At 42.9% G+C, this 243,793-nt stretch overlaps 3 protein-coding genes and 1 long non-coding RNA gene across 11 annotated transcripts; 3 read left to right on the top strand and 1 right to left on the bottom strand.

Moving 5' to 3' along the window:
- The first annotated feature begins 21,614 nt into the window (after window positions 1-21,614).
- On the top strand, window positions 21,615-26,733 carry LOC120915229. 5 transcript variants are annotated; one of them, XR_005743855.1, is made up of 3 exons: window positions 25,541-25,854; window positions 25,951-26,106; window positions 26,646-26,733. XR_005743855.1 is itself a non-coding variant. In XM_040325562.1 (2 exons), exons 1-2 carry the CDS (start codon window positions 21,640-21,642, stop codon window positions 26,651-26,653), a joined length of 684 nt encoding a protein of 227 aa, XP_040181496.1. In that variant the 5' UTR covers window positions 21,615-21,639; the 3' UTR covers window positions 26,654-26,733. The 5 variants fall into 5 exon arrangements, 2 of the variants coding, with proteins under 2 accessions (XP_040181496.1, XP_040181497.1); XM_040325562.1 differs by lacking the exons at window positions 25,541-25,854; window positions 25,951-26,106 and adding an exon at window positions 21,615-22,315; XM_040325563.1 differs by lacking the exons at window positions 25,541-25,854; window positions 25,951-26,106 and adding an exon at window positions 21,615-22,297.
- A 16,538-nt stretch (window positions 26,734-43,271) lies between these two features.
- LOC120915230 lies at window positions 43,272-60,635 on the top strand. The gene is made up of 3 exons (XR_005743856.1): window positions 43,272-43,441; window positions 50,699-50,778; window positions 60,239-60,635. It is a non-coding gene; the product is annotated as an uncharacterized LOC120915230 (long non-coding RNA).
- A 4,547-nt stretch (window positions 60,636-65,182) lies between these two features.
- On the top strand, window positions 65,183-81,512 carry LOC120915231 (serine/threonine-protein kinase SBK1-like). Its single transcript, XM_040325565.1, has 4 exons — window positions 65,183-65,519; window positions 75,399-75,592; window positions 79,215-79,414; window positions 80,357-81,512. The coding sequence occupies exons 2-4, from the start codon at window positions 75,427-75,429 to the stop codon at window positions 80,951-80,953; spliced, it is 963 nt and encodes a 320-aa protein (XP_040181499.1). The 5' UTR covers window positions 65,183-65,519; window positions 75,399-75,426; the 3' UTR covers window positions 80,954-81,512.
- A 12,713-nt stretch (window positions 81,513-94,225) lies between these two features.
- Window positions 94,226-232,574, bottom strand: LIG1 (DNA ligase 1). 4 transcript variants are annotated; one of them, XM_040325569.1, is made up of 28 exons: window positions 232,411-232,574; window positions 223,707-223,766; window positions 210,677-210,775; window positions 208,501-208,684; window positions 188,392-188,521; window positions 188,169-188,288; window positions 186,375-186,462; window positions 173,828-173,919; window positions 167,114-167,354; window positions 165,140-165,247; window positions 162,880-162,936; window positions 159,958-160,130; window positions 156,366-156,532; window positions 145,269-145,345; window positions 144,275-144,366; window positions 142,520-142,619; window positions 141,805-141,890; window positions 141,607-141,722; window positions 138,627-138,722; window positions 137,463-137,573; window positions 132,308-132,379; window positions 131,680-131,824; window positions 131,512-131,594; window positions 112,457-112,609; window positions 103,592-103,645; window positions 103,308-103,451; window positions 97,455-97,547; window positions 94,226-95,295 (listed from the first exon to the last, which is right to left on the bottom strand). In XM_040325569.1, exons 2-28 carry the CDS (start codon window positions 223,721-223,723, stop codon window positions 95,221-95,223), a joined length of 2,973 nt encoding a protein of 990 aa, XP_040181503.1. In that variant the 5' UTR covers window positions 223,724-223,766; window positions 232,411-232,574; the 3' UTR covers window positions 94,226-95,220. The 4 variants fall into 4 exon arrangements, with proteins under 4 accessions (XP_040181503.1, XP_040181502.1, XP_040181501.1 ...); XM_040325568.1 differs by having other exon boundaries at window positions 208,537-208,684; window positions 232,411-232,537; XM_040325567.1 differs by having other exon boundaries at window positions 173,828-173,917; window positions 186,385-186,462; window positions 232,411-232,537.
- Window positions 232,575-243,793: the final 11,219 nt, after the last annotated feature.

Genomic DNA, 243,793 nt, shown 5'->3' on the forward strand with positions numbered 1-243,793 from the left:
ATCCTCCTCTCCTCACAACACTTCACCTAAGCAAGACCACGTTAACGGCATCCATCAAATGCACAAGCGTGGCAGATTTGTGGCTCAAGAGCAAGCACAAGACCAGGAAGATACTATGGACTGATTCCACTGAGCAAGATACTTCTTTTTTCCCTCTGCCTAAAGGCAGGAACTTGTTCATTTGTTGTTTGCAAAGCGCATGGCAGTTACAGTGACCATCTTTTTCTTTTTTTTTCTCTTTTTTTTCCTCTTTCTTATATATTTCTTTAATTTTCTCTTCTACTTTTCAACCATAGTTATAGCCAATGCCCTCATAGGAGGGACCACTAATGTGCATGGGTTTTTATTCAGAAGCACAGCTTCCTCACACCACAAGATTAGGCACTCCCCTCCCCAATACAGGGGACCAGTAAACCCAATTGCCAGATTGACTATTACTTATACTACTTTTTGTCATTTACCAATCTCTCACTAGGATACTTCAATCTAACCCATCCTCTCTTAATGCCCTACATATACTCTGCTGCCTTTATGCTAATTCTCCCCTGCTTATAGGGCAAGAGATACCACCATCCCGGTTCTCACTGAGTGGAGTTTCACTCTACTCTCTCTTCCCTCTTTCCTTCAAAACCAATAGTTTTTTCTTATTTACACAAACCAGTTACCCCGTATATTATAGAAGTTATTAGAGATGTTGTACATTCAGTATCTGTTATGGGTACTTACAGAATTTCTTTTTGGACGCGGGTCTCCATGGCACGGACAATACACGTGCCACACTTGGCTCCCCTCTGATCCTCGCAATAATATGCGAGGGCTAGACGTGGGCCCTTTTTCCCCTGACCGGGTACTTTTCTCCCGGTCACGGGCCAGTTCGGAACATTTTTTATTCATTCTAATGCTTGTTTGTTATTTTACCAGTAACATTTTGTTTTCTTTTTTGAAGGTAATCACTTTCCTGAACCCCTTCTTTCCTCTTCTTCCCCCCTCTGCACGGACTAGACCGGGTAATCGTTGTACAGGCTCACATGGTAAGATGTGCGGAATGGTTTGGCTGCCATGGCTCCTTTGAATGTACTATCTTTAAATGTGCAGGGTCTAAATGTTCCACAAAAACGAGTAAAGGCATTCAGATATTTTCAAGCCAAGAAAGCACATGTAGTATGCTTACAAGAAACCCACTTCACCCCTACCGCCACTCCTAAATTTTTTCATGCTTCCTATCCACAAGTTTATACAGCATCCGCTTCATCTAAAAAACGGGGCACCCTAATTGCCTTCCATAGGTCTACACAATTTACGGTAAAGTCTGAAATAAAGGACCCAGAGGGTCGCTACATTATACTAACAGGTCATATAATGGACGCTGCAGTAACTATTGTATCATATTATGCTCCCAATCAAAACCCACTCCCATTCATGTCGCACTTATTTCAAGTGGTAAACACACACAAATTTGGCTCCCTCTTTATTTGCGGGGATTCTAATCAGGTTCTCCTCCCTTTTTTGGACAAAACTCCCTACTCCCCTCCGAAAAAACAGGTCAAATGGTCCCTCTCCAACTTACTATCTAAGCACAATCTAGTGGACTCCTGGAGGGAAGTGAACCCCACCAGGCGCTCCTACACATACTTCTCAAATCCTCATCAATCGTCCAGTCGTATTGATCACATCTTTTTGACAATAGGTATGCTGCCGGAGGTATTAGACTCCGGCATCATTCCTATTCCTTGGTCGGATCACAACGCAGTCCTTACCACTCTAGCTTCGACTATACCCAAAAAGCATGATTTCACATGGTACCTGCCAGATATAATTCTCAAACACCCATCTTATAAAATGGTAATAGAGCAAAGCCTAAAGGAATACCTGACACTTAATGCAACCTCGGAAATCTCACCGCTAACACTGTGGGAAGCGCACAAACCAGTGCTGAGGGGAATAATACAAAAACAATACGGTATCCTTAAAAGGGAACGCAAGCAACTAGCAAATAAACTTGAACTAGAGCACAATCTGGCATTCATGGCCTTCCAACATAGTCATTCACCCAAAACAAAAGCCCGTCTCGACAAGGCGCGAATGGAATATGACTTATTCCTCACGGAATCTGCCAATAAATCCCTGTACAGGACAAAACACTTTTTCTACAAATATGCTAATAAATCAGGCTCACTCCTCGCAAGATCACTTAATTCAATTAATAAAACATACAAACCCATTCATTTAAAAATTGCAAATAATAACATTTCTAGTAATCCGATCAAAATAGTGCAAAAATTCAGTACGCACCTTAAAAAATTGTACTCCGAAAATAAGGTATTCAACTCACAGGAAGCTGATACCTTCTTTTCCGATTTACAGTTACCGCGATTGAGTGATTCCCAAAACGCACTATTAGACGGACCTATAACACCATCAGACGTTTTGGCGGCCATCAAAGACCTTAAAATAAATAAAAGACCAGGTCCAGACGGGTTTACTGCGCGTTACTATACAACGCTCAAGGAACAGATCTCATCCACAATGGCTGACGCATTCAATGATCTATTGAACCATAAATTCTTTAGACAAGAATCCCTCATGGCCACGATTTGTATGATACCCAAACTACATTCAGATGCTACCCTTAGTGAGAACTACCGCCCGATATCCATGCTCAACACGGACATTAAAATACTTGGCAAAATCCTAGCTAGCAGAATGAACAAGATTATTGGATCGCTGATTCATAGGGATCAAGTGGGATTCATGCCCAATAGACAAGCAGGGGATAACATTCGGAGGGCTAGTCTATTAGCACACATTGCAAGAAAGAGGAAAATTCCAGCATGCTTCTTATCATTAGATATTAGACAAGCCTTCGACTCTGTCTCTTGGTCATACCTAGAGTACTCATTGCTGAAATGGGGCTTTGGTCCCAACTTCATACGATGGGTTCTACAGTTATACAAAAATCCGAGAGCGTATGTCAAATACGCAGGATATAAATCAGATGCATTCTCCGTACAGAGAGGCACCAGGCAAGGCTGTCCATTATCCCCTTTATTGTTTGCCCTCCTTATAGAACCTCTGGCCCAAAAAATAAGAGCGGACCCCAAGGTGATGGGTATAGAATTGGGCGGTGTAAAACACAAATTATGTCTATATGCGGACGACATCTTATTGTTCCTCTCGTCTCCCCAAGTTTCTGGTCCCAACCTAACCCCAATTTTGCACCAATTTGCGTCTTTTTCGGGATTAGTGATAAATCCTAAGAAATGTCTGGCCCTCAACGTTTCACTTTCCAGCACAGAATTGAATGCGGCGAAAGTGGGTCTTCCCTTCGAATGGCCAGCCAAAAGCATCCCTTATTTAGGAATACACCTCACTGCTGATATACTAGATCTATACTCTTACAATTATCCTGCACTTTTGAAACACATAACAAGTCTTTTACACTCGTGGACCCAACTCCCCTTATCCTGGTTCGGTAGAATTAATGCAACAAAAATGACCATACTGCCCAAGCTCCTATATCTCTTTAGGGTACTCCCCATACCCATTCCATCGCATTTTCTTAGAATAGTACAAAAACGGGTCTCCACCTTCGTCTGGGGTTCCTCCAGGCCAAGAATCAAATCACAAGTCCTACATCTCCCCAAGACGGCAGGTGGGCTCGGTTAACCCAACTTTGCCCGTTATTACCAAGCAGCGCAACTGGCAATGTTAACAAAATATCATGCCAAAACTGAGGTGCCACTTTGGGTATCAATAGAAGCAGTGGAAAGCGACCCTATTTCTATATCTAATTTGTTGTGGATCTCTCCAAAGTTACGTAAGCATATTACTAACCCAGTCACGAAGCACTCGCTTTCCTTATGGGATGCACTTAAATCCAAACATCACCTATTGTCTCCATTAACCCCGTTACTGTCTAACAAAAACCCGGCATTCTACCCGGCTTGGGTCTTTCCCAGTTCCTTTAAAGAATGGGTGGATAGGGACTGCACACTCAAATACAAATTTTTTGATTCAATATCAATGACCCCCTTCCCAACTATGTGCACAAAATATGGGATACCATCGAAGGAAATCTTTAGATATTTACAGATTAAAAATTTTTTCCAACCCCCTACTAACTCAGCATACTTGCCGAACAAATTCACAATTTTTGAAAATGTGTGTGATAAGAATCCTCATGCTAGAAAAGTGGTTTCAGCCCTATACTCGCAGCTACTTTTACAATCAGACAAGGGGAAGCTATCATATGTCCGTAAATGGGAGGAAGACTTGGGCACAGAACTGAATGAGAGGGAGTGGGAGCAAATATGGACCAATACTAAAACAGCTTCTTCTAATGTGCTAGCAGCGGAAACGAACTATAAAGTAATATCTAGGTGGTACTTGGTGCCGACTAGAGTGGCCAAATTCTCTAGTAATTATTCTGATCAATGCTTTAGGGATTGTTCTGGTACGGGAACATATATTCATATATGGTGGTCGTGCCCAAAGGCACAGGTATTTTGGTCAGAAGTTTTCCAAACAATAGAAATCCTCACTAAAACTTCCCTCCCTATGGATCCTAAATTGGCATTACTTAATTTAAAACCACACAATTTGTCGCATATTCAATTCAACCTGATTAAACAGCTCCTTACGGCAGCAAAACAAACAATAGCGAAAGCATGGAGATCTCCTAATTTATTGATGAGCGAAGTAGTCAATAGAATGAACACAGCAATGAAGTATGCCAAAATGTCGGCCATTGAATTGGATACGATCACCAGATTTGAATGTATATGGGAACCCTGGATTAATCTCACAATGCAGAACACATTTGTTAATGCGGTCATGATGCCATGGTAGTCCAGCCATTGTATAGACAGCCTGACTTTTCTAACCAAAATACAGATGGATCCCCGGTCTAGTCCTGCAGAGCCCTCTATCCCTTCCTCCTTCCCTTACCTTCCCTCTTTTAATTTAATGCTTTATAATTTTCCTTTTAATTTTTTTTTTTTTCCTTATTACCTCGCATCTGCGACTTCTATTTACCTAAGATACTAGGAAAATACAACATCAACTAGATGCCTCTAACATCTTGGAAGCAGTACAACACCTGGAACGAAGTTCAAATATTACACAGCAAGACCTCTGATATCCAAAACATGTCCTGATGGACTTCTCTGTTAATATTTTGAATTTATTTTGATCGGATTTTCATGAATGATTTTCATATGTGATGTAGATGTTATGCTTCATTATATAATACTTCAGTATTTTCCTCTGTATACGCTAATACTATTTGAAGATTCTGTATACTTGTTGTTACTATTACACAATAAAGATATATTGACACGGAAAGAGTGTTCAACATAGGAATGAGTAGGTGGAGACAGACATGGAGGAGGAAAATCACATGGGGACTTGGGGTCATGGTAGGAGGGAGAAGATGACTTTCCAAAGAAACAAGTAGCTGGGGGCAGGCTTATAGACGTTTGCACGCATTTAAGCATGTTGAATCTTTTTTAGTGCTGAAGCACTCCTTTTCTACCTCTAAACGTCCCTGCCTCTAAACTCCTCTAAACACCTATGTGTGCATAGATACATAAACTAACATGCAGGGGTGTTTACAGGCAGAAAAAATAAAACGCCAAATCCCCTCAAGGTCAGCGTTAAAAATGTCTAGTGTGCATGAGGCCTCACAGTAAAAAGGTCAGGTCTGAGGAATGTAGGCCCTTTACAAGATTCAGATTTTTAAATATATAGTCTTATTTATCTGCATATAACATTCTTTTTCCCCCTGAAAATAGAAGGGAAAATTGTGGGTGAGTGTTATACGCCAATACAGGCTGCCTCGGAGGGGAAGAAGGGATGAGAAGCACCAGATTGGACCAGGCCAAATCTCTTGTATACTTGGCTCAGCTCAGCTCAATTTGCAGTCACGCCCAGTCCCACCTCTTGGATGGCTCCTAGCTCCTACCGGGACATTGGCATCACATGTCTCGGAATTGGAACAGTGTTTTGTCAATCATAGGAGGCAGGCCAGGAAGCGGGACTGGGCGTGAGCAGAGTACACAGGGGATCTGGCTCTGTCTAATCCGGCTGCTGATGAGCAATGGTGAGGCTGTAGATAGGCACTGATCAGGCTTTATTAATGGGCAATGGTGAGGCTGCAGATGGGCACTGATCAGGCTTCATTAATAGGCACAGTTCTTTATTTAAAATTTACGTTTTTTTTTCCTGAAACTTCCTTCTTAAAATTAGGGTGTCTGTTATATGCCTATACGTGTTATACGTCGATAAATATGGTACAGTAAAACCTTGGTTTGCAAGCATAATTTGTCCCAGAAACATGCTTGTAATCCAAAGCACTTGTATATCAAAGCATTTTTTTACAGGGTATAAAAGAGAAGAGAGGCACCTCTAAGTGTAGCAATAAGTTGCTAAATGTTGTACCTTCATTAAATGTAACCATATTGCTACACTTAGAGGCTCCTCTCTTCTTTTTTATAGTTGTGACATGCTACTCTTATATCAAGACATTGCTTGTATACCAAGGCACAATTAATTAAAACATTTTGCTTGTCTTGCAAAACAGTCTCAAACCGAGTTACTCTCAAACCAAGGTTTTACTGTACTTCTCTGCGCAACCTGCAATTAGTGTAACCCAGCGTATTACCTTAATTATTAATTATTAATTACAGCGTTATTAATAAACATTTTGCGTAAAACCAATTTCAATTTAAAGGTATTTAGTGCTTCTACCCAATCAGTCCAGCATCAATAGAGTTCATGGGTGCCTGATCTGCAGTCTCACATCTGTAGTGTATATCTAAAAAAAGTGATATGCACCACCATTTCTGCTCTTAATCTTGTTTATTGTAAAAACATACATACATACATACAATAGTGGTTATGACTAAAGCCGCGTAGGCTGAAACACGTCAACTCGCTGTATTTCAGACCTGTACACTGTGGTTTCTACAATAAACAAGATTTTAAGAGCAGCAACGGTGGTGTGGATCACTTTTATGGACAATACTAATAAAGTCTTCCAAATCAAGTCCTTTGTGATATAAAAACATTTGATAAAATAGGTCACTGTGCACATTCCCCATTGAAGGATCTTAATTAGCTCTTTATGGTGCCTCTGGACTTTTCCTCTGGAAATCCTCCTCCTGTTAGTTCTTATATTTGATACAAGCCATACACCACAACCATGATCAGGAAGCTCCTTAGCTAAACACAAGTTAAAACTGTTTCATAGTGTTTTACCTTTTTATATAAATGATGGCATTTAATTAAAAGAAATCACATTTACAAGTATAGTGCACTACATTGTCAGTGCACCACCATAGACCACTTTAAAAATGATAAGTGCATTGCCCCCTTAAAGGGTCACTAAAGGATTTTTTTTTTTTAGCTAAATAGCTTCCTTTACCTTACTGCAGTACTGGTTTCATGTCCTCATTGTTCGTTTTTGCTTTTAAGTAGCTGTAATTCTGCTGTGATCTTCACACTTCCTGGTTGCCTGTTTCCTTATAACCATCGTACTGGGAGCTTTCTCACGGTGGTCTAAGCTGTCATTACTGTGTGTCTAAAACTCCTCAGAACCAATCAGATTCATTTTAAAAACAAAACACTGCCCTGGATTTGTTGTTTTTGTTCTGCGAGTCTTCCCGACTCACCTCTCACCCGGAACTTCATGTATGTACCTTTTAAAACCGAAAGTGAACTAGAGGCACATTATATGATAGATTAAATTCAATTTTTAATCATTTTTAAAAGGAATCAGTTAACTTTTATGTCTCTATACCCAATAAACAGTCATTTTTTAGCATATTTATAAATAATACAGAGTTTGGGAATAAAAGTACTATTTTGATGTTTGCAGATAACACAAAGCTATGTAATAGAACAGGATGTCTCCAACTTACAATCCAAACTCAATGCACTGTTTCATTGGGCAACCATGTGGAAAATTAGGTTTAATTTTTATAAATGCAAAGTTATGCACCTGGGGGATAAAAAAATGCATGCATCATACATGCTAGGGGGAGAACAGATAAGGGAGTCAGTGGTAAAGAAAAAAATATATAAAAAAAAAGGGGGGGTTGCCATCCGGGACCCTGGCGACCTCTGGGCCCCTTACAAAAAAAAATATAAAAAAAAGGGGGTTGCAATCCGGGCCCCTGGGGACCCTCCGGGCCCCTTACAGGTGTACTGCCTGTACCCCCCCGATGGAGGCCCTGTTGAGAATAAAACTGTCTGAAGGCCTTAGCACCACTTTAGTGATGGTTTCCTGCAAGAGTTGGTTGTTGGACCTCCAGAAGTCCAGATGATCCTGTACTGCTGGAACTGAAGATTCCTGGGGAACATCAGACAAGAAGGATGGGTGAAATCCATAATTAGCAAAAAAAGGGGGTTTGTTTGATTGCAGAATGTATAGAGATGGAGGGCCAGATCCACGTAGCACGACACTTCTTTATGTCCGGCGTAGTGTATCTCAGATACACAACGCCGCTGTAACTTACAGCGTATTTCCCGTATCCACAAAGAATTTGCGCCGTAAGTTACGGCGGCGTAGTGTAACTGTGTCTGCGTAAGGGCGCGCAATTTAAATGGATGAGATGGGGGCGTGTTTTATGTTAATACGTCTTGACCCGACATAAATTATGTTTTTTCTGAACGGCACATGTGCCGTCCGTAGGGGTATCCCAGTGCGCATGCTCCAAATTAACCCATAACAAGCCAATGCTTTCGACGTGAACGTCATTCTACGCAAAGCCCTATTCGCGAATGTTTTACGCAAACGACGTACACAACGGAAAATTCGACGCTGGCCCGACGTCCATACTTAACATTGGCTATGCCTCATATAGCAGGGGTAATGTTACGCCGAAAAAAGCCTTACGGAAACGACGTAAAAAAGTGCAACGGCCAGACGTACGTTTGTGGATTCGCGTATCTAGCTAATTTGCATACTCGACGCGGAAATCGACGGAAGCAATCCGACGGCGTACTAAGACGTACGCCAGTCGGATCTAGCCCAGCTTCAGGCGTATCTTGTTTTGTGGATACAAAACAAAGATACGCCGGAGTAACCTAGCAGTTACGTGGCATATCAATAGATACGCCAGCATAACTGCTTTGTGGATCTGGTCCATTGTATGTAAATTCCGCTAACGGCAAAAGAGAGGCCCAGTCATCTTGTACAAATGAAGAAAAACATTGCAGATACTGCTTCAGGGTCTGGTTTGTCCTCTCTCTTTGACCGTTAGTCTGTGGATGGTAGGCAAATGACAAACAGTGCTTAATGCCCAGGGCTTCACATAAGGATTTCCAAAATCGGTATGTGAATTGCAGCCCACGGTCAGAGGTGATGTTAGCAGGAATATCATGTAGGCGTACAACTTCCTTGATAAACGAAGAGGCAGTCTCTGCAGGGAAAGGGGTACCTTTCAGGGGCACAAAGTGGGCCATCTTAGATAGTCGATCCATTATTACAAAAATGGTGGTGAACCCTTCGGATGGGGGTAATTCAACAATAAAGTCCATAGTGATCATAGTCCATAATTTTTCAGGAACAGGAAGGGGTTCCAATAGACCCCAAATCTTTGCTCTATCAGATTTATTCCGAAGACATTTTGTGCAAGATTTAACATAGTCTTTGCAGTTTTGTACCAAGTTGGGCCACCAGAAGGAGCGATGAACCAGATTTGAAGTCTTATAGGCTCCAAAATGCCCTGCCAAGGGGTGGTCATGTAAAGAACTGCCGTTCGTAGGTGCTCAGGAACAAATATCTGCTCACCATGTAAATAGAGCCTCTCTTTTAATTGAAGGTGGAGTTCCTGAGGTGGAGGATAGTTCTGGACCACTGACTTGATTTGAGAGATGAGATCACTCTGTAACAAAAGGAAATGTTTAGCAGGTAAAATGGTATCAGGTTCAAGGGGAGCCCTTAGTGTCTTGGAACATACGAGAAAGGGCGTCTGGCTTCCCGTTCTTAGACCCTGGCCAGTATGTAATATGGAAGCAGAATCTTGCAAAAAAGAGGGCCCATCTAGCCTGGCGGGGTCTTAGTCTCTGGGCTGCTCTTAAATATTCAAGGTTCTTGTGATCGTTGAACACAAGAATAGGATGGGCAGCTCCTTCGAGAAGATAGCACCATTCTTCCAAGGCAGGTTTAATAGCGAGTAACTCCCGATCACCAACGTCATGGTTCCTTTCTGAGGTGCTTAATTTTCTGGGAAATGGTAGGAAAGGGGAAATAGGGACGGATGGAAATGGGGAAAAGCAATCCCTGATTGTTTTCCCTTTCCCTCCTCTCTGCTTCCGCCCCCTCCCCCCCTACAAATTATATTGCCATCGCTATATTAGTTTGATGTTTGTTGTGATTGTTTTGATGTTAAAATAGAGGACTACTATTATAATAGATAGGATATTAGATCTAATAATTCTAGTAAAAAGGAAAATAAATGAAGAAAGAAGAGAGCACATGGAGGGAGAAAAGAAAGAAAGAGTAAAAAGGTTTTAATTGCTTGCCGACCAGCCGCCGTCATTCTACGGCGGCAGGTCGGCTCTCCTGGGCGAGAGCCCGTACATTGACGTCGGCTCTTTTTGCGGGCACTAGGGGCGCGTGCGTCCGTGAACCCCGTGCGGGTGCCCGGCGGGGGCGATCCCACACTAGGGGCGCGCTCGTCCGTGAACCGCCGCCGGGCACCCGCGATTGCTCATTACAGAGCGGGGACCGGGGGCTGTGTGTGTAAACACACAGCTCTCGGTCCTGTCAGCGGGGGAAAAGCTGATCTTCTCTTCATACAATGTATGAACAGAGGATCAGTGTTTCCCCTAGTGAGGCCACCCCCCCCCACAGTAAGAACACACCCAGGGACATACTTAACCCCTTCCCCGCCCCCTAGTGTTAACCCCTTCACTGCCAGTGGCATTTTTATAGTAATCCAATGCATTTTTATAGCACTGATCGCTATAAAAATGCCAATGGTCCCAAAAATGTGTCAGAAGTGTCCGCCATAATGTCGCAGTACCGAAAAAAAATCGCTGATCGCCGCCATTACTAGTAAAAAAAAATATTAATAAAAATGCCATAAAAATACCCCCTATTTTGTAAACGCTATAACTTTTGCGCAAACCAATCAATTAACGCTTATTGCGATTTTTTTTTACGAAAAATATATAGAAGAATACGTATCGTCCTAAACTGAGGAAAAAAAATGTTTTTTATATATATTTGTGGGGGATATTTATTATGGCAAAAAGTAAAAAATATTCATTTTTTTCAAAATTGTCGCTATATTTTTGTTTATAGCGCAAAAAATAAAAACCGCAGAGGTGATCAAATACCACCAAAAGAAAGCTCTAATTGTGGGGAAAAAAGGACGCCAATTTTGTTTGGGAGCCACGTCGCACGACCGCGCAATTGTCTGTTAAAGCGACGCAGTCCCGAATCGCAAAAAGTGCTCTGGTCTTTGGGCAGCAATATGGTCCGGGGGTTAAGTGGTTAATTAAAAACTGTTCAATAACATTAAAGGATAATGAGAATGTGGCAGGTTAAATCTTGATGGGCCGCAGATCTGGCAGCAGTAGTCCAGGATCCCCCCTAATGGGGACCTTACAAATAGTAAGTTAGACTTGAATTAAGTCAACAATAGTTTTTGTAGTGAGAAAGTAGAGTCCATATCGGGAGGAATAAGTGGTTTGTGTAGTGGGTGAGTGGCTTTAGTTTTCCTTTTTTTTTCTCCTAATACCGCGTACACACGATCATTTTTCAGGTTGTAAAAAACAAAATGTTTTAAAAATGTAATTTAAAACAATTGTGTGTGGGCTTCAGAGCATTTTTCGGATTCTGAAAACGGACAATTTTTTTCAAACATGCTCTATTTTTTCACAACGTTTTAAACGTTGTCGTTTTTCGGGTGTGTGGGCTTTAACGACGTGAAAAACCCACGCATGCTCAGAAGCAAGTTATGAGACGGGAGCGATCGTTCTGGTAAAACTACCGTTCGTAATGGAGTAAGCACATTCATCACGCTGTAACAGACAGAAAAGCGCGAATCGTCTTTTACTAACACAAAATCAGCTAAAGCAGCCCAAAGGGTGGCGTCATCCGAATAAAACTTCCCCTTTATAGTGCCGTCGTACGTGTTGTACGTCACCACGCTTTGCTAGAGCATTTTTTTTTTTAACGATCGTGTGTAGGCAAGGCCGTTTTCATGATGAAGTTGAAAAAAACGTTGTTACTCCTCGAGCATGAAAAATATCATTTTTTACAACCCGAATAATGATCGTGTGTACGCGGCATTACTCCCAGCTATGGGTGTGGTAAAATGTTGTTCCTTTAAGGCAGGGGTGGCCAACAAGTGGCCCGGGGGCCACATGTGGCCCGCTGAGACCTCTGATGTGGCCCACAACCTCCTGATCTGGAATGGCAGGTTGGCAAGCCCAGATCGCAGGTTGCGGAGCAGAGCCCTATAAGGCGATGCTTCCTCCACAGCGCTAGCTTTTGCCACAGGCGGAGTCTATGGCAAAGTTCAGCTAAACCGCAGGATAGACACAGTGAGTGTGGGTAAACCGTAGCACATCAGTGTGAAAGCAGTCTTGGGCCCTTTTCACACGATCAGCCCAACCAAATGGGACCCTCAATTCACCTCTATAGAGCGACAGATGTCCATTTACCCCGCCTACCTCCAATCTGAAAAACAGAAGGGAATTTGTCCCCTTCCATCTGGGTGGATCGGAGGGCCTATAGAGTAGTCGTAACCCTTCATCCACCCGCTCTGCTCATTGTGGCCCGCGACTGGTTACCAAGTTGCTTAAGTGGCCCTCATGCTTCAAAAGGTTGGGCACCCCTGCTTTAAGGCAAGAGACCTTGATTCTCCCTCTAAAAGATCACACATTTTAAATTTATTTCATAAACAGAAGATAGGTATTGTCTTGTTTTAAGAAACACATTTTCGTTCAGATCACATTCCCAAAATAAATAATAGAAATCACACTACGTAATCCATAACTCATTTCCATATTCTAAATCACGAGGAGTTTCTATTGCAATCCACAAAGATATACCCCATCAAATATTACAAAATTGGAAGGGTAAGGATGGCAGGTCTTTAATCATGAGGATCCTGCTATATGGAAAGATTTTTACAATTATCAATCTTTACTTGCCAAATTATGAACAAATTAAGATTGGGATAAAAACCTTTTTGGATGCAATGGATAAAGTGGAGGGAACGATAATAATGGGTGGAGACATCAATTTTATAATGGATACAAAAATAGATATTACAACTACTCATTTCATATAGGAAAAATAGTCGGTTAAAAGAGTTTAAAGATGTATTGGAAAAATATCAAATGATAGATATATGGAGGGCCCAACACCAGACAGAAAAAAAATTACTCTTATTACTCAAATATTTATAACTCATATCATAGAATAGATTATTTTTTTATTAATCAATCAGGTCTGATGATGACTCCCTCTACTGGTATGGGATTTTTTTTCTGGTCAGATCATGCCCCGCTATATCTGGAATTAGGGATAACCAAATTTAAAAAACCTTTAGGAATATGGAGGCTAAATGATAATTCAATCAAAGATAAAATATGCAAAAAGGATATTTGACAAGCAGTAAGTAAATTTCTTCAGATTCATGAAACAGACAATACCTAAATTTCCATGCAATTAAAATGTGTTCTGCAGGAACTGTTCATCAAACATGGAGCAAGATTGAAAAAAGAACAGAAAATATCTCAACTAATGGGGGAAATTTCAAGACTAGAAAATACCCATAAGCAAAGTCAATTTGTTGAATATAATAACTTTAAAGGATAAACGTATAGAATTACAAACCCTGTTTGATGATCAGTCCCTGCCGATAAGCGATAAAAATAGAGAATATTTGCCAGAACATTAAAACGGACCTCTATAGAGAGAAATCTTGAAACCCACCGGGGACTGACTTATGGTCCTATAGAAATATCCAAAACATTTCATACGTAATATTCTAAGTTATATAACATAAATACACAACAAGAAAATAAAGAAAGGGATAAGAAGGTGGAAGAAATTCGACAATATATTAAGGAAACATTACCCACATTCTCTAGAGGAAAAATAGTAGACCTGGAAAAATTAATTTCAACGGAATAAATACAACAAGCTATATCTGTACTGGTCCTGGGCAAAAGCCTAGGTCCAGATGGATATACACCGAGATTTTACACCGAGTATTTCAGGACATAATTACACCGATTCTGAAAGGACATTAAATTCTATATCAGCTGTGCAATTTTTTACACCACAAAGTATGGAAGCTCACATTACACTAATCCCTAAACTGGAAAAGGATCATACACTATGCAGTAACTATCGACCAATTTCCCTTACAAATATAGATATACGATTATATTCTAAAATGACTTCTAACAGATTGACACCTATTTTACCTAGACACATACATTTAGATCAAACTGGATTTACTAAGGGAAGAGAAACTAGGGAAAATATAATAAAAACTTGCACACTGGTAGAATATGCACAGAAAACCGCCATACCTGCATGTCTCCTATCAATAGATGTAGAGAAAGCAATTGATAGGGTAAGGTGGTGGTTTAGTTCAATTTAGGGTGGGCTTGGCAGGATTATGGCTTTATATAAGAACAAAAATAATAACAAATGGAATGCTCTCTAAAAACATAGAGATATCAAACGGAACCTGACAGGGATATCCCCTGTCCCCGTTGTTATATATAATGGCGATGGAACAGCTTAGTACAGCAATACGGGAAAACAAAGATATCCGAAGGATAAATATCAAAGGGAAAGAATATAAAATGGCAGTATATGCAGACGGTCTATTAATTTATATCACTAATCCTATTATAAAAATACAAAATTTAATACAAGAATTCAAACGATTTGGAGAACTAAGTAACTTTAAAGTTAATTATGACAAATTAGAAATGTTAAATGTTTCACTAATAGAAAAGGTACAGAAACTTCTCCAAAAAGGCTTTCCCTTCAAGTGGCAAAAAGAGGCAATCAAATATTTGGGAATAATGGGCCAGATTCACAGAACAAATACGCCGGAGTATCTACTGATACTCCAGCGTATTTTCAAATTTGCCGCGTCGTATCTTAATTTGTGATTCACAAACAAGATACGACGGCTTTTGGCAAAGATCCGACAGGCTTACAGCTTCGTACGCCTTCGGATCTTAGGCTGCAATACTTTGGCCGCCGCTGGGTGGAGTTTGCGTCGTTTTCCAGCGTCGGGTATGCAAATTAGCATTTACGGCGATCCACGAACCGACTCGCGTGCGTAACGTCGTTTTTTCCCGTCGCAAAATTAAGCAATCTTTTTCATTGCTTAACTTTACACCAGCCATGTTAAAGTATGGCCGTCGTTCCCGCTTCAAATTTTAAATTTATTTTTTTATTTTTTTCGGCGTAAGTACGTTACGCACATCGTCACGTCGGGGCGCCGTAAAACACGTCGGGGCGCCGTAATTTCGTGCAAAGCACGTCGGGAAAATTGCGAACGGAGCATGCGCAGAACATTCGGCGCAGGAGCACGCCTAATTTAAATGGTACACGCCCCATTTGAATTAGGCGGGCTTGCGCCGGATGTCTTTACGATACACCGCCGCAAGTTTACAGGTAAGTGCTTTGTGAATCAGGCACTTACGCTGAAAACTTGCGGCGGTGTAACGTAAACGGGATACGTTACGCCGCGGCGCAGGTACCTGAATCTGGCCCATATATCCCACATAACTTAAATAATTTGCAGGAGTTGAATTATTCTTCAATAATTCAAGAAATTATAAAATCACTTAAAAAAATTGGATGAAATAATTTATTCTTGGTTGGGAAGAATTAATACAGTGAAAATGGATATACTACCAAAATTATTATACATATTTCAAACAATACCTTTGATTCCCCCAAAAAAATCATGATGCAATTACGAAAATCTATAGGAGGTTTTATCTGGGCTCAAAAAAAACTTGAATAAAAATTGAAATCCTAATTAGAACAAAAAGAAATGCATCTTGCATTATCAGATTTTTCTACAGGTGGCATCACTAATTGGAATAATAGACTGGCACCAAAATATGGAAAATAAACACTGGGTTAAACTAGAAGAAGTTATTATAGGAATGCAACTTAAATCCCTTGCTTGGGTAAAATCCCATTTTCGACCCGAGAAAAAAGAAACTTAACGATTTTTGTATCAGCCACATTAAAAATATGGGATGCAGTATTAAAAAAAGGGAAACTTTCTATAATGATTGGACATATGACCCCATTGTTCTCCAATCCAGAATTTCCACTAGCTTTAGGAGCTACTAAGTTTTTAAAATTGGAATAAATTGGAGAACTCAAGGTTGGCTCAAATCCTAGAGAATGCTAAACTCACAAAACTACAGGATATAGGACCTGAACATAGAAATAAATGGATACAATACCATCAATTAAATACTGATAAAAAAAAAAAACTTTTAATAAATAGACCTATAACTAAATTTGAAAAAATACTATTAGAGCAGGGGTGCCCAACCTTTTGAAGAGCAAGGGCCACTTAAGTGACTCGGTAACCGGTTGTGGGCCACAATGAGTGGAGTGGGTGGATGGCAGCCCACTCGGCTCTATAGAGCCCACTCTACTCTCAGCACACCAAACTTGCAGGAAATAAAAGTCTATGGCTCAGTACAGGTAACCCACAGGTGCTCTTCTCTGCACCTGTAAACCAGTTTGAAAGCAGCCCAGTAACCACTGCAGAACAGATATGCCCATATATACACTGTGATTTTAGTAATACACGTTCCTTTAATAACAACAGTATTCTATTCCATCACAGAGCAGGAGGTCACGGGCCACTGGTTGGGCACCCCTGTATTAGAGGAATAAAAATCCACTAATAAATTGTCTAAGATATATAACCTGCTACTTCCCTCTGGACCTCTTAATGAGTTAGTAGGTATGAAAAAATGAGAAGAGTAAATAGAAAGCCCGATTTCAGAGATGGAATGGGAGAAGGCATTCTTAACAATACATAAAGCATCGGTAGCCGTTAAACACCAGGAAAGAAATTATTAAATAGTGATGAGATGATATTGGAGTCCAGTAGCCCTAAATGAATTAAATAAAGAGAACTCAGAGACTTGTTGGAGATGTCTTGGGAAAAGGAGGACTATGGCCCATATCTAGTATGAGTGTCATGTGATGAGGGACTTCTGGAATAAGATATTTAACCACTTAAGACCCGGACCATTACGCAGGTAAAGGACCTGGCCAGTTTTTGCGATTCGGCACTGCGTCGCTTTAACTGACAATTGCGCGGTCGTGCAACGTGGCTCCCAAACAAAATTGGCGTCCTTTTTTTCCCACAAATAGAGCTTTCTTTTGGTGGTATTTGATCACCTCTGCGTTTTTTATTTTTTGTAAACAAAAATAGAGCGACAATTTTGAAAAAAAAACAATATTTTTTTCTTTTTGCTATAATAAATACCCCCAAAAAAGATATAAAAAAACAATTTTTTTTTCTCAGTTTAGGCCGATACATTATTGGCCTTGCTCATCAAAGAGGTCTCATAGACCAAGACTTGTACAACTACCTTAATATTCGTAACCCAAGAACTGCAACTTTCTATGCATTACCCAAAATCCACAAACACCCTCTTACTCCCCCAGGTAGACCGATAGTGTCCGGCATAGGTTCCTTGACTGAAAATGCCAGTCGGTTTGTAGACTCCATCCTCATGCCCCATGTACTTACTTTGCCCTCGTATACCCGAGATACCCTGGACCTTCTTAAACAAATTGAGGATATGGTCGTGCCTCGGGATGCCCTCCTCGTGACCCTGGACGTGGAGGCATTGTACTCCAGTATCCCTCACGAGTTGGGCATCTCGACAGCACGTACCTTCCTCCGTGAACAGGACCATCACCATTGGAACTATATTGATTTTGTAATAGACCTTTTACGATTTATTCTTACACGTAATCATTTCGTTTTCAAAGAGTCCCACTTCCTCCAGGTGCAGGGCGTAGCCATGGGCACTTGCTGTGCCCCTGGCTACGCCAATCTGTACCTGGGGGGGTGGGAACGTGATATTTTTTCGGATGAGGACTTGTCGATGTACACTGGCCATGTGATCAACTGGCTTAGGTACATCGACGACATCTTCATCATCTGGTCAGGTACCAGTCCCCAACTATATCAATTTATCGATATTCTTAATGTTAATGAACGCAACTTAAAATTCACGTTCACTGCATCTTCAGACCAGGTCACCTTTCTTGACCTCACCATCTTAAAGGATGGCGATGGCAGAATTACCTCCTCTCTCTTTAGAAAGGAGACTGCAGGTAACACCCTACTACACGCCACTAGTGCACATCCAACTAACCTCCTTAAAAGCATACCTTATGCACAATACCTTCGTTTACGAAGGAATTGCACTATGACAAAAGATTTCCTGTTACAGGCTAACCTACTCAGGCAACGGTTGTTGTTGAGAGGTTACAGTAAATCCTTACTACGGAAAGCATTCAATAAGGCTGCACGACAATCTCGTATCAACTTATTATTTAAACAAAAAGTCAATACAGAGTCGCAACCAGTAAGATTCATTACGCGGTACTCAAGCCATCACATCGAAGTGCGTAATATTCTAAATAAACATTGGTCACTTTTGACTAACGATCCCATCCTCAGTAATTACATTGGCCAAAGACCAGATATTACTTTCAAAAGATCTCGCTCACTCAGAGATAAATTGACTTCTAGTCACTACAAAACAAATTCAAATCAACAACGACCTCCAAATGGTATGATGAGATGTGGCAGGTGCAATTTTTGTCCTTGGGTTAGAGAGGGTACTACTTTTTCTTTACCCAATGGTGAAATTTTTACCCCCAATTTTTATGCGGACTGTAATACTCAGGGAATCATTTACCTTATGACGTGTAGCTGCCATGCATTTTATGTGGGCAAAACCATCAGAAACTTCAAGCATAGAATTAGGGATCATGTTTATTACTCCTCCCAAGGAAAAATGGTAACATCAGTCAGCCGTCACCTTGACCTATATCATAAATTTAATACCTCAGTTGCCTCGTTTATAGTACTTGCTATTGTCCCCAAAGATTGCCGTGGAGGCAACTGGGACAAGCAGGTACTCCAAAAAGAAGCTTACTGGATCGAGCGTTTGGATGCCTTACGGCCCCCAGGCATTAATGAGGCACAGTCCTATAAATCCTTCTTGTAGTAACATTAAGCTAATTGATTATACTTTTATTTTTGAAATTTTCTATTCATTTTTTTCTATTAGCACCTAAGTACTACTCTGGACCTTTCGGATTGCCTTGTCACCATGGCCCTGTCATTTGCAGAACTAGATGTCAGAGTAGCCAATCATATCGCTCATTTAATTTAATTATGTCCTTAGATCACCGGTTTACTGGGATTTTTTCCAGTTGTCCTTCTCTTTGTGTTCATTTACTGTACCCCTGTTTTCTATACGAGGTCCTCTATGCTGTATAATTAAATAACATGTGTACATTTGGAAGATCTATCCACTTCCATACCTTATAAATAAATACTAATGTTTTTTGCATTTAATATGGTTGTGCTCCTTTTCTGCAATTGTGGTGAAATTTGGATGGTAATATCCTCCCCCCTATGATCTCTTCCAGACGTGATGCCCCTTTCTATGTCCCTCCTATTTATTCCATGCGATGTGGCCGCTTGAGATACAGCTTTTCCATCCTTGTTGTATCTCAATATGTCCACTAGATGGCGTCCAATCGCCATCGAATGGTGCATAAACTTCAGTACTGCGCGCGCACCGCATCTGGTGCGCGCGCACCTGCAGTTACTTTGCGGCCAGCACAGATGACATCACCCGGCAGCGCCGCGGTAGTTGTCGATCTGGGGCGGGACTCGAGGCTATTTAAAGCCCTTAAGCCCTACACACTATCCGCAGCCTCTTGTGAGGCATACGAACCAACGGCACGTGTGGCGAGTGTTACATACTGGTAAGCCTAATTCTCTATCTCTAAACATGCCCTCCATACTTTTGTGTGGCCGATTCATTAGGCTCACAGTCTCCTTTCCTCTATATTTTGTTTCAGTGACTGGTCTATCGTGGCAATCCCTGCCCCTGTCTCCTTGAATTGCTCTAAAGATTGACACTGGGTTTTTTTCAAACACCCTAAACTTATACTCGCTGAATGCAGTCTTGTTATGAGCCATTGCAAACTCTATATATAAATGGTTCCAAATATTGGGTAAGCATTTTGCTTGCTGTTATTACTATTTGCCCTTTATTAATAATTATTACTATTACCTATTTACTATCAATTAATGCTGTGATTCTATATATTGATTTTTTGCTACAGCCCTTGCCGCCCATGTTACGTCGTTTTATTCTCTTTGGGGTTACAAATTCAATTCCTTGCTAACCCGTGCTACATATCTCTCTATGCAGAGAGTATCAAGCCAAGCTAGTTCACAGTTATTTTGTCTGTACTTCTTTTTATAGGTAAGCAAACTTACTCTAAACCCTATTATTTATCATATTCCAATTTCATTATGCCTCCTGTCTCCTTCGTACTGGAATTTTTGGGACTGGAATTCCAGGCATCTTGTCTGCTCTCTGTGGTTATTTCCACAATGTTCATGGGGGTGACTCTTGTTTGTCCTTTCTCACCATATTGCATGCTATAGGAGCACTCCGGTTTCTTAAATATCTATATAGGCTGTTATATATTTTTCTGTTCTATATCAATATGTTATATATGTATATTTGTCTCCTTCAACAATTTAGCACATTGACTCCACTAAGTCCTTCGAGGAAGCGCTCAGATACAGCGCGAAACATGTCAGGACTCCGATCAACCCAGCGCAAGTGCTAAAAATCTCCAGTTGCTGATGATTTTCTTTAGAAGCTTTTGTATTTATTTATGGTTCCAACTATTAGTCCACTTTTGGACATCTAGTCTAGTATTATATCAATTGGTGCTAGTACTGTACAACCAGATTTAATCTTCTAAGCTACATCAATTACTGTGAACGCTGTACTGATCAAATGCTATGTGTAATTTATGTGTACTCTTTGGAGGAAAACTTTTAAAATATATATTTTTTTGTAATAAATATTTTTATATATAAAGTCAGTTTTCGAAAGACTCATATCTTTACTAACTTATCATGCCGACAAAGTCCATGACTAGCCCCTAAGTCATTCCCTTTTTCAAAATTTGTTCAGAACGTGGCATATGCGAAAACATCATGCATCCACATGTGCACTACATGTGAGGATGTATTAATTCTTTAAATCTAATCTAGGGTGGAAGCACCCGGGCTATTAGTAACCTTCACATTACAGGTTACTTAGTGTTCTTATTTATTGTTACAGTATTTCTATAAGTTTAATTAGGTTATCCCTTTTTATCAGTTAGTTTCCCTCGTTTCCCTCTCTATACAGTAAAAAAAATTTTCTGTCTCTTCCTCTCCTCCCTTCTTAGCCAATTCCCCCCCTTTCCCCCCCTCCTTCCCTCTTTCCCCCCCCCCCCTCCCCCCCCCCTACATCATGGACTTTGCCGGCATAGGTTGGTCAGGATACATGTCCGAAATTCAGACGAATTGCAACCTAGATAATGAACAGGAAATCAATATCAATCAATACATGGCTAAAATGAAACGCCTTTTAAAGAAAAAATCAAATTTACATTGGCATATTGAATTCCTTAATAAATACGCTAGAGAGAACATTAGCCCACTAGGTCTACGCATTCAAGTGTTTCCTTCTTTCCAGACCACTATACCTGAATTCAAAGTGGCGTGGGAACAAGCACTTTCAACATGTAGCACACAATTAATGAAATTATTGGTAGGCCATCATCAGTCAGAGCTACTATCCTTAGAACAGGATATCTTGCTACTACAATCCAATAATGAAGGTATAAAAGGCCATACCCATTATGATAAACGATGTCAAGACATCAAAGACTTTATAACCAAAACAACCAAAGATATTATTTACAAAAAACAAGTGAAACTGTCGAAGGACAGATTTGCATTCAGTGAAGGCTTTGCCTATCGTTGGCAGGCCCCCACTCAATACAAAGGCTCACGTTCTAACTTCAGGGTACCTCGCAACGTAGACAGTAACCAATATACAACTGAAGATGATACTGAATCTGACTCCTCTTCTTTATTGCCTTCACAGCCTCCTTCGAGACGGAACTACCCAGCATCCACTTCTTCCACTTCGGGGACACGTAAGAGGGGTTTTGGTGGTGGGTCTAACGTACCTTTGTCTAAACGCCCCCCACTGAAAGATAATACCATGCCACAACGCACTCGGGGTGACACTCCTTCCAGTGGTGATGGCAGCTATTCACAGGGCAACTATATGGGAGGTATAGCAGCCCAAGCAATACAAACGCTATTAACACAGTCGCTACCACAAGGTACCTCCCCGGGTCCAGCACCTACCTTGGGTACTTCCGAGCCCAGTGTGGGTGGTGTTCCTAGGCGAAACATCTCTCTTGACAATTCTCAAGTAACATTACAATCACAACAACACATGAGACAAGGTACCCTTGATTCCCATATCACCACCCAGGTTCCTAATTTTCACCTAACCATGATGACCCCGCCCTTAACCTAACCCCTAATTCCAACCTAAATGTCCTGAATCTTACCCCTTATTTGTTCTCCTCAGAGGAGCTTGAGGTCCTTCAGCTTGGCCTAAGTTTTTGCCCATCCATGAAAAGCGATAAATACGAAATAATTAAAGATATTTATCTTTTTTGTCGCAACTTAACATACAAATTTTTATTTGATGAAAATCGCTTACGTAATATCCAAGAAAAACATATGACTGAACAAGTGAAAAATTTCACTATAGACGATTTTAGAGCCCTTAGGGACCTCATGCTCCTCCTTGACGAAAACACATCCCCTTCCCCCGATCCTCTCCCTTGTTCGGAATCACTGTCATCTACTATATCTTCTAATCCTTCTACCAAAAAATTCAAATTAAAATCCCAACGCTTTCCAGACTTAACAAGCAATTCAAATATATGGGCTTTCCTTCTAAGTACTATAAATGATTGTAAACAAATGGACACCAATGTATTGACTAATAATCTCTCTAAAAAACAACGACAAGCTATCATGAACCTTCAAAACCATCCGGATCTTGAGATAAAAGCGTCCGACAAGGGAGGTAATGTGGTCCTTATGACCAAGGCCAATTATGAGAAAATGGTATTCCACATCTTAAACAACAAAGAGTGGTATAGACGTATCAACGATACACAAATAGCTCTATTTAAAAATGAATTCCTATCCATTATTGGCCTTGCTCATCAAAGAGGTCTCATAGACCAAGACTTGTACAACTACCTTAATATTCGTAACCCAAGAACTGCAACTTTCTATGCATTACCCAAAATCCACAAACACCCTCTTACTCCCCCAGGTAGACCGATAGTGTCCGGCATAGGTTCCTTGACTGAAAATGCCAGTCGGTTTGTAGACTCCATCCTCATGCCCCATGTACTTACTTTGCCCTCGTATACCCGAGATACCCTGGACCTTCTTAAACAAATTGAGGATATGGTCGTGCCTCGGGATGCCCTCCTCGTGACCCTGGACGTGGAGGCATTGTACTCCAGTATCCCTCACGAGTTGGGCATCTCGACAGCACGTACCTTCCTCCGTGAACAGGACCATCACCATTGGAACTATATTGATTTTGTAATAGACCTTTTACGATTTATTCTTACACGTAATCATTTCGTTTTCAAAGAGTCCCACTTCCTCCAGGTGCAGGGCGTAGCCATGGGCACTTGCTGTGCCCCTGGCTACGCCAATCTGTACCTGGGGGGGTGGGAACGTGATATTTTTTCGGATGAGGACTTGTCGATGTACACTGGCCATGTGATCAACTGGCTTAGGTACATCGACGACATCTTCATCATCTGGTCAGGTACCAGTCCCCAACTATATCAATTTATCGATATTCTTAATGTTAATGAACGCAACTTAAAATTCACGTTCACTGCATCTTCAGACCAGGTCACCTTTCTTGACCTCACCATCTTAAAGGATGGCGATGGCAGAATTACCTCCTCTCTCTTTAGAAAGGAGACTGCAGGTAACACCCTACTACACGCCACTAGTGCACATCCAACTAACCTCCTTAAAAGCATACCTTATGCACAATACCTTCGTTTACGAAGGAATTGCACTATGACAAAAGATTTCCTGTTACAGGCTAACCTACTCAGGCAACGGTTGTTGTTGAGAGGTTACAGTAAATCCTTACTACGGAAAGCATTCAATAAGGCTGCACGACAATCTCGTATCAACTTATTATTTAAACAAAAAGTCAATACAGAGTCGCAACCAGTAAGATTCATTACGCGGTACTCAAGCCATCACATCGAAGTGCGTAATATTCTAAATAAACATTGGTCACTTTTGACTAACGATCCCATCCTCAGTAATTACATTGGCCAAAGACCAGATATTACTTTCAAAAGATCTCGCTCACTCAGAGATAAATTGACTTCTAGTCACTACAAAACAAATTCAAATCAACAACGACCTCCAAATGGTATGATGAGATGTGGCAGGTGCAATTTTTGTCCTTGGGTTAGAGAGGGTACTACTTTTTCTTTACCCAATGGTGAAATTTTTACCCCCAATTTTTATGCGGACTGTAATACTCAGGGAATCATTTACCTTATGACGTGTAGCTGCCATGCATTTTATGTGGGCAAAACCATCAGAAACTTCAAGCATAGAATTAGGGATCATGTTTATTACTCCTCCCAAGGAAAAATGGTAACATCAGTCAGCCGTCACCTTGACCTATATCATAAATTTAATACCTCAGTTGCCTCGTTTATAGTACTTGCTATTGTCCCCAAAGATTGCCGTGGAGGCAACTGGGACAAGCAGGTACTCCAAAAAGAAGCTTACTGGATCGAGCGTTTGGATGCCTTACGGCCCCCAGGCATTAATGAGGCACAGTCCTATAAATCCTTCTTGTAGTAACATTAAGCTAATTGATTATACTTTTATTTTTGAAATTTTCTATTCATTTTTTTCTATTAGCACCTAAGTACTACTCTGGACCTTTCGGATTGCCTTGTCACCATGGCCCTGTCATTTGCAGAACTAGATGTCAGAGTAGCCAATCATATCGCTCATTTAATTTAATTATGTCCTTAGATCACCGGTTTACTGGGATTTTTTCCAGTTGTCCTTCTCTTTGTGTTCATTTACTGTACCCCTGTTTTCTATACGAGGTCCTCTATGCTGTATAATTAAATAACATGTGTACATTTGGAAGATCTATCCACTTCCATACCTTATAAATAAATACTAATGTTTTTTGCATTTAATATGGTTGTGCTCCTTTTCTGCAATTGTGGTGAAATTTGGATGGTAATATCCTCCCCCCTATGATCTCTTCCAGACGTGATGCCCCTTTCTATGTCCCTCCTATTTATTCCATGCGATGTGGCCGCTTGAGATACAGCTTTTCCATCCTTGTTGTATCTCAATATGTCCACTAGATGGCGTCCAATCGCCATCGAATGGTGCATAAACTTCAGTACTGCGCGCGCACCGCATCTGGTGCGCGCGCACCTGCAGTTACTTTGCGGCCAGCACAGATGACATCACCCGGCAGCGCCGCGGTAGTTGTCGATCTGGGGCGGGACTCGAGGCTATTTAAAGCCCTTAAGCCCTACACACTATCCGCAGCCTCTTGTGAGGCATACGAACCAACGGCACGTGTGGCGAGTGTTACATACTGGTAAGCCTAATTCTCTATCTCTAAACATGCCCTCCATACTTTTGTGTGGCCGATTCATTAGGCTCACAGTCTCCTTTCCTCTATATTTTGTTTCAGTGACTGGTCTATCGTGGCAATCCCTGCCCCTGTCTCCTTGAATTGCTCTAAAGATTGACACTGGGTTTTTTTCAAACACCCTAAACTTATACTCGCTGAATGCAGTCTTGTTATGAGCCATTGCAAACTCTATATATAAATGGTTCCAAATATTGGGTAAGCATTTTGCTTGCTGTTATTACTATTTGCCCTTTATTAATAATTATTACTATTACCTATTTACTATCAATTAATGCTGTGATTCTATATATTGATTTTTTGCTACAGCCCTTGCCGCCCATGTTACGTCGTTTTATTCTCTTTGGGGTTACAAATTCAATTCCTTGCTAACCCGTGCTACATATCTCTCTATGCAGAGAGTATCAAGCCAAGCTAGTTCACAGTTATTTTGTCTGTACTTCTTTTTATAGGTAAGCAAACTTACTCTAAACCCTATTATTTATCATATTCCAATTTCATTATGCCTCCTGTCTCCTTCGTACTGGAATTTTTGGGACTGGAATTCCAGGCATCTTGTCTGCTCTCTGTGGTTATTTCCACAATGTTCATGGGGGTGACTCTTGTTTGTCCTTTCTCACCATATTGCATGCTATAGGAGCACTCCGGTTTCTTAAATATCTATATAGGCTGTTATATATTTTTCTGTTCTATATCAATATGTTATATATGTATATTTGTCTCCTTCAACAATTTAGCACATTGACTCCACTAAGTCCTTCGAGGAAGCGCTCAGATACAGCGCGAAACATGTCAGGACTCCGATCAACCCAGCGCAAGTGCTAAAAATCTTCAGTTGCTGATGATTTTCTTTAGAAGCTTTTGTATTTATTTATGGTTCCAACTATTAGTCCACTTTTGGACATCTAGTCTAGTATTATATCAATTGGTGCTAGTACTGTACAACCAGATTTAATCTTCTAAGCTACATCAATTACTGTGAACGCTGTACTGATCAAATGCTATGTGTAATTTATGTGTACTCTTTGGAGGAAAACTTTTAAAATATATATTTTTTTGTAATAAATATTTTTATATATAAAGTCAGTTTTTGAAAGACTCATATCTTTACTAACTTATCATGCCGACAAAGTCCATGACTAGCCCCTAAGTCATTCCCTTTTTCAAAATTTGTTCAGGACGTGGCATATGCGAAAACATCATGCATCCACATGTGCACTACATGTGAGGATGTATTAATTCTTTAAAAATTAGGCCGATACATATTCTTGTACATATTTTTGGTAAAAAAAATCTCAATAAGTGTTTAACGATTGGTTTGCGCAAAATTTATAGCGTTTACAAAATAGGGCATAGTTTTATGGCAATTTTATTAATATATTTTTTTTAACTACTAATGGCGGCGATCAGTGATTTTTTTCATGACTGCGGCATTATGGCGGACACATCGGACAACTTTGACACATTTTTGGGACCATTGTCACTTTCACAGCAAAAATGCATTGTTTACTGTGAAAATTACAATTGCAGTTTATGAGTTAACCACTAGGGGGCGCTGTAGGGGTTATGTGTGACGTCACTGATCGCCTTTCCCTATATCAGGGAACAGACGATCAGTGACATTGCCACTGTGAAGAATGGGGAAGGTGTGTTTACACACACCTCTCCCCGTTCTTCAGCTCCTGTGACCGATCGTGGGACACCGGCAGCGATCGGGTCCGCGGGTCCCACGTGGGTCACGGAGCTTCGGACCGGGTTGTGGGCGCACGCGCGACCCACGGCTGGGCACTTAAAGGGGACGTACAGGTACGTGCCTGTGCCCAGTCGTGCCATTCTGCCGACGTAAATGTGCAAGAGGCGGTCCTTAAGTGGTTAACGTATATCAGAAGGCATCTGGAATTGAGATAAATCCAAATATAAATGTCTCAATATTATCTATAATACCAGGGTCAACAAATGCTATAAAGGCAGACATTCTTCACCACATGACAACAGCAGCCAGAATAATAACAGCCCGCAGATGACGAAACACAAAGTCCTACAATAACGGAATGGATATGTGAAATGAACGAAATTCAATATATGGAAAAACAAATAAGGGAGGAAGGATATATAAAGAATCAAATGCCAGAAATATGGCAACGATGGGATGAATTGCAGTCCTCAATGAATATAATAAAATATTTATAAATAAGAACAAGACCCCAAGGGACTGGGAGGGAGGGAGAGAGGGGGAAGGCTAATGGGGGTGTATTTTTTTATTTTTATTAATGAGTGATTAGGAGAATAAATGGGAACTAATGAAGAAAGCTTGGAAAAGATTGGAGAAAGAATAAAGGGAATAATAAAGGTAAACAGACCCTTAGACCCAATACTATAAACTATGGACCTTAGCCAGGCATATAGGAAAATAGGTACAGTAGGTGTTTGTGATATTGTGCTTTCAGCACGACAGCGTCGCGCTGATACTCGGCGACAGGGTGCCGAGATCTCGCCGACATCTCACACTCACTGGAATAGTGACAGCACATCCCAGCAAGCGCGTCATAGAAGCGACGGGAGATCCGACTTGGATTCCCGCCAATTCTACACGTGTGCGGCGTTTGTTATGAATCCTGAGGGGGAAGTCCCCGCCGGATTTTAAATAAAAATCCGGCATGGGTCCCCCCCTCAGGAGCATACCGGGCCCTTAGGTCTGTTATGGGTTGTAAGGAGAGCCCCCTCTACGCCGAAAAAAACGGCGTAGGGGGTCCCCCTACAATCCATACCAGACCCGTATCCAAAGCACGCTACCCGGCCAGCCAGGAAGGGAGTGGGGACGAGCGAGCGCCCCCCCCTCCTGAGCCGTACCAGGCTGCATGCCCTCAACATGGGGGGGTTGGGTGCTCTGGGGCAGGGGGGCGCACTGCGGCCCCCCCCACCTCAGAGCACCCTGTCCCCATGTTGATGAGGACAGGGCCCCTTCCCGACAACCCTGGCCGTTGGTTGTCGGGGTATGCGGGCGGGAGGCTTATCGGAATCTGGGAGCCCCCTTTAATAAGGGGGCCCCCAGATACCGGCCCCCCACCCTAAGTGAATGAGTATGGGGTACATCGTACCCCTACCCATTCACCTGCAAGAAAAGTGGTAAAAACACAAATAAACCACACAGTGTATTAAAATATTTTATTTTTCTGCTCCGGAGGCCGCCCCCTGTCTTCTTTATTAGCTCTTTTACCAGGGGGGGCTTCTTCTTTGACGTCTTCGGGTGGGTGGGGGCCGCCGTCTGGTTCTCTTCCACCGCCAGGGGGGGGGTGGCTTTTAAAAAAGCCCCCACCCCCCCGGCGGGTTTCCTCCGGCGTCTTCGGCGGGGCTCTTCTTCTTCCGCTATCCCGACGGGTCTTCTCAACTCTCCGGGGTTCTCCTTCTGTCTTCGCCGCTCTCCGTTGTTGACTCGGCGCACCCCGGTTCTTCGTCTCGCTGTCCGGTGTCTTCTTCCGTGCTGTACGTCTTCTCCTTCCGTGCTGTGATGAGTTCTTCTTCCGTGCTGTGACGTCATGTTCTTCACTTCTCTCCTTCTCCCGATGTTGACTCGCCGGTCCTCCTCGCTGAAATGACGGATGCGCGCCTTGCATCGGACCTATATAGGCCTCACAGTCCCATCATGCTCTGTACCTACCCATGTGATACCTACCACGTGGTAGGTATCACATGGGTAGGTACAGAGCATGATGGGACTGTGAGGCCTATATAGGTCCGATGCAAGGCGCGCATCCGTCATTTCAGCGAGGAGGACCGGCGAGTCAACATCGGGAGAAGGAGAGAAGTGAAGAACATGACGTCACAGCACGGAAGAAGAACTCATCACAGCACGGAAGGAGAAGACGTACAGCACGGAAGAAGACACCGGACAGCGAGACGAAGAACCGGGGTGCGCCGAGTCAACAACGGAGAGCGGCGAAGACAGAAGGAGAACCCCGGAGAGTTGAGAAGACCCGTCGGGATAGCGGAAGAAGAAGAGCCCCGCCGAAGACGCCGGAGGAAACCCGCCGGGGGGGGTGGAGGCTTTTTTAAAAGCCACCCCCCCCGGCGGTGGAAGAGAACCAGACGGCGGCCCCCACCCACCCGAAGACGTCAAAGAAGAAGCCCCCCCTGGTAAAAGAGCTAATAAAGAAGACAGGGGGCGGCCTCCGGAGCAGAAAAATAAAATATTTTAATACACTGTGTGGTTTATTTGTGTTTTTACCACTTTTCTTGCAGGTGAATGGGTAGGGGTACGATGTACCCCATACTCATTCACTTAGGGTGGGGGGCCGGTATCTGGGGGCCCCCTTATTAAAGGGGGCTCCCAGATTCCGATAAGCCTCCCGCCCGCATACCCCGACAACCAACGGCCAGGGTTGTCGGGAAGGGGCCCTGTCCTCATCAACATGGGGACAGGGTGCTCTGAGGTGGGGGGGGCCGCAGTGCGCCCCCCTGCCCCAGAGCACCCAACCCCCCCATGTTGAGGGCATGCAGCCTGGTACGGCACAGGAGGGGGGGGGGCGCTCGCTCGTCCCCACTCCCTTCCTGGCTGGCCGGGTAGCGTGCTTTGGATACGGGTCTGGTATGGATTGTAGGGGGACCCCCTACGCCGTTTTTTCCGGCGTAGTGGGGCTCTCCTTACAACCCATAACAGACCTAAGGGCCCGGTATGCTCCTGAGGGGGGGACCCATGCCGGATTTTTATTTAAAATCCGGCGGGGACTTCCCCTTCAGGATTCATAACAAACGCCGCACACGTGTAGAATTGGCGGGAATCCAAGTCGGATCTCCCGTCGCTTCTATGACGGCTCTGTCTCCATCGCGGCAAGCCAGCTCGGCGCTGGCTCCCGCGATGGGGCTCGTAGGTGCTCAATCTCGCTGAGAAAGAGAGCGAGATTGACACAAAATCGGGTTCACCTACTGTATTGGCCTATTGCATATGAATGTATTTGTAATGTATAATTTGTGTAAATTGTTTATAAAAATAATAAAAAGAAGATTGAACCATAAATATAGTGCCTGGGTTGGCACAGTGCTCTTCATACCACACCATTCTATGCAGCCCGAGGCTATCACCCTCAGACTTTTCCCCTACTTCAGCCTTCTTTTGGTGTACCAGCAGCAGATCAGCGGGTGAAAAATATACTGCTACATTGGAAAAAGATTTGCTCATTACTACGGAAGTCAGCAGGCAAGTATGCGCTTTTTTCTAACAAAGATGCCATATACCTCCATATGTGGTGGGGGACAGAGTTTGGCTATCAAACCTGAAACAACCTTCTACCAAATTGGGCCCTCGAATCATTGGTCCTTACAGAATTATTGCTCGAGTCGGGCCAGTCTCCTATCAGTTGAAATTACCCTCCTCTCTCCGGATACATCCCGTGTTCCACGTTTTCCTCCTCAAAAAAGCAATTTTCAATCACTACTCCAGAATGCAACAGTTACCTCCTCCTGTTGTTGTTGATGATAGATAAAATGAGTTTGAAGTCTCCAAGATTCTTGATTCTAGAAGACAGGGTCATGGCCTTCGGTATCTGGTTCATTGGAAGGGATATCCCGTCACAGACCGTTCCTGGGTTCCAGCCAAAGATCTGCATGCCCCTTCTCTTATTCAAGACTTCCATGCCTCCTTTCCCACTATGCCCCACTAGGCCCACTGGGGAGGGGGCCCTGTCATGTACTGGGGTGTATATGAACCAGGATCTTCCAGGTCCCACAGCTGCAGCCTTACCTGTTGTGCTACGGAGGAGATCTGGAGTTTTGGAAATGTCCTCGCAGTATTAAGCATTACCTTGGACTCACTAGCCCCACCTGCTGCCAGCTGTGGGCAATTTTCAATCAATGCAGCCCATAAATAGGAAGTGATGCTATCACTCAGCACCCGTTTGTGTGGATTAGCTCCCTGGGTGTTCTGATTGCTTGTGATCTTGATTGTCATCTTGAACTTCTGCCTGAATCCCTGACTACTCTCTAGCCTGCTGATTTTGTACTTCACCGCCAGCTCCTGTATGACCTCTGCCTGCCTGACCACTCTCTGGATTTCAATCGTGTACCGCTTTGCCTGATTTGTTGCCAACCTAATCTGACTGACTACGTTTTGCCTGAATCCTCAGCACACAAGTTCCACTTCGGACACTACCAATCACAGGTACCTTACAATTACGTAGTGAGGAAATTACTCAAGAAACGTTGGAGTATTTAGAAAAATGACAGAGTTTTGGGGGTTAATTTACCCAAAAAGCCTGTTATGATTTTTAAGAAAGCTCCCAATCTTAAGAAATTAGATAGCCCCAAACGTGGTTGAACAACCCAGACATCTAAGCATGTTTGGGGGTTTAAAGGTTTTTTCCCGTCATAGATGCCAAGTTTGCAAATGCATTAAACATAATGTGGTAAGAACTAAGACATTTGCTTCTGAAACTACTAAAAGGACATATTCCATTAAACATTTTATACCTTGCATGACCAAGTGTGTGGTTTACCTCCAGCAGTGTTCTTGTGGTTTACATTATGTGGGGAGGACCACATGGGCACTGCAGGTGAAAAATAATGAACATCTCAATAAAAACAGGAAGGGATCTCCTGGGCATAGTTTATCTAGGCACTATGCCACTTGTCACACAAAACAATCTCTAGTTTGAAAATCATAGGAATAGATAGGTTCATAGTGCATTGGTAGGGGTGCAATATGGCGTGAAATGTCTCTAAACTAGAGATGAAATGCATTTGTAACTATCGTCATATAGCCCATGTGGTTTGAATATAGCGTGGGAATTAAACTATTTTGTGAATAATAGCTGAATACATTTGAACTATTTTAAGGATATTATGTTTTTATTAAAGCCATTATTTGTGTTACTGTTGGAATGTTTCTTTTTTGTGTTAATGGTAGCCATTTCTCGTCATGAATTGTATTTTAATTGGCCATAAGATGTCGATAAGATTAATTGTACCATCTATACATTGGTTTTTATTTAATTTTATTTTTAAACATTTATTTTAAAACCTGTTTGTTCATGAATTGAAATGTGAGTAAGATCAATTAGATTTCGGGCTTCATGTGGAAAAGCAGCTCCCATGGTTAGCGATGTGTATAAATGTAATAAACCGTCAAAATAATTCTCGGATCCCCCTTGAGAATGTTTTACTACAGTGAAATGCACCAGCATGGGACTAAAGCTGACCTAATCATGCTGCCGATCCTTTTGCTATAACGATCTGTATATATGGTATAATTTGAGTACCTATCTATATACTGGTAATTACAGTTTTCTGCTATGTGGCTTCTGTGATTTACATCTTTTACCAGTTAAAATTCCTGCCGACGAGGACTGTGGTTCCCAATTCTGGGTCTGGATAGGAGATTGCAGTATATAAGCTTCTTGTTTAAGTGAACACCATACAGACCTCCCATAACTTGTGGTCTAGTAATCAGGTAAGAAGCTGGTGTTTAAATAGTGAAAGGAGTCACATGAAATTTCATATGGACTTTGTTTCACTTATATCGTTTGCACTGATTTCACATTTTGCGGTGTTTGCACAATCCCTATGAATTGTTGGACAATAAGCACATTTGATGAATTTATATGATTAATGATGATACATTTTCTTTGATAGATTTTTTTATTTTATGTATTTATTTGCATGCTTTGCACATTGTCAGGTCTGTGCATTTTATGACACCTGATAAAATGCAGAGCCCAACTTTATTTTGTTATAATTATAGGATCTCATTAGTATATGGATGTGTTAGTGAGCGCTGCTATTCCATCAAATTTATGATTTCTATTATTTTTTAGGTTTATGTTCATTTATCACTGAGCGTAGTTTTTTAATTTTATTTTTAACGTCCTGAAATTATAGATTTAGGGGAAAGTGTAAATCATTGGAAGCTTATTATCTAAGGACCTGGTCAATTGGCTTGCTAGTAAGGAATATAGGGAAGAGATTTTGTAAGAGGTAAGGTAACGAATTTATAGAACGAATACAAGAATATTGAGTGCAATGAAAAAGCCCCAGATGTATTTAATGATAGGGAACTTGCATTTCTAACAAATTTAAATATTTAATGTCAGCATCTAGAAACGTTTGTTTCCAAACTTTTTTTTTTTTTTTTTATCTTCTTTAGCATAATCCATATTAAGGAAGATAAAACCCACTGGGGTTGATTTTCTAAAAGCGGAGAGTGCGAAATCTGGTGCAGCTGTGCATGGTAGCCAATCAGCTTCTAACTTCAGCTTGTTTTATTAAGCTTTGACAAAAAAAACTGGAAGGTGATTGTTTCCATGCAGAGCTGCACCAGATTTTGAACTCTCCCCTTTTAATAAATCACCCCCATAGTCTTTTTTTTACTCCAGATCCAAAATGTATATATAGATTCACTAAGATCCAAAATGTATATATAGAAGGGCACTTCTTTTTAGAAATTTACTGGCACCTAGTGTCCATAATCTTCCTGAGAAAGAGGAACACTGTTTGAAATTAAAGTATTGTTTTATGGTTGTGGGAATTGCTAAGCATGTAACATGAGTAAGAGTAATAAAAGAAGACAGAATACCTTACACTGTAACTTCCTTGAAGGTAGAGACTGATGTAAAAGAGCTACATTAACTGTCAGTGCTATATAAATACCTGTAATAAATAAATACATTTGTGGGAATCTTGAGAGTAGAAAAGAAAATTAAAACTTCTATATCTTGTTGTACATCCCATGTGACCTATGTGTTTGTGAATATCAGGATGTGGGCCTGACAAAAAGGACATTAGGGGAAAATTATAAAACATTTCTATAACATTGTAAGACAATACATTTTATTATTAATTATTTTTTCTTTTACATGTGAAGCACTAACCCCCGAAGGAGCTGCTAAGTATTTCGGGCAGCATGTTACCTCTATATCTTCGCCGTCCAGGGTAGTAGAAGAGAGTTGAAAAGTTCAATGTCCACACTTCACACTTTTTCTTAAATTTATTTGCAGAACTTGGTAAGGAAAGAAAACGTGGCTGATGGGGTGGAAGGGAAAACAAGTAGATAGGTTCAGGTGCATAATCTCAATTCGGAAGCACTCCTGTTTCCAGCAAACAGTTCTCGTAGCCACACTAGCCAGAGTGGGTATTGCTCACCCGGATAGGTCCCTCTCACTGGCCTAGCAGCCGGAATGGCGCACGGAGTAAAGTACAGTCTCTGCCACAGACCTTCCTTTGTGATAAAACACTTTCGGTCCTGAATCTCCTTAACACAGGATTCAGCACCCGGATCTCTCCAGATTCACTTCTGTAGAACTCAGATCTGACAGGGGATCACTATCAAGCCCCTCAGTGTATGGTGCATCCTTCGATGAAGTTTCCAGGCCTCCTCCCGAGATACCAGCCTCTTGCATGGTCCTCTACAGGATAGGTCCTCCCCTGGCTTCCTTCATCAAGCGGCTTCTTCCCTCCAGGACAGATAGCACAGGATCACCTTGAAAGCACAGGTCCCAGTCTGACTACTGGGCCTACTTAGACAGATCACAACCCCGGACCAACGTGGTCCCGGAGCCAGGATTTCAGGAACACGCACCCCCGGCCAGGTGGGCCACAAGGTGGTGGGACGACAGACAGATGACCTCAGTCCAGTGGCGTCTGTTCCTTAAGTACCCTTCCCCAGCATGCACAGCAGGACGATCACCCCCCACTGATTGGCTGCCAAGGGGGACGCCCAATACACCCTGACTCTGCTGCTGCCACCCTTGGCCTAGAGTGGTAATAACACCCCCAGGCGAACATTGGTGGTTACTCCCAGCACAGCCATGGCTGAAACAGAGGCTAAATTTAGTCAAAATTACACATGCCCGAGTTAACTAACACTCAGACCCCCTATAAATTTAAAGCAGTGTCTGCCCAACAGGAGCAGTCCGCTACACATGTATCACAATAGAAATTTTTTCACAGGATATGGAGTACAGTACTAAGCATTGCAATAATATTTTATAGGTCAACTCTATCTGGTGCATTATCTGACCACAAGTGGGTTTAAAGTTGTGGCAGTCGTATGTATTCTGAAGTACATGGACAAGAATCCATAAGGAAGAATTTTAGAAGTGTAATGTTTGATGGATAAACAGATGAATTATACAGTATTTTCGGTGGTGTTTTTAATTTAAAGCAGAAACAAACCTAAAAAAATACAGGATTTTTATGACAGGAGAGACCCTATTAAGTGCTTCTTCCTGCCTGTCAGTGTAAATATACATTGAGTAAGCTCAGTGTACATTTACAGAACTGCCCTGTTTCGTGATGATATGACTCCAGTGCGCATACACAGAAATTACATTATTGTGGCCCTTACAATCAAGTGGCCAAACATTTTAAACCCAGAAGAAAGGTCAGGAGAAGATGGAAGCGCCCGTGACCAGTGGGAAGCGCTGACAGCTCAGCACCGAAGGAGATGGTTTGATAGGTAGGTCTGCTGTGCATGCTAGCACGTTATGGCTAACAGCTCTTGGGCTCCTGGGGGCCCATTTAACAAAAAAAGTTGCAGAGTTTAATACCGCTTTAGTAAAAAAAAAAAAATTATTATTATTGCTGGTAAGTATTGGCACTTTATCATTTTAACCTTTTAAGATTCTTTGCATAGGCATGCTCATGGGATGTGCCTGGGCACACCTTATTTACCCTGTGTGCCAGCATGCCTCCCAACTCAAACTCCCTGGCACTTGGAGGTTCACCCAAAAAATAAATTTTTAACATTACATTCAGCCGAGTTGTCCTAATGACAATCGGCTGTTTTGTTTTTTTTTGTACATACCGTATTTCACCGCCGCTTCCGGGTATGTCTTCTGCGGGACTGGGCGTTCCTATCTGATTCACAGGCTTCTGACCGTCGCAAACTACGCGTCACAAGTTGCCGAAAGAAGCCGAACTGATGTTCGGCTTCTTTCTGCAACTCGTGATGCGCTGTATGCGACGTCGGAAGCCTGTCAATCAGATAGGAACGCCCAGTCCCGCAGAAGACATACCCGGAAGCGGCGGTGAAATACGTTGTGTACTCGAAAACAAAAAAAAATGCCGATTGTCATTAGGACAACTCGGCTGAATGTAATGTTAAAAATTTATTTTTGGGTGAACCCCCGCTTTAATGTGGAGGGACAAGGACATATTAGCATGGGCACATTCCAGCATCTTTTAGTTGGCCGGCACTTTCCCACATCTGTTGACATTCCTGGGGAGAGGGGGTGGAGTCTGGCAGTAACAGACATGGTTGGACAGGACTGCAGATGTGTATAACGTTCTTGGGCTGGGCTGAGTCCTGGTGATGCAAGTGGTTGATTGGATAGAAGAAGATCTTGGACTGCCGCACTCCTTAAAACGATGTCTTTATTGTACAAATGAAATCCAAAAAACAACCAAAGTGATGCAGTCAAAATGAAGTGAACAACAGGAAAAAGGTGGCTGACATATTTCACATCATGTGATGCTTACTCGTTTACTCGTAGCTAGTGAACTTTGGTTGTTTTTTGGATTTCATTTGTACAATAAAGACATTGTTTTAGGAGAGCGGCAGTCCAGGATCTTCTTCTATCCAATGCACCTGTGCATAGCCAGCACCTTTTTGGTTTAGTGGGACGGAAGCAAAGCCAAGGGATCAGCAGTTTTTACAGTGGTATCATCTCTTGATCCAAGTGGTTGGAACTGCAGGTGTCGGGAGTGGGTGGAGTCTGGTGCTGGTCTGGTTGTAACAGAAACAGTGCAGGACCAGCTGGAGGAGCAGAGACCCCAGAGAACTGGCGCATGTCACTTTGAAATTACAACCTCTTCAGCGGCAACAACCTCCCACCTCCATTGAGATCATCCCTCTCTATAACACACTAGTGATATCTGAACCTCACCCCTCAGTTGGCCAGTTTCACTCCATCCCCTATAGCTTAACCTCTCCCCAGCAGTCAGCAAGGTCTCTTGGCTCTTCCCTTCTACCCCTCAGAGGGCAAAACTGGACTGCCACTTGCTGGGGTGATTGGGGGAAGGGGGATAAAAAGATGTTGGGTGCTTATCAAGGGGAGTTGAATTTAGTGGTAGGTGGTTCAGGTAATTTGAAGGCTAGGTTAGAGAAACAGGATTATTTTGGAGGGAGGGTAGGGATACAAGGTTCAGGTAGGTGGGCAAGGTGTATATATTTAGGGCTGGGGTGTATAAATATTTACAGGGTAGGATTAGATGGGACGAGAGTGGATAGGTTAAAAAGTTAGAATGGGGGATAGGTTTAGCTAGTTAGGGGATAGGAAAGGTAGGGTTAGCATACCTCCCAACCATCCTAGATTTGGCAAGACCATCCTGAGATTTTAACTAAATTCTGGAGTCCCACAAATCCAAGCTAAATCCCTGAGGTGGGGGAGGATTTGTGCTGGGGAAGGGGAAGAAGATTTGTGCTGGGTGGGAAGATTGGGGGGAAAGAATTTCCTCTGTGGGGGGGGGGCAAATATTCATTCTGGGAGGGTTGAGCATACAGATTAGTGCTGGACTTTATTCAGGGAGGAGGGCGTGGGGATTTTTGCTGAAAGGGCAAAGTGAGGGTGAGTATTGCAAGTGGACTTCCACACTCTCCTGACCCATACACTGTGTTTTACATGCCCCTGACTACTGCTCTCTTTTTGTTTTGTACATCCTTCACCTACTACTAGGGATGAGCTGGTCATTCGACTCGAACGTATGTTCGACTCGAACATCGTCTGTTCGTACGTTCGACGAATTTTGAACAAAACAGGTCGTTCGCGCCAAATTCGAGTGCCGCGCATCGGCCCATAATTCACTGCGGCGTTGCGTGCTGATGATTGGTCAAGCATGCACCATGACCCTGCATGCTTGGCCAATCACAGCACCCAAAAAACGAAGAACCATAATTGGCCAAAGCCAGGGTGGCTTTGGCCAATTATGGCTCAGGGGGTTTAGTACACGCCCCACACTATATAAGGCGGCCACGTGTAGTGTGTTCCGGCTTTGTTAAAGAGAAGTCAGTCAGACAGTTAGAGAGAGAGAGAGAGATAGATAGAGACACAGGGGCAGATTCAGATAGAGATACGACGGCGTATCTCCTGATACGCCGTCGTATCTCTGAGATCCGACGGTCGGATCTATGCGTCTGATTCATAGAATCAGGTTCCGCATAGATCTCCCTAAGATCCGACAGGTGTAAGTGACTTACACAGTCAGATCTTAGGCTGCATTCTCCCGCTGGCCGCTAGGTGGCGCTTCCGTTTGTATACGCGACAAATATGCAAATGAGGAGATCCGCCGATTCAGAAACGAACGCCCGCCCGTCGCTCTTTTTTTTTTACGTCGTTTGCGCTCGGCTTTTTCCGGCGGATAGTTACCCCTGCTATTTGTGGCGTATCCTATGTTAAGTATGGCCGTCGTTCCCGCGCCGAGTTTTGAATTTTTACGTCGTTTGCGTAAGGCGTTCGTGAATACGGATTCACGTTCACGCCGAAACCAATGACGTCCTAGCGACGTTATTTAGAGCATGCGCACTGGGAAAAATCGCAGCTGGCGCATGCGCAGTACGATCGGCGCGGGGACGTGCCTGATTTAAATAATACACTCCCCCTAGCCGCGGAATTTGAATTCCGCTGGGGGATTTACGATCCGCCGGCGCAACTTTAGAGGCAAGTGCTTTCTGAATACAGCACTTGCCTCAAAAACTTGCGCTGGCGGATTGTAAATAAGATAGATTACGCGGCTCTAAAGATCAAAATAACCAGTGATAGTAGTAGATCATATTAAATTAAACAAATAATTATATAGCTATATAAATAAATAACAAAGCCAACAATATAAAAATGTGTACAATCTCCAGAAGTACCATCCAAACTGGTGGATTTATGCAAAGTGAAGATGCAAATGTCTGTATATAAATAAATAAATAAAATAAAGTGCTTGTGCTCAGAGGTCTTCAAACTTCACTGTGAGAGAAAGTTTCCACCTTTACCAGCTTTAAAGTCACCCAAAGTATGCTCAAAGGATGGCACCTTACCAGATGGTGTTGACCTGTTTAACCTCCCTAGCGGTATGATTATTTCAGATTTTAGGTCCTGAAAGCAGTACCATTATTTGCAAGGAAATTTGGCATTTTATACTGTAGGCCTGTAATTTTTAGGAATAACTCACTTAAATCTGACCAAACAGGAGTCTAGTAGGCATCCCTGGTATGACATTTAAAAAAATATATATATAATATAATAAATAATTATAAATAATTATAACAAATAATAATATAATTATAATAAAAATTATTCAATAATGTAATCAACTCAAAATCACTGAAATTTAGCAGAATTGCAGAATTGTCGCTGTCATTACTTTTATTTTTTTATGACGAATTTCCCCACAAATCGCTATTGCACAATTCTGCAAGTGATTATAATTTATTATCGCTGTTTTCTAGCTGCTCTAAAATCATTTTTGACATAAAGGGACACTTTTGGTTGCTATGGACAATCTCCAGTTTCCAGGCAGAAAGAACAGTTTTTATTATATAAAAGAACATGTAGGGCACTGGGCAGACCACTAGGGACAAGGGGGGGGGGTGTATTTTTTACATACAGTACTGTAATCTTAAGAAGTAATGTGTTTGTTTACCTTTTTGAATTTGGCGCCATTCTCCGCCCCCGTGCGTCGTAATGTCGCAGGAAACGGAGATCGGTCGGCACACAGAGGCACTGTGTGAATCGAGCGAGCACCCGCTCGTTCACACAGCGCGGTGGCATCGCTGGATCCAGGGACAAGGTAAGTAAACACTGCCTGTGGATTCAGCGAGGCGAGCCCGAGTCTGACTCGGGGTTACCGATCGCAGCACAGAAATGTAACCCCGAGTCAGACTCGGGAATAATGCCAGGGGGGTTAATTAAAAAGAGGTCAATAGTAGCTTTGTGTCACAATGGACTATACTTGCAGCTTGGTTTGTTTAGTTCAGCCTGACTTCAACATCATGTAGCGGGACAAAGGAAAGAAAAGACCGCCATAGTATAATTCCGTTTATTTTAAAAGGTTTAAAAGAACACAGTGCCAAGTGGCTCCTTACTTTTGTTGGTGCCCGTAACCCGGCACTGAGGCTGTATATCCATTGTCAATTACATCATCAAGCGATCATCTGCCGACCTGCTGAAAGAAAAAGACATGTCCGATTCCAACTTAGTGGAAGTGTCCAAATTAAACGGCTTCCAGTCCTGGAGACTGGCCGGTATCTGCAGTATTGCCCAATTGTATAATCAAAATGTACTTAAATAATTTCAGGACTTGCAGACTGAATTTAACCTTCCCAGACACTAATTCTATAGATACCTTCAGCTCCGGCATGCCCTGCAGGCTCAGAGTCAGATTTCTGTTCTCCTACTCTCTAGTCATCCCTTGATAAAAGAGGTTTTTTTTGGTCGGGAGAAAAGGGGCCTAATATCCCATATCTATTCCAGCCTTTTATCAACCGTACAGGACTCAGCGACTTTACCAAGTAGAAGAGGTTGGACGGAAGACTTAGGGGTCATCACTGGCGAAACGTGGGACACATGCTTACAAGCAGGTCCTCTCACTTCGGTTTCACAATCACACAGATTATCTCACATGTTTATGTTACATAGGGCCTACCGCACGCCTATACAATTGTTTTGTTGGGGAAGAAGATATTCTTCTCTGTGCCCTAAACATTGCGGGGAGGTAGGGTCGATCATCCACCTGATGTGGCGCTGTCCTAAGTTGCACCGATTCTGGGGTAGTGTTACTGAGGTTATTTCCTCGGTTTACCAAGTTAGGGTCCCTTTGGACCCCCTAATATGCATATTGGGTGCAGTTGATAAAGAACTATACCCTCACGCAATTAATATTGCAGTGATCAGACTCTTGTATTTAGCACAAAAGTTAGTGGCTAGATTTTGGTTATCCCCGCATGTCCCAACCAAGAAACAATGGATTGAACAGGTCAACCTTATCCTTATACGGGAGCACCTTACATATCAGCATAGAAATGCAGCCCGGAAATTTTATTCCATATGGCAGCCGTGGTTGGAGACCCCTGGGTTGGCACCCCCGCGACTGATTTTGACTTGGTTGCTGCAGGTAAAAAAGGCATTTTTATTCAGGGAGGAGATCTGTCTCTGTTTGGAGTACATATCACATAGGTGTTGCAATCTAGGCACACGTTTTCGATTTCTGGTGGAAAGTGGTTCAGATTACGTGGGCAGACTGTGGGGCATAGTGTCTAAGTTGTGGCCCATTGGCCTCATGTTTGGTCGTGTTGGGGGGTGAAGTCGCTTTTGCCTGCCCAGCGCTGCCTACCTTATCTTTTTAGCAAAATGTGTCATGATGATACTCTTGGTGCCACTGTTGTATCCCACATGATGTACATGTTTTATTGATGTGTTAAATGTGGTTTTCTTAACTGTGGTTTGTAACCTTTATTTTATTTTGTTGGCACAATAGAAAAAAAAAATTCTGATGTAAAAAATATATTGGAGATTAGCTTTGCTGCCAGGAAAGACCAATGGCACTGTACCCAATTCCCTTGGTAGGCAGCTTCTAAACCAGTTCCACTGGCATCTATTGTAATTGTTATCCAAGATTTTGCAGGAGAGAGTGGCAACAAAGCATGTTCCCCTTCTCGATCCACAAACAGGGACCCTGTTTTATGAAAGGATCAAAATACTTTTGATCTGGGTCTTTCACCTGCCACTGACTGAGAATTTTTTATAGTTGTAAGAGAAACTGTACTTTTGGAGCATCAATCCTCACCCCCAGGTAAACGAGATTTTGAGTGGGCAGGAGATTACTTTTTTAGATATTGCTTACCCAGCAAATGTTTTTTTTACCATTCTACTAGCCAACTGGGCAAGCTATTGCAAGCTATTGCAAGCTATTGCTGTCTTGAGCCAAAAGATATCATCAAGATGATGGTATATATGTATAAATTAAATATTCTGCGCTTACCCAAAATAGTGACGTGATAAATAATTAAGTGAAAATGTTTAAAAAAAAATACAAAATTTAAAGTCCAAAGAAATCAGTTAACATAAATTTAAATATGGTGAGTGTCCACGTATAATTTCAGTACAACGCATGGACATCCAATATATTCAGCGGTAAGCTCCTTTACATCCCAATGGAGAAATCTTAAAACAGTTGGCCTCTAGATGGACCCCAGATTATAGGGATCAGATACGTTTGATTTCAGCTCCAATGTTAAACTCTCCTCCCGCTGATACAATTGATCCACCAGAGAACAAGGAATGATTTTCAAGCAATTCCAAAGCTTCCAATCAATCTGTTATATTGCTCTCCAGCCTTCCTCTGCTGCTGCATGTTCCCCCAACAAGGTCCTTCCTGAGCCTGATTGCTGAATGATTATCACCTGAACAAAGTCAGGGTTGGCTTTATAAAAGCTACAGTGCCTGCACTCCTTTACTGGTATGGTATATACATAAAAAAGTATTTTTCTCAAAGGTAGGCCACCAGGGCCAGTAGAAATTTTCTGAACACTATGGGTGATATGGTGAGGCCAAAGAGGCAGGTAAGTTGGAAATTGAGCTGGGCAACTGAGAAGCATGTAAATATTTGAAAGTCTAGGGTGTATCGAAATGTGAGCCCCAGAAGATATGGCTGCTAAATGATTAGGCCATTTTTTGCGATTCAGCACTGGGTCGCTTTAACCACTTGCCGACCGATGCGCGCCGATATACGTTGGCACAATGGTAGCGTTGGGCAAATGGACGTACCTGTACGGCCCCTTTAAGAAGCCTTGGGGGAGGCGCATACGCGTGCGCACCCACGACGATCTCCGTGACTTCTCCGGGACTGGGCGTTCCTAGGGACGCCCAGTCCCGCAGAAGACATACCCGGAAGCGGCGGTGAAAATAAGGTATGTACGGGAAAAAAAGGACATTAGGACAACTCGGCTGAATGTAATGTTAAAAATAAATTTTTTGGGTGAACCTCCACTTTAACAACCACTTCAAGTCGAGTTGTAATAGAGCTGCAGTTTTTAATTTTGTTATTTTGTAAGATAGGCAAGTGAAACTCTTTTTAGTGTTGGAAGGCTATACACAATTTTATTCTTTTTCTTCCTTTGTTTATTTTTACTATTGGTATTTCCGGTGTTCTATCGAATAGAACACCCTTTGGATAATGCCTCCAACGATCTGCACATGCGCAGGACGCAACAACACTCCAGCTGATATGTTGATCAGCTTGCGTGATGTCAACACTGCACATGCGCAGATCATCGGAGGCATTATCCGACGATCTGCAAAGGAAGAATGTAATCGTCAGATTCTGCCTGCCTCTCTGCTCATGTAGGAGAATTGGCCGATCACATGACAGGCGGATTTCAGTGTGTTGCACAATTACATTCTCCCTTTGCAGATCGTCAAGTAATGCCTCCAACGATGTTCGCATGCGCTGTGTTGAAGTCACGCCAGCTGATCAATATATCAGCTGGAGTGATGTTGTGTACTGCGCATACGCACATTGTCAGAGGCATTATCTGATGGGATGCACTTTTTTATGAACACTGGCCCTCAAACACTTGGCTTTCTGATCTCAGCTTCTGTAGCTGCAAAGTTGCATGCAGCTGTTTTGGCCTCCTCCTGTCCAATAACAGACCACTTTTTATTATGTGAACTGATTTACAAAATGGAAAGTCTTCTGTGAATGAACAGCAGAGGGGAGGAGTGAACTGTGCTGTTGTGTGTGAGAAGAGATGTCAGTCATGCAACTCTGTACCCCAATTAAATCTTTATAAAAAAAAATTACAGATAGAACTTTCTTTAGAGCTTTCTTTGAGTGGTATTTAATCACCACTGGGTTTTTCTGTTTACTGTTTAAATTTTGTTTGGGTACAACCTTGTGCAATTGTCAGCTAAAGCGACGCAGTGCTGTATCGCAAAAAATGGCCTGGTCAGGAAGGGGATAAATTCTTCCGGGACTGAAGAGGTTAAGGAGTACTTTGTTACTTTGTGGGTACAAGGAGTGCTACATATGTGCGCAATACTGTCAGTTGGAGTAGACTATATTTTTTTATTTTTCTCTGAGCCAAGCCACAGCTCCCTGTGTCCATTTAGACACAGAACCGTGGCCCTGCCCCACCCCCTTTGTCTCCTCATTGGCTGACTGACTTTAATTGATCTTGATTCTTCATTGCAAAAACACTTCAAATCTGTCTGTCAGATTGCGAGGAGCCCTCTTCAGATCACCCCACAGATTTTTAATCGGATTGAGGTCTGGGCTCTGGCTTGGCGATTCCAAAAATCTTCTTCTGGTGAAGCCATTCCTTTGTTGTATTGGATGTATGCTTTAGGTTGTTGTCATGCTGAAAGATGAAGTTCATCTTCATGTTTAGCTTTCTAGCAGAAGCCTGAAGGTTTTGTGCCAATATTGACTGGTATTTGGAACTGTTCATAATTCCCTCTACCTTGACCAAGGCCCCTGTTCCACCTGAAGAAAAACAGCCCCAAAGCATGAAACTGCCACCACCATGCTTCACTGTAGGTATGGTGTTCTTTTGGTGATGTGCAGTTTTGTTTTTGCGCCAAACATATCTTTTGGAATTATGGCCAAGAAGTTCAACCTTGGTTTCATATGACCATAACACATTTTTCCACATGCTTTTGGAAGACTTTAAATGTGTTTTTGCAAAATTTAGCCAGGCTTGGATGTTTTTCTTGGTAAGAAAGGGCTTCTGTCTTGCCACAACCCCATAGCCCAGACATATGAAGAATACGGTAGAATGTTGTCACATATACCACACAGCCAGTACTTGCCAGATATTCTTGCAGCTCCTTTAATGTTGCTGGAGGCCTCTTGGCAGTCTGCCTGGCCAGTTTTCTTCTTGTGTTTTCATAAATTTTGGAGGGGCGTCCAGTTCTTGGTAATGCCACTGTTGTGCCATATTTTCTCCACTTGATGATAACTGTCTTCACTGTGTTCCATGGTATATCTAATGCCTTGGAAATTCTTTCTTACCCTTCTCCTTACTGACACCTTTTAACAATGAGATCCCTTTGATAATTTAGAAGCTCTTGGCTTTTGCTGTAGAATGTGACTAAGAAAATGTCAGGAAAGACCTACTAGAACAGGTGATCTTTATTTGGGGTTAATCAGAGGCATTTTAAATGATGGAACGTGCGTACTGACTCCTATTTAACACGAGTTTGAATGTGATTGCTTTATTCGGAACACAGCTAGACCCCCAGTTATAAGAGGGTGTGCACACTTATGCAATCACATTATTATTTTTATTTTTTTACCTCCCCCTAAAAGATTTCAGTTTGTTTTTCAATTGAGTTGTACAGTTTATAGTTCACATTAACGGTGGGATAAAATACTGAAATGATTTATCTTTGTCTCATTGTTTTACATCACAGAAACCTGACATTTTAACAGGGGTGTGTAGACTTCACTGTTTATGGTGGGTGTGTATCTACTGTATTCCTCCAACATATAAAAAGATGACTGCCCTTTAGACAGGCTGGACAACCTAGTAACTCGCAGTTCCCCTGGATTCAGGACACACCATTTTAATACATGCTGCATGAAAGTCTCAGCTGTTTATATATTACTTTTCAGAGCGCCCTCTGTCTTTATATATGTTTGAGTGCTCTTTTTTACTTGCTGTGTCTACTTCTATGTAATTAGCTCTACTTCTCAAACTTCTGACAATCCTGCATTCACTATGTCTGTCCATATTATGGGGACACATATCACAGATTACACACTGTTTTAGGGCCGTCCCTGCATTTGCAATCCTTGCGAGTGCCTTTTTGGCCGCAGCGTCACTACTCCTCATTCCCTCATCCTACGTGAAATTTGTCTTGGGCCAAAGACACTATTCTAGCTACCACTTCGATGTAACATCCTTTGGGGTACAGGGAATGTGATGAGGCACTGTGGAAGAAGAACTAAAAGACCATGGGGTAGATTCACGTAGAATGGCGTATGTTTGTGCGGGCGTAACGTATCCTATTTACGTTACGCCTCCGCAACTTTTACAGGCAAGTGCCGTATTCTCAAAAGAAAGTTGCGGCGGCGTAGCGTAAATAGGCCAGCGTAAGCCTGCCTAATTAAAATTGTGAAGAGGTGGGCGTGTGTTATGTAAATTAACCCTGACCCGACGCGATTGACGTTTTTCACGAACGGCGCATGCGCCGTCCGTGGAATTTCCCAGTGTGCATTGCTCCAAAGTACGCCGCAAGGACGTCATTGGTTTTGACGTGAACGTAAATGACGTCCAGCCCCATTCACGGACGACTTACGCAAACAACGTAAATTTTTCACATTTCGTCGCGGGAACGACAGCCATACTTAACATTGGTATGCCGCATATACGCCTCATATAGCAGGGGTAACTTTACGCCGGGAAAAGCCTAACGTAAACGGCGTAACTGTACTGCGTCGGCCAGGCGTACGTTCATTCGCGTATCTAGCTGATTTACATATTCTAGGCGTAAATCAGCATACACGCCCCTAGCGGCCAGCGTAAATATGCAGTTAAGATCCGACGGCGTAAGAGACTTACGCCGGTCGGATCTAATAGAAATCTATGCGTAACTGATTCTATGAATCAGGCGCATAGATACTACCGGCCAGACTCAGAGATACGACGGGGTATCTGGAGATACAGCGTCGTATCTCCTTTGTGAATCTACCGCCATGTTGTGAATATTGTAAACTGTAGCCACACTCTGTGAGTATGTCTAACCTTGCCTTTTAATTACATCATGCTATGCTACACCTATCACCTGTTACTCTGTATATTAATATTTGTTCATATTAATGTATAGTGACATGTTACTATTACTTTATACCCTTAGAAAATACAGTCTGCTTTGATCATCCCTTGAAGAAGTAATATATTATATTCTGAAACATGTTAGGATCGTCAATGTAATTGTCTGTGGTTTGGCCTACTACCACAAGACGAACTGTGTGTATAAGACACCAGTTCTGTATAGACATGTGCACTGCCGAAATTTTTTTTGTCTTTTTTTTTCGTTATGATCGCAATTCATAAATTCAAAGATTCGGAAATTTGAAAATTCAAAAATAAGAAAGAAAATCCAAAAATAACTAACTAATAATAACTATTAAATTATAAGTATTGCCATTTCCTTTCAAATTTGGCTGTTAGTGAGCGTAACGAATATGAATTTGTCCAAAGTTATGAATTATCCGAAATAACTAATGGCGCATCTAAACTAATGGAACTGAACTAAATAATAATAATAATACGTTTTTATTATTATTATTATTATTATTAATTTGTTACATTCCATTTGTTTAGATATGGCATTCATTATTTTGGATAATTCGTAACTTTGGATAATTTCATATTCGTTGGAACAAAACGAATTGCACATGTCTACTATATTGTATTATTTATGGCTATCAAATTTGTTTTTAATGCTGTTTTTGTGATGTTTATACTATCATTTTTTAGATTACATTACAACTTGTTGTACTTTTATTATACTTTTCTACTCTCTTGTCTGGTTTGAACACTGCACCCCTCCGTTTTTATCTCTCTCTATTTAGGATGTAGCAATGAGTTTCCAGCCCCCTTTTCCCCCCCAGCTAGCTCTTCTCATTACATTCTGCATTAAGATAAAAAAAAAACTTCTGCCCTTACAACCACTTTAAGGACGAAGTAAACCCTTAGTAAAAAAAATTAAAAAAACCCTGCAAGACAAAGGCATAATGAGCTAGTATGCATAGCATACTAGCTCATTATGTATTACTTACCTCAGATCGAAGCCCCCGCAGCAGTCCACGTCTCCCCCTCCGGCCGCCGACATGTCGTCCCAGAGTGACTTCCGGGTATCGCGGCTCCGACGATGTGATTTGCCAGAGCCGCAATCACGTCACTCCCGCACGTGTGCGCGGGAGCCGCCGGTAACGGCACGAGGACTGAAGCAACAGCACATAGGTGCCATTGCTTCAGTTTGCCCCAGTGTGCATGTGCCGATGTCATCGGCACATGCAGGCAGTGGCGTCTCCAGCTTTCATGGCGTCTCCAGCTCCAGCTTTACAAAAGTAGGGGGGCCAACTATAAAATGCAATTATATATATATATATATATATATATATCCTGGGGCCCTTTACTACGATCCCACTATGGGCCCTTTCATATGTTCTGCAGTGAGCTCCCTTCCTACTATACTGGGGCCCCCAGGGTGGCAGAAAACAAGAGATATATGTCACCAGCACACCAAGAAAATATAAGGGTCCAAAGCAGTGGGAGAACTATCATTGTTGCAAAGGTTGTCTTGCCACCGGGCCCTGGTGTTCTGCCACAGTGGGTATCCCCAGCTGTCCTGTCCCTGCTATTTACAGCGCTGGTCTGGCATCTGTCTCCTTGACAGCGGCGGCAGTCTATTAGGACCTAGTGCTGGTGACATGCAGGGGAAGGCTGGCACTATTGGTTATAGAGAGCTGAGCCCCCAGCTGGTCACCTAGCAGCAGTAATGCTGTATAACCTTCTCTGTTGACATGCTGATCGGGATGTGATCCAGGTGATGCTCCCAGTCAGATCTAATAAACACAGTATTTATTAGCATCAAGAGTACAACCACATAAATATAATCAACCGTATGATCAGCAGCCATGTGGGCTCTATGCCTGTAAAGTGTGGGCTTTGATCAATAAAATCTCTGATATTTATGACTAGGATTTGACTAAGAGCATCACCTGGATTGCATCCCGATCAGCATACCAGAGAAGGGTCCACTGCTGCTAAGCAACCTGCAGGGAGCTCAACTGTCTACAACCAATAGAGATGGGCTCGGGTGTGTTTGAAATCCCACATGCTCGATCCCGCCAGGAAGCCGACACTCCACAGTGTTAATCAATGTATGGGCTGCCTAAGAGCTAAGACCAGCCATAGACAGTTTAAATCTCAGCTGGTTCAGCAGAAACTGGCTGAGATTTGAACCATTAATGAGCAGATTCTCTTATAATTATCACTAGTGGTTGCTATAGCCACTGGTGATAATCACTGTTTGTCGGGAGAATATAATTGCTGGGCAGGAGGGATATTCCCCTGTCACCACTGTCTGTTGATGGGGGAATCATGCAAGTTTCTTCCCTGCAATCTGTGGATGCAGGAAAGAAATTTGCACAGTATATTATCTGCCTGACTGAAAGTGAAAGTAAATTGTGAATGTTTTGAAAGAACAGGAGAGGGGGAGGGAGACAGATGGGGGGGAGAGAGAAGGGATGGAGATAATGTAGTTCAGTGATTACAGTGTACTGCAGTCTGCAGTGCACACACTTAAACACGGTCCAGGCTAGAATATCTGGTTGTGTGAGCGCTCGCATTATGCAGTGATGGCGAGCAGAGGGAGGGGGAGGAATCCCCCGCAGAGCTGACTGGGGACGCTCTCCCTCTCGGGGAGCAAAATACAAAAATTGCAAAAAAAAAAAAAAAATTTTTTTTTTTGGGGGGGCACATGGTGGGGCACATGGTGGGGCACAGCATGATGTTGGGGGTCAGGGCCCCCTCTGCCCCCCCCCTAGGGACCCCTTAGGAGATATCCTGGGTAGCTACAGGTAAGCCTTATTATAGGCTTACCTGTAGCATAAAGTTGTAAAAAAGGGTTTACAACCACTTTATTTGTTTCCCTGATGTTGCCAGGAAAAAGAAACATAGGAGATAGATTATGGATGGTATCACATGAAATGTTTCTTTAGATCATCTTTATATCATCTGTCATCCACCAAAGCTGTCATTCGTGTGTAAGCAGTCGTTGGAATCGGACGTGTCTTTTTCTTTCAGCAGGTCGGCAGATGATCGCTTGATGATGTAATTGACAATGGATGTACAGCCTCAGTGCCGGGTTACGGGCACCAACAAAAGTAAGAAGCCACTTGGCACTGTGTTCTTTTAAACCTTTTAAAATAAATGGAATTATACTATGGCGGTCTTTTCTTTCCTTTGTCCCGCTACATGATGTTGAAGTCAGGCTGAACTAAACAAACCAAGCTGCATTGTGACACAAAGCTACTATTGACCTCTTTTTAATTAAACAGGTCAATACCATCTGGTAAGGTGCCATCCTTTGAGCATACTTTGGGTGACTTTAAAGCTGGTGAAGGTGGAAACTTTCTCTCACAGTGAAGTTTGAAGACATCTGAGCACAAGCACTTTATTTTATTTATTTATTTATATACGGACTTTTGCATCTTCACTTTGCATAAATCCACCAGTTTGGGTGGTACTTCTGGAGATTGTACACATTTTTATATTGTTGGCTTTATTTATTTATTTATATAGCGATATAATTATTTGTTTAGTTTAATATGATCTACTACTATCACTAGTTATTTTGAGCGCCCCCTTCACTCACTATTCACCAATGGATGTACATCAATGAACGTTTTTTTTTTCTTTTTTTTTCTTTTAATAAACAACTTGTCAAAAACCATGTAAGATTTTACACAGCCCTCTGCAACCACAACATGAGGACAAGGTGTTTTGGCAAGCGGGGTTCCCCCTGGCAAGTTATCCCTACCATGTTGAGGGCATATGGCATGGTGCATTTCAGGAGGGGGGCCTGCCCTTCAAAGGGTCTGGTATGGACTCTTCGACCCTTGCAATCCAAATTACATTTTGAGGGACTCCACATGATTTCGACATGTATACCAGACCTTGATTAAGGATTAGGGTCTAGTTTGCATTTTAGGGAGAACCCCATGCCATTTTTTTTTTTGCATGAGGTCCCCCATTAATATCTATACCAGACCCTTTATAAGTGGGCATACAGGTAATTTTATTATCCTTTTATAGTTTCATGTTGCTGTCCTCATCAGTACAGTCCTTAAAGCATTCCTGGTAAACTCATTGCCAAGTTCCTGATACCTGGTTTCATCTCCTAGTTCCTCTTGCTCTCAGTTCAAGACTAGGCCTTTCTACCTTCATTTGCCTGATCTCTCAGAACCTATTTAGTCTTAAAGTGATTGTAAAGTCTCATTTTGTTTTTTTCTATAAAGATAACAAACATGTTATACTTAACTCCTCTGTGCAGTGGATTTGCACAGAGCAGCCCATATTCTCTTCTTGGCAAATCCCTCTTCTGTGCTCCTGGCCCCTCCCCCTCATGTCGAGTGCCCCCACAGCAAGCAGCTTGCTATGGGGGCACCTGAGCCACAGCTGCCTGTGTCAATTCAGAGATGGAGCCATGGCCCGGCCTGGCCCTCCCTCTCCTGATTGGCTAGCTGACTTTGATTGACAGCATCGAGTGTTAATGGCGCCGCTGCTGTGTCTCAGCCAGTCAGGAGGGAGAGTCTTGGACAATCGAGCCACTCTCGCACATCACTGGACAGAGATGGGGCTCAGGTAAGTATTGGGGGGCTGCTGCACACAGAAGTTGTTTTTTCTTAATGCATAGAATGCATTAAGATAAAAAAAATTTGCCTTTACAACCCCTTTTACTTCTAAACTGTGGGACTCTTTGGATTCAACCACATGCTTATGCTGATCTGGATAGTACTTTGCCTGTTCTGAACTTTACTTTGTTCCTGACTATGCTGCTACTCCACACACCTCAACTTGACTATGCCACATTCCCTATATCACCTTTGCTGGGAAACATATTCTTTATTAGACTCAAAAAGGTGGCACTTATTAACAGGCTTATACTTACCAGCACTGTGCAATGGATTTGCACAGAGCGACCCTGAACCTCCTCTTCTCGGTTCCTCTCAGACGCTCCTGGCTTCTCCTTTCTTGGTGTGTACCTGTAGCAGCCTCCTGAGCAGCTTCCTGAGCTGCGTTGCCTGCGTCCATTAACATGATAAGACAGTGTGGCTTGGCTCCAAACCCGCTCCCTCGTCACAGAAATTGACTAACAGCAGTGAGAGTCAGTGGCTCCCCCTGACTCAGCAAAGCCTGTGGACCCAGGAAGTGGGAGGAGAGAGCTACTAAAGACAGGCACAGCACTGGATAGAGTGAGGACTCCGGTAAGTATGAGGAAGGAGTGAGGGGGCATACTTCTACCTAAATGCATTAAGCTAAACAATGCTTAGGCTTTGGAACCACTTTAAATGTGTGGGGACACAAAATCTGCCAAAGGTGAATCATAGCAGTAGTCAACTGATCATAACAGAGACCCAACCCTTATTTATTGAAGGGTATAAGAAGGGCATACAAACATTCTTGAACTTTCTTTTTCTCAAGTATGAGTATGAAACTATTTTGCTTAGTATTTACAAGATAATTCACTACCCACTACATATTCCTACGTACTCCCGGAAAAATTTCAGTTTCTTAAATCGCATCTCTTATGTTGCATTTATGATATATTTGGATATTGGCAGTTCAACACACTCTATCCCAGAACATAGCTATAATTTTATTTTATGTTGCGACACTTCTCTAAAATCCATTTGCAGGAGCAAAGACTTTGTAGGATCCATGCAAAGCTCAAACTAATTTTCAGGAGCTTACAATCAACTGATTAAAAAGTATGATGTAACATGAAAAGCAAGAATTTACATTATATACTGTATATTTATGATAATAATTGCAAAACAACTTAATAATGTTAATCAGTGAAGCAAAGTCCCCCTTTTGGAAAAGGGAAAAGTACTCAAGCTTATTATGGTAACACTCATATGGAAGTTAATTCAGAATAACAGCAGTCAAAGCTTGGTACTTAGTGCACTTGACTTCAACAGCTCTCTGGGCCTTGAGCCACCCACCTTGATCTATCAACTCCAGACAAAGCCTTTTTTGAGTTTGCTCCCACACATCATCCCTTGGAAATACCTTAAAGTGTTACCTAAACCCAGTAAAATGAAAGTAGTGCCCACAGCTTAAAAATCATATTTTTTACATTAAAATACTGCCACTATATACCTTTTTGGATGATCTGTATATCACGGGTACATTGCTAAAGGTTCAGGAAGGAGGAGATTTCCACTTCAGCCTGTATACACGCCCACATGTGTGATGTCAATATCATGTGACCTGGCTAGCTCTGATCAAGTAAATGTGCTCTCCAGCATAAAAGACACAGCTGAGCATGTGCAAGTCAGCTACTCTGCCTGTGTTAAACTGGCCTTTCCCATATAGACAGTGCAGGGAGGGAAGAATCTGTGCATACAGGATAAAACATCCTTTTTATACAATGCAGAGGATTAACCTCTTAAGTTCCACAGTGCGTATAACAAGCATGCTATGCTACATATACAGGCTTATTTTACGGTTGTGGGTTTAGCATCACTTTAACCCCCTTACCAACCAGTCGCCGCAGTTGTACTGTGGCAGGTAGACTCCCCTGGGCGAACCGACGTAGCTGTATGTCGGTTTGCCTTTTGATCACTAGGGGTCGCATGTCCGCCGGGGACCCGTGATTGCTCCACACAGAGATAGAACGGAGATGTGTCAATGTAAACAGACAGATCTCTGTGCTGTCAGGGGTGAGGAGAGCAATCTGTTGTTCATACTAAATACTAAATACTAAAACAACGATCCGTCTCCTCACCCACGCAGTCCCATCCCCCCACAGTTAGAATCATTACCTAGAGAACACGGTTAACCCCTAGTGTTAACCCCTTCCCTGCCAGTGACAGTTATACAGTAATCAGTGCATTTTATAGCACTGATTGCTGTATAAATGACAATGGTCCCAAAAATGTGTCAAAAGTGTCTGATCTGTCCACCATAATGTTCCAGTCTGGATAAAAATCGCTGATCACTGCCATTACTAGTAAAAAAAAATATAATAATAAAAATGCCATAAATCTTTCCCCTATTTTGCAGATGCTATATATATTGCGCAAACCAATTAATATACGCTTATTGCGATTTTTGTTACCAAAAATATGTAGAATACATATCGGCCTAAACTAAGGAAAAAATTTGCTTTTTAAAAAAAAAAAAAATGGAGATATGTTATGTAGCAAAAAGTACAAAATATTGTGGGGTTTTTTTTTCAAAATTGACACTCTATTTTTGATTATATATCAGACAGGAGGCTCATATCTTGTGCATTAATCTTCCTTTATTAATGCTCACAGCAGAATACATTTCTAATAACTTTAATGTAAAAAACTTTTTTAAAACAGAGTACCCCCTCAGTAGTCCATACAATCCTCTAACCACGCCCCTATAGTGACCCCATAAAAGGGGCTGTCTGTGAGTGTTCCTCCTCTTTCTTTCTGCTCACAGATCAGATAAGTACTAATTTATAGTGTGTTTCTTGTTTTATAGGATTACTAGAGAGTTTCTCTCCTGTTTTTTCCTATGTTTATGACTTGCATATATATATATATATGTGTTTTCCCTTATTATTATTATATAATCTCTTTTGATATTGATATAGATTATACACATTTCTCAGTCTTTCCTGTGTTCCAGGATTTTTTGCTGTGCCTGTATCTTTAACTGTTCTGCTTAACATTCGCTGCTAAGGGAATCTATCTGTACAGCGCGGCACCCAGTCAGCAGGGTGTCGGGAGCGCTTCTCCTCCCGACATCCTGCACAGCTGACTACCTGGCACAGCGCCATTAGTGTCCTCTTCTCCCTCACGACACTCGCGCGCTCTTAGGGGGCGGCCCCGCCCTCGTGCGCCGTTCAACCAATCAGCGCGCACCGGACGAAATCTCGCGAGACTTCGTTCCCGGGCCGCTGCGGTTCTGAGGCTCCCCTCTTCTCTGTAGCCACTCGGAGCCTACGGAGGAGAGGATAGGACAGGAGCCTGCTTGCATTTAGCTAAGTATCTTCCCTGAAAAATAGATATTCCCAGCGCTGACTAGCCTCAGTCATCTTAATACCCTAGCGCTGACTAGCATCAGTGACCTTCATTGAAATACCCATAATTAACAGAGAATCAAAAATATACATACTTACCAGTCTGAGCAAATCTAATATAACATTCATTACTGGTGTACTGCCTTAAGGGTCACTCGTCAAGATGTCTGATACCAATCCACTGAACCCCAGTGGGGAAATACAATCCACAGGCACCTCACACACCCTGAGTGCCTCCCAACTCCAGGACATCATACAAATGTCTATTCAGGCTGCCCTAGCCGCCACTACCCCATCCCCCTGGGCATTACAACCCACGGATGTGACACCGATCCCGCTTCAGTGCGGTGAACCGCCCACTAAGAAGGGAAAATCCTTACAAAAAAAGGAAGCACACCCTTGCGGTCCATGACTCCCCGGCAGGGGAAGTAACTAATATGCTACAGGTAGCACCCACCACGGTCTACCAACCCCAGCATCACTTAGACACATCTCGACCCCTGAACCTCAGGGAGACCCAGAAAAAGGGACCTAATGCCACCAGAAGAGCAAAACCTGACTCTTACGTGGATTCCTCTGAGGAGGACTCTGCCGACTCCTTAGAGGGATCGGACGGATCTGACTCCGATTCGGATATTCAAGATGCTGGGGCTACGGCTCTTAATACAGCAGCCACTCCTGCCACGCAGGACGAAGTCCTTCTGGACGCCCTCGGCGAACCCTTCTTCCACCCAGACGCCATAACACACCCGCGTTCTGGAGAGTGGACTCCTTTACCGCACGTTTCACAATACGTGGAACTATGGGCAAGGAAGTCCTTAGACAAGGGTAGCCGCAATAAATTGAGAGCCGAATGTCCCAGACCCTCCATTCCCAAAAAAGTGGTAGCCACCCCGGAAGTTGATCCGGTTTTAACAAAATACCTGTTAAAAACAGGAACATTTCAAAAGAAGGGCATTGAACGGTCCTTCCGAGCCATACAGGACCGCGTCCTGGACCTGATGGGCCCGTTAACCAAAATACTCAACCTCTCAGAGCAGGCTGCGGCTTCTGAACAACCAGTTGACCTTCCACAGCTTAGAGGTTGGGCACAGAGAGCCCTGTGCCTGGCTGGCACCGCAAACACAGCATGCTCAGTAGAAAGACGCAGGTCGATCCTGATGCGCTTAGACCCCCAGTTATCCCACCTGGCGGAGTCTGAGCCTGGCCCGGCAGCCGAAGGCATGCTCTTTGGTGACATGGTCATCAAAGATATTAATAAATTTGTTGGACTGTTCTCCAGTCTGGATAAGGCTCAGAATTCCCTAAGAAAAACGGGAACCAACAAGGTTTTTAACAGGGCCGGCAGAAATAGAGGCCGTTCTGCCGGCCGCTCTACCTTCTTCAGGCCACAGGGCAGATCCCCTGCCCAATATCAGTACCAGGCTCCGTCCTATGCCACCCCTATGGCACAACCCGCACCGTTCTTTCCTCCTCGAGGCAGACCCTGGCGCGGACGTGGTGGACGCGGCTATCCACGATCCCGACCTCCTACCGGTGAGCATACCTTACACCACACTCGATTACACTCCCGTGGGGGGACGTTTGAAGTATTTTTCCCAACATTGGTCTGCGATTACGGCAGACGCATGGATCCTACACTCCGTCACGGGGTTTGTCATAGAACTGCAATTCCCACCGATCCTCAATATGATTCCCCCACCCATTCGGTTTGCAAAGCAAAAAGAATGCCTCATAGACAAAGAGATTCAGGATCTGGTCACGAAACAGGCAATTATAGAAGTAGATCCCTCTTCCCCAGGTTTCATAAGCAACCTGTTTCTAGTAAGCAAGAAAGGGGGAGGCTTCCGCCCTGTGATGAACCTGGGGGGCTTGAACCAATATGTCGAATACCGGCATTTCAAGATGGAAGGCATCCACTTCCTCCGAGACCTTCTCCACCCCAGCGATTGGCTGGTGAAAGTGGACCTAAAAGATGCATATCTTACGGTTCCCATACATCCCGACTCACAACATTTACTTCGCTTCCCGTGGAAAGGCAGAATGTGGCAGTTCACTTGCCTCCCGTTCGGCCTGTCGTCTGCCCCATGGTGTTTTACCAAACTTATGAAACCAGTGGTGGCAGCTCTGAGGAGCAGGGGAGTTCGTCTGATTATCTATCTCGACGACATCCTCATCATGGCCTATTCCAGAAATCAGGCCCTCCTACACATGTCTTGGACAATTTCCCTACTCCAAGAACTGGGCTTCGTAATCAACTACGAAAAATCCAGTCTAACCCCAGCCCAACAAGTAGAGTTCCTGGGCTTTACGGTAGACACCGTCCAGTCAACCCTCAGTCTACCCAAAACAAAACTTGCGCTCATCCGCAAAGAGATTCGGGCAGCACTGAACAGAGGTTTTCTATCCCTCCGCACCCTAGCACGGTTGGTGGGCCTGCTCGCGGCCTCCATCCAGGCCATCTTCCCGGCCCCATTACATTACAGAGCCCTTCAACGGCTCAAAATTATGCACCTGAGACAAGGCCTCAGGTATTCAGACGAGATTCCCTTATGTCAAGAGACTACCGAGGAACTGAGATGGTGGCTTCATCATGCCGTGGAATGGAACGGCAAGACCATCTTCAACCCCTCCCCGGACGTCGTGATAGAATCAGACGCCAGTCGCAGGGGCTGGGGTGCCCGGTGCGGGACGTCCTCCACAGGAGGGACGTGGTCCGCTATGGAAACCTCCCTGCATATCAATGCACTGGAACTTTTGGCAGCTCTGTTCGCCGTCAAGAGTTTTATGCCTCACACGTCCACATGCTGTATTCTATTTCGCATGGACAATGTGGCAGCGGTGCAATATGTCAATCGACTGGGAGGCACCAAATCCAAGACGCTGGCATACATCGCGAGAGACTTCTGGCACTTTTGCCTATCTCACGACATCACCCCTATAGCGGAATACATCCCGGGGGTATCCAATTCGGTAGCCGACTGGAATTCTCGATATCTCCGGGATTCCAGCGATTGGAAATTGGATCGATCAATTTTTCTTCACTTGCAACAACTTTGGGGTCCGCTATCTTTCGATCTCTTTGCCTCACGCCTCAATCATCAGCTACCTCGTTTCTTCAGCTGGAGGCCAGATCCGGAGGCACATGCGGTGGACGCTCTCCACCAACCTTGGCCAGAGGGGACGCACTACGCGTTCCCCCCCTTTCAAATAATCCCCAGACTTCTCCTACGGATAACCAACCTGGGAGCGACAGTGGTCTTAGTTACTCCATGGTGGCCGACCCAACCATGGTTTCCTCTGCTTCTGGGAATGACTATAGACTGTCCCAGACTGATTCCCTTCTCCCCTCACCTCCTCACCAATCCGACCGGGGATCCTCATCCCATGGTTCTGGAGAACAACCTGCCACTTCTAGCGTGGCTAGTCTCGGGATCCCGACCACAGATAGAGGCCTTTCAGTCTCAGCTCGGAATCTCCTCTCCCTGGCCTGGGCCCCCGGGACTAGATCGGCATATCGATCAGCCTGGGGACTCTGGGTTCGTTGGTGTGATCAACGACAGGTTGATCCCATACAGGCCCCTGTTTCGCTAGTAGCTAATTACCTGGCAGAGTCTTTCGAATCCGGCAAGGCATACAGTTCTATTAATATCTATCGCTCAGCTATTTCAGCCTATCATTGCCCCGTGGATTCTTTACCGGTTGGCAGACATCCTTTGGTATGCCGGCTGTTACGAGGCATAAAATTTCAACGTCCCCCTAGGCCTAGATACCAAGTGACCTGGGATGTTTCCAAGGTACTTGATATGTTCGCCAGTTGGGGGGACAATTCGGACCTATCCTTGAGACTTTTATCTATGAAATTGACGGTCCTTCTTTGTCTAATTTCCGTTAAGAGGGTGTCAGATGTTAGAGCTCTTGACATCTCCAGAAGGCAATTTTCGCCACACGGTGTTGAATTTTCCATTGTGCGCAGGACCAAGACTGGTATTCACTCAGTCTTCTATCCTTCTTTTCCTACTCATCCCCTCCTCTGTGTCGTTCGGTGTCTTCAGACATACGAATCCCTCACGGCTAATTTACGCCCTGCAGGTTCTTCTCAACTCCTTATATCCTATGTCAACCCCCACCTTCCTGTCTCGTCTGCCTCCTTGGCACGATGGGTGAGAACCGCCATGGAAATGGCGGGGATCGACGTCACCCTGTTCGGAGCTCACTCCACCAGGGGCGCCATGGCTACTAAAGTAGTCACTTCAGGAGGCTCTCTCTCTGATCTCTTGAGAGCGGCGGATTGGTCTTCCGAGACCACGTTCCGTCAATTCTATTTCAGACCTCAGGACCATATCTCCCTATCGGTCCTCCCTTAGATTTATGACTTGTGTTTTAATCATATCTGTATATGTATATTTGAGCTTTGAACTTGCACAAGATATGAGCCTCCTGTCTGATATATAATTTGAGATTTTCCTAGCTTGTGACGGAAAATATTGATTATATGATGACAGGAGGCGAGTATCTTCCCTCCCGACCCTCCCTGTTACGATTGTTTTCACTTTTCGCAGGTTACTGAAGGCCGATCTGGAACTTACAGACGGGTAATCCGGTTGGGAGAATGATTGAACTCTGCCTTCTCGTTGGAATGCAGCTCGCTTGAAAATCCTCGTTTTGGATTCATTGTTCCTGAAACCCCTGTTGGGTCATGGTTGGTGGTGCACTTCCCGTTGGAAGCCATTCAGAGGTCGACCGGCCGGTCTTCGCTCCAAGGACACGCTCCGATCCTTCTTTCTGGTACCATTTTTATATGAAGATTATCGCATCAAGAAAGAGGAGGAACACTCACAGACAGCCCCTTTTATAGGGCGTGGTTAGAGGATTGTATGGACTACTGAGGGGGTACTCTGTTTTAAAAAAGTTTTTTTACATTAAAGTTATTAGAAATGTATTCTGCTGTGAGCATTAATAAAGGAAGATTAATGCACAAGATGATCGCCTCCTGTCATCATATAATCAATATTTTCCGTCACAAGCTAGGAAAATCTCAAATTATAGCGCAAAAAATATAAACCCAAGAGATGATCAAATATCACAAAAAGATCAATTTTGTTTGGGTACAATGTTGCACGACCGCGCAATTGTCAGTTAAAGGAACACAGTGGCGTATTGTAAAAAATGTCCTGGTATTTGAGCAACCAAATCTTTCAGGGCTGAAGTGGTTAAGGATAAGTAATATTAGAGTTTCTAGTTCAATATGCATGCCGCCTTTTCTAAAGCACTGACTCCAAAGCCATTTTTTCACCTTATTAGAAGCAATCAGAAAAGAAAATTAATCAACACACTCCAGGCTGCAACATGTTTGTTTTTTTTTAATTTAAACGGCAGTTTGTGTAACCTCTGACATGTTTTGTGCTGAAAACAACATTTTTGAAACCTCACTGAACATCACTTTTCATCAGGAACATAATCAAAGTTGACCCCTCTGCTATTTAAATCCCGAATGACTCACTAGAGTGCAAAGAGTTAGACCAGTACCTGGAGATTTTGCAGTGGGGCCTGTGTCAAACCATCTACCTTGAGTGGTATACATACCTTCATATGGAACATTACCGTTGTGGTTGGCAGGTAACTGTGAATATCATTTGTTGTGTTCGTGGAAACCTAAGACTGGGGCAAGTATTTTGGGACCTAATAATGATAGTGCAATTCACAATGTGTCACCCCAGTTTGGTCCATGCTTGCCTGCTATAGCCAGGTGCTCGTCCAGCTTGTTTGGTGACAGCCAATCAACATTAAATTCAGATGACTGCACACCAGCTATATCCAAACTACTTATTAATTCATACATAAAAGCAATACACATGGGATGAATGAAGAACTGTGTGTGAAACGTGTCAGTATTCTCTATTTATCTCTTGTGTATGTCTTTTATGATTGAATAAAGAAGAGTTTTAAGTACAGCTGGTGTGCAGTATCTAATATTCTTGTATAGTCACAGGCACTGCTTGAAGATATTTATCAAGCATATGTATCTAGTCAGCCAGGGCAAGAAGAAATATTGGGACAGGGGTTTGACCATAAGTAGCTACTTTAGTTTTTACAGTAACTAATACCAACACTGAGAGGAAACCAGTAGTTAGGAAATATGTAAGTTGCAATGTTTCCCTTTCGTCTGCCATGCAGATTTAATGACTTCGATACTTATGAGCTATTGGCATAGAACAATTATGGATTCAAACCGGGCTTCCTTACTTTGCTATGATTTTAGTTAGTCCATGTATGTTCATAGGCATGCGCACAGGGTGTCCCGGGTGTGCCTGGGCACACCCTAATCCGGGGCTCAACAATCCATCGATCATGATCTACCCATCAATCACGGTCAGGTGAAGGGTAGACTGTGAAGTTTCCTTGCAGAAAAAAAAGAATATTGTAAAAATAATAATAATAAAAACTACTGACAGTATCCACTGCCCTACTGACATTGTCCATTGTGCTACTGACACGTGCACTGCTCTACTGACTGACACCAACCTCTGCCCTACTGACACATCCACTGCTCTACTGGCACCATCCACTACCCTACTGACATCGCCCACTGTGCTACTGACATGTCCACTGCTCTTCTGACACCATCCAATGTTCTACTGACACCAACCTCTGCCCTACTGACACATCCACTGCTCTACTGGCATCGCCCCCAATATGCTACTGACATGTCCACTGATCTTCTAATACCATCCAATGTTCTACTGACACCAACCTCTGCTCTATTGACACATCCACTACTCTACTGGCACCATTCAATGCCCTACTGACACTATATACAGTATATATATTTTTTTATATATATATATATATATATATATATATATATATATATATATATATATACACATACAGTCCCTGACAAAAGTCTTGTCGCTTGTGTACAAATTGACCTGAAGTGCCGCTAAAAAATATTTCTAATCAAGATTTTGTTACAAGAAATGGGTAATTTTAATCCCAACAGCTTTTGTAATAATGTTTCAGTGCAAAACGAAACTGACAAAAAGTATTCTAATATTCACAGCTTGGTAAAGTCAATTTTTGCCAAGACATAAGTGTTGTTGCCTTGTTATATGAGCTTCACCTGTGACTAATAATGGATCAATTAGGTCTCAGGTGTGTATACAAAGAACACCAGTACACTAGACCTTCTCAACTGCAACTAGACCTCTGCAAACATGCCTAAGATTCACCCGGAGACTAAAGTGTTGATTATCAAGAGTCTGAAGACCAGATCCACTGCTGATGTGGAAGACGCCTTCAATGTGTCTCAGCGTCAAGTTCAGAGGATAAAAAGATTTGAAGTGACTGGAGACGTTTTGGACCAGGTCAGGCTGACCCCGCAAGACAACTGCTCGAGAGGACGGTTTGTTAGCTCGAAAATCCAAGGCCAGCTCATTTTCCACTGCAGCAGAGCTCCACGAGACCTGGTCACCTGAAGTCCCTCTGTCAACCAGAACAGTTTGTCGGATTCTGTCTCGAAATGGCCTCCATGGTCTAATCAGTACCCATAAGCCAGCACTAAACAAAAGACGATTGAAAAAACGTGTGGCATTTGCCAAGGGCCACAGCCTGCTAAAAGGATGGACTATGGAAAAGTGACAGAAGGTGGATTTTTCAGATGAATCTTCTGTTGAATTACACCACAGTGGCCGCAAATATTGCAGGAGACCTACTGGAACCCACATGCCGAGATTTACCCAGAAAACAGTGAAGTTTGGTGGAGGCAAAATCATGGTCTGGGGGTGTGCAAGGTATCTGCAGGGTGGAAGGCAACATCAATAGTCTAAAATACCAAGAAATCTTAGCTACCTCTTATATTCCCAACCATAAATAAGGCCAAATTTTGAAGCAGAACGGTGCTCCATCGCATACTTCTATCTCCACATCAAAGTTCCTTAAGGCGAAGACGATCAAGATGCTCCAGGATTGGCCAGCCCAGTCACCAGACATAAACATCATTGAGCATATGTGGTGTAAGATGAAAGAGGAAGCATGGAAGACGAAACCAAAGAATATTGATGAACTCTAGGAGGCATGCAAGACTGTTTTCTTTGCTATTCCTGATGACTTCATCAATAAATTGTATGAATCCTTGCCAAACCACATGGATGCTGTCCTTCAAGCTCATGGAAGTCATACAAGATATTAAATTGGGATCTCACAGCACCACTACTTAATTTGCTGACATATTTTTGGATTTTCAGTAAAGTTGTTCAATTTCTGTATAGGCGACAACTTTTGTCTTGCCAAAATTTGACCTGTCTTGATTAAATGATAAATCTTTTTTCAGTGAAACTAATTTATTTCAGTGCATTAAACATCATTTGGGAGGGCTTTAGCTTTTCATATGAGCTATTTCTAACACCAATTAATTAATTAAAAGTCAGGTTAATAGCAAGAGTTTCTACAAAATAGAGAAGCGACAAGACTTTTGTCAGGGTCTGTGTGTGTGTATATATATATATATATATATATATATATATATATATATATATATATATATATACACATATACACATACATATACACACACACACACACACACACACACACACACACAGTGTGTTTGAGCTTTTGGGGTGCTGCACACACCTATGTGTATGTTCTACATCAGTTAAAAATTAGTACAATCGGTGCAACAATTCATATTTAGGAGAGGAGATTTGCATGTCAATTTTAAATATGAATGTTATAGTTAAAGTGGAGTTCCACCCAAAATTGGAACTTCCACTTATCCCACTCCTCACCCCCTTACATGCCACATTTGGCATGTAATTTTTTTTGGGGGGAGTGGGGGCTTCAGGAGGAGTGGGACTTCCTGTCCCACCTCCTCCTTCCGCCGAGAGGCTGGTTAGGCGATTAAGCTTAATCGCCTACAGCAACCCCTCCCTCTAGGCGATCGCCTAGGACACGTCACAGGTCCTAGGCGATCTCCTGTCCAATCAGACGGCACAGCGCCGGGCCGCGTGCGCATGCGCAGTGCCACTCGCACATGCGCAGTGGGTGCCCGGCCGTGAAGCCGAAAGCTGTCACGGCCGGGTGCACACAGTTGAAATGAAGACTGGAAGGGGGGAGAGGAGCGGAGCCCCGGCCGGCGCGTCGCTGGAACGCTGGAGCAGTTAAGTGTATGTTTATTAAAAGCCAGCAGCTACGCTTTTTGTAGCTGCTGACTTTTAATAAACATAAAAATTGGCTGGAACACCCCTTTAAAGTAATATGTTGTAAAATAATCAGCAACATTATGCAAGCTAATAAGTATAGTATTTATATTTAAAATGCGTACATTCAAATGGATTATTAATCAAATTGGTTGTTAGTACTTTGAACTTGTGAAAAGTTTCCTGTACATGTTCTGTGCAGAGAGTTCTGAACATGAAATGCGGGAATTATAAATAGAGCTTCTAATGAAGAAGAAAAAAAAAATGTGACGAGGAGATGGATAACCTGCATGCTAAGAAGGGACACTAGTTCAGACTGGTTGAATAATGTTAACAACAAGTTGAGGTGTTAGGCGTTGGTAGCACTCAGAGAGTCTAACTTTAGAAACACTTTTTGGAAAGGGCACTAAATGTGTATGGCAGGCCTACAAATGCACCTCTAGCTCTGTTTTTATTGAACCTGCCAGGAAAAAGAACAGCAGCAGTTTCTCCAGCTATACAAGACTAAAAGTGTCATTCCAGCTGCTGCCGCAGTAAGCAGAAACACAAACTGACAAATGGCTATGTGGACAAACATCTTTCAGTAGCTGGCAGTCAAGCAGGAGCATTCAACGTGGAAGGACATCATCACCATTCATTTCAGGTATGGGATTATTATACTGCATTTTTACGTCACGCATTTATTTTGCATTGCATCTAACATGTAAGTGTGAATATAATGGAATTCAGTAAATAGATAATTTATTAGGCTGCTTGTTACATAGAATAACTTGAAAATGTGTTTCTTTGTCAAGCTTCTGCAACATACTTAAGAAATGGAAATGAAATTTAGAAAAACTTAGAAAAGGTGAATTCAAATAATAGAGAACTCTGGCCTCCAATACAACCACATGCAATACCAATCTGCAGTAGTTGAACGCTATATATTTAATATAGTAATTTTAAAATAATGTGTGCTGTTTTGCTATGGGGCAATATATTTTGATATGGGCCAGTAAGGACATTCTAACCAGAAGTGGGATCACTAGTACCTATCTATAATTTTTTTTTTTTTTTGTGGATTGCTTGTTTGATAAGCTAACAAGTATTGTTCAATACATAGTCATGCATTAGTTAGTAATCTTTTTTAATTGTTTTGAGACAATTTACAGCATAAGTTTGAAATCTAATTGTTTGCTATTGGTTTGTGACCTATACTTGCACATTGCACAGTAATGTTATATTAGCCTGTAATGTAAGAGCACATCTGGAAGTGTGAATTTTCATGTGACTGTGCAGTTCTGCTTTGACACTAGATGAATCCAGATACTGGCAGGTGCTACTGGTGTATAATCATGAATGGAGCTAACATACTCCATGGTTTCATTTTACCAACGAGTTCACAAATTAGTCATATGTTTCCTCATGTGGCATATCATTAGGATAATGTAATAAGGCAAAGAGCAATGTACAAATTATGTACAGTAAAACCTTGGTTTGAGAGTAACTTGGTTTGAGAGCGTTTTGCAAGACAAGCAAAATGTTTTAATACATTTTGCCTTGATATACAAGCAATTTCTTGATATACAAGTAGTATCATGTCACAACTGAGTATAAAAAAAAGAAGTGTAGAAATATGGTTACATTTAATGAAGGTACAACATTTAGTAACTTATTGCTACACTTAAATGTAATTTAATGCAATTTTTTTAATTGGTCATTAAAAAAGATTGTGTGTGGGCTCCAGAGCATTTTTCTCGACGTGAAAAATGGGCATTAAAAATTTAGAACATGCTCTATTTTTTCTCGTTGTTTTTCACGTTGTTAAAAACGATCGTGTGTAGGCTTTAATGACGGAAAAAAAAGTGCATGCTCAGAAGCAAGTTATGAGACGGGAGCACTCGTTCTGGTAAAACTAGCGTTTGTAATGGAGATAGCACATTCATCACGCTGTAACAGACTGAAAAGCGCGACTCGTCTCTCACCAAACTTTTACTAACACAAAATCAGTAAAAGCAGGCCAAAGGGTGGCGCAATCCGAATGGAACTTCACCTTTATAGTGCCGTCGTACGTGTTGTATGTCACCGCGCTTTGCTAGAGCATTTTTTTTTTCACGATAGTGTGTATGCAAGGCAGGTTTGAGAATCACGTCGAGAAAAACGTCGTTTTTTTCCATGGCATTAAAAACGGTTGTGTGTATTAGAGGTGCCTCTCTTCTCTTTTATACCCTGTAAAAAAAATGCTTTGATATACAAGTTCTTTGGATTACAAGCATGTTTCTGGAACAAATTATGCTTGCAAACCAAGGTTTTACTGTACTTGCAATAATTCATTTTAACAGCAATTCTAAAAAAAAAAAAAAGAATGTGGTAAAAATTCTAAATAAATAAAACAGTGCAACAAATTATATAAGCTTTATTTGTTAGTATTAAATGAATTTTGTTTAGTTTTAACATAAAAATAGTTCTACTTGATTTTAATTTAATCTCTAATCTAAGCAAAAGGGAGTAGTTGAGAGCATTAGATAAATTACTGGATAAAAATGAAAGTGGACCAGATATATTTTTTTATGGTTATAGTTAGGGCATTCATGCTAAGTGTTACACTAATAGAAATGTATTGGCTCTGACAAAGATCACTTGCTATATAATAAAGACTGTTACAAAATTACAATGTTGCAGTCTGAGTGATCAGGGTTTCTTTTACGTCAGTACCGGCACCTGGCCTTGTGATCACAGCTCACTGTTGTCACTTGTTGTCAACACAGAAACCTCCCTGCACTTCACCATCCCTATAACAGCAGAAGAGGAGGTCTACCACGCCAGCCTACCTGCAGCAGATGAATTACAGCATTGCCAGCCTAGCCACTTAAAAACCCCTTCACGCCGATATACGTCAGCAGAATGGCACAGCTGGGCACAATCACATACCTGTACGTGTCTCTTTAAGCCCAGCCGTGGGGTCATGAGCACGCCGCCGACGGTGCGCTCGTGTCCCGGTCCTAAGCTCCATGACCGCACCCACGGGACCCGCGTACCCGATCGCCGCCGGTGTCCTGCGATCGGTCACAGGAGCTGAAGAACGGGGAGAGGTGTGTGAACACACCTTCCCTGTTCTTCACTGTGTCAGTGTCATTGATCGTCTGTTCCCTGATATAGGGAAAGACGATCAATGATGTCACACGTCCAGCCCCGCCCACCTACAGTTAGAAACACACATGAGGTCACACTTAACCCCTACAGCGTCCCCTAGTGGTTAACTCCTAAAATGAAATTGTCATTTTCACAGTGAATAGTGCATTTTTGTAGAACTTTTTGCTGTGAAAATGACAGTGGTCCCAAAAATGTGTCAAAATTGTCCGAGCCACGTTGCACGACCGTGCAATTGTCAGTTAAAGCGACGCAGTGCCGAATCGCAAAAAGGGGCAAGGTCCTTAACCTGCATAATGGTCCGGGTCTTAAGTGGCTAGGCAAAGCTGTAAAGTTACTGCAATGTCCATTTTCAATGCAACTGTGCACAGGCTGTGGGAGTATTCATATATCACTGACCTTCAGCCGCTATGGAATAATTCATCCTCAAAGTTTACAGTAAAAGCATTATCTGTTTCAGCAGCTTAGTTCACCCTGTTTTCTCTACCAGTAGTGAATTGGCAGCCTTTCAGCCCTTATCAGATACAAACAAAGCAGGTGCACAGAAAAAGAGGAAGAGCAAAGGCTGGACTAAGACTAAAAGAGTTCAGTCCTTCTCTTGGAAAATTTGAGGATTAATTTCTTCACAATAGCTGTAGCTAAAGGGATCACCTTGTTGTAGTTCTTAATATAATGTTTGTTAAGAATACATAGTCATGGCCGAAATTGTTGGCACCCCAGAAATCTTTCCAGAAAATCATGTATTTCTCACAGAAAAGTATTGCAGTAACACATGTTTTGCTATACACACACGTTTATTCCCTTTTTGTGTATAGGAACAAAACAAAAAAAGGGAGAAAAAAAGCAAATCGGACATAATGTCACACAACTCCAAAAATGGGCTGGTCAAAATTCTTGCCACCCTTAACTTAATATTTGGTTGCGCACCCTTTGGAAAAAATAACTGTACTATTGTGATCTCTGTGATAGGTCACAGTGATCGCATAGTACAGGGCCAATTACACTGGATCCCATACCATGTGATAGCTGTGGCCAGTCATAGCAATTCAAATTGTACACAATTGTACACATGAATATATGTTAATCATAAACATTATTGCTTAGAACTGTGATAATATCCTGATCACCTCCCAAGAGCAGTACAGTACTGCTGGTCACAGTATGAAAAAAAATTGTAAAAAATAAAAAAAATGGTAATATACATATATATATTATATATATATATATATATATATATATATATATATATATATATATATTATTTTTTTTACATACAATCACCATACTGTTACCATTCAGTGTCTCTGATCACTGCCAGATCAGTCATATGGTGACGCTGCATCGCTCTGGTGACAGCAAGTTAAAAAGATTGTGAAAAAATCATTTATTTAATTTCTTAATTTTCCAAAAAATTGTAACATAAAAATTATAATATTATGAAACTTACGATGCCTCTTACTAAATACACTTTCCAGAAGGGATCATTTGGGAGGTGTTTGCATTGTCCTGGAATTTTAGGGCCTCAAGAAACGGGATGAGGTCGTCAGTACATCAGGACTGATCAATTTTCAAATATACAACCATAGTTTGTAGACTCTATAAATTTCACACAGACTAAACAATATACACTGATTTTAAATAAGGTTGTTAGGGTCAACTGATGTTTTTATTTTCTGCCTCTAAATGTCCCTGCATGTTAGCCTATCTATGTCTATGCACACATACAGTAGGCGTTTAGAGGAGTTTAGAAGCAGGGGCATTTAGAGGCAGAAAACGTTTATTAATTTCAATGTCCAGAATAAATTAATATTCTGCCCAATTAAATCAATTAACGCTCACATGCGTCTAAACCTATTTGCAAGCGTCAAGCATTTTTTTGCGCCAAAGCGCTGCTGTCAGGGGGACAGGTGTCTACGAGAGATGGCAAAATATTCAGTGTGCATCTTGCCTTAATTAGGAAGTGATAGAGAATCTTTTCATTGGGGGAAGAGCAGCAACAAAGTTGGGAAGCATTGGAACTTTTGTCTGATTTTAAAGCTGTCTCTGCTTTAGGCTGGGTTCACACCATCGCCGCATGTGGCTCCCAGCAGGGGTCCGATGCATTCTGGTTCACCGTTTCAGGTCCGATTTCAGCCCGAATTTTTGGCTGAATTTGGACCTGAAACGGACTAAAAGACGCACAGGTCTCCTGGGCCAATTCGCACCGCATCTGCCCCAGAGATATGGGAACCGGCTCCATAGAAAGCCAGTCAAAATCTTCTGCTATTGCAAATTGAATGCGAGGAACCCAGTCTCAAAGATTCCCTTTCGACCTTTTTAGTACCCTGATGTCAAAGGTACAGCAAAAGAGCAGAATTCTCCCGAAAAGGGCCACAAACAATAAAAAGCTGACAGTTTCTAATTTTTCCACACTCTATTAAAAAATAAAACAAGGGTTTAACTGGGTTTGGGTTTTTTATTATTGCAAAAACTGTGTTTTATTTTTGATCGAGTGGTAAAAGGTTTGAACCTTTTTCTGTGCTTAATACTACCATAGACTAGGTTCATACCTGTGCGGGTGGTGCCAATGCGGCACCCGCACAAATTCCCGCAGCTGAACCACCCGCACAGTGAAACGTGGGACCCCATTAATCCTAATGACACGCTGCCCGCACTGGAAACCACGCTGTACTTTCAGTTCCCACGCAGGCTGTGATTTTCAGAGTAGTGAAGGGACTTCTTTTCTGCGTTTAATGGGGCACGGACATTTTTAACAGTGATGGGACGATCACGGAGGTGGTGAAATCACGTCGCATTTGAACACTCCACAGGAGGAATATTTATTGTTTAGGAGCACTTGGTTATCACATTGGGACTTTCTAAATAAAGGGAGGAGGATTCACACAGGAATTCTCCCTTTTATATATATATATTTTTATTATTATTTTTTATTTCTACTATATTAATTGTGGTTTTGTGACACCATATTTTTGGTGAACCCGTAATAGGGTAGCGCACACTTTCGATGATTTAAGGAGCACTATTAGATATATCAACATGTGCATGGTATATTTATGTTTTTTTATATATTTACAGTCTTTTTAGAAAAATATCTGTATATAGGCACTTGGTATATGAAGGGCTGATATCTATTTACACACATACTGTTGGTGGATTGTCATTTATTAGCAAATTTGTGGTGGAATAGCACAAGGTGATATTCACAGTTGCTAATTAATTTTGTTTATTGCACAAGGTTAGATGGATCGAGGTCACCTACCAGGGTAGCGCAATCCCCATACTATATCAATGGGGCACGGCAGCCTATTCAAATGAATGAGCTATTGTGCCCAAGCATACGCAGGCCGCAGAGCTCACACAAGTGTGTTCCTAGCCTTTGTCACCAGTAGAGAAGGTTTTCCTTCAGTTTCTTTCCTAATGATGGGGTCACGACGACAATAAAAACCAGACAGCTGAACTCCAGCCTTATTTTCAGTCTTGCACATTTGAAAGCTGCAGCAAGTCAGACACAGGGGCGGATCCAGAGTCTAGAAAGGGACAAACAACTTATGATGCGAAACCATAGAAGAGACGTTATGGGCAAATGAACCGTGAGCAAGTCTCGTTTTCCTTTTTGGTTGAGTCTGAAGTAAAAAAAAAAAAAAAAAAAAAAAAAAGAGTCTAGTCTCGGGAGGGGCACTTCCAGAAAAATTTTTGCAGGCAATTTTTTGGGGAAATGGCTTTCGATTATGGAGGCTCGGCACATTTTGGTGGCCTGCATGCAAAGGCAGCCTTTCTAGGAATGCCCACTCGTTCATCCTGACATTTTCATATTTACACAACTCTTCCCAAGACTCAGACCATTGCTTGCATCAGGGCTGAGGACTCTTCCGTGGAGTACTTGTGTTCTGAGGAAGCTATATACAGGACACTGGTGGCCCCTCCCACCTGCGTTGCATAGAGAAACACAGAGACTAGAGTGTAATCACATCACTGGGTTGAAAATAAGGTATGTAATTAAACTTTAAAGGTTTTATTTAAAAATGCATATTAATGATGGAGGAAAGGAGGAATCATGGAAGGCAAAATATAATTAAAAACAAATATGAGCTTTAAGGCCTCGTACACACGATAGGTTAACCAGAGGACAACGGTCTGATAGACCGTTTTCATCGGTCAAAACCGATCGTGTGTGGGCCCCATAGGTTATTTAACCATCGGTTAAAAAAAGCCAACTTGCTTTAAATTTAACCGATGGATTCCTAACCGATAGGTCAAAACCGATCGTTAGTAAGCATGACCATCGGTTAAAAATCCACGCATGCTCAGAATCAAGTCGACGCATGCTTGGAAGCATTGAACTTCATTTTTTTCAGCACGTCGTTGTGTTTTACGTCACCGCATTCTGACACGATCGGTTATTTAACCGATGGTGTGTGGGCGCGACAGACCATCAGTTAGCTTCATCGGTTAACCTATGGACAAGGGTCTTTCAGACCATTCTCATCGGACGGACTGGTCGTGTGTACGAGGCTTAACTCTACTCCACTCAAAAACAAAAGTTTTCTACTTTAATGTGATCCTCAAAAAGTTTTAATTTGAAAAGGTTGTTTGTGTCATTTACCTAAAGTCATATGAATACAGTATAGCACATTTACTAGTACCAGCTGACCCAATACAGTCAGGACATGTGTATGTCATCTCTCACAATGATCACAATAACTGGACTCCTGGGTATCCAGTTTATGTAGTAAAGACAATTGGGGTACCTACTGCATACATTCCTAATATCAAAACAGAAGGGCTACATCCTTCAGTAGTTATCTTGCGATATCTTAAAAAGGCGGGGATACACTAAAGTGTAAACATGATATAATATAATAGATCAAATAAATCTTCAATTAAAATGCACATTTTCTCTATGTAGGCATTGCCTTGGCTCTGAAATTTGATATGGATGAACATTACCTCTTTCTATAGATCACTACACTTGGCACTACAAGATGATAGTGAATTTGTGATGATTACATATGTCATTTATTGGGAAAGGTCTAAGGTTATCTATTTCAAGGGTGATCCATGAGAGATTCTCGCATGATGCAATTTTGGAGTGCCACTGAAGTTGTACACACAAGCACTTTTATAACTCTGCTGTTTCTCCAGTAGAACTTATTGTATGATGGACTGTTTTATTCGCAACTGGGTATACTGCGTGGTTATATCTGCAAGAAAGAAAATTACAAACATTTATGAACCATTACAGTATATAATGGGCTTAACTTATTCCCATTGCCTATACCCAATATTTGTCGGTGCAAGCTAGGCTGCTAAAATCTTGCAGGGAAAGAGAATAGACAGGCCCACTCCCCTGCGCATAAAATGTGTGTTAAAATAAATGTTTATATTTTTTGTCCGTAATTATTATGGTCTGGATTTAAGAATACATTTTGCTAATTTTTGGTCGGGTATGTATGAAATATTAAATACTTTATATTTACTCATACAACTAAATTCCAGGAAACGTCTCACCATAGACCCATTTTTTACCCCCCTCCCTAGCTTTTTTTTTTGCAGTGGAATCCATACAGAATTTTGGAGCGAGACAGACTCTCTTTAAAACATTCATAGTGCTTTGTGTAGCCAGTGTTCGGCTTCCTGCACATGAGCATATTAAAGGGGAGGGGGTGGGAGCGGCTGGCGGATCGCTGAGAGGCTGAGCCAGCTGTCGGTTCAAGCTTCTGGGTGGACCCCGACCATATGGTTGGGATCTTTCCAGAGCCTAGACCGGCTCTGTGACTTCAGCTGACTGCAGGCTTCAACCCCCTATTGACTGAAATTGGATCACAGGAGTGCAGAACGAACTGCACAACTGTGATCCATAGGAGAAGTACTGCCAAAATAGCTTCGGCTATACTTCTTCTTCAAGTGTATGCATGCATTTATGCAAGTATGCTTGTCAATTATGCCAGTAAGCTCATCTCCTGTCCAGGTGTGGGACTTTTTTATGCCTCTGAACACTGCTTTAAAATAGCAACCTAAATGCCACAATGTGCATGGACGTATTGGCTTAAATGGAGCTGCGTTCAGAAGCATAAAAAAAAAGCTGCATTTTTATGCATGTGTCCACGAGGTCTTATGCTTGGACTTAGTATTGTTTATAAAATGAGTTTTTAATTTTGTTTTTTATAAATTTTAATCACAAGTATCATTTAAAAAAAAAAAAATAAAGATGAACCAAATCAGTGTTCTAACAACCAACTCTGACAATTAGTTTTTCTCTGCCTGCATTTCCCTAAAAGGCTATGAAAATGTAATGTATGGAGGGACAGTATTTTAGTTTGTTGCTTATCCTGAATTTTCACGGCCCAATGGGAAGTTTTTGTGCAATACAGTGCAGGTGCAATAATTACCACTGACCTACAATGTAACCTTCCATATCCTCCGCTATAGTCATAAATGCTCACCAAGTTGTGCATGAAATTGAGAATCACTCAAAACCCTGAGATTGTCCCTGTAAAAACCAAGCCTTTCTTTATAAATGATCTTTTAGAAAACTGATTTGTAGTGAATAATTTCATGGACCCAACTGATTTCGAATGACTTTTTCATATACATTTCTCGATTTTCATAGAACAATAGTTTTACTTCTATAATAACTTTGACAAGTGCATGGGCATTAGACTAGCTACGATTTTTCTGAATTAAATTAAGTTTTCCATCCCTGTCCTTTTTTATTTCACTTGCTATGGTCGACACAGATTGTTAGATTTTTTTCAACTTTCCATCTATTAAATCTTCTGCCCTTGTTGTTTTAACTTTGGATAGTAAAACCTTTTTTTCTGCCAGTAAATACCATATACAGCCCACTTCCTGTTTCTTGTCTGGGCATTAGACTAGGCTTATGACATCATGCACAGCTCTCTCTCTCACTCTCGGGAGAGTTTGCCAGGAAGGGAGTGGGGATGAGTCACAAGAGGGCCAATGAGCGCTGCAGAGCTGGAGGTGTGCCTGTGTAAATCCAGGAAGTGAACAGGCAGCAGCATCAGCTGCCCACATTAAAAATGGCTGCAGCCAGACTTAGTGGATGGAGATTTCTGCAGCATATTTGGCAAGTACAGAATCACATTGGATATAAAATAATATGCAAAGTGGTTGGAGGGAAGCTTCAGAGTGAACAAGTAAATTTTCTAAATGTTGCAGGTGTAAGGCCAGCTTCATTTTGTCCCACTGTAAGCAAAACCTGAAAAGGTGACTTCTAGTAATGCATACATCTTTTAATGGGGATAAAAATAATTAAACATTGATACAATAGAACAGTTTTGCAATCATACTTTAAGAGATTGTTGATCAAAAACAACATTACATTTTTATTTGTTAAATAGTTATACCAATTTTTTTTTTATTCCCTGAACAGGAAAGGAAATCTGAGAACCTTATAAAATATGAACCTAAATGAAAAAAGGTGGAATGAGAACTACCTGGAAGAAATGCTATGTTTTACTTCTCAAAACCTACCATTGATTAAAGTTGAAGATAATTACACTATTGTCAAAGAGCTGGGCAGTGGTTCTTATGGACACGTACTACTTGCAATGAACCAGTCCAGAGGTAGGAGTGAAACTTTTGACGCTCACCTTTCATTTCCCTTAACCCATACATGCCACAGAATAATGTACCACGCTGCATCAATTTTTTGCTTCACTGCTCCCAGGGCAACTTTTCCCAGCCCTGTGTATAGGTAATAGAATAGGTCATTCTCTGTGCAAATGGGGCCAGATACTGAGCAATAATTGTGCAATGTCTTGCTCAATGGACCTGTGTAAATTATTTGTGATACTATACATGGGATAGCAGGATTGTTTGTTGGTTTAGAGTCGGGTAGTGTGACCCATGACAGCAATTTTATGCAAAAATAAGAACAAAAGATCATAATGAAAGAGTTGGCTGTAGCTTTAAAGGAAAATTAGGGCCAAAGCTTTTTTAGTCTTACAGTACTTCTCCAGGTTTCAGGAGTGAACTTCGTTCTACATGTCTGTCACCAGTGTTCAGCCGACAGTGAGCTGACGTCACTAAGCCCGTCCAGCCTCTGGAGAGATCCCTGCTTTAAAGTGTTACTAAACCCAGGACCCTGCATTCACTATATCTGGTCTCCCACAGTACACAGAACATCGAAATGCAACAGTTTTAATAAATATAAAATGTTAAATACCTTTTTTCATCAGCAGCTTGAGCAGTCTTGTGACTTCTATCAGTACCTGGTTAAACCTTGTAGGAGGAGTTTACGTTCTGCTCTGACTGTCCCATCAGGCTGTAGTACTCATGACCCTCTGTCTGGACAGTGCTGATGGGCCCTGTGCTGATCACATAGCCAAACTGTCTAGCGATACACACAAAACTGAGCATGTGCAGCTTGTCCCCTAGCCTCTGTTCGATTGGGGACAGTGGAAAAGGGGGAGGAACAGAGAAGATAGGATAAAACAGCATTTTTACACAATTCAGAGGATTAACTCCTTAGGTGCCTTTGTGAGTATAACAAGCATGCTTTACTGCATATACAGAATCCTCACAAATGCCTGGACCGGCAACTGGCTTAGCCTCTCAGTACACCACTGAGAGCCTGAGCCAGTTGCTCCCATCCCCTCCACAGCACGGCACACCAGTAAGTGCTGCGGGGGTAGAGCAGAGAGCCGGTGACTGACAGCCATCAGCTCTGCCATTGAAGCCCGAGAACTGAGCGATCAGTGGTCTTTGATCACTCCGTTTTCCGTGTAGAGGCGACAAGGAACAAATGCAGCATTGGATTGATGCTGCATCCACCTAGGTGAGTATGTGTCTTAATACCCCACACTTCTCTTTTAAACAAGCATGTATCAGGCCCCAGCACTCAAAAATGCTCTAGTGTTATGGGCCTTATATCTACAAAAAAAAGCGATATTCTTGCTTTAAAACTTACTAGGCTTGTATAACTAAGAATAATAGTATTCTTATCTACAGGAACACAGCAGGCAGATGCACTTTGGGAGCAGAAATTTAAAAGTCATATGTTAATGTTGAATATTTTTTTAAAACAAAACAAGTAATTGCTCCACATTTATTGATCCTGTTAGTACATATCCCTTCTTAAAGAGAAATCCCACCAAGATGGGCACCTTCATGTTAAGATGCTGTGGTAACAAGTCGTTAATTTTCTGCAGACACAAAATTAGCTCTGTACAAGTGGCACATCCTTTACATACCATTCCCAGTAGGCACTACAAATCTTGGCACTGCATCACAATAGCTTCACAAATTTAGATCATGCACAAGGCACAGAAAGTATGCCATGCTCTGTTACCATAACACTGCATCAATATTGAGCGTTTATCTGGTTTAGTATGACCCACTTAGAAGATCTGAGAGTAAACCACTGGGCTTTTTTTTTTTAACTAGACTGTTACAGTACATGAAGCATGGGGCTGGCTTTTCACTTTGATACCATTATGACCCGACAGTGATGGTTAGTACAATAGGTCCAGGGGAGGTCAGAAGTGGTGATAGTGATTGACAAGGAGGAAAGTGCGTAAGCAGCTGACGTGTGGCATAAGAAAAGGGCAGCAAAGAACAAATACTAATGTACTGCACTAGTGATGCATTCTGCTATAAGACAGACAGCATGAACGCAAGCGACCAAAGTGGAAAAGTAGTGATAAGTGAAGTGGTACATTTCAGTTAAAGGATCAAATGCTGGAAATCTCCAGACTTTGTGAGGGACACCATTTTGATATTTTATTTAAACATGAAGTTATGAAAGTATGTGCTTCAACAAACTTGATGAACTTTGAGTACCAATCTAGATATGAAACTTCTGTGCAAAACATCTACCAAATACACTAGAAATGCCAAAAGAAGTGAAAATTCAGTTGCGAGTAGTGAAATATTTAACTCCAACAAAGACATTTCCATGGAGTGTTCTGGCCGTCTGTGGATCCAATATATTGATACCATTGACCCTCAAAAAGAATGCAGCAAGTCAGACAAAAGTCAGAACTCTTTTTAATTGTGTGCCACAAAACTCCTCCGGTGTACCTCCAGTGCACTTAACTTTCACCCAAAGGTGTACTCACCCCTTATTGCCAGAACCAATAGAAACCAAGTACAAACTCACATTATCCCCCTTTAAGGATTAGGCAAGTATTCCAGCTCCCTCGGCAGTAAACTCATTCACATTCAGGATTTTTTCTCAAAACAAAAGCAGACTCATAGTGCTCTTCGTTTATTTACAGCAAGATTAAAAACACTTGCATTCACTAATGCACTCTGCCTTGTGCATACAGGTCTATGTGACAAATTGCAGCCGGTGTCTTGTCACATTCGGCTCCCCATCCCAGATTGCTCCGGAAGTGACGTTCCGTCGCCGCCATCTTGCTACACCCCACACCATTGCACAGTACTGATAGAGTGAGAAGGGGGCAAGCGGACATCTTGTTACACCCACCAGAGTTTTAGATTTCACAATTATTTTCAACACAAAACTGAGCTTATATGCTTAAATACAGTGTATGGAAATCCGGACGGACTGTTTACATGTTAAATTTGCTGACCTTACATGGTTGCTATTGAGACAGAACACCTCTGATTTTCACATTTAACATGTAAACAGTCCGTCGGATTTACAAACACTGTATTTAAGAATATAAGCTCCATTTTGTGTTAAAAATAACTGTGAAATCTAAAACTCCGATGGGTGCAACAAGATATCCGCTTGCCCCCTTCACACTCTATCATTACTGTGCAATGGTGTGGGGTGTAGCAAGATGGCGGCGAGGAAACGTCACTTCCAGAGCAATCTATGATGGGGAGCGGAATCTCACACTACACCGGCTCTCGATCTCTGCCACACTCCTCATACACCTAGGATTCCTGGTTAGATTTCCCATACCTCTTCCTGTTGTATCATGATGTCACCTCGTAACTGAACCCTACAGGTTACATCATCAGACTTCATCAGGGGCTTGGAGGAGGGGGGTGATTTCCATGGTCTCATTGCTAAACTGGCTCTCTTTCTCCTCGTTGTTTAATGCCATCATTTCTTCTTTAGTCATGCATACATTAAAGGGCTCTTACAGACATGTGTCTACACCATCTAGCTGTATCTTTTGCCAAAACATTTCAGAGATTAATCTCATGCTCTCAGAAAACCTTAACATGTGCAAAAAAAATGATACATATCTTTGTTTATTTTGTATTACAGGGAATCTAATGGCACTCAAGTTCATGCAGAAAAACATAACTGAGCTTCGTGTTTTCCTTATTGAATACTGTCTATCCCTCAGTTTGTCAACTCACCCATGCATTATCAATACTTTTGGAATCGCTTTCCAGACAGAAAGACATTATGTCTTTGCCCAGGAACTTGCAAATGATAACCTCTTCTCCCTTATGAAGCCTCAGGTAAATAGAGATCTGACAAGAGATAAATCATGTTTCAGCTTTATGCTTTGCAAATCTTTAGAATACTCCAGGTTGGCTTAGCTGTCTGACTTATATTTTTCATATATTCCAAACCACTTATTTCTACGTGTCTCTGCAGCCCATCCAGAGAGGTAGTAGACAGGTATATGTGGCATGTCCAAAGAAGTAGTATTCCAAAGAGGTAAGAGGGGATAGAGTATTACTGCACTACCAAAGAAATGGGAATGAGGGGGGGGTAGGGTGGTAGAAAAGGAGGGAGGGGGACGTGGAAGAGGAGTACTGCTGCAGCACTAAAGGTGTATCAAACCCAAAGTAAATGTGAATAATAGATAGCACTGTGTCGTGTAAATAAAAAAGTGGAAAAAAAATAATTCCAAAGAGGTACTTGTACTTGTCCAGATGAGTGCAGCTTTCACACTTTGGCCTGAACTAATGGGCCGTCTGCTTTGTTGCCAGTAATTAATATGGACCACTGTATTCTGCAGTGTGTGAAACATGTAGTTATCAACTGGATAGGTACAATGTGCAAAAAAAGCCATTTGCCCAGGCTGGGGGGGGACCTAGAGGACCTTTGGTTCGAAATTTTCCATGTCTGTTTTTTTCAGTTTCACCCATCTCCTGCAGCTTTTATGAAGGGATCTGAACTCTTCCGTATTGGATTGCTAATTTTTTTTTTTCATAAGGCTGCCTTCACACCCAAGCACTTTTCTTGTGGTGCAGTTGGAGTGCATTGCTGTTTACATGTGTTGCCATTTATCCATATGACAGATGTGTTTTACTGAAAATAACACCAGAGGCCCAAGATAAGACTGGTAGCCACTCGAAAATCTAGAATCACATTAAAGTACTGTTGAAAAGTAAATCACTAGTAGTCAGTTGTATACATTTATACTAATTTCTTTTCTTTTTTTTTTTTATTAGGCTGGTGTACCAGAAAGTTCAGTCAAGCGTTGTGCTATCCAACTTTCCAGTGCATTGGATTACATGCACAAAAAAGGTCTGGTTCATCGTGATATCAAGCCTGAAAATATTCTTATCTTTGATAAAGAGTGCCGCCAAATTAAATTGACAGATTTTGGACTATCTTGCCGAAATGGAGCACCTGTGGAATCGATGGCTGAAAATTTGCCTTACACAGCCCCAGAAATGTGCTGTCTTGGAGCAGCAGACAAGCTAATTGCACATACAAGTTTAGACACATGGTCATTTGGGGTTCTCCTCTTTTGCACATTAACTGGATATTTTCCATGGCCTTCTGCAGTTACCACTGATACCCATTATGTAGAATACACCAAATGGCAAAGAAGCAAAAGGATTTTCCAGGTTCCAACCCACTGGAAGACCTTTAGTCAACAAGCTATAGAAATGTTGACAAAATTGATTGTCCCCGATCCAGAAAAGAGATGTTCTTCCACAGAAGTCCTAAAATATCTCAAAGTACCCTGGAAGGTCATCCTTGATAATCACAAGGCTACCAATTCTAACGCTTTTAAAAACAAAAACTTTGTTTGGAGATAGTACAAGCCAGTAACGAATACATACGTTTTCTGACTGAACCAGCTAAAATGAGTAAACGATTTGAAATATGCTGCTTCGGGTTTCACCAGACTTTCACTTTTTTGGATGGCCAAAGACTTTGGTGCTCCATACATACATGAAATGTTATCTTTAATATATCATGACTCTGATAAGATGTCAAAAGGACACTCCCTTCAGTAACATTTTTTTAAACTCATTTTTTAGGCAAGCTCTCATTCCTTTTGTTTTATATAAAGCATTTGTATGTCATAACTCTAATACAGCCCCTTTATGTTGTCAATTTGAGTGCTACAAAAGATGCTGCTGGTTTGTGTTTCAAAGCTTGTATGAGGCACTGGGAGAAGCAATTTGAATGGCAAACCCCAGTGAAATGGAAGTGTGTTCCATATATCCTTTGAATGAGGATTGGATGGGGTCCTTATGGAGTTTGAGCGAATGCATATGTTTTAGGCTGCTATATGTGGAATTTTTTTTAACGTTTTTGGAACCAATTATTTTATACATGTATACGATAATAAATTTTATGGTTTAACATCCAGTTTTGCTGCAAATTTCATACCATTCAGACAAACTAAAGTCGTAAAACACTCGTTCTCAATTTTCATATTAAGGGTCAACCATTTGCTCAGAAACAATCACTATAGTGTTAAAGTACTTTTTATGCAACTCTTGATTCTAAACACACAAATGTACTGAATTACTTCCAAAGTAAAGGTCCATAGATGATCTTGTATCCAAAAGATAATGCTATGTGACAGTATGGATGCTGGCTAAAGAAGATGGTTTCTGTATTTGTTAATCAATTTTTCTTCAGATTTTGGTTACTTAATATCTCTTTTGGCATGTAAAGGGTTTTCACAATAATGAAGGTAATTCCTGGGTTTAAAAAAAATAAAGAAATAATAGTTTGCATAGTAACAATTTTTGCACGCATTATTAATAAAGTTAGAAAGATTCATAAAGCCCTGTACACACGATCGGTTTGTCTGATGAAAACAGACCGATGGGCCGTTTTCATCGGACAAACCAATCGTTTGTTTTCCATCTGTGAAAAAAAAATAGAACATGTTTTAAAATTTTCCTATGGATAAAACGCCGAAAAAAACGATCGTCTGTGTGGAAGTCCATCGGTCAAAAATCCACGCATGCTCAGAATCAAGTCGATGCATGCTTGGAAAGCATTAAACTTCATTTTTCTCAGCACGTCGTAGTGTTTTACGTCACTGCGTTTGGACACGGTCAGATTTTTGACCGATGATGTGTAGGCAAGACTGATGAAAGTCAGCTTCATCAGATATCCGATGAAAAAATCCATTGGATTAGATTCCATCAGATATCCGATCGTGTATACAGGGCTTTAGATGTGGCAGCATAAACCAACAGGTCAAATGAATCTGACTATCTTTTAATGAACAATATAGAAAACTAAATTTTTAAAATATTGATCCAAATATTGAAGCCAATTTACTATACATAATTTTTTTTAAAGAGAGCTCAGTTCTTTGTCCCGATTGATCTTCTGCATACCTGCATCCTCAAAAGGCAAGGATGATTTTTTAGGTGTCTACTTAACCTAAAAAAAACACATATGTGCACTCAAATATCAGAAAAGTTTATTATCAAAAACATGGATGCTCGTTACCAATATAACAATTCAGCCCTGACAATGCCTCATGCACGCTGGATGTTTTTGGACATTTATACAGCAGCTGTTTTTGGCTTCAGACTTTTTATCTACAGTCATTAAACTCCCCATCATGTTATCCTATGTATCTATGCACACATAGGCTGTTATCAGCAGTTTTTGGCAGGGGCGTTTTATAGCTTAAAAAAAACCCCCAAAACTAGTGGGTTCTGAGAGGACTTTTTCAGCTATCGGCCATTAAAACCCTCTAATGTCAAAAACGCTGATAAGCGTTCAACAGTGTTTTTTAAAATGTTTGATCCATTGAAGAAAAATAAATAAATAAATAATACTAAAAATTATTTTATTTTTCTTCGGAAAAGAACGCAAAAGAAAACGGTACACGGAAAAACACTAAAACACAGATAAACGCTCAAAAACTTCGCTCACCAGCATTTTTAAGCCATTTAAAAAATATATATTTCTTCAACAAAAGAAAAATACACTAAAAAACTCTAAGGCTCCATGCACACTAGGAGCAGAAAAAACGTCAGTTTTTAGCTTGAAAAACGTGGCATAAAAAACACAAAATGAAAGCATGTTGTACAAAGTTCAGGCGAGTCTATGAGAGTTTAGGCGAGTTTATGAGAGTTTAGTTTATAGGCGTTTTTTGCACTACACTCCCCTCTGCAAAAGTTTTTACTCCCACAACACACCTAAAAAAACGTTGGCACTTAATGTTCAGAAGAGATTAGAGGAGTTTAGGAGAGACTGACGTTTTTACAGCTCCTAAACTCCTCCAGGAAACGCGATAGAGAAGGTTTTTTTTTCCTGCCTCTGAACGTCCATGACAGAAAACGCCTGTAGCAGTCAATAATGTGCAAAGACACATAGAGCACAATAGAAGTGCTTCTAGAGGCAGGAGAAAAAACGTCAAACGCCTGTAGAATCGACGTTTTTTTAAGTCCAGTGTGCATGGAGCCTAAGCCTCCATGCACACTGCACTGCTGTTTCTACAGGAGTTTTGTGTTCTGCCTGTATAAGCAACTCAATGTTATCCTATGTGTTCATGCACATTAGGACATTTACAGGCATATTTTAAGATCAACTTTAAAAAACCCTTCTCATTCGCATTTTTTATTGGAGCTCACTGGCATAAAAAATGTAAAACTCATCTAAACTTTGTACAAAAAATGCTCTATATGAAAAAAAAATTACTCCAAAGAGAACAGACGTTGTTTTAAACCCAGTGTACATGGAAAAAAACACTAATAAACGCTATTGCAAAAACTTTGAAAAAAAGTTGAAACTCACTACAAAGCTACTGGTGTTTTTATTAAGTTATTTTAGGCACACTGGGCTAAAAAAAAAAACATCTGTTCTTTTTGGAGTAAAAAACATCCAAATAGAGCTTTTTTTGTACAAAGTTTAGATGAGTTTAGGAAAATGTTTAAGTTTTTTCTGCCAGTGAGCTCCAATCAGAAACGTGAATGAGAAGGTTTTTTTTCCTCCCTCTAAACGTTGTTCTCAAAAATATGCCTGTAAACATCCTAATGTGTATGGACACAAAGGGTAACATTGAGTTGCTTCTACAGGCAGAACACAAAACTCCTGTAGAAGCAACGTTTTTTATTTCAGGGCCAGATTCAGAAAGACTGGCATATTTTTAGGTGGGCGTAGCGCATCTCATATACGCTACGCCGCCGTAACTTAGAGAGGCGAGTACAGTATTCAGAAAGAACTTGCGCCCTAAGTTACGGTGGCGTAGCGTAAATGGGCCGGCGTAAGCCCGCCTAATTCAAATTATCAAGGCAGTGGGAGTGTTGTATTACAATGAGCCGTGACCCCATGCAAATTAGGGGCCGAACTTCGCATGCGCGCGCATGCTCAAAATCACGTTGCAAATACTCCCTAATATACGTCGGCTCAATGCTTTGTCGACGTGAACGTAACCTACGCCCCTCCCCATTCACGTACGACTTATGCAAACGACGTAAAATACGACGCTGTTCCGACGTCCATACGTTAACATGACTTACGCCTGCTTTATGGGGGGTAAAGTTACGCCGGTCGTACGCCTTACGTAAACAGCGTATAGTAATGCGCCGGGCGCAAGTACGTTTGTGAAACGGCGTATCTTGCTCATTTGCATATTCAACGCGTAAATCAACGGAAGCGCCCCTAGCGGGCAGCCTAAATATGCACCTAAGATACGACGGCGTAAGAAACTTACATCAGTCGCATCTTGGACAAATTCTGGCGTATCTGATTCTTTGAATCAGGCGCATATAGGACACCTCACATTCGGACTTACGGCGGCGTATCTGGAGACACGCCGTCTTAAGTCCTTTGTGAATCCGGGCCCCAGTGTGCATGGAGCCTTAATGTCCAGTGTGCATGAGGCCTAATATAATTAAAGCAGTTAGTGATACCACCGAGTATGTATCCAGGAGGCAAAACATATATTTCAAGCCTCCATCCCCTGAATTCATGCTAAACTGGACACCAATATTGTACAAGAAATGTTGACAGATATACTGTATGGACTTAGCCGCACACCAAGGCAGTTAAGGATTTCCCTGCTTTGAGGGATAAAAAAAAAATCAATAAATGCATGAATCCATGTAACATCCCACAGCAGAAAGTCTGGCACACTATGACTTTATCATGGCAAAGACAATTATGTTATTAGATGCATCTTGTATGTTATCCACTGAGAATAATTGCAACATTGTATTTATATATTTCATCTCAATATGCATTTACTGTAGGCTTGTACAGTACTGCAATCATTCATCAAAGTCATTGAAGAGGACAAGCACCTGTTCCCACTTAAATGAGGATTTACCGGCAGCAACATACCACCCAGAGGCTATGCACTCAGGATCTTTCCACGTATGTGCACAAACTGGGATTGTACAATCAATCTTTCTCTATCCAGTTTCTAGCAGATGGTCGCCAGTCCTCCAGCCTTTAGTGCAGCTTGGGGTTAAGTCTACTGCTGGATATATGCAGATACACTATATTACCAAAAGTATTGGGATGCCTGCCTTACAGGCACATGAACTTTAATGGCATCTCAGTCTTAGTAGGGTTCAATTTTAAGCTGTCTCACCCTTTGCAGCTATAACAGCTTCTGGGAAGGCTGTCCACAAGGTTTAGGAGTGTGCCTATGGGAATGTTTGACCATTCTTCCAGAAGCACATTTGTGAGGTCAGGCACTGATGTGGACGAGAGGGCATGGCTCGCAGACTCTGCTCTAATTCATCCCAAAGGTGTTCCATCGGGTTGAGGTCAGGACTCCGTGCAGGCTAGCCAAGTTTCTACACCCCAAACTCGCTCATCCATGTCTTTATGAACCTTGATTTGTACACTGGTGGGCAGTCATGTTGGAACAGGAAGGGACTATCGCCAAACTATTCGCAAAAAGTTGGGAGCAGGAAATTGTCCAAAATGTCTTGGTGTACTGACACCTTAAGTGTTCCCTTCACTGGAACTAATGAGCCAAGCCCAAGCCGTGAAAAACAACCCAACAGCATAATTCCCCCCTCCACCAAATGATTTGGACCAGTGCACAAAGCAAGGTTCTTAAAGACATGGATGAGCGAGTTTGGGGTGGGGGAACTTGACTGGTCTGCACAGAGTCCGGACCTCAACCTGATAGAACCCCTTTGGCGTGAATAAGAGGGGAGACTGCGAGCCAGACCTTCACAAATGCGCTTCTGGAAGGATGGTCAAACATTCCTAAACCTTGTGGACCGCCTTCACAGAAGAGATAATGCTGTTATAGCTGCAAAGGGTGGGCCAACTCAATATTGATAAGAAATGATATAGTTGCACTAAAATCAACCCACTAGATATAATGATAAAAGCAAAACCTGTGTAAATATAAATGGTAAATGCTGCTGAATAGATGCACAGTGTGTAAATCAAAGAAATAAAACAACCGTCCATAAACAAGTGCAATGTGTTTGTCTGATCAAGGCCACTGCAGAATACTTCCTAACATGCAGCAATCCCTGCTGATCACCAGCTGGCTAACAAACAATCCAGGTATTCGGTGTAATTATCCTAGTCCAAGATTGCTTCAAACAATAAGGCTCTCAAATAAATAAGAAAGAGGTGAACATAGCGTAATATGCTGATACTGAATTGTGGATCTGAAGTGTACAGGCAACTCACATGTAGTCAGATATATTGTAGCGCATAATACGATCAGATACAATGTTTCACTCCTAAGTCTCCTTGGGTCTCGCCTCTAGGCTCCTCCCCTACGCGTTACGTTAGTTTTTCAATGTTGAAACTCTTTGTACTCTCACCTGGTTGCCACCACACACGCGCTTTACACCATCTAAACCAAATAAGTTTATCTTGGTCTCATCAGACCACAGGACATGGTTCCAGTAATCCATGTCCTTGGTATGCTTGTCTTCAGCAAACTGGGGGCTTTCTTGTGCATCATCTTTAGAAGAGACTTCCCTCTGGGACGACAGCTATGCAGGCCAATTTGATGCAGCGTATTGTTTGAGCACTGACAGGCTGACCCCCCAATCTCTGCAACAATGCTGGCAAAACTCATACGTCCAATTCCCAAAGACAACCTCTGGATATGACGCTGAGCATGTGCACTCACCTTCTTTGGTCGACGATTGCGAGGCCTGTTCTGAGTGGAACCTGTCCTGTTAAACCACTGTATGGTCTTGGTCACCGTGCTGCAGCTCAGTTTCAGGGTCTTGGCAATCTTCTTAGAGCCTAGGTCATCTTCATGTAGAGCAACAATTCTTTTTTTCAGATCCTCAGAGATTTCTTTGACATGAGGTGCCATGTTGAACTTCCAGTGACCAGTATGAGAGTGAGAGCCAGAACACCAAATTTAACACACCTGCTCCCCCCATTCACACCTGAGACCTTGTAACACTGATGAGTCGCATGACACTGGGGAGGGAAAATGGCTAATTTGGACAAATTTTTAAATTTTCACTAAGGGGTGTACTCACTTTTGTTGCCAGCAGTTTAGACATTAAAGGCTGTGTGTTGAGTTATTTTGAGGGGACAGAAAATGTACACTGTTATACAAGCTGTACACTCACTACTTTACATTGTAGCAAAGTGTGATTTATTTAGTGTTGTCACATGAAAAGATATAATAAAATATTTACAAAAACACAAGGGGCGTACTCACTTTTGTGAGATACTGTACACATAAAAGTGAGCATTATTGTGATAACATATCTTTTTGGCTGTAAAATATGCAATTTCTTTATAACTGTGGATTGAGTTGTTACACATTTGAGGACTTGTAAGGCACATCTTAGTCCTAAGAAATAGAATATCTACAAAACAAAACACATTATATTGTTGTGACATTTAGTCTTGTCCGTTTCAAGCATCCAATGTTTTATCCCTTTTACAAATACTGGATTTTTCAAGCAATTTTAAATGTGTATTCCTGGACCTCAAACTGATGGTGGATGATGACCATCGGATTATATCTCATTCCGATTTTAAGCCATCAGCAGGGAACTCCTATGTCCATGCTCGGAGTCACCACCAACCTAGATCGATCAAAAATGTACCCCTCGGACAGGTTGATGACAAGCAGAGCGGCTTATTGATGATCGGGCCATCATCGATGACACATATATGGTATATCTGCAGATATACTCTGGAACCGCTAGTCTTGCGCTGTTAGGTTAAGTCATACTGCAAAAAATTTAATTTTTTTAATTCCATTTTTAAATTTGCCATTTTTTTTTTTTGCGACTCCTCTATTCGGGGAATCAGCCTCGGAATTTCACAGAGGGTCGGAGGTGACATCACTGGCCACTTCCGGCGAGACCCGATAGGGTGGAGACTCTCTGGAGTAGGGTACCCACACCCCTTTGTGGATAGGCAGATTGCCACATCAGCTCCTGTTGCTCCACCGGGTTCCGATTACACCGCAATGGCCCTGTCTGGGCCGGGTGGTCGACGTCCTGGCCCTGCATTTACAGTCCATAGGCGCCCCTGGCGTTCAAGCAGCAATTTTGCCTGGAGCTGTATGGGATGAGTCATCGTTCATATTACCATGCAAGATCATTTTAACGGCACCGTCTAGGAGTATGTAAGTACGCATCCATTGATTCTTTGTGGACCCTTTGTATAAAATTTATGCCAAACCACCCGCGGGTGGTCTGGCAGCACTTACCCACTGTGTGACAGGGCTCTCCTCCAGTGGAAGGGCTGTCGTCATCCTCTCCTGCAGTGGCAAGCACCGAGCGTCGGCTACGGTGTCCGCTCCTCAGGCTTCCTCCCCTGTGTGTCTCCTCTTCAGCTAAAGCGCTAGGCATCCAAAAGGATCGCCTGGCGCTTTGGCCAATCGGGAAACAGGTCTCACAGATCTGCCTCCTGATTGGCAGGGAGGAACTGTAGTGTGACCATTTGTCATCGCCGTACAACAGGGTAGAATCGTGAGTGCTCTGCACCCCAAGCCCACTCTGGCTCTAATCACGTACTTCAAAATACACACCCTCACCATTGTAATTAATTTGTCCAGCATCCAGTGTTAGAGGGCGGTGCCCGAGCACCCGCAATGCACGGGCCGCCACTGCCCATTTCCTATCCCTCAGGAATTCTGGTTCAACATCAAAGCCAGTGACCATGAAGCAGGATGGAACACGGGAATGTAAGAAAAGGTTTGGTTGATCATGTTGATTATTAGGAGGATTATTAGGAGTATATCCGAGTATCACGCCTTCCTGGGCCAACTCAATACAATGATAATCACTTGTTTTCCTTCACACTCTATATTCTCTGATGCAAGAAAGGAGCTTGTGGGGTTTTCAATTACTAATTGTAAAGGCACAGGAATAAAAACACTCCATTACATAAATACTTTTAGCTGGGAGTGTATGCATATATTTACACATACTTTTCTTTGTGCGCCTTTATGGTCATTGGGGGGAAAAAAAACACTTATAAAGTGAAGTGTCCCAAAACTTTTGGTAATATAGTGTATTTCTAGTTGGGGGTGTATACGTGTGCGCGTGCATGCGCACATCTCTATGTACCTGTGTGGGCAAGCCTTAATGCATAGTAATGCTAATAGCAGATTTTCTAAAGCTTATTTATATACATTTCTACTGGTATATTTATTCTACTTAAAAAGATTTATTTTATTTAGGAGAGATATTATATACTTATATGCCAAAAGTCTTTAGTAACTAGAGTGCAACATTTACTTTTTTAGCAGTTTTTATTTTATGAATTAATCCCATGCATATTTAAATTTTAATTCATATTTTTACCTAGTTCAACAAAAAAATTTAAATAAAATACAATCCCCAAGAGGCAATCAGATTTTCCCTGGATCAACTTTACCTATAAATGTTAGAACCCAGTTGACTGAACTTGCCAGAACCACCTCTGGAAGGATTCTATTCCCCATTTTCGCAGTCCTTACTGTGAAGAAACCTTTACTAAATCTTTTTTCCTCTAGACGTTAAGAGTGCCCCCTAGTCCTCTGTGGTGACCTTAAAAGTGAATAACTCAACACCAAGTTCATGATATGGACAACTTAAAGGGTTTTGTAAAGGAATTTTTTTTTGTATCTTAATAGCTTCCTTTACCTTAATGCAGTGCCGTTTTCATGTCCTCATTGTTCGTTTTTGCTCCCAAGTTGCTGTAATTCTTCTCTGATCTCCACACTTCCTGATTGTCTGTTTCCTGATAACCACAGTACTGGGAGCTTTCTCTCTGTGGTCACTAATCAAGGAGGTGTGATTACTGTGTGTCTAAAACCCCACAGCACCAGTTTAGTTTTCCAAACCATCACTGCCCTGTATTGGCTCTGTACATCACAGAAGCAGGAAACAACATGCAAAAACGAAACTAGAAACTGCAGGTACATTATATCAAGGTAAAACATAAAAACATTTAAAACTAAGTCTCAAAGTCCAATGTAAAACTGTAGCAGCGCTACTCCCAAACTGGCGTTTGAAATGCTTCTATAGGTCAAGTGAATATAGGAAATCAATGATAGTTCAGATGGATAAAGTACACAGAAAAAAGTCCTTAATTAGTGCTCCTTTCACCAAGAGCCTGGAATATAAATCCGTGTTTGATCCTTGAAGTTGCACTCTCCACCAGCAAGTATGTTCAATAAAACCGCAATCACATATAATGAAAAAAAACTCTGTGATATTGTTTCAACAAGTTTATTGAGCCATAAACCTCCCCTTATAAAATGTGCGTACCACAATATAAAAGAATCAAGCATATAAGATGATATCAGTACTGTGCCTGTATCTGTATGCCTCTCCTGGCTGAATAGTGAAGCTGCTGATGTTTCACTTCTCTCCTGTTCCTGGTCCCGGGGCCTGTCATTGGTTGACTTCTACCGAGGTACATTATATGATTGATTTTTATCTATTTTTAATCATTTTTAAAAGGAATCAGTTTACTATTATGTCTCTATACCCTGTAAAGTCATTTCAGCAAAAAAAAAAAAAAATTCCTTTACAACTCCTTTAAGTATTAGTACATATTTATGCGAGTTGGCACGATAGTTTTAATACTGGTCACTTAATTTTCTAATTGAGCTGATTTGACCACTTGTGTTTATATACATCTTAAATAGGCTTATATAAAAGACAAGATAAGTCAGAGTTCCCCATTACACTTAATTGCCGACTTTTTCCAGGCCAGCCCTGTGGAACCGTCCTTTCCCTATTTTAGATGGACTTCCCTTATAGCCAATCAGGTCTGACGAAAAAGCAGAAGCTTCTAAACACATTACTACCGCCCTTTCACGCCAGAACGACCCTCCGAGTGATGTCACGTTCGGACCAGCGCCATCTTGCCCTCCTGTGTTCCACGCTGGTTTATGTGCCGATCGGCCGCTTACTACTGACAACAGCTTTAAAGCTCCAGCACTTCAGTGCCACTTACCATCCAGAACTGCCAGTGAGAGCCCCAGGACTTAAAGTGTAAGTAAACCCCCCCTATAGCTTTCAGCCAAGGAAGCTGCCATCTTTGCCTCCGTTTAAAGGGATTGTAAAGAATTTCCCCCCCCCCTAAATAGCTTCCTTTACCTAAGTGCAGTCCTCTTTCACTTACCTCATCCTTCCATTTTGCTTTTAAATGTCCTTATTTCTTCTGAGAAATGCTCACTTCCTGTTCTTCTGTCTGTAACTCACCACCGTAATGCGAGGCTTTCTTCCTGGTGTGGAGAAAGCCTCTTGAGGGGGGATCTTAATCTTCAACTGCAACGATGCTGCACATGTGATCAGTGATGACACCAGCCATTGGATGGTTTCAATTTGGTTAAGAGCACAACCAATGGGAGCATTACATTTCCGTCACATGCCAGAAATAAAAGTTTTTTTGAAACTGGTAAATGGATGGGTTTACGTCCGCTTTAATACATGACTGCTTGACTTGCCAACATGAGAGTTGCCCTTTGTCTGCAGCTTTATTAATAATCAAATTTGTTAAAAAGCATAACTTAGTCTGGCACCCCTTTGTGCTTCCTTTTATATCCATAGAGCTACCTACTTCACTCTCAAGGGTGTTGCTGCTGATGCCGCTTTAGGCTATCCCTATAAACACCTTTACACTATTACTAGAACAATTATTTGCATTATTTGACTGGGCTGGAACATGCAGCTCTGCTTCTCATAGAGCAGTCTGACTCTTGGTTCTGTCTTAATTTATGTACGCTACTGCCATGGCATTGGCAGATTGGACCCAAACTGTCAGTACCCAGAGTAGAGGGGTCTAGTACTGAAAGGCAAGCTGAATCACCCTGAGCTCCAGAACGATGATCAGCAGCCAGGCTTCCACTGATGACCAAGTTTCAGGATTCAACAGACAATCCAGGACACTTCCCAAACACAACAACCTGCCATTCATCACCTGCACTTTCTACATCATGGGGGATAAAATATTTCCCAGATGACAGCTCATGGCTGGACATCTGCTAATTCAGGGATAACTTGGTGTTGGAGCTTAGTCACATGGGGCAATCCAAAGAGAAAGCCTTCTTGTTCCATGTCGTCATGATGTCGAGTTGCAACAACCTTGATTGAAACTGAGCATACAGGACTACCTTGGAGACTACCATGAACCCAAACCACCTCATGTAAAAGGGCAATAGAGGGGCGCTGAAGGGAATGCAAATCCCACACCTTGGACGAAAAGGTCCAAAGCCTGAGGAAAGAGCACAGATGCCAGTGTCGTCTTTAGGACGCTTCCACACACTTCAGGCAGCGCAATGGTTCAAAGTCGACTTTTGGAGATTGAGCACTTAGCCAAAGTTCTGTAAGACGTGAACCATTGTAGCACACAGGGCCATTCTGACTTTGCAAAGGAGCAGATTCTCCAAGTATTCCCTAATGGGAATACTCCTAGCTCGTAGGAGAGCAAACATGGAGATAGAAACTGTGCATACTTCATGGTGCCGTGGCTAGGCCAAAGAGCAGAGCCACAAAATGGAAAATGCTGTTTTTCCACTGAAAATGGTAGGTAGCACTGATGAGGCAGTCTTACTTGCTGGAATAGGTGTGGGGACACATTGGACACCTTCAGCTGCCATTGTGGTCTTGCTGGGCTTCTCATGTGTTCCTGAACCTATATGAAGGAATAGGCTCCCCCTCGAGGCAAGCCTGACCTTAAATTTTCCACTGCTATATCCAGTATGCTCCAATATGGAGGCTCTTAAATATAGGAAATGAAACTGCACTTTACAGAGCAGCTTTGGCGAGGCAGTCCAGATATGTCGAGTTGCAACAACCTTGACTAAAAACTGAGCATGAAGGAGAGTACCACCAACCCCAGCAACCTCATGCAAAGGTGAATAAAAGGGATGCTCAGGGAAACCGTTCCAGTGACATCACAATCTCCAATAGCTCTGTTTAAATGTAGCTTTCGGCTAGGGAATCTCATGGCTACAGCTGAATGGGGAGGAACCAATGCCGAAAGAGTGTTCCAAGAGATTTATTTAATTCCCCTGTTTGTATCAAGAGCAATGCCCCCTACTGTTACAAACCTCTGCTCGATACATGACAACATCCTGTGACCCAGCAGAGTTGCTAGAGAAATGGTAGTAGACATTGTTAATCTTCTTAAATAGACCAATTATAATCAGGACCAGCATGATTGCACCACCTGCCTGCCCCTGCATTTCTGTGGTTAGATCAACATTATCCTCACTGCAGATGAACTACAAAAATAACACAGGAAGGGGAGCAAATAATTCAGAAACAAAATATGTGCTACAGAGTCCAACGAGAAGACACACAGGACACAATCTCTGCAGTTTACATGAAAAATTTGGATAAAAAGATTTCCAGGAGGGGTAGCCCAAACCAAGTCAATCCTGGTATACATTTCATCCATGTTGAATGACGCCACAGCAAAGTAAAAAGTGCTGGAATGATACCCAACACCATACTGTCAATCCCATATCCATGGTGCTTTTAAAAAAAAATTGATCCAAACTTTAAAAAGCTTTTATTGTGTATTTCTGCCATCAAGATGAGAAAGGCACTCATGTAGTCTCACAAAGGGAATGCACATGTATTATATATACATGGAGTTGTAGATAGAAAGATGCTGAAGAAGTGGTATATTAGAGACAGACACTATAGTTCTGACAATTTTGTTTATTTTCAAAAAATATTTCAGTAGTAGGTTATAAAAAAAAAATACAATGCTTAAGGCGACCATACACTATACACTCTGATTGTACAATCTTCTTTAGATCCAACATCAACTATGTGGCATGTAAAGGCCTGTCTGATTTGATGGCAAGTAAACGGGTTGTTTTGGTGTGTCCTACTACATCGCTTTGGTAAATCTAAAAGGAGATTGTACAATCAGATTGTATAGTGTATGGACAGCTTTACACAAAAAGTATGCACAGGAATGATGTCAAAGCAAATGACTTGAAAAAAGCATAAATATACAGTCATAACATTGTATGCTGATGTGAAGATGAAAATTATTCATTCTCTTAAAAAGATTTCGAATGTTTCTCATGCTATGTAGAAATGCAAAACATCTAATAAAAATTAAAGTACCAACATTTAGCATTCATAGGCCAGTATAAAGAGTATGTTTGCTAAAGTTAAATTTCTTTGCAAGAAATCCAGCAATACCGATTGGAATGGTGGTTGATACATTAGAGAATGGTGGTACAGAATGTTTCAGTCAAATTCATTAATTTACCCCATAAACATATGGTTTAGGGATAACTCCAGTAATGTATAAATGTGCAGGCTTATAAGGGGTCACGTCCAACAAGGTGTAGGCTACCTAGTGGACTTCTCTTTCATTTACACGTTTACAGAGTGCTGGGAGTATAGTTATCGCCAAACTTCTGGTCTCTTACCTTCTCGCCCTGTCCAATCAGAGAGCACTTTATTCTATGTGAACCCATTCACAAATACATTCTGCGATTATGCAGCAGAATGGAGGGGAGCTAAGTAGAGACGTGTTTACTGTCATGGCGCTGCGAGTATAGTGATCGCTATACTCCTGGAAGAGTCCATGAGGTGGCTTATACCTCCTTGGACTTGACCCCTTACAAACCAGCACATTTTATGAGTGTATACATTTCTGGAGTTCTTCTATTTCCACAAATCTAATAGAAATCCTCATCTCCTTTCTCTGCAGATGTGTTCTGTATTTGTTGTTGTTTCTTATAAAGGTCAGCAACCTGAAATGAAAACAAAATATTCAAATGTTACTTTTCAAAGACAAGCCAGTTCACATTAAAGTAGTTAAAAAATGCACAGGAAGCAGTCTACTGAAAAGAGTACAGGGCTGATCTCTGGATGAAAGCAGTGGTTCAACACTCTCCTGCCAAATGAGAGCTAAAGCAATGCAAATCGGGGACATGTCAGACTGCAGCAGAGACCGCTACTCTTACAGACCATTAACTAATTTTTGTCAGCACAGCAAATATAGTCCTCTACTTTAAAACCAAACCCCAAATAGAAAACTGTACAGTCACAGTCCTGCAAGTGTTACTTCATTTTAAAGAGAGAGAAAACAGGTCCCGTACCCTTGCAGACAGGGCTGTGCCATGTAGCAGAGCAAGTAAAAATCGCATAACTGTCTGACATGTAGCTTTTCTAATCTCCCATTAAACTCAACACCAGAGTGGAGGTGAGAAGTTTTAAATAGAGACAACCCTTCAATTGCACAGAACTATAACAACGGGGAGCTGTGGAAGGACATTGGGGAGGGAGGGAGAGGGGGGAAGAGAGAGAGAGAGAGAGGGAGAGAGGGGGAGAGAGGGAGAGAGAGAGGGAGAGAGAGAGAGAGAGAGAGAGAGAGAGAGAGAGAGAGAGAGAGAGAGAGGGAGAGAGAGAGGGAGAGAGGGGGAGAGAGGGAGAGAGAGAGAGAGGGGGAGGGAGAGAGGGGGAGAGAGAGAGAGAGAGAGAGAGAGAGAGAGAGAGAGAGAGAGAGAGCGAGAGAGAGCGAGAGAGAGCGAGAGAGAGCGCGCGAGGGGGGGGGGGGGGAGAGCGAGGGGGGGGGAGGGAGAGAGCGAGGGGGGGGAGGGAGAGAGCGAGGGGAGAGAGAGAGAGAGAGAGAGAGAGAGAGAGAGAGAGAGAGAGAGAGAGCGCGAGGGGGGGGAGGGAGAGAGCGAGGGGGGGGAGGGAGAGAGCGAGGGGGGGGAGGGAGAGAGCGAGGGGGGGGGGAGGGAGAGAGCGAGGGGGGGGAGGGAGAGAGCGAGGGGGGGGAGGGAGAGAGCGAGGGGGGGGGAGGGAGAGAGCGAGGGGGAGGGAGAGAGCGAGGGGGAGGGAGGGAGAGAGCGAGGGGGAGGGAGGGAGAGAGCGGGGGGGGAGGGAGGGAGAGAGAGAGCGGGGGGGGAGGGAGGGAGAGAGCGGGGGGGAGGGAGGGAGAGAGCGAGAAAGAGAAAGAGAAAGAGAGAGAGAGAAAGAGAGAGATTAGAACGCCACAAAGAGGCATATAATCGTGAAGTGGAAGGAAAAGGATAAAAGGTTTTCCAAATTTTTTACAAATAAATATCTGAAAAGTGTGGTGTGCATTTGTATTCAGCCCCCCGGAGTCAATACTTTGTAGAACCATATTTCGCTGCAATTACAGCTGCAAGAATTTTGGGGGATGTCTTTACGAGCTTCTAAAAAGTGACATGATTCTTTGCAAAATAGATCAAGTTCTGTCAGATTGGATGGAGAGTGTCTGAAGAGCAATTTTCATGTCTTGCCACAGATTCTCAATTGGATTTAGGTCTGGACTTTGACTGGGCGATTCCAAAACATTAATATGCTTTGATCTAAGCCATTTCATTGTAGCTCGGGCTGTATGTTTGGGGTCATTGTCCTGCTGGAAAGTGAATCAAGTCTTTTGCAGACTAACAGGTTTTCTTCTAAGATTGCCCTGTTGGCTCCATCCATCTTCCCATCAACTCTGACCAGCTTCCTTGTCCCTGTTGAAGAAAATAATCCCAACATCATGCTTCCACCACCATGTTTCACAGTGGGGATGGTATGTTCAGGGCAATGTGTAGCGTTAGCTTTCCACCACATAGCATTTTGCTTTTAGGCCAAAAAGTTACATTTTGGTCTCATTTGACCAGAGCACCTTCCTCCGCATGTTTGTCGTGTCCCTTACATTGCTTCTCGCAAACTGCAAACAGGACTTATTATGGCTTTCTTTGGTTTTCCTTGTCAAACATATTAATTAGGACAATGCATTCAACTGAATGACTAGAAATCTGTTTTTAAACAGATATGATCTGTGATGCTGAAATAAAGATACCAGTCAGACACAGGAGCGAGGGAAAATACGGAATATAGAGACAAAGAAACACCAGAGGAAGTCGCATACATGGGTAGTTTACAGTACCTGAGTACTATTTGTTGCCTCTTCTGGTTTTTTATCTTCTCGAATTCGGAGGAAACGTGGGAAACGTAGTGAAATTCCCTTTTCATCTTCCACCTAAAAACAAAAAAAATGTAATCTCTTCCCACTAAAAATTCCTCAAAAATGACAACCGAATTTAGAATCTGCTTTACAAATTAACACAGTGCAAATACACATGGAGGCAATCAATTCCAGGGAAATATGCTGAATACATTAATTCTACAACAGTGAGCAGGAAAGTGTTAAATCTCTCTACTAATGTCATCTGACTGGAAGGGCCCTGCAGCTGCACTATAAGCTGCTGTCAACACATCAACAGCAATGTCATTCCAGGCCTTCATGTCCATGGAAGCAGAAGACATGAAATCAATTCTGACCAGGCCAAACTTTTATTTGTTTTTTTTTAACTTACAAAAGTTTTTTTTATGTTTTACAAATCTAAAAATGTAGTACAGCTAGTTAAGCAACGGGTACTGTACAGTAATAATGTTCTAGTCAAAGAACACAGATAAACCAAGCTGCCGGTAAGCCACCCTCTACATATCCTATTTCCATCACATGCAAACTTTATATAACAAAACAGGTTTGCTGTTCCACATGTCATACTCGGATGTAACCCTGTGTCACATGTCATACTCAGATGTAACCCTGTGTTGCATATACTCAGATGTAACACTGTTAACAATGACTCTAAAGATACAGCTAGGTTTTTAATACCCCAGTATGAAATCAGAAAAATCAGTACAAAATAGAGTGAATAACATCAAGTGAATACATTTCAAGAGGCACTTTGCATCATCCAGCCAATATATTTTAGTAAATCTTTGGGGCAAGCCCCTGCGAGTAGATACATTTCTTTGAGGGGGAGGAATAGTAGCATTGATGTTAGTAATCCTGTATTCTTTCATTGGTGGTAATACATGTAGCATCCTCCCTGCTAGGTTGAGTTAGGTTAGGCAAATTTAGCTCTAGGAATTATGCTGTGGTCAACAAAGCAGCATGTGATTGCTTTAGTCTGCTCTGCAAGCTTCTAGAATATAATGGGTGGGAGAGTCAATTGAGCAGCCTGAATATTTATGCAGCGTCAACCAATCCTGGGGGAAGCTGCCCAGATGGTAGCTGGGAAGGGGCATAAATAGTCTGGAGACTGGGAGAGATGGGTTCTTCACCAGGAGGAGAGATTCCCTACCAGAAGGGCCGCTTCCTTTCCTGGCAGTTCAACTGAAGATTCTGCTTGTATCATTGAGGTCCCAGCTGTGCAAAGCTGTGGGGCCTATCTTGCAGCAAATTGCTTTGAAGACAAGAGAATGGTTTAACTAGGGATTCCAGTCTGGAAGATTCACCGAGGAGACTGTCTACCTGAGCCTGGATGGAGACATCCAAGTCCCAGGGACACCGAGTACAAACCTGAGAGAAGGATTCTAGTGACTGTTGTAAGCACCACCATGTGTCAGCAAAACTTCAGTGTGAACACACCACCACCAAACTGAAAGCCGCTTACCAGAACCACCCAAACATTAGGCATGTAGACAGATTCTATTCAATGGGCTCCACATCAGATTAGCATCAGATTGGGGAGGGATCCAGGGAGCAGATCTCAAATTGCACCACATCGATGATTGAACATATCCTCTGTATATAAATAAAAACGGACCATAGCGCGACACCTTACGAAATATTTAATTAAAATGCATAAGACATGTACTTACAAACATCTCATGATTAAAAGCGTGTATGTATGCCGGCCGGCAATAGGAGCCCCTCCTCCCCCAGACGGAACGCGGCGACGTCAGCGCGCGCCCTCCCAGACGACGCCCCGTCACCAACAGACGCTCTCAATCCCCATTGAGAGTGTCTGTTGGTGACGGGGCGTCGTCTGGGAGGGCGCGCACTGACGTCGCCGCGTTCCGTCTGGGGGAGGAGGGGCTCCTATTGCCGGCCGGCATACATACAAACATCTCATGATTAAAAGAGTGTAAGTACATGTCTTATGCATTTTTATTAAATATTTTGTAAGGTATCGCGCTATGGTCCGTTTTTATTTATATACCGAGGATATGTTCAATTATCGATGTGGTGCAATTTGAGATCTGATCCCTCCCCAGTCTGATGCTAATCTGATGTGGAGCCCATTGAATAGAATCTGTCTACATGCCTAATGTTTGGGTGGTTCTGGTAAGCGGCTTTCAGTTTGGTGGTGGTGTGTTCACACTGAAGTTTTGCTGACACATGGTGGTGCTGCTACAAACTTTATTGGACTGAATGTGCTTTTATTCATATTATCTATTATCATTGCTTTTTACCAGCCCGATATCTGGTTTTCTACTTGGCGCAGTTTACTTTTATATTGGACTTTATATGCTTATCACATTTCTTCTGCTGCCTTGACGCATATATATTTAGAAAGTTTTTGACAAGCGCAGTTTTTTTCTCCCTCTAGTGACTGTTGTGGCTGGTAGCCCCTGGTACACAAACATTAAGGCTTGCCTGGCCAGGAATATAGCTGGTGATGCCCCAGTGCTGTCCACTTTATGTTCTACTGCTGAAGTGGACTGTTCTAAGAAGTGTTCTGGAGTTTGCCACAGCTTCCCTAAGAACCCATTTAAGTTACTCTGCAATAAACTTTAAAAGGCAACCCCTAGGCTGTTTACTGAGCCAGAGGAGTGAATATTGCCATTTGCCTGGCTGCCACTGCACTAGTGGGAAAAGAACCCAACAAATTACATGTGGGGGCTCAGTCCTGGATTTCCCTCTCCTTGTGTAAGCAGCATTGTTACTGGCACCCAGTGAGAAACTAAGTGCATTTTTTGCAGATGCCCAAGCATCCTTCTGATAGAACATGAAGACGGTGTGGGCAGAAGATAAAAGGCACAAAGAGAATTTTCTGCCCTATTGGAATGAGGCTAGAACATTTCACCAACATGTGGAAAATTCACAGAGTGATGGAGGAACTGGAGACGAGGGTACCATTATAAGGGCCCCTTCAGAAAAACAAACCAAGAACCTGATTAACTAAAAGAACCTGTGGTATTCAAATACACGGTCTCAAAGCTCTCACCATATCCAAATAGAGATCAACGTGCAAAGAAAAATGCTGTTTTTTTTTTGGGGGGGGGGGGGGGCACATGGTTGGGTATTCTTTTTAAAGTGAAGGTACACCACATTCATTAACCTCTGGGGAAAATTTCCTTGTAGAGTGTAACTTCTCAAAGTGAACAGTCTATATGCAAATCAACCCCATTGTGTGCAGGCAGCATATACAACCCTCAGTAAGAATCTACAGATTATTGCCGGTGCATTGCCATGAAATGTGATTTGCCATGAAATGTGATGGTCCGCCTCCATCACATCCCATTGGCTCACTCATGTCATGTGACATAGACACGTCATCAGTCTCAGCTAGGCTATCATAGGGAGAGGATCTCCTCTCTGTGATAGGTGAAGCTGCACGGAGCTCGTATATACTGTTAGGAAGGAGAAGCCAGTGTGATATGCACAGCTCTGTGAGGAGCAGCCTGTGTGCAGTGAGTGCTGAAGCTGCATGGAGCTGTAGTAGTAAATTTAGCTTACTCGCGCACCCAGGGAGGTCAGTCCCCGTGCAGCTCTTCAAAGGGCTAAGAGAGAGGAGAGAGGGGCAGGCAGATGGGAGGCTGCTCCATTATACAGGCTGCCCATGGTGTGTGTGTGTGTGTGTGTGCTGCTGGCCACACAGCCTGAGAGCAGCCTATAGCTGTGTGTGAGATCATTGTTTCTATACATTGTTACACCAGCAATGCACTCACTGCACACAGGCTGCTCCTCACAGAGCTGTGCATATCACACTGCCTTCTCCTTCCTAACAGTATATACAAGCTCCATGCAGATAGCCTAGCTGAGACTGATGACGTTTCTATATGTCACGTGACATGAGTGAGCCAATGGGATGTGATGGAGGCGGACCATCACATTTCATGGCAAATCACATTTAATGGCAATGCACCGGCAGCAGCACCTGGCCGTGTGAATATGGTCCTAATCCTCAACATAGGTGGCTGCTAGTCAGCTCATGCAGGAAATTCAGAGCTGCAAAGCAATAAGGCTTATCAAAATGATATGAAAGTGCATTTTTTGACACTACCAAAAAAAAGGTTACAGTTGACCTGCACTGCATGTGCCTGTTGACTTACAAAAGGGCTGAACAGCTTCAACTCAAAAAATGTAGACCTACCTTTCACATATATCAAGGGTATGGAATTAAAACGTTCAGAGGTCTGGTCAGAAAAACTTTCTTCCAGCGGAGGTCCAAATGTCAGGATCATGACTCAGAATCTTCACATCACCCCTTCACATTAGTGCAGTGTTGCCAACCATCAGCATTTTTACTGTCAGCCAGTAAGAAATGGGCACTTTACTCTTGCCAGTAAGGAGGAAAAAGCCGCTAGTAAAAAATATGGCTGTGACACTCGGATCGGAAATTCGCATGAGCAGTTCGGGACCTGAGGCTGCGGAGACCATTCGAGTGCCTTCTACAGTGTGTTCAGCCAGTATCGGCAGGGGCTTGGACTGGTGGAGGTGATGCATTAGAGTGTCATGCAATGTCATGGTACAAGAAATCCAAGTGAAGCGGTACAAGCAAGCCAGAAGCAGGACTGTTAGTGCTGTTTGTGGAGTGGAGGGACCACCTTTTGTGGAGAGAGACTGTCACTCAGGAGGGTGATCTCTGCTGCTGTACACTGCTATACAGTGTCACTGTGAGAGTCAATTTCATGTGTGTGTGCCAGCCCATTTCTAATTTTTTGCCCTCCTGAGTCTTGTCCCCGAGCTACTTACTTACTATATCAAAAATAAAAGAATTATGTTTTTTGCCTTAATATCTAACTTAAATCACATTTCTAATTGCACTTGTACTTATTTGTAGCCTAAATACTAAAATTCGTACTTTAAAATTAAAATGTTGTAACTTTTGGAAATGCCAGTAAAAACTTGGCTGTGTCAGTAAATTTCAGGTGTTGTGTCCGTAAATTTCAATCTGGTAGGTTGGCAACACTGCATTAGTGTCCTCAGTCCTTCCTTCACATTCTAACCCTTTTTTACACACACGCGCGGAAAAACGAGCTGCAACGCCAGGAAAGGGCGGCTGTAAAAACGTGCTTTTAGTAGTTTTTCTTATTATTAGCGTTAATGCGGGTTTAGCCATACTAGCTTTTAGCAGCGTTTATCTGCCTCTATTCAAAATCAATGGTTCCCTATGGGAGATCATTGATTTGAATAGAAGTCGCACCAGAAGTCAGATCACGATGCTCTGACTTGCGGAGTGGCTTGTGTGCTGAGGATTTTAAGGGGAACCCCCACGCCCAAATAAAATGGTGTGGGGTCCCTTTCAAGATCCATACCAGACCTTTATCCGAGCATGCAGCCAGGCAGGTCAGGAGGGGAGGGGGGGGGGGGGGGGGACGAGCGAGCCCCCCAACCCCCCACTACTGGACCATATCAGGCCACATGCCCTCAACATGGGGGGGCGTTTTGGAGCAGGCTGCCCTCACCCCAAGGCACCTTATTCATATGTGGATTGTGACGAGGGCCTCCTCCCGACAACCCTGGCCGGTGGTTGTCGGGGGTCTGCAGGTGGTGTGTGCATGAGGCCATAGAAAGGTGGAAAGGTGTTTTTAAGCTGCCAAAAAATAAACGCTTGACACTCTTAAAAGTGACTGTAAATGCCCCGTGTGCATGAGGCCTAAGTGGTGAAGCTGCAACGGTTGGGATAAAACAGTTACTGAGTCCAGGCCTGAATCGCTATTTAGTGATGACTGACATATACATTTATCTTTCCTTATGCAAACTAAACAAAATACATACCAGTCCCACTGCAGCTTTATGAACTGGAGAGATTGAAAGATCTGCACATTTCACTTCCCAAACTTGCACAGGCTCAAACCAATGGTCTGGCTGTGTTGCACTGTCCCATCGGTAGTAACTGCGTGGTCCATCAATGACCCTGTCCTACAACGAAGATTTATGGAGGAATGGTGTTATAATATGTGCAGTAAATGATCTCTAAAAACATTTACAAAAACTGTACTTGGTTGCTTCCCCTTAGTGACGTCTAGAAAAGCATCCCATTATTTTATATGTTGGATTACCTTTAGGAAATTGTAGTGGTTTTCCAGATCCTCATCTGTAAACCCTGTTCCAATCTAAAACAAAACAAAAAAAAAAAAAAAAGCATGATAATTAGTACAGTCATAATAAACACAACAAAGCTCAAATACAAATGCATAAGTAGAATTTAAATCTCATAAAGTAAACCTATGCCAAATAAAATAAGACAACACTATTTTTAACTTGGATTTTGAAATTGAAGTCCAGGCAAATGGTTAAATATGGAAGACAATTAAAACATGGGAAGAGGCCATTTTATTTACCAAAGGATTTGTATTTTTGTCTATTCAGTTCTAAAACTTACAAATATAAAAAGTTAGGACCATCAACTCACTATTGTTTTACCACTACACTTGGTAATTAAACATACCAATGTAGTAGCCCTTAGTCCGCAGACTCGCCTAATTAAATGGTGCGGTCTCCGTGCCTATAATTGTTAACTTATGAAAAAATAGTACAAGGGGAAAGAACCCTCTGAAAAAAGGAGTCATTTCCAAGCCACCATCCAGATATCTCAGCCAAGATGGTTGCTGCCATGTTCAAGTAGTCAATTGCGCATCCAACTGAATTGAAAACCAATGAGAATTGGTGAAACATGTCAGATTTGAAACCACTACAGTGATGTTCTATGCGTCACGGATGACGCACCACTTCACGCTTGCGCGATTGACTATTTGAAGTCAGCAGCAACCATCTTGGCTGAGGCATCTGGACAGTGGCCTGGAAGGTCCTACAACACTACAGTGTGAAACAGTGGCTACTTAGTGAGGCTCCCTGGATCTTGCATGGCAATGGGGCACACTGTATGACACTATATGGTTCCACTACATTGAAGTGAACCTCCTGGAAATACACAGCACATATGCCTGAAGCTCTGATACTACTGCCCATCACGGTCGGGTAAGCGGACCACTGGTCCTCCTCGACTCTGTTTACCTCATCCTGTATATGCCTACTTTGACCTGCAGTTATCTACTTACAGCTGTACATCAGTGGAATCCCCTCTGAGCTTATCCTGCACCGTTTGGTTCACTTTGTACTTGGCTCTTTGAACTATTAACTGTAGCTATATGCCAGCCTCTAATATCCGATATAACACGAGTATATAGTTCAGCCAACCTACTTAGCAATCTCCTGGGACCACTTCCAAGTGCCATTCAACCACATAATACCCACCTATCCCCCAGCTGGGGGTTCAACTATCCTAATGCCGCGTACAGACGGTCGTTTTTTGTGATGAAACAAAACGACGTTTTATGTGATGAAAAAAAACGACGTTTTTGAAACTTTATTTTCAAAAACGACGTTGCCTACACACCACCGTTTTTCAAAATGCTCTAGCAAAGCGCGGTTACGTTCAGCACGTACGACGGCACTCTGTTCCATTGAAGCTCGCTTAATAACTTGCTTCTGAGCATGCGCGGGTTTAAAAACTGTTTTGCCCACACACGATCATTTTAATTGACACAAAAAACGACGTTTTGAAAAACGACACAAAAAAATTCGAGCATGTTTGAATTTTTTTTTGTCGTTTTTCAGAAGACATAAAACGACGTTTTCCCCACACACGGTCATTTAAAATGACGTTTTCAAAAACGTCGTTTTTTTTCATCACAAAAAACGACCGTCTGTACGCGGCATAAGTGGTAGAATGGACACATATCTTTAGGGTGAAACTTTACCGGGATCTGTAGTCCAGCCTAGTGCCACCATTTGCACTCTATCTTGCAATATGTCTGGGTAATTGGTGTGTGTATGTTTGTTCCAAGTGTGATGCAGCTGCTCTTAATCAGACAACGTTGCATACATCTCAAGGCTTCCGGGAGCCGCGGGCTCCCTGACTCCCACGAGTGCAGGGCGACCTCCCGGCAGAGGACGGGAACAGCCCATACTGCTGTCCCCATTCTACTTTGGCTGCTGCATGGGCAAGGGTACTTTTTTCTTGGTCCGGTCAATTTAGCAGTGGGCGGAGGCAGTGGCGTTGTTATGAAGGGGCGGGGGGGTGAGAGGGGTGAGACCTGTAAGCAGCGGCATCGCACAATCCGCACACCTTACTGAGCTGTGTCTCTCCCTCTCCGAAAGATTTCCCCTGGCTCTCTGCTCAGATGTGGGCTACTTGTGCTGCTTTTTCCGCTCTCAATTTGAACTCAGTTGTACAAGGACTACAAGGGGCAGCAAGCAAGTCCAATTCAGGAACTTACACTGGCTGCATTGAAAATATTTTATTGGACACACAAGATTTAAATATCCGTCTTTCATATCTTTAAGCATTCGGGCTTTCAAGCTGCGTTTTTGGCCCTAGCTGAACTACCCAATGAGTCACTGATCTACAATGAGCATGCAGCAAATAAAGCTGGAATGTACATCCTGCACATTAATTCTTGATCAAAGAACCATTAGGTAGTGAAACTATAATGAGCATGGTAGCCCTGCTATAGTACTTAATTTTTTAAAATAAAAAGGAAAAGTGCAGCACAATATTAACCAAATAAATAAATACTAATAAATGTGCAAATCGGTATCCAATAAAGATGAATATAAATGAATATATTAAGCATGTGTCAAGTGAAAAAAGTCCATAGTAATACACCAGTGTTGAAGAAATTACAAATTGTGACAATCCCTCCACCATAGGTCTCTCTAGGTACTCGCACCTTCCGGCATGGACCCCTAAATCACCAGGAAGTCATGCAAGCACATAAACCAAAGATCAGATGCCTCAGAGTGAATCCTCCAAATATTGCTTAGAACTCCAAAGAAAACAATCTCCCTAAAGCTCAGCAGGCAATGCAGGAATGCAAAAAATAAATAAAAAGGTAGAATCTAAGTGCTCTCCGTTTTGAATAAAAATGAGCATTTATTTAACCACTTCCATACCGGGCCTATTTTGGCACTTCTCTCCTACATGCAAAAATATTTTTTTTGCTCGAAAATTACACAGAATCCCACAAACACTATATATGTTTTTTTAGCAGACACCCTATGGAATAGAATGGCAGTCATTGCAACTTTTTATCTCGCACGGTATTTGCGCAATCATTTTTCAAACAACTTTTTTTGAGGGAAAAAAACGGTTTCATGAATTAAAAAAACAGTAAAGTTAGTCCAATTTTTTTGTACAATGTGAAAGATGAAGTTACGCTGAGTAAATAGATACCCAACATGTCACACTTTAAAATTGCGCACACACATGGAATGGCGCCAAACTTCAGTACTTAAAAATCTCCATAGGCGTTGCTCAATTTTTTTTTACAGGTTACCAGTTTAGAGTTACAGGGGAGGTCTAGTGCTAGAATTATTGCTGGCGCTCTAACGCACGCGGCGATACCTCACATGTGTGGTTTGAACGGTGTTTACATATGTGGGCGGGACTTGCGTGTGTGTTCGCTTCTATGCCCGAGCTACCGTGAATAGGGCATTTAAAAAATTATTTTCAAAATTTTTTTACATCTCTCCTCCAGGCTGGAAAGCATGAGATCCTGACAAAAAAATCACGGATCTCATGCTTTCATCCGCAATTGCGGCTTGCTTTACATTCCGGGAACCTGGGTGTGATGTCATAACGACGATCATAGAGATGACTGGTGACCATCTGGTCACCAGTCATAACGACGATCATAGAGATGACTGGTGACCATCTGGTCACCAGTCATCTCTATGCCTCCCATCCGGCGGCAGATCGTTTCTACGCGTCTCTGATGGCACGGGAGAGCCCGGAGAAGCACCGGATGGCGGCGGGACGTCCCCTCACGTCGCCTATAAGAACGATCAAGCGACAGAACTGCCGCTATGATTGTTCTTATAGTGCACAGGATCGCCAGCTGAAGAGATGGATATCTGAATGATGCCTGTAGCTGCAGGCATCTTTCAGATATCCCCACTGAAAATACAAGACGTCATATGACGTCCAGCTGTAGGGAAGTGGTTAAAATAGCACAGGCTACTCACATAGCGGCCGAAACCAAACAGCATGTAGTATTCACATAAGGACTGTAGATAGCAGCGGGTGACGTCATATGTAGCTACCTTACCCGTACACGTTACGTTCTGGACGGAACTTCCTCAGCGGGGCGGCAGCTACGTATGAGCACGCCCTGCTGAGGAAGTTCAGTCCAGAACGTAACGCGTACGGGTGAGGCAGCTATGTATGACGTCACCCGCTGCTATCTACAGTCCTTATGTGAATACTACATGCTGTTTGGCTTCGGCCGCCATGCGAGTAGCCTGTGCTATTTTAAATAAATGCTCGTTTTTATTTAAAACGGAGAGCAGTTAGATTCTTCCTTTATTTATTTTGCATACCTGCATTGCCTGCTGAGCTTTAGGGAGATTGTTTTCTTTGGAGTTCTAAGCAATATTTGGAGGATTCACTCTGAGGCATCTGATCTTTGGTTTACCTGCTTGCATGACTTCCTGGTGATTCAGGGGTCCATGCCGGAAGGTGAGAGTACCTAGAGAGACCTATGGTGGAGGGATTGTCACAATTTGTGATTTCTTCAACACTGGTGGATTACTATGGACTTTTTTCACTTGACACATGCTTAATATATTCATCTTTATTGGATACCGATTTGTAAATTTGTTAGTATTTATTTGGTTAATATCGCGCTGCACTTTTCATTTTTATATGCTTTGTCACTAGAATTTTGTGTTAATTCTATAGTGTTCAGCTTGCATACGGGGGTTTTGGTGAATAATATTTTTTTGCGCTGATTGCACTTTTTTGCTTGTTATCACTTAATTTTTTAGGCCTCACAAATTTATTTTAAAAGAATACTTTATGTAAATACATCTTTTAAACCATTTAAGGACCCCCCTACCGACGATATACGTCGGCAGAATGGCACGGCTGGGCACAGGTACGTTGCCTTTAGGAGCCCAGCCATGGGTGGCGCACGTGACCGGGTCCGAAGCTCTTTGACCGAGGAACCCGTGGACCCGATCGCCACTGGTGTCCCGCGATCGGTCACAGGAGCTGAAGAACGGGGAGAGGTGTGTGTAAACACACCTTCCCCGTTCTGTGTGGCAGTGACACGGATCGTCTGTTCCCTGATATAGGGAACGACGATCAGTGATATTACACATACACCTACGCCCCCCTACAGTAAGAATCACTCCCTTAGGGCACACTAAACCCCTTAGCGCCCCCTAGTGGTTAACTCCTTCACTGCCATTTTCAGTAATCAGTGCATTTTTATAGCACTTTTCGCTGTGAAGTTGACAATGGTTCCAAAAATGTGTCAAAAGTGTCCGATGTGTCCGCCATGTTACAGTCACGAAAAAAAACAAAAACGCTGATCGCCGCCATTACTAGTAAAAAAAAAATAATAATAAAAATGCCATAAAACGATCCCCTATTTTGTAAACGCTATAACTTTTGCGCAAACCAAACGCTTATTGCGATTTTTTAATCAAAAATATGTAGAAGAATACGTATCGGCCTAAATTGAGGAAAAAATATGTTTTATATATATATTTTTGGGGATATTTATTATAGAAAAAAGTAAAAAATTGTTTTTTTTTTCCAAATTGTCGCTCTATTTTTGTTTATAGCGCAAAAAATAAAAACCACATGGGTGATAAAATACCACCAAAAGAAAGCTCTATTTGTGGGGGGAAAAAAAGGACGCCAATTTTGTTTAAGAGCCACATTGCACAATTGTCAGTTAAAGCGACGCAGTGCCGAATCGCAAAAAATGGCTAGGTCCTTTACCTGCATAATGGTCCGGGTATTAAGTGGTTAAAGTTACCTCCCCAATCTACCATCACCACTTTAAAGGTTTTAATTTTTTTTTTATGTCCATGTTTCTGCCAAACCTAGGCTGCACAGCCCATAAGTTGCCAACACATTAAATGTAAACTTTCCCTGCCAGTCAATTACTTCTTTTGCACATGCATAAAAAAATCCAGTTAATTCCTATTGAAAGGTCATCTATCCTTGGGATACATAAGAGTTGGCTTATCTTTAGTAACGAGTGGGATTTTTCCACAATACAGAGTAAGATACCTTTGAATACAGTAAGCTGCCCTTAGCTGACTTCTAGAAACAGTAATATTTCCAGGGTAGAAAGGTCACCATAAATAATGCAACTCAGGAAATATCACTGCTTCTTGGAGTTGGGTAATAGCAGCTTCTAGTACTGGATCGTAGCCATGGATCCCTTCAAGACATTTGATAAAATAAGCACAACTTTGAACATTTGAAACGCTTATGTTATTAGATATATACAGTTTTACTGGTCGGCAGATTTATTTTTAAAATGTGGCATAGATCATGTTTGGTGATTAGTCTCAAGTTCCTCACACAGAAGTCATTTAACATTAGAAATTACCAGTCCCAATTTTAAGGGTATCTAAACAACAGAAGCTTAGCTTTTATTAACATTCACTACACTAGGGCTCTATAAATCAATTCCTGTGCCCTGTACTGTATTATAAAGATACATTTTCCTGGAAGGTTTCCCAATAGGGATAAAAGCAGAATTTTTTTATAGTACATCTTCTTGCAATCCCTTTAACCACTTAAGGACCGGACCTTTAGGCAGCTAAATGACCCAAGGGGTTTTTACAATTCGGCACCGCGTCGCTTTAACAGACAATTGCGCAGTCGTGCGACGTGGCTCCCAAACAAAATTGGCGTCCTTTTTCCCCACAATTAGAGCTTTCTTTTGGTGGTATTTGATCACCTCTGCGGTTTTTATTTTTTGCGCTATAAACAAAAATAGAGCGACAATTTTTAAAAAAATGCAATATTTTTTACTTTTTGCTATAATAAATATCCACCAAAAACATATCTAAAAAAATGTTTTCCCTCAGTTTAGGCCGATACGTATTCGTTTACCTATTTTTGGCGTTTATCGATTGGTTTGCGCCAAATTTATAGCGTTTACAAAATAGGGGATAGTTTTATTGCATTTTTATGATTTTTTTTTTTTTTACTACTAATGGCGGCAATCAGCGATTTTTTTCGTGACTGCGACATTATGGCGGACACTTCGGACAATTTTGACACATTTTTGGGACAATTGTCATTTTCACAGCAAAAAATGCATTTAAATTGCATTCTTTATTGTGAAAATGACAGTTGCAGTTTGGGAGTTAACCACATGGGGCGCTGTAGGAGTTAGTGTTCACTTTGTGTGTGTTTACAACTGTAGGGGGGTGTGACTGTAGGACTGACGTCATCGATCGAGTCTCCCTTATATAAGGGATCACTCGATCGATACGCCGCCACAGTGAAGCACGGGGAAGCCGTGTTTACATACGGCTCTCCCCGTTCTTCAGCTCCGGGGAGCGATCCCGACGGAGCGGCTATAAACGAATAGCCGCGCCGTCATCCCGGATCGCTCCCCAAGGGGATCCCACCGCCGCATGTAGCGGGGGGGGGGGGGGTCCCGATCGGACCCACGTCTAGGCAGGCACGTACAGGTACGTTGATGTGCCTGTCCGTGCCATTCTGCCGACGTATATCTACATGAGGCGGTCGGGAAGTGGTTAACCACTTCCATACCGGGCACTTACGCCCCTTCCTGCCCAAGCCAATTTTCAGCTTTCAGCACTGTCACACTTTGAATGACAATTGCGCGGTCGTGCTACACTGTACCCAAACAATTTTTTTATCATTTTGTTCCCACAAATAGAGCTTTCTTTTGGTGGTATTTGATCACCTCTGCGGTTTTAATTTTTTGCGCTGTAAACAAAAGAAGAGTGACAATTTAAAAAAAAAAAACACTATTTTTTACTTTTTTATTTAATAAATATCACAATTTTTAAAAAAAAAAAACGTTTTTTTTCCTCAGTTTAGGCCGATATGTATTCTACATATTTTTGATTAAAAAAATCGCAATGATCATATATTGATTGGTTTGCGCAAAAGTTATAGCGTGTACAAAATAGCTGATAGATTTATGGCATTTTTATTTTATTAATTTTTTTACTAGTATTGGCGGCGATTTGCGATTTTTTTACTGTCACCGTGACATTGCGGCGAACACATCGGACACCTTTGACACGTTTTTGGCGCCATTCACATTTATACAGCGATTAATGCGATAAATATGCACTAATTACTGTATAAATGTGACTGGCATTCAAGGGGTTAACACTAGGGGGTGAGGGAGGGGTTAATATGTATACCTAAATTGTGTTCTAACTGTGGGGGAAGGGGGGTGACTGGGGGAGGTGACCGATCCATGTCCCTATGTACAAGGGACACAGATCGGTCTCCTCTCTCCCCTGACAGGACATGGAGCTCTGTGTTTACACACAGAGCTCCACGTCTTGTCCCTGTAGCCGCCGATTCCGAGTGCCTGGCGGACATCGCGACCGCCAGGCACGCGCATCGGCATCTCGGGGACGCAAGAATACAGGACGTCAATTGACGTCCTGTTGAATTTTCAGAAACACCTTGGAGCCGTCATTTGACGATGGCCCGGTACTCTAGTGGTTAAGGAAAACATGGGACAGGGTGCCAACCTGGGGAGAATAGCTGAGGAAAGAGTGTTGCCCCTCTATAACCGGGACGTGCCAGAGCAATCCTGTTATTTTAGAGAAAGCTGCAGAATATTGAGTTTGACTTTTCAAAATGAAATGAACATGATAAAGCTTATATGAGATTTTAATCATTTGGTTAATATACATTATAAAATTACATAGGAGTAACATTTGATTAAAGAAACAGAATCAGAAGAGTGAGTTGCTTTTCAGTGCAAGTTTAGAACAGGGCTGCACAAACAGCTGAGATTGCAACTTTAGTTATATGATTAAACTTGCATTATCTAAAGTTTCCCAGGTTAAAATTTGTTTTTAAAACAGAAAAGGTACATATTCAACAATATTAGACAAACCTTGCATATGGTTTGATATTCTTCACTCTCTTCATCATATGATGCCAGCAAAAAGCCTCCATATTTTCCAGTTCGCTTTCCTTTCCCGAAATAAGCACCAATAACAACCAGATCCAAAGTGTCTCCTACACCATCCAAGTAATCTTTCTTTAGCTAGAAAGGAAATAAGTTGACAGATAAAAGAAAACTTGAAATACAGTAGCATGAAGGTAGAAAATAGAATAATTATCTGCCGTTTCATAAGGCCCTATGCCCACTGGGAATTTAGCCACAGTGCATAAGGCTCCAGCGTTTAGATGTGGGCAAGAGAGATGAGTGCGTCGACCAGCCCCTCTGTCGGAAGCCTGAGAGAGAGAGACTGACTGCTGCTGAATGGCGGGCCCAATGGTACCCAGAGATGAATGCATGAAATGCAAGCTGTCTGCGTACTGAGCATTTGTCCCTGGGCGCATACTACCCTAAACACATGTACCCCTAGCAGCACCTTTTAGCACCGTCCAGCCACAGCAGCGGTCACCTTATCATAGCGCTGGACAGCACAAGTATGCCCTCTGCCCACCCCTAAATGCCAGAGCGCCTCATTCTCCATGTGCAGTGTACACAGGGCCTAATACTTACATTGTTACTGTTAATCTGTTCTACATCTTAAGGAAAGAGACAGACACTCCTGACATTTTTAATTGATGGTTTACCTGCAAAATTCCTTCTTGAAATACATCCCAGGACACAGAGTAGCTTCATATCCATTACAATAGGGTTATGCTGCCACCCTCAGGTGATTAGACACTGCCAAAAAAAGGACTGGAAATCCCCTCTTAGGCATAACCCCTCCCAGCTAGGCAAAGCTTTAGTAGTAAGATGAACCACAAAGAGGGTTCATGTGAAAAGTAAACCACAAATCACATTTTTTTTATTGTACATCCCAGGACAGAGTAACTTCATTCCCACTATAAGGATGCCCCAAAGCACTACATTTGAGGGGAGGGCAACACAGCAACATAGCCAACAGGCCCCATATAATAAGCCAGAGCAAGTTACACTCTCACATAGCAGCCTGAAATAACAAAAAGGTAGTACCTTCAGAGGTTTGTGCAAACTGGTAAAGTTTCATATGAACCGAACATCAGGTAAAAGCTTTACAATCCAAAGCTACCAAAGTATAACAAAAAGCTCAGGAAGCATCAATACACCTGGAAAAATGAGCCATCACTGAAAAACAGTGGCGCTTTGCCTTTCAGGCACAAGAAATAAGCTACGACATCCTTCAAGAAATGTTTGAAAAATATAGTAGAAAAGATGGACTTTATAGGCACTACTTAGAAATGTAAAAAAAAAAGTTTTTAATAATCTGCAAATATGTACAGTTCATTGATGCCAATTGCATCTAATGAAACATATAAAATACAAATTAAAACAGAATGTCAAAGTATAAGACCGGGTGAAAGGACCGCAGATACAGGCTAATGTTGTTGTTAACACTGTCGCTTTTGGCGACAGTGTTAATAACAACATTAGCCTGTACATTTGGCACGTTATCCTTGACGTCCATCAGAATAACAGAACCACTTCCCGGACGTCAATTTGCTATTGACCGGGCGGGAAGTGGTTAAAGGTGTTGTAAAGGTACGATTTTATTTCCTAAATAGCTTCCTTTACCTAAGAGCAGTCCTCCTTCACTACCTCATCCTTCCATTTTGCTTTTAAATGTCCTAATTTCTTCTGAGAAATGCTCACTTCCTGTTCTGTCTAACTCCACACAGTAATGCAAGGCTTTCTCCCTGGTTTGGAGTGTCGTGCTCGCCCCCTCCCTTGGACTACCGGAGAGTCAGGACGCTCTCTACGTTGCAGATAAAGGAGCTGTGTGTGAGTGAAAAATGTATATAGCGCAACACATGCGAACTGAATCGCCTCAGGGCGCTTGGCTTCCTGAGGACGCAATATACCTTGCGAAACACAGAGGCTGCCGACATCTACGGAACCACGCGCTGATCGTGAGATAGGCGTAGGAGGAACATGAGAGGAACGGCTTTTATCCTTCACATGTTTTGCATACACGGCTGGAGAAGCTTGGTGCCAGTATATGGGCACAACTAAATTTTTTACATACTACACCCCATGAGGGGCACTCTTTCTCTGTGAGCCTTTGTAAGAAAAAAAGAGATCACACTAGTATATCCAAGGCATCTGGCAGTTGGTGGAAAACGTATAAGAGGAGTGGTTATCCTGGGAATGAACCAAAGGCATTTATTAAATGAGATCTGGTGAGTGACCATTCTTAACGGTGACAGGAATATCACTGAAGTGGTGAAATCACGTTGTGTTTTAACATCTTACGGGAGAAGAATTGATCGTTTTATAAGCACTTGGCTAGCATATTGGGACATTAATGGGATGAGGACCAATTCAGAAATCCTCCATTTAATTGTCACATGTATATTCTTTTCATATATACATTTCAAATTTCTTTGTGGTTATTATAATATTTGTCTTTGTGGTAATGATTCTTTGAATCCGATATAGGGGAATGCACGTTTTATAAGAGCACTATTTAATACATGTTTTTTTGCATTTTTTTCTGAGAAGAATATTTGTATATAAGCACTTGGTACACATTTATACACACACACACACACGTATGTGTGTATATATATGTATGTATATGTATGTGTGTGTATATATATATATATACACACCAATTTTCATTTATCATTTTTGGTTGGCACGAATTTCTATATATATATATATATATATATATATATATATATATATATATATATATATATATATATATATATATATATATATATATATATATATATATATATATATATATTAAAAATATAGAAATTCGTGCCAACCAAAAATGATAAATGAAAATTGGTATATTTATATATATATATATATATATATATATATATATATATATATATATATTCGGTGTATTGTCAACAGAGGTGATATGTATTGGGGCCAACAATTACAAATATTGCCCAGAAGTAGGTGGATATAGATTAACCACCAGGGTAGCGCAATCCATATACCACACTCATTTTCATTTTTGGACGAGACACCATTGAGTGTCTTGCACCTTTTTTTCTGATTGCAGCACACCCACTATTATAGAATAATTTTGGTTTTACATTTGCGCCAGCAACACTCGTATCCATTCCCTACTCTATTTAGCCTTCAGAATAGATGGGTTTTGAGTTTTTTCCTGAAGGCCAGTGATTCACTTCCGTTCGGATGCTGGTTGGTAGAGCGTTCCACAGTCTAGGTCCTTGGATTGCAAATCTTCGTTCTCCTTTGGACTTGTACCTGGCCTTGGGTATCTGGAATAGTTTTTGGTAAATTGAGCGGAGAACGTGATTGGGATTGTGACATTTTACATTTTTCACATAGATATTGGGGGGCACTGCGTCAGACAAAGTGTCTTAAAACGTAATTCTGTCTTTTACTGGCAACCAGTGAAGGGATCTCAGGGAAGGTGAGATTGATTCCCAGGGTTTTTTTCCAGTCACAAGTCGTGCCGCCGTATTTTGAACGACTTGTAGACGAGCGATTTGGTACTTTGGGAGTCCGATGTAAAGGGCGTTTGCATAGTCGAGTCTGGAGTTGATCAACGTTCCCACCACGACTGCAGTGTCCTCTTTTGGGATAAAGGGAATGAGTCTATGTAGCATGCGCAGCAGATGGTGGGATCCGCTGACTACTGAACTTATTTGTGCATCCATTGTCATGTTGGAGTCAAAAGTGACGCCAAGACTTTTGACTTTGGTGCTTGGGACGATGGTTTGTCCCAGAATGGGTGGGGGTGTCCATGTTGTGGGAAGTCTCTTACGGTTGGCGTGGAACAGAAGTTCCGTTTTTGAGCCATTGAGTTTAAGGTAACTCTCCGTCATCCAATTTTCTATCAAAGTAAGGCATTTCTCTAGTCCAAGATAATGATCCTTTTTGTTGCTGATGCGAAAGAAGGAGTTGGGTATCATCCGCGTAGGAATGGTAGAGTAACTTCTGGTTACTGAGGATTTCGAGGAGAGGGCGGAGATAGATATTGAATAGTACGGGCGACAAGGGGGATCCCTGAGGGACTCCGCATGACACTGTGCGTTTTTCAGAAGTGAAAAGGACCTAGTTTCACCATTTGAGATTTGTCTACTGTATCAAAAGCTGCGCTTAGGTCCAACAGTACTAGAAGACAAGATTCTCTGTCTGTGGGTTCAAGAGCGTCATCCCATATTTTGAGAAGCGCTGTTTCTGTCCCGTGACCAGGGCGGAAACCCAATTGAAGTGGATCCAGTAGTTTGTAGGTGTCTCAATGATGTTGTAGCTGTTGTACAACTACTTTCTCCATTACCTTGGAGAAAATGTTTAGGCCTGTTATGGGTCGACGATGGTTTGGGTCTTTGGGGTGAAGGGTAGTTTTTTTTAGAATTGGTTTGATTATACCTCGTTTCAGCAGGGTCGGCACCATGCCTTCCTTGAATGATTGGTTTAGGAGGTGCGTGATAGCCGGTGCCACAATATCGGCACATTCTTTCAATAGTTTAGTGGGGATGATATCAGTAGGCGCTGTGCTGTCTCGCAGAGTACCGATGATATTTTTGGTGGTGTCGATGGAGATAGGGTTTAATGTGAATTTGGTTGATTGTGGCATATGTGTGAATATTACCTTTTTGATTTACAGGGGAGTCGGTGGAGGTTCTCTTTTGCTGAATAATTTCACAGATTTTTTCAATTTTGTTAATGAAATAAATCGATAATTCATTGCAAAACTCTTGTGATTCAAAATTCTGAGCCTCTAGGCAGGCTGGGTTCATGGACTGAGCGACTAAATTAAAGAGTTTGCGGGGGCGGTTCAGGGCTTTTGAGAGGATATTAGAAAAATATATATTTTTTTGCTTTAAAAAATTATTTATATTTCTTGGCGATTAGTTTGTAGGTTGTGTGGTTTTCCTCTGTTGAGCTTCTTCTCCAGGCTGCTTCCGCTCTTCTGCGTTCTTGCTTCAACAACGTGAGCTCGTCGTTAAACCAATTGGAGTTTTTCTGAATGAGCGTTCTGCCTTCGGAGCTACTATGTCTGCTGTCTGTAGTAGAGCTGATGGAGTTTATTTTTTCTGTTGCCGTTGTTCAATTGTTTTTATTTTGTTCCATAATGTAGTTTTGAAGAGTTCTGAGTGGAGCTTCTTCTGTGATCTTGCCCAGGGTGTCAACAGGTTTTTTGGTTTCTTTAAAAGCGCGTTTGTTGTGATTTTTCTTTAGTTAGTGGGCGTCCTGACTCTCCTGTAGTCCAAGGGAGGGGGCGAGCACGACACTCCACACCAGGGAGAAAGCCTTGCATTACTGTGTGGAGTTACAGGCAGAAGAAAAGGAAGTGAGGATTTTTCAGAAGAAATAAAGGACATTTAAAAGCAAAATCGAAGGATGAGGTAAGTAAAGGAGGACTGCGCTAAAAGGTAAAGGAAGCCATTTAGGAAAAAAAAAATCATAAAAATTGTACCTTTACAACCCCTTTAAAAAAGGAAAAAGCAGCCAATTCTGAGGCGCAACAAACTGAAGTAACAGCCACCAGACAGATAACCTTCTGTTTCAGAAGGAATAAGCAAATATCCCAAATAGATTCAAAAGAAGATTTCTGTAATATAAAAAGCACCCAAAACACGACAAACAGGTAAGAAAGCTGCCGCTCCAGGTGAGCTCACTAGGGTAATTGATGTCCACTCAGAAGCAGATGGGTGCTGGCAATGCACAAGATGTGCAAAAAACAACAAGGATATGGACACTCAATGCGAAACGCGTCACCTGTTTATCCCACTGTGTGCTGATACCTGTAGTGTATTTTTTCCTGTACCCAATAAAGGGCACGTCTTTTTCAAGTTACTGGAGTGCGGCTGTCCATATCCTTGTTGTTTTTTGCATAAAAAGCACCCAGTTGAGGTTTAAAGGAGACAAATGAGTCTTGAGCAGAGGAATACATTAGACCCCTTGCACAAAGGAAAACACCAAAGAATGTAAAGCAACTGTTCTTTAAAAACAGGACCACTAAGGCCAAAATCTGACCTTAGATCATGCTTAAGGCCAAACCCTGATCAACTCCAGATTGGAGAAAAGCCAAGATGTGACCCACAACATACAGTCGAGGAGAAAGTCCCTGAGCTTCATACAAGGCAAAATAAAAGTCCTGTGGTAAATCATCTAAGAAGTTGCCTTCCTAGCCTTTAAAAAAGTGTAGGAAAGACTGAATCAGAGACTCCCTTGTCTTCAACAGCCATGACGTTAAAACCAGCGACATGGAAGGTCTGGTCGTTCTGGAAGGTTCCATGGTTCAACCGGCGACATGTTCACGATTCCATATCTGGATGGTGAACATGCAACTCTGCCGAAGACAAGGTACAATCCACTTCCGAGCACCCCGACTCTGGTGCCTTCCTGATGATTTATGTACACTGCCACTGTGGCATTGTCTGACTGAACTCTTACAGAGAGGCTATTCAGGATGCATCAAACAATGCAGCATGCCAAAGCAAATTACCCTGAAATTAATGGGCAATTGCCTCTCCTGCGGTGACCAAGTCTCTGAACCGAGAGGTTGTCCAGAACTCCACCTCTGCCCACCAGGCTGGTGTCTGTCATCAGGACCTTCCAGGACAGAGAGAGAAATGATTATGCAATCTCCAGCATCCCTGAAGAGATCCACCAGTCCAGGGACAGCCTTGTTCTGGGATGTAACTGCATCGGAAAGTCCAACAACGGCACCCTCCTGTCCTATGTCGACAAGACATTCCAATGTAGGAGTCTTCAATGAAACTGGTGGAAAGGAACCGCATCCAGAGAGGCTACCATCTTTTGCAGAACCATCATGCAAAGTCCAATTGAGGGATATGTCATGGTTTAGAGTAACTCCTTCCGAGTTCTCAGAGCAAGGCATTTGTCTTTAGCGAACACCACTCACAGGGACTTTAGGAGTCCGGGTCTACTTACCAAGTGAAAATGGAACTTTAGCTTTAAGCCAGAGGCTTGAGGTTGGTATAACCAGTGTCACCTTATGGATGCAATCATCCAGCACAAGCCCAAACTATTCCCTTGAAAAGTCAAGCATTCAACATGCTTCTTACAGAGTAACTGCGCTAACCAACACTTCAGCCATAAGATCCCATGCATGCCACAAGAGCCTCAGATGAGAACGTTTTTAAATTAAGTCCTTTAAGGCATCCATAAAAAGTGAAGGGCAGGTGGGAAATCTTCCAAATATCTACAGGCATACCCCACTTTTGAGTACACAATGGGATTTATTTACTAAAGCTGGAAAGCACAAAATCAGGCTCACTTCTGCATAGAAGCCAATGAGCTTCCAGGTTTTATTGCCAAAGCTTAATTGAACAAGCTGGGGTTAGAAGCTCATTGGTTTCTATGCAGAAGTGAGCCCGATTTTGCGCATTTCAGCTTTAGTAAATAAACCCCATGGTGTACTTAAAAGTGGGGTTTGCCTGTACTTGGATCAGTATCCCCCACACAAGCAGGGTCTTGCTCCTAATGCAGCAGGCCAAAACTTTAAGGTTTTGGCACACTCCTAAAGCTGAGGACTGCCAGTTGCAAGGCTGCCCCCACCATGGAGAAAAACGGCTTTTTATTAGGCCTCCAGAGGCCATTCGGTGCACCATCATATAGAACATTTTGGTGAACAACCAAGACTTTAGAGCCAATTGGGATAAAACCCCAGATACTCCCGATAGACCATTATGTTCCCTCTGCCGAACAAGCATCTCTTCCTTTAGCCAGGGTCAGCTCAATTCAATACTAAGGAATGCATATTACCCGTATGCAGGTGGATTTATGTGTCCCTCAACACAGAACCACTATATGCAACACTGAAAAGAAACCGCAAAAATGGGCCCCTCCTCCCCTTAGGGTTATGGGCAGAATAAATATCAATAAGATGATCTTACTGCCCATAATGCTATAAATCCTCAGGCACATACATACAATATATATACACACACACACACGTGTCCAAATTTTTCAAGACAATGGATTCCATCCTTAATAGTGTTTGAGGCAATAGTCGACATAAGATAAAAAAAACATTGGAATAAAAACTGGGGATAATCTCCAGTATCCTATAATAATAGAATATAGAGGCAACAAGAGATAGTCTCATATATTGGGATTTTAGTCCACACAAGTTACCTTAACATGCCCTCAAGAACCCTACAACCTTGGGTAGAACTGCCCTACTCAACTCATTATCTGGCAGAACAGCTTTGTGATTTTTACCATTTAGACAAGGATACCTCATCTTGGTGTGTCCACACGTAACCCACTATGCCTCTCATCCTCTACAGATCTCTGTAGGCTCACAAAAAAATGTATGACTGAGAAAGTGTGGTTTATCACCATCAAAAAATGTGGGAACTGAAGGCTTGTACAATGAATACCCCTGCCTTTTACACTCCTAGACCCCTTTGGTATAACAATCTGCTATCCGAATCACTGTCGCTACACGACATTGGCGTGTGGTCATCTAGGGGTGTAATTAAAAAATACATCATGTGCCGACTAGTACTCCTGTTAAAACATTTCAGGAGCTTAGAAGGTAGTATTTACTCCTCCTAACTTTATTTTATTTCGCTACTTTCACCCCTGCCATGCTCTTTGAGCCCAGTTGCCTAAAACATATCCAGGGTTAGACTATTTACATACATGAGGTACAAAGCCTTGAAAAAAATATCCATACCCTTTGAAATTTTCCACCCTTTTCAGATATTTGTAAAAAAAAAAAGAAAAATATGAAAACCATTTAGCATTTTCTTTCCACTTCACAATTATGTGCCACTTTGTTTTTGGTTGTAACATGGCAAAAATTAAAAAATGTCAAGGGGTATGAATACTTTTTGAAGACACTGTACTTTGTAGCACTAATTCCAAAAAAACACCAAGGTAGCATAGCAATTAACACATTGGGGGTGGATGTGGGGGGGGCCTGGAGGACAGAGTGTGGGATGTGGCCTTTAACACCTGTAAATTGGTGTCTTAAACTATCTGGTAGACTTACACACCTGTATATCTTGCACAGTCCCTATCTGTAGGTGTAGATGCTGCCTCCCTCATAATTCCCAGTGCCCTAGATACTCTACTGCTTTTTATTGTGGGCCTGTCCTGTGATTCTCGGCTACTGGACCAAAGTGGTTAACTTTTTACACGATCAAATGGACGCTGAACTTCAAACATTGTATTTTTGGACTCTACTCAGACCCTGACAAGAACCTGACAATATTTTTACAGGAAACCCTTTTCAGCACTAGGAAATTAACTGCTAGAAGTGGGACACAGGCCTTTTCTCCCACATTCTAGTCATGGGTTACAGAAATCAGTGTCGCACTCCTATACAAGAAGCTTAAATACTCACAGGGGGTGCCCTGTCAATTATAATAATGTCTGGGATAGAGGTTAGGGCAAGCAGCCACCTGTGAATGAGCCCGTGATCTGGCCATGGTGTAGTAGGAATTATAAGTCACTTCTTGGTAGGTAGATATTATTGCTCCCCATGCCCTACCTTTTGTTTTTTCTCTCCAAGCACCTGGTAGCGCTACTACGGCCAAAGCAATATCTTTATATGCGTTCACAACCACTGACTATTCATTAGTCATATTCATTAGCTATATGCCTTAATGCCAAAAAAGCTGAACTTATTGTATGTACTCAAGATTGTAACTGTCTGCATTCTCCTTTGTGTGCACAGCCCTGTATTTGTTTCAGGTTAATCTGTATTTGTACACCTCTTCGTTACTGTTCAGTGCAGCGTGATGTTCTATTACTTTCTCTCATGTTCCTATAATCCTCAAAAACCTTGCTCATTTCAATAAAAAAAAAAAAAAGAAGTCCCCCAGGTGTTTGTCCAAAGCATCCTTAAACACTGGGACTGTGAACATCTTATTTAGAGATAGGAAACCACCAGGTCCACCAAAGGCATTCTCCATTTCATGAACGCACTTTCAAATGGATATTTCTGAGCAAACATTTTTACCAGAATGAAAAGGCTCGTCAGGGTGAGCCCAATCCACATAAAAAACATCCTTTAAAATGAGGTTAAACCGGATAGGATTAAGGATGTTGTGAGGGACGCCATGTCCCAAATCCTTTAACCTTTGGAGCAAAGGACTCAAAAAGCAAAATTGTTAAATTGATCCACACCATTCGTGCGAGGAAACCACAAAGGCTTTCTGGGTCCGAGATATAACCTCACATTTTTGCACATGAGGAATATTCTGCATACCAGTTAAAAAAAATAAATAAATAATAATTCGTCCTCTACGGGTTTCCTTCTCAGTTAAGGAGGATGGTAGAAGTGAGAAAGATAATTTTCGCTTGCGGGCAGGACAGTCCAAGCCAGAAAGTATTCCACAAAGTTGGTGTTGTACACCATTGATTGCAGTTGAAAATTTCTCCCCTAAAACCCCACCTCTCTGCCACTGGTGAGACATGGCCTTCTGGCATTTACAATAGGGTCTGCTCTAGCAAAAACCACAGTTGAGAGGGCACTGCACAAAAATGCACCAGTGTGTTACCCCAATAATGTCACCCACCTGTGTTTGCCACCGACTCACTCAGCACCACACACACTGTAACCTCTGTAAGCCCCTGTAAAAGACTTGCTGTGACCTGTAGTCCCACAGCATTTGTAAAAAGCCGATCTGCTCTTGCTAGATGTAAAAGCGGGACCGTTCCTAAGAGGACTGGCACCTGGGTGCTCCACCCTATTTGTGGTGTCATCAGCTGCATTGTGCATTTTTTGTGCAGCCTAACCCAGCAGAAACTAATGCAAGGGCAGAGAAAATCCATTTGCTTTATCTGAAGGTCCCCAAAAGGATCAGGCTGCATTTCAATGCATTACTTCTAGATGAATTCATCAGCTTATTTCTCAGGCCTGTGGTATTGGTATATGGTTCATCCTTTCCCAGTCAAGGACTATTCTACCAAGAGTGTCAGTGCTTTCTGGGCGATAAAGCATCAAGTTTCTGTTAAAGTTTGTAAAGCTGCTACCTAGTCTTCTCTTGACATGCTTACCAAGTTCTACAAGGTTGACGTATATGCCGCCACGGAAACCAGTTTTAGGCAAAAAAAAAAAAAAAAAAAAAAAAAAAAAAATGGAGTTACACTTACCGGTAACGTCCTTTCCAGTAGTCTTTCAGGACAGCCACAACTTGAGAGATAGGCTCCTCCTCTTCCTTAGGAAACACTGCCCAGCCTTTAAAATCTCTCCTCCCCCTGCTAGACCTCAGTTTTTATACGAGCACTCCGGTCCGCTGGGGAGACACAAGAACATGTTAGTAATCCATAGTTAACACATCAATATCATACTATGTTCCTGGATTAGAAACCCCTTCTTCCTACTTTTCGGGAGGGTAACTAGGGCTGTCCTGAAAGACTACTGGAAAGGACGTTACCGGTAAGTGTAACTCCATTTTTCCCTATCCGTCTTTCAGGACAGCCACAACTTGAGAGGATAATCGAGTACTTACAATTTAGGGTGGGACCACGGCTTGCAAGACTTTTCTCCCAAAGGCTTGTTCACCTGCTGACACCAAGTCTACTCTGTAATGCTTGATGAAAGTGGCGTAGCTGGACCAAGTTGCGGCTTTGCATATTTGATCTGGCGTCGCTCCAGCCCTTTCAGCCTGAGAAGTAGCCACCGCTCGGGTAGAGTGTGCCTTTATTCCTGTAGGGACTTCCCTACCAGTCAAGGAGTAAGCCTGCCCAATAACTAGTCTAAGCCACCTAGCAATTGTGCGCCGAGACGCTTTCTGTCCCTTTCTGGTCCCAGAAAACAAAACGAACAAAGAGTCTGACTTCCTAAAAGCTCGAGTCAGCTCCAAGTACTGTAGGATACATCTCCTAACATCTAGTGTACTAAACTTAAATTCCCTTTCACCAGAGGGATTGGAACAAAATGAAGGTAACACAACCTCCTGGCTTCTATGGAACTTGGAAGCCACTTTCGGAAGGAAGGCCGGATCGGTTTTAAAAACAACTCGATCCGGAAAAATTACACAAAAAGGAGGACGAATGGACAGGGCTTCCAATTCACTGACCCTCCTGGCAGTAGTCACTGCAACTAAAAAGACTGTTTTAAATGTTAGATCCTTTAACGAACACTTGTCTAAGGGTTCAAAGGGCAACCCTGTTAGCACCTGTAAAACTAGTGATAGATCCCACTTGGGGAAGGGAGGTCCCTGGGTAGGTTTCTGTCTGGACAAAGCCCTAAAGAACCTGATGACCCAAGGATTGGATGCTAGAGGGCTCTCTAGAAACACACTGAGGGCTGAGACCTGGCCTTTAAGGGTACTCACTGACAAGCCTTTATCCGCTCCGCACTGGAGAAACTCCAGAACGGACTTGTGGCTTTGTGTTGGAAAGGAAAATTCCTGGCACCAAGTATTAAAATGAAGCCAAACTTTTCTATAAATAGAACGTGTCTCCTTCTTCCTACTGTTAAGAAGGGTGGCAGTCAGTTTGTCCGAAAAACCTCTGGACCTCAGCAAGGACTCCTCAGTAACCACGCCGCAAGGTTCCACCTGTGTACCTGAGGGCACAGAACTGGACCCTGCGAGAGGAGATCCTCTCGAAGAGGAAGAAAAAGAGGGGGTTCTGTGGTCAGTTGCTTGAGAACCGAAAACCAAGCCCTCTTGGGCCAGTGGGGTGCCACAAGGATAAGTGAGGTGTTCTCCAGCTGAAATTTTCTCAGGACCAGTGGTAGAAGAGCTGGGGGTGGGAAGGCGTAACAAATCCCGAATCGCCAGCTCTGGGATAGGGCATCTATCCCTCTTGCTCCCTCTCCCCTGCCCCGAGAGAAAAACCAATGTGTTTTTGCGTTCTCCCTGGATGCGAAGAGATCTATCTCCGGAGACCCCCATCTCTTGACCAAAAGATGGAAGACCTCCTGATTGAGGGACCACTCGTCTTCCCTCAGTTGACTTCGACTGAGGAAATCCGCTGTACTGTTTTCTATCCCCCTTAGAAAAACTGCTGATAAGGACAGGGTGTTTGTTTCGGCCCAGCGAAAGATTCTTGTTGTTATGGCCGACAGGGCTACACACCTGGTGCCACCCTGCTTGTTTACATAGGCCACGGCCGACGCATTGTCTGACCTCACCTGGACGTGGTGTCCTCCAAGTCTCTCCTGAAAGAAGATGAGAGCTAAACCGATCGCCCTCAGCTCCTTCCAGTTGGAGGAATGTTTCAGCTCTGCCACTTCCCAAACACCCTGTGCTGGAAGTACCCCCAGGTGAGCCCCCCAACCTCTGCCGCTGGCGTCTGTGGTGACAATCAGTGGAGACCGGATATGCCATAGACGACCCTGCGACAGATTGGTGATCTTTCTCCACCACCAGAGGGATCTCTTTACCTGACTTGGGACCTGTACCAGGACGTCTAGGTGTTCTGAGCTGTGGTCCCAGATTCTGAGTACAAAGGCCTGCAGGGCTCGAAAGTGAATCCCTGCCCACTGGACTGCCGGTAGAGTGGAAGTTAACAGTCCTAGTGTTGACATCAGGAATCTGATTGAAACCTGATGGCTGCCCTGGAGGGCAGATACTGACTTTTCTAACTTTAGAGCCTTCTCTAATGGAAGGAAGACCCTTAGCAGGGTGGAGTCCAGGGTGTACCCTAAATAAGGAATGCGCTGCGATGGTATTAGACTGGATTTTTCCAGGTTTAACAGCCAACCTAGGTCCATAAGGGTCTTTTTGGTTAGTTCCAGGTCCCTGGAAACTTGTTCCGGAGAGGCTGCAAAAAGAAGCAGGTCGTCCAGGTACGCTATTATACCCACTCCCTGAAGACGCAGAAAAGCTATTGGTTCCGCCAGGACCTTTGTGAACACGCGGGGTGAGGAGGATAGACCGAATGGCAAGGCCTGGAACTGTAGGTGCACCACCGAAGTTCCCAAGTCTATCGCTAGCCGTAGAAACTCCTGAGACCCCTCTGCAATGGGTACGTGCAGGTACGCGTCCCTGAGGTCCAGGGAGACCATAAAGCAATTCTGTGGTAGGAGGGCCCTTACCGTGAAAATTGACTCCATACGGAATCTTTTGTATGTTACTGACTTGTTCAGCGGTTTCAGGTTTAAGATTAACCTGTACTTGCCAGAGGGTTTCTTTACCACGAAAACGTGGGAGTAAAACCCTCTTTTCTCCTCTCCTTTTGGGACTCTGCAAACAACATTTTGGACTTCCAGATCCCTCAAGGCCCCCACTAGAGCTTCTGCTTTTTCCTTGGCTCTGGGAAGCTGAGTGACCAGGTACCTCTGTGGCGGAAGGCATGAGAACTCTAGGGAATACCCCCTTCTCACTATCGCCAATACGTACCTGTTTGGGGAAAAAGACTCCCATTGTGGGAGGAAGGCCCCCAACCTTCCCCCCACTCTGATCTGGGAGTCATTGTTTTTTGGGGGGCTGGTCAGGTGGGCGAAAAATCGCTCCTCTTCCCCTACCCCTAGGTGTCCAGATCCTTTTTTGAGTCTCTGGTTTCGGGACCCCTGTTTGTCTCTGGGGACGAAACCCTCTCCCTTTTTGTGGAGTTTTACGTTTAAACGGAAAAGATTTTTTCTTATCCGCCGTGCGGTCTAAGACTGACTCCAGGTCAGGACCAAATAGGAGATCTCCTGTAAAGGGAATCCCACATAACTTAGACTTGGACGCAATGTCTCCTGACCAAGTCTTGAGCCAGAGAGCTCTTCTGGCAGAATTAGCCAGGGCTGCTGACCTGGCTGACATGCGGACGGATTCTGCTGAGGCATCCGCAATGTAGGCTACCCCTTTTAAAATTGTGGGGAAGGAAGCCAAAATAGTGTCCTTGTCCGTATCTGCCTCAATATGTTCTTGGATCTTTGAGAGCCAGTGTTCTAAATTACGGGCCACTACTGTAACTGCTAATTCTGGTTTTAAATTGCCAATTATGGACTCCCATGCTTTTTTCAACAACGAGTCCATTCTCTTATCCATAGCATCCGTCAGGTTGCCCATATCCTCAAATGCTAAATCAGTCTTTTTAGAGACTTGTGAAAAGGCCGCATCTAACTTAGGGTTCTTATTCCAAACGGACGTGGAATCTTCCGCAAAGGGAAATCTTCTCTTAAGGGATTGAGAAAAGAAAGGCTTTCTTTCAGGGTCCTGCCACTCCTTCTTAACAGTATCAACCAGAAGTTCGTGCACTGGGAAGACCCTGCCCTTGTGTTCCCCTAGACCTTTGTACATCTGGTCATGGAGACTAAGAGGTTTAATATCCGTGTGAATGCCTAGGGTCGTGTAAATGGCACCTAGCAGTTCCTCAACCTCATCAAGAGATAGCTTGTATCTGGAAGACTTCTTGGACTCACTGTCCTGGTCTTCTTCACCTGACTCTGCCTGCGAGTCGGAAGCAACATTCTCCATTAAGGAGTGCTGCCCCTGAGAAGGGCCTGCAAAATCAACTGCTTCCGCTGAAGGATCAGGAGAGGCAGGTGCAGGACCCTGAACATCAGGGTGGGCTGTAACCTGTGTGGGTACCAGGGGGGGTTGCACCCTTTCAAACAAGGTTTTGAAAGAGGAAAAGGTAGAGGCTAGTTCCTTAACTGAAGCAGCTAGACTATCCTCCTGTTCTGCATCCCTTTCCCTAACTAGAGAGTTTATGCAGTCTCTGCACAAAACTTTTGCCCAAGAATCAGGAAGGGAGTCCCTACAGGAAGCACATTTCTTCTTAGAACTATGTGTCCTTCCTGTTTTTTCTTGGCTCTTTTCTAGGCTCTTCTGAAAAATAGAAGACATAAAGGACCCACATTTAAAAAAGCAAAGATACAAAAAGTTTTTTTTTTTTTTTTTTTTTAAAAACAACAACATGGTTACAACCCTCTGGGAAGCACTAGACAGACACTACTGCTAGGTGCCCTTGCTGCCTATCCCTCCTCTCCCCCAACCACCAAGGGAAAGTAGAGGAAGGAAAAAAGACACAGTCTAAAGTTTTGGGAAACCCTCCCCAGGAACCCTTACCTTGGACTGGCTGGAGGTAGCGTCCCTAATCGGGTCCCGTTCCGGAGAGGTCACCGACATAGTGGGGTGGTTGCGCTGTGTCTAACTCGTCCCAACGAATATCCGACACCTCCAGCAGGACGCGTGGGTCTCTTATCAGCGCCGCGACCCGGAACCGGAAGTCGCGGGTCACAGGGAATCCTTTCCGAGGCGCACCGGAAGTGACGTCGCCCGCCACTCGGCCCGCACTGTTTGAAAGAAAAAAACAATGTGCGGCCTGTAATCAGGGTGCCCGGAGCTGAGTTCCCCCGCCGCGGTCCTGTGGACACGATAGGGACCCCCCCACAAACCGTCTGTCGCGCTCGACCTGGTTGGGGTGCGTTTTTTGGCGGTAAGTTTTTCGCCCAATCTCCTTTAGGAAGCCCTTGCCTCCCACATAGGAAAAATAATGGCCACAGTCCCCTGACTGCCCTGCCTGGTTCCTTAGCAGTGTCTCCCCACCGGAGGAAACACTAAGAACTGAGGTCTAGCAGGGGGAGGAGAGATTTTAAAGGCTGGGCAGTGTTTCCTAAGGAAGAGGAGGAGCCTATCTCTCAAGTTGTGGCTGTCCTGAAAGACGGATAGGGAAAAAGCTTGCAGGCAGCTTTGTGGTGGGGTTTCCCCAGTTTATGTTCCCCTTACGTTCAGTGCTTTAGGACATCTCAAGTAGTCTCTTACGCGTCCTGTGATGAGAAGTTAGGATTTTTTTGTGTACCTGTTGAATCCTTTTCCTGGGAGTGTACATCACAGGACAAAGAGGTTCCCCCCCTCTTGTCTGCTACTTATTGCATGCTACAAAACTGAGGCTTAGCTGAACTGGAAGGTTTTATGCCTAAGCAGAGTCTTGACTTTTTTTGGCCAGTGTCCATTCATTTGAAGGTGGTAGCATAACCCAAGTAATCATGAATATGAAGTTCTATGTGTCGAGTGAAAATTTACAGGTAAATCAAAATTTCTGCAATTCACAGAATTGACAGCCTCGCTGTAACCATTGACTGCTCTCTTCAACTCTGGACTACAGTGTATAACTGAACTCCACTCCTGCCTTGCTTAACCAGCTCCTCATTTTCCCAGGTTAAGACTTTAAACTGCCATCTGCAGCCATGGCCAAACATTTTTAGAATGACACCAATATTAATTTTCAAAGTTTGCTGCCCCAGTTTTTACGATGGCAATTTTCATACAGTGGATATACAAAGTTCTACACACCCCTGTTAAAATGTTGGATTTCTCGGATGTAAAAGAATGAGACAAAGATAAATAATTTTTGAACGTTTACCCTGATTTCACACTAGTGCGATGCAGGGGACCAGCATCGCTCCTCTCTCAGGCAGTTCACACTGCCTTATGCAAACTCAGTTTAGTTCACAGATCGTAGTGCAAACTGTGAACTCGCACAGGAATCAGATAGCATAGGTGAGAACAACCAATGCGATACGATTCTAGTGCGGGGGAAAAAACAAGTCCCTGCACCTCAAAAGCAGTTTCATGACCAGGTATGTGCTACTTCATTATTTCTTCATCAATTAAGCAGGTAAAAGGTCTGGAGTTGATTCTAAGTGTGATATTTGCATTTGGAGTGAAAGACACTCTCCAGGAGGTGGGCGTATCATTGCAAAGTCTACAATCAAGAGAAGACTTCACAGGAGCAAATACAGAGGGTTTACCACAAGGTGCAAACCATTCATAAGCATGAAGAATAGAAAAGCCAGATTAGACTTTGAAAAAAAAAAAAAATCTAAAATACCCAGCCCAGTTCTGGAAAAGCATTCTTTGTACGGATGAAACCAAGATTAATCTGTACCAGAATTACGGGAAGAAAAACATGTGGCAAAGGCTTGGTGTTCATGATCCAAAGCACGCATCATCTGTAAAACATGGTGGAGGCAGTGTGATGGCATGGGCATGCATGGCTTCCAGTGGCACTGGGTCATTGATAATGTGAAAGAAGATAGAAGCAGCCAGATGAATTATGCAGTGTTTTTACGATATATACCGTCAGCCCAGCTTCAGACAAATTCAGCAAATCTGATTGAATGGCGCCTCACAGTACAGATTGACAGGGATCCAAAACATAATGTAAGAGAAACCCAGGAGCATTTGAAGGAAAATAAGTGAAATATTATGTAATGGCCAAGTCAATCACTTGATCTCATCCCAATTGAGCATGCATTTCACTTGCTTAAGGCAAAACTAAAAGGCAGAAAGACCCACAAAAAACAACTAAAGACAGCTGCAGTTAGAGTCTGGCAAAGCATCAGAAACAAGAAAACACAGTCTTTGGTAAAGACCATGGGTTCCAGATTTCAGACATTTAGTCATTGCCAGCAAAGGATTCTCAACAAAAAACATAAAAAAATAGGATTTTTGTACTCACCGTAAAATCAATTTCTCTGAGTTCATAGACGGACACAGCCTTCATTGACATTAGGGTTATATCCGCTTCCACTAGGAGAAAATCTCCTGGTAGGAAGAAGCATAACCCCCTAAGGTCAATGAAGGCTGTGTCCGTCTATGAACGAAAGAGAAAAAAGGATTTTGTACTCACCGTAAAATCCATTTCTCTGAGTTCATAGACGGACACAGCCTTCATTGACCTTAGGGGGTTATGCTTCTTCCTACCAGGAGATTTTCTCCTAGTGGAAGCGGATATAACCCTAATGTCAATGAAGGCTGTGTCCATCTATGAACGAAAGAGAAATAAACATTTTATTTATGAACATATTCATCTGTCCAATTACATTTGAGCCCCTGAAAAACGGGAGGACTGTGTATAAAAATGGTTTAAAAAATTTGTACTTGATATTTATGTTCAACCCCTTGAATTAAAGCTGAAAGTCTGCACTTCAAATTAATCTTGATTGCTTTGTTTAGATTTAATTCTGATGGCATACAGAGCCAAAATGTATGCTGGTGTCCAAAAATATATGGACCCAACTATCTCATTTTTGATTTAACACACAGTTCCAGTTTAAGTATTGATAAACAGACCCCAAGGTGATTTAAAATGAAATAATTTACCTTTAACCAGTTGTGAGAACGCTTTGCAATTTCATATGTGGCATTCTGTTCTAGAGTTTTTACCATCAGACCTTCACAAGAATCTAATAAAATAAAATATTCAAAGCAATCAATATTTGCAGGTGTTTTTGGAAGCAAAGTAATACAATGTTTGCCTTGCTGCAATACCTTTAATTGACTGATCAAGAAACTCTGAAATTTCATCTGTGTTTGATGTGTCCATATATGTAGCAAACGTGAATTCTCCTTCCACCTCCTGAAAAGACTCTCTTAGTAGCTGGCGTCTTCTTGAAAATGGTTCTCTAACCAGAGACTGGAAGCAGATGGCAAACATTAAAATGGTATTCAGCCTTAAGCCCTCGTTCACATTGAAACGATTTGTCACGACATGGCATGACAATTTGCAGCCTATTGCCGACATTACAATCGGTGCAGAGCCGCAAAAGTAGTTCCTGCACTACTTTTGCCGATTTGTGTCAAGTCGGACCTGAAGTCACACTGAAATGCGTCTTTGAAATCATGTGATTTCAGATGAAGTCGCACAATTTACAAGCTGCGTTCAATGTGAATGAGGGCCAAGCCTATTTTCACAAAGGCACCACAAGTAAATTTCCCAGAAAAATAAGTAGGCATGAGGCAAGGCATGGCTAGAGGGAGTAATTCAGAGAAAACCACTGATGACGCTAAAACAAAGAGAAGGGGAAATAAAAATTGTAGAGAAAGGGACAAAAGGGAATAATCACAGTCTTTTGCCTCCCATATGTCACCACAATTCATTTTAATAGAAAGTACTTACCTCTCCATTTAAATACAACATGTCAAAAGCATACACGCACACTTGGACTTTTATTTCTGAAGCTTCCACATCCTAAAAGAAAATATATCATTACATTTATGAAAGTAATCTTTGTAGTGTGGTTTTAAGATTGTTTATAACAGCAGCCCGGATATTTTAGATATTATTGCATATATCAAAGCAGTGGGAGAGAAAACTCATCTAAACTACAACATATGTAGACACAGAGAGGCTGATTTACTAAAACTGGAGAGTGCAAAATCTAGTGAAGCTCTGCATAGAAACCAATCAGCTTCCACTTTTTGTTTTGTCAAAGCTTAATTGAACAAGCCGACGTTGGAAGCAGATTGGCTATCTGCACCAGATTTTGCACTCTCCAGTTTTCATAAATCACCTCAAAATGTGAAGACACATGCAACCCCGAGTAAAAGGGGGGGGGGGGGGGCACATTCTGTATTGTATTTAAAGATAAGACATTTATAGACCAGTAAAAATAAAAGGTTTCACTGCTGGTTTTTCCCAACACAAAAGGTACACCAATCTGAATAAAGAACGTTGAGTACTGGGATAAATCACAGCACACCTAGTCCAGGTGCTCTGGCTCAGGATGTCCCCTCCCACATCCGAAATCTAAACACATGAAAACTGAAGATTCAGCACTTCATATGTGCTTTAAACAAGGCTTGTGCTGAAACGCGTCTGTGTGTTCTTTTAAAAGTAGTAATATGAAATAGACACAAGACTGAACTTCCAGAATTTCAGACTAAAGTTTTCACTGCCGGTTTATTGCTACCACGAATGGCGGCGGCAGCACCCAAGAACTGATCAGAAAATCATCTGGGGTGCGGACGACTCTAACCATTTTCCGCCCGGCCTAGAGCAGAATGATGGCCAGAAGGGGGGTTTCATTGCTCTGAGTGGACGTCCTTCAAAACAATCCGCTCGTGTGCGCCCCAGGGGCGTGGTATGACCCTCGGACACACCGCATCTTTGATCATTATAAAGAACCTATGACTTGGGCTCCTTACCATGTTATCAGCTGTGTCAAACCACAGCTGATCACAGAGTAAATGGGAAATGCCGGTTATCGGCATTCATCTACTCACGCTGACAGTGTGAGGAGAAGAGAGCCGATAAACGGCTTTACTCAAGGGGAGATCTACACTTCTTATCAGTGCTGCATAACCGCGCCGCCATAACAGTGCCTCCTCATGAAATTTTTTTTTAGAAGGATTTGTCAAATGAAATTCTCTAGGAGGAACAGCCATAGATGGATTGAAATTCAGCCTGTCCCTGCTGAACTGGACATATTTCGATCCATCTATGTCCACCTTAAACCATACAATACAGGACCTGTATTCGTGGACCTTTGAATGTATCCAATATACTGAGGGGTGGGCAAGAACATGGCAAAACGCAAGGGTTAAAGAACTAGAAAAAACTCAGATAAACGCTTGAAGCAGCTTGCAGACAAAGCCTGAACATTTCCCTTTTTTACTTTTCAATAATGTTTATTAAATTTTCAGCATAACTTACAAAGGTAACGTCTTTCAACATGAAATAAGTTTTCAATCAGGGTCACATGACAAACCGTTACATTTGAGAAAGCCTCCTCCCATAGCGTAAGAAACCCAATAGCAAGGAATAGACAAAACTGACGTTTTGTAATAAAACTTCAAGTATGTAGAGGAAAGGAAAGTAGAACAAAGAATCAAACCCATAGGGGAATGACAAAAAAGGAGTCAGTGGAAGGGGGGAGAGGGGGGGGGGGGGGGGGGAGATAGTTGAGGCGCAGTGCCCCTTAAAGCAGTCCATAAGACCACATCTAAGTTGCGATCGACCTGGGATCGTTGGTCAACTAACAGATCCATGGGTCCCAGACTTTATGGAACAGCTTCATCTTGTCCTGTGTGATTGCCGTTAACCGTTCATTCAGCATAAGCCACGTCAGTTTATGTTTAAGTTGATCAAATGGTAAAGCTGCAGACTTCCAGTTTCTCGCTATAGTTATTTTGGCCGAGATAAATATAAATGTTACAAGCCGTCTTTGGGATCCGGATGCTTCAGATACCCTAACCCTACCCCCCAGAAGCGGATGTTTTGCAGATTTAACTAAATTAATCTGGGTAAGGGAGTAGATGAAATTATACACCCTGATCCAGAATTTCCGGACCTTAGGGCATATCCACCACACATTGTAGGTGGAGCCCGTCTGGCCACATCCCCGAAAGCACTCCCGAGTGGCACCAGGCACAAAGGCGGCCAGTCTACCCGGGACCATATACCATCTCAACAAGACCTTGTAGTTGGCCTCTATAATGGAAGTATTCATGATCGAACGAGAAGCTGATTCCGACAGCCTAAGGCCACTCATCAATTTCTAATGTTTCCTGAAGATCCTGCTCCCATTGAAGCATATAGCTCAGCTTTTGAGAGACATATGACAGGATAGAGTATATAGTGGAAATGTGGCCTCTGACTTTATCATATTGCCTACACATAAGCTCCATGGAAGTCATAGGTGCTAGATCACCTTTACGAGCTACAGCTTGCAGAAAATGGTACAATTGTGTATATCTGAAACGTTCTGCTACTGGCATTTGATATTTCTCTATTAAAGCTCTTTCCGATAATATCCCTTTATGGTCACAAAGATCAGCTATTCGTATTAGGCCCTTGTTAGTCCACCATTCAAACACTAAGGGAGAGAGGCCTGGGGTGAAATCTCTATTATTCAATAAGGGGGCTAGCGGATTGTGGGGGGACATAAATTTCCTGGACCTTGAGAGTCTGTCCCAAATTTCCAGCAAAAAGGAAAGAGTAGGACAAAGTATGATCGGTCTCTCCTTCATAGTAAGCCTCATAATGTTAGAGATTAATTCAGGGTGACAGGAGTAAGATTCCATAGTCATCCATATAGCGTTGGGTTTTTGGGAATGGAACCTCGTGAGTTGGGCCAGCTGGGCCGCATGAAAGTATATTAGATCAGGCAGTCCCAGACCCCTTTTTGTTTTGGAGTATACAGGGTTCCCCTATTCACTCTAGGCCTCTTATCCCCCCCAAATAAACTGAAGAATCTTATTTTGGAATGTTTGGAGGTCAGATCGACTAGACAGGCAAGGTGCGAAATAAGTATAAAACCTTTGGTAATACATTAATTTTTATTGAGTGCAGTCTGCCGAACCATGACGGGGGGTGAATCTGCCACCTAGCTAGATCATCGGTCAGGTTTTTGGACAAGGCAGGGTAGTTCCTTCTATACAACGCTTGAATAGATGAAGTCAAATTTATACCAAGATAAGGAAGAGCTTCTGGCTCCCACCGAAATTGGTACATTTGCTCAAGAGACTCCTGGGTGGATTTCAGTAACGAGATATCAAGTGCTCTGGACTTGTTATGATTAATTCGTAGACCTGATATCTCTGAAAATGGATGTAAAATTGCGTATAGGTTGGGGAGGGAAGTAATAGGCGACAATAGTGCCAAAAGAAGGTCATCTGCGAAGAGCAAGCACTTATATGCTCGTCGTCTCCACAGACGATGCCCCCCGATATCTGGACTCAAAACAGATCCTGATTGCCAATGTCTCTATAGCAAGAGCGAATAGCAGCGGGGATAATGGGCATCCCTGCCTTGTCCCCCTTCTAATAGCAAAAGGTGGGGGGGGAGACCTCTCTTGCCAATCATTCTGCCTGCCACCATTTATTAACATACATCTATTGACTTTATCACTTACATTGCAGATACAACATTCATGCATCCGCCCCTGAAGAAGCGAGCAGGGTCTCACAAAACTAATAGGGCTTTATTGATGCTTGTTTTATGCCTGTACATGCTGGATATTATTGATGTCTGCATTATGTCTACATATTTCTCTGTTTATATGTATGTAGGAAGGGGAGAAGGGGAATAAGGCCCTTTACTCACCTCTCCAGGGATGCCCAGCTCTGTCTTCTTGCTAAAGCAAGGTAGTAACTACTTACCCTTCCCTGTGGGTTTATGCTGGAAGCATCCTGGACAGCGCATCTACCGCATGGTAACGGAGGTGGCTGTCGGCCAGGCTACTGCGACTCGGCCCTGTAGACCGGTCCTATGCAAGCCCTGGAGTATAAGCTCATCGGCCACCCGTAGAGCGACGGGTATGTCGTGGATGACCCAGTGCGTAGCTATGGTCGGCACACGCTCGATGGTCGAAACTGAGGGGACTACAAGGATCTGGGATCCAGCCTGTCACCCAGTCGGCAGTTGATCGAAGATCGCAGGAAAAAACTTAAATAAATAAAACAAATTATTTGAACTAAAAGCCTCCAAGCCTATGGGCCCGAAGGGAGCCATGTCTTCTCCTTAACTAGGCAGAAAAAAACTTGGTGCAGGCTGGGGGGATGCTTGGTGCAGGTTGGGGGGATATAGTCAGTAGGACCACACCCTGGGCGGGGCGGTTCAGCTTTGAAGTTGTTAAAACTTTCTGCCTAGTCACTCCTAAAGGAAGGCTATTTCCCACGTGGCCAAGATTAAGGCTGTGTCCATCCATGAGCGAAAGAGAAATATAGCCATCTATATACACACACACACACAGGAATGAATATTTAGTGGTATTTTTGGTGGTCCTTTAGTCATAAAAAATAGTATCAGAAACGAAAAAAAAAAAAAAAAAATTAACAAAGTTTATTTAAACATAGAAGGCCTCAAGCACACTGGACGTTTTTACAGCAGCTGTTTTTGGCAGTACACTTGTTTTTCTACAGTCATTAAACTCTCCATCATGTTATCCTATGTGTCCATGCAGGCAGTTTTGGGCAGTGGCATTTTTGAGCAGTAAAAAAAACAAAAAACAAAAAACTAGTGGGTTCTGAGAGACGTTTTTCAGCTGTAAAAAACGCTCCAACGCTGAAAAGCGTTGATAAAACGCTCAAAAACGTCACTCACCAGCACGCTTTTTAGTGTTTTTGATCCATTGAAAAAGGAAAAACAAAATTCTTTAAAAAAAAAAAAACACCAATAATGTTATTTTAACTCCCAGTGTGCATGAGGCCTAAGAGAGAGAATGAGGTTAGGCAGATTGTCATTATATCACATCATACATGGCGTTATTTGAGGATAAGATGTATATTATCCTTAAGTGACTGATACAATTTATGGAAAAAGACAAACAAACCTTTCGTTTTCTAGTAGTGAGTACTTGGAAAGGTTGAATCTGCTTTTTCTGTGGATCCCATGCAACAGCTTCTGAATCAATGATGCAAGACTTCACATTTTCTTTTTTAACCTACATCAAAAAGACAAATGTAACATTTACACAAAAACATGTTTTTTTGCATTCTATAGATTTACATGACTATCTAAAAAAATAAATAAAAAAAGTCCATTATTCAGAACTCCAGCATAGGGGTAATGATACATGTATGCTTAAGAGCCGTTTCACACAGGGGCAACTCATCAGGCGACTCAGACAAGTCGCGCTCCCCTCTATTCAATAGAACCGTTCTAATAGGAGCGACGCAAGTCGCTCCGACTTAGAAAAAGGTTCTTGTACGACTTTGGGGGAGACTCGCATTGACTTCAATAGAGAAGTCATTTTGCAAGTCGCCTCTCAAGTCGTCTTGAGATTGCCTTGCCGAGTCACCCCCAAAGTCGTGCCGCCCCTGTGCGCTCTTATTTGCAAAAGTAACAATTTTTTTCAGTCAATCTTGTAACTGACAAAACTCTACCACAAACGTATAGCCAGAAAAGTGACACGACTTTATTTTTACAGTTTGCCTCATCACAAGTTACACCAACATTCACCATACTGCTCACTGACTGCCAATGCTCAGCAAAGACCAAGAACTGAGCAATTAACAGTCATATGGTTGCCTAGTTCCTCGGGCTTAGAGCCAGTAGGGGACAGCATCACAGCAATGCAGCAGTCAGAGGCGAGTATGTAGGTTTGTTTTTTTGCTTCCTACATTTTTTTGTTCTACCCTGTAGGCCATGTAGGTCCCCTCAGAACCCTGGCTAAAAACTTCAAAATAAGCAACCCCCACATCCTGCCTTGTTACTAGGACTTAAAAACAATTGTTTTTTTACTCCTGCAATGCTTGGAGCAACAAGGCAGGACGTGGTTGCCATCAAGGAGTTTTCAGTCAGGCTTCTGAGGTGATCCAAATGTCCTACTAGTATGACAAATGAACGTTTACAAATGCTGCTGAATCTCTGGACAAATCACTAGTGACAGGACTGCAGAATCATCCTAACACCAGCCCAGTCAGAGTGTTTCTTGTCCTTGTACCGCTCAAATATGTTATTTGCATTATGGAAAAAGCAACCAACCGATTATTACCTTAGGGATTCTGCTGATTATGTCAGGATATTTTGATGTATTGTTTTCCTGATTTCTGCTATATACGTGTACTTCTCCATTCTCCAGGATATGTATCTATGGCAAATAAAAAAATTACTAAACAAAAGTGGTCACTACTGTTTTTTTTGGTGATATATTTCACACTCTTTCGCTTGGTAAAACAGCAAATGATATAATGAATGTTGTAGAAACAAAACAAATACATTGTTACCTCATCCACGCACAGATGTGCACGTTTTGATATTTGAAAACCTCTTGAACAGGGAAAAATTACCACTCCGCAACAAGTGACAGCAACTGTCAAATTGTGGAAGACAGGGGGTGTATCACAGATGTCGCATGCACCCTAAAAGGTATTTCTTTAGCCACAGAGGAGGTCACATTCATGACCACTAGGGATTCCCCAAAAAACTGACCCATAAGGAGGTGGGCAACACAGCAACAATGCCAACACACCTAAAACACAGAATAGGGGGGGGGGGCCATATTACAAAGCTGTCTGCAAGACCTTTTACTTAAAGCTGGCATCCCTAGAGGCATACATGTCTACCTGCTAGAACTTGTTTAGAGAATAGATAGCAGCCTAACAAATGTAAATAACAGAAGCTGGAAGTTGAATAGCCCAGGAAGCACTGACCCACCTGGTAGATTGAGACAATGAGACACATCCAAGAGGCTCTAGGAAGAAAATATTTTAGTCCATAGAAGGTAGTGAAAAGAGCTCACTCACTCAGGTTAGGCTGCTTGCAATAAACAAGGCTACCCTTCAGCGAGTACCCAGAAGGATACCAGTAAAACTATCAATAAAAGGAGCACCAGACCAAAGGAAAAGTCTAAAATTGATTGGTTTGCACTAAAAGGACATCCAAGTCTTCAGCGCCACCTTACCCGATGAAGAACTAGAAAGAGTTCTTGGTAGAAAAGCAAAGCCACCTCAAATACCCTGCAAGCCTAGGTAATCGTCAAATGGGGTAGACTGCAAAACACAGCATATCTCATTAAGTTCCCATGGAGACAAAGGGAGCTAGGCAGGTGGAATCATTCATGTGACACGTTGTAAAAGTTTTAACCAAGTATTGAGATGAGATAGGTCTCTAAAAAGGCACGATGTGCCCCTTGATAATACTCAAGGTCAGAGACATTGCCACACCAGACTGGAGAAAACTCAAAATATGAATCAAAAACATACTGTCTGGGATGAAACTTGAGCCTCCCCCAATCAGACCAGGGGAAAAAAGCCTTCCATGCATGATGAAACATTTTATTAAAGCTCAACTTTCTAACCTTAGAAAGGGAAAGAGTAGAGATTACAGCGTCAGACTCCCCTATTCTTCAGGACTTGGGCTTCAACAGCCACGTCATCAAAGCTAGTGACTGTAAAGCAGAGTAGTGGATCGAACGCTATGCTACAACAAATCTGGTTAATATGCAAGAACCCAAATATCTGCAAATACCTCTGGGAGATTGGCCCATTCCCCTGCATTTAGCTGCTGATGGCTGAGAAAGTCCACCTGCCAAATTTTTGACTCTTTCCACAGCAGAGAGGTAAAGGATGCAAAGTTTTGCCCACAACAAGATTGGGTCTGATTATTCCTGGACCCTGAACTTCTTGTTCCTTCTTCATGGTTGATGTAGGCCACAGCCATGGTATAGTCCTCCGTACCCTTAGGGGGAGACTGAAATGTAGACAGGTCAATGTAGGAGAGTCAGCAAATGCCGAGCTACCTTGGTCTTGGGAGTCTGATGCACTGGCAGATCCAAGAACTCCTCATATTTAACCTATACCAACAAAATATGAAACTTTATCACTCTAGAGTGAAACTGAGCATAGGGGACTGCAATGAAGGCAGCTACTGTTTCCCAGCACTTTGATGCAGGCCCAAATGAGAGGAACTTCCAAATGGGGACTTCATCCAAGATTCAAAAGGCATTTTTCTTGCTAGAGCAGTACCATCACCCGAGTTGTATGGAGGATTAGGCCTAACCAATCCAGGTTAGGCTGACTTTTGCCGAGGCCGTGGCTGACTTTTGAGGATTAGTACCCATCCGAAGGCCTCCAAAATTTTACAATCTGCTGGAAATTGGATGTCAGTTTCTGAGCGGATTGATTGCAGAGAAAAAAGATACTCCACAAATGTTCTCAGCAATCCTGAAACCAGAGCCAAAACCTTAGTAAAACACTCTGGAGGCCGTGGACAGGCCAAGGGTAACGCCAGAAATTAATGGTGGCAACAAACCACAGCAAAAAGATGACAGTTGATGTGACTAGGAAATCAGGATTTGTATCCATTAAGAATTATAGCGTTTTCAGGACCATGAGTGGGCTGTGCACCTGTTTGGCTTAGGAATCATGAACAGGCTGGGATAGAAGCCACGAGATCTCTCCCCAGTTGGCACAGGTGCAATGATTCCTTAGGACAGCAGTCTTTACAGGTCGCAAAGAAACCCCTTTTTTTTTTATAGATCCAGAGATACCCTTGACTGCACAAAGCATAAATCAAAAAGCAGCAAAAGTCCAGTTGTCTGAGAATTCAGTCCAGGAGGCTGCAAAGGCCAATAGATTACCCCACCCACCTGCGTGATTGGGAGGACCTTTTCACTGTGAGGAGAATTTGTCTCCAAAAAAGGGGAGGACTTGTTGATCCAGTTCTTCTTACAGAACTGGGACTTGGCCTTCTATCTAGAACCTAAGACTGATTTCTAATTTAAAGGAAGTCTTCTTGGATTCCAAGAGTCATTGTTCCCCACAGTCATCTTCTGGGTGAAGTCATCCAAGAATGGTCCAAAAAAGCATTGGCCCTCAGAAGGAATTCACCTGAAGGTGGCAGTATAACTAAAGTAGTCATGAATATGAACTCTTGTGTCCTGTGATATATAATTAATTGGAAAAAAAAAAAACGTGTGCTGAAACTTCATGCGTCTTTCAGAAATATGTTGTTTTTTTCTGTATTTAAAATACCTGTGCACGCTCTCCATCATACTTATATTCACAGGTAAAAGCAGCTTCTTCAAACCTCTTCAGCACTTCTGTAACTCCCTTGGTTGGGTGTGCCAACATCGGCTTTAATGGGACTCCTAAAAAAAAAAATTGGATTCTTGTTAAACTGAGAATCTATTATAAACAGACTACTTAAATTGTTATGTGAAGTACTGAGACCTGGAGTAAGGTGGCAATGTTTGGGAAGCTCTTTAATTCCATGCTTCAGAAGAGCTGGGATGACCACATCATAGTTTGGTAACTCACTGAAACAAAGTAAAAAAAACACAAAATTTAATAATGCGTTTAACATAACCATTAAATCACAAAAAAAGGAAATATCAAGCAGTTTGTCTGCATATATAACTGAAAAATAAATATGCATTACATTTGATAAACGTCAATTCTAAAACACCTTGTGAAACCTTGCTCTTTAGCACACAGGTAGTTTTAAATGTGTTCCATAGCTGACAAAGTTCACTTTAGGAAGCAAGTTCACAATATGATCACAATTGCACATTTATGGTTATTCATATATGTAATACAAATAGAGTAGGATTCAGAAAAATCTCAACATGTTCTTTAAATGCGGTGGAAAGATACAGGTGGAGGAAACAGATGTTGGAGTTTTTTTAACCTATATTGTGCTTGGAGGCGACTGCAGTGCAAAATAGGTAAAAGAAAGAATCAGACCGTATTCAGTTTTTTATTAGCTTACACCGAAAATTACACATGCCAGAATTTCAAATCGAATTTGAAAGATTCAGCATTAGCAACCATAAAGAAAAGTAATTCATGTATACCTACTGAGCAAACATTCTCAATGTTGCAAACAAACATCAGTATGGAATATTTTTGACCACTGGCCTAAATGTGTTCTACATAAGACACTAACCAGAACGTCTGTTTCAGGATCAAAGAATGCTCCTCAACCCATGCTTTTTTAGCCTCTGTGCTCATTCCCTTCGAAGCATCTATCACAGCTGGAGGAAACTCTGTGGAAACATATCACAATCGTTATGTAAAATGAAAAGTATTTTTTCTTAGGTGGCCTAAGGACTTAAAACAGACACAAATAACATTTGAAAATAGACTAAGTGTTACTAAACCCAGGACCCTGCATTCACTATGACTGCTTTGCCACAGTACACAAAACATGGAAATGCAATCAAGTATAAACTGTTTAATACCTTTTCCCATCAGCAGTATATAGCAGTCTTGTGACTTCCATCAGTGCACAGCCCAAGCCTGGTTAAAACTTGGAGGAGTTTTCATTCTCCTCTGACTGTCCTATGAGACTCTGCATGACTCCTGACCCTCTGTCTGGACAGTGATGATCACATATACACCAAACTGGTCATGTGCATAGTGCCCCCAAGACTGTACTATTAGCAGATAATTTGGGACTGTGGAAAAAGGGAAGGATTAGAGAAGACAGGATCAAACTGCCTTTTTACACATGGCGCAGAATTAACCCAATTGGCTCCACAGTGAGCATAAAGCATGCTTTACTGCATATACAGACTGATTTTACGGTTGTGCGTTTGATAACACTTTAAAATAATTTGGATTTAGTCTAGGATGCAAATACAGACACCAATGATCTGAACAAATACGAGGAGGTCAGCTTAACATTTTCCAGACCTCCAAGCATACAGGCATTCAATAACCACATAGACAAAAAAAAATAAAAAAAATATTATTATTATAATAATAATAATAATAATAATAATAATAATAATAATAGGTATCACATGACAAATGCAATCATCTATGGCAGTCTTTCTCAACCATTTCACTCCAGTGGAATCCTTAAAATCTTTTTTAGGACTCCCAAATTTGTATCTACAGCTCACAGTATAAGACCAGGAAACTGCAGATGTTATCATAAGAGCCCTGCTTTATATAATCAGAAAAGTAAAATGAAACCAACAATATTGACCAGTTGTAATATCCCCTTAGACTTGTGGTCAAAGAAGAAATTCTTCCTTACATTGGTGGTCAGTGAAGAAGAGCCTCCAACATTGACGGTCAGTGGGACAAGGTCCCCTTCTCATTGGTAGCCCATTGAAAGAAAAATGGTGGTCTGGAAAACTGAACCTTTACATCAATGGTCAGTGGTAAAGTGAGCAAAGAGCCCCTTACATTTAGGGTCAGTGGGACAAGGTCCCTCATTCTGGTGAAGAGCTCAAGAAGGAGGTCTTTTACATTGGTAGTTACATTAGTGGTTAATCAAGGAACCCCTAACAACCTCTGGAAGAACTGTAGAATTCCATGGAACCCTTGCTGAGAAAGACTGATCCAAGGCATTCATTAGAATGCATTTTTTCAAACAAGATAATTGGTGGAAAAGATGTGTCAACCCTTATTGTTTACCAACCAATAAAACCTGCTCTCCTGGAATTAACATCTACCTACCATATGCTTTCTGTAGCTGCAGCTCGCAGCTAGGTGGTCCTTTCCGTTGTACCCAACTATTTCAGTTGATAATTAAATTTAAATTGCCTACTTCAAATCACAACATAAATATGATCTGAATAAAATCAGAACACCAGAATGTCCATAGATAAATCTAAACACTGAAATCAAGCAATGGAAACGCTGACTCTAAAATCGAGCATGTTACTTGCACCCATTATATAGATCCTACCTTGGCCTGGTGGCGTAAGGCACACGGCTTGTGCGATGGCTGCCAAAACAGATAGCTCTGCTAATCCTATTCGAAGTTTTCCTCCTAAAGATCTGAATGTAAAAAAAAAAAAAAAAAAAAGAAGTAGAAAAATCAGAAAAGCCTAATAAGATCACAAAAACATGATGGTCAATGTTAAATATACAATAATTGTCTAACAATGTAAAAAAATTAAAACTCAGTTCACGCTGGATGCCGATGCGGCTCACAGCAGGGGTCCTGTGCATCCTGGTTCACCGTTTTTAGGTCCAATTCCAGCCAGAATTTTGGTCTGAATTCGGACCTGAAAACGGACAAAAAAAACCACAGGGCTTTTGTGCTAATTCGCACCAGAGCCGCATCGGAGATATGTGAACCGGCTCCATAGAGTCGGTCACAACCTCCAGCTATTGCAACTTGGATGCTGTGACCTTGCATCCAATTCACAATAGTGTGAAAACTTGTATACAGCAAACATCCCCCCCCCCCCCCCCCCCCAATGAGATAATGCCTGATTGATTTTGTGTGTCACTAACCAAGAGCAAGTATTCACAACAGAGTCGAATTCACCAGGGGTATGCTAGTTCTGCCTCAATACCAACAGAATCTACAGACAGCCAGGTAACTAGCACTTTCTGAAATTTAGCAAAACCAGCTGGGTACTTCTCTCACTAGCAGATATTCTTTATGCTCCAATGTTTCCCTAAATCCTTTCCCATGAAACACCAAAACAAATCTCCAACAATTTCCTGCTTTCCAACTCCTCTGGATGAGAGGTAATTAACTCCAAGCACAGCTACCATTAACAAGCTTGAAGACGGTCATGCAAACTTCACACACTATCTTATTTGGAGACTTGGGTCAATTCCTACAAGTCACTGCATCCTCAAATAAAAAATGGCAAAAAAAGTATTTGTGCCCCACTTCACGCCCACAGAAATGCACACATGCTTACCTTCTTGGGAAAATGACTTACCTAGCAATGTAACGTGCTTCAGAATATCTGCACGCAACAAACAAGCCTTTAATGACATCAATCTTCTTATTCATCGACTGAAAACAAGGAGGTATGCATCAATCAGTCTAGGTTTACAAGTTATATATGTCATGAGTTGGCATACTGTATTATACCAGTGTTATTTTAATTCTGCAAGAAAACTTTATAACACACACACACACACACACACACATATATATCCCCCCCTAAATAAAAATTGGTGATAGTCATGCAAAAATAACAGGAATTTCTATTTTTTGCCTTTATACATGAAAAAAAAATATGGAAGTAAAAACAGACAAGTGGTTATGCCCATATTAACCATGATGGCAAAATAGTATTTCTATGAACATTTTAAGTGTGCAGTAAAATTTCCATATTCCACAGCATCCAAGCAAACTGTAAGGCTACTTTCACACTGGGGCAGAGAGGAGTTAACAGTAAAGTGCCACTAGTTTTAGCTGCACTTTACTGCTGTTATAGCCAGGGCCAAATTCCTGACAAGGTCGCCGAGGCCTCGGGGCGGCAGTGGGTGCAGGGGCGGTGAAAAAATCCAGTCGCCCCGGCCAGTGTCCTGCTGAAAAAGGTCCCCCGGCGGATAAGGACCCCCCCCTTGTACTGCACAGGCGCCGCGCAGAGCCGCCGAAAATGTAGAGCCGAGTCAGCTTTACATGGCGCCTGCGCAATGTCTATGACACATGTAGCACGCTCTCGATGCTAGTGCTACTCTGCAAGGGGCGGGGGTGATTTTAGCAATAAAGTACACGTCTTAGCGGGGCATGTTAAAACAAATGGAGGGCTGGTTTTACAATGTTGATGGGCGGGTTTTGTAATGTTGATGGGCGGATTTGCATGAACTATTTAACTCACAAAAGAGGAGGTATTTTAAAATGGACAGAGATGAGGGCGGGCAGTTCAATGTTGATGGCCAATAGCAAAGCGCGGTGACGTAGAACATGTACAATGGCACTATAAAGGGGAAGTTCCATGCGGATGAGGCCAACCTTGGGGCTGCTTTCGTTGTTTCCGTGTTAGTAAAAGGCTGTCTGTTACAGCGTGATGAATGTGCTTACTCCATTACGAATGGTAGTTTCACCAGAACGAGCGCTCCTGCCTCATAACTTGCTTCTGAGCATGCGCAGGTTTTTAACGTCGTTTAGCGTCGTGTGTGTTAGCCCACACACATTTGTTACAACCCGAAAAACGTCATTGTTTAAAACGTTGTTAAAAAAATGCAGCATGTTCGAAAAAAAAAATTTGTTTTTCAGAACCCGAAAAATGATGTGAAGCCCACACGATCATTTTAAATGACTTTTTTTAAAACAACGTTTTTTTCATGCCGAAAAATGATCGTGTGTACGCGGCATAAGTCTCTCTTTCTTCCAAGGTTTTATTAAACAAACTCAGACAGAGGAATGGAGGGTTAGGGGAGATTCAGGTAACTTGCTTTTGCGGATCACGGGTACATTCTTGGATCCAAGAAGACAAACCGTTTACACACTGGATTCAGCAACCACCGGATAGGCCTCTCTCACTGACCTAGCAGCCGGTGCGAAGCTCGTTCAAAAGTCTCTGCCACAGACTTAATAAGTGCCGTTGAGTCGTTGCACAGTCCTCTGCCACAGGACCGTGTAACCACAAACACACTTTGCGAAAGTTCCAAAGACACAGCTACACAATACCAGGATCTTTCAGTCAGCCGGCAGCACTGTGGTAGATTGGCCAGGATGCGTCCTCCAATTGAATCCCCAATTGTTCGGCTTCTTCCCGCAGGTAAGACAGCACAGGACCACCCCTGGACCAGTAGGCCCCAGAAACTCCTGGGCCTACTCTCAGTAGCGGAGCCTCAGGCCAGCAGGCCTGGAGGCTGAAGAACTAACTGCCAATACATCCCTGAGGCCAGGAGGGCCATCAGGTCTGGATCGGAAGACCCCACCAGAACAGGGTCTGTCCCTCAAGTACTCTCTTCCAGAATGCACAGCGGCGGGGATCACGCCCACTGGGCTGCTTCTGGGCAAAGAATACTCAATACACCCAGCCCGCTGCGTTTCCAACCTTTACCCGTGGTGACAGCGACACCCACAGTCAAGTGGAAAATGTGCAATGCAGTTGAACTGAAACAGAAACCAATAATTTGACATAATCATTCCGAGCTTAACTACAGCTCAGATAACTTAAATTTACAAATAGCGCCTACCCAACAGGAGCAGGGCGCTACATTTAATTTTTATGCATAAAAGGAAATTAATCCAAAAAATAAGAATTGGCGCATTTAAGCAATTATATTTATTAAATAAGGGAAGCAGCCAAGCTTGAGTAAACAGAATCCTCCTTCGAGGCCTGCATATAACACTGTGTATACAGACAGCACTGGACTGCTACATCTCCAATTCTCTACATGAAGACCGTTAACCTGAAAATTGCCACATAGAAAACATTTCTGCAAGTCATGATCGGGGACTTGCAGAAATGTTTTCTGTGCCAATTTTGCTTGAACTTGAGAACCATTTTGGTTCTCTTCTTTCTAGATCTAAATTTTCACCAAAAGATCTTCAATGGGTAGAGCGCAACCATGGTCTAGGAATGCAGGGCACACACTGCTGTACTTTAAACAGTCAGAGCACTACACATAGCACCCAACTATTAGAGTAGTGAGCATCTAGCAAGTTAAAAAAAAAAAAAAGTGGAGTGGATAGTGTGTTTGGATTTACAAAACTTCTACACAACGTATTTCATGTCTTAAATGTCACAGGATATTTCTCCTGGAAAGCCTGACTGCCAAGTACAGATACCATGCAAATGACATGTTGTAGATCTGCTCATTACACGGACATGAAATTCTAGTAACTGCGGTTAACCCTACATTGACGTTTGTGCCACTTGAAACCTGCAGACGAGCTTTAACCTACAGCATAGCAATTTATATTTGGTACGTGCCAATATATTCAAGCGCAGAATATTTATGGTAGCTATACGATACTTCATACACTGCCAGTAAAAGTGCAACTGGACCTTACTGGAGTTTGTACAACAAAACTTTACTGCAGTTACGATAAATACATGTGCACCCAGGCTGATGTTTACATAGCTGCATTACAAGGTAGACATCCTGTACAGTTCACTGCATGGCCGTGGTGTTTACCAAGTTTGTCTGGGCACCTTTCTAACAAGACAGAGCCCACAAAAATAAATGTTATGACCCATAAGATTTTAAAATTTTACTAAACGAATGTCATAAAAAAAACGCAATAAAATTGTGTATTACATGCTGTTTTTTTTTTTGCAGAGCGGTGCCGGCAGCTCTGCACACGCTCAGTTTTCAGTTTGCTGAGCATTTCCTGCCCATCACATCTGACTATAGTGTCACACATGTGAACGTATATGCAGTGGTAAATGGCAGCCCACTCTCCTCCATTGCCACTAACCAGCTAAACACAATGGGGGTGGGATTTTACACAGATTGATAGAGGCTTCACCTCCCTCTTATACTAAACAGGCTGGAGGGGCACGACACAGCCTATGAATGGTAAAAATCTGCCAACGTCATGTTATTGCAAGAAAACATTTGATTTCAAATACCGTATTTATCAGCATATAACGCACGCTTTTTCTCCACTGGAAATACAGGGTAAACCGTGGCTGCATGTTATACGTCTATGTTTTTTTTTACCAATGGGGGCAGTGATCAGGTGGTCCGCCCTGGGTGTCACTCATTGGGGGGGTGGTGATGGGGGGTGTCAGGCTGGCTGCCCCGCCTCTCCTGGCCCTGGGACAGCGCTGCCATACTTTAAAGTTTAGAAAACATTACTGACAGCCCATCGTCATATAATGCTCCTTCTGTGTCACTCTCAATGTACAGAAAATCGAAGCCTCCAACACCTAAACGCTCGTTCTGGCCGCTCTCCTCCTACCGCTTGGCCTCCTCGAGTGTATCTTTTGATTGGAGAGTGGTCATGTGGCCGTCAATAAAGCAGCTGAGTAGAACAGTCACATGACCAAATCAACGATTGAGGTATTTAGAAGATTCGATTTACAATGAGAGTGACACAGGAAGAGAAGTGAATGAGAAAGGGGCCGACAGTGACGCTTTCTCAACTTTAGAGTATGCTGGGGGTCTGCTGGGAGTGCAGGGGGGTGGGGAGCTTTATAATGAAAGGGGGCTATGTACTGTGAAGGGAAAAGGGGTCCGTGTGCTGTGGAAAGTTTTTTTCCCTGAAATTTCCCTCTTAAAATTATGCCACGTACAGACGATTGGAAATTCAAACAACAAAACCGTGATTTTTTTGGCTCAAACTTGTCTTGCATACACACGGTTGCACAAAGGTTGTCGGAAATTCCGATCGCCAAGAACGCAGTGACGTACAACACGTATGATGGCGTATGAGCGAAGTTCAATACCAGTCGTGTTAGTAGAAGTTTGGTGAGAGATTGGCGCTTTTCAGTCCGTTACAGCATGACGAATGTGCCATCTCCATTACTAACTCTAGTTTTACCAGACCGAGCGCTTCCGTCTCATACTTAATTTAGAGCATGCGTGGAATTTTGTTCGTCAGAGTTCAGACACTATCAGAATTTCCGACAACTTTTGGGAGGAGTAACTGACCAGAGTTATATAGACATGAATACCACCTATCTGATGGTGGGCATACATGTGGATCCAGTGCCTGAAGCAACATTATAGTCGGTCCCCACAGCGTGGGGTCAGGGTACAGCTCGAAAAGTTTTACTGAGGTTGCGCAGATTTGGATGCACTGCTACTACGTGTTATTAGAAGGCAGTGAAGGAGATGAAAAGTTAACTGAAGAATTCGAAGATAAAATAAAACTATTTAAGCCAACAGTAATTTCTCTGCAGAGGAGAAATGGTCCATCATTTTAGGACACTGGCAAAAAACTGAAGAATCTCATAGGGGTGTAGGATTATAGGGGAAGCTCCCATGGGGTGTGTCCCTTTAACCACTTAAGGACCGCCGCATGTACATTTACATCGGCAGAATGGCACGGACAGGCACATCCACGTACCTGTACGTCCCTGCCTAGACGTGGGTCCGATCGGGACCCCCCGGTACATGCGGCGGTTCACGTGGCTGTCCGAGCAATCCGGGATGAGGGGGCGGCTGTTTGTTTTTGTCCGTCCCCTCCGGATCGCTTTCAGCCAATCCGCGCGCTCCCCCGTGTGTCGCTTCCTTTGCCTGTGTAAACACAGGAAGAGGGAAGTGATGTGATCTCTCCTCTCGGCGGTATTTTCAACCGCTGTTGAGGAGAGATCACATCACACAGTGAGTCTGCACAAATCTACACTGACACCAGGACACCCAGGCACATTAACCCCTTGCGATCACCACCCCCACCCCTCTGTCACAGTGTCACTGAATGCAGTGATCATATATGTACTGATCACTGCATTTAGTGTCAGTGTGACAGGCAGTTAGTGTTGGGTTCAGGGTAGCCCCCGTACCCCCCCCCCTTAATAAAGTTTTAACCCCTTGATCACCGCCCTAGTTAACCCTTTCACTCCCTATTGCCAGTGTCACTAAGCGATCATTTTTCTGATCGCTGTATTTGTCTCGCTGTTCCCGCTAGGTAGCCATTTTTTTTTTTATTGCGATTTTTTTTTACTAAAGACATGTGGCTGAATACATTTTGGCCTCAATGCTTGACTAAAATTTCGTTTATTTGATTTTTCTTATAACAAAAAAAAAAGTTGATTTTTAAAAAAAAATTTCGCTCTATTTTTGTATATAGCGCAAAAAAATAAATAAAAAAAAACACGCAGAGGCGATCAAATACCACCAAAAGAAAGCTCTATTTGTGGGAAGAAAAAGACGCAAATTTTGTTTGGGAGCCACGTCGCACGACCGCGCAATTGTCCGTGAAAGCGACGCAGTTGCGAATTGTAAAACCCCTTGGGTCATTTAGCAGCATATTGGTCCGGTCCTTAAGTGGTTAAAGTTTTGCTGGTGTCCAAACACCTGAAGGTAAAAGCCTATAGCTCAAGGTTTATGAATACTTTGTCTATGCCCTGTATTAATAAATACCCAATCGTGTGTCAAGAAAAAGTGTATTAAAAAAAAAAAAAAAAACACAAGATTTTTACTTTCACATTACATAAATCAATATAGCAACGTACACACATGAATCTTGCTACAGAAATGTTAGTTCTGTATTCTCTCGCTATTCCTAGTGATCAGTGAAAAGTATGATGCGCTCGTCCAGTCACCTGCTCACCGTCTCAGACAGCTCCCATCATCAGCCCGAGCTTCATGGTGCTGACAGGCTGGCTCAGTCCTATGTTAAATGGCAACAATCAGGACATATCTGCAGGGTTCATCATTACTCCTCCTACTATCTCACATCCTTCAAGGTCTGTCTCCAAATTTACAGCAAAGTGTCTGTCAAAATACCTCAGCTAGAGAATCTTTGGTATGGCCACCTATACTTTCTACTCTAGACATACAACCACAGTTTAATGTATGCCTAATACGGGCCTGATGGTTTCTAAGCCATCATTACACAGGTCTGAGCAAGCAATTGGGCCCCTTTCACACATGCTGTCCGATCAGGTGCATTTTTCAGGTGGACCTGATCGGACACTCCATTCACCTCTATTGAGCGACAGATGTCAGCTATGACATGTCAGATCGGATGGAATCAGATGAAACAGTCAGGCGGATCAGTCTTCATCTGATCTCCCATAGAGGACAGAGGGGCTCGGTCAGGTCCATCTCTGCACAGTGATCGGAGACGGACCTGTCATCTGCCTGCTCAGCAGAGATCAACAGATGGATCCCCGCTGAGCAAGCAAAGTCTGTCAAAAAAACGTGCCCTGTGAGAAAGCGGCCTAAGGCTACTTTCACACATATTTAATGTTCGTCCGTTTTTCATTCATCCGTTGACAGATGAGTATGTGTGAAAGGGGCCTTAGAGGGTGACTACTTTGATTGTCTCTATGGTCACACTGTATGCATCATTGAGCCACTCTGGGGAGATCTCAAAACGTGCAGTTCATGCAAGACAGCCCAAGAATTTACAGGAACTGGAGGCTTTTTGCCAAGAGGAATGGGCAGCTTTACCATCTGAGAAGATAGAGCATCATCAACAAATACCACAAAAGACTTCAAGCTGTCATTAAAGTTAAAGAGGACAATACAGGATATTAAGAACTGGGGTGTGTAAACTTTTGATAAGGGTCATTTGGGTAGTTGTCATTATGATTTAAAAAGAGTAAACACAGTTGATTAATAATAAATGGCTTCAGCCAAAACACTAACCATGAGTGAAAGAAAAGTTTTTGTTTTAGCATTCAAATTCTCTGAAAAACAGCCAAGAAATCATCAATTCTGCCAGGGTATGTAAACTTATGAGCACAACTGTATATAGAGCCGTCAATTTACACAGCCCTTTACACACACACACACACACACATACATTGTACCTTTCACCTCAGTCGCTGCCCTCAACAAGCTTACAATCTAAGGTTCCCAGCTCACATTCATACATACACATACTAGGGCCAATTTACACAGGTGCCAATTAACCTACCAGCATGTCTTTGGAGTGTGGGAGGAAACCCACGCATGCACAGGCAGAACATGCAAAGTCCAGGCAGGTAGTGCCATGGCTTGTTGAGAATTTTGGAAACCATCAAGTCTTAAAATGTATATACACATGCAGCAATTTTTTTTTTTAGACTGCAGAAAGGTTAAAACATCTGTTTGGTTAATCTTCATGTTCCCATTCACCCATGCCCCCTACCCTTTATTTTCTGTCCATTGTAAAAAGAAGTTAGGGGAATTCTGTCTAAAATGGACACCATTTAACATTGTGGTTCTAACCCCTTAGATATTCTTTCCAAAACACAGAAAGGAAATGTTTCCACCAACTGTATTTTAATGAGCTACTGCTGACAGATGGTCTCAGGGTGCTCATTATGTGTATAAAGAACTGTTGTAAGCACACCAAGTTTTGGATGATATATAGAGTTCTATGTTCTCCCTACAAGTCTTAAGCAACCAGGCAAAACATTATCTTCACACTAAGCTGTCATCAATCTTGTGTGTTATTTTGGCTCTTGACCTTGCCCACCAGGTGCAGCTTTCTGCCAGCATCTCATAAAACAAGAATACAGTAAAACTATCAACTGCAGCTCAAAAAAACACAGTACAGAAAGTTATTGGATATAGTAAACTAATTTACAATGTAAATTATATTTACAGTTGCAATATAATGAAAAGAATCAACTGCAGATCCCTAAAAACAAGTAAAAGCTAATTTACCTCATATTTAAAAAAACAAACAAAATATGAAAGTTACCAAATGATTTTTGAAAACACTATGCACCTTATAAATAAAGTGCAACTATGTAAAAATGACGTTATGGAGTTTGTCAGTGGCACTGAAAACAGCAGTTTTCTGAGCCTCCTTATTACATAGGTTCATTACCTTTTATTGCTGCCAGTATCTCCCTTATGTTCCCATTTGCTGCAATAGGGTGACAATACTGTGTTCTGCAGTGAAATTACACAGTAACATGGTCATCCTGTTGTCAGGGTAGCCTTTGATGGATACGTACTTAAATGAGCTTTAACCCTTTTAATAATATGCCATATCAAGGGGAGGGGTGGGGAACAAAGAGAACCTGTTACCCCCAAAAAATAATCATATGGAGCAGCATAGTGGCTAGATGGTTAGCACATCTGGTCTTGGTATGTGTATTAGGGACCTTAGATTGTAAGCTCCTTGAGGGCAGGGACTAATGTGAATGTACAATATATAGCAAATATTTTTTTTCTTTTGAAGAAAAAGTTTAAGCTGTATAAATACTCTTAAGCACCTACTGTCAGTGTAATGTGTTTTTTCCCAACCCTTTAACAGTTTTACTGGACAGCCTATCCTCTTACAATAAGTGGAAAAATAACAGATCTACAGGCAAGTTGAACAGGTACTCAAAAAAAAAAAAAAAAAAAAAAAAAAAAAAAAAATTAAAGAGCACAGGAAGTCTATAATCCTCACGTTATACTGCCATCTACAGAAGGGTTGTACACCGACTTACCAAAAAGTGTAGGCCATTTCAAATACAGTACACCTCCCACTAATAGCAAATCTCAGTAGCAAAGTAGTATAGAGATCATGTTTATAAACAGAGATGGGATTATTGGACTGTGTGTAATTGTATATTATACATACATACATACATACATACATACATACATACATACACACACACACACACACACACACACACACACTCTAACAATAGGGATCTGTATCTCTCAATGGATCCAAGAAAAAGATATCATGGTGAGTACAAAAGTCCTATTTTATTTTTCATCCAATGAAAGGGACACAGGAAGTCCAACCTTCATGGAGGTCCAACAGAGTTGTAGGCAGGGCTGGAGTCCTGCGGGAACGGCGTCCCTGCACTTTCACAGCAGGAACGCCGTTCCCTTTGCAGGACTAGAGCAGCCTCAAGCCGAGCCTTCACTATGCGGCGATGCCCAGCATCGCCGCATAGTGAAGGACTCCACTCAAGTCACTGTCAGGCGAACTGAGCCGAGCAGACTCGGAGCTCCGCCTTCAGGCTCTGACCTCGCCTGCCACCTGTGACCTGTCCTTCAAGGGAAAGATCATCACCCATGGTGGCGATTATTCTGTAAGTTTGACAACTTATTTTGTTCTTGTAAACTGGCACTTTACAATAAATGTTGTATTTTCTGTGAAATATATATGCATATGAGCGTATCTTTTTTTTTTTGGTGGGGGGAGTGGATCTTGGGTGGGAGTTTCCACACTTTTTTCCCCCAGGGCTCGACCCCTGGTTGTAGGCAACACAGCAAGCGCATGCTAGTACATGAAACCCTAAGCTTAGATGCTGGTTTGCCCTAGCCACCTAGAAATGGTGGAACAAGATATCAGTCCCCAGAGGGACTGAAGAACAAGGTCCCTGTTGAAGCGTCAGGCAGAAACTTCAGAAAGAAAAAGCTCTGGGCCCCAACTTAAGCTGGTCATTATGCAGAAACCAAAATGATTCCTTACCAAGTAAAGCCACCAACTCAGAAAATCACCTCACAGGGATAATGGCTACAAGAAACACTGCCTTGTGGGTGAGAGCAGAGAGAATGTGGGAACCCCCTGAACAAAGGTCTTAAATCAAGGAGTGAGAAGACAATAGTCTCTGAAACAAAATAGGGAGGGCAGAAACACTACTCTTGATAGCGCCGAGAGCCAGTCACAGATCCAGACCTGCTCAGGGACTTTGTCCCATCAAGAAACTCTTGGGGTGGAAGACCACTAATTGTCCAATAACAGACCTTGTAAGAAGCAGACTTCCTAGCTTTTAGCAATGTAGGCAACACACAGACTAAAATATTCCCCTTGCCCTCAAAACCTGGGGGCCCAAGAGAACCAGAAGAATCATGGCGTGGATGCAGCTGAGGAAATTGTATGAAGGCTGAGAAAATCCGCAGGCTCTGGGAAAATGCAAGCACACAAAGGATTAATTCAATCTGAAGGGAGGCCATGCAGACTCAGTGGGATCACTCAGGTAGTAATAGATACTGGGCACTAGTTCAAAAAGTTAATACCCCAGGTCATGGGTGCTCAACCTAAGGCCCTCCAGCTGTTGCGGAACTACTGGTTAAGTGCCCGTGCCTTATGGGCTCCCTAAAGCATGCACCAAGCTCCTGTAAATAAAAAAGGCAAAGCCCAGAGTTACCTCAGTTCGTAACACTTTATATTATTGCTTTTTTTTTTTTGCATACAGTTCTATAAATTGACATAAATATTTGCAAGGTAAATATTCACTGGCTATTCCAATTTCATTAGCGCAATGTAGTATGTCATTATCTTGTTTGAACAATTCACCAGGGTTGTCCTCTACAAACAGTGACATATATGGGTGTATGGAATATTTCTATGCGATTTTCATACATCATCTGAATACAAGACTTTATGGAGGAAAAGTGAGCACTATTTGCTCCAACTTTAATGCTTGACCCTTCAAAAACTCCATAACCAAAATGTAAAAAGAATATAAAAATAGTAATACAGTTGATTCCACTTTGTACTCAATACCTACAGCATTACCAGTCATCTTGGCAATCTCTTTGAGCTTATTAAAGACACTCAAAACGGTAAGTTTTGGGGGTGTGAACATGGTGCGCTGGTTACTGCGGCTGCTTTCTGCAACAAGTCCGAGATCACCCTTCTCTTGTGCCTCCGCTTTAATTTTGTCTAACTGACGTCCTGCCAATAAAACAGATAAGACATGTATAGAAGTCACCATAATAATAAAAAAAAAAGGAAGTAATCACAGATAACTTGACAGGATATAAATATGGGAGCTGCTATTAGACTTGTTTTTAAGAGTGAAAACGCTGGAGGATGGTCATTGTTATGTATTCCAACAAAAGTTTATCGGTGACTGTCTCTAAAAAAAAAAAAAAAAAAAAAAAAAGTGCCACATCCGAATGATCAATCAAGAAAAGAAGGGAGATCCCCTGATGGACTTTAAAGGCACCAAAATAAACAAAACATTTTAATTTAGATGTATAAATGTAATTTATTATGCGTGTACAGAAAAGCTTGTTTATACATTAAAATTGAATCATATATGGAAGTTGCGGTTAGTTTCCCTCCTAACGCAATATTCCCACTTGACAAATTATACATTACATTTATTTCATTAAATTTCAGGGTCTAGCTGCGTCGACCCCGGAATTGGTGTATGGGAACGTTAGCAGGCATCTAGCGCTAATTCAGCTACATTGACCTATTTCTGAATGTACCAGCAACTCCAGGGCGCTACATTGCTTTTTTTCTTTGCTTTTTAACACGCTATATGGAATGTTATCTATGGATAATAATTATCCAGCTGTGAGTATTGCGATGATCAATATTGTTTTTGTTGCAATTACCAATTCTATTATATCTTATATGCTAATGCATTTCTGTACACTCTATAGATAACGGGCTGATCCGTCCATTTACCCCAGAGGAAAGGGAGACAATTCTCCGAAACGTCGGGTTTCTGTTTGGACAATCATTTCCCCAATACTTTGTTGCTTCATTGGGTTATTCTCAGGTTGTCTTATAACTATTCCATATACGATTCAATTTCAATGTATAAACAAGCTTTTTTGTACACGCATAATAAATTTATACATATTCATTTGAATTTATTGTTTATATTTTGGTGCCTTTAAAGTCCATCAGGGGATCTCCCTTCTTTTCTTGATTGTTATGTATTCAGCCATGAAGCAAAAACAGGTAAGTTCAAATAAGGTTTCCCAACTAGCTCACATGCTAGTCTCCATATCGAAAACGAATAGGTTACCAAGTGCAAAAATTCTCATACAACATAATAAAAATTCGGAAGTGGTGTAATTGTATGTATTGTATTTTTTTGGAGAAAACTGTACTGATTAAATGAAAATGTTATGATCCGGTATCGTACGAGAAACATTTTTGTGCTTGTCCTTTTCGGGTTTGATGAAAGCTGTGTACTTACAATCCGATTATCGCACAATTGCTTCAAAAGCGGTATTTTTTGTACAATATTTTGATCTTGTGTACGGGGCTTAAAGGATTACTAACCCCCCCCCCCCTTTTTTTTTTAAACAAACATGTCATACTTGCTGCCACTGTGCAATTCATTTTGCACAGAGTGGCCCCGGCCCTCTTCTGGGGTCCCACATAGACGCTGGTGGCTCCTCCCTGCATTGGGAAACCACGTAGGAGAAGCTCTCTCCTTGGGGGTACCTGCTCGGGCACACGCCCGAGTCCAGCATTTGCATCCATAGACAGACACAAAATGCCAGACTCAGCCCTGCATTATTGGATTTGATTGACAGCAGCGGAAGCCAATGGCTGTGCGGCCATCAATCTATCCAATCAGGACACGAGACACCAGATGGAGCTCGCTCGTGGCGTGTGAATTACGGGTTTCAGGCAAGTATAAAAAGGGGCTCGGGGGGAGCTGCAGCACTACAGAAGGTTTTTCAACTTATTGCATAAGGAGAAAAACCATGAGGGTTTACAACCCCTTTAAGACTCCTTTAAAAGCCTCAAATTAAGTTTCAGAAAAAGCAGCCCTTAAAAAGTGAAAAGATAGACACAGCCTCAGCAGCACTGTAGCACAGCACTTTTAATTGTGCAACATTCGTAGAGAAAATCTACTGGCTCTGTTTTGAGTTTAGAAAACCCATACCAGTAAACTTGAAAGAGCCCCACTTGCTCTATGCCAGGTAATTGTCATAGGTTTAGTAAGCCGCTTGTAGGTAATGCTGGGCTTGGCAAAATACGTAAAGATATTAAATCACTTCAGCTGCATTCGCAGTACGGCGTTTTGAATCACGGGTAGATTTGCCTGAGGTTTGACAGTGCCAAGGTGTGAATGACAAAACGCAGGATTCGCATTCAAGATGCCATTCACATTTGAATGACCCCTCAAATAATGGTGCGGGTCTGCTGCAAATGTCATGCGATAAAACTTCCTCCAATTGCGGAAACCCACATGGCAGGAAGCATGTCGCCCCAAAGTAGCTTCTGAACTATGTTTGGGCGACATGCGTCCTGCGATGTGAGTCTTGCATCTGCATTTTGTCATTCACACCTCAGCGCCGTCAAGTCACAGGCAGATCTGCGGCAAATCTGCCCAAGATTTAAAACGCTGTAGTGAGAATGCTGCCTTAAAGTTAAATTCAATCTTTCCTTTCACTTTAAATAATAGTTTGTTTGGGCCAAGCTGGCTCAAACAAACTATTTCCTATACTAATTGAGGTGGCCGCTGTCAGGACTGTATAAACTGTATGTAGCATTAGCTAGATACAGTGCTGTGTACCTGCAGTGGTACAGGAACTTCCTGTCTGCTGCTGGAACAGATTGTACTATATTTTAGTACTGTATAGTAGAATGCAGCACTGAGACATTCAAGAGTTCAATACGCATACAGAGAGAGAGAGAATGCACAGGGACTTGCCATTTTGTACAACCCTGGCATTCTGGATCTTTAAATGTGTCTCTTACCAGAACACGTGGCCTCTCACGGTTGTGCACTTGTCTGATACTTTCTTTGGGAAGTGGGTTTATTGGATTTTAGAAGGTAGAAACTGGCGCATTACCCCAGAATAACTTTATACTGTATTGTTTCATATGCAGGATTAATGATGTTTTGTACTATTATTGGGTTTGTTTTACAAGATTTTTAAAATAATTGAAAGTACTGCAAAACAATCTAGTGCAGTCTGCCAATGTACTTATCAATTAGAATGGTTTCCAGCTCTCTACAGAACAACCTAAAACCTTCCAAGTTATGTAGATGAGGAGAGGGATTCTGTAGTCCTAGCACTTTTAGTCCAGGTGTGACAATGTTATTCCTCCATAGATACAATACAGTGAGTGAGCATGGTCACCCAAGAACAGAAAGTATGTTACTGGCAGGATCACCATGTGAAAAAAAAAAAGCCTAAACATTGAAAATGAATACAGCCACCCCATCTAAATAGCAGTAAGTCCTCCGCTATCTCTTATCTCCATTTATCACTAAAATTATACTCTTTTGTGTAGCTGGCATGGTGTGTTCTTATATTACAGTACGTAATGTACGCTCTTCAAAAATATTTAAAAATTATTTATTAAAAGAAAAAAAGTTTATTGAAATATATTCATACCAGTCGCTTGTGCAACAGCTTTCATCAATATAGTTTCACCAATACCAAGTTCAAGCCCTTCATAAGCAGGACCCAGGCGGTTCAAACACAGGTAGATGCAAGGTAGAAGGTCCCCCGGAGACAGACAGATAACAGAACGCAGCAAATTGCTAAGTGTCTCAATGTTCTTTAAGCTAAAATAGAATAGAAGTAGTATATTAAAACGAACACCTGAGAAAAAAGTTAAAAAACATGCATAATATTAGCATTACCAGCTGTGAAAAAGGGAAACTAATGCAATTTACATCAAGCTTGGATTTTTTTGAGCCCTTGTCTAATATTTTTAGCTGAAAAAGGTTTTTAAAGACATTGCGGTGTGAGCTAGTCTACCCCAAAACAAACTAAACATTACTACTTGGGTAAAGGGCTATTTGTGAGTTTTAGAAAACCAAAAAACATGTTCTAAGAAAAAGGATTTTACAGTATCTATCAAATTCAAAGTAGCCTAAAGGTTTGTACACACTATATGAAAAATCGGACGAACATTTTCATCTGAGGAGCGATCATACGATTTTCTAGTAGTGTGTACACAACTTTCGACAGCCGATGCCGATCTTCCGAACTAAAATTTCCAAAGGGACAAACTCCAAAAAAAATCTTGTACGGAAACAGAACGAACGATTTTTGTTTAACCGCTTCCAGATTGCCCACTTAAAGTGGCAGGGCGGACCGGCTGCGTGAAACAAAGTACCTGTTTGTCATTTTGTCTTTTGGGTCTGATTGGACACAGCGGTAGCTAATCAGCAGGTCGGTTGTGATGGCCGCCGGCCACCTGCAATCGTTTGCTGGGGAGGCAAGAGAATCAGGAAGTGAAGCCTTGTGGCTCCACTTGCTGGATCCCTACTGCGTATGCGCGAGTCACGCTGCACAATCCCACTGGTCCCTGCTGCCTTCTGGGACCTGTGCGTCTCCCAGGAGACAGCGGGGGGGACCAGACATGGCATAGATCGCGGCGGATATTGCGGCGATCTATGCCAGAAAGTGGGAGCAAATACCAGGATTACACAGGTATCTGCTCCCCCTTCCCCCTGAAAGGTGTCAAATGTGACACCGGAGGAATCCGAAAAGTGGTAGTTCCATTTCTGGGTGGAGCCCTGCTTTAAGGACCAGGCCTATTTTTGACATCTGTTGTTTACAAGTTAAAAATGACTTTTTTGCTAGAAAATTACTTGGAACTTCCAAACATTATATCTTTTTTTTTTTTAGACACCCTAGAGAACAAAAAGCCGGTCGTTGCAATATTTTATGTCACACCGTATTTGTGCAGCGGTCTTACAAACGCAATTTTTGGGGGAAAAACACACTTTTAAATTACATTTAAAAATAAGAACACAGTAAAGTTGGCCCAGTTTTAGTCTATATTGTGAAAGATTATTTTACGCCGAGTAAATAGATACCCAACATGTCATGCTTCAAAACCGCGCCCGCTCGTAGAATGGCAACAAACTGACTCTTAAAAAATCGCCATAGGCGATGTTTAAAAATGTATACAGGTTACCAGATTTGAGTTACAGAGGTCTAGTGCTATAATTATTGCTCTCACTAACGATCACAGCAATACCTCACATGTGTAAACATCCCTTGTAATAGAAAAAAAAGCATGCCAGGACCCCCTTAATGCGAGATCTGGGTCAAAAAGACCTCAGATCTCACATTTACACTTAAAAGCAATACAAAAAAAAAAAATTGTTATGTTAGGAGGGAAAAAAAAATTTCCCTTTAAAGCGGGAGTTCACCCAAAAAATAATTTTTAACATTAGATTGAGGCTCATTTTGTGAAGGGGAATCGGGTTTTTTTTTTTTTAAATCGAAGCAGTACTTACCGTTTTAGAGAGCGATCTTCTCCGCCGCTTCCGGGTATGGTCTTCGGGACTGGGCGTTCCTATTTTATTGACAGTCTTCCGACGGTCGCATACATCGCGTCACGAGTAGCCGAAAGAAGCCGAACGTCGGTGCGGCTCTATATGGCGCCTGCGCACCGACGTTCGGCTACTTTCGGAAAATTGTGACGCGATGTATGCGACCGTCGGAAGCCTGTCAATCAAATAGGAACTCCCAGTCCCGCAGCCCATACCCGGAAGCGGCGGAGAAGATCTCTCTCTAAAACGGTAAGTACTGCTTCGATTTAAAGAAAAACAGCCGATTCCCCTAGACAAAATGAGCCTCAATCTAATGTTAAAAATTAAGATTTTGGGTGAACTCCCGCTTTAAACCGCAGAGGTGATCAAATACCACCAAAAGAAAGCTCTACTTGTGGGGAAAAAAGGACGTCAATTTTCGCACGACCGCGCAATTGTCAGTTAAGGCGACGCAGTGCCGGAAGTTGAAATTACACCTGGGCAGGAGGGGGGTGGTTAAGGCCATTGGGAGGAAGAAGCTTTAAAGTCGCTGCCATCATCTAATAACATTGAGTCCTGGCCCGCTGCCATCATCTAATAACATTGAGTTTACACACACAGCTCCCGGTTCTCGCTCAGTAATGAGCGATCGCGGGTGCTCGGCGGTGATCGCACCTGCCGGGCACGTGGGTCGGCACCAGGGGCGATCGGGGGGCTGGTCGGCTAGTGGTTAACAGGAGGGCTAGTGATTAACAGGAGAGCCAAATCTTGTAACATGACAGTCAGTTTCCATTCAACTTTAGCTACCTCTACCTCTCATACTACCTCTATAGACTGTTTAGAGATGCTGCTTTCAATGAAGGTAACCTATGCGTATGTATGTTTTGACTGTATGCATACTATACACTTCCCAGGTTTATTGTAAACTGAAAAGTTGTTGTGCATGCAGACCTGGAAAGCTTGCGGCCCTTGAGCTGTTAAAATGCATGTAAACAGTACATGTTTAAGATTTTAAAACATTAGACGTCTTCCATAAATCCATTACCGTGCAGATTCATCTTCTATCATTTCAAATGTGCGTGCAACTGCCAAGTAAGGAACCCTAAATAAGATAAATGCAAAAAGTTACAGAAAGTCCAGAATATTTGAAAATAACGGCAAGTGTTTAGTAAAACTCCCCCCCCCCCCTTTAAAATAAGAGGTTATACTTACCTACTGTGTGTAATGGTATTGCACAGGGCAGCCCTGAGCCTCTTTCTGATTTCCCCCACCAGTGCGCCCAGCGCTTCCTCTTCTCAGGGTGCCACCATAGCAAGTCGCTTCCTATAGTGGCACACCTGAGGGCAAAGCGCTGGATTGAGATTGTGCTCAGGTAAGAATAAGGGGGGTGAGGGGGCAATACACATACCAATTTTTTTTTACCTCAATGCAAGAAATGTATTAAAAAGGTAAAAAAATTAACCACTTTAACATACCTAAACCTATTATGTACACTTACCGGTCACTTTATTAGGTACCCCTTGCTAGTACCGGGTTGGACCCCCTTTTGCCTTCAGAACTGCCTTAATACTTTGTGGCATAGACTCAACAAGGCGTTGGAAACATTGCTCAGAGATTGTGGTCCATTAGGACATAACATCACATGGTTGCTGCAGCTTTGTTGGTTGCACATTCATGATGCAAATTTCCCGTTCTACTACAGTCCAAAGGTGCTCTATTGCATTGAGATCTGGTGACTGTGGAGGCCATTGGAGTACAGAGATCTCATTATCATGTCCAAGAAACCAGTGGTGAGATTTGAGCTTTGTGACATGGTGCATTATCCTGCTGGAAGTAGCCATAAAGGGATGGACATGGTCAGCAACAATACTCAGGTAATATCCCCCACACCACCAGCCTGAACCATTGATACAAGGCAGAATGGATTCATGTTTATGCCAAACTCTGACCCTACCATCTGAATGTCGCAATCTTCTATTGTCCGATTTTGGTGAGCCTGTGCGAATTGATGCCTCAGTTTCCTGTTCTTAGCTGACAGGAGTGGCACCCAGTGTGGTGTTCTGCTGCTGTAGCCCATCTGCTTCAAGGTTCATTCTGTTGTGTATTGAGAGATGGTATGCCACATACCTTGATTGTAACAAGTGGTTGAGTTACGGTTACCTTTCTATCATCTCAAACCAGTCTGCCCATTTAACTCTGACATCAACAAGGCATTTTCGTCCACACAACTGCCGCTCACTGGATATTTTCTCTTTTTCGAACCATTCTCTGTAAACCCTAGAGATGGTTGTGCGTGAAAGTTTCAGAAGATTGGCAGTTTTTTTTAATACTTAGACCAGCCACGTTCAAAGTCACTTAAACACTCTCTTGCTTACTCTGATGCTCGATTTGAACTTCAGGAAGTGGTCTTCATGTCTAGATGCCTAAATGCTTTGAGTTGCTGCCATGTGATTGGCCGATTAGAAATTTGTGTTACCAAGCAATTGAACAGGTGTACCTAATAAATATGCCAGTGAGTGTACGTCACCACATACAAGCCAAGATTACATGTAGAGCAGTACCTGCACTTTTCTCTACGGCTCCTTTCTTTAACCACTTAGACCACCGCATAATCGTTTTACTGCTACAGGGCGTCTCTCCTGTGCAGAATCATGTATATATACACGCAATCCTGTACTTCAGCCTGCAGGGTGCGCGCCACACCAGTGGGATGCTTTTGCTGTGGTTATTCACAGCACAAGCCAATCTGTGTGTGCCAGGCACTGGATGTCAGCCGGCACCTGCCGATCCATCTGTAAAATACACAGAATGGGGATCGGCCTATGTAAACAAGACAGATCTCTATTCTGACAGGGGAGAAGGGATGGATTTTGTGTTCCTGCAAAGCAGGGAACAAAATCCATTTCTTTCCCTAGTGAAAGCACCTAACAGTACACAAAAACACTGGCTAGGCACACAGTTAACTCTTTGATCGCCCTAGATGTTTAACCCCTTTCCAACCAGTGTCATCATTATTAGCATATTTTTTTTTTTTTTAGCACCGATCACTGTATTAGTGTTACTGGTTCCCACTAAGTGTCAGTGTCCGATGCAATACTGCAGTCCCACTATAAGTCGATGACTGCCGCCATTACCAGTATTAAAAACAATATATTCCATAAATATATCCCATGGAACATTTGTGTTTATTGGGAGTTTTTTTTTTTCCTTTAACCAAAAACATGTAAAGTTGAGAGGTCCAAGAGTGGGATAACAAAAGTTGTCATGAACAGTAATTGCTTGGCCATTATACTGGCAATACTTACATCTGGCCATTAGTCCAGCAGGCATCATTTACTGGATGATAACGACTTTTTGATGGATTGTAATCTGCCTGTTTGTCCGAATCATCTTGCTTGCTGCCTCCAAAGAAACTAAAATTTGATAAAATGCATGAAAAACAATACAATAATCTTTAAATAATATACACATTACAGTCAAATGTCTAAATGTTAAGTGAAACGGTCTCGGGTCTATTACAAAGGCTAGTTTAAGTGAATACCACCTATGGACATCTACCAAAGGATTCCGTTACCTCAGGTTACAATTGAATTAAAGAATCTCTCTACTGAGCATGATCAGACATTCAGTGTCCACTAAATACTTATCTACTTTCCCTTCCTTACCTAAAAAGGGACTTTCCTTTACCGTGCCAATAAAGTGCAGACTCCGTACTACCAGCACAATTCTGTGGCTGCGCAGTTTACAGTATTCTGGGGCACATGGCATATTTACAGCTGAATTACTACCTGTAGCCATGGCTGAATAGAACCAGGGGGCAATAAATAAACCTTAATATTGCATAACGTAGAAGTTCAGTGGTTAAAAAAATTCTGGCACAACACTGTAGAAATTACAAAATCAAAAAGGAGTCTATATATGAACATTTCTTGATACTGCTCACATACCCCCTATTTCCTAGCTGGCAAATACAAAAGATACTTTAGAAAGTGATCACATTTTAACCACTTGCTGACCTTCCTATAGCACTTCTACAGCTACAGGGCAGCAGCTGTGCACAGGATCACATACACACACACACACACACACGATTGTGCACTTCTGTCAGCAGGGGGTGCTGGTGCGCTGCTTCTGCTGTGAATATTCACAGCAGACGCAGATTTGCCGATGCAACCATCCGGCAGAGACTCAGAATGAAGCTCTGCCTATGTAAACAAGGCAGAGTTCCATTCTGACAGGGGGGAAGGGATGGATTCTGTGTTCCTGTAAAGCAGGACTAAAATCCATCCCTTCCCCTAGTAAAAGCAGCACACATGATAAACACAAACACTGGCTAGGCACACAGTTTGTGAAGATGCATTTTTTTTTTATTCTCTAGTTCCCTCTGATATATCAAAACTGTAAGCTCCCCAGTGTCATTTATACAAATATATGGTATAAAAAGCTTACTTCAGAACGCTGTTCAGTGTTCAGCTGACTGTCTGCTAGTCTTCTCTCCAGATCTAATAGCTGCAGGGGGAGGTGCCGTTAAACCCCTGCTGACGTTAACCGAGAGGAGAGGAGGAGACCAACGGTTAGTCACGTGGGGGATGAACGGCGCTCTGAAGTAAGCAATTATACCGCATATATTTTTATAAATGACATCTACTGGGGTGCTTAGTGTTATACATCAAGGATACTATAGAAGAGGAAAAAAAAAGTATTTTTAGAGCAGGAGGGAAGGATTAGGGAGCCGACAGGCAGTGATGGGAAGGGACGACACACAGAGAAGAGCTGCGGCTTATGGAGGCTTTTACTCTGACCACGGTGTCAGCAGCCCTAATAAATAGTACAGGGGGAGGGCAGAAACTGGCAGGGTCAGCCAGATATTTCAGGTGATACAGGGGGTCAAATTACACAGGACAAGCACTGTGCTGTATAACATGCTTAAGGGAACAGAATCAATTTTTTTTTGGTGGTGGGGGGGGGTTTAACACTTTGACTCTCTGATCACACTAGATGTTTAACATCTTCCCAGTCATTAGTACAAGTTCACTGGTTCCCACAAAGCGTCAGTGTATACATTTTTTTTTCTTTTTTTTTTTTTTTTTAGAGAGTATGTATATGCATGTGTAATATATATATATATATATATATATATATATATATATATATATATATATATATATATATATATATATATATTTCACATCGGTTTCCAATCTGCAACAGTAAATTCATGTTTTAAAACCGCGTATGCAGATTTCTCAAAAATTTACGAATAATCTAAAGTCCTTTACCTTGAAATATTTTTTGTGGGCTTTGCAGGAGTATTAGCAGAGGACTGCTCCGAAGACTTTTCAGACTCTTCTTTTACAGGAAGTTTTTCAGAGACTTTACTTTCTTCCTCTACGTTTTTTTCAGAACTTTCTTTTTTAGATTCTTTTTTATCCTTTTTTCCTGAAGCTTTACCCTTCTTTTCGAAGAATTTTTCTGACACTTTGTTTCCCTTTTTTGATTTGCTAGAAGGTGGGCTTGCATCTGAAGAAAAACATGTACGATTAAAACAAGATTACCTTCAAAGTACAGACTGAGATTCCAATGAACTTTACAACACAGTATTCTTAAACTGGCCATACATAGATGGGTAAAAAAAAAAAAACTAACATATTCCTCCATCTACACAAACAAGTTGGAGTTGGTTTGGGGACTGTAAAAAAGGGAAGGATCGGATTAGATAGGATTCAACCAGTCTTTACACTATCCAGAGGGTTAGCCTCTTAAGTTCCACAGTGAGTATAACAAGCATGCATTACTGCATATACAGACTGATTTTACTAATTGTGGGGTTAGTAACACTTTAATGCACTGCATCTTGAAAGAAAATATGTTCCTGATTTTATTAGGTAATTTACTGCCACCAACACTGCACATAATGTATGGCTTAAGAGAGTAGTAGCAGGTACATGCAGGTCGAATTGCTAAGGCTGTGGTCACCACAGATAATTCTATTCATTATAATGGTTAAAGACCCAACATTCTGCCACAAAGAGACTAACCTAATTACCACTTGAGTGTATCCTGAGCCCTGGTTCACACTGAATGAGTTTGAAATTGTGCGACTTTACTTGAAGTACCACGATTTCAAAGCCTCAGGTCTGATTTCAGGTGAGACTTCATGCACACAGATGTCTAGGCAAGTAGCACATGAAAAATTGCTTAACCACTTCAGATCCGCGCTATAGTAAAAATACGTCTGCAGCGCGGACCTGAAGTGCCAAGTGGCCGTGTTTAAACGGCCTGCTGTTTCTCTGCTGGAAGCGCGTCCTCGCGAGCGCGCTTCTGCAGAAAACTGTGTTGGCCGTGTCCCTCGGACACAGCCAATCACAGATCGTGCTGAATGGCCAATCACAGCGGCCATTCAGCATTCGATCTAGCCGCCCAATGAGAGATGATCTCGAATGTAAACAAATGAGATCATCTCTCATCGCCGGCTTTCTCTCCTTACACACAGACCGCGTGTGAGGAGAGAAAGACAGTTTCACATCGATCGTTTACTACAGTAAAAAAAAAAAAAAAAAAGTGAGTGACACAAACACTACCCAGTCCCTGCCAGTGCCACCTTCCAGTGCCACCTTCCAGTGCCACCTTCCAGTGCCATCAGCCAGTGCCACCAGCCAGTGCATTTTCATCAGAGCCACCTGCCCCTGCCATCAGTGCCACCTGCCCCTGCCATCAGTGCCACCTGCCCCTGCCATCAGTGCCACCTGCCCCTGCCATCAGTGCCACCTGCCCCTGCCATCAGTGCCACCTGCCAGTGCCGCCTGCTCGTGCCATCTGCCCGTGCCACCTGCCCGTGCAATCTGCCAAAAGTGCAATCTGCCAAAAGTGCAATCTGCCATCAGTGCCACCTGCCAGTGCCACCTGCCCGTGCCACCTGCCCGTGCCACCTGCCCGTGCCATCAGTGCCATCAGCGCCACCTGCCATCAGTGCCACCTGCCGCCACCTGCCGCCAGTGCCACCTGCCCGTGCCACCTGCCCGTGCCATCTGCCCGTGCCATCAGTGCCATCAGTGCCATCAGTGCCACCTGCCATCAGTGCCACCTGCCATCAGTGCTACCTGCCATCAGTGCCATCTGCCCGTGCCATCTGCCAGTCCCATTTGCCGTCAGTGCCACCTGTCAGTGTCATCAGTGCCACGTGCCATCTTTTGTCATTGCCAACGATGGCTAAAAGATCTTTTTCACTTACGGAGGCATACGAAATTATTGCGGCCGACGAGAGCAACGGGGAGCTCTGCGATTCGGATTCCTCCGCAAGGTCAGACGCCGGATCTGATGTTGAATATGAGCCGATAGTTAGCAGTGAAGAGGAAGAGGAGAAAGAGGAGGAAGAGGAGGAAGAGGAGGAAGAGGAGGAAGAGGAGGAAGAAGAGGAGGAAGAGGAAGAAGAGGAAGAAGAGGAGGAAGAGGAAGAAGAAGAGGAAGAAGAGGAGGAAGAGGGTCCGCCCGCCAGACGAAGGCGTATTGCTAAGGAGGCAGTGCCATCCACCAGCCCTGCTGTGCCATCCACCAGCACTGCTGTGCCATCCACCAGCACTGCTGTGCCATCCACCAGCACTGCTGTGCCATCCACCAGCACCGCTGTGCCATCCACCAGCACCGCTGTGCCATCCACCAGAACCGCAACACCTCGTCAAGCAAGGTCACGTACCAGTAGGTCCCATGCCAGCCTTCCCTATTCCCTTCAGTACCCCTTGTGGCTTCCTCCTAATTCAGGAGAAGCCAACATTCCCCCTTTCACTGCCCAGCCAGGAGTCCAAGTGGACACAGAAAATTTTGCCCCAATAGATTTTTTCAATTTAATTTTTACTGAGGACTTGCTTTCCTCAATTGTTTCCCAGTCCAATCTCTATGCCCAACAATTTATTTCCAGTCACCCCACATCCTATTATGCTCGTCCCTTCCAATGGAGACCCCTTACAGTGGAAGAGTTTAAAATTTTTTTGGGCCTCGTATTCTGTATGGGACTAAACCACAAAAACGAAGTACGTTCATATTGGTCAAAACGCCCCATATACCACATGCCCGTCTTTTCCTCAAAAATGCCCAGGTCCAGATATCAAATGATCATGCGATTCCTACACTATAGTGACAATACCCAGTGCCCTCCCCGAGATGACCCAAATTTTGACAAACTTTATAAGATTCGGCCACTACTAGATTATTTTTCCCAAATTTTCCCCCAGTTGTTTACCCCGGACCAAAACATCTGTGTTGACGAGTCCCTTGTAAAATTTTCTGGCAGGCTCGGCATAAAGCAATTTATGCCCTCCAAAAGGGCCCGCTATGGAGTGAAGCTCTACAAATTATGTGACCGTGCCACCGGATATACCTATGCCTTCAACATATATGAAGGAAAGGACAGCCAGCTACACCCCCCTAATTGCCCAGACTACATAGGAACCAGCGGGAAAATTGTTTGGCAACTCCTAAACCCGCTCATGGAGAAAGGCTACCACTTGTATGTGGACAATTTCTACACAAGTTTGCCCCTTTTCCGAAACCTGTATAGAAAGAAGACACCCGCATGCGGCACCGTACGGTCGAACCGGAAGGGCTTTCCTCAAAGCCTCGTCACCAAGAAGCTAAGAAAAGGGGAGACGGCGAGTGCACGCAATGAGGAAGTTCTGGCCGTGAAATGGAGGGACAAAAGGGATGTGTACGTGCTTTCTACCATCCACAACAATACATGCGTTACCATCAGAAGGAGGAATGGGCAAATCCAGAAACCAAAATGCATTCAAGATTACAATAAGTTCATGGGGGGTGTCGATTTCAATGATCAAATGATCGAGCCCTACCTTTCCACAAGACGATCATACCAGTGGTATAAAAAAGTTTCAATTTACTTATTCAATTTGGCCATATACAACACCTACGTATTATATCGAAAATCCACTCCAAGACCCAAATCCTACCTTTACTTCCAGGAGGAAATCACCACTGCCCTTTTATACACCAGCAACCCACCAGCAACCATTCGATCCGATGTGGTAAGCCGACTCTACGAGCGCCACTTCCCAGATAAAATCCCTCCCGGACCAACAGGCCGAAATTCCCCAAAAAAATGCCGGGTGTGCTCCAAAGATGGAGTGAGAAGAGACACCCGTTTTCATTGTGCCCAATGCCCTTCCCAACCAGGCCTCTGCATAGGCGGCTGTTTCCGCCGTTATCATTCCTTACTAAATTATTAGTCACTTCCTGCCATTTACCTTTACACCCCTTATGCCTCTGCTTGCTCTGTATTTGACCCTGGCTTGTTATTTGACCACGATTCTGCCTACCGATTTTGTTTATACCTCTGCCTGATATGGAACTGACCCTGGACTGTTATTTGACCACGCTTATGCCTACCGATTCTGTTTATACCTCTGCCTGATATGGAACCGACCCTGGACTGTTATTTGACCACGCTTATGCCTACCGATTCTGTTTATACCTCTGCCTGATCTGGAACTGACCCTGGACCGTTTGACCATTCTTTTTGCCTGCCTCTTGGACTGATCTTTTACCCTGCCAGTGGACTAGTGGGATTCAAAGCACAGGGGTCTCACATGTGAGGGGCTCCAGAATTGTTTTTCTGGATGAAGAAAACTATTGTTTTTGTTTTCTCATTCTAGATTAGGGTCTGGTTGCCCGGAGGCTTCAAAGAGATTTGGGTGGGAGAAGCCTCTACCCCTGTCCCCATTCTGTCCTGAACGAGGCCCTACTTCTGCCTGCTGCCTGTAGGACCTATGCCATCATGCCTGTTGCCTGGACAATTGCATTTTCTTTTGCTGACCAAGTCCCTGCCTGCTGCCTGGACCAGTGCTATCGTCCCGTGGACAACTGCGCTACTAAAACCACAGGTACATTTTTTGTTTACCCTTTGCTTAGCATAATGTATTTTGGGGTGTAATTCTTGTCATGTGTATGCTATGTGTCCCTAGAACACCGGTTGGTCTTCCTTGCATGTTGGGCCTCTGTATGTGGTCAGGCTGTGAAAAAGTCCCACACATGTGGTATCGCCATACTCAGGAGGAGCAGCAGAATGTATTTTGGGGTGTAATTTTTGCTATGTACAGGCTATGTGTTGGCAATATCTTATAAATGGACAACTTTGCATAAAAAAATTGCGTTTTCATTTTTTTTCCACATTTTCCAAAAACGTTTGGAAAAAAATGAATCGTTCAAAAGACTCATTATGCCTCATAGATTATACGTTGGGGTGTTAGCTTTCCAAAATGGGGTCACTTTGTGGGCATTTCCATTGTCCAGGTGCTCCAGGGCCTTCAAAAGTGTAATAGGTAGTCAACATGTTAGATGTGTAATTTATGCTCCTAGAACACCTGATGGTGCTCCCTGCATATTGGGGCTCTGTATGTGGTCAGGCTGTGAAAAAGTCCCACACATGTGGTATCGCCATACTCAGGAGGAGTAGCAGAATGTATTTTGGGGTGTAATTTTTGCTATGTATAGGCTATGTGTTGGCAATATCTTATAAATGGACAACTTTGCATAAAAAAATGCGTTTTCATTTTTTTCCCACATTTTCCAAAAACGTTTGGAAAAAAATGAATCGTTCAAAAGACTCATTATGCCTCATAGATTATACGTTGGGGTGTTAGCTTTCCAAAATGGGGTCACTTTGTGGGCATTTCCATTGTCCAGGTGCTCCAGGGCCTTCAAAAGTGTAATAGGTAGTCAACATGTTAGATGTGTAATTTATGCTCCTAGAACACCTGATGGTGCTCCCTGCATATTGGGGCTCTGTATGTGGTCAGGCTGTGAAAAAGTCCCACACATGTGGTATCGCCATACTCAGGAGGAGTAGCAGAATGTATTTTTGGGTGTCATTTGTGGTATACACATGCCATGTGAGAGAAATAACCTATTACAATGACAATTTTGTGAGGGGGAAAAAAAAAATAAAAAAAATATTAATTTTGCAAAGAATTGTGGGAAAAAATTACAACATCAAAAACCTCATCATGCATCTTACTAAATACCTTGGAATGTCTACTTTCTAAAAAGGGGTCATTTGGGGGGTATTTGTACTTTCCTGGCGTGTTCAGGGCCCCAAGAAATGAGATAGGCACCGGTACAACAGGTGTGATATTTGTTTTATGATTTGCACCATAGCTTGTAGACTCTCTAACTTTCACAAAGAGCAAATAATATCCACTAATTTGGGTTATTTTTACCAAAGACATGTAGCAGTATAAATTGTGGCCAAAATTTATGAAGAAAAATTAATATTTTGCTAAATTTTATCGCATAAACTAAGAAAAATTCATTTTTTTTCAAAATTTTCCGCCTTTTTTCATTTATAGCGCAAAAAATAAAAAGTCCAGAGGTGATCAAATACCACCAAAAGAAAGCTCTGTTTGTATGAAAAAAAGGACAAAAAATTCATTTGGATACAATGTTGTATGACTGAGTAATTAACATTCAAAGTGTGAGAGTGCTGAAAGCTGAAAATTGCTCCGGGAACGAAGGTGGTTTAAGTGCCCAGTAAGCAAGTGGTTAAAAAAAGTGCAGGAACCTTTTCTTTAAAATCAGTGCAGCATCGCAAAGTTACAGTCGCATCGATTTAAACAGTTCCAATGCAGACAATAGGGTGCAATTTGTCATGCGATTTGGAACTGTCAAATCGCATGACAAGACTCACTGGTGTGAACGGAGGCTTACCCACTTGCCATCCACAGTTTATAAACCGCCTGAAACTCAAGTGGTTAAAACAAGCTCATGGTACAAGGCTCACAATTGCTGCCATTTTCCTTTCAGCCAGCATCCAGCTATTTTATAAAAGTGATATGGGTGACTGTAGAGCCGCCTGGTCACTTTTACACTACCAAGAAGGTTCTGCCCTGCATAATCCATGCTTAAGTTATTTTCATTATAATTATAAAATGAAGCATAAATATCTTGACAGAGGAATAAGTGCTTGGATAAAAGATGCTGATCCCTACTTTTTTCTTCAGTCTTTTCAGGTGAGGTGTCCATGGTACATTGCTCAGTCTCTTCTTCAGGTTCAGACTTAACTTCAGATTTTTTAACAGCTGTTAAAATAAAAAAACATTTTTAGAATTACCTTAACTGTTTAAGACTTGGTAATCTAAGACGCATTCTGCTACAAAACCATATAAAGCCCAATTGTTTTAGACAGAACAGAGAAAGGTTAACATTTTGTCAAGCTTTGAATCCAACCATTCCCTCTTCTGTTGACAAGGTGTCAGTGGGAAAAGAAGTTAGAGAATTCTCTTCGATAGCAAAATAAAAAGAAATAAAACTATTTTTCCCATTACCATAATTAAAATCTCCCAAGTGGATTCACAAAGAGCAATAAAAACTGGACATAGTTTAAACCCTTTACATGCCAAGCAAAATAGCTGACATTGGTGAAAAAAAAAAAAAAAAAAAAAAAAAAGTGTATGTAAACCCTGACAGTGAAATACTGTTACCTGCACCCTTCGAGCCCTTTCACACTGGCAGCACGGGGGCGTCGGCAGTAAAGCACTGCTAGTTTTAGTGGCACTTTACCATAGTTTTTGTGGCAGTTCAAAGGGCAGGGGCGCTTTAGGAGTGGTGTAGAAGCTGCTTGCAGGACTGACGTCCTGCCAGCGCAGTTCCCCAGTGTGAAAGCACTCTGGCCTTCACACTTGCAGATGAGGCTTTTTTTAGGCGCTATTTTAGTGCTCTGGATGATCCAGTGATTATAGAAACAACCATCTTTACTGAAATTCCAGGATGTAGACTGGGAGGTGAGAATTCTCTAAGGATCAGGGCCCCAGCACAGACCGTATGCCAGGGCTCGACAAATCCCGGTCGCCAGGGCGACTAGAAATAGCAATGGCAAGAGGTGGGCAAAAAAAAAAAAAAGCCGCGGCCTCGCCTAAAACATCCTGCCCGCAGCTCGCCGCGATCCTGGGATCGCTGCGGGCAGGATGTTTTAGGCGAGGCCGCGGCTTTGGCCTAGTCCGCAGAGCGCCTTTTCCCCAGGATCGCGGGGGACCCCACCTCCCCCGCCGCTCGATCGCGGGGGACCCGTGATGTCCGGTAATTGAGGCCGCGGCCTTGTGAAGTCCCCAGCTCTTCCTTGTGTGAGCTGGCGCCATCTGTTGGTGGCCGTTGGTATTACAAGTTAAGCATTACAATTTAAACAGCAATTGTAATGTCATTTTTCACTATTTTCACTGCCATCTTCTTCCCTCTAATTAGAACCCCCAAACATTATATATATTTTTTATCCTAACACCCTAGAGAATAAAATAGCGATTGTTGCAATACTTTGTCCCGCCGTATTTGCACAGCGGTCTTACAAGCGCACTTTTTTGGGAAAAAAATTACACTTTTTTTTAATTAAAAAAATAAGACAACAGTAAAGTTATCCCCATTTTTTTTAATATTATGAAAGATAATGTTACGCCGAGTAAATTCAAACCCAATATGTCACGCTTCAAAATAGCGTCCGCTCGTGGAATGCCGACAAACGTTTACCCTTTAAAATCTTCATAGGCGACGTTTAAAAAAAAATCTACAGGTTGCATGTTTTGAGTTACAGAGGAGGTCTAGAGCTAGAATTATTGCTCTCGCTCTACCAATCGCAGCGATACCTCACGTGTGGTTTGAACACCGTTTACATATGGAGGGCGCTGCTCACGTATGTGTTCGCTTCTGCGCGCAAGCTCGTCGGGACGGGTGCGTTTTCTGGCTCCTAACTTTTTTAGCTGGCTCCTAGATTCCAAGCAAATTTGTCAAACCCTACCGTATGCCCATGTCTCTTCTCTAGCCCAACATGTGATAACAGGATCTTTTGGTAGGTGAGAAGGAAGGATGTCAATAACGACAGAGCTGCAAGACTGATCACCAGACCAGGGAATACTTGGTCTTCAGAAGCAGACAAACTGGTTTACTCATAAAATTGGCAATCTTTTCCGTTAACAGTTTAGTGCTGAGACTGGACAAAAGGGGCTGCCTTGAAAAGTGTTACCCACTGTTCCTCAACACCCAAGCAAACGCTGGCTGGTGGGCAACCTCTTGACTAAAGGACAAAGAATATGAGATCAAATAAACCAGAGATTTTTCTGTGAAAAAATCTCACTGGCCTAAACTGCCTAAAGGTGACAAGATGATTACAGCGCCCATTTCTGAGCATTCGGGATTCAATCAAATCATTGAAACATCTAGGTAAATAGGAGATGCATTGTCCATTAGAGCTTTTGCTATCTACTTCCTCCATAGGAGATAATCTAATTATTCCATAATAGGAATGCCAAGAGCATGCACTAGGGCTAGCATGGGGCTGGCACCCTGGTTTGCACCTTAACACCCTGGTGTGGGTTTAAACTGACCAAAGAAGTCAGAAAAGTCTGTCTCTTGTGGTATTTAATGAATTTGTATAAATAGGCAATCTGTTTGGCTAGGAGTGCTCCTCCCCCATTTTTTGGGGAGACATGTGGAAGGATAAGAATGTATTAAGTATGAAATACAATGTACAGATTGGTCATGCTCTGCTAAAGAGGGTCCATCCCTTAAAACACTTTAGCTTGCGAGTCAGTCGTGGCGATTCTCGTCCCTATGAGGGCTAAGTAAGTCTGGTCTTACTGCTTGTTAAGCAATTGGCTGTTGTGTATGACCTGCAAAATGAAGATACACATACTTTAATTTTTATTAAAAATGTCACCTGGTAATGCACTAGGTCTCTGCATCTTTGTTTTTTGGTCCGCCGTCAACTTAACCTTTAATACATGGAAAGCTCATCTTAATTTTCAGAGTGCTCTCTCCATGCGTTTTTGATCAGACCAATTGTTTTTATTGTGTAACCCCGTCTTTGCAATTGTGCGAAGTAGGGGCTAAGAATATAAATATCATGTATTTAATTTTTTTAATTACATGCTATGGAAGGAAGGCTGCAAGGGCCAAAACACGTTGGCATTTAGTACTGCAGCCATACTCTGTAGATGAAGATTAATAAGAGCACAGTTAATCTGAATGTGCAGAGGAAAGGTCTTTTTAGATATTGGCAGCTGTTTAGTGCCCATAGGAGCTTGCTTTGACAAAAGAAATTCCTGTTCTGTTAAGGCTAGTATGCAATGCATCAATAAGTGACCCAATAGTCAAAACCATTTGTCATGAGGCCTTATTTTGTGTTTCATACAATGCAGGTGGGGAAAATTGCTCTGCAGGACTCTATTCTGCATCCACCTCACTCTCTTAATCTTCATTAAAGAAGCCTTAAAAGGTGGTCTCAGAAAGGCAGGAAGTTTTGCAAAGAAATCAGATATAGTTGCCGTAAAACCTGTCTTTGTCAGATAGGCTGTATGGGAGCTGTGCCAATATTGGACCTTGCTCTGGTACAGGTGAACAGCCATTAACCTGAGTGTTTTGCTGGTTTTCCTTGGTGTTGTCTATTGGACCCTCATTTCTCAGCCATGCCTCCTCTCTGGCATTACTAAATTAAGGGAATATGCTATAAAAGCAGAATAAGAGGGTATTTGTGGGTCTTGGGGGGGGGGGAACAACCTTAGTTAAACTTACCGGGAACGGTATTTCTACAAGTATTTCAGGACAGCACCTAAAGAGAGCACAGCTGCGCCCACTTCCCAGGAAACACTGCAGTCATTTCTTTAAAGCCTGGACACTTCCACCATGATCTCAGTCATTAGCAAGCACCTCCAGCCATGCAGAAATTATATAAGCAGTACATAGCAATAACACCATATTAACATTCATTAACAAGGGAGGGTCATCGGCGCTGTCCTGAAAGACTTGTAGAAACACTGTTCCCAGTAAGTCTAAGATTTTCTCTTCTCGTCTTTCAGGACAGATCCTGGAGATAAGTGAGGTACTTACTCTTAGGGTGGGACCACTGCCTGCAGGACCTTCCTGCCAAACGATTGCTTTGCCGCCGTCAGCAGGTCCATCCTATTGTGATGAGTGAAGGTGAAGTAACTGGTCCATGTGGCCGCCTTGCAGATTAGCCCTGGTGAAGCCCCAGCTCGCTCTGCCCAGGACGTTGCTACAGCCCGCGTTGAATGGGCCACTACCCCTGCGGGGAGGTTCTACTTCCGCAGCCCTATAAGCTTTGTGGTGCTTTTAGAAGCTCTGTAACCCTTACAAGACCCAGAAAATAAAACAAATAGAAATTTGACTTTCTAAACTCTGTTACCTCCAGATGGAGTAAACTGCATCTTTTAAGGCCCAGACTAGAAAACTCTTTAGGGCATGATGGAAATGGACAGAATGTTGGTAGAATTATCTCGAGATCTGTGAAAGACTGAAGCAACCTTCGGCAAAACCCTTAGGTCTGTTTTCAGTACTACCCGGTCTGGGGGAAAAAAAAAAAAACTGTCAAAAAAAGGCTCAATGATCAATAATAATGCCTGTAGTTCGCTGACCCTTCTAGCTGAGGTGACTGCCATCAGCAATGTTGTGGCTTCTTCTGGTGGTCTGAAAGGTCTTTCAGTCATACCCTGCAAAAATACTCAAATCCTATTTGGGGGGAAAACTTAAATGGAACTGGCCTAGCCTTAGCTAGTACCTTTAAAAAAAAAAAAAAAAAAAACACACACACACACCACGATGATCAAAAGGGTCTAGAGATAACCTTCTCTCTAGAAAAACGGATAGTGCAGCTACCAGAACTTTTTAGGTACTGGTTGCCAAACCCTTCTCCATCCCGTCATGGAGAAATTCAAGAACAAAAATATCCTTCTGTGGAGAGCAACTCCGACACACCAGGTGTTAAAGCACTTCCACGTTTTAAAATAAATTGCCCTTGTGACCTTTTTCCTGCTATTTAGTAGGGTACAAACTAAACACTTCTCCTCAGGATTTGCTCCTCAGAATCCAGGCTGCCAGCCCGAGATGACCTACATCGAGATGCAGAAGGGGACCCAGAGTCAGTAGGTCCCTCTGTACAGGAAGCAACCAGTGGGGCTCTACCGTTAGTTTTAATAGGATTAAAAACCAAGCTCTCAAATCAATACGGAGCTACTAGAATCAGCATCGTATTCTCTCCCTGTAGTTTTCTGAGCACTAAAGGAATCATCTGCACAGGGGGAAAGGCGTAACACAAGCGGAAGGTCAGGTATTGAGCTAGTGCGTCCAGGACGGCTGCTTGGTCCTGCCTGTTCAGGGAAAAGTAGACTGGTACTTTTGCACATGCTTGGGATGCAAACAGGTCTACCTGGGGAAAACCCTATCTGCCTACTATCCTCTGAAAACTCTCCGTACTTAGACTCCATTCTGATTCTAGCACCCTTCTTCTGCTTAAAAAATCTGCCATCTTGTTTAGGCTACCCTTCAGGTGTATTGCTGTATACCAAGTTGTCTTCCGTCCAATTCGGAATCTGTAAGGCCAAGGTTAGAAGACACCTGCTTCTTGTGCCTCCTTGCTTTGAGATGTATGCCACCGCTGTGGCGTTGTCGTACAACACATCTATGTGTCAGTCCCCGATTATCTCTTTGAAGGCCCACAGCCCCAGTACAATGGCTCTTAGGGGTGATCCTGATCCGTTTCTTCAAAAGACTCTCCTTAGGCCCAGTTCTGTAGAATCGCCTGCTGTAGGTCTCTCAAATGGAGGCGGGCCCACTGAACAGCTGGGATTAAGCCTGCATGGACATAGCTGCCCGAACTGCAACAGATACATTTGTTTGTACTTTCTTTACTGCAGCCTGCACCTTTATCATTTTTTCCTCTGGGAGGAAAATCCTTTTCTATACCGAGTTGATGGTATACCCCAGTAAAATGATCATCCGAGAGAGAATGAGGTTTTTATGTATCCTTGCTCAGAATCCAACCCAAATTTTCTAAATGGCTCTGTGCCCTTCTCAAATCCTTGTTAAGCAGGTCCTTTGAGCTGACAAATAAAAAGGAGGTCGTCCAGATAAAAAGGTACCACTGAGACCTCCTACAGCCTGAGCGGTGCCAACGCTACTGTCATAATCTTCATGAAGACAACTGGGGAAGAGGAGAGACCGAATAGGAGGGCCCTGAATTGAAAATGTGACACTACCCCCAACCCCCCCCCCCTCCTCCGATCTCCAAACGCAGATACCTCTGCGACGTTGGAGCTATTGGTATGTGTAAATACACGTCTGAGATCTATAGAGACTAGACAACACCCCGGGGGAAGAAGTTTCCTCACTGAATATATTACAAAAAATTCTGCAACGGATGGACTTGTTCAAGATCTTTAAATTCAGTATTAACCTGAACTTTCAACAGCTTTTTTTTTTTTTTATAGTAAAAAAGATGTGAATAGCACCCTATTCCTTCCTCTTCCCTGGGCACTGGGATGATTACTCTCTGTTGGAGTTACTCCTGCAAAAGTGCCGTCATCGCCACAGATTTTGTTTGATCTTTGGGGGCCTGTGTCACATAGGACCGAGATGGTGGGTTTTCCTGAGAACTCCAGCACGTAGCCCTCCAAGATAATTTTGAGCACAAAAATGGGCTGGATGTCGCCCCCTCTCACTGTTGGAAAAAGGACTACAGCCTTCCTCCCACTGTCGTTTTTGTGGATTGGCTGGGGGACGAAATACCCCAGTCCTCCAACGTCCAGCAGTCTTATTTAAAAAATGTTGCCGCTGTGAGGACCAGCCGGAATCGAAAGCCGCCGCCACCACGCTGCCGGAAGTCCCGCCCCATCAGGCAGTGAAGTCACACGCCACTCGGGACCCGGAAGAGGATGCAGGCTGGAAGCCAGAGACACCGCTGCACTGCCTAGTGCAGCCCCACGCTACTGTATGTAGTAGAGATATTTACACAGTGGGATAACACACCAAGTGAAATAACACCCGATATGTAAATCAAGACAGGGTCATATTTACAGGAAAACCCTGCCTTATCTTACCCATGCATAAAAAGAAGGGAGGACGCACTGACCTTATGCCTTACCAAAAATAATTTTAGTAAAAAGCAATGTTCATACTCAAATAGTTATGTGGTATACAAGTGTAGCACTCACCCCCGAAGGAGCTGCGGGTTTAATTTGGGCCTGCACTCTACCAATAAACCACACTAACTTGGCTCAATTACCTTGGCACAGCTGTGATGCAATGCAATGCAATACAATACAATACAATACAATGTAAGGCAAATACAACGTAAGACGACAGCACAATTGATTTAAACATAAGCTATTTGAAAACAGTATACATAAACATAGGTTTATACCTGGGAGCTCCCCCTACTTTATTAGCTATGCGTGAGATCTCACTTAAAGTACTTAGTCTTGGATCAAGTAACTCCTTGTGATTTGTAATCCACAGTTTTGATGAGTCAAATTGAAGTGAAAATGCTCCTGGTGTAACTGCAACAACTATTTTAAAATTGCTTGAAACGTCAAATTAGATAGGCCTCAAGCCTTCTCAGTGTCAGTTTCTCTGCTCCTCTGTGGAACTATAAATCCCAGTGAGGCCTGTATATGAGTCTAACTGCATGTAAACTTAGCAAACTGTGGGTCGTGACCCGCTCACCCACTGGATCAGGAGCTCCGGGTAATAACTTTTATTCAGGGTCCTGTGACTGCAACTTGCTTCTCCGTCAGCTCCGCTGGATGGATCCGGTTCTCTGATGCTCGGATGAGTGTCTCTCAGTCTCTGCAATCCGGCCACTGTCCCTCGGGCACCCTCAGATCACTTGCCCTAACAACCGGGATTGTTTTCCCCTGTGTCTCCTCGTCTCCAAGGCAACCAAAATACTAAAACAAAACATCTCTCTGCATTACCAGTATTTGGTCACTAGATGGCTCCAAATACTTTAATAGAATGTCTATGGACATTGTTATGTTTAAGTATGCAAACACACATCAATATACAAGAATGTCAGCGCTACACAAGTATAATAATGCAACAGTAATATCGAGCAGTAAATCATAGGTCTACAGCTGGAACCGAATATGTTGCAGGAACCAGTTTTGAGGGAGGACCCTCTTCCTCAGAGCCAAAGTGATGAATGACTAGATTCTTTCAACTATATATATTTATTTTTATTTATTTATTTATTTATTTATTTATTTATTTGGTATGCACCAAAATTTCGGCCAATAAGTAAAAAATGTAAGACTGTCTTCGCCACTTTGCCGAAAGAGAAATCTTGCCGATAAGGGCACGGAAAATCGCGCATGCGCAGTAGTGGTCGGAGAATCAGTGGGTGACGTTACTCGTTGTGTTGGCATGCACATTCCTCGTGGTTAAGACGCCGGACTCGCGTAAGCACGTTCCCTGCGGTTGAGATGCTGGGGTTAGAAGCACCTTCACCGCGGATGCTCCTCGTGGTTGCGAGACACTGCTGGGACCCGACTTCATCCACCTGGATGGCTACCATAACTACTATTCGCGGGTGAGCATTGCCGCTTTTCCCTTACTTAAACTGACAAAATCCAACTAGTATTATAGTACTGAAATGATGATCTTTCTATAGCAAACAACATGTATTACTTGGCCTTTAACAAGCCAGCACTCTTGCCATGCAATACTTATTTAAAATGTCTGCACTGCAGTACATCCGACTTGTACCAAAAAGATTTTTATATATTGACCTGATTAAATTAGATTTCAAATGGAATGGATTGCATGCCATGTGTTTGAGTTTGAGCTATTCTGTAGTATACTAGTACTGTATTATATTTATTGCGTACTGTCATGTTTAAAAAACGAAAGCACTTGCTGTCATGTCACTGTAGTATAACTTCTACTACACTGACAAAGTGACAAATTCAGTGAAAACAAGCTCATGAATTTTTTTAAACAGAATTGATCAAACAAATAGCATGCAATACAAAACATTCCATTTAAATTTTTCAAATCAAATTTAATCAGTTCAATATAAAATCTTTTTGGTACAAGTCAGATGTACTAGTATAAAAATGGGGGAAACTAATGCGCAAAACCAACCTAACAAGGGCACATAAACTAAACAATAAACTAAACAAATAACAATTAATGAGCAGCAGCCACGACTAATAGTGCTCACACACTGATCGCAGATTAAAAATGGGGGGGGGGGTGTAATGGCGCTTGCAAATATTAAAACTAAATAATACTAATAACAATTAACGATGATGAAAAAACGTGCGATCCAATACTGATTTCTTTAAATAGTAAATCCACCACTTCCTATTTGTCTAAATGTGTTCCACTCCAGATGTACTCAAAGAACCGCCCAACATCAATATTATTAATGTGGAGGGTGATAAGAGTGAATTAATAATAAAAAATTACCTATTCAGGTAAACAAATATGCCAATAAAAGCACAGTGTTGATGAAGTGAAACCAAATATAATAAACCTGAAAAATACAGATAATACTTGGCAAATAATTACTTCATAAACTATATAAAAATATATGATGATTAATTGTGAATAAGAAAAAATCCATAAAGTGATCATTCACTAAAAGTGCATTGTGCAATATTATGTGCAATAATGAATAATAATCAATACAGGTACAATCAAGAATATTTGTAGAAAAAAAATTATTTAAAAAGAATTGTTCAATAACATGCATGGGTGAATACAACCCAGTCCATAAAATGTCTGCAGTGCAGGTGTCCCATAAAATCCACCACGGGATAAAGCATAAAAAAAATGTCAAAAAATATATAATAAAGTGAAAAACAACAACGTGTCCAGTGCAGAATAAATCAAATCCAATATTTAAAAAGATATAGTGATCATGGATTTTAAAGTGCATAAGTGCTCCACTGAGGATCGAATTCCACAGCCTGCTTCAGTGCTTGATAATAGATGGGCACACGTGCTTGCAACCACCAGGTTATCCACAGTGTAGAGATTCAAATGAATGTTAACACCAGCCCCTTACCTTTAAGGGGCTTGTACAAAGCCTATAATAATGCTGGTACCAGCGTATCCCACAGCTATCCTGCTGTTCCAATTCCACATAAGAAGGCTCACACAGGTCCCAGCGATGGCACTCAAACAAAAAATATGGAAGCCTCCATAGTGTAATATCATTGACAACTTATTTTAAAAAAGAAAGGCAACACTTAGAAAACAAAGCTGTACCAACAGCATTTGCATAAGACAGAGTGTCTCCGCTCTGCGGCCGCGAGCAGATGACGTCACCAGCAACCCTCCTACTTCCTTGCTGGTGTATTCACCCATGCATGTTATTGAACATTTATTTTTAAAGATTTTTTTTCTACAAATATTCTTTATTGTACCTGTATTGATTATTATTCATTATTGCACAATGCACTTTTAGTGAATGATCACTTTATGGATTTTTTCTTATTCACAATTAATCATCATATTTTTATATAGTTTATGAAGTAATTTTTTGCCAAGTATTATCTGTATTTTTCAGGTTTATTATATTTGGTTTCACTTCATCAACACTGTGCTTTTATTGGCATATTTGTTTACCTGAATAGGTAATTTTTTATTATTAATTCACTCTTATCACCCTCCACATTATTAATATTGATGTTGGGCGGTTCTTTGAATACATCTGGAGTGGAACCCATTTAGACAAATAGGAAGTGGTGGATTTACTATTTAAAGAAATCAGTATTGGATCGCACTTTTTTTCATCATCATTAATTGTTATTAGTATCATTTTGTTTTAATATTATTTGAAAGCCCCATTACACCCCCCCATTTTTAAGTCAGATGTACTGCAGTGCAGACGTCACATAACTACCTTGCTTGACAAGAGTTTTATTTTTTTTAAAGCGGCCTGGGGTTTAGCTTTTAAAATTGATTTAGTCTTTTTTTCCCCCCTCACATTTCACTCCCACTATAGTTCATTATATGCTATTTTGCGCTACAAGCAAAGTGTACCATGTCTGCAGTGTGGAAATACTTTAAAGTTTCTGTTAAAGACCCCAAATTTGCAATCTGCAGTCTTTGCTCAGCAGAAATTTCAAGAGGGGGTACAGTGCCAAGGCATTTTTCAACAACGAAAGGTTTGATGCACCACCTGAAAACACGTCATCCAGTTCAGCATACAGAATACAAGAAAACAGTACCACTTCAAAACAGTGCCTCAGGGTATAAGACCATCTGTGGCCACAGTCTTTGAAAGGGTTAAAAATTTTGCAAATGACAGTCCCAAAGCTTGTACCATTACAGATACAATTATGGAATTTATTGCATTAGACGACCAGCCATTCTCTGTTGTGGAGGACGTTGGATTCCGTAGGCTCATGCAACATATTGAGCCGCGTTACTCACTACCAAGCAGATGCTACTTTGCAGATACCCATCTACCTGAATTGTTTTGCAGCGTTCGAAAACACGATCATGAGCTCAGGACTACCGACCTTATAGCAATCAGTTTTACTACTGACACTGGAGATCAGACATCAGTCCAACATGCACGCGAGTTTGTTGGATCACATACTGCAGCAGCAATATCTGACGCTTTAAAAACCATGCTTGTCACATTGAGAAGTCTTGCGTGCATTTGATTGTCCGAGATAATGAGCGGAACACGGCAATGGAGGACAGTAAACTTAAAAGCATACCATGTATGGCACACACGCTGCAATTGGCTGTGAATGAAGGATTGCCGCGTCAGCGCACCATATCCGATATCGTATCAAAAGGAAGAAAAATTGTGGGTCACATTAAGCAATCTCCGCTTGCTTATTCCAGATTACAAGCTTTGCAGATACAGTTTGGAATGCCACCTAAACGACTGCAGCAAGATGTAGCCACTCAGGTGCCAAAAGGAATGGACCATGACCCTGGAACTGTACAGCACCCTGCAGTTAAGTACATCTGTTGCACCACATGCTACGGTGGTTAGTACCAACCACAGGATCCAATGCCCCAACAAACTTTACAAGCCGGCCCTGCTAATATAGGGTCCAGATACAGTATGATTTCCAAGATGCCCTTCTATCATCCAAATACGCTAGCAAAAAATTGAGTCCTACAAAGTGAGTGGGGTTATATAGTGGAGGGCCTTCCCAACGAAGCTTTAGCTAGTGTCAGGTCACTTAAAGGAAGCAGCATATAACCTATTATTTATGACTATATGTGCTGTAATGTACAATTAAGTGTTTTGGGTCGGATTAATGTCTTGCTTGTAGCGACAGATGGAGCATTTTACAGGTACACTGATGTTATTCATTCAATACTTCCATTTGGTCATAATAAGCAACTGCTAAAAAACAATCTAATAGACTATGGTGTAGAAGAATATTATTAATTTTCTTCAGAATAGAAAATATTTAAATATAACCTCAGGTGTGAGCATCTACAAAACTGACCAAACCAATCAGCATAACTTACTGGGTCAGCTGGAATGCTTTCAAACCCAAAAATCATTCCAATATAAGCAGCAGTGCTTAATGCATGAAAGCCTCTAATCACGTTGGACTCGAGTAATATATGAAAAAATAGAATTACCTGTAATAAAGATTACAAATTAAGCTAAGATGTCCATATAATGTCCTACTAGATGTGAGCTATATCCTACACAGTTTTTCCCACATAACCAATATTCTTGCAGCATAACAAATCTGAACAAAGCTTTTTCCCTTCAGCTTACACATTTCTTTTGTATTTTCAGGTAATGTGTCCATGGTACATTGTTCCGTCTCTTCACCCGATTTAATAGGAGACTTTCCTGTAAAAATTAAAAAATACATCACAAATACGTTTTTTTCAATTTAACAGTATAGGAGAACACGAGAGGATCAAGAAAAGCAAAAGCAAACAAAATAAAAAACTTGGCTTGAACATTTTGGAAAAACAAGAACCCTGTACCACAAGGCTGCCTGGCTTTCTCTGTACTTGAGACACTGACTTGGGGCAAGCAAGCTGAAGTAAAACTGGCTGATCTGAATACTTGTCAAATGTACGTATTTGGGTCATCATGGCAACCAACCAGTTTGCGACGACAGCCCGGAAATATTTTCAGTACAGATTTAATTTAAAGGAAAGGAGGTCCAGAGAAAAATGTGAGATGCCACTGTCAACTTGTTCGTCAAAAGGTGCATACTCCGGGGCTACCACCCTTCTACATGGTTTACCATTTAGCAAGTAATTAACCCAGGTTACCCTTCTGTTGCTGCCATATCCAATGAGGATTTCACCCATATTGCTTAACTATGTATATGCAATATACTGTATGGACTTCCCGTGTTTATAAAGAACTAAAAAATACCTTAGAACAAATGTGTGGTGGGTCATATTAACTTTCCCAAATAAGTGGAAAGGCACTTCCATAATGCCTTGTTTATGACTAGAGTTGAATGAAAAAACTAGGGTTGTCCCGATACCACTTTTTTAGGACCGAGTACAAGTACCGATACTTTTTTTCAAGTAGTCGCCGATACCGAATACCGATACTTTTTTTAAATGTGTCCCCAAATGCAGCCATGTCCCCCACATATGCAGCCATGTCCCCCCCAGCCATGTCCCTCACATATGCAGCCATGTCCCTCACATATGCAGCCAAGTCCCTCACATATGCAGCCAAGTCCCTCACATATGCAGCCAAGTCCCTCACATATGCAGCCATGTCCCTCACATATGCAGCCATGTCCCTCACATATGCAGCCATGTCCCTCACATATGCAGCCATGTCCCTCTAGCCATGTCCCTCACATATGCAGCCATGTCCCTCTAGCCATGTCCCTCACATATGCAGCCATGTCCCTCTAGCCATGTCCCTCACATATGCAGCCATGTCCCTCTAGCCATGTCCCTCACATATGCAGCCATGTCCCTCTAGCCATGTCCCTCACATATGCAGCCATGTCCCGAGTCCAGCCATGTCCCGAGTCCAGCCATGTCCCCCATACCTTTGCCGCCGCCGCATGGAGAAGATCACAGCATTCATTTGAATAGCTGTGATGTTCCCGCACGGCGTTTAACCCATGCGGCGGTGCGGTGCGATGCGGCGGCGGCAGCGGCGGGGGGAAAGTATTCTATTTAGGTATCGGGGGTATTTGCACGAGTTCGAGTACTCCCGCAAATACTCGGTATCGGTCCCGATACCGATACTGGTATCGGTATCTGGACAACCCTAGAAAAAACCATCTCACCAATCAACGGTTCTAAAACCTCAACAAGGGGCTACATTTTTGGCACAAAGCAGATCCAAAGAAAAAAGAAAAAAATGAAGCAATGGCTTGCAAAGACACAGGTTTATTAATTAAGAAAGGCTAAGTGCTCCTGAAACACAGCCTTGACATTTTTAGATTTTGTTTGTTTTTTAAACACACAGGGATGATAAAATAGCTGACAGGCAAGGGTTTCGTTTGGACCCTTGAATTGAAATCCCATATTTAGAGAATAGCATTAGGTTCAAATGTGGTGTAGGATTACCATCATCTGCTTCTTTCTTTTGGCGCTTCGCAACTTCTTCTTTGGCATTTAATTGTTGATTTTGTTTATCGGGCTCTGTTGAGGCATTTTCTAATTTTCTTTTGGTTATCTGCTTGCGAGCTGTAGGCAAATAGAAAAAACAAATATCAAGTAGACACAGAGCTAGGATTTATGTAACCTGTGCTTTTGTATTCCAGCATAGTTATTAAATGCAAAGTCATACCTGTTTTGCGTTTGGGAATATTGGAAGTTATAGAAACATCTGGTGAAGCAGAATTGGCTGATCTTTCACTGGAACCCCCACTTCTGACAGAGGTACCTTCCCCACCAGTGGAAACTGGTGGAGTAGCTGGCTGAAAAAAAAAAAAAAAATTATGAAAACATAACTACTGTATTTTTCGCTCCATAAGACGCACCTGACCATAAGACGCACCTTGGATTTAGAACAGGGGAAAAAATATTTATATATATATATATATATATATATATATATATATATATATAAAATACACTGCACCAAATGCTGCCGATTTGGAGCACAGGAGATGCCCACATCCCCAAATAATATACTATAGTTTGTAACTTACACAACCACATCACAACCAAAGCTGATGCCTAAAAATAGGTATCAAGTGTGCTTCCAGGCAGCAAACAAATATCGCCCTGTCACCAAATTCAGTCTATATACAATTCATAGGCAATATCACCATCTTGTAACAAATTCACTATGCAGTCTCTGTGAGCACAGCACTGCACGTGCAGTCTGATAAAGAAAGACCTGAGAATGACTAGATTACCTGTCGCCATGTATACACATCACATGGTCACTCCAGCAGATGACACGCTGGAGATGCCGGACTCTTGTATCCCCTGCTAGATCGGCGTCACCGACCGAAAAGGGATGAAAAATCGTCACTGCGTGTGCTCCAGTGACATGAACTCCAGCCAGCCTACAGGACCCCGAAGACATTGCGGGGAAAGAGGGGAGGTGCCCGATATTGTAACACGGCGCCGGCTGGTCAGTATTCGCTCCATAAGACGCACAGGCATTCCCTGCGTCTTATAGAGCGAAAAATACGGTAAATCATTCTACCTACATCTAAAAAGGAGCTTTGAATGCAAATGTGATATTTATACTAAAGAGTAAAAATTATCACACACACACACACACACACACACACTATTTATTTATATAGCTTTGTATAAAATGTATTAATACTTTTGATGCACGGACTGCTCCACTTGCACCTCCATCCTCCCATGTGTTTCACGACTAAGCTTTGACAGAGTGAAATACGTTAAAGGCTGAAAAAGCAGTTCATGCACCAGAAGGATTAATACATTTTTATACACAGCTTTTATAAAAATGGAGTGTCTTCTGATTGGAGGAGTGAGGGTCGCAAGTAACTGCAGCGGAGCAATATGCTACAGGTTAATGGGATTACTACAGGCTAATGGGATACAACACATCATTAATGGGATATGGAAGGTAAACCAAATATTTAAGTTTTGGATAGAGGAGGATGTTTTACAGTCCTGGTTAGCATTTTACAGCATTTGATCCTTAGGCCGTATTAAGAATCTGCCATAATATATTTTCCCTGCTACGGTCACTACTGCTAAAATGCAAAAAATGCTTCCATCCATCATGAGTCAAAGGTTACAATGAACCAATTAATTTGAGAGATGTTGACATTCTCACCTTGTACGAATACAATAAGAGGTTTCAGATATACCTGATCAGGATTTTAGTGTTAAAAAAAAGTTTAAAAACTGCTATTGAACTTTTAAAAACTAAAAATGGAGTCTTCACACTCGTTTAGCACTTTCCATATCGGCTTCCTCCCACTTCTGTTATAAAATAATGAAAAGGGATAAAAAATAAATAAAAAAAAAACCTGAGGAGTGCGCATGCGCGCAGCGCCGACATCAGACATGTTCTAAGAAGCTCCGCACACCTCCGGCCCTAAACAGCGTTTTAATCAGCAACCAGAGCGAGCGGATCGGTCTTTCTACCGCATTACCCCATGGAGAATGCAGCGGAGGACAGCTGGGAACAAGCACCACCAGCGTAAGCCCTCACAGAGCGCCCGGCAGACCAGATCCTCACAGGCCCAGAAGCCGTCCCCGCCAGGCAAGATGGCGCTGGGGAAGGGGGATTCGACGCGCGGCGGCTTCCAGGCCCAGCCTTCATCTCCCCGGACCGCCGAGGAACATAGCAGAGGGATTGAGGTGAGAGAGAGTCCCCAGCTGAATCCGGGATCCCCTTGGATGGCACAGCCGCCGATGGAGGTGGTAAATGACTTCCCCCCCTGCAGCCCTCCATGACTCAGATGGCGGTGAGAGACTCAGGTACTGGGAAGGGGGGCAGCATGCGCTCTGCGCCGACAGCCACAGCGTGGGGCCCTAGCTCTGTCTCGATCCAGGCTGAGGTGCACAGAGATCCCTTCTCCTCACAGTCCCCAGACCCGCTCCCCTCCCCACAAACTGGCTGCTCACAGCACTCTCCATCTTCCAGCTCCCCTGACAGAGCACTGCTATTCTCTACCTCCCCTGCCTCCTCCACTGATAGACAAATGGCGGAACTTGTTGAACTGACCTACAGCCAGACTAGCTCTGCGCTTTCTCAGGCCCCAGTGACTGCTGCTGCCCATTACTCTGGAGATACGGTATTGCTGGCTAGGTTTTCCGCCCTTTTACAGCAAGAATTGACGAAGGCTTGTACAATGATCACATCCGGAATGAAGGCTGATTTTCAAAATATTGGAGAGCGACTGGACAGTATTGAGACTAAAATGGATGGCACAGTTAAACGTGTGAATCAAAACTCTAGGATGATCACTTCCCTGCAAGACCAACTGGACCAGGCCAACGCAAAGATCGAAGATCTAGAGAATAGGTCCAGGCGCTACAATTTCCGCGTGCGCGGTCTCCCGGAGACGGTCCTTGACTTTGAGGAGGCTGTCAATGCTTTGATGACACAGCTGATACCGGACATTTCCCCTCATCAGTTGGAGTTAGATAGGGTCCATCGTGCCTTAACGGCTCCCAGGCCTGACGGTTTGCCACAAGATATTATCGTCAAGCCACATTACTATAGAATCAAGGAGAAGGTGATGGCGGCTAGGTCACAGGGAAACGTGCCCGTCATGGAACATTCGGTTCAGATATTTGCCGACATATCCCAATCGACGATTCAGAAGAGGAGGGCGTTGAAGCCTCTTTTGAGCCACCTAATTGATCACCGCATTAAATACCGCTGGTCGTTCCCGTTCAGACTCTCCTTCTCATACAAGGGGAAACCCCATTCCTTTTCTACCTTTCAGTCTGGAGAGGAGCTGCTTCGGGAATTGGGACTACTCTCGACGGATCCGAGGGTCCCCTCCAGCGCCTCTGAGATGAGGGATAGGCCAGTGTCCCCCCTCTGGTCCCAGCAAGGCCGCCCTAACAAGAGCAAGAAGTCCACCTTGAACACCTGAATGCCTGTGAATTTGCTTACCTTTTCTTACAGGTTGTGGTGGTTTGGCCCTCTGAACGGCGGCCGTGGTTTGGCTGGACAGTGATTGAGACCATCCTGAGATTACGTTCTATGCCTTAACCTTTATGTTTCTTATATATATTTTATGTTTTTGGTTCTTAGTTTATACCGTTTTTTTAGCTTTCCGGTAAGGTGACGGACCTGAATATGGCCTTTGGGCCTGAGTCCCTCCTTGCTCTCCTTTTGGACCTCTATTGACCGATTCAGCCCGCTCTTCTCATTTTGCGACTGAATTGGGCTGAGGTGGAAACGCGTGCCACTTGAAGTGAACTTGCCTCCTCCTAGCTGGTGGAGGCGACTTTACGTTAAGTGCTGGGAGTTGATTGCTCCCAGGGACACACCGGTGTGTTACAAAATATTCTGCAGCTGTTTATGCTGTAGAATCCCTTTTTCTGCTATTTCCTCTTTCGCTTTTCTTCTTTTTCCTTTTTTCCCCTCTTTTGAGGGGGGGGAAGAGGAGGGGAGAACGAGGTGATGATCACTGTTTGGATTTATTTGTACTTTTTTTTTTCTACCCTGACTACCTTTTCCTTTCTCCAAGCTTCTCTTTTCCGGGGGGCACTCCTACATCGAAACAAAGTATGGTGGGGGCTTCGGGGGACTTCTGGAGCTTGATTTCTGAGACTTCTAAACCGTGAGTACAGTAGACCGAACCATTATGACCCCTAGACATCCAGCAGGCTACACTATTTTGACTCACAATGTTCAGGGCCTTAATTCCCCTACCAAACGGTCTAAAGCATTTCAGCACTATTACAAAATGAGGGCGGACGTCCTACTTTTACAGGAGACACATTTTTCTAAGACCTCGGCCCCTAGATATTTACATTCGAGATACGACGTTTTTTCTATCTAATGGCCCCGATAAAAAACGTGGCGTCGCGATCTGTTTCGCCAAGAAGGTTCCCTTTACACCCTCAACTGTGATCAGAGACAAGGAAGGCCGCTATGTCATGGTGGTGGGGAAGGTTAACGATAGGGAGGTGACCTTTCTCTATTACGCCCCTAATGTAGGTCAATTGTCCTTTTTTCGCTCCATGTTGGACGTAATAATGCCTCACATAGCGGGTCATGTGGTGTTTGGGGGGGATAGCAATACCTCGTTAGATCGGATTCTCGACAAATCTAACCCTGGGAGGGATGTTTTGAAACACGTCCCTAGGCGGAGCAGCGCTATGGCACGTCTGCTCCACAGCTATGACCTGATAGACATTTGGAGGGACTTCCATCCTACCGCCAGGGATTTTACGTATTATTCCCATGTCCACAAAACGTACTCGCGCATAGATCACCTGTTTACACTTTCCCCTTTGCTTCCGTATGTCTCGTCGGCTAAAATATCTCCTATGGCGTGGTCAGATCACTCGTCTGTTCAAATAGTGTTGTCAGACCTCTGGTCTAAGTCAGACCCGTCGCCGTGGCGATTAAATGAGTCCCTATTGAATGACCCTGTCCTTGAAAAGGAGGTGGAGAGGGCTATCCAACTTTATTTCCGGGAGAATCTCTCCCCGGGGGTTTCTCCAGGAACACTCTGGGCTGCCCATAAGGTCACCATTCGGGGGGGTACTACTGCAATTGGCCTCTAGAGTGAAACGGGAACGGGAGCAGGCTATCCGACACAGGAGGATGAGCTTAATCGCCTTATGCGCGACCAAACAGCTAACCCACATATTGACTTTAGAAACCAGATTGATGAGGCCCGGACGGCCCTGAACTTGAGCCTGACCACTAAGGCCGAGAAAATTGACTCCTCGGCCATTTAGTCCTGGTCTCCCTAAGCTGCGGTTGAGATCTGGATTGACCACTCAAAATCCCCAGTCCATACTCCGAGAATTCTCCGCGTTCTACTCTAAATTATACACACCCCCAAGGACCTTCGATGCGGTTGAGGCGGAAGACTTTCTGCTAGACTTGCCCCTTCCCATGCTGTCCACAGACCATGTGGAGATAATGGAGGCGGAATTTACACCGGGTGAAATTGCAGCTGCCATTAAATCCCTAAATCCATCGAAATCGCCGGGCCCTGATGGCTTCACAGGCCATTATTATCGTAAGTACGCCGAGATATTGATCCCACATATTTGCGCCTTTTTTAATGACCTGAGAAGGGGCTCTCCCCTCCCGCCACACGAAAATAGGGCCTTTATACACGTCATTCCCAAACCTAATAAGGATCTCGGCGATTGTGCGAACTACCGCCCCATATCATTGATGAACGTCGATCTTAAATTGCCAACTAAGGTGCTAGCCACACGTATGAATGGGTTTTTATCTAAATACATCCACCCAGATCAGGTGGGTTTTGTGCCCCATAGGCAGGCCTCGGATCAGACCAGACGCGTCATAGACATAATATCGGCCCTGAATTCTGGTTGGGATGGGGGGAGGGAAGCGGGGTGCCTTGCTGTTGTCATTGGACTTGTGCAAGGCATTTGATTCCCTGTCTTGGGATCACCTTTTTTTCATACTTGGGCGGTATGGGTTTGGGTCAAATTTTTTGACGACGCTTCATTCGGTCTACGCAGCCCCTACTGCAAGTCTTTCGGTTAAAGGCTATCGATCCCCGGACATACACATAGGTAGAGGTACCCGACAGGGCTGCCCACTATCCCCCCTGCTGTTCATTATGGCTTTAGAACCTCTCGCTATTAAGATTAGAACACATCCGGACATCCTGGGGGTCAGCTGTGGGGGCCGAGAGCATAAATGCGCTATGTTCGCGGATGACATCCTCTTGCTCCTTTCTTCCCCAGTTGCCTCTATACCTCATTTGAATCTCGTCTTAGGAAAATTCGCAACATTTACGGGACGATCTGTGAATCAGTCTAAATCCCAGGCCCTCAATGTCTCCCTACCACCTCACATAGTTCGAGCCCTTCAACAGTCCTTCGCTTTTAACTGGCAGAAGGATGCCCTGCCTTACCTGGGCATCTTCCTGACCCCGACCCTCTCCACTCTTTATAAGAGGAATTACCCCCCCTGTTTCGTAGACTGCTGGATGATCTCCAGAGATGGTCTCGGAGTCCTCCGTCGTGGTTCGGTAGGCTGTATTCCATTAAAATGACTATTCTCCCCAAGGTATTGTACCTATTCAGGACCCTTCCGATTGCAATAGTGGGTGCGGATCTCAAGAGATTCCAGGCTAAACTGCTTGATTTTATATGGGCTCACGGGAGGCCCAGGGTGAACAGACGGACATTGTACACTCCTAAATTGGGGGGGGGTTTGGGTGTGCCGGATCTTCTCAGATACTTTCATGCAGCTCAATTGGCCCATCTGACCCGCTTCCATACAGCTCGACCCAGGCCGCTCTGGATGGAATTGGAGTCCTCCGTATGCGCGGACAGAGAGGTCTCCCACTTAATGTGGCTTAGGGGGAAGGACAGGCCGCCCATAATGTGTCCGTCTCTGTCGTTCTCTCTCAGCCTATGGGACCGCCTAACGGCCAAACATAAGTTCAAGTCCCCACATACACCTCTGGCACCACTGTTTCATAATCCTCTGTTTATCCCGGGTCTCCACCCCCAGGACTTTACCTGGTGGACCAATAAGGGTCTATTGAGAATAGCGGACTTTTGTGACCATAAAGGAGCTCTCTCAAGACCTGCCCTGCAGGAGAAATACAAACTCCCAAATACTGAGTTTTTCCGTTATACGCAAATTGCCCATTTTTTGTCATCACTGAATCGTGCTTCTGACGTTACTACTAGTACTCCCATGGAGCACCTCTGTACGACCTTTGACAAACATGCGGGACATATATCCCTGATTTATGGTCTTCTATCCTCTAGCTCCCAAAAGTTAGACTATATGCTGAAATGGGAACAGGATACGGGTGAGTCATTAGACCTTGCTGAGTGGGGTACATTGTCGCAAAGCGCCTCTAAAACTTATATTAACACCTCTTTGATAGAAGCAAATTACAAGGTATTGATGAGGTGGTACATGGTCCCGGCGCGAGTGGCAACCTTTGTCCCTGGGGCGTCCCCGCGGTGCTTCAGGGGTTGCGCTGCAGATGGTACTATGTACCACGTTTGGTGGCTATGTCCGAAGGTGAGACGGTTTTGGATCAGTACGTACAACTTTATATACTCACTGACTCAGGTCAATCTCCGTAAGTCGCCTCTGGATGCACTGTTGGGACGTCCGATCAAGGGAACATCGAAATGTACAAAAAAGCTAATAGCATACATATTTACAGCGGCTAGGATTTCAATAGCAAGGTCCTGGAGGTCCCCCACCGTTCCTTTCTACCTGCTGAAGGCTAAATTATCTTGGATAATGGTGAATGAGAGGCTATCTGCCATCCTGGCGGACAAGGTTGCAGTGTTTCACAGGATTTGGGACCCTTGGATTGACTATCTCACGACTACGTGAGATGTAGATTACTATTGGAGGATGACCCTTTGAGGCTGGAGTGCTCCCCCCATCTCTTCCTTCTTTCTTCCTTCCCTCTCCTGTCTTTTCTAGTCTTTTTCCCTTTGGTGCTTTTCTATTCCTTTTTAATTTTTTTTCTTATTATTTTATTGCTGATACATATTACTCTTATTTTACTGAGTAACGGGTCCTTGAGATCAGTTGGGCTGGGAGGCCCGGTAGTAGTTCTGATTAATCCCCCTTTTTTTTCTTATATATCCGTTGACAGTTTTGTGGGATAAATTTGGGTAACTCTCATACGCTGGTTATACTGTTGTATTATCATTGACTCGTACCTGTAACTTGAATTATACTGCATGGACAGATTATGTCTGTCCTTCTATTGTATTTTTACTTTGAAATTTAAATAAAAACATTGGAAACAAAAAAAACCTGAGGACGACACCTCCCACACCCCTTTTCCGAAGCCTTCTGGTATAGCTCATATCACTTATTCCAGGAAGCATCCCTGACAATCTTGGGCACGCTGTACATGTGCAGTGGTGCATCATCGGGGGCTGTATAGAAAATTACGGCGTAGGACCCCGCATGTTGCAAGGGTTCGTGGAACCCCACATACGGGGAGTGGGGAACAATACATTTTTGTTCATCCAATCTTTGCTCTACCTTTTCCTTAAATTCTCTCTACTAAACACCCTTTCTCTTTTTATGTTCAATATCCATTACACTACAGTGGTGTCTGATCATACACCAAAGGACAAGTATACATGCAGGATAAGGCTAAATTCACATGGGTGTTTAGCCATAGCGAGAATCCCAAAGGCAGTATAGCCAATTCCAAAACTCTGTGAGCGGAAGTAACAGCAACCAGAAATAAGCTTCTGAAGACTAAAACAAATATCCTGGAGGGGTTCAGAGTACTGCACTACACAAAGTGCCAAGTTGAGATCCACAGAGTTGACAGGATCCTGATCAGTGGAACAATGCTTGTGACACACACCAAAGAATGTAGAAATCAGTCCCCTGAAAAAAGAACAGCAAGGCTGAAATCTCCCTCTTTATCTAGGGCTGTCCTGGAATTTGATAAACTCGAGATTGGAGAAGAGAAAAAAATATAACCCCCCCGACAAGGAAAAAAACGTTGAGCAACATGCCAAAACATATTTCCAAGTTCAGCAGTAAATCACTCTTGAAGTCACCCTTCAAGCCTTCAGAAGGCTATGAATGACTAAAAAGCAAACCTCCCGTCTCACAAGACCCTGGCTGTAACAGCCATGCCATTATGCCTGCGACTATACAAAAAAAAAAAAGGGGGGGGGGCGGGGAATTAAACCAAGCAACATAAGGTCAAGTCAATCCATAAGAGTCATGGATTGTCTGCCAAGATGTTCCCAATGTCATAGGTACCCAATTATCCAGGATGAAAAGCAATGGAATTCCTTCCACTCTAGTTGTGTAAAGTAGACAAGCAAAACTACAAACTGAAGAAAGGCATAAAGGAGAGAGAACTGGACTCATGCCGAGCATAAACCACAAATGCTCAAGATCCCTGGTTTTGGAGACAAACCTGTCCAGCTGTGCATTGAACCTGGACACCAAAAGATCCACATCCCTGAGACTAAAGCCTCGGTACGATTGTTGGATGACTGAGCTTCTGATTTTTGTCAAAAGGGGCGTGTGGCAGGATCTGGTCTTGCATACCAACGGTACGCAAATTGTCGTTTGACAAACACGAATGTAGTGACGTACTATGAGTGTATAAAGAGGAAGTTCATTTCTCAAGCACCACCCTTTTGGCCCCTTCTGCCAATTTCACATTAGTAGAAGTTTGGTGAACGTTGATTCGAGATTTTTAGATCGTACAACACAAATGCCTTTTAAAATATGTTTGGCATAACTGCATGCAAAGCAGCTTTATTATTATCCCATTAACCAGTTCCCGACCCGCTCATGTACATATACGTCAGCAGAATGGCACTGACAGGCACATCAACGTACCTGTACGTCCTCTGCTTGACGGGGGTCGGGGGTCCGATCGGGACCCCCCCCCGGTACATGGCGCGGGTCGGTAATCTTCAGGAGCGATCCGGGATGCGGGGGCGGCAGTTCGTTTTTGTCCGCCCCCTCCGGATCACTCCCCAGCCAATCAGCTTCCTCCCCCGCCCTCCTCTGCCTGCATTGTAAACACAGGCAGAGGAGGAAGTGATGTCACCGCTCCTCCCGCCGGTATTTTCGTCCGGCGGAGGAGCGGAGACATCACACAGTGAGTACACAAGCACTACACTGACACACAGACACATAGGCTTACGATCCCCCCCCCCGGTCACCCCCCGATCGCCCCCACCAGCCCCCCCCTGTCACACCGTCACTAAATTGCAGTGATCATTTACTGATCACTGCATTTAGTTTCAGTGTGACAGGCAGTTAGTGTCAGGCAGTTAGTGTTAGGTCCAGGATAGCCCCCCCCCCCCCAATAAAGGTTTTAACCCCTTGATCACCCCCTAGTTAACCCTTTCACCCCCCTTTTTCCAGCGTCACTAAGCGATCGTTTTTCTGATCGCTGTATTAGTGTCGCTCGTGCCACTAGGTAGCTAGTTTTTTTTTGAGGTTCGCCGCCATGTTTTTATAGCGTTAGAAAATTTATGGGGGTACCTAACGCTATAAAAACATGGCGGCGAACCTCAAAAAAAACTAGCTACCTAGCGGCACGAGCGACACTAATACAGCGATCAGAAAAACGATCGCTTAGTGACGCTGGCAAAAGGGGGGTGAAAGGGTTAACTAGGGGGTGATCAAGGGGTTAAAACCTTTATTGGGGGGGGGGGGGTAGGGGGCTACACTGGACCTAACACTTTTAACCCCTTGATCACCCCCTAGTTAACCCTTTCACCCCCCTTTTGCCAGCGTCACTAAGCGATCGTTTTTCTGATCGCTGTACTAGTGTCGCTCGTGCCACTAGGTAGCTAGTTTTTTTTTAGGTTCGCCGCCATGTTTTTATAGCGTTAGAAAATTTATGGGGGTACCTAACGCTATAAAAACATGGCGGCGAACCTCAAAAAAAAAACTAGCTACCTAGTGGCACGAGCGACACTAATACAGCGATCAGAAAAACGATCGCTTAGTGACGCTGGCAAAAGGGGGGTGAAAGGGTTAACTAGGGGGTGATCAAGGGGTTAAAACCTTTATTGGGGGGGGGGGGGGGTAGGGGGCTACACTGGACCTAACACTTTTAACCCCTTGATCACCCCCTAGTTAACCCTTTCACCCCCCTTTTGCCAGCGTCACTAAGCGATCGTTTTTCTGATCGCTGTATTAGTGTCGCTCGTGCCGCTAGGTAGCTAGTTATTTTTTGAGGTTCGCCCGCCAGGTTTTTATAGCGTTAGGTACCCCCATACATTTTCTAATAAAGGTTTTAACCCCTGATTGCCCCTAGAGTTAACCCTTTCACCCCCCTTTTGCCAGCGTCACTAAGCGATCGTTTTTCTGATCGCTGTATTAGTGCCGCTGGTGCCGCTAGGTAGCTAGTTATTTTTTGAGGTTCGCCCTCCAGGTTTTTATAGCGTTAGGTACCCCCATACATTTTCTAATAAAGGTTTTAACCCCTGATTGCCCCTAGAGTTAACCCTTTCACCCCCTATTGCCAGCGTCACTAAGCGATCGTTTTTCTGATCGCTGTATTAGTGTCGCTGGTGCCGCTAGGTAGCTAGTTAGTGCCAGTAACGCTTACACCCACGCGCAAAACATACTCCCCCCATATGTGGAATTACACCCCAAAATACATTCTGCTGCTTCTCCTGAGTACGGGGCTACCACATGTGTGAGACTTTTTGGGAGCCTAGCCGCGTACGGGACCCCAAAAAACAATCACCGCCTTCAGGCTTTCTAAGGGTGTAAATTTTTGATTTCACTCCTCACTACCCATCACAGTTTCGAAGGCCATAAAATGCCAAAATAGCACAAAAAAACCCCAAATGACCCCATTTTGGAAAGTAGACACCCCAAGCTATTTTCTGAGAGGGATGTCGAGTCCATGGAATATTTTATATTTTGACACAAGTTGCGGGAATATGATAAACTGATTTTTTTTTGCACAAAGTTGTCACTAAATGATATATTTCTCACACATGCCATGGTTATATGTGGAATTGCACCCCAAAATACATTCTGCTGCTTCTCCTGAGTACAGGGATACCACATGTGTGGGACTTTTTGGGAGCGTAGCCACGTACGGGGCCCCGAAAACCAATCACCATCTTCAAGATTTCTAAGGGCATACATTTTTGATTTCACTCCTCACTACCTATCATAGTTTTGAAGGCCATAAAATGCCAAGATGGCACACAACCCCCCCAAATGACCCCATTTTGTAAAGAAGACACCCCAAGCTATTTGCTGAGAGGCATGTTAAGTCCATGGAATATTACATTTTTTTGCCCCAAGTGATTGAATATTGACCAAAAAAAAAAAAAAAAAAAAAAAAAAATTACAAAACGTTGTCACTAAATGATATATTTCTCACACATGCCATGGTTATATGTGGAATTGCACCCCAAAATACATTCTGCTGCTTCTCCTGAGTACGGAGATACCACATGTGTGGGACTTTTTGGGAGCTTAGCCGCGTACGGGACCCCGAAAACCAATCACCACCTTCAAGATTTGTGTGAGTGAAATCAAAAATTTATGTCCTTAGAAATCTTGAAGGTGGTGATTGGTTTTCGGTGTCCCGTACGCGGCTAAGCTCCCAAAAAGTCCCACACATGTGGTATCCCCGTACTCAGGAGAAGCAGCAGAATGTATTTTGGGGTGCAATACCACATATAACCATGGCATGTGTGAGAAATATATCATTTAGTGACAACGTTTTGTAATTTATTTTTTATTTATTTTTTTGGTCAATATTCAATCACTTGGGGCAAAAAAAAATTAAATATTCCATGGACTCAACATGCCTCTCAGCAAATAGCTTGGGGTGTCTTCTTTCCAAAATGGGGTCATTTGGGGGGGTTGTGTGCCATCTTGGCATTGTATGGCCTTCAAAACTATGATAGGTAGTGAGGAGTGAAATTAAAAATTTATGCCCTTAGAAATCTTGAAGGTGGTGATTGGTTTTCGGGGTCCCGTACGCGGCTAGGCTCCCAAAAAGTCCCACACATGTGGTATCCCTGTACTCAGGAGAAGCAGCAGAATGTATTTTGGGGTGCAATTCCACATATAACCATGGCATGTGTGAGAAATATATCATTTAGTGACAACTTTGTGCAAAAAAAAAATCAGTTTGTCATATTCCCGCAACTTGTGTCAAAATATAAAATATTCCATGGACTCGACATGCCTCTCAGCAAATAGCTTGGGGTGTCTACTTTCCAAAATGGGGTCATTTGGGGGGGTTTTGTGCTATTTTGGCATTTTATGGCCTTCGAAACTGTGATAGGTAGTGAGGAGTGAAATCAAAAATTTGCGCCCTTAGAAATGCTGAAGGCGGTGCTTGGTTTTCGGGGTCCCGTACGTGGCTAGGCTCCCAAAAAGTCCCACACATGTGGTATCCCCGTACTCAGAAGAAGCAGCAGAATGTATTTTGGGGTGCAATTCCACATATAACCATGGCATGTGTGAGCAATATATCATTTAGTGACAACTTTTTGTAATTTTTTTTTTATTTTTATTTTTTTGTCATTATTCAATCACTTGGGACAAAAAAAAAAAAATATTCAATGGACTCAACATGCCTCTCAGCAGTTTCCCTGGGGTGTCTACTTTCCAAAATGGGGTCATTTGGGGGGGGTTTTGTACTGCCTTGCCATTTTAGCACCTCAAGAAATGAGATAGGCAGTCATAAAATAAAAGTTGTGTAAATTCCAGAAAATGTACCCTAGTTTGTAGACGCTATAATTTTTGCGAAAACCAATAAATATACGCTTATTGCGATTTTTTTTACAAAAGACATGTGGCCGAATACATTTTGGCCTAAATGTTTGACTAAAATTTAGTTTATTCGATATTTTTTACTTTTTGTTATAAGAAAAATCTTTTGTTTTCAAAATTTTCAGTCTTTTTCCGTTTATATCGCAAAAAATAAAAATCGCATAGGCAATCAAATACCATCAAAAGAAAGCTCTATTTGTGGGAAGAAAAGGACGCAAATTTTGTTTCGGTACAACATTGCATGACCGCGCAATTACCAGTTAAAGCAGCGCAGTGACAAATTGTAAAAACACCTTGGGTCTTTAGACAGCGTATTGGTCCGGGGCTTAAGTGGTTAAAGAAGATGAGAATTTTGACATTTCATCAATTGCCGTGTCACGAATGTCAATTCTAGATTAAGGGAAAAAAAAAAAAAAACACTGTAGTTTACAAGACCAACCTCTTCCCAGTCGTTCCTTGATTCCGAGTAGGCGTGTTTGTACTTTTGACATGGAGCCGGTGGTCACAAAAAATGTACTAGCCTGTCATCCAACATTTGTTGGCTGAAAATTGGAAAACAATTGTCTAAAAAAGGAGCGTACGAACGGTGAGAATTTCGGACAACAGCCTGTCAAATGACAATCCCCTTCCGATATTCAAGGTACACACAGAGGGCAACCGATCAGGAAACTGCAAGATAGCCCAGGGCACTAAGCAGTCAGATATTGATAGAAGTGTCAGAGAAAAATAAATAAAAATTAATGGTTTCAAAAAGGAAAAAAAAAAAACAACATCCATGGTCCTGAATAGAACCCCTGTGTCCTGTAATATATAAATAAGATAAAGGGAGTTACCCAAAGGGGTCTGCCCGGAGAGGGAAAATAAAAGCCTTGAGGAAAGTCTCAAATCGCTTATCCACAGGATCCCTAGAAGTAGAAAAGTCCACAACCAGAATGGTAATAGATTTATTAAGGAAAGAGATGCTGGGACTTCCTCTGGAAAAGCCAATTTTTGGAGACTTCTTCGTCCAAGAAGTATTGTTTGCACAAAGTGCTTAGGAGGAACAAACATTTTTTTGGATAATTCTAATCCTCATAGACATCATCCTTTATTAAAGGCATGAACGGGAAACAGAGGTTTTCTAGGGCCCATATTGGCTCTCAGGTACGGTAGAGTCTAGTTTAAAGACATCGGTGGTCCTCCTCTATGGGCACCAAAATTGTATATTTTTATTTTGTCGATTCCGTGGCAGAGGGACCTTCTTCTACAGAATAATAATTTGAGGAAGAATCTGCCCTGGTTATATCCCCATCCCCAATCGAGGCAGTTGGAAAATTCAGAGTGAGAGTTGAGATGAAGGCCAAGGGGCTTTTTTTTAATGGATTTTATTTAAAAAATGTCACCATCTCGGTTTTCAAAGAAGACATTAGGGAGGAGAATTCTTGTTTGCTCAAACAAGAAGAACCTGGTGTTCTAATGACGCTTCTCCCAGGTCAGGAGTTGGCGGGGAGTCCTAAATTACTGATAAGAAGGTTCTTACCATTTATGGGAGCCAACAGATGGTGCCTATGCATGTGTACTGTGTGCAGGCAGTTTTAAAATGGCGGTAGCGCACTGCCACAACAGTGAAAACAAGATCTACCCTGGCGAATTGAAAGATCAATATTCATATCCTTTCCCCAAATGCAAAACTTCATCTAGTGACAGTAAATTTCAAGATACTTGTGAGATCTGAGCACTTCCTTCTTTAAATTTGCCACTTTTCCTTAGCTCAGCATCAATAGGACACCTTTTTAACCTGGGGAGAGCAAAGCTTTAATTGATCTGTCCAAAGCGATTAAACCTTTTCAACAGGTTTTGGAGCCTCAATGGCAACAGGGTGGGTGGCCATGAATATTGATCGATCAATTTGCCAAACTTTGGAGATAACAGGTGTGACTGTAGGGCAATTGTTCTTCCCTCATTTTTTGTGGCATAGACGTCCCCCCATTGGACCTCCTGGTGGGTCTTGGGGATAATTTGGAACCGTGATCATTTAAAAAAAAAAAAGTGGTATAGTATTAAAAATGTCCTACAAAAGCTCCAGAAGAAGCCATGTTTGTGGTGAAACATGTAGAGGCAACCATTATTTTGTATCGTGACCACAGGGCTTTCTTGCCCTAATTTTATGAGTAGTTTTATACTATGTAATAATAAAATGTCCAATTTTTTGTAAATTTGATTTTGATTGATTTTGTTGCACCTCAAAACGCCTCTTTGGGCATTTCTTGTTGTATTTAAAAAAGATGGTGCTTTGTTAAAATCTCCAAGCTCCAATACATTTTTACAGAAGAAATTCCTAACCCATCATCTCTCATACAGAGATGGAACCATCACCTAAGGACACTGGGTAAAAACCGATGATCACGTGGTGGGAGGGGTTTTAGGAGGGAGTGTCTAAAGCTTTGAGTGGTTTTGCCAGTATCCATTCACCTGAAGGTGCAGCACATAACCCATCTGTTAGGATTGAAGGCCTGTATCCTGTACTATAAGAAAACAAAATGTGGTTGTTCATACATCTTAAAGAGGATCTTCACTCTGCCCCCATTTACTTTTTCTAACCCCTGAATACCTGATGCTGGGTTGTCATCAATCAGATGCTCACCCACCCAACAAATCCAGCACTGCCCTGCAGAGAACCACTTCTCTTCTGCCATCGCTCGGGTCCCGCACTGCCATCTTCTTCTAAGATGTTCAGGCTGCCACCTCCCAATGATGAGATGTTAGGATTGCCCCCTTTCTACTTTTATGAATGGAAGACTATGCCTCCTGGAAAATGTGATGTAAATATCCCAGGAACTGGGCGCGCTGCACATCAATTTTCCTAGAATGGATGGGGTTAGAGAGGAGGAACGTTTATTTTCAAGGTGAACATCTGCTTCAAGTCGCTTGCAGAAAGGAGATTTACAAAGACAACAATGAGCAGTTCAGCAGCAAAAGGTTTTTAACAAAAAAAGCTATGTGGCATTCATTTGAATCAACACATGTCCCGTTAATCAGAACCGTCAATGAACAGTTCATGTTGGTTATTTTAAGGCACACATTTTGAAATCACTGCTGCTGATTTACACTCTACAAAGTCTGTACATGAACACTTCTAGTCCTACAAGGGAGAGGTCATGAACTGATGACCTCTAATAATCTCAGGCACTTGTGTGACACTCAGGGATCGACATCCAAGCCCACAGATACATTTCATACAAAAGTAAAGAAGTAGTTTGTCCAGGGAACTTTTTGCTTCTTCTACAGCGGATGTATACTGTCCATACATACTATAAAAATGAACTTGCATCAAAGGAAAATGTTGAATAATAGGTTTAGTTGTTTTTTTTATTTTGGCCAAGAGCCCAGGAACAGCTAGTGATACTCTGCAAGAATCTGCTGGCATAAGCCCAGATTTCAGAGTTATAAAGAGACATGGTAATCTTTACCTCCATAAGACTTGCAATATCAGAGCTCGGAACAGCACCTGCTCTAACAAGTGGTTACAGATAAACAGCCAGTGATCATTTCATTAAGAACTAAAAGCAGAGTGTAAATGACATACTTGGGGTATTTTCAAATGTGTTAATGCTTGTGTACAATGAGATGGATTGTAGCTCCCTGTGATACGGACTGGAAAACAAGACATGAATGTTGGATATAGCCACACGAATATTAAAATGCAGCCATGAATCCTTGGGGAACTTCATAGGGTAAAAAATTAAAAACCTTAAGGGTTTTCCAATATCTAACTTATACAGTAAGAGCTACTGCACAGCTAATAGTAAAAATTGAAAATGTATAATTTGGTTTAAATTTGCTTAGAAAAAAAAAAAAATATGACACTTTCCCAATCCAGTCTATATTGTTAACATGCGAGATGGCCTAAGCCTCATACCACTCCACAAGCCACGCCACCCTGACATGTTTCATCCCACCCACTGGGGCCTCAACTGGCCCTACATACACAGGCACATATCTATCTTTCTTAGAGTCTTAGATAAAAGGAAGCCCATAACATTCATAGCCAGTAAAGCTGATGCAGTATAGTGGGCACCACAAGTTGCCATATCCACAGTACTACTTATCTTCCTATTTAAAATAAGAACTACATAAAAAGTAGACGTACATCTTAATTTTGTTTTGCCTTTTTTGGGGTTAGGAGCCTGTAAAGCATTGCACCTGTTGTCAGCAGGTCGTGGGTTAATGCCACGGTCCAGCAGACTGTCTGTGTAGCGATCTGCCCGTACCACCGTTACGAGCTAGCAGTTACAGAGTGATAGAAAGCTCAATGAACTACCTTGAGTGCTCAGAGAAACCTGTTAGTTCATTGAGAACTACAAGCCAACTGCCACAAAGGCTGTTGGATACTTGTAGTTCTTTGATGCACAGGGTTCTGTGGATCAATGAAGCAGCCACGTGGGCAGAGCCAAGCATGGCTGCGCTCCCTTTGAATTGTGACAGCCAGTGTGGGGAGAGGACGATCCCCGTCTCGCTGTTACAAGGGTGGGGTGATCAGGGGGAGAGGGTTCAGATGCTGAACATGTTACATCCTAAATATGGGTGGAACATGTAAACATGTTAAAGAACGTGAGCTCATCCTTAAATATTATTTGCACAGAGCTAGAGGCACTCCATAACTTACAGTTGATTCATCACGTGGTCCTAGAAGCAATCTGAAGAGGCAGGTGCAGCTACCAAGATACGAGACCCCTTATGGTACGACAGTATGGATCATTACTTTGCTGACTACACGTTACAGGCTTCCTATAAGCAACATTCCTAGTTCAAAATAAATATCTTAAGATCTGTGAAAGGAATGGTCACACATAGCCCCATAGTAACACCAGGGTCATCATCATGCAATTTTGCTAAAAAACAAAAGCTACACTGTGAATAGCAAAATAATCTCAAAATACTCCAGAATGAGGCTACGCTCAGCATCAAAAAATCTTCAATATTCCCAATACATAAGTGGGTTCAAATCAAGCAGTTCGCCTATAAAGACAGCACAAGGTAATTTGTTTAATACATGATAGTTAAAGCGGAATTCCACCCAAAATTGGAACTTCCGCTTATCCCACTCCTCACCCCCTTACATGCCACATTTGGCATGTAAGTTTTTTTGGGGGGGAGTGGGGGCTTCAGGAGGAGTGGGACTTCCTGTCCCACTTCCTCCTTCTGCCGAGAGGCTGGTTAGGCGATTAAGCTTAATCGCCTACAGCAGCCCCTTCCGTCCTAGGCGATCTCCTGTCCAATCAGACGGCGCGCGTGCATGCGCAGTGCCGCTCGCGCATGCGCAGTGGGTGCCTGGCCGTGAAGCCGAAAGCTGTCACGGCCGGGTGCCCACAGTTCAAATGAAGGCGCCAGCCGGGGAGGGGGAGGGAGAGGAGCGGAGCCCCGGCCGGCGCGTCGCTGGAACGCTGGAGCAGGTAAGTGTATGTTTATTAAAAGCCAGCAGCTACACTTTTTGTAGCTGCTGACTTTTAATAAACATAAAACTTGGCTGGAACACCCCCTTTAACCCCTTGATACCAACGTAACATACATGTGGCCTCACTGGACTGGGCTTTTTTTTTTATGGGGCCACACAAATGTGTATCTGTCTTTGTGCTGGAAGCATGCTGCATAGTGCGCTTCTAGCACAAAGACTGGGGTCTCAGCGGTAGCCCCGGCCCTGTACCAACGATCGGGTCACCTATCGCCTCAGATTGGCTATGACAGTGATCTGTCACTGTGAATCTTTTTTTTCCTCTCTGTGAATGGAGGTGAGAGATGCATTGCATTTCTCTCTTGCCTGGCAGAGAGAAGATTTTTTTTTTTTAAAACCATTTTTTTTTTTTTTAATTGGCATTAGTGTCAAGTTTATTTTGGCTTTTTCTTTAGTGGTAGGTTATGGTAGAAAAAGGAAATATACAACTAAAATTTGGAAAAAAAAAACAAATTTTTGTTTTTATTATTTTGGCCCAGTCCCCCCCCCAAAAAAATAAAATGAAATCCAAGGAGATCTCTATTACCATTTACCACTAAATGAAAGACCAATTTGTCCTGAAAAAAATATAAAAAAATATATATAATCCACCTGGATGCACAAAGTAGTTGTGATGATATGTACGGTTTTACTAACATATCTTAAAATTGCAAAAATTGTGCTTTGGTATTTAGAGATTTATTTTAAAGCAGTACTACAGAAAATGACAACCCCAAGCTTCTAAATATGAAAAGAACTGTTTACCAATAATTAATATAGAACGTTAAGAGCATTGTATAATAAAAAATGAAATTGCACCACCTTGTGGCCACATACAATCATCATCGAAAAAACAATTGGGTCACTATGTTGACAGCCAAGCCAACAGTTTTCGTTGAACTAATTGTTTTACTTTTTTTTTATGTTATACCTTGAATGATTACTCTTTATATACTGTTAGACAAACTCTTACAAATGGCTGCCAATCAAAGTAACTCCAACCATATAGCTTTTGGATTTACCTTTGCCTTTTGAACTGTTTCAACGTCATCTTTTGCCTTTTTTGTGGTTTCAACATCCATAGCCTCTTCATCATCACTACTGTCTAATATCCGTACAGTCTTCCTTGGAATACGTTTTACAGGAGATGCAGAATCATCAGTCGGGGCTGTACCATTTCTCTCTTTTAATGGATGTTCCTTGGCACTACAAAACATACAGACTCTTCAGTAATCAAACCAACCACATTTATATATTCTGGACATGTCACATTTGCAATTGAAACCAATATCCTAAAAAGTGTACCAATAAGATGCTTCCTTGTTAGGATGAAATCGCAGGTGCTATGCTGCTACAGAGTGCTTTGTTCACAGAAGAAAAAAAAATAAAAATTATTTGTGCCCATGGTGGCATCCTAAGCCTTCACATTTGGACCTCATCAGCAGAGCAACATTAGCTTGCCATGCATGCTGTTGCTTTTGGTCAGTTGAAATTCCATTCAGGCAGTAACCATGGCATTCCTTTTTGCTAGAGTAAATTATAACATTATTTATACCAAGTTTACCTCTCAGTTGAGTAAAAATAACCGTTACTTTTAGTGCAGGTACGTACTAGCATTGGAAAACGATACATTCTAGAAACCCTGACTTCAGACAAATTGTGACGCAATGGCAATATTAGTGTAAAGTAACTGCTGTCCCTAAATGTCAAAAATAGTTAAAATTTCACATAGAAAATACATATCTTACAAAATCTCAAAGTACCCGCTTCAACATTTTTTTTTCCTTCTTTTGATTTTGAATATAGTATAGAAGGGTTACACCCCTGTCAGGTTTTTATTGCTGTGTCAACACTAGGTAGACATACACCCTCTGTATAAATCCCAAAGATCTTTGCCAAAATGTTCAACTTGTAATCAGAAGAAGTGGGGGGAAATCTTTTCAAATGGGACTTTTTTCAATGGGACTTTTTTCAATGGGACTTTTTTCAATGGGACTTTTCTGTTGACAACTTCCCAGGAGGGAAAACCCTCTCATTTCCTGTTGCATTTCTAGGACAGAAAGCAAAAACCCTCCCTAATGAAACGTAAAGCAAAAAAAAAAATATATATATATTGCAAGGGGTTGAACCCTTCCCTCCCCTATAGGAGTCCTGAAATAAGCCAGCAACATTATCAAAATAAATATACAGTATATGTATATCAAAAGAAGCATGCTGTTGGGGCACTCTATATGTGAAAGTTAGCTTTGTACTTAGGAACCCTGTAATTATCTACCACATAGAGAGCTTCCACGCAAAAAAAGTGGTGAGGCTGTTGTGACCATAATTATTGTTCACCTAATCAGTTAAAGCGGAGTTCCACCCTGAAAAAAAAAATTCCCACCAAAAATCTAAAAAATTAAATAAAAAAATCTCTTCATCTTCCGTGGTGGATTCTCTTCCTCCTCCTACACTCGGTTTCTTCTTGTGAATGGGGCGCGCTGCATTCTGGGAACTGTGTGCATCCCAGAAAGCAGCCGGCCCATTCACAAAATTCCACGCTGCTCACACATGGGCAGTGTGCATGGCGGCGCCTGGAGCTGCCAGGATCGAGGATCGGCCTCAGCCGACATCGCTGGCGACTAGGACAGGTAAGTGTCCTTATTAAAAGTCAGCAGCTACAGTGTTAGCAGCTGCTGACTTTTTTTTTACCGGAGCTCCGCTTTAAATGGTATGGTGGTTTGTGCAAAAAATATCCTTAGAACAATAATAAAAAAAAAATAATGGACTCAAGGGGTTGTAAAGGTTCGTTTTTATTTATTTTCTAAATAGGTTCCTTTAAGCTAGTGCATTGTTGGTTCACTTACCTTTTCCTTCGATTTCCCTTCTAAATGTTTTTTTTCCTTTGTCTGAATTTCTCACTTCCCGTTTCTCCTCAGTAAACTTGCGACCATCATCCGAGCCGTTCTGGCTGGGGGTTAGTCAGCCAGAACAGCTTACTGAGGAGGAACGGGAAGGGAGACAGAAAAAAAAAACATTTAGAAGGGAAATCGAAAGGAAAAAAGTAAGTGAACCAACAACGCACTAGTTTAAAAGGAACCTATTTAGAGAATAAAAATGAACCTTTACAACCCCTTTAACACATATAAAAAGAGAAAAAAAAAAAACAATATCTCAAAATGAAATACTTTTTCAGTTGCAATGAAAGTAAATGCTTACTTTTTACTGGTAGAACATTTCCCTTTTTGAGAACCATGATCTTCTGTTTTTCCCTCTTCTTTCTTTACAGCCCCTCCTGGTTTGGGCTGAAAAAATGACCTTGCAGGGGAGAAGAAAAAAAAGAAAAGATTGAAACTTACTGCTTTCATGGACCTGGGCAGTCAAAGCAGAGGGCACATGTAAAACACACAAATATGGGCCCACGGCCACCAATGCTAGGGCCTATTACTGCGTCCATTGACACCAATGCTTGGGGCTATTAATGCACCCACTGACACCAATGCTGGGGGCTATTGGTGAGTCAACCAACACCAGTAATTGCAGTTATTACTTTCACGGACACCAATATTGGGCGTCATTGCGTTCACCGACACCAATGTTGAGGATCATTATTGCACTCATGGACACCAATTATGGGAGATACTACAGCGTCCACCGATACCAACGCATGGGGTTATTATTGCATCTTCTGACACTTATGCTAGGAATTATTATTGTGGTCACTGGCGCTAATGCTGGGGGTTACTACTGTGTTCACCGACACCAATGCTCGGGAGGGGGGATATTAATGCATTCAACTACACCAGTGCTGGGGGTCTTAATTGCATCCATTAATACCAATGCTGGGGGGGGGGGGGGGGGGGGATAAGTGCATCCACTGAAAATGAATTGTGTCGATATTAATTTCACTGACACTAAAGATGGGGGTTTTTATCACAACATTGATACCAATGGTTATACCAAGGGTTATTATTGCTGTCCACTGGCACCAATGTAGAGGGCTATTACTGCAGTCACTGACACCTGAGAGGAGGTTATTGCTACATCCCCTGACACCAGCATTGGGGTTATTGTGCTGCAACTTCAATATATATTGCAAAAATATAAATAAGGTAGGACCAACATTTTTGGGCACCGAGGTAAGAAAATGTACTGCTATTGTGTGCGACTCTGGAGGTGTCAGGGACCACACTTGAGGCCCTCTAGAATTTTCAAGTTGACCACCAATGCTCTATGGCATACCACCTTGACATGCATGCTGTGTTCTCCACAGCCGCCAAATCCAATTACTGTGCAACAATTTCAATTTATCTTTTCTCCAGTGTATTTAAATAAAGTTCTGCACTTCTAATATAACCTCCTGAACTGAACTGCTTCTCAACACTTTCTTGTATAAATTATAGATAAAAAGCTATTAGTTTTATGCCTTGTGCTTTGCACCCACTACCGTGATTTGTTTTCAAAGAGTGTTAACTAGCCTTTAGATTTGTGAAGTCTCCGGTTACTGCAGCTGTCAGTTGCTCTCTCTCCCTCAATCCTTTCTGAGTGACATGAAATCATATCCCACATGTACCACTTCCCATACCCACTGTGCTTTTTATAAATATGATATGCAAGAGATCCTGGTGATGAGAGATGGACGCCCACACAGCGGGAGCAGGCTGCAACATTCATATGTGTGGTATACTTTAATATGCCAATTTTTAAACACGTTGAACATAATCTGACCTTTAGCACATATTTAGCAATTAAAGTCCAACTACCATTCTATAGAATGGGAATTAGAACTTCTGTCAAGACTTTGGTGCAGTCTGTTCTCTAATTAAATTAAATTCTCATGTTCAGAATTCTCTTAATCGCCAGCTACGTCTCACGTCTTAACACAGAGAGCAGAAACGTTTTCTTTACTGCCATCTTATTGCAAAATAGATATGGGAAGCGAATATATCCACTTAAGCCCCGGACCAATATGCAGCCTAAAGACCCAAGGGGTTTTTACAGTTCGGGACTGCGTCGCTTTAACAGACAATTGCGCGGTCGTGCGACGTGGCTCCCAAACAAAATTGGCGTCCTTTTTTCCCCACAAATAGAGCTTTCTTTTGGTGGTATTTGATCACATCTGCGGTTTTTAGTTTTTGCGCTATAAACAAAAATAGAGCGACAATTTTGAAAAAAAAGCAATATTTTTTACTTTTTGCTGTAATAAATATCCCCCAAAAACATATATAAAAACATTTTTTTTCCTCAGTTTAGGCCGATACGTATTCTTCTACCTATTTTTAGTAAAAAAAATCGCAATAAGCGTTTATCGATTGGTTTGCGCAAAATTTATAGTGTTTACAAAATAGGGGATAGTTTTATTGCATTTTTATTTTTTTTATTTTTTTTACTACTAATGGCGGCGATCAGCAATTTTTTTCGTGACTGCGACATTATGGCGGACACTTCGGACAATTTTGACACATTTTTGGGACCATTGTCATTTTCACAGCAAAAAATGCATTTAAATTGCATTCTTTATTGTGAAAATGACAGTTGCAGTTTGGGAGTTAACCACAGGGGGCGCTGTAGGAGTTAGGGTGCACCTAGTATGTGTTTACAACTGTTTGGGGGTGTGGCTGTAGGAATGACGTCATCGATCGTGTCTTCCCTATAAAGGGAATGACGCGATCGATGCGCCGCCATAGTGAAGGACGGGGAAGCCGTGTTTACACACGGCTCTCCTCGTTCTTCAGCTCCGGGGAGCGATCGCGACGGAGCGGCTATAAACAAATAGCCGCGCCGTGGTCCCGGATCGCTCCCCGAGCGGACCCGACCTCCGCATGTAGCGGGGGGGGTCCCGATCGGACCCCCCACCCGCTAATAGGCGAGGACGTACCCATACGCCCATGTGCCTGTACGTGCCATATTGTGGATGTATATGTACATGGGCTGGTCCTTAAGTGGATATAAAATACCCGTAACTGCAGTCCTGTATTCCGATCAATTTAAATGTACTGTATTTTCCGGCGTAAAAGACGACTCGGCATATAAGACGACCCCCTAATATGCTGCTAAAAACTGTGGTTTTGTGGTCTACGCACTGTATTAGACGACCCCCTTGTGTGGAAGTAATGGGTTTTAATTAAATAAAGAAGCCGCAGCCCGCCGGGTGCTCTGTACGGCTGTATGTAGTTTGTATATGCGCGCTCAGCCAATCCCGATGCACTGTGTTGATGACAGAGCATGCCAAGCCTGCTCGGATTGGCAGAGGTTATTACTCCAATCCGAGCAGGCTTAGCATGCTCTGTCATCACACAGTGCATCGGAATTGGCTAAGCGGCACATATACAGAATACATGCGGCCGTACAGAGCACCCGACAGCTGATATAGATTGAGCAGCTGCTATACCCAGCGTAGAAGACGACCCCCGGATTTTGGCTGTGTAATTCCGGTGTAAAAAGTCGTCTTATAAGCCGGAAAATACGGTAGGTGTACCCTGCCTTTCTATATGGGACGCGACACTTTTTTTGGTTCAAGTTATAATCTTTATCAACTTTTGGAAGTCCAAATACTGGGAAGATTTCACCATAATATAGATATAGAGGGGGAACAATTTAACACTCCAGTTGGTTGTGCTCTTAACCAAACTGTCAAACCATCCAATGGCTGGCTTCATAACTGATCACGTGTGCAGCATCATGGCAGGTGTAGATTAAAAAGAGGCCAAGATGGCAGCTTCCACGACTGAAAACAATAGGAGGGTTTACTTCCACTTTAACAACCAGGATCCGTTCCAACGACCAGGTCATTAAACGAGGAGCCAAGTAATCAATATCTTAAGCATTCTTAACTATTGTACTGCGTTGTGAAAAATAGGTCAAAATACAAAACTCCAGCTCAATAACATTGTGTTCTGTACTTATGTAAATTAAAACGAAAGTTCTGTACTGTACAATACATTGATGTAAATCGTGTCGCTTAGGTGGGGAGAGCTGGTCGTAAATCCAAACCGTCGTTAAACAGGCAAGTCATTAACCACATGCCGACCTGCACGCGATGATATATGTCGGCACAATGGCTCAGCTGGGCAAATGGGCGTACAGGTACGTGCCCTTTAAAATCGCGGCATTGACCCGCGGACTCGATGTCTGCCGGTGTCCCATGATACTCGACAGAAGTATTTGCACTTCCAAAAGTTAATAAAGATTAGAACCAAAAAAAAAGGGGTGCGTCCCATATAGAAAGGCAGGGTACACCTACACTTAAATTGATTGGAATACAGGACTGCAGTTACGGGTATTTTTATATTAGTTTCCCATATCTATTTTGCAGTAAGATGGCAGTAAAGAAAACTTTTCTGCTCTGTGTTAAGACGAGAGATGTAGCTGGTGATAAGAGAATTCTTAAGCATGTGAACAGAGGACCAGGTGGTAGCATTTCAAATCTGATAGATGCGTTCACAAAGGTTTTTATTAACAGATTGTAAAGACACACAGAGCCAACTGACCAAAACAGTTATCCGGAAGAAAGAAAGTTACAATAAGTAAACTGATCCACATTATAAGTGTGATGCCCAAATGGTCCTGAAAAGGTAGAACATAGTTATGGGTAAAAACAAAAAGAAAGACCGAAGAAGGCCAAACCCCAGAAACTGTGGGGAAGGTCTCTGATCTACGATGTGTATTCATTGAACCAGAGGAATAAAATTGAACTGGGAGGTATACAAAAATATATAGGATGCAGAACACCTCCCAGGATAAGTAGAAGGGTGTTAAAGGTATAGGGGGGGGCGGGGGGGGGGGGGGGAGTGGGAAAATTTAAATTGGAAAGAGAAAAGAAAAGAGGAACAAACAGTGGTCTCAGAGCTCAACGCACCTGACAAATGTCAATGTCAGTAACACGTATGGGTCAAGGCACAAAATGATGGGAATAGGATATCCAGGGCTGCCAAACGTGCAGAAACTGGTCACGGAAATCAAACAGTATAGAACATTGAGAACTAATTATTAAGGTAATTTCTCATTGACCATAACGTTGTTCATGCAATGTTTAACTGCTTTGAAGCCGAGAGCCGTTTTCTAGGCCTTTGCTTTAGTGAGCTTGGTTACAAGAAAGAGGCGAGTTGCCAGTTTGCATTCTGCCTGTAAATAATGACTCGATAGGTTTAAAAAAGGAAGGCTTCACAGGGGTTCCTGTTTACATCTGAGTGAAATAATGTTTGCAATAGTGCGTAAACCCAGATCCAAAGTCTAGTCGTCATAGGGCAGTACCACCAGGTATGGGCCACTGTCTCCTACTGGGTACTCTCGATTAGCAAGGCGACGGAAATTGACGAATTACGCGACCCAGTCGAGCTAAAGTATAGTAACAGTGGTATATGACCTTATAAACATTTTCTGAAGTGGTGACATTCAAGGAACACTTTGTAGCAGCTTGCAGCATAATCTGCCTGTCTTCCGAAGCCAACTACACTGCTTTATCACGCTCCCAATGTTGTTGGAAGGAGCACAGTGGCGGTTTCCTAGAGGAGACAACTGATGATTATATCAGAGATTATGCTTGTGGAACTTGGATGCAACCTGCATATGCTTTTAAAAGCCAAAAGTAGGCAAGAAATCAAATGAGGCCTAAGAAGATTCTGGATAAAATGACAGAGTTGTAGGTAGCAGAAATGTTCATGCAGCAGTATTTCATGCGACGAGTGGAGCACGTCGAGCGCCATGATCCTAGTTGGGTGCAGCAAGGAGTGAACATTGAGAACCCATTTTCTGTCCACCTATTGAACTGACCTGTCTTTTCCATACCAGGGGGAAATAGTAGGCAGCCAAAAAACATAAAAAAGGGGTAGATGAGGCAAGATCAAGCCTGCCAAGTATTTAAAAGAGTCCCAAAGGGGGAGTGTATGGGATAAAGATGGACTTATGCCTGTTGGGCAAGAAGTAAAACGGATCCATGATAAAGAAGAAAAGGAGGGTTGGGATGTGAGTTTACCACATCAATAGTGGTCCATAAGGGCAAGTGCCAAATCTCATGCAAGTGAGAAATAGGAGCAAGATTACCTGCAATATAATAATCTTGAAGATTAGGAACTGAGAGGCCTCCACTGATCCTATGAGTGAAGAAAATTTAATTTGTTAAACACCAAATTAAAAACTGAAAATGTTTCCATTGGTGGATTCAAAATATATGGAGACAGGGACCGGTAGGACCTGGAAAGCATACAACAGTTTAGGTAGGAACATCATCCTAACCACGTTAATGCTGCAAAACCATAACAGCGGAAGATGGCTCCAAGACAGTAACAGGTCTGACAGTGCTTTGAATAAAGTGGGGAAATCATCCTGATATAGGACCTCATAAGTTGGGGATAAACAGATCCCCAGGTACGGAAGGGAATCAAGCCACTGAAATGAAAGACTGTCTGATAGGTCAAGTAATAGTGGAGCAGGAAGCAGGATGGCCATTACAAAAGACTCACAGACAGACACTGTGCCTGCCAGGTAGACCCTGACAGTCCTGACCATATCCAGGAAACATAGGGCAAATTTTCTTGTTAAAATTTATCACTGCAAAAACTAGTCGCCGATTTTAAAAGTTGCATAGATTGGAAAGGGTGCCATTGAAATCAATGGGCTGTGATTTGTGATAAAACTTTGTGTCCAAAGTCGCACTAGTGGAAACAGACTTAAAGCGGTGGTTCACCCTCAGTGACACGATTTTACCATCGAGACAGGCATAGTAGCACGAGCTACAGTATGCCTGTCCCGATTTTTTTACCCCCGTACTCACTGTGTACTCGTACATTATAGATTTCGGCTCCCGCGGGGAATGGGCGTGCCTATGGAGAGGGAGGATGATTGACGGCCGGCCCTGGAACGTCACTCTCCCCGAAGACAGCCGGAGGAGGTCTCGGCTCTTTACGGCGCCTGCGCACAGGCGCCGTGAAGAGCCAAGCCTATTTCGACTATTTCCGGAGAAGCGTGACGCGCCAGAGCCGGCCGTCAATCATCCTCCGTCTCCATAGGCACGCCCATTCCCCGAGGGGAGTCGGTATCTTCGATGTACGAGTACACGGTGAGTACGGGGATAAAAAAAAATCGGGACAGGCATACTGTAGCTCGCGCTACAATGCCTGATTTTATGGTAGAAGAAAAAAAAATTTTTTTTTTGGGTTTATAGGGTGAACCCCCGCTTTAAAGGGAAAAAATGTTTTGCTGAAATGACTGTTTACAGGGTATGGAGACATAATAGTTAACCGATTCCTTTTAAAATTGATTAAAAATAGATAAAAATCAATCATATAATGTGCCTCTAGTTTCGTTTTTGCATGTTATCCTGCCTCTGTGCTAGACAGAGCCATAGAGCAGTGATGGTTTGGAAAACGAAACTAGAATCTCCCAGTACTGTGGTCATCAGGAAACAGACAACCAGGAAGAGTCCAGAACATAGAAGAATTACAGCAACATCAGAGCAAAAACGAACAATGAGGACATGAAACCAGGACTGCAGTAAGGTAAAGGAAGCCATTTAGCTAATAAAAAAAAATTCCTTTAGTGACCCTTTAAGAGGCATGGTGAGTCTTTTTCAAGAAAAAAAATTTGCCCCAAGTTTTTGGAAAATGCAAAAACAAAAACTATTATTTTTTTTTAACCACTTGCTTACTGGGCACATAAACCCCCTTCGTTCCCAGGCGAAATTTCAGCTTCCGGCACTGCGTCGCTTTAACTGACATTTGCGCGGTCGTGCGACGTGGCTCCCAAACAAAATTGACGTCCTTTTTTCCCCCACAAATAGAGCTTTATTTTGGTGGTATTTGATCACCTCTGCGGTTTTTATTTTTTGCGATATAAACAAAAAAAGAGCGACAATTTTAAAAAAATATATATATTTTTTACTTGTTGCTATAATAAATATCCCAATTTTTTTTTTTTAAATATATTTTTTTTCTCAGTTAAGGCCGATACGTATTTTGACGTATTTTTGTAAAAAAAAAACGCAATAACCGACTGGTTTGCGCAAAAGTTATAGCGCCTACAAAATGGGGGACAGAATGATGATTTTTTTTTATTTTTTATTTTTTTACTAGTAATGGCGGCAATCTGCGATTTTTATTGGGACTGCGATATTCCGGCGGATGTATTGGACACTTTTGACACAAATTTGGGACTATTCACATTTATACAGCGATCAGTGCTATAAAAATGCACTAATTACTGTATTAATGTGACTGGCAGTGAAGGGGTTAACACTAGGGGGTGAGGAAGGGGTTAAATGTGTATCCTAGGTGTGTTCTAACTGTGTGGGGGGAGGGGGGTGACTGGGGGAGGTGACCGATGCTGTGTCCCTATGTACAAGAGACACAGATCGGTCTCCTCTCCTCTGAAAGCACGTGGAGCTCTGTGTTTACACACAGAGCTCCACGTCCCTGCTCAGTTACCGACGATCGCGTGTACCCGGCGGACATCGCGTCCGCCAGGTACACGTATCGGCTTCCCAGCGATGCGCCGGGACAGTGTTTACCCGCTGCGCGCCCCCCAGAGGCGCGCGCGGGTAATGCACTTGAAATGACGTCCAAAGACGTCCAGTTGGCACCTGAGAGCCGCGCTGTTGGCGTCTTGTCAATAGCGCAGGTCTCAAGTGGTTAAACACAACGTTACCTTGGTTCTAGGAGTGCAGTTGTCCGCCAGGGCTAGCTGGCACAGGTCTATCGCAGGAACAATCATTCAGACATGAAGATGGGTCAGTTCAGGAGCAAGCAGAAATATGGTCAGCAAACAGGCAAAAGATTGGTCCAGGAAACAGAAATGTGGTTAATAAACAGGCCAGGGTTAGTACAGGCAATGCTCAGGCACACTGGGACAGGTACGGCATCGATCATGGAAAAAATGACTGGTGTGGTGGTGATCAAGGCCACTATAACGGGTGTGGCAGCGATTAGGGATAATATGACTGAGGCAGAGGTAATTAAGGACAATATGGCCCGTGTAGCGCGATTAGGGACACCGAGTGAGGTGAAAGTATGTAGAAAAAAAAAAAAAAACATATCACCAGAGCAGTGCAATGTTACCATAGTGACACTGGGGAAGGGCGATTAGGGATTTTTCTTTTACACCGATTGCTTGTTACAGTAATCATCGCTGTATGAAAACAATCTGTAACACTGTTTAAAGGTTCTATTCATGAAACATTGCTTACTACTGCGATTGGCCACAGCTATCACATGGTACAGGGCAGCTGTGATTGGCCCTGTACACCATGCGATTACTGTAACCCATCACAGAGCTCACACAGTAGTAAACAATGACATCATGGTTAACTACTTTGATTGGTCACCGCTCACAGGGAGCGCGCACCAGCGGATCTTGCAGGAGGATGTACGGGTCCATTACCACTGCACCTGTCAGGCTATTTTAATACATGGGCTGGATAGGAGGTGGTTATCGAATTTTACCATGTTGGGGGGGGGGCGCTGGAGCATGTCACAGCAAGATTGAAGGATGTTTAGCAGATAATTGTCCATTTCACAATTTGATTGTATAACGGGTTATGTGTGTTTGGTGGAAATGCATCATACTCCTGGGACTAAATCTAGATAGGAAGAGGAAAAAAAACAAAAACAAACAAAAAAAATTAAATAAAAAGGAAAATAAAAATATATAAATAAATAAATACACCCCCCCCCCCCCAACATTTCAATTGCTCATGCTGAGAAACAGATAAAATGCTAGGAGTTACCACAACAAAAGTGGTAAACTCCCAAATCCTTTGCATTCGTACATCCTTGGGTTGAAATGGTTATACCCAAATCATGGTTGCAGCTGCAGCAGTTATCCTGGTATGAAAATTGGCAGCTGGCAATTGGCTTTCCTATGGAAGTTACTGAGCAGCTCTACAGCCACTCAGTTACTTCTACAGGGCATGGAAGTGGGCACAGGGCAAAGGAAGGTACAGCCATAACTATCCTGAATGAGGCTGGAAGTAATAAACATTTTGTCACTTCTGGCTTAGGTTTGTTGTTCACAGGCCATTACCTGATAGACAAGCACCTGATCAAACTGAGGGCAGAGGGGGGATCTGAAATCTAATAGACCTCAGATCTCTCAGTAAAGAATACCTGTCACCACCCATGATCACAAGGGACGTTGTTTAACCCTTGTGTTAGTAACAAGAATGTTCATCCAAAAAAATTTTTAAGAAGACAATGTAAAAAATTAAAATAAGATCGTAAAAAAACAATTCTAGCGCTCTCAAGTATCCAAGTAATATTTTAAGTAGACTATAAAACTGGTAACTTGCAAAGACCTTCAAAGCGATGCCTATAGATAATTAAATGTATCATAGTTTGTCACCATTCCACAGGCATGCGCAAATTACAAGTGTGATATGTTAAGTATATATTTACACAGTGTAAAATGGTCTTTTATATTTTACCAATAAAATTGGATATTATATTGCGTTTGTGTGAACTGAAAACGTGCATTTTAAAAATGGCTACGCAAATATGGTGCGACAATTTTATTTTACAACATTTTGTTCTTCAGGGTCTCAGATTTAAAAAAAATGATAGATAGATAGATTTGCAGTTCCAAGTCATTTTCTATTGAAAAAAGAAATGCAGATTTTAACTAGTTACCGACCTCCCACCGTCGTTCTACGTCGGCACTTTAAAGATGAATATCTCGGTAACGGCAGCAGCTGCTGCCACAACCGAGATATTCATCTCTTCAGTGGGCGGTCCTGTACACGATAACGGCGGTCTTCGCGGCGGATTCACCGCGAGATCGCCAGTATCAGTGGTGGGAGAGGGCCCCCCCTCGCGCCACTCTCCTGCGCCCTCCGCCGCTTACCGTAGCCGTCGGTAGCGGCGGAGGAGATCGGGACCGTTCGGTAGCTGTGTGGGGTTGCGAGTGAAGGAAAAATCTCCTTCACCCGTCCCCATAGCTCTGCTGGGCGGAAGTGATGTCAAAACGTCACATTTTTTTTTTTTTTGCATTTAAGCCCAAATATGAGATCTGAGGTCTTTTTGACCCCAGATCTCATATTTAAGAGGACCTGTCATGCTTTTTTCTATTACAAGGGATGTTTACATTCCTTGTAATAGGAATAAAAGTGCTAATTTTATTTTATTTTTAATTTCAGTGTTAAAATTGTAAAATAAATAAAAATAAATACAAAAACCCCCAAAAAAAAATTTTTTAAAGCGCCCCGTCCCGACGAGCTCGCACGCAGAAGCGAACGCATACTCGAGTAGCGCCCGCATATGAAAACGGTGTTCAAACCACACAAGTGAGGTATCGCCGCGATCGTTAGAGCGAGAGCAATAATTCTAGCCTTAGGCCTACTCTAACTCAAAAAATGCAACCTGTAGAATTTTTTAAACGTCGCCTATCGAGATTTTTTAAGGGTAAAAGTTTGACGCCATGCCACGAGCGGGCGCAATTTTTAAGCGTGACATGTTGGGTATCATTTTACTCGGCGTAACATTATCTTTCACAATATGTAAAAAAATTGGGCCAAATTTATTGTCTTATTTTTTAATTTAAAAAAGCGATTTTTTTCCCAAAAAAGTGCGCTTGTAAGACCGCTGCGCAAATACGGTGTGACAAAATGTATTGCAATGACTGCCATGTTATTCTCTAGGGTGTTAGAAAAAAAATATATATAATGTTTGGGGGTTTTAAGTAATTTTATAGCAAAAAAAAAAGTTTTAGTCTTGTAAACACCGAATCTGAAAAACAGGCTCGGGGCTTAAGTGGTTAAAATGCATCTGAGAAATGTCAAAACTGGCCCAGGCAGCAAGTGGTTAGAAACCAGGAACAGGCGATTACATACAGGGAGACCCTGTCTTACCTTATTCACGAAACTGGGCCTACTAGAGGTCAAGGCTTCACCCGTCACTGTGAACATACTGTAGATCAGAAAGGGTCTTCAGAGTTTGGAAACCACAGAAATGGACCATAACCCTTGATCTATAGCATCCGGCAGCTAGCAACACACATCGCACTTTGCGACAAGGTAATCACCTAATGCAGGATTCCATTAAGACAGGTCAGGGAGGAGTCCCCCGGGTTCACACCAAGAGCAACCTTGGAAACTGCTAGATAGCCCAGGGTAATAAGCAGTAAAACCTTGATAGAAGCTTCAGGAAAAAGAATTAATGGTTTAATAAAAATATTTCTCCGCAGGAGAACAGGCCATCACTGAGCCTAGGTTTACAATGACAGCGGGAATGAAATCGTGCGAGTTCAGCTGATCGCACCCGAAGTCGCCAAAAGTAGTACAGAAACTACTTTTGGGAATCGGTGCAGTGCCACAAGTGTGGCGTCACACCAATTCAGACAGTGCTATTGCCGGCAATATCAGATTTGGAATACAATTTGACATGTCAAATCGCAATGCCAAATCACTGCAATGTGAACCAGGGATTAAAGGGGTTGTGTAAAGGTTTGTTTTATATTTTCTAAATAGGTTCCTTTTAGGCTAGTGCATTGTTGGTTCATTTACCTTTTCCTTCCATTTTCTCACTTCCTGTCTCCCCTCAGTAAGCTTTCCCCCCCATCATTCGAGCCATTCTGGCTGGGGGTTAGTCAGCGTGCTCGCCCCCTCCCTTGGGACTACATCCCTGCAGGGAGACACACAGCATCTCCCTGCAGGGATGTAGTCCCAAGGTAGGGGGCGAGTATGCCAACTAACCCCCAGCCACAACAGCTCAGATGATGGGAGCAAACTTACTGCGGGGCAAACAGGAAGTGAGAGAATCAAAGGAAAAGGTAAGTGGACCAACAATGCACTAGCCTAAAAGGAACCTATTTAGAAAATAAAAAAACAAACCTTTACAACCCCTTTAAGGACACTAGTAAATAAAATGGAGTCTCACAAGAAGGCAGTGTTAAATGAGTATGCTCTAGGGGCTGCCCTAGCGAGTATTTTCCAGTGTCCAGTCACCGGTTGGTAGAATGCATCTAACACATGGTCTTTGAGTACAGGTCCTGTACTGTATTGATTCAAATAAACATTTTAGCATTAAAAAACAAAAACATGTATGAATAGGTAAGTTGGGTATAAAAAGGTAGGCATTTCAATCTGTTTAGATCAACTGCAACAATACTATAAAATATAACCATGTAAACCAACTCTGTGCACAAACCATAGAAGCTGCTCCAGCCATTAAGCTGCAGCACACCTACAGGACTTCCTATGAAAGTGTCCTATCTTCTCATTTCTTCTTTGTATCAAAAAGGCAACAGTCATTTTTTTTTAACTTACTTTATAGTCCGCTGCATCTTCAAACGGTAACAAAAAATAAACGCTTGAATCCAGAGATCCCTGTTAACAAAAAAAATATATAATAAAATAACCTTTAATGTTAATTACAACACAGTGTTCAAGATGAGGTTGTTTTATCAAGTATTTGTAATGTCTATAACCATCTATTATATTAGTTCTGAAGGTTTGGTACATTTTCTCATTCTTAGTGGTACACTGCAGAGTATGACATCCAGATGGAGGACTGGATAAAACAGGAAGACACTTTGGGTCGGTCTGTAGAATAAATACTGACATTTCCTCTACTATTTGGAACCCATCACCAAAAAAAAAAAAAAAGAAGATTGTGATGTGCGTCTGTAAGCACATGCTTGTTGTGTATAAAGTAAGCCTGTAGAGAGAAATATGGAGACTGCTATTGTTGATCCTTCTGAAAACAGAAGATGCCTAATGCCATGCCGATTCATTTTAGCACACCTTACCCCTAGGCAGTGGAGGACACCCAGGTGGCTTGGTGGGGTAGCATTTACCCTCAGGGTGAAAGAAATTGGGTGCCAGTCACTTTAGGATGTTCACTAGGCACCATGAACTCAAGGAGAGAGAGGGGTTAGGGCAGGGGTCATCAACCTCCGGGCCGCGGACCAGTACCGGTCCGTGGCCTGTTGTCGAGCGGGCCGCCATCGGAGCAGGAGGTGAGCCCTGTCACGGACCGCAGTATAGTTAGCAGCTTGTATGTATTCTGCCATTTCTCCCGAGCGGCCGACAATATCAGCCCATTAGCAAGGCAGGGGGGGCGGGATGGCTACAGATTGTGACAGAGAGCGAGAGCTGCCAAACTTATATTAAAGCGGGGGTTCACCCTTAGAGGGCACTTTTCCCCCTTAGATTCCTGCTCGTTATTACTAGGGGAATCGGCTATTTATTTAAAAATAGGTGCAGTACTTACCCGTTTACGAGACGCATCCTCTCCGTCGCTTCCGGGTATGGGCTTCGGGAATGGGCGTTCCTTCTTGATTGACAGGTTTCCGAGAGGCTTCCGACGGTCGCATCCATCGCGTCACGATTTTCCGAAAGAAGCCGAACGTCGGTGCGCAGGCGCAGTATAGAGCCGCACCGACGTTCGGCTTCTTTCGGCTACGAGTGACGCGATGGATGCGACCGTCGGAAGCCTCTCGGAAGACTGTCAATCAAGAAGGAACGCCCGCTCCCGAAGACCATACCCGGAAGCGACGGAAGAAGATGCAGCTCGAAAACGGGTAAGTACTGCACCTATTTTAATACAAATAGCCGATTCCCCTAGACCGAACGAGCAGGAATCTAGGGGAAGAAAAAAAAATTTTTTAGAAATGGGTGAACTCCCGCTTTAACAAGCGGGCGATTGCCCACTTGTTATTATAAAGAGTCTCTCGCTCTCTGTCACGATCTGCAGCTGTCCCGCCCCCTGCCTTGCTAATGGGCTGATATTGTCGGCCGCTCGGGAGAAATGGCAGAACACATACAGGCTGCTAACTATACTGCGGTCCGTGACAGGTCTCACCTCTTGCTGAAGCATGAGGAAACAGACATAGGCAAGGCAGCGAATAAAATTGGCACAATGCAGGGAGTACTGTGATTGGAGGGGGAGGGGGGGTGCATAACTGGAGGGAGGACTATGATTGGGGTGGGGTGCATTAATGCAGGGAGGACCGTGATGGGGTGAGGGTCATAACCGCAGGGAAGATTAATGGGGGGCCATGGCTGAAGGGAGGACTGTGGTGGGGGGCCATGACTGCAAAAGGGCACTGTGATATAAAGGGGAGTGTAATCCTTACAATGCAGGCCCCTTTATATTACAGTGCTCCTTTACAGTGCAGGGCGGGTGGTAACACTCCGCAAACCACCCGCCTTCCTTATATAACGCCACCCCACCCCCACCAAGCCCTGAAAAAAAAGTGGCTACACCAAAAGCGCTCCCCGGTGCCACAAAGGTTGGGGGACCACTGGGTTAGGGCACAGGACACCCAAAAGCAACCAAGAATTCAGACTGCTGACTCTACTTAAAGTCAATTGAGAAAACCAGGAATCTTTAGGGTGTAAAGCAGCTTTAAGGTAGCACATATAACCATTGGGTGAGCTATCTGAACTTCCTTGAAAGTTCTCTGGGAGCAGCTTCTAAACAGCCATCACAGTTGTCCTAAACCACTTCATGCCCTTAGAATGTATCTCTATGTCCTCACTTTGAAGTGATTATACTGGGACGATGGCTGCAGTTGGCAATGGGCTCTCTTGTAGAAGTGAGATGAGTGGCTCTACAGCCACCTAATCAATTCTACAGGGAGCACAAGGTGGAAGGAAGGCGGTGGCCAAGGTCAACGGCTTGTAAAGCATCTGATCAAACCGATCTTGGTTTGATCAGATGCTTTTGTGGGCAGAGGAAAGACCTAATAGACTCCAGATCGGTCAGCAAACACCTGTTACTGCCCATGCTATCACAAGGGATTTTGTTCATCCCTTCTAAAAGCAATAAAGTTCATCCCAAAAACATTTGAATAAAAATAAAATGGGATAGGGTAAAAAAATAAAATAAAAAAATCATAAAAGAAAACTATAACGTGCCCCTAGGGGACGTTGGGTACTGTTTTGAACGTCAGAGAAAGCAAAAACTCTAATGCCCGACCACCTATTTAACTCTAAACTGGTAACCATTTAATAATTTGGGGTATTATGTTGTTTTTGTGTGCACTAAAATTCATTAAACTATAAACTTTCCTGAAAATTTGTGTTTTAAAAATGGCTGCGCAGATAAAAAAAAAAAAAAATAATGTTATTGGGACATCGACACAATTCTAAACTTTTTGGCTCTATACACCACCTTACAGGGTTTGACAAATTTGCTTGTAATCTAGGAGCCAGCTAAAAAAAAGTTAGGAGCCAGAAAACGTGCCCCGTCCCGCCGCACAGAAGTGAACGCATACGTGAGAATATGTAAATGGTATTTAAACCACACATGTGAGGTATCGCCACGATTGGTAGAGCGAGAGCAATAATTCTAGCCCTAGACCTCCTCTGTAAGTCAAAACATCCAACCTGTAGAATTTTTTAAACGTCGCCTATGGAGATTTTAAAGGGTAAAAGTTTGTTGCCACTCCACGAGCGGACGCAATTTTGAAGCGTGACATGTTGACAAGCGTGACAATTTACCCGGCGTAACATTATCTTTCACAGGATCCTGTGCCCCCCCACCTCCCCCGCCGAGCGATCGCGGCGGACCCGCGTCAGCCGGTAATTGAGGCAGCGGCTTTGCTTCCCCGGCCACTAGGGCACAATTGCTCGACCGGATTTTGTCAAGCCCTGCACCACCACAATGGATTTGAAATGAAACTAACAAGATGTTCTTTAACTACAGACTTTCAGCCTAAATTTGAGAGCAATTACATCCAAATCATGTGAACGGTGTAGGAATTACAACAGTTTGTATATGTGCCTACAACTTTTTAAAGGGACTAAAAGTAATGGGACAATTGGCTGCTCAGCTGTTCCATGGCCAGGTGTGTGTTATTCCCATATTATCCCATTTACAAGGAGCAGATAAAGGGTCCAGAGTTAACTTCAAGTGTGCTATTTGCATTTGGAATCTGTTGCTGTCAACTCTCAATATGAGATCCAAAGAGATGTCACTATCAGTGAAGCAAGCCATCATTAGGCTGAAAAAACAAAACAAACCCATCAGAGAGATGGCACATACATTAGGTGTGACCTAATCAACTGTTTTGAACATCCTTAAAAAGAAAGAACGCACCGGTGAGCTCAGCAACACCAAAAGACCCGGAAGACCACGGAAAACAACTGTGGTGGATGACCGAAGAATCCTTTCCCTGGTGAAGAAAAACACCCTTCACAACAGTTTGGCCAGATGATGAACACTCTCCAGGAGGTAGGTGTATGTGTGTCAAAGTCAACAATCAAAAGAAGACTTCACCAGAGTTAATACAGAGGGTTCACCACAAGATGTAAACCATTGGTGAGCCTCAAAAACAGGAAGGCCAGATTAGAGTTTGCCAAACAACATCTAAAAAAGCCTTCACAGTTCTGGAACAATATCCTATGGACAGATGAGACCAAGATCAACTTGTACCAGAGAGATGAGAAGAGTATGGAGAAGGAAAGGAACTGCTTATGATCCAATGCATACCACCTCATCAGTGAAGCATGGTGGTGGTAGTGTCATGGCGTGGGCATGTATGGCTGCCAATGGAACTGGTTCTCTTGTATTTATTGATGATGTGACTGCTGACAAAAGCAGCAGGATTAAGTGTTTCAGACAATATTATTATCTGCTCATATTCAGCTAAATGCTTCAGAACTCATTGGATGGCGCTCGGCAGTGCAGATGGACAATGACCCGAAGCATACTGCGAAAGCAACCAAAGAGTTTAAGGGAAAGAAGTGGAATGATATGCAATGGCCAAGTCAATCACCTGACCTGAATCCGATTGAGCATGCAATTCACTTGCTGAAGACAAAACTGAAGGGAAAATGCCCCAAGAACAAGCAGGAACCGAAGACAGTTGCAGTAGAGGCCTGGCAGAGCATCTACAGGGATGAAACCCAGCGTCTGGTGATGTCTATGCGTTCCACACTTCAGGCTGTAATTGACTGCAGAGGATTTGCAACCAAGTATTAAAAAGTGAAAGCTTGATTTATGAGGGCAGCACAGTGGTGTAGTGAGTAGCACTTTCGCCTAGCAGCAAAAGGGTCGCTGGTTCGAATCCCGTCCACGACACCATCTGCCTGTAGTTTGCATGTTCTCCCTGTGCCGGCGTGGGTTTCCTCCGGGTACTCCGGTTTCCTCCCTCACTCCAAAGACATGCTGGTAGGTAAATTGTATCTTGTCCAAATTGGCCCAGTATATATATGTATATCTGTGTGTATGACTGTGTGTCCCAAACGTGTCACGATCCTATGGGGTAAAATGACCGCACCAGCCAAGCAGACTCTGGCTGGAAAAAGCGCCCAGAGGCGATTCAGTTCGCATGAGTAGCGCTATACAAGTCATTCATTCATTCATGATTGTTGGGTCCCATGTACACGGGACGCTGTAAGGCTGCATTCACACCTTGGCGTACCTAATCGCGGCGTGTTGTCCCGCGAATTGCGGCGACAAATTGCAGCGTTTTGTACCGCGATTTGCGGCGACAAAACGCCGCAATTGTGAATGCAGCTTACCCCCAGGTCCACATCTCCTATGCCGAACGCTGAAAGCCGCCTGAAAAAAAAGGTCCGGGACTTGTTTTCAGGCGGCAGGCGTACGGCGTGGAGATGTGAACCATCTCCATAGAGGGCAATGTAAAATCATCCCTCCAGCGTCTTAGGGGCTGCTGCGGCGTCGCGCTTCAGGCGTATATACGCCTAGGTGTGAACAGAGACTTAAACTCACATTCAGAGGCAGTTAGACGCTTTTTTCAACGGACCCTGAACTCAATGTTATCCTGTGTGACCATTTACACGGTCTTGTTTATTGCCGTTTATATGCAGTTGTGTTTAACCTCGTTTTTCTGAAAGCAAAAAAAAAATAAAAAATGAGTTAAGACGCAAAAATTTCCAAGTTTCAGACGCTAAATGCGGTACCAGCATTTATAAGCCTTTTTAAAGGTGACCTATTTTTTGACATTAGAAATCTCACAAAATGATGGCAAATGATGAAAAAACATTAAACATATATATAAAAAAAAAAATTTAATTGCTTGCATTGCAGACAACCCACAACTTGTGGCAGGTGACGTGGCAAGTGACACGCTAAATACAGGTACACTGCTGCTCTCTCAACTGCTGCTACTCGCTCGTCTCACAAAATAGCTGAAATGGTTAATACTGTTTTTTGAGCTTAGGGAGGGTTCTTGACTAAACGCTTCTAGAAGCAAAAGCGGTAAAACGCAGCTAAATGCGAAGTGATAACAAACGATGCAGCTAAAAGCCGCTCGGTTGTTATCCCATCCCCCCCCCCCTCCCACCGCTCTGACCGGGCCTCCCATCCCACCGGGAGACCCAATCAGCAAAGCAAGCCACTACCTCCAGCGGCTAGAGACAGACTGGAACGAAGCGTCGACTTCGTTCCAGTCTGAACGCAAACACGGAAGCAACGTCAAAACGTTGCTTTACTCGGCTGTCATTGGCACCAGTTTAACAGTATTCAGAATCGCCATTTTCGGCGATCCGAATACTTTGCAGTGCAAAAGGAGGGATTTGGGGTCTTTTAGACCCCCGATCCCTCCATAAAGAGTACCTGTCACCACCTATTACTGTCACAAGGGATGTTTGCATTCCTTGTGACAGCAATAAAAGTAATCAAATTTTTTTATTTTTTTTTAAAGCGCACCTGTCCCCGCGAGCTTGCGCAGCAAAGAAAACACATACTCATGCCGCGCCCGCATATGTAAACGTTGTTCAAATCACACGTGTGGTATCGCCGCGATGGTCAGAGCGAGATAAATAATTCTAGCACTAGACCTCCTCCAACTCTAACCTGGTAACCGTTATTTATTTATTTTTTTAAAGCGTCGCCTAGGGAGATTTTCAGGTACCGTAGTTTGTCACCATCCCACAAGTGTGCGCAGAAAGACAATCCTGTCCCACAATCCAGCGGCGTGGCCACTCGAACCCTCTATTCTCTCCCCCACCTGTCCACGGCGCTGGCAATACTACTGTAGGCATCCGGCTGTGACAGATTGCAGCTTCACTGCCGGGTGCGCATGTCTGACTGCCCGGTTATGCAGGACAGTGCAATCTTCTGGGACCTGAGATGTGTCCCAGAAGATTGCAGGGAGGAAGGGACACCAAGCGGAAGTGGGAGCTCGTCGGAAATCGTGATGCATCACGGAATCGAAACGCTTACCAGATAATCGTGAGACCAGTGAAGATGCGCATTCCTACTTAATAACCATTAAAGAGGTTGTGAAGGATTATTTTTATTACTTACCTCCAACTGTGCAGTTCGTTTTGCACAGAGTGGCCCCAATCCTGCTGTTCTCGGGTCCCTCGGTGGCTTGTCTCGGCTCCTCCCCACAATAGCCAACCCCCTCTGGGAAGCTCTATCCCGAAGGGGTAAGCTTGCGCCCTGTCATACACACGGCATCCAAAGACACAGAGTGTATGACTCGGTCCCGCCCCCCGGCAGCCGCATCATTGGATTTGATTGACAGGAGTGGGAGCTAATGGCTGCGCTGCTATCAATCTGTCCATTCAACGCTGGGAAGCAGTGGAGAAGAGGACGGCGGGGGACGCGCACAGCAGGAGAACGGGCTCAGGTAAGTAAAACAGGGGGGGGGTTGCTGGGGGGCCCGTGATTGCCAGGTTTTTTTCACCTTAAAGTGGAGTTAAAGGGAGCAGATACCTGTGTAATACAGGTATTTGCTCCCACTTTCGGGCATAGATAACCTCAGTGATCAAGGTGACCTACGCCACTTCTGGCGCCTACTCTGTCCTCCCCGCTGTCTTATGGGAGACACACAGGTCCCAGAAGACAGCAGGGACCAGTGAGGACACACAGCGTGACTCGCGCATGCACAGTAGGGAACCAGCAAGTGAAGTCGCAGGGCTTCACTTCCTGATTCCCTTACCAAGGATGGCGATGGCAGCTGCTGAGACCCGAGTGACGGATCGGCTTCGACTGCCGACATCGCGGGTGCCCTGGACAGGTAAGTATTCATATAGTAAAAGTCAGCAGCTGCAGTATTTGTAGCTGCTGTCTTTTAATTATTTATTTTTTTAGGCGGACCTACGCTTTAATGCACAGGATGCATTAAGGTGAAAAAACACAAACCTTTACAACCCCTTTAGGAGAGGAACTTACCTTGGGGCCAGTATCGGACCTGGATGCAGCCGCTGGGTCAGTTTGAGCGGGTGATCCATCCTCAGAACTGTCCTCCGTATTCATAACAAAAGAGGACTATAGACAGGCAGGAGAGAAATGCTGTAACAGCACAATCGTGCCCTTTCTAAAGTGCCTTGGCGCAAGCGTATATTGTTAATATCTCCTAAACCGTGCAGGTTTGGAAGATATTTCCAGCATCTACAGGCAAGCCTTAATATAGGCGTACCTGTAGGTAAAAGTGGTTGTATAGCGTTTACAACAACTTTCACAGCAGGCTGTGTGCTGGAAACGGGTGTGATGATGTGCGTTACGTAGCGGCGGTGTGAACTGTTGTTATAAAAAATAGTAAACAGTGGCTTGTGTTGTAACACAGTGACGTGTCACAAAACGACACTTCAATAAGGTTTATTCTGCCCTGGTGTAGTGTATACATTTATAGGGCAAACTACAACCCTCCTGAATGCGGCGTCATGGCATGAACAGGGAGGACACACACATCAATGGAGATAATGGGACCACAATCTATACAATAGAGCTGACACAATCTAGCAGCTGTGTGTGTGGCAGCCAATCAGCTTCTAGCTTTCAATAGCAAAACTTACCTAAAGAAGCTGAAGATAGACGCCGATTGGTTACTATGCAAAGTTGCTCCAATTTTAGTACCCCGGCATTGTGTGTGGATGGGAGCTGACCCTTGTTTACACAGTGTTACCACACCATGGTCTTAGACCAGTGTACTGCCCTCCCTCTGATAAGTGTCCGCACTGACTGTCCCCCTCAGGACACTGCTCACTTGCCCTACAAACCTCACCAGAACCCCGATATAAGGAGATCACCCCCGGTCCCCGCACTCACCTCCCGCCGGCCGCGATCACAACCTCGCTGTTTTTTCGCGGGAAAAGTGAATACAGAGCTGACACTCCCGCCCCCCGAGTCCTGTCATCCGCACCACGTGACCTCTGCCGGGTGACGCGCCGACTGTCGGAAAACACAGCGCTCTGACCGCCGTGTGCAGGAGATTGTCATTCCATAGAGGCCGGGGCGCCTGGGACTTGTAGTGTTCCGCAGACGGTCCGCTGTCTCCCCGCACGTATATAGTAATACACGATCCACCCAATGGTGGGGAGTTCTCACAGACAGTCCAATTCTATCCGGAGGGCCGCACACAACTTCTTACACTTTCATTACAGGCCGATGTGCAAAACCAGAAATAAACTTCTAATTCATGGAAGTGTATCGGAGTGATAACATAAACCTCATGCTGAGCCTGCACGATTCTTTATAATCCCCACACTTTCCTCTTCCTCAGTGTCATTCCTCCTCATCAATGATCTTCTTCCATACCTTCCTCCTCATCAATGATCTTCTTCCACACCTTCCTCCTCATCAATGATCTTCTTCCACACCTTCCTCCTCATCAATGATCTTCTTCCACACCTTCCTCCTCATCAATGATCTTCTTCCACACCTTCCTCCTCATCAATGATCTTCCATACCTTCCTCCTCATCAATGATCTTCTTCCACACCTTCCTCCTCATCAATGATCTTCTTCCACACCTTCCTCCTCATCAATGATCTTCCATACCTTCCTCCTCATCAATGATCTTCTTCCACACCTTCCTCCTCATCAATGATCTTCTTCCACACCTTCTTCCTCATCAATGATCTTCTTACACACCTTCCTCCTCATCAATGATCTTCTTACACACCTTCCTCCTCATCAATGATCTTCTTACACACCTTCCTCCTCATCAATGATCTTCTTTCACACCTTCCTCCTCATTAATGATCTTCTTACACACCTTCCTCCTCATCAATGATCTTCTTACACACCTTCCTCCTCATCAATGATCTTCTTACACAACTTCCTCCTCATCAATGATCTTCTTACACACCTTCCTCTACATCAATGATCTTCTTCCACACCTTCCTCCTCATCAATGATCTTCTTCCATACCTTCCTCCTCATCAATGATCTTCTTCCATACCTTCCTCCTCATCAATGATCTTCTTACACACCTTCCTCCTCATCAATGATCTTCTTCCATACCTTCCTCCTCATCAATGATCTTCTTCCATACCTTCCTCCTCATCAATGATCTTCTTCCATACCTTCCTCCTCATCAATGATCTTCTTACACACCTTCCTCCTCATCAATGATCTTCTTACACACCTTCCTCCTCATCAATGATCTTCTTACACACCTTCCTCTACATCAATATCCCTCCTCCACCCACTCCTCCTCACCAATGTCTTTCCACCACACCTTCCTCCTCATCAATGTCCTTCACCCATTCCTCTTCATCCAGAGGCGGCTCTAGGCTTTGTAAGGCCTTAGGCAAAACTTGACATGGGGCCCCACTCTCGCCCATGATGGGAAAAATAATTCAAGGACAAGAGCCTCTTCCCCACAACCCTGGCCGGTGGTTGTGGGGGTCTGCAGGCAGGGGGCTTATCGGAATCTGGAAGCCCTCCAGATCCTGCTCTTTAATAAATAAGGGGCAGGTGCCACCCAGTGATTTCACCTGGTGAACCACTTGTGACATCATTGACTGAGAGCATGCTGGGTCATTGCAGTCACAAGGGGTGGTGTCACCGATATTCACTGGTTGTTAGGGACGCTGGGCTCCTAACGCTGCCTGAGCAGAGAAGCCTTAACGTCCCCTGTCCCTCAAAACTGGGGTAATGCATTGAGTAAGTTAGGCGGCCCCTGTGACTGCAAGGCCTTATGCGACCGTCTAATTTGCCTAATTAAAGAGCCGCCTCTGTCTTCATGAGTGTCCTTCCATCATGAATGTTCTCCACCCATTCCCAGGGCTGTCTTAATGAGTGGGCACACCTGGGCACCGCCCAGGGGCACCAGCTGCATGGGGGGCCCCTGCACTTTTCCCAAAGCAGCTGGTCCTTGACCCTACACTGCCCGGAAATTGGGGGGCGCATTAAAGTGGTTGTAAACCCATTACAACCACTTTAACCTACAGGTAAGCCTAGATTAAGGCATACCCGTAGGTGCAAGAAATACCTATTTGCAGAACCTACAGGCACCAGTGTCTACAGCGCATGCACAACAGCGCAGTCGCACTGAGCGTGCTGTTTCCAGTGGCGATTGTGCCGTGACTGGCAGCTCCCACTTGCATGCGTCCCTCCAACCGCTCACAGCACCGGAGCCGCCATTCCCCGAAAGTCAACCCGGGAGGAGGGGAACAAGGACCGCTGCGAGGGTATTTGATCTCAGATAAGTTATTCATAATGAGGTAGTATTTTATGCATACTAGCTCATTTTGCCTTTGTCTTCCAGGGTTTTTATTTTTATTTTTTAGAGAGGGTTTACTTCCTCTTTAAGGGCACTGAGAGTGATAGATGCACAGGGAAGGCAGGCTGGCAGCAGTGCGCTGTGGAGAACGATATCTATTATTTCACAGCCAGCAGGGAGGGGCATGGCCAGAGCGCCAGTGATGCGCTGACCCCACCCCATGCAGCTTAAATGCTCGGGACTCAAAGGCTGCGGGCAGGGCCGCCATCAGGGGGGTACAGGCAGTACACCTGTAAGGGGCCCGGATGGCAACCCCCCTTTTTTTTTATTTATTTTTTATTTAAAAAAATTAAAAAAAATAATATATTTTTATTTTTCATTAAGGGCCAATTTTTGTTTTTTATTTTTAGGGGTCCAGAGGTCCCCAGGGGCCCGGAGGCCCCCAGGGCCAGAGATGGCAACCCCCCTTTTTTTTATTTATTTTTTATAAAAAAATATAAATCTTTTTAATATATATTTTTATTTTATTTTTCATTATGGGCCATTTTTTTTTTTAGGGCTTCGGAGGTCCCCAGGGCCCCGGATGGCAACCCCCATTTTTTTATAATTTATTTATTTATTTATTTTTCTTTCTTTTTTTTTTTTATTTTTATAATATATATATATATTTATTAAAGGGCTCAGAGGTCCCCAGGGCCCCATGTGGCAAATCCCCCTTTTATATATATATATATATATATATATATATATATATATATATATATATATATGTGTGTATATATATATATATATATATATATATATATATATATATATATATATATATATATAAGGGCCCAGAGGTTTATTTTATTTTTTTATTAAAGGGCCCCAGATGGCAACCCCCCTTTTTTTGTAATTTCTTTAAAAAAAAAAAGAAAATGTTTTATATTTGTGTATATATATATATATATATATATATATATATATATATATATATATATATATATATATATATTATTAAAGGGCCCCTTTTAAAAAATATATATATATATTTTTTTTACTTATTTTTTCGCGGCAGATCCCCCCCCGCTTCTCAACTTTAGGCGGCAGCACCCCCCCCCCCCCCCCGGTTCTCTGCTCCAGGGGGCCCATGCCTGAAGCTGTGTATGGTGTCATAGTGAGCCCAGCTGTCCAGCACTATTTGCACCAAAGGGCTTGTAATGCCCTGAGGGATGCTCCCTCCTTCTGCCTGCTTGATTGGTATAGGTGAGTCCAGTGCTGGAGTTGGGCACAGAGCCAAAAGTTTACATGCACTGTATCTCCACTAGAGAAGGGGGTACTACATGGATGTGTAGCGCTACCCCCGCAGGAGCCGCTGGTTATAGATTGGGATGGCGCGTTACCTCTATGAGCGTCTAGGGGTAGATAGATGAGAGCAGCAATGATGGAATGTCCAAACAGCAGGTGTCTTTCTTGTGCTTTTATTCTTGCCCAACACGGCAAACAGTAAACTTGAGGTAGATGGATAAAAGGCCTAACAGCAACGGAAACAATCCTGCTTCCAACGATACTCTACTTTCGTCGCCACTCCAGCCGGAGTGGGTATAGTGTACCTGGACAGGCCTCTCACACCGACCTGGCAGCCAGGGTATCACTTGGAACCTTGAGAAGACACAAGTCTCTGCCACAGACTTGGTAGAAATGAAAATCAGAGTGGAATCTCTGCCACAGGCCCTTCTCTAGAATGTAGATAGTAAAGTGAATCTTGCTTAGTAATATTGGTGCCTGAATCCCCCTCAGGTAGTTTTCTTGTTTTGGGTCACCGACTGACAGGTTGCTGACATCCAACCTCTCAGTGTCCGGTGTTGCTTTTCTGATATTAATATTTGTTATTATATTAATAATTATTATTATATTGTATATTTAAGATTTAATATCTCGCATATACGATATATGGTTAAAATAAGGGTTCTGTGACCAGAGTGAAAAGCTTTAACATAACACATTTATTTAGAGAAAAGATATTAGCTATCTAACATACTGCATACATATACAGTTTTAAAGTAAGGGAAATAAAAGTTAGTTTCAAATACAAGATAAGCACATCACACTAAAAGTATTAAGAAAACAAATTATGACAAAGTATATAAGTGCAGGGGAGAAGATAGATTCTGATGTTACCTTGACATCCCGGGCGCGGGAAGTTCTCATCATCTCTCTCTAATTCTATTGATGAGACCCCCTGACTTTATAATCCTGATGTCACTTCTGATTGGCTGAAATAGCCTTTTCCAAATATGGGCAACTTCCTTCTATCTTTAGGGATGAATAGGCTTGAAGTTTAAACTAATTACCTCTAGCTAGTTAGACCTCCTGTCTATTCATGAAAGAGTACAGTCGTTTCCAGGTGACACCATAAAGTGCAAACCTTTCCCACTGTGATTTCTTCCTGACTTGCTTTGTATGTCAAAAGATGTAGTAGACTGGTCGTCTCCGGCCACCTTCATACAAAGCAATCATGCATATCAAATACAGAGAGTGCTAAATAGATATATGCAATCCCTAACTGTCAGCCTATTTAAAGTATCTATCAGAACTTCTCCCCCACCACACATATACTGTTATCGTAATATATATTTATACCTATGTACAATAATGGCGATTAGACATTAACAATTCACCCAGGGCAACAGATGACCCCTTGTGGCCAGTTGAGACAGATGAGACTAGGCCACACTTTAAGTGAGTAATTGTTTATGTCTGATATCCATTAGAATGTTAAGTTTCTCCCTCTGCCATTTTTTTTAGAAGTCAGCCAAGATATATCACCATGCCCGTCATAAAAATCAATACCCCACATTGCAATATGAGAAAACCTTTTCATCCCATTTCCCTCCAGGTCCTAGTGGTGACTAAGCTAAAATCCCCATCATGTAAAAGTTCATTTAACCTTTCCTCGGTTTTCACCATATCATTACTAATTTGATTGTGGAGGTTTACTGACAAAGTATACATTTTTACATCAACATGGGGTATGTATGTGCTAGGATCTGGGACCTCAGGGGTCCTCTCAATGATGTCCACACTGGTATGGGGTTTCTATAGTTTGCCCAATAGTACTGTACTCATGTGGAATGAAGCAAAAATTTGGATAGGGTATTTGGACACGACTGACCCCCATAGAGGAATGTCTGGTGATTGGTAACGACACAGTACAGTCCATCCATGTGGTAGGTGACCCTTGTGCTTGGTGTTCTCCATTTTGACCACTTCACTGGGCAGTTAGCCTCCATTTCACGTGGAATGGTTTCTTGAGGTGGTTGGCGTGGACTTTCCAGTTGGGGGTCCCTTGCTACGTTGGCTGTGGGATCCGGGTCATTGTTTAGACCACAGACTGGGGTGTCAGTTTCAAACACATCACAACGGCATACGTATCTATTGTCTTTGACAGTGCAGCAGGCAGTGTGCGGTGCTTTCCATCGCCCTTGAACTTGAATGAGCATTTCGGGGAGGTGCAGCCTTTCCTTGTACACGTCATTCTCGAGGTATCCGAGGGAGTGTATGGACGCCATTGTGTAAAAAGTAGTCCTCTTGTGGATGGAACATGGGCAGCGACATTGTGAAGGATATGTACATTAGGTCACGGTAGGTGCACAGTGACTGGCTTTTCTTGCAAGAAAATGGCCCTCTATTTGGGTGTGGTGTCACTATCCCTATGCTTCAAATTGTGGAAACTGGCAAAGGTTTGCACGTGTCTCCAAAATGTACATTCATTCCACCACTAGTATTAATGTGAGTACAATACCATTGTGTAAGATCTGTGTCTTTTAAGATAAAATTTCCATACGCGGTGCATATCACCTCTTGGCCCATACCATCCTCTCTAGCTTCATGTTATAAACCGTAGAAAAAATTAAATAACAAAACCTTTCCTCCCCTGCAAGCCCCTCAACACCCTGCAGAACTGGTTTCAGCACTTGCCGAACCTTTTTCCTATTCACCATTTCCGATATGCCGGCGAATCGCTGTCAAATCGGCTTGGTTCCAAATTGACATGTCAGTTTCACAAAGTTATGGGTTGGATGCTAGTATGCTGTCCGTGCCCTTTACCTTTCTGGATCTGAAAATGCCCCTGTGGTTCTGCCAATGGATCCTGAGTTTGCTTGCCTGGGAGGTAATAAAAATCTACTAGCAAGGAAGAGTAAAACAAAGATACATTTGTCCGGGCACATGAGCCGAATTCGGCCATGTTCCACTGGGACAAATTAAGTACCACCTGCACATGAATAAACTTAACGTTATTAAACAATATTCCAGGGATTGAGTTTTCCGTTAGGCTACTTGGTGGTTCCTCTTGCAGTGTTGGGCATTCCAAGGAGGTTGGTTTGTAATAGGGGATTGCAGCTGTATTTTTGGACAAAGTTGTAGGAGTAGGGGTGTTAGTCTTTGGGGACACCTGCAAGGTAATTTTCCCTGGGACGTACTGAAGAGTGGATGCATGAGTGTTGCTGGACAAGAGGATGGAGATAACGAAAGAATATTTCCACTCTCCGGCATCCCTCAACCGTGTCTCTTGAATCAATAAACAATAAAGATCCGTTGTGAAAGCTCATGGCTCTGTTCTGGTAGTCCGTGATCTTCCCAGCAACGCCATTCATCCAAACTAGATGATTATCCATGGGACTCCACCAATAAACTTGCTTCCCTACAGTCCCTACAATGGCCACAGGCAATAAGACGGATTCCCCCTCTAGACAGTAGACCGGATTCTGGTCAACGATCACGCTGATGAGCGGTCCAGTCTTCTCTCTCTTGGTATGTCCGATCAGAGCAGGATCACAATCCACATCGACTTCATGGCTCTAAAAGGGAAGAAAGCAAAACATTTTAGTTGCAGAATTTTGTGAGGGCACAAACAATGGGGCACAAAACTGAGCCCAGTAAATTCAAAGGAATTTCCCAGATCTCCCCCCCTTGTGCTCCTTGTTTGGCCAAGCAATCTGCTACGTAATTTTGTTCCCAGTATGGGGCAGTGCCTATATGACCTTTTACTTTGCACCCCCATGTTTTGACTGGCAACTTTTGCACCAATGTTGCAATATATTTCACCAGGAATACGTGTTTACGTGGAGACCCATCTGAGGACATGTACTGGTGGGTGTGCCCGAAGGGCAGATATTCTGTAAGAGCATTACAGACCCCCGCAGAATCTGTGTATAAAACAATTTCTTGATCCCCTTTCATCATTTCTAGGGCATGCGCAATCGCAGCCATCTCAGTGAATTTTGCTGATTTGACTTGACATGACCGAAAGATTGATGTTTGGGTCTTTGCATGCGGATCGATAATGTATATTCCCAATCCTGCATGTGGGGAACCCTCCACGTAAAAACATGATCCATCTGTGAAAATTGGGATTGCCTTTTACGGGACCTTTTCATTTGCTGACAAAGGTCTAGAGAAATGTGGTGCCGCTGATTGTGGGGTGATAGCACATTCATGTGGTGTTCCTTGGAAAAGGAGGCCATGGGCAATAGTGGAACGAATATTTGTTTGTTTGACTTTAATGCCTTGATTTTGGAGCAACAGAGCCCAATGGGCCTGTCTGGCATTGAATACATTGCCATCTTCCACTCTGTCTGTGAGTAGAAACTTAGTGGGCATGTGCAGAATGACTGTGTTAAGTCCTATGATGTATGTGTAGTATTTAACTGCCCACAACGTGTCAAGAAGGTGTTTTTCACATAGAGAGTACTTCCTTTCCACAGGAAATAATGTTTTAGAAACATATAATATGGGTCTTTGTTGCCCATGGATTTCCTGTGCCAGAACAGCTGACAGGGCTGTCTCTGATATGGCAGTCTCAATGTGAAAGTGCAGTTGGTACTCTGGGTTGGCTAATACTGGCGCTTGTGCTAAAGCTTCTTTAAGCTTCTGCACTGGATTGGTGTGTTGCTCCTTTTTCCCCCAAACATACAGTGGTGCGGACTTATGCGCACCATCAGGGATGATATCCCACAAATAATTTACCACTCCTCGGAAAGATCTGAGAGTGGGCATACTCACTGTTAGAGGGAATTGTAGGATGACTTTTACCTTCTCCGTGGCTATCTTACTACTGTTTGCTGCCACTGTAATCCCCAGAAAAGACACAGATTTCTGCGACAATTGTGCGTTAATGGGGTTACACGTCTGTCCCGTTTTTCCTAGGATTCGTCGGAGTCCCTTCGTGGTCGCCACTGTTGCTTTTCTGATATTAATATTTGTTATTATATTAATAATTATTATTATATTGTATATTTAAGATTTAATATCTCGCATATACGATATATGGTTAAAATAAGGGTTCTGTGACCAGAGTGAAAAGCTTTAACATAACACATTTATTTAGAGAAAAGATATTAGCTATCTAACATACTGCATACATATACAGTTTTAAAGTAAGGGAAATAAAAGTTAGTTTCAAATACAAGATAAGCACATCACACTAAAAGTATTAAGAAAACAAATTATGACAAAGTATATAAGTGCAGGGGAGAAGATAGATTCTGATGTTACCTTGACATCCCGGGCCCGGGAAGTTCTCATCATCTCTCTCTAATTCTATTGATGAGACCCCCTGACTTTATAATCCTGATGTCACTTCTGATTGGCTGAAATAGCCTTTTCCAAATATGGGCAACTTCCTTCTATCTTTAGGGATGAATAGGCTTGAAGTTTAAACTAATTACCTCTAGCTAGTTAGACCTCCTGTCTATTCATGAAAGAGTACAGTCGTTTCCAGGTGACACCATAAAGTGCAAACCTTTCCCACTGTGATTTCTTCCTGACTTGCTTTGTATGTCAAAAGATGTAGTAGACTGGTCGTCTCCGGCCACCTTCATACAAAGCAATCATGCATATCAAATACAGAGAGTGCTAAATAGATATATGCAATCCCTAACTGTCAGCCTATTTAAAGTATCTATCAGAACTTCTCCCCCACCACACATATACTGTTATCGTAATATATATTTATACCTATGTACAATAATGGCGATTAGACATTAACAATTCACCCAGGGCAACACCGGTCACCCCGATCCCCGATGGATTGTCGAGGCCCTGTTGGATCGTCTGCCTCTCCTGGCTCTCCTCAGGCTGACTCCTCACCGAACAGCTACCTCGCTTGGGATCTCTCCTCAGAACTTGGGGACCCAGTCGATCACTGGGGCCCCGCCATAGCTTCAGTTGCCCCGGGCCAACATGGTCCCGGAACCAAGAACACCGCATAGCACGCGCACTCCAGGTTGGTAGGCCATATTGCCGGGGCCCGTGATATGTGGTCACCCTGAAGGTGGGTGCCACACCCGGAACAAGTCAGCCCCAAAATGGCGTCTACTCCAGAAATATTCTCCCCCAGCATGCCCCACGAGGGAAAACTTCTCCTGATTGGCTGCTGGCAAGAGACTGGACTCCACTGCTGCCACCTGCCGCCCCGGGGTGGAAAAACACCTCAGGAACACAGAATGAACCGACAGTACAGCCCAGCTGAAACAGAGGCCCAATTTGTACAAATTGCTTGGATGAGAGCTAACTAACTCTCTCATCCCCCTCTAAATTTAGAATAGCACCTGTACTAAAAGTACACAGGCGCTACCGATTGAATAATGGTGCTGTTATGGTATAATAATGGTACATCAAGGATGTATGGGGGAAAACAATGCTGAGGGAGGATCTGGGGTGTAGAGGAAGTAGCAATGCTTGGGGTATCTTGGGTGGCTATAGTGCTAGAGGTATCAGGAATGTAGAGAGGCCACAGGGTAGTTTTTTTTTTTTAGGGATGTAGTGGGGTATCTTATGGTATATGGTAACAGTGCTGGGGGGGGATATCTAGGGTGTAGAGTGGTCAGAGTGCTGGGGGGACATCTGGGATGTAGAGGGATCAGAGTGCTGGGGGGATACCTGGGATGTAGAGAGGTCAGAGTGCTGGAGGGATATCTGGGTTGTAGAGGGGTCAGTGTACTGTGGGGATATCTAGGGTGTAGAGGGGTTAAAATGCTGGGGGGGATATCTGGTATGTAGAGGGGTCAGAGTGCTGGGGGGATATCTGGGGTGTAGAGGGGTCAGAGTGCTGGGGGTTATCTAGGTTTTAGAGGGGTCAGAGTGCTGGGGGGATATCTGGGGTGTAGAGGGTCAGAGTGCTGTGGGGATATCTGGGGTGTAGAGGGGTCAGAGTGCTGGGGGTTATCTAGGTTTTAGAGGGGTCAGAGTGCTGGGGGGATATCTGGGGTGTAGAGGGATCAGAGTTAGAGGGATCAGAGTGCTGGGGGATATCTGGGATGTAGAGGGGTCAGCGTGCTGGGGGGATATCTGGGATGTAGAGGGGTCAGAGTGCTGGGGGGATATCTGGGATGTAGAGGGGTCAGAGTGCTGGGGGGATATCTGGGATGTAGAGGGGTCAGAGTGCTGAGGGGATATCTGGGGTGTAGAGGGGTCAGAGTGCTGGGGGGATATCTGGGATGTAGAGGGGTCAGAGTGCTGAGAGGATATCTGGGATGTAGAGGGGTCAGCGTGCTGGGGGGATATCTGGGATGTAGAGGGGTCAGAGTGCTGGGGGGATATCTGGGATGTAGAGGGGTCAGAGTGCTGAGGGGATATCTGGGGTGTAGAGGGGTCAGAGTGCTGGGGGGATATCTGGGATGTAGAGGGGTCAGAGTGCTGAGAGGATATCTGGGATGTAGAGGGGTCAGAGTGCTGAGGAGGCATCAATCTAGCACGGGCATCACTAAATGGCGGACCGCGGGCCAAATGCGGACCGCCTCACTCTTTTATGCGGTCCCCCGCTGTACCGCCATTTAGCAGTCATTTCCTCTCCCTGCCGTCTCTGTAATTCTCACACAGAGCCGACAGCAGGAGGTGGGACAGTTCTAGATGGAGGGCGGAGCTGCTGGGGGTAAACAAGCAAGTGATTGGCTGATAGGATGAAGGGCGGTCTTAGCAGCCAATCACCATCTAGCAA

The sequence above is a fragment of the Rana temporaria genome, chromosome 10 (genome assembly GCF_905171775.1).
Source record: "Rana temporaria chromosome 10, aRanTem1.1, whole genome shotgun sequence".
In the NCBI taxonomy this organism is placed as follows: domain Eukaryota; kingdom Metazoa; phylum Chordata; class Amphibia; order Anura; family Ranidae; genus Rana; species Rana temporaria.

Coding starts and splice junctions, on each gene's coding strand:
- LOC120915229 (XM_040325562.1), top strand. CDS start 21,640: ATGTCCGAAATTCAGACGAATTGCAACCTAGATAATGAACAGGAAATC.
- LIG1 (XM_040325569.1), bottom strand. Junction 165,248..167,113: donor CCCACAAAAAATATTTCAAG/GTAAAGGACTTT, acceptor ATCAAATTTTAG/TTTCTTTGGAGGCAGCAAGC. Junction 112,610..131,511: donor GTTCTCACAACTGGTTAAAG/GTAAATTATTTC, acceptor TTTCCTTTCTAG/CTAAAGAAAGATTACTTGGA.
- LOC120915231 (XM_040325565.1), top strand. CDS start 75,427: ATGAACCTAAATGAAAAAAGGTGGAATGAGAACTACCTGGAAGAAATG. Junction 75,593..79,214: donor TGCAATGAACCAGTCCAGAG/GTAGGAGTGAAA, acceptor TTTGTATTACAG/GGAATCTAATGGCACTCAAG. Junction 79,415..80,356: donor TCTCCCTTATGAAGCCTCAG/GTAAATAGAGAT, acceptor TTTTTTTATTAG/GCTGGTGTACCAGAAAGTTC.